We start from the raw sequence: 287,235 nt of genomic DNA, 5'->3' as shown, positions 1-287,235 counted from the left end.
CACTCAGTTAATACTGGGTATTAGTATGTTAACATGGCATTGAGCTGGTGACCTTTTGGTGGATGGAACAATGCTCAACCAACTGAGCCACACTGGCCAGGGGAAATGTTAACTATTTTTAAAACTATTACTGATACATCAAAACAGAAAAGTATACATATTATAATTATATATCTTGACTGATTTCCCTAAACAGAACACACTCCTCTAACCAGTACCCAGATCATAGAGGAAAACATTGCCAGACCCCAAGAGTCCCTTCTCCTGCCCCTTCTGTCACAGGTCTCCCCACAATGGCATGACTTTTTAAAAAACATATATTTTATCGATTTTTTACAGAGAGGAAGAGACAGGGACCGAGAGCTAGAAACATCGATGAGAGAGAAACATTGATCAGCTGCCTCCTCACACCCCCCCACCGGGGATGTGCCCGCAACATGACCCCTGATTGGAATCGATCCTGGGACCCTTCAGTCCACAGACCAACGCTCTATCCACCGAGCCAAACCGGTTTCGGCAATGGCATGACTTTTATTAGCATAGAAGTCCTGACTTCTACTAGCATAGACTTCTGCCTGGTTTTGTAGGTACATAAATAGGCTTATCCTCTGCATATGCTTTTGTGTCTGGCTTCATTCACATTGCACACAGTTGTACCTGGTTCATATTCATTCTTTTATGCTGTTCCATTGTGTGAATACAACTTAATATACTTATTCATTCTTCGGTTTTATGAGCTTTGGGAGTTTTCAAGTTCAAGGTGATTATGAATAAAGTTAGGCTAGAAATTCTTGCCTAAGTCTTTTTTTAAATTTAAACTTTTTTATTCGGAGATCATTGTAAATCCACATGCAGCTATAAGAAGTGACTCAGAGACACCCGGTGTGCCTTTTACCCAGATTCCCTCAGAGGTAACATCTCGCAGAACCTTAGGACACTAACACCACCATGATACTTCACAATCCACCACGGATCTTGCTCAGATTTCCCCCGCTTTACTTGTATGTATGCATGGGAGTGTGAGTGCTGTGTTCCATAAATCTGTATTATATGTGTAAGTTCATGCACCTGCCACCACACGGGTAAGACCCTAAACAGCTCCATCACCGACAGCCACTGAGGAACACGAGGGCAGCTTGAAGGTGAATGCCACGTCGAACGCAGTTTTGTGAGAAACCTGAGCACCACGCAGCTAAGCCACCCTGCATTTCTGACCCTTAGGAACTGTGTGTGATGTTTCCTTGTTTTAAGCTGCTAAGTACTGAGGTGATTCGTTATACAGAAATAGGCCATTATTACAGATATCTTGTATCAGATGCTTGTTAAAGAGACCTCTGAACCTCATTGCAGACCTAGCATCTGCCCCTTATAAGTGCACCCTGGCGATTCTGACAGGCATTGTATATTTGAATCCCTGCTTTTACCCTTAGTGCCACGCCTAAAACACGGGCATAATCGGACCTGCTTCTGAGAGTCCTTGTTTACCTTGTTTCCTGTTTGATCTCTGGGTTAGGGAGGGAATACACAGAGCACAGCAGCAGGCCCTCCGGGCGCCCTGCCCAGGCCCCCTCACCATTTCAATGCATGCCTGCTGGGTGGCGGGGGACCGAGGGCACCAGTCCCACTTTACCAGGACCTTTTCCTTTAGCTAGAGCTCATTTTGCTGCCCCCCCGCCCCCCACAACCAACGTCGGCTCCCTTGCCTCTCATGTAGGGCGACTCAGAGCGGCAAGTCCTGCTCTCAGAATCTCCTCCAGAACTAAGTTCCCCTCACCTAGGCCAGGGGTCGGCAAACAGAGCCACTAGCAACAGGACAACGACTGAAATGTCTTTGGAGAGCCACAATTTTTAAACTTAGACTTCTTCTAATGCCACTTCTTCAAATAGGCTCGTCCAGACCATGGTATTTTGTGGAAGAGCCACACTCAAGAGGCCAAAGAGCCGCATGTGGCTCGCGAGCCGCAGTTTGCCCACCGCTGACCTAGGCGCTGTTTTGCTGGGGAGAACACTGTTCATTGGCTGCCTCCCTTGTTCTCCGGTCAGGCCCCATCCCCCCAAAGTGGCTGCCTTCACTGCCCAAACACATGATGTACATCCATGTCCTGCCCCAGGGCCTGCTGGGGCAATCCAACGAAGACAAGTACCTCACTCGGTGTTGGCACATGGTATCTGCTCCAATAATGCCTTTCACTGTATTTTTTTTATTTTTAATCGCATGTCTGGTGAGTGAAGGACACAAGAATAAAATAACTAGGCTCATGACAAACTGTGAGAAAGCATCTGTAGTGTGAAAAACTCAAGGACACCTACCCAGAATCTCGAATGCACAAAATCGACTACAAACCAGCACCAACAATAACGATTTCAAGAGGAAATACCAGAAATTGGTAATCGGGCAAACACCAGGGGGGCGGGGGATACCAGATGGCCAGTAAGTGCGTGAAGAGAAGGTCCAGGTCAGTAGTGATCAGAGAGATTCACCTTCCAGCGAGGAGTCCTCTTACCCCCACCAGGATGAACGTTAGAACCGTGAGCAGGTGGGAGCTCGGCCTTGCTGGGGTACGTGACCTGGATCCACTTTTCCGAACAAGTTGCAGGCAGCACGTAGCAAAATTTAGAATCCATTGGCTCCAGCACCCAGCACACCCAGCCCTGGGCACACACATCTCATGGAGATGCTCACGAAGGAGCAGGTGGTTCGCCGCGGGGTTTCGATGGCGGGGAGCTGGAAGCAGGCTGGCGGTGCTCACGGGGGAAATGGATGCGTAAACGGTGACAGCGCATGCTTCCGAGTCAGACTCGGCTCTCAGAAGCAAAGCAGACGTCTACAGATCGACACGCAGAGTGAGAAATATGCGGGAACCGGGATGAGATTTAGGGCAACGTTCCAGGATGTAAATTACGGACGAACCCAAGACGGCCCCGCATATTTCACAAGGCTATATGCATAGCTGAGGACGTATATCAAGTACATCTGAAAGGGTGGCAGAGGGTGGGGTGGGGTGGAGAGTAAGCCTCAAGAAGTCTTAAAAAAAAATGACTCAACTGAGAAGAGCAAATTTTAAAACATAGCATGCTAACGGGGGGAGTGCCTTTATGACCATGGGATAGGGAAAGGTTTCTTAACTAAGACATGCCCATTATAAACCTTAAAGGAAAAAGACCGATAAATCTGCCAACATTATCATTTAAAACCTTTAATTCAATAATCACCATGTAAAAAAAAAAAAAAGAAAGAAAGAAAAGATAAGCCACCGCCGAGGAAGAAGAGATTTGAAATGTATGTAGTAATTGAAAATAGGTCGGTATTATTTATCTCTTGGTATCATTCACTGGTATTATTTGGAGAACCCCACATAATAGTTCATTTTTATTAAGTATTCACAAAGCACCAGGCGCTGGTCTAGGCACTTCATTTGGATTGGATTCATTGCAAAGCGACAAGGAAAGTATAAATGGCAAAGGATATGCAGACAACTCAGGAGTTACCCTGTCACCCTGTGTCCTACCATCACAACACAGAACGTTTGTTCCCTCCTCGCTAGACACTCTCTGATTCTCCCCCAGACCTTGGGAGACAATGGGACTTAACGAGGAAGAGCCATGCTTACCTTGGGGAACCAATATCCGGGTCCACTCGGACCCTCTGTCTCCTCTTTGGTAGGAGGATAAGTCTTGGAGGTGTGGTTTAAAGTGCTCAGCACAGTATTCAACACACAACAAATACCCAATAAATAATGTAAAATAACAGTAGCTCACATGTAGTAAGGACACGGTCCTGAGTGCGCGCTCGCTCTCTCTCTCTCTCTCTCTCTCTCTCTCTCTCTCTCTCTCTCTCTCTCCATATATATTCTTATTTAATCCCCCACCGCAGTTTTCTTGGCTAGGTCCTGGCATCGTTCCCATTTCACAGATAAGGAATTTGAACGTTGGGGTGCTTCGGAGCCCACCCAGGTCATGTGGTGGGATCTGAAGCCAGGCTCACACCCTGAACCCCCACATGGCACCTTCTTCTGTGGTGAACGGGCAGGGCTTCCTAAACCCACCCCCTCATCTTCCCTTTCTACTTAACATAAAAAGTACCCGGAACTCTAGAAATGTGTTCTGAGGCCGAATGTGTTTCTGAATTAGTGCTTCTCAGGCTTGGATGTGCAAGTGAACAAGGCGGGGTGGGGAGGGGAGGGGCGGTCTGGTTACAAAGCGGATTCTAACCCAGCAGAGGGGGCGAGAAAGTGCACGGCTACCACGCTGCCGGGTGTGGTCCCCACACCTCGCTGTGGAAGTGGCCCTGATGGTCACTGACCCCCTCGAGACACACCCAGTGGGCTCCTCCTGGTAGCGTGATGGTCATGTTTGTGCTTGTACTTGGGGCGGACAAGAGGGAGGTTCTACTAGCTTTCAAACACGGCTCAGGCCTCACACTCAACAGAGACCAGAGCTCAGCACATCAAACAACAGATTAAATTCCTGTGGAGACTGCATTGTTTTAATACGAGACTGCTCAGCGTGACACGGAGGAGGAGGGTGACTATTCTGGGCCCTGATCCGGTGGCAGCTGAGTTACAGGATGAATCACGTGGCTTGAGAGAGTCACATAATGTGTTCATCAGGCCCGCGCTCCTCCTGTGAGTCAGACCCCGGTTCCTGGCAGTAAAGGCCAGGAGCTGTGTTAGTGGACATGCCTTCCGCAGAGGAGATGGAGAGGGCCTGGAAGGCGGGCTGTTGTGGGGTTTGCGGGGTTCGCCTGGGGACAGGGTCAGGGGGTCACCAGCATTGTAAGCCCTCTCTTCCCGGCCCTGCTCACCTGGCGGGAGGGGAAGCTCATGGAGGAGAGGCACGGCTCAGAGGGAGCCATCCCAGAAATGCCTGGGCGGTCCCAGGCCAGGGAGGAGAAGGCGCAGTCCAACCAGGGGGCCCTCATTTCCTCCTCCTCCCACCCGCTGTGAGGCTGGCTCTCACCTCGCCAGGTCCCTGAGACAGGGCGGCCACGCACCAGCCTGGCCGCACCCTGCCACCAGCAGCAGTCTGTCTCCCGCTCCAGAAGCAAAAGCTGGACTGGCCCGTCTGTTCAGTGGGCGGGGTGGCCAAGGCAGCCCAGGCCCCGAAACCTGTCCCTACCTTCCCCTCCGCCTGCCAGGCCCCAGCCCCTCCCCGGACCAGGCTCCAAAGCAGGGCCAAGCAGGCACGATCACACACTCACCTGCCAGCCACAGACTCCGGCCAGAGGCACCTGTCCACCTCCTGCTGAGCGTCCTCCATCTCCAGGAATATGCTTCTCTCTTGGCTCCAAAACAGTCCAAGCTTCTGTGACCTCCTCACCATTCTGCAACGGAAGGACCAAGGAAGGACATTTAACCTTCACTAATGACCTTGGACAACGGGACTTTGGACAGTGCGGTCCACTTAGCCGCACCCCACCCTCCGCTTATTCACAGGTTTCACACCCGCAGGTTTCGCATCCGCAGATTCAACCCGCGGGCTGAAAACAGTATTTTCCAATTCGCAGTCGCAGATTCCACCAGTGGACAGGGCCGACCACACAGTCAGAAGTTATGGGCGTGCCCGGCCGGCGTGGCTCAGTGCTAGAGCGTTGACCTATGAACCAGAGGGTCACGGTTCGATTCCCAGTCAGGGCACACGTCTAGGTTGTCGGCTTGGTCCCCAGTGTGGGGCGTGCAGGAGGCAGCCAACCCATGATTCTCTCTCATCATTGATGTTTCTCCTTCTCTCTCCCTTCCTCTCTGAAATAAATTTTAAAAATTATATATTTTTAAAAAGTTATAGGCGTGCCCAGGTGGGGTGGTTCAGTGTTTGAGCTTGGATTTATGAACTAAGACAGTGGTCAGCAAACTCATTAGTCAACAGAGCCAAATATTAATAGTATATCGATGGAAATCTCTTCTGAGAGCCAAATTTTTTAAACTTAAACTTCTTCTAACGCCACTTCTTCCGAATAGACTCACCCAGGCCGTGGTATTTTGTGAAAGAGCCACACTCGAGAGGCCAAAGAGCCACATGTGGCTCGCGAGCTGCAGTTTGCCGACCACGGAACTAAGCGGTAACAGGTTTGATTCCTAAGCGGTAATGCAGAGGCCACGTGACCGAGGAACCCTGAGGGCAAGAGAAGGGAAGGAGCTGGCATCTGCCATCCCCATGTCAGGGTCAGCCTGACAGGCCACAGATCTAGAATCTGTGCCATTGTTCGGCATAATTATAATATTATTGAGTGTTTACCCCGCTCCTGGGTCTCTGTGGGACCACTGCCCTCAGGCTGCAGCGTCCACTTTGCCTACCACAGGAGCCCCCGGGGTGCTTACGAGTTTAGGTCTTCTGGGGAACCCTTAACCTGGGACTGTGGGGTACAGAGGGGCTCCTGGCCTAGCCCCCCTGTTCTTGAGAGGGGCACTCTGAGGTGTGATGGGCACTGAGCCAAGGGGGCGTCCTCTCTCTCTCTGGGACACTGTTCCTCATTGCTCCCCTACCTGGCTCCTCCCCTGCGTGATCCCACTTCTCCAGTCTCCGCTGGCTTTTCCTGGGAGCATCTCCCATGGAAACACTTGCAGGCAAAGGCTCATCTCGGGATTTGCTTCCGAAGAACCAGACCAGAACACCACCTGGCGGTAAGTGCCAGAGCCTGAATTCAGATTCAGATTCAACTGTTCACGGTGTACACTGCCTCAAAGAGAGCCACCCACCAGCAACAATGACAACAACTTAACCGCAAACCGCAAACAGGAAGACAGAAGACCTACGCTGACCTCTCGCCGATGCTGGGCTGTGTGAGCCCCCCACCCCCGCAGGCCCCAGGACTCCTGCGGACTCTGGCGTGTCCTCCTCTGACACCATGCCCGGCGCCATGCCCGTGGGGACCGTCATTAGAGTTTTGGGAGCTGGAAAAGACCTCCCTTAGCCTAGCAATCTTTTTCCTCTCCAACCTCCTTGCAAAGGCTGCGAGCTGGCGGAGGAGCCTGAAGCTCTGTGCATTCCGTGGTTCCCTCTTCCGCAGCCAAAGGAAAGGGTGCATCTCTGAGGTGTGAATCGCACCTCCCTGCTTCTCCCACTCGCCCGCCCCGAGGAGGCGAAGGTACCCGCCAGGGCACTTGCAGTTCCTACATTCACCAAAGTGGCACTGAAGCCAAACACCTGGAGGAGGAGGCGGGGAGGAGAGTCTTTGCCCTGTCTTACCATTTGGGGCGAATTGTCCTAGAACAGGGAGACAAAATGGTATCTTTGTTACTACAGCCTACTGTTCTGGGAGCTGAAGGTGCCTCTTGGGGACTTCCAGGTCACACAGTTGGGGGGGTGGGGGGGGGCAGGGAGAGCTACCTGAGGGCGGTGCCCTTGAGGCCCGTGACCCCAGGGAGGCACCTGGCCAGGCTGAGGCTGCATGGACCAGCTGGAGGTGGGGCCACCCCTGCACCCCCTTGCTGTACCGGAAGCACAGACGCATGGAGCTCCTCCTCCCACGTTAGGAAAGCAGAGAACTAACAAAGGAGTGGCAGAAGGCGGCGGGCGGACAGGAAGAACTGGAGGGGAGGGAGGGGTTAAGGAGGAAATGCAAATGTGCCCACAATGTTTATTTCTTTCAAAATCAAAGGATCCGAACGTGGCAAACGGCTAGCGTGCACTGAATCCAGGAGTGGGCTAGGTTATTCTCTCACCTTTTCTGTGCTTAACACATTTGTCAAAGAATAGGAAAAATAGGGAGGCAGTGCTGTGCTCTGATATGTATTCAAACAGGAGTCACGCCGAGTCTCCATCTTGCACACACTGGTTTCCACAGAGGCTAGCAGCCCATCCCCTTCACCTTCCCCTCCCATCGCCAAATAATTTTCTCTGTGTGTAGAATTTATACAATCACAGCACATAGTCTTAGTGCCTTTTTTCAGAATTCAATGAGTTTTCTTATCAATTTAATTATTTCGACACATTGTTCGAGTTAATTAGCTCTCCTTACGTTGATTTACTGTGAGAGCAAAAATGTTCTTAAGCTCAACAAAAAAGATTTTTAGAAGTCAGCAACATACGAATGCATGTTTATTATTGAAATTCCAGTTTCAAAAAATATTTACCTGTATTTTCCAATCACCCTACCAACCACTACCCAGACATCAATTTTTAAATATTTTGTGTCTTTCCTTTTGATTATTGTTAAGTACAGATGAAAATATGCAATTTATACAAATTTGTATTCTCTCTTCTCCCCCTTTGCATTGCACCATAAGCATTTTATCATACCACTGAGAATTTCTTCTGCGTATAATTTTAAATATATATATATTTTATTGATTTTTTTTTCTAGAGAGGAAGGGAGAGGGATAGAGAGTTAGAAACATCAACAAGAGAGAAACACGGATCAGCTGCCTCCTGCACATCCCCTACTGGGGATGTGCCGGCAACCAAGATACATGCCTTTGACCAGAACCGAACCTGGGACCTTTCAGTCCGCAGGCAGATGCTCTATCCACTGAGCCAAATTGGTTAGGGCTCTATGTATCATTTTAATGGTTCCCCAATATGCATTTGAATAAGTGCATGCTAAATGGTTCACATGGCCACCCCTCGCCAGCATTTTGCATGGCTGGTAATTTCGCCATTCCTGTGGAGCTGAGGCAAACAGCTCCGAGTGTGAATGAATCTTTGACCCCCAACTGTGTTTACTGTCTCAGGGCAGTTTCCTAGAATTGGAGTTAGCAGGCTAAAGGGTGTGTGCGAGGGCTCAGGTTCTTCACACCGGCTGCCAGATTGCCTTCTAGAAAGAATGTGACCGTGGAATGTGGCCACCAGAGAGGCTCTGCCTACAGTCAGCGTGGCAAGGGTTTCAGAAACCTACCTCATTGGTTGAATTTGCTTTTCTTCCATCATCAGTGAACTTGTCTTGAGCACTTTCATGTCTACTTTTGAAATATATATATATATATATATATATATATATATATATATATATATATATATTATTGATTTTTTACAGAGAGGAAGAGAGAGGGATAGAGAGTTAGAAACATCGATGAGAGAGAATCATCGATCAGCTGCCTCCTGTACTGGGGACGTGTCCGCAACCAAGGTACATGCCCTTGACCGGAATCGAACCTGCGACCTTTCAGTAAGGCCGACACTCTATCCACTGAGTCAAACCAGTTTCGGCTTCATGTCTACTTTTGCTTGTTCATGGTCTTTGCCCGAGTGGTCTCTAGAGACGGAGCTTTGTCCTGAGCCACAGGTATAAGGCCTTTACCTACTCAGGACTTCATCCCCCCTTTTTTTTTAATCTTAAAAAATCGTTTTGCCCATTTACCTTTTGCTTCTGCACCAGGTAAGTAGGTCTCGACTGAGATTCCTTGCATTTGCCCACCTCTCCAGATTTGGGGGCGGCAGTGTGCCCTATGACCTCAGTGCTGTGATGGGCCCAAGAAAAGCCATTGATTTTCAATTTTTCTCCCACCTTCTCTTGGTTAAGGATGGAAATAATAACTTGCATGTCGGAGCTGAAACCAGAAGAGGTTTATTTTTTTCAGGGGCTTTTCCATTCCAAATTCAATTTATCCAACGGTTATAGGACCAGCCAACCATTAGAGAAGTTGGATTTGTAATTAAAAAGTTTCCAAAAATAAATCTCCAGGTCCAGATGGTTACACTGGGGAAGTCTACCGAGCATCGAATAGTTTTGCTTCTTATATTTTTTGTTAATGCTTTGCCTGAATGGTTTTCTAGATCTAATCCTCTTTCCATTATCACAGATTTTCCCTTTTAGCTAAAATAAATTGCTCACTTGTCTAGTTACATATTTCTTTATGACCTCGGTGTTGACACTGGAATGGGGGTTGTGGTTAGTCTAGTCCCGTGGTCGGCACATTGCGGCTCTCGAGCCACATGCGGTTCTTTGGCCTCTTGAGTGTGGCTCTTCCACAAAATACCATGGCCTGGGTAAGTCTATTTTGAAGAAGTGGCGTTAGAAGAAGTTTAAGTTTAAAAAATTTGGCTCTCCAAATAAATTTCAATCATTGTCCTGTGGATATTTGGCTCTTGTTGACTAATGAGTTTGCCAACCACTGTTCTAGCCGAATAAACATCCTAGTCCATCACCACATTCCCCTCCTAGCATATTTCTTCCATTGGAGCCTTAATTCACTTTCCCTTTCTCTATATCCTTTATGACTTTGCTTTAGAAATGTAAACGTGTGCAGATAGAAATGAGCGAGTGCCATGACATGGATTTGGATTTTCACCAGCATCGATTAAAAAAGGTCAGCAGGACAACCCTTCCTCACTGTCCTGCTTGGCCAGACTCAAGTGTGGTTTCCCTAACTTCCTATCTGTGGCTGTGTGGAGGGCAGGTACCCAGAGCCAGGACTTAAGCATTGCGCTGGGGGCTCCTGGAGTCAGGGTGTCCTCCTTTGGAGTACCCTGTCTCCTTCTTCCGGGCTATAGCGTTGCCACGCAAAAAGGCCAGGAGCATGGATAGAGCATGAGCCTGCGGAATGAAAGGTCCCGGGTTCGATTCCAGTCAAAGGCATATACCTTGGTTGTGGGTGTGCAAGAGGCAGCTGATCAATGATTGTCTCTCATTGATGTTTCTAACTCTCTATCACTCTCTCTTCCTCTCTGTAGAAAATCAACAAAATATATTTAAAAAAAAAAAAAAAAAAAAAAAAAAAAAAAAAAAGGCCAGGAGCAGGGACGGCCTTCAGCTCTGCTCCCGAGACACCCACAGGGCCTTGGGTCAACGCAAGAGATGGGAAACTGGCTGGAGTCTCATTTCTGCGCAAGCGGTGTGAATGTTACCAGTGCTTAGTGGGTCTCCAGTTCCATATCCACAACCGGGATTTTAGAAGCAGCAGATGGAGATGCTGCCATTGGTGCCAGAACCCGGCCTGGGTGTCCGCTGAGCAGGCCAGACCCACCAGGACCTGCCTTGCTGTCGCTGACATCTTCCTGTCTGGCTCCTGGGCCATTTCTCCAGCCTGGTCTGGTTAGCCCCCAATTCCCGAGCACGGCACTCTGCCCTGGCATTTGCTGGGCAAACTACCCTGTCTAGAGCCGAGTTCCTCAGCTCTAGACAGGGTGTTTGGAGGTACCTTTCTTTTTATCTAAAAAGAAACTAAGCCTTACATTCTCAGGTCCTTCCCTGAGAAAGGCTACGTGCTGGGGCCTGGACAGCGCCCTCCTCCGTGGGGCGGTGACAGGTTGTGAAAGGGCCTTGGACAGGAAAGTGGAAGGGCCACTTACCTGCGCAGAGGTAGTGCGATTCCAAGATCATCAGGTTCTCCGCGGTTGTCAGGAGGATCACATGACAGCCTGTTACTTAGGGGGAGGGGAGGGGAAGGCAGGCAGACTCAGCTGGTTAGCCCCCAATTCCCGAGCACGGCACTCTGCCCTGGCATTTGCTTTTTATCTTAGTTTCTTTTTATCTAAACACCAGCTCTAGAGATGGTGTTTGGAGATACCTTTCAGATGTACACGGTCTCATCCCCTACCCTTCCTACATCCATGCCACATTTGTATATTGCCCTGAGGATGAACTCTGAAGTCTTAGGAGGTACACAGCAGAAAGTTAGGGTCTTTGCCAACAGCCTGGAGCTGGTCTGCCACGTGCTCGCCATCTTCCTTCCTCAGTCCTGGTCGGCTCTGCTCAGAGCAGCTTCAGCCTCTCGCCTGCACTTTGTCCCACTCCTCCGCCGAGGCCCGAGCAGACAGTGCCGAGAGCAGCCAAAGGTGAACGTGGTGCACCAGCTGCCCTGGCTGCCCCGGGAAGGGAGTGCCAAGAAAGTGAGGCTTTTAACTTTCCCGGTTTATTCTGAACGTGGGGTTCTGCCTCCCCAGAGCTTTCCTTCTGTAACCTGACCCGGCCACACCCTGCTTCCATGGTGGAGCAGAGCCGGACAAGCCCCTGGAATCAGGGCGGCCAAATTCCCTGAGACCAGTCACCAGCTGAGTCTGCCTGCCTTCCCCTCCCCTCCCCCTAAGTAACAGGCTGTCATGTGATCCTCCTGACAACCGCGGAGAACCTGATGATCTTGGAATCGCACTACCTCTGCGCAGGTAAGTGGCCCTTCCACTTTCCTGTCCAAGGCCCTTTCACAACCTGTCACCGCCCCACGGAGGAGGGTGCTGTCCAGGCCCCAGCACGTAGCCTTTCTCAGGGAAGGACCTGAGAATGTAAGACTTAGTTTCTTTTTATCTCACCCCCAGGACTGCCACTATGGTCGTGAGGTCTGCACACTACCCCAGGATGCCGTTTACACAGACCGGGGTGAATGGGGCAAGGCCCTGCTCAGCTCACCCGTCACGCTTCTTGTCTCATCCTGAGCCCTCCTATCCATCCACATCCTGTGACTCAAAATTAGGGTTTGGCTGACTATGGTCCACAGACCTGCCGCCTGGTTTTGTAAAGTTGTATGGGCACTCGGCCATACCCATTCATTCACATATTGTCTATGGCCACTTTTGCGCTAAAAGGGCAGAGTTGAGTAATGCCAGCAGAGACTGTGTGGCCCTCAACATTAAAAAAAACAAATAAACAAAAAACAACACTATCTGGCCCCTTGCAGAAAACATGTGAGGTGGGTCATGGAGACGTCTCTCTCAGTGCTAATGTGCTTAGTTTCCTTTCCTTGTCTTCTCCCTCTCCCCCCTGCCCGAAACTTACCATCACAACTTGTGTGAGAATGTGGCCAGGAGCCCTATATCTCCCCTTTCTACCCACAGCAGGCCAACACTACACTATTGTTTATAATATTTGGCAAAACTATTAGAAGGAAGACTCAATGGAAATAACTCTGAAGGGAATGAGACGATTTGGGTCCCAAAGTCCCGGCTGACCCTTTGCTGTGTGATCTTGGGCAAGCCACCTAACCTCTCTCATCTTCACTTTCTTTGTAGAACAGAGATGGTGTTTGGAGATACCTTTCAGATGTACGCGGTCTCATCCCCTACCCTTCCTACATCCATGCCACATTTGTATATTGCCCTGAGGATGAACTCTGAAGTCTTAGGAGGTACACAGCAGGAAGTTAGGGTGACCTACGGTGTTCTTGGCCCCTTTGGGTGAAAGGGCTGTGCTTTCTCTGTCTTCATCCGCAGGAAACCATTTTCCTCCAGGTACCTGAGTGACCTTCCCATCCCTCAAACTCACCAGGTCCCCAATTGTATATTCTCTGCCAACCTCACCTCCAGGTTGTGCATCCTTTAAACCCGTCCCTATCAGGGAGGGCACCTGTGTTTGTCCCAAGTGGGAGCTCTGATCCAGGCCATTATGGTGAGTTGCCATGAAAACTTGAAAAGCCATTAAAAAAAAATATATATATATATATATATAGATAGATAGATAGATACACACACACACACACACACACACACACACACACACATACAGAGAGGAAGAGAGAGAGATAGTTAGAAACATTGATGAGAGAGAATCATCGATCAGCTACCTCTTGCACATGCCTACCGGGGATGTGCCCGCAACCAATGTACGTGCCCTTGACCAGAATCGAACCTGTGACCTTCCAGTCCGCAGGTCGATGTTCTATCCACTGAGCCAAACTGGTTTCAGCAAAAAAGCCATTTTTAAGTGCTCCAGCTTATTCTTTGCTGCGTCTGGCTGCTTGGTCTCCCCGCCAGCAAGCAGGTTAGGAGTTCGAAACCGCTATTTGGGAGTGCCCTGAGAATGGCAGCTGCTTGAATGCCCAGGGAGAGTTGCTGCAATTTCCTCCGTCCAGGGCTGTATGTGCAAGGCTTGGTGGTGTCCCTTTGGGGTGCTCAGGCTTCATTCCTCTTCCTTGGTGCTCAGCTGTGTCTTTGATAGTAGAGATTGCTCAATAGGCGTGTGTGTGTGTGTGTGTGTGTGTGTGTGTGTGAGTGAGTGACACCTGCTTACTAATACTTAATGGCTGGCTGCTGTCCCCACAGGACAAAGATTAATGGGTGATGAGGAAAATGCCAGAGAGCCAGTTCACAGGTCACAGGACTGTACTTTTCAGAATTCCAGATCCCACTTCCTCAGTCTCAGTGTAGTAAACAACCCCTTATTAGTACCAGTTGATTGTTTCTAAACTCCTTCCTCACCAGCACTGGAGACTGGAGATAGGGGGAAATATAGCAGAAACATCAGGTTTTAGGGATTTTTAGGGGTCAGTTTTAGGGACTCATGAATAATTTCCACCAGCAACACACAATTTAAAAGCCTTCCTCCCTCAAGAGTTTTACTGATTTCCAGACAATAAAACACCACTGATCATATCCTATCGCTGGTGCACGGGTTCTGAGTAATGTAGAATATTGTGGTGCTTTACTATCTGAAGTTGTTGGAACCTTCCTGATTTATGAGACTTGGGCATTTCTCAAGAATTTAACCATTTAGCTTAGTCAGAATTGACAGCAAGAGGACTATTAGATTACAATGAACCAGCATGACTCCAACTGTATGAGAAATACAATTCCAGGGAGGGCAGAGGCCGCAGGAATCGGGGACCAACGAAATGAATGTTGCAAGCTTCTGGGGCCACTGGTGGGCAGGGCAAAGAAGAAAGAAAATGTGAAAGAGCAAAGACTTAACGTGAGGGAAAAAAAGCTAGATATAAAAGGGCTTAAAGAGAATCAGCTTTGTAGACAAGCAGAAAGGCTTTCCAAATAGGTATGGACTACATACTGTGTATGGTTTTCATCTCAGCTACATGGGGGGCCTCATTCTCGAAAAGCAATGCAAATACCACACCGCATGTCCTGCACTGGCTAATTCCCGTTTAATTTTCTGCAGGGAAGTGAAATATCCAGAGATTGCTCCACGTGGCCACAGCTGGCTGGTGGTAACTCAAGTGAAAGTACAGAAATAAGACGCAAGCATGTCTTTGAGCAAGACAAGCCTCTACCTAGCCAAGTCGCAAGCTTGTACACAAAGAACACTGGGCCGAAACCGGTTTGGCTCAGTGGATAGAGCTTCAGCCTGCGGAATGAAGGGTCCCGGGTTCCATTCCGGTCAAGGGCATGTACCTTGGTTGCAGGCACATTCCCAGTAGGGGGTGTGCAAGACGCAGTTGATCGATGATTCTCTCTCATCGATGTTTCTAACTCTCTATCCCTCTCTGTAAAACATTAATAAAATATATATATTTAAATATATATTTTTCAAAAAGAACACTGAGCCGGGACCGGTTTGGCTCAATGGATAGAGCGTCGGCTTGGGGACTGAAGAGTCCCGGGTTCGATTCCGGTCAAGGGCATGTACTTTGGTTGCAGGCACATCCCCAGTAGGGGGTGTGCAAGAGGCAGCTGATCGATGACTCTCTCTCATCGATGTTTCTAACTCTCTATCTCTCTCCCTTCCTCTCTGTGAAAAATCAATAAAATATATATTAAAAAAAAAAAAAAAAAGAACACTGATCTTAAAAGCCTGGCCCAGGGGCCCCATTTCCCCCATTTCCACCCACTGGTAATCATAAAAGGGACACTATCAAGAAACAATGATCGGAAGGCGCGCTAGAGAACGAACAAAAGCAGTGGGCTCAGGAAGGCAGTTGACACGGGATAAAAGAACAACATCTTCAGAGCTCTTAGCTTGAGAGGGGGCCACCGGGTAGGGAGGGGAAGACCCAAAACAATCAGCCGATAGCTTCTGCTGGCCTCACAGGCCTTTGCCCTGCCCGCCAGTGGCCCCAGAAGCTCGCAAGCGCAGCTATTGCAAAATGAGGGCGAGGCCTGGAGAGCCAGGGAGGGGAGCCTTCACGTCGGGATAGAACTTCTGCCCACATTTCTGACTGTCCGGATGGAGCAGACTCTAGCTGAGGATAAAATAACCGAGACGGGATTCCCGCTGCAGCTAAGAAACAGCATTTGTAGCTTGAGTGCAAAGCAACTGATAAACCAAGCAAATAATTGACGTCCTATGTCAGACGCATTGGGCAGGGAATGTATTGTAGATTCGCAGGCTCTGCCGGCCCACAGATGGGCAGCATCAAATGTATTGTAGTGCCTCGACTCTGCGGCTTCCATGACTCAGGCAACTAGGGTCTGAGGCCTGCTGCTCTGAGAGTTGGCACAGTCCCCATCTCACGCTCACGTTTTGCTGAAACAGGCTGCACTTCAGTGCGCAGTGCTGTCTGGCTGCCTGCGTCTGCGGTGCTGGCCACATGAGGCTGCGAGGTCATCCAGAGGCAGCGATTCACTCAAGATCACTGAAAACTGGCGGCTGCTGGAGGAGGTCACAGGGTGACCAGAGAGCCGCCTGCCAGCCATCTCCTGCAGTTTGGCCCAGGCGCCTCCCTCTGCCACCTTACTCTGGCCATGGTGCCCCGCCCATCCCTTGGAAAGTAGTCTTGAATAGGTGGATGTTAAAGATCTGCGAGGGCTTCACGAGTCAGCATATAGCAAGCTGGTTGGCACAGGAAGGTGAAATATGTCACATGGGTCTGGTATCTTGGTATCAACAGTGAACTGTTTCTATTGCTGTCACTTTCGATTATAAAAACACTCATAGGTCAGAACTAGGAAACAGCTCTTAGTGAACTGGACAAACAGAGCAGTAGTGTTTGTAATGCACTTCTGCCCCACCGGGGCCATTGTGACGAAGTCTCGCCCGTTACCAAGGAGAAAATGGGGCCCCTCAGTTGGCTTGTCTCCACAGCAAGTGTGCAGTCAACGTGGCAACGTGGCAAGTCTGAATTAGAAGTCTCAGCCTTCACATCTGGCACCCAAGGGACCCCTCTGTCGAAATGAATGCGATGTTTAATAAGGGATAAGGAGGCTTGGGTATTCTGATGGTTCCTTTTTCAGTAATGCTGATATTGATCACACGTTGTCAACTTGAGCCATGCAATAAAACATTTTCCATCAACTTTTCACCTAATACGTTCAGCAGCCTAGATCCATTATTTCACTAGACGTGACACAATGTTTTCTTAACCCTATTGCTTCTCTGAAACTTAGCTGATTCCTGAGTGAAGACCTTTCCCTGATCAGGCTGACCTGACACACAAAGAAGTCAGAGTAAATGTCTCCATCTTCCAGTTAGAATTCCTCAAAATAATGGATTGGTGGGTGGCCTAGTAACCTCCAAAGGTGACTTTTTTTCTTAACTATCATTATGACATCATAAATTATTATGTATTTCATGCTTCAGCCCAGTGTTGTTCTTGTTCAAACTACTCCATGTTTGGTAGATGGGAGTCCCTCCCAGTTGGCTCCTGGGTCCTTTTGACATGACCTTACTCTTTTTTTAAGTATGACAGCTTCAGCATGTGAGTGAGAGGAGGGTGTAAGCTACCCAGAAGGAACCTGAGTATACATGTAGGCAGCCAAAGGCAAAGGCAGTGTGTCACCTTCTCCCCTGAAAACCCGAGGCATGCCAGATTTTATTCCAAGTTGCTACTTTCCTGAAGAGGGGCAGTTAGTCGCCTTGGAGAGGGAATCACCTTCGTTATGACCCTACTCTTGCTTGCTTCCCTGCTTTCTGCCACAAGATGGTCCAGCCTCAAGTTGTCCTTTCCCTGCCCTGTCCAGTGGGAGAGGCTGGATGCTAGGGTGGGCCTTACTGCCAGGTTGTGATTGATCCTAGGCCTTTTCAATGGACAAAGCTATGCCATATGTGTCTTTCAGAAAGAGAAAAATAGATCACAGTATTTTACTGGTATTTCTAATTGAAATATATGACCCTAGGATTTTTATTTGACTTTAATGTTATATTTTCTCTTGTGTTAAAAATCTTGGCTCTGAATTCCATGGACATAATATTCACTTTATCATATATAAACACACTTTCAAATGGCACCACCAATAGCACTGCTAAAAACAACCCCCTTTCCTAGCAATTGTTTGTTTTTTTCTAATACCTTTATTGGGGGGGGGGTATTCTTGTTATATTGAATCTAATGTGCCCTTCAAATATAAACATAAATATATAAAATACATATATGAAGACATTTCAAAAGTGTTTTCTAGGTAATATTCTGAAACCAATTCTAGATAAACTTTCTTTAAAAAAATTAGTTTTAGAAAAAAACAAATTATATTAAGGGATGTGTGAACACGGGGCTACGTGTGGAGGGCACAGCACTGCAGAGCAGCCTTCCCTCAGAATGCCTCGCATTCTGAACACTCACTGGATCCATGGCCCTATAGTAACTGGTGGTAAATACACCGGGCCATCATTGAAAACTCAAGAACATGCACAGCGGTTGTCTTGTGACGATCACAGTGAAATTCATTCTGTAAAATAACATTGGAGTATGTTGCGCATAAATTAGCAACGATCAAATCCTGTGATTGATTTTAAAAAACATTTACCAACCACTGTATGTTCAGGAATTTGAGGACTGCTGATTTTCTCTGCTAGCTCAATCTTCACAAAATTACATATGCTTTAGCCCGAGGTAAAATTTAACTACTAAAAAGGATCATGACAACCTTTTTCAAATAAAGCAAAATGAGTCAGTAGGAAAATAAGTTCCACTTGACAACCGGGTACATCATTTTCCTGAACCACTTGGCCCATTCGTAGCTGAAACCCCATTTACTAAGTGAACCTAGAAACTGTCCCCCCAACCCCTGCCCCTCCACAGAAACCTGTCATTTGTCCAGCAAACAGTAATTAAGGGAGACAAGCGAGTCTGTCAAGCAAAAATACCAAAGTGTCACTCAAATTATTTGTCCCACACGTGCTGGAATCTGGCCATCTAAACTATCAACTAAAAGGAAAGGCTATTTTGGTTCTGAAGCAGGAAAATCAGACATGTCTTGGCTCTTACCTTTGGCACTAACCTACTTAATCTGACAAGTGAGACAAACTCATTGGAAACCTATCTGTTTTGCTTCAGTGTAATCTGTATATATTGCCTATTCTTTTGTAGGGGAAATAATGTTGAAAACATTCAGTCTTTTTGGCAGTTAATCAACAAGTCATACAACCTTACGTCTAACAGTCAGAAATTTCCTAATTAACCATTAAAAAAATGCAACAGTCAAAACCATGAAACAGTTATTTGCTCTAGGTTACTGTTTTTATTTCCATAACCACCTTTCTGCTAGACAAGAACATTAGCAAAACCTGAGTCAGAAAAGCCGTGTCCGTGACAATCCCGTTCTGTTTTCTTCTTCCAGTTACCACATGGAGCTTTTTCACAGTTCCAGAGGTTCTCCTCATTTTAAAACATCAAAAAAGTACTACAATTGATGGCAGTTGTTGTTAAATAAAGTTCAATCAACTTTACAGAATTTTAGTATAAATTCAAGCATGTAAATTAACACAAAACTTAAAAAAAAAAAAAAACACCAAACAAACCCAAGTGCTAGCTCACCTCTGGTGCCATGAGATGTAACAGCACTATCTGTTTTTATATTTAGTGGTAAAAATATAATCCAGTTTTAGCACCGATCTACAAGATTACATGTTAATGAAGAGATAGGATTTGGCTTACTGGAAGATAACAGTCCTACTATCCCTCAGTGAGGAAATCTGTTCACTTTGCTGCATCCTGGCTCACAGAAAAGACTAACACGTGAGGAAGAAGAATAGTCTTTGTTAAGGCTTTTCAGTACTTAGATCACCTAAGTCAGTGGTAGGCCAGTGGACAGCAAACCGCCGCTCGCGAGCCACATGTGGCTCTTTGGCCCCTTGAGTGTCCTAACGCCACTTCTTCAAAATAGAATCGCCCAGACCGAAAACTGACTTCTGCGAATGGGTCACGAAATTTCAATCTCACTGTACATGTGCGCCCGCACGTGGTATTTTGTGGAAGAGCCACACTCAAGGGGCCAAAGAGCTGCATATGGCTTGCGAGCCGCAGTTTGCCGACCGCTGACGTAGGTATTACTGTTGTGTTTTGCTGGAAGTGGAGAATTGCATCACACATAGGAGATCCCCAGGAGTTACACTGTTGTAGACATGTCAGGCTGGATCACATTTAAAATGCTGACCATGGCTTTGCAGCCTTAGAGTAGAGGAAAATCAGAAAAATTAATGCTAGTGACCAATTCCTATTTTCTACCCAAAATGCTATCTCATCACTCCATTTCAAAAGTGAAGTATTCTAAAAAGGTGACATATTTTTACATAAAAACACACTGAATGTTGATGCATTATATATCAGTTATTAGACATGGCAAATACAAGCAAAGAAAATAAAGTGCGACTTTACAGTATATAAAACATAAATACAGAAATCACTTTTTAAAATAGGCAATATAGACTGAAATATAAAAAGTGCCTGACGTAGCAAAGTTAGACAGAAATGAAAACAATTTCAGTTGAAAAAATTACCATTTCTCAGTACAGCAGAGCGACAAACAATCTTTTATTAAAGCTATTAGATTCGGAGGCTCGTGTATATTTTGGCTTTGTGAGGGAGAAAGAAAGGCATTCTTCTAGAAGGCACTAACTGGTTTAGGTGTGCAATCAGCTTCACAGAGAAAACAGGTGCAAAGTACAGCCAAGAAGACTGTCTGGTTCTGTTGTGTTCCTTCCTCTTCCCGGGGACTGACTGTCAGTCAGAGCTTCCCCCATCACCCGGTGCTCAGTCCACAGTGTCACAGATCTCCTTCACCTTGTGGTTGAAATCGTCAGGTTGATCTGCATACACATAATGCCCCGCTCCAAGGATGGCCTGGGGAAGGAAAAGCAGGTGGTCAGGGAGGAAAGGGATTTACTAAAGCAATGACATAAGCAAAGATGCTTATCCATGAAAGTCAGAACAGCTAAATGTAAATAAAACACAGGGCTTGATGCCCCATATGGGGCATGCAGGAGGCAGCTGATCAATGATTCTCTCTCATCTTTGATGTTTTATCTCTCTCTCCCTCTCCCTTCTTCTCTGAGATCAATTAAAAAAATAAAAAAGAATACTCTGGTTTCTCTCCAAATCACATAATGACGACATCAGATGAGCGTGACTGTCCCATAGCTGTGGCTGGAGAGGGGGCAGGGGAAACGGTACAAACCCTGAAGGTGTGTGTGTGTGTGTGTGTGTGTGTGTGTGTGTGTACACGCATGCACGTGCATGCGTGCACAGAGTGGGAGGCCCCATGAACTCTGGTTCATGCTCTGCACAGCGTGCTGTCCCTCACTGTCTGTTTGATATTCTATGATATTTATTTTACGAAAGCACTAACCTGTAATAAAGTGAACAACTTGCTTTTTATGGAAAAAAAAAGAAAAAAAAGAATAAGCAACACTGTTCTGAGGCAACTAGGTACTATATAGGCTGGGGTAAAAGAAGGTTTACAGTTATTCATATGGAAAATAATACAATAAATAACAATGCAAGAATCAACTATTTCATGTACTCACAACTGTAAACCTACTTTTGCCTCATTCTAGATATTTCTATCAAATAAAGAATCTGAGAGAATAAAGAGGGGAAAAATCTATTGAGCTTCATTAAAATTTTAACATGCAAAAATAAAAAAATAAACCATTCCAAATTGACCACTAAGACAGGGCCACAGAGAACTGAACGAAGTGAGAGTGTGCTGCTTTGGGAGGGGGACGTGGCCAAGGTGCTTCTGGACCTACCCCTCTTCCAGGCGCTCCCACCTCAGACGCTGTGGCTCTAAGGTCAGGCACAGCCGTAAGAAAGGCAGTTTACCGCCTGGACATGAAGGCCAGTGTGGGTCCAGTCCTACCCCATCACAGTGGTCCCAGATCAGACCGAGGCTGCAGCACGCAGCTCAGGTGTGAAAGCATAGGTGGCCAGCAATCTCATTGAAGGCAAAGATCAGAACAGATCTCACCTAACTGAAACCCCCCCAAAAGCCACCCACTTACTATTGTCTTCACGTATGAGTGTGGTCGTAAGGACTGGATGCTGGTGCCAGAATTGCCGTCTATGCAGGACCGGGCGCCGTAGATCACCGAGACTGGAATGTCAGGGTCCATTTTGCCGATTCGCTGGAGCATTGGTCTTTTTGCCCATCCATAAGGAATAGTCATGTTTCTGAATGCTGTCTCACCACTTTAAGAAAAAGAAGAAAATCGCACGATGACTTCTGGGGAGAAGCATGTATCAAAACAGACTCACATTAAGTTTCTTCCTCACTTAACAAAAAGCTCAGCTTAAACAGAAAGCAATTTAGTAGAAACTGTAAGGAACAACCCCACAGAAGATTTATACCTCTGTATACACCCTGCAGAAGGTGTGTGCTTTGTTGGATAAACATGGATGTCCAAACTCTAGTGAATTAAATAAAGCCAAATCAAAACTTGCAGCCCTAACTCCATGTTATTAAATGATTAAATTTCCTATGGGAATAGTTAAAATGTATTTTTTTCACTCTAACTTTTTTCAAATATAGAAGACAGCTTTTCCACAGGTTCATAGCACCTGCTTTTTATAGGCCTATACCAAGATAAGAAATTAAAATTAAGCATTTTTTGTGTATTGTTTATACTTTTAACATTTGACATCTTAAAACCTTGCTGGCTGAGAAAGAATGTGCCTCCAGGAACTAGCCATTTCTCAGAGGTGACAAAGGACTCCACAGGGAACATGCCTTCGATATGCAAATGAACAAGTGCAGAATCCCACCTCTTTGGTTGCCCAGACAATCCAGGAGGCAATATTCCTCTGCCTTACCCATCCAGGACCAGATAACCAGCACCTAGAGACTACCCCCACTCTTTGAGCCTACCGACCTCACTCCACTGGCCAGTCCCAGATGCCACCCTGCCTGCTGGGTGCCTTTCTGGAAGACCCCATGGAGGCTCTGACCTGTTTCCCTTTGCTCCTGTCCAAAACCTGGCCTTTCTGTGATCTCCTGGAACCTGTGAATATAATGAACTGCTTTCTTGAGTCTTTCCTGCTTCTTGTAATCATGGCTACACAACACTTTGCAAACTCCCAGGATAGACCCATTTTGCTGTCATTTCTGCTTTTCTTACAGTATTAGGCGTAATTTTGAATTGCCTTTTATGAAGGCTTTAAGGTCCACTGTAAGAAAGGCTACCACAGGACAAGTAATCATGAAATGTAAGTGAAGAGTAAGACACTAAGACCGTATAGGAAAACACATGATGTATCTGGGATAGACCACTAAAAATTGTAGGAATAAGTCAAAATGTGTAGACCTAATCTACCAGATCCTACTGCCTGAGTCACAAAACTGTCTCTTGATGATTCCAACCCTCTCCAGCCTCCCTCTAACCCACTTTATTAAAGAGTGAGGCCATAGTCACACCTCAATAGCTTCCATAGTCTCAATCTTAAATGAAGTAGGTATACATATTCGCTATCAAAAGTTAGGGAGGAAAAAAAGTGAGGGAGACTGTCTCTGCATCTAGCCTCTCGGCCTTTCATACTCAAGTCTCCATCTTAGAGAGGATGAGGTACCACTTGGGGGCCACGGCCCAGCTACATTAGAAGCATCTGTTAAAGATGCAGCCCAGAACTTCTAATCCTGACTCTGGGAAACAGGGCTCAGAAATCACATATTTTACAAGCTCCAAGAATTCTGGTACACACAGAAGCATGAGAACTGGAGTAATCACCTTCATATTCCCTTCTTGATCCTCAACCTACCAACTCTAGGGTCTTGTCTTTCGGGCTCTTCCTAGCTCCCCACCATCTTTGGGCTCCGTTTTCTCCCTTGGTTCCTTGCAAACAATATCCCTATTTTTTTCAGTTTTATTTGTTTGTGTGTTTTTTTTTAAATAAGAAACACCCGTGTTTGGCCTTCTTGCTCCCTGTAGCTACTATGTTCTCTCATTCTCTCTATCCTTGTAATTACTGTCAAAATACATGCAGGATCTCTCTTCCCCTACCCCCACTCTTTACTTACTCCTCACCATTAAGAGCTGCTTAGTAACAAGAGGTGCAATCATCAAATGAACTTAAAAAATGCTGCATAACATCTCCCCCGAACTTGGGAGATTTATTACTCTTAGCAGAATAAAAGGTTCTAAGAAGATCCATGATACAGAAAACTATTTAGATTGCTTAATCCAGCACTCTTTTTTGGGAGAACATTCCTTTTCAGGATGTGGTTTTATATGAAGTCTTCTTATCTCTCAACTCTGACGGTCTCTTACAGATGCCTGAGACCAAGACTTCCTCAAGTGATCCATAAGCATTTTAGGGGAAGAAAACAGGCCTTACTTTTCAAACTCCTATCAGAATCCAGTATTTTACACAAAAAGAGCTCCAAGAATAGATGAGTAACTTAAGAATGTCATTTAACTACTGATAACATCTCCTAGACTATTAGCATATTTTCAAAAAAGGAAAGTCGAAACTATGAACACAGTGCAGTTAGAATGATAAGCCTTACCTTGGAGTCTGGACATTACAGTGGTAGATGTATTCTGTCACAGTGTCATCTTCAAACATTGAAGCATACTTCCGTTTGAAATCAGGCCTTAAACGCTGTACTAGACTTAAACCTATTTAACAGAAAATGAATGTTTTAAATGGTCAGTGTTTTAAATTATAATTGACTTACAGGTTAATACAGAAAGTTTCATTGTTTGCTTATATAATGAGCATTACATGCTTACAACATACGTATTCAAATGTATATTTTAGGTGGAAAGAAACATGTATCCTAGAAGCTGCTCTCCTCAAGTTCCCTAAGGAGAGCTCAAAGTAAGAATTCAAGTGTTCCATGTGATCCACAGATGCTCTTTAATTCAAAAGCATATGATTGTTTTCTAAGATTTGTTTTTGTAGGAAAATAGATTCTATTAAACATAGCAGATGAACAGAGCAGCTCATATCTAAAATGAACTTATATTTTACCAAGATATATATATATTTCTGTGGAAAAAATAAATTCAGGGTTTCTGCTTGGGTCACTAACAATACTCCAGGCACCCACAGAGGTCCTATGGCCCTGAGGGGAGAACAGGGACAAGGCCCCAAAGGAAAGAAGATGAAGAGCAGGAACCATCATATTTCTGGGGCCCAGGGACTAACCAGTTTCCCTTTCTGCTATCACTGCCTATTATTCTAGCAAGGTCTTGGTTCTTTAATGACATCCCTTACTATTTCTGAAGGAATCATGCAGCTCCATCAAGAATTTGTATGATGTAGTTAATAGTCTACAGCAGTGGTCGGCAAACTGCAGAGCTACGTACGGTTTGCCGCTCTATTGACTAATGAGTTTGCCGACCCCTGGTCTACATTACTCTCTAGTATCACCACCACCTTCATGTGCAAGCGATAAATGGGAGGCATCCATCTTCTACCACTGTCTCCTAATTTCTTTTCATACTTTATTTTTCTGATCAAGTCAAAACCACTTACTACAAAGATTCTTAGGTAGTTCAGAGGAGGTCCAGACCACCACCATCTGTGACAAAAAGGAAGGAAACTGCCTTGGCTTTGAGACTAAAACAGAGGAGCTGAGGGTCAAATGAACCAAAATCAAAGACTAAGCACTGGAATCTTAAAATATGACTGGAAACACAAGAGTTCCCAAAATCTTTGCAGAAAAGAACTTTATCTACTTAACCCTCCGACATTATAGGATGAGAAAAGATTCTGTGAGTGTTGCCGTCATTTCCATGGTAGATCAAGTCAGGCTTCAAAAACTGCAGCTGGACATGACCTCTACAGCTGGACATGACCTCTGCAGCTGGACATGACCTCTGTAGCTGGACATGACCTCTGCAGCTGGACATGACCTCTGCAGCTGGACATGACCTCTGCAGCAGGACATGACCTGTACAGCTGGACATGACCTCTGCAGCTTGACATGACCTCTGCAGCTGGACATGACCTCTGCAGCAGGACATGACCTCTGCAGCAGGACATGACCTCTGTAGCTGGACATGACCTCTGCAGCTGGACATGACCTCTGCAGCTGGACATGACCTCTGCAGCTGGACATGACCTCTGCAGCTGGATATCATCAGCCTGACGAGTGCTCTTTAATGGCCACCAACAAGTCCAGAGAGCACTCCCCCCAGCCCAGTCCCTCAAAGACTCCTCATTGAGGAGAAGGGTCTGGTTTCATTCATCTTTATGCATGGACTGGTACTTTTTAGAGAAAAAGTAAGGTTCAGTTTTTCCCTTTGTTTTTAAGATGTTGACTAACAATGGTGATCAACAAATACTTCTTTACTGCTCACATATAAACATTCTGCTTTCCTAGGGTACAGATCTAAACACTCACCAAAGGGTCCTGCAATCCTGAGGCCAGCTAAAGGGTTAAAGGGAGTCAATACTGCTCCCAGGGCTCTGATCCAGACTGGAATTGGTCTGTCTTGATCAGCAAGGTCTGGTCGCTCAGGGAAACCCCAAGGCTCCACTAAAATGAGATGATTTACCCTGTTGGGAAAAGAATGGATTTACATTCATTTGGCAAATTCACCCCAGTGTCAAGAATTAACACAATTTATGAAATAAAGACAAAAGAACCACCTTTAACAACCTTCACATTACAGACAAGACCAAGGACTGAATAGGTTACATCATGTTCTTATCCTATCTAGTAATAGGGTAAATATGCAAATTAACTGTCACTCCGTCACAATGCTGTGGTACCCACAGCCACAAGATGGCGGCGCCCAGTCCTCTCAGCCTCGCTGGAGTCCCCCAGTCCCAAGGGGTGCCACTGAGAGCAGGCAGCGTGAGCAGCCTGGTGGAGTGATTGCTTCGTCATCCCATGAAATGCTTGCATCATCGCCCTGGTGATGAGGCAAGCATTCTGTGCCCACCCGCGGACAGGTCTCTGGGCCATGCAGAGGCTCTGGGCAGTGGGCGCAGAGTGGCCAGGCCCTGCAGAGAGCTACTGGTGCACGGATTCATTACATATAAACTAGTTACATATAAACTTTTGAGATTTGATAGGATTTGAGAGGATATCTAAGAGTATATGATACTGTGTGACTATTCTTGAGAAATTGTATTTGTTGTTGTTTAAGCTACACTGACAGATGACCACTCAGAAAAATCCAGTGGCTCAATCTATCTCAAGGCCGACACTGCAGAAATGACTGAAGATTAATATTACACTCAGAAAATAGTTTAGGAGGCATTAGGAGATTAAGTGGGTTCAAAAGAACTTTAAATTGACTTTTCACAAACATAAGGATAATGTAGTAAAATGGGCTGAAAGGTACTTCCTAGTTTTGGATGCTATTTTGGTGAATAGCACACCTACCGCACCCATGACATCATGCTAAACTGGCCGCAGATGCTATCCTTTCCTAATTCTCTTCCTTACTGACAAGAGGTAGGAACTTTTCAGTCTAAACTCATAAAATTGTTTCATATCACTAATAGTTTTATTTTTCCATCCTTTGAAACTGCTTTCTGATGAAAGAAAGCCATAACTCCCAGAGTACTTCCTTCCAGTGGCTATATTATATAGTAAATAAATATATTATTACTATATTATATAGTAAATCATGCAGATCTAAGCAGAGCATAAGGGTCTTCCTGACACAGATGATATTCAATTGTAAACAAAACAGCCAACAAATGCCAGCAACAATCTCTCAGGGATGAATTGACAATGATTCTAAAGTCCCTTCCTAAGTCATAAATGAATCAGAAAAGTAGAGAAACCAGCACTCAGGGTAAAGGTGGCTATTATTCCTGGTATTAAATGTTTTTCTCTTTGCCAGCACACTTTTGTTCTCACTGCATTTTCTCCAACAGACAGTTTCAGCACACAGACCCAGAGCTCCAAGGGCCCAATCTTCTGTCTCACAGGTTTGAGAAGGAAGCTGAGGTACACTGTGTGATCTGCTCCAGGACAAAAAGCTAGTAAATGTAGAACAAGGATTAAAATGCACATCTCCTGACTTCAGGATACTAACAGATGCCAACAAGCCATTGGGCAGAAGGCTCTCTCCTAAGGACAAGCTAAGCACAAAAAATAAAGATATTAGTAAAGGCAAAGCCCTTCACTTTTATCAACTCTAGGCTGGTCCTAATACTACACTCTAGATTTCATAACACCAAGATTTGTAGAATGTAACTATGAATCTGCGTGGAAATGTGCCATGCAAGATATTTCTATAGACCTTGAGTGCCTTCAATCATAAAAGTTCTATGAGACTATCCTATATAAAAGGCTATATGCAAATCGACCAAACGGGGGAATGACCAGCCGCTATGATGTGCACTGACCACCAGGTGGCACTCAGAGTAGGATCTGCCCCCTGGTGGTCAGTGCACTCCCACAGGGAGAGCACCACTCAGCCAGAAGCCCGGTTCATGACTGGTGAGTGCAGCAGCAATGGTGGGAGCCTCTCCCGCCTCCACAATAGCACTGAGGTGTTTGACTGCCGGCTTTGGCCTGCTCCCCAGTCAGACATTCTCCAAGGGCTCCTGGACTGCACAGGTTGGGATGAGGGACCTCTGAGTGCACAAATTTCGTGCACATACCTTGGTTGTAGGCTCGATCCCCAAGAGGCAACCAACTGATGTTTCTCTCACTCTGTCTCTTCCCCTCCCTTTTACTCCCTCTAAAAATCAATGGAGAAAAATAGCCTCAGGTAAGGATTAAAAAAAAATGGTATTATTCATTATTGACTTACCTCGTAAAGAAAAAAAATGATTCTACCCTAAAAGATGACTAAACTTTTGTTAAAATCTGTTGTAGGATCTTGCCCAGTCTGCTCTAGACTCTTACAGACCCGCTAACCCAAGAAGGAAGAGGACAAAGGAAAATTCGAGGGAGGGAAAGTCAGGTTAAGTGATTGTTTTGGTTTTGCCTTAAATTTGGCTTGCCTGTTTACTACGGATCTGTAAAATATCATCTTTAGGTAAGAATGGCAGCTTAACAAATGAGAATAAATTGCTCTAATAACTGATCCTGTGTCATCAGCCTAGCATAGTGCTTAGCACATAACAGATGATCAGTAAACATTTGGAGTCTTGTTGTCCACATTTCCTTTCAGTCCTTGTCTTTAAGGATATATAAATTTTGTAAAATATAATCAAGTAAAAAGCAGAGGATCTATCTAGTCTGGATTTCCTGGTTTCCCAGATGACATGAGAACATCACAATAAGTTCTCATATTAATCTTGCAGGTTGTTACTCACTAGTGGATAGTAAAATCCATTTAGAGAGTCAGAGCCAGTCTGGCCTGATTGTTTTTTTAATAAAATTATATAATGTGGAGTAGAAAAATATATGTGTATCATTGCACAAAACTTTGTTTCAGACACACACACACACACAACTCATACTGAGGGTTCTAGTAAAAAAAGTTTGAAAATCATTTTTTTTTAAAGTTCTACAATAATGTCTAAATTGGAGTTATATATATCATCTACTTCCACTACCTCAGAAAACAACTGTTCCTTATTTGTTATTGTAAGGCTTTAAAATGAGATAGACTGTGCAAAGTTATCAAATAGTAAATATAAAGTAAATGTTAGATAGTTACAGTAGCAAAAATAGGAAGACTACTGGAGAAGAATTCATTCCAGGAAGCCGGGAAGACAGTGGCAAGAACCACATGAGCAGTGAGTAATTTAACTTTCATCCTCCAGGAAAGACTAACCACAGGTTTTGTATCACAGGTTATTATAACCCTGCAGTAGACCAAGTTCCTAGGCTATCTTCTTGCCTCCTTTTCTAATGAAAAGATCATCTCATTTGATAGTAGTTATTTGGTTTTAATGTAGTATAACTAAATTAGTATAGTAGCAATCCAGACCCTGGCCTCTCATATTCTGCAGTTGATAGCATGATGGGATTCTTAGTTCACATCTAGGATTAAGAAATGGGTCCACCCAGACACCACATATGAGTCATCCTATCAGACACCTTTGTCAAGAATCAGAGACTTACTTGAACCACATGAAAAACAAAGAACCAGCAGAGGAGGAACAAGAGGACAATAGCCCATCAATTTCAAAACATAAAGAGGCCCTAACCGCCAGGACCGGTTTGGCTCAAGTGGATAGAGCGTCAGCCTGGGGACTGAAAGGTCCCAGGTTCAATTCCGGGCAAGGGCATGTACCTTGGTTGCAGGCGCATCCCCAGTAGGGGGTGTGCAAGAGGCAGCTGATTGATGATTCTCTCTCATTGATGTTTCTAACTCTCTATCCCTCTCTCTTCCTCTCTGTACAAAAATCAATAAAATATAATATATTTAAAAAAAAACCACACAAAAAAACAAGAGGCCCTAACCAGTTTAGCTCAGCGGATAGAGTGTCGGCCTGTGGACTGAAGGGTCCCAGGTTCGATTCCGGTCAAGGGCATGTGTCCTGGTTGTGGGCACATCCCCAGTGGAGGGTGTGCAGGAGGCAGCTGATCGATGTTTCCCTGTCATGATGTTTCTAACTCTATCCTCCTCCTTCCTCTCTGTAAGAAATCAATAAAATATATTTTTAAAAAAACCATAAAGAGGCACTCTTCTCCAGGTTAGTCATTAGAGTAGGTCCTGAGCTGGAAGATGGTGAGGTGAATGCAGTATAAAGGGCAAAGTGTGGACAACACACAAGCTCTAACCCCTTGGGACAGCTGAGTCTAAGTGCTAGCAAAGGTATAAAACCCGACTTTCATAAATTTTAAGTTCTGCCACTAACTACATATATTATAACAAGGAGAATATTCAGAGCAAGAACTAAAATGCACAAGGGAGTCTGCAGGACCTACTTATGCAACAAGGAAAGGGGAAAAAAAGGATCAGAAAGAACTCTAGTGAGTGCACAAATGAGCAAGTCTCAGATGGAGGCAGGCTCGGGTATTTCCCATTGCCTCCAAGCCCCTGGGGAGAATGGGACAGGTCCAGAGCACAACAAACTAAGTACCTCCAACTTCAGATCAAGTAGAACCACCTTTCTTCTCAAGAAAGGCTGAGAAGAAATGTTCAGCTCACCTCTGCAGAGTCCGAAGACAGAGCCAGGCAAGATCAAAAGGTCAGATGATCTGAAAACCTTTTCCTGAAGAAGTAAAGACCAGTTGTGACCTACTCTGTTGTAACTTTTTAAAAAAATATATTTTATTGATTTTTGTACAGAGAGGAAGGGAGAGAGATAGTTAGAAACATCGATGAGAGAGAATCGCCGATCAGCTGCCTCTTGCACACCCCCTACTGGGGATATGCCCGCAACCAAGGTACATGCCCTTGACCGGAATCGAACCCGGGGCCCTTCAGTCCCCAAGCCAACGCTCTATCCACTGAGCCAAACCGGTCCCCGCTCTCTGCTGCAACTTGTAAACACTTTCTAAGTTAGTTACTTAGTGTCCTTTTCTTTAGTTTATAAGAAATACCTGAAAGTTGGATAAGAGACATTTAGAGTAGATAGTTCCATACTTGCTTAGTTGATACTGGTAAAATGTAAAATGAAGCATATTAAAAATTTTAAGAGTTTGAGCAAAAACAAATTTGAATCAGGCAGTGCCAACCAGAAGTAGTTAGGAATGCTCCATTAAGCAAAAGGAAAGACTGGCTGTTTGTGATTCGTTGTCCTTAGTTTTCGATTTCATAACCTTGAGACATTTGCAGGCTTAGATTCTGATTTGCTTACATAGGCCATGGCATTGGAGCCACATCAGTCTAGTAGCCTCCTTGTTTCATTTAAAACTGGGCACTCTTGCCGAAGCCAGTTTGGCTCAGTGGTAGAGCGTCGGTCTGAGGATTGAAAGGTCCCAGGTTTGATTCCGGTCAAGGCCTGTACCTTGGTTGCAGGCACATCCCCAGTAGGAGGTGTGCAGGAGGCAGCTGATCGATGTTTCTAATTCTCTATCCTTCTCCCTTCCTCTCTGTAAAATAATCAATAAAATATATTTAAAAAATAAATAAATAAAACTGGCACCCACTATGTGCCAAGCACAGGATTTTAACTGAACTTCATTAATGATTGGGGATATTTGACAATCCAGAGAATCTCATTATTTTGACATTAACCTGCATTGAATAATTTAAGTTATGCAATTAAGAATTCAGGATTGACTATTCAACACATTCTACAGAGTTCTACTCAATATTTGTTAGCAATCAGCCAATTTAAACATGCTAATTATTTCAAGCTTTCTCGTATTCATCTATTGCTAATATTTGGTGGTTCTTGATCCTGACACTTTAGTTTTATTTCTAGTATTAGGCACAAACATTCAAATCTCAATTTCTATAAATGTAGTCAGTCCAAGACTGGAATCACTGGCTTTGTTTTAGGTACCTATTCTGTCAACCATGTCATTCAAAATATGTTGCTATTCTCTTTTATAGATAATTTTAAAGTGATCATTCCCTTCTGAAAATCCTTATTTCTTTAAACATTCATAACTGCAAGTGAAAAATCTCCCTAACTTAAGTAGCAGATAGCCACGAAGAGACCAGGATTCTAAGACTCAGGGGTTTCATAACCAGAGTCTGGCCCATATCACATCTCCAAGGGATAAATACCACAAGAGAGACCTCATAAACATCTGTTACGAAACAAAGGAAGTTCAATCCCCACAAATACCCTGTTGTCTTATACCAGAAAAGTATCCACTTCCTTCTCTCAGTGACAAACATCTGTCACTAAGCGTAGGAACAATTAAAGGCAGTAATCCCAAACAGCCAACCAGGCGAAGGAAATTTGATTTTTTTTTTTTTAAAAGAACTGATCTGCCAGTTGAAAAAACTATCACTGTCTAGCATACACAGGACCATAAACTCTCCACAAAAGTCAAGTGTAAATGTTGACGTTTAAATAAAGAACCTGTATAGAAAAGTTGGCTGTTCCAGAGGAAGAAAACCTCAGGTACACAGGGCTGCTGCCCCACATGTACATGGAGTTATGCAATGAGCAGCCTCAGGGGTGCATAAAGGCACTCTGAAAATGACCATCACCCAAGGTCTCATCCACAGACCTCAATGTCACAGTTGGTTGCAATTTTGGATTTAAAAATTAGTCCAATGGAAAAAATACCTTGGCAACCAAAAATCCTGATTATTATTTGGTTCTTTCCGAAAGATAAACAAAAAAAATGAACTTTTCTTCCATTTTTTTTAAGCACTATAACGTGATCTTCCTTCAGAGAAGTAACATAATAGGAAATAACACAAGAAAATCAGGTAGAGAAAGGAGGAGATGCTACAAAGACTCTGAGGCAAAAACTTATTAATTAAATGACTTGAAAAATAGTTCTATAGCAATAAATGTTAGGACATAGTATAATTATAATACCCTTTAAAATACATTATACAGGTATATTTTCTGTAGTAAAGGAAACTAAAGCTTAGAGGTTAAGTGATTTTGCTCTAAGCCAAAACATAGCCGAAACCGGTTTGGCTCAATGGATAGAGCGTCGGTTTGGGGACCGAAGGGTCCCGGGTTCGATTCTGGTCAAGGGCATGTACCTTGGTTGCGGGCATATCTCCAGTAGGAGGTGTGCAAGAGGCAGCTGATCGATGACACTCTCTCATCGATGTTTCTAACTCTCTATCCCTCTCTCTTCCTCTCTGTAAAAGAATCAATAAAATATATTTTTTAAAAAACAAAAACATAGCACTAGGTATTCTAATTTCTAACCTTCTGGTTTCCTATTATAGCTTATTACAACCTGGAAAAACCTGTTGGATCCATAAGTCTAATGATAATAATAGTAAGCAATACCACAGCAACTTTTATTTGTGGCTTCAACTGTATCTATTCTAAGTTTAACAAATAGAAAGTCCCTTCTTAAGCTTCTATCAATATGTAGCATGTGAAATAGGAAAATCTGACATCATTATTTCAGCTACTAAATTGGGCATTAATTGTAACGTGCTTAGGGTCTTTTAAAAGAATCTGTCTTGTAAGGCTCAGATACAAAGCACCAAAGATAGAAACTAGAGACTAGCACAGGTGCTTCTCTTGTGTCACCATTACTTACCTTTTCGGGTACTTCAGTGAGTAAGCAGCAGCCAAGAACCCACCCAGGTTGTGTCCAAGCAAGATCATTTTGTCCAATCCTAGGGCACATCTCCACTCTTCAATGGATTCCACAAACTGATTCTCCACTTCTTCCGCTTCATTGTCAAACATAGGTCTACTACTTCGTCCAAAGCCCAACAGGTCAAAAGCATAAACGGGTCTATCAGTGCAAAGATCTTCATAGTTCAGTGCCCAGAGTCCAAGACCTCCTCCAAAACCATGGAGAAGGACAAGTGGAGTCTTATTTGGAACATCATAAGAGAATTTCAGTGTCCATATTTTATTTCCATTAGATATACGAACAGCTTCTTTTTTATATATACAGGGGACACCTAATAAAAACATAAAAGAAAAACTCTGCTCAACTTCACTACCTCTGAGGAGGGAAAGTATTCTCAGGACAATCAGAAATTAATAATCTACAAATCAACTGGTTACCATTCGTATGATCTTAGCCTTTATTATATCATTCCTTAAAAAAAAAAAAGTCTACATTTCACTAAAGCAAGTAATTCTTAACTATCATATTTTACATCTAAGAAGGACAATCCATCTCAGACAAGTCTCAAGTTCGTATGGTCAAGGTCTTTTGGCAAGTCATGTAGTTCTTTGGACTTCTTTCCACATTCATCAAATGAGAGTCCTTCCCCCTAGAAATGGAGAGGAACTCAATATTCCCTGAATCCGTTATTTGGAGGTCTCTATACTTGCAAACAAAACAAAAGAATGCCACCTTGGATTTTTCTAACACTTGAAGATTAAGCATTGAAGACTAAATTGCAGACTCAAAAGAAACCATTTTCCCTAAAAAGTAAATAATAAATTTAGGGAAGGATTAACAGTATCGTATTTAAACACATAACTAAATGTGATTATCAACAGTCTAAATGCAGAAGCAAATATGAGAATCCAGATGCCTTATATTAAATCAGACAGTAAAGAGATTTGTAAGCATGTAAACAACGTTACACTTACTACATTTCTATTTGAAAAGTAGTTATTTTTAGAAAATGTTACTTCTTTTAACTTGTATAGGTTTATTACTATTATTTTAAAATAAATTAATAAATTAACATATTTTAAATTACTCAGTCTTAATTTCTAATATTGTAAATGACACCTATTACCTATAAACAAAGCTCCTTAGGGTCCTTACTAAGAATATAACAGACACCGCAGACCAAAAAGTTTGGAAGCCCCTGCTCTTCTTGCTCATGACATGAAAAAGAAAAAAAAAAAGTTCTGCAAACAACTAACATACCACAAAATCTTAAGTTTCAGGACAATATGAATACTGAATCTATTTTAGCAAACAACTGTTAATGTATAAGAAGAAGGCCTTACATTTTAAAATTTTCTCTTCGGCTTCTTTAAGTTGTGATGTAGACGTAGGGCACCATGTGGGAAGCCAACCAGTTAGCCATCCTGACCTAGAGCATCAAAGCAAAACACAAAGAGGTGAGGTAATGCTCTTCTCAACTCCCAACTATTATACAGAGAAGAAAAGCAGAATAGAAAACTTATTGAGGGTGAAGCTATCTACATATGACAAAATTCACCTGATCAGAACAAAGCATTGTGGTAAATACTAGATTACAGACATTTAACTCCAACTGTGACCCTACAAGTGAATATCAAAGTCTACCTATGTTATCACTGTGGATAGTCAGATTCTAAATAATCAGGGGTTAAAAATGGACAGACTAAGAAAAGACAAACCCTGCCCTGGTAGCTCAGCAGTGTGGGACACATACCCCCAGAGGTACGGGAAGAGTTAGGTGGGGGTATGCACTGCACTGTGCTTAGCTGCACCTAATTCTATGTTCTCATGAGTACGAGGGGTACTCAGCGTTACGAAAATTATAGAAGGGGTACCCATATGTCAAAAGTTTGGGAAACACTGGATTAGAGCATTGTCCAAGGTTTTGAGTTCAATCCAGGTCAGTGCACACACAAGAATCAACCAATAAATGCATACATAAATGAAACAACAAATCGTGTTTCTCTCTCTTCCTTCCCCCAGCTCTCTCTCTCTCAAAATCAATAAATAAAAATTGGGGGGGGAGGAGAGACAAAAAAAGGCATTCCTCTTCCCAAGGCAGCCTCTTACCAGTGTGGAAGTGCAAGCAAGTCAGAGACCATGAGAGGGTATAAAATATAACTGCTATGAGGATTGAGAGAAATCTTATTAAAATATGAGATTGCTTTTATAATAAGGCTTCAAATCTAATAGTTAAAAGTAGGACATTAAAGCCATCTCCTGTTTGTATTTCCTCCTTTCTATGCAGGGGCAGGGGAAGTGGAGTAAACTTATAGGTGGCCTATGGTGGCAAATTCCAGGCCACCTCTCAATCTAGCTAAATGGTAATGGAAATTATAAATTCATAGCTTTAAGTCCAGAAGAAGAGGGACTGACTAAATCTGATGGCTCTGGCTCCATTTCTCTGTAATCCTCTCTTCTGTACTTTTCCCAGGGATTGGCCCTCGTACAATCTGACTAGAGTGAACTGGTTAATTTTAGTGAAAAAGCTTTGGGTTTCAACAAACAGTAAATGAAAAGAATGACCTAGTCTTCTGGCAGAAGATAGCTGAACAAAGAGAAAAAGGAACCAGGCCTGAGGCAACAAGCTGCCGGGAGGCTGGAAGTGACATGCCTTGACGTAGCCAGCCAAGGAGAGGATGGACCTTCAACTCCTGCCCTGGCACCAGCAGAAGTTGCTTTTGACTTGAACGCCATAGATGAATGAGCTTATTTCAAAGGTGGAGTGCAAGTCCAAGCACTTCCAGTGAAGGAAAAGACATCTGAGTCCATGCACACAGGAAGTGCATAATGTATGCTCTAACAAGTGCATTGGCTGTTTCCAATAGCTGCTGTAATAAATCACCACAAATTGGTGGCTTAAACAGAAATTTTTTCTATAGTTCAGGAGACCGGTATCATTAGGCTAAAATTAAGAGGTCAGCAGGGCCATGTTCCCAATAGAGGCCCTAGGGGAAAATTCATTCCTTGCCTCTTCGGAGTTCTGGTGGCTGCTGGTATCCCTTACCCTGTGGCAGGGTCACTCCAGTTCATCACCACACTGCCTTCTCTTTTGTGTGTCTCCTCTTCTGCCTGCCTATAATCTTCTCTGCCTATTACTTGAAAAAACACTAGTGAATCCATTTAGGCCCACTCAGATAATTCAGAATCATCTCATGATCTTTAACTGAATCAGTTAAAAGTCTGCAAAGTCTTTTTCATATAAAGTACCATTCACAGGTTCCAAGGATTAGAACATGGCCAAACCTTTGGAAAGCATTATCTTTGGGGACCACTATCACAAATAGAACATGAAGTGTGTCCCCAGATAAAATAGGTAGAAACATCCAATGAACGGTAGCTAGCACTACACTGATGACAATAACAGTAAGTCACTAAGATGATGCTCCATCGTTACGCAGTAATTCCTAAAGGAAGAATGTTGGCCAAGGTTTAGAAAGGGTTCAAAGAATTGTCATTCTGCATCATTCCTTGCCTCAAAGTTAAGGCACCTACAATGGAAAACTCAGTCTTTCTCCAGCTCTTTACCTGACACCCTAGTATCCTTTATGTCATTCATATTCTCTCTCTATTTTCTAGTCATACAATATCCCCTGTTCTCTTGCTTCTTGGTTCTGAACATCCTTGGAATGTGCATCTCCCCTTCCTTTCGTGATTCACTACACTTCTCACCAACCTCAGATTAGATTTCATTTCCCCAACAGGATTAGATCAAGGTGGCAAGATGGCACCCTATACTCAAACTTTATTTTCTTACTTCCCAAGTTGTGTAATAAAATTCTTATTTATTCACTAGAGGTTGGTGCATGGATTCGTGCACTGGTGGGGTCCCTTGGCCTGGCCTGTGGGGACTGGGCTGGAAATGGCTCTCTGACATCCCCCAAAGGGTCCCAGATTGCAAGAGGGTGGTTCTCGGGTGACTCACCCCAGAATTGGGCTCCCTCCTCTTTGGTTCCGGGTGCATCACCTGAGAACCACAGCTATTAAGTCACTGCAGCTTGCAGCTCCTGCACTGAACATCTGCCCCCTCGTGGTCACTGCACATCATAGCTACCGGTTGGACAGTCAGTCGCTTAGGCCAGTGGTCGGCAAACTCATTAGTCAACAGAGCCAAATATCAACAATACAACGATTAAAATTTCTTTTGAAAGCTGAAAATTGACTTCTGTGCATGGGCCACAAAGTTTCAATCGCACTGTATGTGCATGCCCGTACATGATATTTTGTGAAAGAGCCACACTCAAGGGACCAAAGAGCCACATGTGGCTCACGAGCCGCAGTTTGCCGACCACTGGCTTAGATTAGAATCCTTACGCAACTGTAATTTCCTTGAAAGTTAAGGACTTTGGGCTTATAACTGTATTCTCAATTTATATTCCTATACCTTGCATACTAATATACATTGATGATATGAACAAAAAAAGTTATTGCTTCATCTGAAATGAATTGGTTGCAATGAATTACAAGAGGATCACTTGAGTAATAAAAGAATTTTCTGGGATTATAATGAAGGTCTCTATCTTGACCCAAAATTCAACCCATGAATACTTAATATTTAAGCAATCTATATATATATATATATAAAAGCCAAGCGACTGGAACAACCGGCCACTATGACATGCGGCCAGCCAACCAGCACGATAGAGGCGTGCCGACCAGCCAACCTCCTGTAGCCTCTCCCCACTGCCAGCCCTGATTGGCCCCAATCTGGGCAGGCCAGCTAGGCCACACTGTGCATGAATTCATGCACCAGGCCTCCAGTTCATTCTAATAAAATGTTATACCAAAAAAAGTAAATGGCTGGATTTGATAACTGGTTAGATATAAAGGTATAATAGAGGCTTCCTAGCTTGTCTAAATGCCACTAATGACGTCACAGAACACATGAATAAGAATAGATGTGAGTAGAGAAATGTACTAAGTTTTGGATGGGTTGACCCAGCATCCAGATTTTCTCAGCTTTGTAGGCTCATCCTTCAACATTTACCTTCTCTGTAGAGTTCCTTTGGGCATTATGTATAACAGGCACTCAGTAACTGTTTTCTGAATGATTAAGTCACTCACAATCCAGATTACTCTCATTCCAAGTTATCTCTATTTCATAGATGTAAAAACTGAGGTTCAGAAATGTTAAATACCAGGCAGGTCCAAGAGTACACAGCTAGTAAGTTACATGACACAAGTAGAGATTTGAGTTCAAAGCCCCTTTTTCATTCAGGTGTCTGCCTTCTTTATACTATATGAGTTCTCATTGCCTGTAGGATAAAGTCATATTCCTTAGGTCTGCAGAGAAGATACATTATAGCCTGTATTAGAATGAGGCTCTACTCCAATGGTCTCTGCTATTAGCGTTAAACCTAACCTTCTGTATTAACAGCATAAGGTAAGACCTCTAGGCATCTCCCACAAATGTTCCATATAACTTATTATTAAAGTATGAACTAATGTAAAACATTAATATTAGCCTATTTGTAAACATATAAACCTATTTACAAATCAGCAATGAACTTGTTAATTTATTCAACACCTTTTCAACTGTTGGATAAAAGCAATTAATAAGCAGTTAAAAGAATCTCATGATGTTTAGAGCTTAAAAAATTTAAAGCCATTATTGAGCTGAAGCTCCTTTGTTCTTATCCAGGAATAGTTCCATATGTGATCACAAAAATATGAACTAGTACCAAGAAGTTAGTTACAACTCAGTCCCATCAATTTTTTAAAATATCCCTCAAATCTTACACAGTTCTTGTCAGAGAGAATCATTGAATACAAATTCAATCTTTGTTTCAATTTTTTAAAAAATAATTACATTCTACAATGTACAAGACACTAGAGTTTAAAATGTCATATTCCAGCCTGTAATACAGGAATTTTGTCTACCTCTCATCATAAAACCAACTTTCAAAGGACAGGATGTCTTATCCAAGATGCAAAGTAATATTTTTACATTTGCAAGCCTAGAACATTACATTAAAAATTACATTAAAAGTTTTCAACCACTAATGCTCCTCTTGTTTTAATCAAAGCAGATAATTTTTTTTAAAGTGGAGTTTTACATATCTCTATAGGGTGAAAAGCAGAGGGTCTACATTTTCCATCCTTCAGCTGATCAATCTTTGTTCACAAGTTCCCACACCTTAGCTTGCTACCTCTATTACTCTAAAACACCCATCCAACCTCATCCCGTCTGTGAGGTAAATTAATCTCATCCTCAAAGGGACTCTGCCCCTGTCACACGATCTTCTGTGTCATACATTGTTGTTCTGCATTTCTAGTCTAGGAGGACTAGAACTAAGGGCACAAGACTGAAGCTTGTCAGATATCCAAACATTCTTCTGAGGTCAAAAAATTAAAAGTAAAAATTAAATTCATGTGGCTTACCTATAAAAGAGTGACCAACACACCAAGATGTCTATGCGCAATTTATATTTACATTGTAATTAAAACTGCTTAACAAATTCAAGTGGTATTGCATGTTAGTCTCTTCATAGCTTTGGAAAATAAACAGAAAAGCAAAATTTAACTTCCAGACTTTAAGCAGATAATCAAGAAACACCATCATCCATTACTGAGGCTCTAAATTCAGAAGTGACCCAAGTATCAATCATAATATAAAGTAAAGCCATTCACAGGGAGGACATTTGTAGACCATATATCTGATAAGGGGTTAATATCTAAAATACATTAAAAAAAAAACTGATACAACTCAATAACAACAAAAAAAATCAATCAAAATGGGCAAAAGATTTGAATAGACATTTTTCCAAAGAAGACACAGATGGCTCACAGCCAGTGTGGCTCAGTGGTTGAGCACTGACCTACGAACCAGGAGATCACGGTTCGATTCCCGGTCAGGGCACATGCCTGGGGTTAAAGGCTCGATCCCCAGTGTGAGGTGTGCAGGGACAGCCAATCCATGCTTCTCTCTCATCACTGATGTTTCTCTCTCTCTTTTCCTCTCCCTCTCTGAAATTAATAAAAATATATATTCAAAATAAATAAATAATATATAATTAATGTTGTACTTATGTCCTATCCAATCAACATTTAAGTTTCTTGGTAATCCCTGTTGTGTTCTCTAAGACACTGGAATATCTATAGTATTACTAAACCTGAATTGCACAATCCATAAATATTGTGAAACAGTGAAAGAGGTTTCAAAGTATTCTGAAGAAAATGTACAAAAATCTGGCCAATTTCCACACACTCTTGGCCACTTAAATAACATTTCTAATTAGGTTATAAGTAAAAAGGATTTCATTATATTACAATTTTATAAATGGTCTCTATCCCTATGCTAGTACTGTTAAGAGAAAAAAATTAGGTTTATTATTGGTCTCTATAGGCTACTGTAAGCACAGTATTCTATCTCATTTAGAGCAACTATGAAGTTTGATTTTTGTTGTAAATATTCCAATTAGAGGTGCATATATACATATTCCTCAACCAATAAATGATTGAAAACTTCCAAATTGGACATTATAACATTTGGACAAATAAAAGCCTTCTTTCCTGAGAAATTTCTTTCTACATTCCATTCTTGGAAAAAGGAGAGAGAGAGAGAGAGAGAGAGAGAGAGAGAGAGAGAGAGAGACACACACACACACACACACACACACACACACACAGACTGACTCATGCCCATAATTTAAGGGATTAACATGCCAGTTTTAAAAAGTAAATAATACTTAAATGCCTTATCACTAACCTTTATATCAATGACAACACAGGCCCTCTAATATATTGTAACACATTAACATTCTTCTAACATTTTTTTTTCATTTCTAACCTGTAATTTTTACTTAAAAGACCAGAGTTGGAGAATCAGCAGTATTTTAGACACAGCCCTGTGCTGCTTCCCCCACAATTGTTTCCTACCTTCTCTCACACAGTAAGCAAGGCATTCTGGAGTCAGACACAGCATCAAACATACTTAAAGAAAGCTACATGTGCAATCTTCAATTTCTACTGTAACTTAAATTGCTTAACAAATTCAAGTGTTAGTTCTGAAGTAAGTTCATCCAATAGCCCAGTGGTCGGCAAACTGCGGCTTGCGAGCAATGGTTTGTTGCTCTGTTGACTAATGAGTTTGCCGACCACTACCTTAGGAAAGAACACTTAAAAAACATTTTAATAATGTACTAATGTCTTTAACCTGAAGTCAAAACTTCTGGGTAAGGGCAATGCTTTACACAGTCGTCGGCAAACTCATTAGTCAACTGCACTAGCTCAACCTGCATGACTCAGTGGTTGAGTGTGGCCGTAATAACCAGGAGGCCATGGTTTGATTCCCATCAGGGAACATGCCTGAGTTGCGGGCTATGTCTCCAGTGGGGGCCATGCAGGAGTCAGCCAATCAACGATTCTCTCATAACTGATGTTTCTAGCTTTCTCTCCCTTTCCCTTCCCCTCTAAAATAAATAAAAAATACATTTTTAAAAATAAAGTAAGTTCATTCGCTAGATCTGGGATGGGGAACATCTGGCCAGCTGGCTGTATAAGGCCCACAAAATCATTTGATCTGGCCCTGCCAAGGCATTAGGTATAAGTTAATTGTTTGACCAAATATAGCAGGCTAATTTTTAAGTTGATAATTTTGTAAGGCCTGCAAATGTTATAAATATCCAAATGGCCTTTGGCAAAAAAAGTTTCCCCACCCCTGCACTAGATCAAGAAAATTAAAAATCCCAGACCTCAACTTGAATAATATTTTTTAATAAAATCATCTTTCCACACAATTTTTTATAATTCTTAATTAGGGGTGGGCAATTATAGAACCAGGGGGCTGGACTAAAAACCTAACAATATAATGTTTCTGAACTATTATCTTTTATAATAATAATAAAAGGGTAATATGCTAATTAGACTGGATGTCCTTCTGGACAAAGCTGCAGGGGATGGGGCCACTGCAAAGGCAGGCCCTTGCACGAATTTCGTGCATTGGGCCTCTAGTAAATAATATAAGTCAAATCTTTAAGGACTTGTTCAGAGATGTATACAATTCTGAAATGTATTATCCAGTGTTGTTTTCCTTAAATGGACCATACCTTAATTTTTTATTAACTTTGTCACAGGACTGAAATCAGTATTTGCTGGTCTGTGATTGGCATTTTGGAGAACAGGAAAAACCGGTGAAGGGTTGGCTCATTCAAGGTCAAGAAACAGAATCATATTCCTAATTTCTCCAAAATGATCTAAGTTCATAATCATAATTGTTGTCCTACTCAAATTCAAACTCTGAATTTTTAAGAATATATCTTTTGATGTCCTTAGAATACCTTAGGATGAAAAAATTTAAGTTCCACAGCTGCAAAATATATAATCAACTATTAGGTTTTTTTTTTAATCTTAATGTTTGTGTCAGCATAAATGTATTTAATTCAGTAAAAAATTATTGAACTTTATAAGGCCCCTTAAGGCTTCTACCAGACATCTGAGTAAAGCAAAAAAGCTTTGTACTCAATGGGGTGACAAAAAAATATACAAATAACTATACTACATGATCACTGTATCTCTCCTGCCAGGTAAGTATACAGTATAGTTACACATATAACTATACTACAAAAGATGGTATAAGTGCCATAAAGAAAAGTTTAGGAAAATAACAAGGACCTTTAAAGAAGGGAGGTGTGACTGCTTCATGACCTGCTTCGGTAGGAATTTATGATCAGATCCCTCTGAGAGGTTTCTGTTTTGGGTCAGAAACAGTAGTGTGAACTAAGCCATGGGGAAATGGAGCAAGGAACATGTTTAGGAAACCATGAAAGACACAGCTTGGCGAGAGCCCAGGCACAGAGAGGAAATATGACTCCAAAGACAGACAGAAGCCACACTGCCAGCAAAGGGCTCTGAAGTCAGGCTGAGGATATGTAGTAAAGCCTCTGTATGTACCTGCACTACAAACAACACTGTGCTTCTTGGGGATATAAAAGTAATGAAATAACCTATGTTGACAGCGTAGGAACAGAATGATTCTGCAATAATCTAGAAAAGGGAGTAAGGAGGGTGCAGGTGGCTCCAGGTGACAGTGGGAATGGAGAGGTGATGTTGTGCTTAGAACCTACTGGATGTGGTAACAAACTTGGTACTCAGAGTGATGAAGAAGGGAGAGGGAAGTTAAAAAGACAGGCCATAGTTCTGAATCTGGATGACCAGAAGAATCTTAATAAAAGGGTCCTAATAAAATTAGTGAAGTTCAAGGGGAGAACTGAGCATTTTGTATTGTTTAGTTCAGGGAAAGAAAGATGCAAATAAGTTCCTGGTCTGGACATATTACATTTGAGAAAACAGGTGCAAAATTTGGCACACAATTAGACGTGGCACTAAACTATTGAAGAGGAATCCATAATAAGGATGAGATTTCAATTTTCTCCACCAACAAGGAGTGTGAGTAAACAAGACAGAAACTGAAGATGAAGACAGAATCTTGGAGAATGACTAGGTTTAAAGAATGGGAAAAAGAAGAGAACCTAATAAAAGTGACACTGATCTGAAGTAAGACAAGAAGCAAGAGCTAGAATGTTTGTTAAAAATTTCAAAAAGGGATAGCCATCATGCATTGGGGGGGGGGGGGGGGAAGGGCGGCGGGGGGAGAAGGAGGCTCTCCAGCCAGTAGGGCAATCACAGTCCGATTTCTTAACACAACGAAATCACAGGCCTCCTTTACATGAGTGCCTTCTTCACAAAGCAAAGTACTGAGCTAGCCAGGGAAGAGGGGCCTCATAAAGTCAGAAAATGGAAGAGGTGACCTCATGACACTCAGCAGTGTGGACAAAAAGGAGTCACTGTAATAAATCTACCTGAAGAAGCCTCTCAGAGGGATCTGATCATAAATTCCTAACGAAGCAGGTCATGAAGCAGTCATACCTCAGGCCTCAAACTTCCATAATAAAAGATTATATTTGCTTTAAGAAAGCCCTGTCCATTGTTTTGTGCACCTGGGTTTACACACTTAAAAAAAGGCAAGGGGTAGCCATCTTTAGAGTATCAGACACTGAAAAGGACCCAGGAAATATAAGTACCAAGAAAAATAAAAGCCCACTGAGATGTGCCATTGAAGAGTTCTATGATTTTTAAGAAATCAGATGGCAAAGGTTTGGAAGATGGCAACAAAGAGGAGTCACTGGTTTTAACCGTCTTTTAAAAGATAGAAATCCACTCACTCTCTTATCTCCAAGAACTATACTTAAAGTCTAATGCAAATCCTGTAGGATACTGGTAAATCCATTGGAGGGAAAAGAGAGCGGGGGAGGCACACACACACACACACACACACACACACACACACCCTTATTTCTAGCATCTGAAGACTCCCATGGTGTAAATACTACCACCATAGCTGATTTGGAGCTGCCAATGCATGTCAAAATTCCTGAGAATTTAGCAATGGCTGCCAGGATGAGCCAACTACAGCATCACTGCAAACCACCTATTTCATAGTCTACTCTGCAATGAGCAATTCTGTGACAGCTTTCCTCGGAATTCAATGGCTACTTACTCATTCTCTGGGACAACCTTGCTCTAATTCACAGAAGTTTACTCTACTCTTGTTACATTTAGCTTTCTCCAGTATTACAACGGAAAGGGAACAGATGTGGAAAGCCAATGGCTCCCAGGCATGCGTGTCTTTACTGAGAGTCACAAAGGAAAAAACAAGAATCATATGCTTAAAAAAAACACCTTCCTAAGACTTCTTATAATTGTTTCCTTTGCTAGTGTCATCTTTCCATCTAAAACTGAAAATTCTTAAGGATAGGAAACTTGATTCAAGACTTCTGTTTTCCACAATCTACTTGGCTGCTGGATTAGTCCTACTGTAGATTAACCAAAAAAAATTAAAAAAAAAAATACACACACACTGAGTAGCCAGATTAATATGATCTTTGAACGTATAATAATCTGGCCACTCAGTGTATATCCTATATAATAAAAGGCTAATGTGCAAATCGTCCCCTTAACCAGGAGTTGGACCAGAAGGCAGGCTGGCCAACCGCCCATGTCCCCTCCCCCTGGCTAGGCTGGCCTGACCCCACCTATGCACGAATTCATGCATCCGGCCTCTGTTTTTTAAACAGAGCTTTTGTCAATGCAAGGAATAAATAAGAAAGTGGCAGTTGAATAAGTCAGATAAGTAAGAACAAAACAGCCCAAGTTAGTTGCCATCCCAGTGAGAGGCAGGAGAGATATGGGGAAAGCACGCTAGACTGAATCCAGACACTTAGGGACCTCAAATTCAGCCCTACTACTTACTGGCCCTGGGGTGCTAGTAAACTCCCAGTTGCAGGTCTAACTGAAAAATGGGATCAGCAATACCTAACACACAGGGTCAACCTTAGATTTCACATGAGCACATTTAGGAAGCAGCCAGCATGAGCAGGTACTTGCTCTCCTGCTTGGTACAGTTCAGAAGGCCATACTAGTTTGGACACTGGCCACAGCTCGAGTGTATTGCCAAGAGTGCCAAGGAGACCAACCTCTGTTGTGGCACCCTGGCTAGTCAGCTGCTAAGGATTTTTTATAATCTGTTTCCTGTGACTTCCAGCCATCACCCAAAGCCACACATTCCTTTCACAGTTGTACTGCATCCCAAGCCCCACAACAACAGGGAGACAAAGAAGTCCACCTTAAAGCAGTCTCAAAAGCCAAAAGCACCTGGAGACAAGCAACTCCTGTTTGTGTGACATTCAGCATCCTACCTGAACAAGGAAGCTCAAACACAAACAAACACCCCCTCATTTCTCATATAATCAAAATTCAAGGGAACAACCTAATTTTTAATATTTCAGAATTACCTCCAATCCTGCCTCCCTCCCCCAGAACACCATAATTTCCAAATACTCCTGTCTCTTCATGGCACTCCACATTACCTTCTATCATTTAGACTGTTTCATATGCACCTTTATCCAGACACCTGAAGGAGAATTGATATCAAAAGGTTAAGCTTGCAGGGGGGGAGCACAGAAGTTTATTACTCTCCAACATAAATTACTAGCCTTGAGACTACTAATGTTCAAAGCAAATGAATTTTTCCACTTATTAACTACTACTTATCCATCTGCTGACAGGTGCATCAAGTTGGTTTACAGGTGGAAAAGAGTAACTTAAACTTAGTATACATACGAAAAAGCTTCACATGAGACATCTGTTTCCCAACTTTCATACAGTTTTCTAAATGTGTGTCCTTTGAATACACATACAGTTTCCCAGTACATCCGATCGCTTGGAAGCAAAGGGGACATCCTCCGTTTGAAAGATTCATTCTTAACTTGCTGACCACATCGGGGTTGACTTTGTACAAAGTCATGGTAAGTTTGACATTTTCTGAAACCCAAAGCCATCTATCTACCCACTTTTCTAACCCCAGTTCCCTCACGACGGGGTGCTCCCTCCCCGGTGAACCCCGGTCTGAGCCCGGGTGCTAGGGGGAGTCGGGGCTCTCCACCCCCCACCCCCCGAGCGCCCCAAGCAGCGCCGCCCCTCCCTCCAGGCTCTGGGGACGCCCGGCCCAAGCGGCACATCGGTCCGGGCCGCCGGCTGGACAGCGCACGGCGCGCACCTGACCCCCCACCCCCAGGCACTGCAAACGGCCTGGGGGTGGGGGGTCAGGGGGGGGACCCCGTGGCTCGGCCGTTTCCGGCGCCTGGGGGTGGGGGGTCAGGTGCAGGAACCGCTGGCCAGGGTCCGAGGCCGCCGCGGACGACGAGCCCGGCTCCGGGCGTCCGCCCACCGCCGCCGCCGCCGCCGCCCCGCGGAGCCGCTTCCACACCACAGCGCGGAGGCCCCTCCGCGGGGTCAAGCGGCCTCTGGGCGCTGCCGGGGTCGGACTCAGTCACCTCCCGCGCCCGGTGCGGACCGGCAACCCGCCCGGGGCAGAGCGGGCCCGGCGGCGCGAGGGAGCGGCCGGGCCAGGCCTCGGCGCCGCCCGGACGGACTCGGCCCCTGGCCCGCGAGGAAGGCTCGCGCCCGAGCCCCACCAGTCCCGGCCGCACTCACCTTTCGCCAATGTCCTCGTCCTCCGCCGCCATGGCCGCCGCTGCGCAAGCGCCGAGCTCTGCCTCCTAGCCGGCGGACGGGCCGACTGGGCCGCTCGGGCCGCCGCCGCCCTTAAGGCCGCGCTCCGCGCGCATGCGTAGCCCGCCCACTCGCGCGACCCGGCGGCCCCGCGGCGCGCAGGCGCGTGCCCAGTCACTGCCCCCGCTCCCCGCCCCGGGCCGAACACCTGCAGCGCGTGCGTCATCACGTTCTACCGGCTCCTGCGTGGGTCAACCTGGAGCGTCTGGTGAGATTCGCCCGATAATTATGTAGTAACTCATCTCAGTGAGGACTGAATTGATGCATCATCCGCTGGACGGACTGACTGTTAGGCACTGGGCACCAGGCAGGCACCTGCTAGTACCGCGATAGTAACTGATTAATGTTTAGTGACGAATGGAAATGTCCTAATGGAGGTGATAGGCGGCCCTCCACCAGCCCTTCCCCATAGGTGGATAGCCAAGGGGACAGGGAGACTCTCGGGACCCATCTGTAGCCACTGCTATAGACGCTGGCATTACAATAGTGGTCAAGGCCAGCAACTTCCACCCGCGCTCTGTGTAAATGTACAGAGTATTCAGACAGATTGCTTGAGTGGGAATCACTGATGTAAATGTCAACATGCCTTGGTCTGTTTTCAAGTCTTATATATAGGGAATCAGACACTGCCTATTTAGTATTCGTCTATAGTATTTACTGCGTACCTACTATGTGCCCCTGTGCTAGGCACTGAGAAACAAAGCACTGAAATAGAGAGCGTACCTTTGCAGAGCCTACGGTATTGTAATACCTTTTATTTTTAATGCAGTTCATTGCTCTTCTTCCCCAAGCCTCCTCCCTCACTACACTCTCTCCTGGGTCCCTGTAATTCAAACTATCTCCATCCCCCTCAGATGCTCAGCCTTGTATGATTGCGATAGCTTTTTAATGAACATTAGTGAATATCCTCCCAACTACACTGGAAGTTCCTTGAGGTTAGGTTTGGTGTTTTCTGTATGATTTAGAGAAAATTAAAAAAAAACAAAAAACCACTCATAATTCCTTGAGCATAGTCATAGCAATAAATATTTTGTGGTGTTTGAACCAATTTATAAATATTTTAGGGAAGACTAAGACATCCAAAACACTTCTTTTTTTTTTTAAGAATTCGTGGTATTGCTAGAGATTTGTAGTGTCTCTGCAGAAAAGGACCCTCCACAATCTCCACCTCTCAGACCGTATCTATATTAGGGGCAACTCCTTCTATATTGGCCAGGCTGGTTATTGGGGACCCTGCTGCCTGGAGTACAGTCATTTAACAAAATCCAAAGATGTAGTGGCAATTCTTGCAGCACCTTCAGAAAGTTGGACTGACATACATGCGCTCTCAAAGGACTTTGTGGACCTGGAGCCTGCTCTCATGATGCCAATGGCTCCTGCACAGTGGGCGTGGGGGGGTGGATGGAAAGAAAAGAGAGCTATCGGTGTCCTAACCGTTTTTTAGTGACATAACCAGTTACCTGGAGTGATCAGTCCTTATGTTGGAAGGTCACCAGTGCCTACTCTGAATTCTCCAATCAGTCAGAGGTGAAACTTTGCAAGGCAAATACATTGTCTGCTTTTCCTACTCTGCCGCAGGGCTATGGAGTCTGGAGACCTGAATGCTGCCATTACGTCACCAAGACAAGTATGCCATGGGTGGATGCCTGGTGCCCCACTGGTTTCAAGGTGGGTTTTAATTTCTGGCCCCTGTTCCCCACTCCCAACAGAGATTCTCCAGGGGGAATGTTGAACAACACCGCAGCCACCACAGGGTCTGGCTTTATCATAAATGTGCCAGGCAAACACTTGCAAGGCAGAATAAGGGTAAGGGCATGAAGGGTTTTCTGAGGGCTTCAATGGCCTGCCTGCCCTATAAGTGCTTATAAAATGCTATAATCAAACAAAGTGAGGGAGCAAGTATGGCAGGGAGATAAGAAAAACATGGGAAGGTAAGAGAAAATGATAGCTGGGTCTTGAGCTGTATGACCCACAAGAGGTAATGGGGAGGGGGACACGGGGACCGGGCTGGGGGAGAGGAAATCTTGTGACTAGAGCTTCTCAAACTCTAATCGGTATCTTGTTAAATTGCAGGTTCAGAGCCTGTAGGTCTGAGGTGGGGCCTGATTCTCTACTCACTGAGATACTCCATTTCGAACCAGCTCCCAGGGATTGGGGGGGTGGGGGGGTCAGCAGACCATCCTTGAAGTAGCGAGATTCTAGAGCAGCCTTACCCACTAGAACTTTCTGCAGTGCTGGAACTGTTCTAAATATAGTAGAGATGAGTTATGTAGCTATGAGGCATTTGAAATATAGCTAATGCAGATGAATTTTTAATTTTAATTACATTAAAGTTTAGAACACACAAAGCTAATGGCTACCAGGTTGGACAGCAAGGTGTAGATCTTATACTCCTCGTCCATGAAAATGGGAGTTTAAGACTAGATGACTCCCAACATTCTTTCTGGCATTCTATGGTTCCAAATTGTCTTCAAGGTATGTATGAAGATAGGGGTGGGAGATTAATGGGGGGACACTTGTTAAAGTCTGGAGTAAGGCCTGAGGGGTTGAGAGCTGCCCCATGATGGAGCATGCAGCGTGTCCCCTAGAGGCTGGATTCTAGAACTTGGTGGTGGAGCTGCCCTCTGGAGACAAGAGACGGACTAGCCAATGAATGTCCGTGGAACTCTCAGACCCACATAAAAGGCCTTCGTTAGCAAGATACAAATGTCAGGCCAGAAAGGAAGAGAGAATAATCTAACCACGTCAAAATTTAAAACAGCTTGGTTGGTGTGGTTCAGTGGTTGAATGTCAACCCATGACCCAGAAGGTCAGGGTTTGATTCCTGGTCAGGGCCCAGTTTCAGGCTCAGTAGCGGGCATGCAGGAGACAGCTAAACAATGATTCTCATCATTGATATTTCTATCTCTTCCTTCCTCTCTCTGAAATCAATAACTTTTTATTTTTATTTTTTAATTTAAAGCACCTCTGTGAAAAAAGACACAATATAACACAATGCAAAAATATGAAACAGACCAAGCTTTACTCTCTTTAATATATAAAGAAAATTGGATTGAAAAATAGATTTAAAAAATTCTTCTCAGGGGAGATAACTCTAAAGCCATAAACAGCCATATGATGCTGACACTGATCTGTGATCAAGGGAATGCACATTTAAACTATGATGATAAAAACGAGAAAGGTTCATGGTAATAAATATTGGCAAGATGCTAATCCATGGGGACCGTTTCCACACAGTTGATGTGACTGCCAATTGATACAGCCATTTGGAAAACAGTTTGGGAATTATATGTAAAATTCATGTGCCCTCTACTAGCCCAGCAATTTAACTTGTGGGAGTCTGGCCTTTCTCATGTGCACAGAGATGTATAAAAGGATGTTTGTTACCTTCAGTATTCTAATAGCAGGGGGGGGGGGGGAAGAAATTAATAAGAATACCTATGAGGAAATAAACTCTAGCATGCCCATAATATGAAATACTGTGGCAACAATGAAGAAAAGTGAGGTAAATCTAATATGGAAAGCTCTCTAAAGCACATTACATATAGAAAAATCAACATCCATGAAATATGAGCCAAAAGTTGATTCTTTGAAATTAATAAAATTGACAAACTCCTAGCTAACTGATCTAGGAAAAAACACACAAATGAACAATATCAGGTTTGGTAAAGAGGATATCATCACAAATCCTACCCACATTAAAGTGGTAATTAGGCAATATTACAAACAGCTTTATGCCAATAAATTTGACAGTTCTTTGCCACTTCTCACACTGAGAGTGGGAGTGTGTTTTCCCTCCCCTGCAGTGTGAGCTGTGAGTTGTTTTGGCCACTAGAATGGGACAGAAGTGATGCTGTGTCTATTCCAGTGCTGGGATGTAAGAGATCCGTGGCTTCAGTGTTTACCAAGTCATGTGTTTCTCTTGAAAGTCAGCTGCCCTGGCAAAAATCTAACTCCTGGGAGACCACCATGCTGTGAGAAAGTCCTACTAGCCACATAGAGAGAGAAACCATGTGGAGCCCTGAAGCATCGGAGTTGTGAGGGAAGCCTTTAAAAATTTCCAGCTCCCTTTCTCCCCACGTGGTTAAAATATCTGCCCGAGTAAGCTTCAATTCCTGACCCACAGAATTGTGAGAAAGTAGAATGGTCATTGTGTTAAGCTGCTGTATTGTAAGGCAGTTTGTTCTGTAGCAATAGTTACACCACAATTGTTTCATATGGTGCTAACCCTTTATCCGGCCAATGTATAATGCCGCTATTATGTAGCTGGTGTGTTGAGTTCAAAGATTTATTTCAAAATAGTTTGTGTAGCTTCTGATGTTGAGGTCACTGCAGATTCAGATGCAGTTGTAAGAATAATATGAAGAGATCCCGTGTCGGCTCACATCTTTTGCCCATTTTCTAACTGTTGAGTTGTGAGACCTTTTTATATTTTCTGGGCACTAGCTCTTTGTCAGGTGTGTGGTTTGCAAATATTTCCTCCAATATTAAGCTTGTCTTCTCATCTTCACATCGATTTTTGAAGAATAAAGTTTTTTAATTTAATGAAACCTAATGTTTTGATTTTTGATGACTTAAACTTTTTATGTTGTCTAAGAACTTTTTGCCTAACCTGAGACCTCAAAGATTTTCTCCTTTGTCTTTTTCTAGATGTTATGGCTTTATATAATATGTTACATTTGACTCCGTGATCCATTTTGAGTTAATATTTGAATGAAGCGAGAGGTGTTTGTTTATTGCCCACGGATAGCTAATTGCTTGGGCACCATTTGTTGAAATAGAAATAGTCTTTAACATATTATGATGTAGCCTCTTGTGCTCTTATAAAGAATACTAGAGGCCTTGTGCATGAAATTTATGCATGGAGGGGGTTTCTCTCAGCCCAGCCTGCACCCTTTCCAATTGGGAATCCCTTGAAGGATGTCTGACTGCCAGTTTAGGCCAGATCCCACATTCTCTCACAATCTGGGACTGCTGGCTCCTCACGGCACACCTACCTGCCTGCCTGATTGCCCCTAACTGCCTCTGCCTGCCTGCTTGATTGCCCGTAACCTCTCTGCCTGCCTCTGCCTCTGGGCCTTTCTCTAGGCCTGATCCAAGCCTCTATGGCTCCTGCCAATGGAAAAAAAGAGAGAACTATCAGTGTCCTAACCCTTTTAGTAACCTTCTCTCTCTCTCTAGACTAGGGGTGTTGAACTCAATCAGAGAAGGGGCCAAAATCTAAAATCCAGCCTAAATCGCGGGCCGAATGGTTTACTGAACAGTCATAAACTGTCATTGTGATGGAAACGCAGCGGAGTGCAGTGATGACAGCGCGGTGCGGGCCACATTGCAAGGCCTGGCGGGACGGATTTGGCCCTCGGGCCTTGTGTTTGACACATGTGCTCTAGACGGTCATGTCTCTCTCTCTCTCTCTCTCTCTCTCTCTCTCTCTCTCTCTCTCTCTCTCTCTCTCTCTCTCTCTCTCTCTCTCTCTCTCTCTCTCTCTCTCGGCCTCGCCAGCAGCCACAGTGGCTGCTGATTAGGCCCTGCCTCTCTCTGGCCTCATCCAAAGCCGCTGAGGCAGTGCTAAGTTCAGCACTCTGCCTGGCCTGGGCAGAGGCTAACAACTTCACTGCACCAGCCCCCTCCCACACCCTCCTGCTGCCTTCCTCCCTCCCTCCTCCCCCCGCTGTCCCTTTCCTCCTCGCTTGGTGACTGGTCTTCCATCTGGTCGTTTAGGATATGATGGCCCCTGGTCTTTTATAATATAGATATGATGTGTGAACAATGACAGGCATTTTTCAGGGTAAGGAGATTTGTGGTTGTGGATGTGGGAGGCCTTATTCCCCCAGCTGATGTGAGAGTTTCGGTGGAACAGCCTCTAGCCTTCAGTCCCTCACGAAGGTCATGCCCTTCAGAGGAAGGCTCACATCTGATCACAGATGCAGGTAGGGATATTAAGGGCTAACTATTTCCACCCAAATTGGAATGATTCTGATGAGTCCGTTTCTGCGGCTGGAGAGCCTGCATCCACAGCTCAGCTTCTCCCTCTGCCTGATTCCACTTTCTCCCTCCTTCCCACAGGTGTGGATCTCAAGGGGACATTCAACTCAGTTTTAGAGACCGCTTCCTGCGGATTTCAAACTGACACGTCTTCACTCTGACTGAATGATCAGCATGACGTTTGGCTTAGGTTTTGAGATTGGTGAAAAGGTTAGGACTTGATGTTTTTTATACTACTGTTGTAGGAGTCAGTCACAACAGGAAAACTCTCGTGGGGAAAATGTGCTCTCACAGCACACCACTGCGAAAGGAGAGTCAGCTGGAATGCAGGGAAAGGATAAATGCGAGTTGCAGGATGACCACCAGCGTGCATGGAAGAGGAAGAGATCACAGTGAGACAGGGTGAGAGCTGCATGATGCTGTCACCATAGTTTGTAGTGGCTCCAACACTAACCAGGAAGGTGATGCGTGGGTGACTGTCCATAAGTACAGCAGGACCAAATCGCCCCCATCAACATGGGATGAGAAATCGGGTAGTCATGACCCTGCAATCATCCCAGCTCTCATGTTGATGTCCTCCTAACACCTTTCATGACCCCTTGGGAAAACCAGACTTAAGAGACGAAAATCATAGGAGTGATTGTCCAACTTCAAGCTCAAGTGCCAGTGGAGTTGGAGGCAGAAAAGGGAGCAGAAAGGAAGGGGCCAGAGAGGCTGGAATTCGGTTTCCAGTCATGTCCCCCGACCCCATGAAGTCAGACTTTGAGAAGTGAATTTTAACAGTGTCCCCTTTCTCTGTCTTTCATTTGATTAAAATGGAAAAGTCCTGGATTTGTATTGTCAGGAGGATCAGTGTTTTTAAAAAGGATTTTTCCTACCACATTTCAGTTATTTTAACTTCTCTTTTTTTTCTCCTGATTGTTTTTTCTTTTCTGATCAGTGCATGCCGAAATAATAGGCACTCTCACAGATCAGGAAAAAGTGTTACCCTCCCAAATGTTCACATTGAAAATGTAAGGTGCCTTTCTGTGCTTGAACTTCCAAGAGCGAAACCCATCTACACAGCCATTATTTATGCAGGGGCAGGTTTATTATATACAGTTGCAGAATGTGTCCATAACCCATAATTCCCTCTGACATCCATGTTGCCTCACCATTTTGAGAAAATGCATCCTTCAGTTTAACACAGCTTATTGAATATCCATTCTGTTTAGTCTGCACTTGCGGTGGAAAACAAACAGCAACTGGTGTCCTGGCTCTATTACATTTTCTGACAAGTGGAAAATATCTGTTTGTGATGCAATACATACTTGGTTTTAAGTAATTCAGTAAATTGGCTTATTTAGCTTTCGCTCTGCAGGGAACAATTTTCACCCATCATTGATTCCCCACTGAAATATGTTGTGATTGTTGATACCGGCAGCCGGAAGAACGTGGTGGTGGTTTGAATAAATGAGAAGTTAGTGGAAATGCTGTTAGTGAAAATGCAAAACTAGCCATGCTCATTTTGCTTACCTATGTGATTGGAGCCGGCCCTTGTCAGTTCATGACAGTCTAGTGTTAAATATTCAAGAACTTGGTGAGCTAGATGTTTGAAATTGAGGGTGTTTACACCACAGAAATTGTCAGTTTTTCAAATCAGGGTGTTTTTGTTTGTTTGAGGGCTGGTTTACCAACACACCATTCCCTCCTCTACCTCAATGTAGGAGGAATACAAAGGAGATGGCAGGCACAGAAATGAAGGTTTTACAGGGAAAAGTGAATAAACACTGGTAAACTGAAAACACAAAGAATCAGATGACAAAGGTATAAATTTCTGTCAAAGTACTCAGGCATAGATAAGCACATTTAATCATTTGAGAGCTAGAGGCTGGTTATTAGGTTGAGCAAGTATGGTAATGACTCATGAAAGTGAGTTTCAAATAAGGCTTGTTTTCCTTTTTAAGTTGAAATATACAGCACAAAGCATAATGGTTATCACTAAGTTAACACCCACATAAGCACAATATGCAGCTAGAAGAACTTTATGAAGCCAATTTTCTGGGATAAAAAGGCACAAACTAGGAGGAAGCAATGGAAGGGGCAATCCACGCAGGCATGCAGCAAAAGAGCACCATAGCAGTACTGAGCTTCAAGAATTTCAGTTGCCACTGGTGGGGTAGCTCATTTGGTTAGAGCAGTGGTTCTCAACCTTCCTAATACCGCGTCCCTCATGTTGTGGTGACCGCCAACCATAAAATTATTTCATTGCTACTTCATAACTGTAATTTTGCTACTGTTAATGAATCATACTGTAAATATCTCTATTTTTCCAATGATCTTAGGCTCAACAGCAGCGGTTCTCTATAAGACTCTAAGTACTATGAAGGCTAGGACAATGTAGGACACAGTGTTTGTTTAGTAATTATTTTTAGACTTGGATTGGATAGAACTGAATGAAATCTTTTGAAAGATGTTATGAATAGTGTTCTTACCTTAACTTCATCCAAGTTTTGCATCCATGATTTCATCTAATTTTTTAAAAACATATTTTATTGATTTTTTACAGAGAGGAAGAGAGAGGGATAGAGAGTTAGAAACATAGATGAGAGAGAATCATGGATCAGTTGCCTCTTGCACACCCCCTAGTGGGGATGTGCCCACAACCAAGGTCCATGCCCTTGGAATCGAACCCGGGACCTTTTTGTCCTCAGGCTGACGCTCTATCCACTGAGCCAAACTGGTCTCGGCGATTTCATCTAATTTTACTGCCTTCCCAAAAATACAACATTTATTGATAGTTTTGTACCAGTAACAGAATGTTAATTGAAAGGAACACATACTTACTGGTGCTATAGAGGGACAAGAAATAAATGATGTGATGAGCACTTTATTATTCATTTTATCAGAAGGCACTGCCTCAAGGAGGTGTTTCTTATTATCGATGCACTTGCACAAGTACATTTGAGGCTTTTGACTTCTTTCAGAAATAGTAAATTGCGAATTTATTACATTAATGTTAATATACACAGCTTATGGCATGCATTTCATCAGACAGGAAATCAAAGGAGCTGAAGTAACACAAACAGAACAGAGCTGGTTTAGGTAATTTTTTCTTGCACGTGTACTTTTCCCTAAGATCTGCTTTAACCTCTACCCAGAAACCCTTTGATGACAGTCTTGCTTTTTATTGAAGTTGTTTCTTTAACTCCTTCAAATAACTTCCGATTGCACTTTTTCTGTGATTCTTTATGATTTACAAAAAGAGGTTCCGGTTAGTACAACTTGTTGTTCGATGTCCTGTTGCTTCTTTTTCTACTCACCCTAAAAAGACTCTAGACCTGATATTCTTGATGAATTTGCTCTGTAACTCCATGATTTTTTCTCAATTTTCAAAGCAGTTTCCTTTCAACTACCTGCTATTTTTCTTACCTTGTTCCCATTACTGACCTTTTACCTACCTAGGACACTCCTAACACCTCCCTGACTCCTCCCCAGGTTCTTTTGTATTTGGTGAATTCTAAATCCTCTCACCTCTCAACTCCAGTAAGGAGAGAGATAGATATTTATTATCTGTCCTCAGGTGTGTGTATGTGTGTCAGTCACAGCATGATATACATCTATATGGGCGAAAGGGATTTTCAGAGGTTTTTACTCCAGCATGCCTAGAGTCAGAACAGGTTATTATTCATTTTTTAATTGAATTTATTGGGTTGACATTGGTTCATAAAACTGTACAGGTTTCAAGTGTACAACTCAACAAAACATCATCTGCACCCTGGATTATGTATTCTTGTTTTTTTTTTAAATCCTCACCTAAGTATATGTTTTTTATTTATTGTATTTTAGAGAGAAGAAGAAGAAAGAGAAGAGAAGAGAGAGAAACATCTGTTGGTTGCCTCCCACATGGGTCCCAGGGATCAAATGCAATAACCTAGGTATGTGCCCTGAACCAGAATCGAACCAGCAACCTTTCTGATGTATGGAACAATGTTCCAACCAACTGAGACACCGGCCAGGCCTGAATTATGCATTTTTGATACTTTCCTTTTCAGCCTGATTCTCTAACCTTGAGACAGGTTATAGTAGCCTAATTCAAGAAAGGCAAGTGGGAGATTGAAAATTTTAGCTTCTACCAGGGAGCAGGAAGGAGGCAGCCCCACTTGTGCTGCACTGGCACAGCCATGGCATACTCAGCCCCACGTTGGGCATCATATGTGCCGAGCCAGCTCAGCCAGGTTCGGTGAGCCTGAGAGGGGACGGTGAAGGATTGAGAAAAGACAGACAAGAGAATAAAGCTGGGTCTGGGTGGGACGCTGCTCTCTGATGGAGAGACAGCGCCACAGTCTGTAAGCTGTCTCTTTATTTTATAACCAGACTCCAAGAGGCAAAGGGTGTAGTTACAACGTTCTCGTGCGTTTCGAATCTACTCAATTATATACACCTAAACTCTATCAAGTCCTCAGCATTCAGCCATGTGGGATCACATGTTCGGACCATAGGTTCAAGCTTACAACTATAGCCTTTGGCTATAATTGTGCTGGGAGGGCTTTGCCCTCCAAGCTAGCACTTGCACGTGGCTTTCCCATGAGAAGACCATGCCCTCTCATTAGTCTGAGGCTTGAACCCGTCCAAACGCTGGGGCCGCTCTCCGTACCCACTGAGGCAGGAGCCCTGTAGGTTGGCTTGGCTTGGCTTTAACAGCAGGTGATATTGTACAAATAACTGCTTTGCATATGACTTTCCTCTTTTGTAATGTGGGGATAATGTTGTTGACCTCACAGATTATCCACTGTAAGAATCAAATACATTACCTCACTTAAGACAGAGAAGACACACTGTAAATAAAAAGCAGCTAATAAATATTCTTTCCCAATCCACTAGACACACAATAGTCACTAAATAAATATTGTTAAATGGAGAAATAGCTAGAGCGCATGACTCCTAATTAGCACAGCGATTGATTAAGGTCCTGGGAGCCGGAGCTCAGACAGCCTGCCTTACAATGCTTTCTGAGTGACCTATGAGCTATGTGACTTTGGGGGATAGTTACTATTACTATTGCCTATTTACTTTAATTTTGCTCAAATCTTGGGTGTGCGATGGTCTCCCACTCTTTCACCACCCTGCTTACTGTTATCTAGGACAGTTTTGTGTTAGATGCCTGAGGGAGGGACCAGCAATTTGACCCCCCTATACGGATGCCCACTGAACGCCGCCATTTATTCAGTGAGCATGTCAGCTGTTCTGAGCTTCAGTGCAGTGTTTCCCTAAGGAGCTGTGGCTTCTGTCCCTTGACTTACATGGGGAATTCGCGGGGAAAGACAGGAGCAGGTTCAATAAGCATATACTGTTTGACAGGTTTAAGGTTAAATTTTGTATTTGTGTAAATAAAATAAAAAACTGTATTTAGTGGGATCCTAAAGAATGGCAAGATCCTAGAGATTTCTTAGATAAGGGAAGGCCTCTGGGGGGTGACAGGCTGCAGCCTAGCTCTGAAGAGTAATAGAGGCTGGTTCCCCAGAAAGAAGAGATGCAGGGGCCCTACAGTGAGGGGGGAGGGCACAACAGCTGGAGTAGAGGTGTAGGTGAAGGCCTTTCATGGTAGTGGAAGTGGTGGTTGAGGTTACAGCCATGCTAATCTCTGTTCATGGACTGAGTTTGTTTAATCCCTGTATAAATCGGAGAGTTTTAAGCTATTATTATCCCCAATAGCAAATGAAGAACCTGAGACCCAGGAAAGTTAAGTCTGTGCAGATGAGTCACACGGCTGGTGATTGCATCAGAGCCTGATATTCTGTCTCCTTCTAGAGCACCAGGGAACGTGGCTGAAAAGAATGTGGAATTAGTAGAGGGGTATGGATACTTCAAACACAGAGTTGTCTCCTGGACTGGACTCAACAGTTGAAGGAATGATGCTCTAGTGGCAGAATTCTAGACATGGACCGCTGGGAGGTGAAAGGATTTTCTCCTTTGGGAAGGGAGAGGGCTTCCCCTGTTCCCCACTTTCACAGCAAACCAGCCTCTGCCTTCCAGACGGTGTACCCCCAGGGTGACTCTGCAGTACTTTGTGTGACCAGTACCAACTTTCCCTTTCAGGGTTTAAAACACTCATACCGGTCCAGACTGAAAACCTCTTAACTCAGCATGACCAAGACTCTGAGTATTCTCTTAGACCCGCAGTTTCCTCCCATGAAACATGGAGGCTGGATTAGATGACTTCTAAGGCCCCTTCCACCCTAACACTGTAGTATTCATCCTACAGATTCAGCATTGGAGTGACATCTCCTATAGGATTAGAGCAATAAAGGGAGCAGGGCAGGTCACAGCAGGATTGCATGCTGTCTGTCTCTCCTGGTCCCCCATCTCCCCTGCTCCAAATGAGAGTCTGGGAACTGTCCCTCTTACAAACAAGGGACATAGAACTTTTGTTTTTACATCATATTATAGGGAGGCAGTTAAAAACTTATTCCCCAGGTGTGTATTTACTGAAACAAAGCTGTCATAACTTTGAACATGACTCAGCAGTGGAGCAATAAACTTCCCTCAGAAGTTTCCCCCTGATCAATGAGGCAACTAGTAACAGGCAGAGGCACTTAAATAATGATGCTACTGATCTTTAAAGGCTGAATACAGAAACATCAGAGTAAAGACATGTACTCAGGAAGTAGCACCTGGGGCCTGGCTCTAAGTAATGGGGATAGGAGATTTTGTTTTTTAACTAACCAGACGGGAGCCTGTGCATGCTCATGTCTGACTTCAATGCAATCACCCTGAGAGAATACCAGCTCAAGACATGCTTTTAGTGAAATCATCGTCAGAGGCAGAGAACACAATCGTTGATATCCAGTTCAACCTTAAACCTTTGAGAATGGGTTTGATTTGTAAAACCAATCACAAAGTAAACCAGAGTCTTGTATATGGAATAAGGAAGATAATCAAGAGGAATAATACCCCTCTGGACTTCATCTGGAGATGGTGGAGTAGAACCCTATTGCCTACCTTTGTGCTGATAGATTGCTGTGTTTTTGTGATCTGTTGGTATCAGTCATGTTCTAAGGCCAAAGGGGCCTAAGAAAAAGGATTTAGGAGGTTGTTTTAACAGCATTGGTGTCGGTGGGACTGAGGAAGCAGCTGATTGGGAGGACTCTGGATCTGGAGGACTCTGGATTGGAGGGCAATGCCCATACACTGTTGTGAGCATTGTTCCTCTCTATTCCAAAGCACCAGGGAGCACTTTTCTGCTCCACAGTAGAGTAAAAATGTCTATTTGTGGATCTCTTCTCCACCCAGATGTTTGTTCTTTAGTCTCTGTGTCGTACATAATATATCAAGTTAATGTCTAAAAATGAATCAAATGGGCTTTTGCATTAATGGTGGTTGGACAAATAGAAAGTCACTTGGAAACCTCACATTGAAATAAACTCCTAACAGATCAGAAAACCAAATGTAAAACATGAAACCAGATAATTATGTATGGGTACTAAGCTAAAGTTGTGGGTTCAATCCCTGTTCAAGCCGTATACAAGAATCAGTCAGTGAACGCATAAATAAATGGAACAGCATTTCTCTCTCTCTCTCTCTCTCTCTCTCTCTCTCTCTCTCTCTCTCTCTCTCTCTTCTCTTCTCTTCTCTTTCAAAATCAATAAATAAAAAAATAAAATGATTATGTCTTTCCTAGATCTGTCCACTGAAAGAACCTAGAATCAATGCTACTCTAGTGGGAGTGAGCACTCCTTGCCCCCAGATCTTGGTTTCTAAATATCATTTCTCACCAATAAAGAGAACATTCTTATTCTTAGGAGATGGGTATTGAAATATGTAGGGGTGAAATGGAGTGAGTCTACCATTTTCAAATGCTTCAGCTGTGTGCATGTGGGTTGGTGGGTGGGTGGATGGGTGGACGAGTGATAAGGATCTAACTATTGCGGCAAGTAATCCTTTCTCCTGCACCTGACATAACCTCTGAAGAATTAGCTCCACCTGCCCACACTTTCTTGAGCACGGCCTCCATTCTGCAAATGAACCAAAGCCTGGAGGAACACTCATAAAAAGATCAAAATTACTAAATTGCATGTCCCTGATGCTTAGAGATCCTAAACATAGACAATGCCATGGGTGCTCTAATTTTCTGCTGAAAGCTCCTTAAGTTCTTTCAATTCAGATATTTAAAGTAGAGCACCTGGGACTTCAGTCTTAGTAGTCAAAGGCATTTATTGAAATACCACTTCCCTGTGCTTTTGCTTGTGTGTTTATTTGGCTGTGACAGGTGAGAGCTTTCATTAGCAGTTACTGGCTTTGACGCAGCTTGGAATTGGGAAATAAGAATTCTCACTGAAGCTCTATAACTAACTTGGAATGTAGCTTTGGACATATCACATCCCCTTTAGGGATCTTAATTTGTCAACTGCCAAATACAGGGATTGGACATGATGATTTTACACTGTAAGTTTCTGTGATTTTGCGTTTTCTCCAGATAGGATTTTGCATCTAAGAATAACAGGAGTGGAGCGAGAGTGAGAGAGAAAGGAGTGAGGCTTTATTGGGATATGAAGTGACACCTGGAGTAGGATAATTTTTTGACATCAATCTTGTGTCACATTCTTTAAGCATGTTAGAATGGATAAGGGTGACAAATGGTTCTCCAAGTATAAGAACAATATTTTGGTATATGATTTTATTTTTCATTATCCTTAGTTTCAACAATTATTTTCTTTTCAATCTAGAAGAAAAAGGATTGGTTCTGAGTAGCTCTGTGGCAGGCAGTTAGACCGACACGAGCAGAGCAAGAACATGGGACAGGTACAGAGGTCACCAGGGTAGAAAACCACAGGTGTCTGGAACAGGCAAAACTGGGAAAACCTGGAAAACTGGTAAAGATCTTCCCTTACCCCCCACCCAGGGTAAACTTTTCCTCCCCAAGCATATTGCTGGTCGTGGAGTTTAGACCCCATGACGTTTCATATTGCCAGTCATGTGATTTGGATCCTCCCCTGACCTTTCCCCTAGTTTGCTGCTAGTCATGTGGGTTAGACACCCTTAGAAGAGAAAGAACAAGGGGGCCAGCAAATAGCCCTTCCTCTCTCTCTCTCTCTCTCTCTCTCTCTCTCTCTCTCTCTCTCTCTCTCTTTCTCTCTCTCTCTCTCAAAATCAATAAATAAAAAAATAAAATGCATATGTATTTCCTAGATCTGTCCACTGAAAGAACCTTAATTGCATTAAAATAGGGCACCAGAAAAGATATCAGGCAGCGCCCTGAGTCTAAGGGAAAGGGCTGTTCCCTTCTCAATTCTTGTCTTGCTCGTGGGAAAGAATTCAAACAGGTGACCGACAGGAGCACTGTAGTTAATTTATGAAGGAAGCAAAACAATGTATTTATTAAAGAAGTAAATCAGGCAAATCTATCAAAATACACCTGGCATAAAGCACAGGTGGGCATTCCCGGTGGCTGCAGCTCATGTGGTAGCCTGTACAGCTATGCCGGAGTTGGCTGAGGATTTGTAACACACCTCAGCTGTTGGTTTAATATGCTCCCATGCATATTAAATAACCTACCAGGGCAGGACAATTGAAAAGAGAGTGAATCTTCTGTTTACTCGCAAGACTGGGGATAATCAACGGTGACCACCTATCTAAAAGGGTTGGAATACAAATGCACCAAGCATGAAATCCTATTGAAAGCCACTTCATTCTCCTGCTTATTCATTAGGGTTGCTCAGAGTCTGACAGACCTCCAAGGTCATTACTGTGAACATTACTTACCACTGTAATGTGGCAATGGAAAGCGAATTCTAAAAGAGTTCCGTTTAGTAGAAGTGTGCAGGTACAGGAAGCCACTGTTTTATTTGGTGTGTGTGAATCCACCCTTCTGCTGGGTGGTGTCAAAACAGGGATGCTGGAAGCAAACCTTCCAGAGTCTTCTTTGGTGCCCGGGTTGTGGGTATCTGCTCTCCATAAACTCCTGTGCAAAGAGGCCTGGAAGGAGAGGGCCGTGCTGATTGGGGTGGGGGGGGAGGGGGGAGAAGCGTTATGCATGTTTGGAATTGGTTGAGTGGAGCAGCATCAAGTCAACTCTTTTCACAGTATAAGTTGGAAGCACACTTTTCAACCATTTTTTCCCTACCCCCTCAACACATACAACCAGGAGTGAGAGGTACTAAGAAATATAAACCCATTGAATATAAATGTATCTAATGAGTATTATGTTTAAATATCAGTTCTTCAAGCACTTTGAAGTGACTGTCCAGAAACACCGTTTTCAGTACCCCCACCCTGGCTACCCCAACCTACATGTCTATAGCCCCAACTCTCGGATTCGGGCTGCTCAGGCTGGGGACACTCCTATGGGTTTATCTGATGGTGTTGAGTGTACTGCTAGAGAAGTTATCCAAACAAGCTGACTGTACTAATATGTTAGAATCTAGTTTCTGGAAAAGCAGAAATGTCTGTATTCCCATCACAAAAGGATTCCTTTCCTTATTCTAGATGTATGGCATTACGGTCCATGCCTGAAGCATTAGTTCTAGGAATGCAGTATAAATCCCCAGGAAGGTGTGGATTGGAGTGTGTAGTATGTGTGGGGAAGCTGGCTGGTTGGTCTGATCCCTGAGCTTGTTGTACTGAGGTGACTTAAAATGTTAGGTTCTTTGACCTTCTATTCAAAAGATGGAGCCAAATTCCCCTCCTCTTAATTGGCAGCTGGACTTAGCGACCTAACAAGTAAAACAAGCAGAAATGATGGTATTTGACTTTAGGGATTAGGCCATCAGAAGGTATTACAGCTTCCTGCCTGCTCTCTTTCCTGTCTTTCCCTCTGCTGGACGCCAGCTGCCATGTCAGGAGGACCTGGAAGCAGTCCTATGAAGAGGTCTGCGTGTAAGGAACCGAGGCCGCCTGCCAAACGGTGAGTGAGCTGCCTTGGATGAGGGTGCACAGCCCTGCTGACATCTTGACAGCAATCGTGGGAGAGATCTTGAATCAGAACCACCCGGCTAAGCCACTTCTGCATTTCTGACTCTTACAAACTGGATGAGACAATAAATCTTTGTTGTTTTAAGTTGCTGTTTTAATTTGCTAAATAACACCTACTGGATGGTACACCGTGAAGGGAACTGTCTCACCTGCAGAGGGCAGAGGCCATACAACTCTGCCCTAGTGCACTCTGGGAATTGGGCCCTTGACCATAGTTTCACACTGAGTGGCAGGCAGCTGCTCTCTGGATATTTGTGAGTTAAGTACTTTTACCCTTTCAAGTTACACTTCAATTTGAATAGATGTCTTATTTTTCGGAAATACTAAGGTCAGAAAAAAGATCTTTCCCATCCATATCTCATTGAACTGACTGAGTAGCCAATATTATGTGCGTTTATTGCTTTGATTTTGAGAGTTTAAAATCCCATTAAGGTCACAAATGCTTTAGTAGTTAAATTCAAATTTTCAGGGGCTTCCCTGGTCAGAGCACTAACATTTGACATGAATGGTAGACACCAGTGCTCAGGGGCTCAAGTTAGAGTCAGAATGTTTTGCCTCCTGTGAAGGCAGAAAGTATATGCAAGCAATAAGGTGTCCTAAATGATGCATGGCAGTTCTGTACCCCTGTCTCAAGGTGGGACCGAAGAAGATTCCCAGGAAAACCATTATTGGCAGCAGCACATTCAAAGCCCTAGCCATGAATGCTTCCTCCTCTCCCTTCCTCATGACCTTCTGTTCCTTGTTTCTCCAGCATATGCTTTGTCTTTCTGCCTCTGTACATTTGCACATGCCTGTCTACTCCACCCACTGTTCCCCACTTATCTCACACGTGTTCACAGGACCACATCCTCTCCTTTCCTCAAGGGCAGCACTTGGACGTCACATCTGCCATCAATCCCCCCAGCAGTCCCTCTATTTATCCTCCCTCTGGTCTCCTATAGTACATTGATTTGTTTCCTGCTCTAATTATCGACACTAATTAAAGAGAAAGATGCAAATTGACCATACAGTGGTGCCTCACACAACGAACTTAATTCGTTCCAGGAGCAAGTTTGTTATGTGAAAAGCTCGTTATGTGAAACGCGTTTTTTTTTTTTTTTTCCTGTTTCATTTCAACAGAAATCACCTTCCTGCTTTTTTTAGAAGCCATGATATAAAAAAAATATTGAGTTTAACTTAAAAGGACGACTGCCGTGATACGTGCATGATTTAATTCGTAATGAAGAACGATTGCCGCGATACGTGCTTAAGTTAAGCGCAGTGACTAACGACTGCCTGCAGTGCCTGCGCGGAAGGATGCAATACATCGGCAGCGATCGTGGAAGCTCGGGCGAAGCAGTCGTGGAAGCTCGGGCAAAGCGGTCGTGGAAGCTCGGGCGACTTCGTTGTGTGAAACGAAGTTCGTTGTATGAATCATGAAATGAAGTTCGTTGTGTGCAGCGATTGCTGTGCGAGGCGTTCTTTATGCGAGGCACCACTGTACCTCCGTGATGCCCACCAGCTAATCTGGAGTAAGTATTCAAATCAACCCAACAAAGATGGCGTGTTAATTTGCATATGCAGGCACAGAGCGAAGACTGAAGACTGAAGAGGCTTGGCTTCTCTGCTGCGGCCAGAGTGAAGGCCTGGGTCCCAGGTGCTGGAGGAAAACCGGTGCTGGCAGTCGGGAAGGAAGGCCTATGGCAGGAAACTTTGTGCAACAGGCCTCTAGCTTATGTAATAATTGTGTGTGTGGATGCCTTGCTCTCCTAGACGTGTGTGAGTTCAGTGAGTGGTCACCAGTGAGTTGGTCCTTTATTCCAGAAAATAAAGTAATGCAGGAATTTTGAAAGTCACTGGATGAAAAAAGGTGGTTTTGGTTTTAGATTTTTCATCTGTCTTCATTTCGACTGTTTCTACTGGGTGAGGATGTGTAGAGTAGAAAAGAATTTCAGATCAAGAAAAGATAAGTATATACATCATCCCCAACCTGTTCTTATGTGTATGTGTATGTGTGTGTGTGTGGGTAGATGATAGATAGATAGATAGATAGATAGATAGATACATATAAAATCTCCAGGAAATTTAAAATAAGCTGGTTTCCTTTGGGGAGAAATACTGAGTGGTTTGGGGATAGGAAGAGAGACCTATTCTCTTATAGCTCTTAGGTGGGTGTGTTATCCATTTAACTTTTTTTTAAATTAGAAGACATGTGACAAGGAAATCCTCTTACAAAGTCTGTGTAACTCTGAAGGTCTGCTACCTGTGTGGGCTGTAGAATATGCTTCTGTTGGGAAGGCGCAACTGTACTGATAGCAAGGCTACTCCTAATTGTTGGAAGATAATTCTAAGTGGGCCTTTTGTGTGTAAGCACACCTACTGAGTAAAGGTACTGGCATCATTGTCCTAAACTATCTACTGAAGGATACTTGCATAGCAAATAGCCTTGATGACAGAGTTCATTTCTCCCTATGGTGCAGAGGACAGATTTGTTTCCTGTGTAGGTTGATGTCTCCCTCAGAGGTAAGGTTGAGCAGTCTTGCTAGCAGCTCCTTTAAGAGACCAGGGTTACCTAAACTCATATTCTTAGCTACGATGCAAACCCAGTGAGTATGCAGAATCCACCTGGGCTGCTCCCTGTTACCCCTTGGAACTTGGGGGCAAGGGGAGCTGAGGCAACATGGAACTCATACCAACTGCTATGCAGTGAGTAATAAAGTCTTCTGTCTCCGACCCAGGAGTTTCCTGTCTTCATTCAGCACCCATGAAATTGTGAGATTGATTTATTAGCTCACAAATACGGTAAAATGTTATGTCCTCTGTACTTCTTGACACTAATGATACAGATTTTGATAGTTGGAGCTACCCATCTTAATCAAAATCTAATATTTAGGGTGAGCACTTCTCCTCAGGTGAGCAGTTTCATAGAGAAATTCTATTATTTCAATGGCTTTATTCCAGGAATGTATTAGATACACAGAAGACACAGGAAAGACCCATTAGCCATTTAGCCTGTTCCCTGCTAAGACAAGAAATTGAAATAACACTGGGAGCTAAATTGTATCCTTGCTTGCTTGGCAGATGTCAAATGGGTCATTGCGCTAGGTTATAGGTTTCCAGTAAAACACAAGCAGAAATAACACTTTCCCCAGAATATTCAAAATACTTATATGGCATATCGGCTACTCTAGCAAATAGTGTTTGTAGTCAACACTGTGAGGATAGAAACAATTTACATATTTTTTTCTAGAAGAATGAGATAGGTTTTTTAATACATGAAAGACACAGGAATGCAGGTAAGGTAGATAGCAGGGTGGGGAGGAGAGCAGGTATTAAATAGGATGGTCAGAAAGGACCTCAATGAGAAGGTGGGAGTCAATTCCTTTGAGGAAGGGGAGGAAGAAAAACCATCTCCATAATTCACAAAGAGCTTTTTAGGCCGAGGGGCAAAGACCCCAAGGTGGCAGGTGGGAGGGTGTCAAGTGTGTTCTAGGAAGAGCAGGGAGACCAAAGCGACTGGGGCAGAGAAAAAGAACGTGTAAATAGGTTTCCTGAGACATAAGGGATGATGATGGGGCTGGGAGACCCTATAGACCACTGTAAGGAATTTGGCCTTATTGGATGTGAGGTTTAATAATATGAATTTGGGGTTTCACCGCCTGAAAATGAGTTACAACTACAATGAAATGATCATTGCAAGTGATAAGAAAAAAGAGGAAAATGTGAAATACTACCTGCTCTCAGGACTTGTACCCAGCGAGGCCTCGCCCTTCCCATGGTGGTCCCCACCCCTCGAAGGGACAGGCCTCGCCTCCCTCCGGCGGTCCCGCCCCCTCGGAGTGACAGCTCAGCGAGGCCTCGCCGGTCCTACCGTAGTCCCGCCTCCACTCAGAGGGACAGCCAATGAGACACGCCCCTGCCCTTTCCGGCTCCGCTACCACTCCACCTGACAGGCCCCGTAAGCCAACCCGGGTCCTCTTCGAGAGCGACACACGCACTAGGCCCCGCCCCTGCCACCGTGGTCCCGCCCCCGCAGGCCCCGCCCCGCCCCGCAGGCCCCGGCCCGCCCCTGCCTCCGGGTCTCCCCGGCACTCGGCCCGCCCCCCAAGACGTGGAGCGCCGCCGCGGCCGGTGAGTGGGGGAGGGGACCCGGGCCCCCTCGCTCCCCGCGGGCCAGCGCCCCACTCCGAACCCGGGACGGCTCCGGGGACTCCCCGCGGCCGCCGCCCTTCCTCCCGGGGACCTGCCGGAGCCCGCGATCCCGGGACTGGGGCGGGGGGCGGGGGCGCTCAGGTGGGGAGAGGGAGGAGGGAAGGTATGGAGGGGGAGTGGCTTCGCAAATGGCGGGGTGGGGACAGCCGGGTGTGGGGAGGGGATGTGAGTCGGGCAGCGCGGTGGGTTGAGTAAAGGAATAGAAGGAAGGTGGGGAGGCCGACGTCTGGGGTGGCGAGCTCCGGATGGGGGGTTTCTCGGGGAGGGAGGTTCGGACCTTTGGGGAAGGTGGTGGTGAGAGGGTGAAGGAGGCAGCGAAGCCTAGGAAGGGGCGCGTTTTTGGAAGGACCCGTTCACGGAGGCCCAGGATTAGGTCTCCCCTGACCATCTGGGGTGCGGAGAATCTCAGGAAGGGCGTGGCGGGAGCGGGCTTGCGGGGTGATGGGGTTTCCAGGCTTCTGACTGGGACACGTCTCGTACAGTTTAAATCATAGGTGCCAGGGCAGGGCCGTGCCCGGGACGCAGGAGACTTATGCACCGAATGGGGTCCTCCTCCTACAGTCATTTTCCTGGCGCTGCACAGAGCCAGCACGGGTGTGCGCTGTCTGCTGTCAAACCCTGTGTGAGCAGATGAGACAATGGAAGGAGGTCCGGGATTTTGAAAGTATAGTGGAGGTTTATTCAGTCTCATACACAGTTTGTTTGTTTTTTATCACATTGGCTTAAGTCCTGCGCAGTTGTCATTCTAAAAAAATTTAATTTGAAAGAATCTTAGAATTGCGATGAAGAATGACATTTAAAAGATTGAATATAATGTAAAGGTATGGGGGGGGGAAAGGTACTTCAAAAAAGCAATGAAATTTCTCTTTCATTGTCAAAAACTTGGAAGAGAGAGATAAGTAGAAGAATGAAAATGAGAATCCCCATTAAATCTTGATACAATTCTTTTGTATTTCTTGTGTACTTAAATGCACCTATTACTTCATTGGGATCATATTATCTGTTACTTCATAATTATTTGGCTTTTTCCTCACCGTTTTCCTAGATCATTAAAAATTCTCCATAAGAACTTTTTAAAACTGTTGTATATTAGTTCATCGTCCGAATTCATTCTTTTATCACATACCAGAGTTCCAACTGTGAGCCACCTCGTGTGCTTGGAGGTGAGATTCAGGGTTGCTCCAGATTTTGAGACATTATTCAGCCAAAATGACCGAAGGACATAGTCTTGTCTCACCTCAGCGGTCACTTCCACGCAAGACTCAGTTGGGTGACTGTGCAGCGTGCAGTCAGGCCTGGGCCACTGTGGCCAGGCTGTCTTCAGTGTGCCCCGTCTCATCTCCTCCAACTTCCTGTTGAGTCCTGAGGTCATGAGGTTCCCACCTATGTTCCTCAGGGAATGGGCCTCACCAGGCTCCCTACACTGTCTGCATCTCTGAGAAACTTGAATGAGGGAGGGAGGGTGTGTGCGGTGCTGATTGTTCACTCCACTACCGGCCTATCTACAGAACCGAGAGGCGGCCGCCCTACATCCCAAGGAGGGTGTGTCCCTCACGTGCTCTCATACTTACCTGCCTCTGGGAGGTTTAAGAGGATGCGGCTGGGTTGTCTCTGGGGGAGTCCTGTCCCGCTTCTCACTAGGATGGAAGCCCTCTGGTCCTCGAGCTCCATCAGTGCGGCCCTTCCCTTGCCTCTCACGGACGCGCTCCATTCCGCTTCCTGACGGAGTGGTTTTGTAATTGTATTTCCCGCTTCTCCTTGGGCCTGAAACAAGTTGATTCCTAAAGACAGCCTTGTGCATTTTCTTATTGGCCTTTGGATTTCTGATAAATTCCACTTATTTTTTTCCCCCTTTACCCAGACTCAGGAAGAGAGTAAAGGGCCCACTGTTACTTTTCGTTCATTGATAAAATATGCATATACGCTCCCTCCACACACACACACACACATGCACACACATGGTTGAACTCGCAGTGGGTTTCTCTTCCTGTGTTTCAGGATTCACCTCTTACTGTAGTAGTCAAGTGATCCCAGGAGCTAATGTAAAAGACACACAGATCAGTAATCCCGCTCCTGTGTAGCACTCTCCTCGGCCCTGTGTGCAGCTGTACACGAGCTAGAGAGGGACAGGGTGTGGGGTGGCTATCTGCCGGGCCTGTGCCCGAGGCCTGGGCGGAACCCGTCGCTCCATGCCGTGGTCATTGCTGGCTGCCGTTCTGGCTGACAGTCTGGACAAAAGGGGGACACTGGCTGTGGGAGTGGAAAGCATTCTCCCTCCAGGCCCAAGAAGTCTGTATACGTTGAATATGCTTGTTTCCATAGGCCCTAACTGGAACCTTTCTCTGCACCCACACTGAAAGCCCTCACGTGCCCCCATCTGGTATTCTGGTCCCATGTACTCACCCGGTGTGCACAGTGCCGGTGAACAAGCTCCCATAAGCCCCTCTGGTGAAAGGAGATGGCAGAACTCGGCCTAGACCAGTGGGCCATGAGGCTTCTTACCCCCAACTTCTTGGTATTCACATCCCTGGGGAGAAGTGGGATTCCAGCAGGCCCGGGTGCCGCTGGCCAGCGGACTGCAGAGGACAGGTCTGCCTGGCCGGCCTCCTGTGCATGCCCGGCCAGGCAGAGGTCTTCCGGGGAGAGGGCATCCCCAGCGGTGTGACTGACTGGACAGGGACAGCTTTCCTAAACAGAAGGCGCAGGAAGCTGTGCTCAGGGCTGCAGGGGCAGGAAAAAGGGAGCTCGGGTGGTGTAAGAGGACTCCTGCCTCTTAGGTAACCCGGATTGTCAGCACACTGTGGCCCGATGAATGGCACAGGTTATCTCTGTCATCAATGTGGGGAGAGGCCTGGTTTTCTGCCACTGGGTTCTCTTTGTCTTTCAACCTCAGCAAATCTGAGAAGGGAAAAGTATCTTGTTAATTTTGCTTTTTTTTTGCTAGTAAATCTGAGCATCCTTTTAAATGTGTGTCGGCCACTTGTATTTCTTCTTTTGTGACGTGCTTTCAGTGTTTTTGAATTTTTTAAAAAAATATATATTTTATTGATTTTCCACAGAGAGGAAGGGAGAGAGAGATAGAGAGCCAGAAACGTAGATGAGAGAGAAATATCGACTAGCTGCCTCTTGCACACCCCCTACAGGGGATGTGCCCGTAACCAAGGCTCACGTCCCCGACCAGAATCGAACCTGGGACCTTTCAGTCCGCAGACTGACGCTCCACCACTGAGCCAAACCGGTTTCAGCTGTGTTTTTGAATTTTGTTGTTGTTGGATTTGTAAGAAATCTTTGTATGTCACGTATTGTGACACTTTTGTCTGTAATGTACTGAAAATCCTACTAAGGTTGTGCCTCTGCAATAAACATAGGGATGCATATAGTCTTTCAAATTTTATTCTTTCAAATTGGAGCATTTAGGATATGTTGTTTTTATATTATATACTAGAGTCAGGCTGGCCTGCCCTGATGGGGTGGGGAGGGGCAATTGGAGGGGGGGGGGGGAGAGACCGATTGGGGGTGGAGCTGGCTGGGGGGAGGGGCTGTGGGCGGTTGGCTGGTCCCGCCCCCTGATTGAACTCCTGTTCAAGGGGACAATTTCATATTAGTCTTTTGTTATATAGGATATGTATATGTATGTACACATTATACATATAGGAGGAAAAAAAACTATGTAGTGCCTAACTTCTCATTTGCCAAATGTTGCATTTCCAGTTTAATATATATCTAGCATCTTTGGATCATCTCTCTCTCTCACTCTCCTTCTGGTCTAGAGTTTGAACATTAGACACAATTAAAATGCTCTAATGAAAAAAGAATGTGCCTTGAGGAATAAAAGGGAGATTGTATCTCAAGTGAGAATAAATCAATGAGCAAATATTTACTATGAGTTTGTAAATAGCGTTCATATATACGTTTAAAAAGGAAACCTGCTTTTCATATCTCAGAAAGATTGTCTTATGACCCGGCAATTATGAGGTAGGCCTTTTATTACATGCCGGTGCATACCTGGTAGAAAACTTTGACCTTTGATGCCATGCACATATGCCCTGCTGACCAATTCCTTGTTCCCTTCAGCTAACCAGTCTTCTCATCGCTGCTGTTTGTTCACGCTCAGTTATTCTTTCCATGTCTCTGGTTAGGAACCCGGGAGCCATCCATTTATCTTCGCAGGTTGTAGGCTGTCTAGTTCCCTTCCTTCCTTCCCAGAAAGTTTGTTCCCCTCCTCAGGAGGCCGATTGGGGGCGGGGCTGGCCCAGGTTATTGCTGAGGTACTTAGCCCAGGTGTCAGGACGATTTGATGCTTCTGCTATTAGTCTGGGAGCTCCTCAAAAGTAAGATGGAGACCTTATTTATTTTGTGCTTTCCGGACTATCACAGCTCGGTTCACAGTAAGCACGTGATTCATGGTGGTTGTGTTTGATATTTTCATTTAAAAGATGATGATGCTTATCTCATAGTCTACTGGTAGAGTAACATTTTTCCCCAACATTTTTTTTTTTAAATGAAAGATTCCAGAAGTTCAGGGGAGTTGAAAGAATACCAGGAAGATCACCCATATCCTTGCTCCCTAAGTTTACCTATTGGGAATCCTATCACTCTGACACCTAGCTAGTCCTCTGCTCAGAAACCGACAGTGACTCCTACTGGCCGTTGGGTCAGGTGTAAATGACAGCATTAAGTATTCTTAAATCTGCACTGTCCTGATTCTCACTTAATTGATTTATACATGTTATTCCCCTGTATAGCACAGCTTCCTTTGCTTGATCCAAAACTTCTACACATTAAGTGTTCTGAGTTCCATAGCTCAAACTGCCATCTGTATAAATCCTGACTATATCATTAGCTGTTTGGAGGTGAGTACTAGGTCCTATTTTGATCTGGTTTCCTTTATAGAGCCTCGTGTGTTGACTTTTGATTTGGTTGGTATCTTTAATAGTATTCCTGATACATTTGCAGTATAATTTGAAAATAACATTGATTTATAGTACCTGTGTTGCCCAAACAAAACTTATGCTCTGTTAGAAAAAAAAACAAAAAACAAAGCTTATGTGTCCAAGCTAGACAACCTGGTCAGCTTGCTGCAAGATTTCCCCCAAAGAAAGGAAAGGCGTACTATGGTGTTGGTCACTCCTTTTGTGATTGCTCTAGAAAACTGATTTATACTTGTCCTTTGGAGTCATACAAACTTACTCCAAGTTCAGAGTTAGAATAAGTAAGTCTCCAGTCTGAAGATCACCCCCTGAGAATCGCTGGGTCAGAGAGATTCATATGAGAAATATTTTACAGAGGGGCCAATGGGCTTTAGTGACTGATAGCATTTGGGGGTCTCCAGTTGACTCTTATTTTTCAAGCTTGGAAACAGAGATCAAGGTAACAGAAAGCTGATGCTGGGAGATCAACTCCATACCGAAACATGAAATTGGACTGTATCAGTTCCCTTCTCATAACAAATGAGTGACTCCCAACATATATTGGACAAGGCCCAGTTCCTCTGTAATCATGGGTCCTTGTTAGTTACCAGCTCTTTCCCATCCTCCCTCCACCCTTCACACAGATAATGCACTTTTTCTGAGTCTTGGCTAGTTTTCGTTATTTTCTTTTCTTTTAAAAATATTGAATGAACGAACTAAAAAAAAATTATTATTATTATTATTATTTTATTTTATTTTTTTTAAGAAAGAAAGGGAGAGGGATATAGAGAAACATCGATCAGCTGCCACTTGTAGTGCCCAGCCCACAACCCGGGCATGTGTTCTGACTGGAAATTGAACCGGTGATCTCTTGGTTCATAGGTTAGGGCTCAACCCCGAGCCACACTGGTGGACTCTTCATTATTATTTTGTAGGGCAATACAGCTTTTTCTGCTGAGGATGCCTTCCATTGTCTGTGTGGCAAACTCCTATTCATTCTCCTAAATCCTGTTTTGCTGTCGTGTTCTTTATAAATAGTTTCTAACGCCTCCTGTGCAAGAGCACATTTTATACTGTTACTTTTCTGTTACCTGAATGTCTTCCCTATTGGATTCTGAGCTGCTTACGGAAATGGATGGCATTCCCTCGGCCTGGCTCACAAGTGTGCTTGAACCGTTGGTTAAGCCGGTCATATAACCCAGCTGGATCATGAGAAATTTTGCTTTATCTTGGAAGTCAGAATTAGGTCTAACAAAGAGAAAACGCAAGTACAATTTATATGTTTCTCTTTGCCATTATACCCCATGTGTGCCTTTTATTTTATTTTAATTTTCAGCAAGTTTGTCAAAGATGAAAGTGACCTTATCAGCTCTGGATACTTTCGAGAGTTCCTTCACGCCTCTGGTAGTCATCGAACTTGCTAAGGATGTCAAAGATGAAACCAAGGAATGGCTGAAAAACAGAATTACCATGAAAAAGAAAGATGGGGGTGAGTAAAAGAAGTAGTATTCAGACTTACTCATGCTCAGTGACTAAAAATTTTTTCAAGTGTGTTTTACAATTTTTTATAGATATATTTCTAAAATTAATGTTGTTTCTTTGGTTTTATTATTTCAGAAAGGAAGGGAGAGGGAGAGAGAGAGAGAAACTCAATGATGAGAGAAAATCATTGATCAGCTGCCTCCTGCATGCTCCGCACTGGGGATCAAGCCCACAACCCGTGCATGTGCCCTGACCAGGAATCGAACTGTGACCTCCTGGTTCATAGGTCGATGCTCAACCACTGAGCTACACTAACTGGGCTTAACAGCTACTCTTAACTTTTGGAAACCTACTAAAGAAAACTATCATTAAATTCAATCAACTGTAGACATTTATGGGAAAAGTCATTGAAAATTATTTATTTGATATTTAACATTCACACAATCTATTATAGTTCAATGTAATTGTGTAACATTTGAGGCATTTTTACTAGGATATTTTATTTCAAATTAATTTTCTTAAATTCTGATCTGTTATTTTTTTTATATTAGAAACTATATCCCTATCCTTTATAATTAGTACAAATTTAGATATAGAACTAGTGAATATTGAATTCTTGTCTCATATTTATTTCTAGTTTGAGTAACTGGCAAGCCACTTATTATTGCATTTTCCAGCTTTGATTTTTATTTCAAAAAGCTATAAAGAACCTGCCATCTCCAACTTACTTATCTTTCCTATTTATTTGGAAAATGGATTTAAATTGTTAATATAATTTATTTTCTTTCTACCAAACTAGAGACATCATATTTATTTAGAAAGTTTTCCTTTGTGAAACTTTTATGTTTGTCTCTTTCTAAGGTTGTGCCTACCTTTTGTTTTCAAAGGTGCCCAGCTGTTGTTTAGACCGCTGTTAAATAAATATGAGAAAGAAACAGTGGAGAACCAGAACTTGTATCTTGTTGGTGCCTCCAATATTAGATTGCTGCTGGGGGCAGAAGCAGTGGGATTGGTAAAGGAGTGCAACGATAACACCATGAGAGCCTTCACCTACGGAACCCGACACAACTTCAAAGAATTTGATGGTGAGTCCTGGGACGATTGCTATTGAAATTACTTTGTCAAAGAGAATTTTTTTGATGAATAGATCAGAGGTCAGCAAATTTTTTTAGCAAAGCGTATATAGAAATATTTGAGGCTGTGTGGGTCATACAAATCACGATTATTCAACACTGCTATTGTAAGGCAAAAGCAATATAAGAAGCTTTATATTTTGTTAAATTTACCACTTTTCTATTTTGCTTACTCCTTATGTTAGCCAGTTATTGTGTATATCATTATTTTCACAACCCCAGGTTATTTGAATATTATTAACTTTATTTGGCTATTACTGAGAAAATAACGAGATTTTTGCTTTATTTTAGATAACAACGATGATTTCCTCACAATGGCAGAACGTCAATTCATTATCAAACATGAACTTGAAAATCTTAGAGCCAGAGATGAAAAAATGATCCCCGGCTACCCCCAGGCAAAGTTGTATCCAGGAAAATCTTTATGTAAGTGTTTACCTCAACCAGCTTCATGAATACACGTTCTAATGCAATTACTTTTTATTCATAGACATAAATAACACAGGGGCTTTATTTATTACTGAGAAACTTACACTACTTTACAGTAATTTACTTTTCCATGAACATATCTTTTGCCTTTACATTATATTGCAGGTATTATTGTTTTTATTATTATATTTTAATTGAATTTATTGGGGTGACATTGGTTAATACATTATATTGCACGCTTTCAATCAATATATTTGTTATACATGGTTTTTACTTCTTATTTTCAAGGTCTCACAGCATTCAGTTAGTGTGAAGCTGAGTGTGAACCCCTGGACATATTACTCAGTTAAAATGAGCAAAGTTCCCTTTATGCCCAAGCACTGTGCTATAATGAAAATCTGTGGAGGAATAAAAACGGAGACCTGGTGTTCACCGGGAGCTCTCTCCACCTCCTCTCCACCTCCTGTCATCTCCCTGGTATGAACACAAGCAAACATAGAAAGGTTAGGAAGAGTCACATATTTATTTATATGTGTGTGATTTTGCTGGGTACAGCATGTATATATACAGGGTGTCCCCCCAAAATATATACATGACTAACAGCTAATAGCTCAATTGGTGTTCTTTTCTTTTCAGATGTAACCCATTGGAATTAATAATTATTCAAAGCTTGTGTACATTTTTGGGGACACCCTGTATATATAAACACACACACATGTATATACACGCACTGTGTTTTGCTACATACATACTTGCAGTGAAAATAATACGGGAATATAAGGATGTATTTTGAAAGCACAGGCTTCCCCAAGAAGCAGTTTTTCCTTACTAAGACAAAAGGGGCTGCTCACACCAGAATGCTGGAGTCGGGAGTGGCCGGGGAGGGGGTACAGGGGCACAGCAGCAGCTGCAAAAACTGCGGGGTGCAGAGGGCCCCATCTCCATGTGCAGAGGCTGCTGCGGGCCTTCTCTCCCTGTGGGGACTCTGCGCTCCTCACTCTGGTGAGGCTGGTTCCAGGCAGCACGCCCTGCCCCTCCCTGTTGCACAGACACACAGTGAGGAGGGCGAGAGAGATTTCTGTTTTTACTTTTGAACTAAGCACATCACATAGCCAAAGGCAGAAGCAGTACTGTTAGCATTGTTATTGCCTGCTTTAATTTAGAGGGTTCGGTTGTAAGCCAGGTTACTGATAGTCCCCCTTCAATCAGAGTTTACGTTGTTTAGCTCATTGTTAAAGGGCTGTAACAGGAATAACCCTAGTGCTTGACAAGGGATCCTTCAGCCTACTTGAAGGAAGGAATCCTGGTTGAAGTTGTTCCTTTCTATAAATAGGCCTGAAGAGCATCATATTTTCCTTTGAAGGTAAGGCTCGTGTTAATTGCATTTTTAGCTGACATCAGAAGGTTGAAGGATTTTTTTTAAAACCCTCTATTTTTAGAAGCTGAAACCAGAACCATGTTTTTGGCGTTGATGGTGACGAGAAGCCCAATAATTTAGGACCTGTGGCTTTATATTCTCTTCACAGCCCTATTTTTAGAAGTATTCAAGCTGGTTTTTATGCCTGGCTGGGAAGTCTTTTACAGTAGAACGGAGTCATTTAAAAAGAAAAAGAACTTAGAAGTAATAAGATAATAATTTAGATGCTGTAGATCAGTTCAAAGTTAAAAAAATTTTGATGTAGTAACTGAAAAGGATAATAACAGGAAGAATGAATATGCTATAGTTGTGCGTCCCCAAGAACGGGAGAAGAATCAGAACAGTTGTGGGTGATCGACTTTCACTAATATTAGCTAAGAAAAGAGTCCACAGAAACTCTTTAGAATAAAAATATTTAAAGGTGGGTTGGATAGCACCAAAGACTCATTTAACTTCCAGCTTATACCTTTTCCAATCACTAAGGAGGATATCATTACAACCCTACCTTTTAAAAACTGTTCTTCTTTATAGCTTACATGAGAAACAATTGTATGAAGAACCATAATTAAGACTTTTTTAGACCCAGACTTTTTAGTATCAGATATCTCCTTTTTATTGTTATCCTTTCTTTTATTTCTAAGAAGTTAGGTTTACCTTTTTTTTTAAATTATTTTTTTAAATATATTTTTTATTAAATTATTATCTGTGTACATATTTTAACATTGGTACTTTTAAAATTAGTAAATCTGGGGATTTTTATGAGAGGACCTATGTCCCAAGAACACACTGCCTTTGTCCTCCTATGTAGTAACTAGAGGCCTGGTGCACGAAATTTGTGCACTGAGGGGGGAGGTCCCTCAGCCCTGCCTGCACCCTCTCACAGTCTGCGAGTCCTCAGGGGATGTCTGACTGATGGCTTAGGTGGCAATTGGACATTCTTAGCGCTGCTGCAGAGGCTGGAGAGGCTCCTGCCCCGGCTACTCTGTCCTCTGGCCCTGAGCCGGCTTCTGGCTGAGCGGTGCTCCCCCTGTGGGAGGCACTGACTACCAAAGGACAGCTCCTGTGTTGAGCATCTGCCCCCTCGTGGTCAGTGCACATCATAGCAGACAGTCGTTCTGCTGTTCAGTCGATTAGGGTTTTATTTTGTTATATTTACTAAATGAGAAAAAATTACCAAACAATGTGTATAGAACAATTCCATTTATATATATCAATATCAATATATAAATGTACATGTACATATTTGTACATATGTATGTGTGTATATATATATACATATATTTTTTGAAATCTGCTTATACACTAAATTGCTATTTACAGTGGTTATTTTTGGGGGGAGGAAGTGGTTATTTTGGGCATCTCATTCTGATTTGTACATTGCTGTATGGTTTAAAATTTTACATCGACTTGTATTGCTTTCGTAGTCAAAGGAAATAGTCCAGATAGGGCCGTTCTGGAGAACAAAAGAAGTCTGCGCCTGTGGGGGAGGCGGTGCGCGCTTGCTCTCCGCGGAGCACTCCTCACTGACCCGAGTGGCTTCGCAGCACCACATGGAGAGTGTCATGAGCCATCGCAAATTCATTCTATGTAGTTTGGCACCTTTCCCTCCGCAGTGAGAAGACTGCTCACGTCTGGCATCGTGATCCAGGTGTTTCCACTGCATGACAACGAGGCCCTGAAGAAGCTGGAGGACTCGTGGTACACCGGGTTTAATCTAAAGTATCAGCCCATAGGTACGTGCCCATGCCCGTTCCAGCAGAGAGAGGAAGACCTACTAATGAAAGCAGGCCTTCAGCAGTGGTGTCATCCCACTGGGACTCACGAGGCAGGGCTCACCAGCTGCATGCTGGGAAAACAGGGGGCAGGGGAGGAGGAGGGGCTAATGACCTGTTTGTTTATTTCTAACATGATTTTAGATGGACTGAATTACAGGCTTTCTCTCAATGTCACCAAAACACAGGCAGTTCAGAGTGTCCTTCACGAGCTCATGTCAGAGTTGGAGTGGAACAGGTTCTATGAGAACTGAGTTTGTGAATATTTTGTATTTGAAAATTTCAGTTTCTTTAGAGCTGGTTATCTGGAGTTAGTCAAATTATGCTCATTCTTAGGTGCCAACTTGTGGGCCTAAATATCTAAGGAGGTGGGTTTATAAGTATCGTACATATTACTGTTGACTATCCATTTTCTCGGAATACAGTGATAATAATAACCGTGAATTTATTTGGTGTGTGTTGAACCTATTTTGTATAAATAAACTTATTTAATACAGATGTCTGAATTTTGGGGTTTAGATTTTTTTAAGTATAAAATTACATTTAAGCTGGTAGATTGTACCGTATTACTTACTATCAGTTTTTCCTTAAAGGATATTGCTCTTTTGATTTTATTTAAGGGAATCCCTCTAAAATGATTTTCTTTTTTTATTTCCATTCTGAAAACAACTATTGCAATATCATAACTGAACAAAAATTGTCTTTCAGATTACATTTTGAAATTGTATTCTGAATACATTTTTGGTAGCCTTTGAAAGAAATAGTTTTGTTTTTGATAGTTCCCGGTGACACAGTAGTCATCTCATGTTACACTATGACATTTTTAAAATTTTGGCAGTTAGGTGGCAGTGAATTTAAATATTGCTTCTAGGTCTTGGTAGTGAAGTATTTATTAGCTACTTTTTAGAAAGTAAGGGGAGAGAAGGAGTGAATGGTGAAGGCTGAGCCTGGCTGAGGTGAGGAGTCTGAGGCCTCTGGGGTGCTGGGACTGGTGATTGTACCTGGGGCACAGGCAGATATTGAACTTCCCCCTTGAGATCAAAAGAGGACCATCATATGATTTGGAGCCCAGGACCATGAACACCTTTTTTTTTTTTTTTTTCACATTGCTTCTGATTTTAACCTGATTCAGATTGAGGCAACCTCACACACCCACTGTTTATAAATGTTGGTGTTTAACTGGCGATAAATGCCACCTAGGTTAGCGAGAAAAAAATAAGGATAAGAGAAAATAGCTGATCTCAGTTTATTCTAACCCGCAGCCATAGACTGATCTGACACATGACCTTAAGAAAATTACATGTTAACTATGTGTAATTGAGCTAGAAATAACTTCAACTGCTGCACCTCCCCCACCGTGGCATCCCACCTGGTCCCGGGGCAGCTGCCTGTCCAGTCCACACGCTCACCCACGTGGCTGCGGCCGACAAAGGACGCAGTGTGGGCGGCCTCTCTCGGATTAGACAGCTTGTGTCCAATTCACAGAATATTAACGGTGATGTTGCTTGGACCTTCTTCTTTCTGGTGCTCAGAAGAAGGTGTGGGTAATGTTCTAGGAGTCCGTATGTAGAACATTGCTTTGCGCTTTTGATTAATTTTTCTTTAATGTATTGAAAGATTTGCCATGACACATGAGTGAAAGTTTATATCTTTAGGTAGGGGGAACAGGATACCATGGGTGGGGAGTCTTTTTGAAAAGAACATGTGTGACTACAGTTTTAAAGTCGGAGAAAAGTGGAGAAAAGCATAAATTAAAAGGGGAGTGCAAGTTTAAATGTTTTATTGGCCATGGCCGAATTTAATTGAGGACCCTGGAGATTTGGGACAAATCCCTTGGTGATTTTTGCCTTTGGGAAGAAGCTTCCATCAGATGAGGAAATAAAGAGGAAGTAGATGCGGGGTGCCTGGCAGAGCCTGGCCCTGAGCTGGGGGAAGTGTCAGGCATACAATACAGATAAATGGGGTCTTTGTACTGGTTTAGCATGAGGATGGGTTTAGCATCACACACTGATTGGGAAATTATGGTATTAAGTGAGCCCCACTTAACTAAAGAAATGAGTCAGCTTAGTTGAAAAGATAAGAAAAGAAAGTCTTTGGTAGTCTGTAATTAAGGTCTTTTTTTTTTTTCTTTTCTTTTCTTCTTCTTCTTTTTCCCCCTTTTATTACAGATGGTATCCGTGGCTACTTTGGGGAAACCATCGCTCTTTACTTTGGATTTTTGGAGTATTTTACTTTTGCCTTAATCCCCATGGCGGTCATTGGGCTGCCTTACTACTTGTTTGTGTGGGAAGACTATGACAAGTATGTGATCTTCGCCTCCTTCAACCTGATCTGGTCCACAGTGATCCTGGAAGTGTGGAAGCGTGCCTGTGCCAGCATGACCTACAGGTGGGGGACCCTGGTCATGAAGAGGCAGTTCGAGGAGCCCCGGCCAGGATTCCACGGGGTCCTGGGCATCAATTCGGTCACGGGCAGGGAGGAGCCGCTCTACCCCAGCTACAAGAGGCAGCTGCGCATCTACCTGGTCTCTCTGCCGTTCGTGTGCCTCTGTCTCTACTTCTCTCTGTACATCATGATGATTTACTTCGACATGGAGGCCTGGGCCTTGGGTGTCCACGAGAACAGCGGGTCCGAGTGGACCAACATCCTGTTGTACGTGCCCAGCATCATCTACGCCATTGTGATTGAGATCATGAACCGCCTCTATCGCTATGCTGCTGAGTTTTTAACTTCGTGGGGTAAGACTTGGTGTTTTATTTTTATCTCACGGGTTAGTAAGAAATATTGCTTCCATCATGGGATTCAGATAACTGCTGCCTCGCAAAGTAGATGGATGCTGCTCTGGGCTCTTTATAGAGTCGTGAGGAGAAGTCCTGGGCTCTGTGAGCTCCAGTGATCTTCGGTAATCTCCGGGTAATGGTCATCACAGCTCTCATTCACTGAGTGTTAGTTACTCCAGCCTAGGAGTACCTAACCTCCTCAGCACACCTGAAAGACACATTTCACCATTCTCACCTCCTCAGGACACGTGAAAGACACGTCTCACCATTTTATGGATAAAGGTACTGAGACGTCACAAGGTTCAGACAACAGATGGTAGAGCCAGGCTAATCCACACCTCTCTGTTCTAAACCTGTGCTCCTGGTACTATGCTGCTGGGTTTTATGCTAACGGGAAAGTAGATTGGATTATCTTCCTGAAACTCTGGACGGATGAACTTTGTCTAAGTATCTGAAAACCAGCTGTCTAGTCGTGCCAGGCACTGAGCGCTGCCGTTGAACTCCGTGAGGTGTTCATGTGTGTCTGCGGTAAGAGAGGAACCTGCTTACAGGTTAAAAACAGCCTTGTTAGGCCCTTCAGCCTCTCATTTACTTATTCGGTCAAACAAGCAAACATGTTGTTATTTCCTAGGAAGAATCTAGGCCTTAACCACGAAGATTTTTTTTAAAAAATATATCATTGATTTTTTACAGAGAGGAAGGGAGATGGATAGAGAGCTAGAAACATAGATGAGAGAGAAACATCGACCAGCTGCCTCCTGCACACCCCCTTCTGGGGATGTGCCCTCAACCAATGTACATGCCCTTGACTGGAATCGAACCTGGGACCTTTCAGTCCAGAGACCGACGCTCTATCCACTGAGCCAAGCCGGTTTCGGCAACCATGAAGATATTTTAAATTACTTTTGATGGCCATGTAACAGCAGCTGCTACCATTTAGTGAGTGCTCTTCTCTGCTGATACTGGGCTAAGCGTGTGTATTCTTTCTAACCCTGACAGTGACCCTGGGAGGAGGGTGGTGTCCGCTCTGTTTTGTAGACAAGGAGGCTGAGTGCCCCAGGTCACGTGACTTGCCCACGTCAGACAGTGGCTGAGTGGCTGGGTTGGGTTTCCAATCCAGGTCAGCCTAACACTGCCTCTCCGTGCATGGTGACTCTTCTCAGTGGAACCTTCCTTTGTTCTTCTGTCCTGCTATTCCAGGACCTGCACTGTGTCCCCTCTTCCTGGCTGAGGATGGAAATTTGAGTTGCCCTTTAAGCTAAGCCTTTCAAACCACACATATTGGAAAAATCTTTCTTTATTGTCCTTCTCCTTAGGCAGGGGTGAGGAACCTTTTTTTCTGCCAAGGGCCATTTGGATATTTATAACATTTGAGGGCCATAAAAATATCAACTTAAAAATTAGCCTGGCCCTAGCTGGTTTGGCTCAGTGGATAGAACTGAAGGGTCCCGGCTCAACTCCAGTCAAGGGCATATGCCAGGGCTGTGGGCTCTATCCCCAGTAGGGGGCATGCAGGAGGCAGCCAATCAATGATTCTCTCTCATTGATGTTTCCATCTCTCTCTCCCTCTCCCTTCCTCTCTGAAATCAATAAAAATATATTTTTAAAAATTAGCCTGCTGTATTTGCTCAAACATTTAATTAGCTCACCCCTAATTTCTTGGCAGGGCCAGACCAAATGATTTTGAGGGCCATCTATGGCCTGTGGGCTGGACGTTCCCCACCCCTGCTTTAGAGGTTGCTATCAGCTTCACCATCCCCACTTATCCGGGGTCTTTCTCTGGGTATCTGTCTGTGGGGTCATTTGCCAACACATCCCCCGTTTCTTTGTAGCAGTAAGATTGAAAAATAGTTTCAGACTGCAATGATACTGTGGTAGTCCCCCAAATGTGTCTTAACCTTGGTTTCCTCCTTGTCGGATGCTCCTAGTGGTGAGCCGTAGCCATGATTGACATCCTAGTGCATTTACTGACTGAGGCTGGGTAGTTGACTTCCTGTCCACAGTGCAGGTCTCACCTCACCACAGTGCTCCCTGCTGCTAACTTATCTGAGAGAAATGACCTCTCCTTTTGATGTTTTAGAGAATCACAGATTGGAGTCTGCCTACCAGAATCATCTAATTTTGAAAGTTTTAGTGGTAAGTAGAGTTTTCATATACAAATTCATTTTAATTATGAAATTAAAGAATACCATGTAACACATCAAGCACCCAGCCTGTTTTGTCTTCCGGACGGAAAGTATAGTGTTAGTCACCGGTGACTGACAGGGCGCCTAACGTGTTAACATTTCGGAATATAAATATGAAGACTTGCTTCTAATTTCAAGATACCAGATAGTTAATATATTTTGAGCAAGTAGACAAGGATTGATTAATGGGTGTGTTTATATCTACATTCAAGCCTATATGATAAAATTTTAATATGCAAGTCGACTGAACGGCAAAACCACTGGTCGCTATGATGCACACTGACCACCAAGGGGCAGATGCTCAATGCAGGAGCTGCCCCTTGGTGGTCAGACAGAAGCTGGGCTCATGGCTGGCAATGCAGCTGCCGTGGCAGGAGCCCCTCCCACCTCCTCTGCAGCAGTGCTAAGGACCCCTTCTGGGGAGTGGGCCTAAGCCAACAGGCGAACATCCCCCGAGGGGTCCTGGGCTGCGAGAGGGAGTAGGCTGCTAGCAATCTTCTAAATGTGCATGTGGTTTAAGGCTTCAAATGTAGAAATTTGTGTACAGCCCATTTCTATTTATGTAAAAAGCTAATTATCTACTTTATAGCCATGTTTCTCTTCTCTTTGGTGACTTCTCTGAATGCTTCACCATTCAACAATCGCTGCAGTTATACCAGTTCATTTAGTGATAGAACGTTAAATTATTTTTCAATTAATTTTGGTGAAGAATGTTGAGAGTTGAGGAGGTTCCCAGCAGGTTCTGATGGGCAGAAGGAGAGAGATGGAGAGTAGGCACTGGGTAACTTGCTTGTAGGTTGTGTAAAAGCTCACACATTCTGCCTCTCTCCGCCATCATTATAAACAACAAAGATGTGCCGGCTTGAAAGCACCTCACTTATCAGGAGGCATCTGTACCATAACTGAGAATCAAGACAGATGCATGGAGTCCTCCGAACTTGCAACTGTAACTGATTTAACACAGTTCATGTACTTGACTCTCCAAGGCAGAGATTGAGGCCCCCACTGAGAAAAAGTCTTTGTTTAGCTGTAGAAATCATTTTGAAAAGCCTATTTATCTGGTTTTTCAGCCCTTAAAAGATCAGAAACTACCATTGGGAAGGTGTTTGGGTTTCTGGAAGTAGGTAAATTTATAGAGGCAAGAGGGGGCTTAAGAAAACCTGTCATAGTAGGTGCTCATAATTTAGTGGTGTAGCAATTTGGACATTTGTGCATATCTAAAAAGGCTCATTTTAGCCCCACAAAGTAATTGATATTCAACATATTGATGCCGAATCAGCAAGGAAGTTACCTTCTCTGTTCTCTGTGCAAGGTTCAGGGGAACGGGGAATGCATTAAAAAGATCATTCACATTGATTTTAACATGGAGCCTTCGCCCTTAGAGGTAAAACGCTCCATTTGGCTTGAAGAATTCAGTTACTCGTGGGACTTTATTATTCTCTGACATTTCAGATACGTTGACAGGTGACTGACTGCCTTGTGAAAAGACTCACATGTCAGGATCTGCTTGTGTTCCCTGGGTCTCTCCCTTCCTTTTTAATCTTATGGGGAGAGCATTTCCCACTTTCCCAGGCTTTCACTTTCCACCTCCTACTCCGACTTAGCCCTCCCCCCTCCCCTGGCTGCATTGATCTTATTGCTGACTCTCTGCAGTGACTCCCTCTTCCCTCACTAACGAAGTGCCCGCAGCCATACCCAAAGCAGTCTTGTCTCAGGAAGTAGCCAGCATGAGGCTGGAGGCAGGGAGGAAACCCATTGGTGCAGGGTGTGGTTGCAGATTCTTGAGCAGGAGAACTGCGTGAAGAAATGGAACACGGTATGGGGGATCCCCAGCCCGGAACTGTGTCTGAGCAGGGCAGGGGCGTCTCAGGCCTGTGGTGACAAAGATGCCTCCCGCACTCGGCTGGCTGTTACAGCTGGTCTCTCTTGTTGGTGCCACCCATCTACCTAGGCGTCTCCTCTTGACGGTGAGGAGTCTCAGGTCCGTGGGTACAAGGAGCTTCTGGGGCTGGGCTACTTAGGTGGAGGGGTTGGCAGTCCTTCTTGCTGGTGCTGCCCAGCCATCCTCACAGACCCCCTCGGGGAAGGCAGTGGGGGGCCTGCAGGAAGGAGGGAAGGAGAGCATAGCCCCTGGCGGCTCATTGTGAGTGGGGGTCCCGATAGTTCCTCTTGGTTCATATGCTGTTTTCAAGCTTCTAAGTGGGTGAGTGGGGAAAGAACCCGCCTGGGCCACCTGGGTTGCCAGGTTGGAGATGGGGAATGGTGGGCCTTGGTCTCCCTCTTATAAGAACAGAGTAGAAACAGGAGCATCAGCTGCACCGGTGCTGTGTTATCACCCGGTCCTGGGTTATTCCCCAGCCGGTTCCCGGCCTCTGGGCCTCTGGGTGCCTCCTGCATCATGTGCAGGGTTTATAGACCATCCACTGAGGAGGAGGAGGGAGAACAGGGCTGGAAGTCTCTCCTTGAGTTTTTAAATGCAGTGCTGACAGTTGTACTAGTAAATGTAAAGTACTGGGAAGCAACACTAAATGTTGTTACCATTTTTTTTGCCAGTTCAACTTTCTGAATTGCTTTGCCTCACTCTTCTACATCGCCTTCGTCCTGAAGGACATGAAGCTCTTACGTCAGGTGAGTGTGAGTGGCAGAAGGTATCCATTCTTCAGGCCTTAGAGGCGGTTTCTTGTAGCCAGGCAGTGCAGTCGCTTCCCATTATTACTTTACAAATAAAACCTTTTCAATTTTGTCTGTTTCTAAGCCCAGTTCTAATTAAAAACAGAAAACCCACTAGGACCGTGTAGTGTACTCAACTGAAAAGAAAATAATAGAAGCTAACCAACTTGTAAAATTAATGATGTAGGGCAGTAAAATAGAACGTGTAGTTCCTATATGTTTGTATCTGTATAGAATTGTAAGAACAGTTCTAACAACAAAACATATTTTTTAAACTTTTGTGTGTGTGTCTCAGGGTGGGGTGACTGGTGTAGCCTTACAAAGGTCTGATACATTTCACTTTTAAATTATAGGTGGTTGTACTTGAGAGACCGGCAGATCCTTTTCTGAAATGTTAAGAACGTCTGACATATATTTAATACTGTGTATGTTTGAGTCAGCTGCCGGCAGGGCTGCTCCCTCCTGGTGTCAATGTCCTGTGACTTCTTGGTATTTATATGAGAACTTGAGATCATTTGTCAGGAAATTAAAAAAAAATTATATAACAGAGAAAGTTTAGTATTTTGTAGTTATGGTCCTAACAGCTTGCATAAAAGTAAATTAAATGTTGTGCTCTTAAGAATTGCACTCTACATATTGCTACTTTTTAAAACTTATTTTTGAAAATGGAAAAAGTAGTTGGATGCACATACCTTCCCCAGTCCCACCTACAGTGGTAGTGGGGTGTGACTTCACATTTCTTACACTGTGGAGAGTCTCCTTCGTATAACAGGGGACAGACGGATGGGAGAGGGTTCTTAAAAAAATAGAATTCTAATATCAGCAAAGAGGTTGTGTGATGGGAACACTGATACCCATCTGGGGAGAGAAGAAATTGACACACCACCTCTGGTGTGGTATAGTCTCCCTAGTGCAATGGAGCCTTAACTCATCTCTACTAAGTCATCAGAGGTGGGTGAAGATTCATATGTGCAGGTACCTAAAGAGCAGCATTTGTGGTAGTTCAGGTTGGGAATAACACCTGCATTCAACAACAGTGCCTGGGCTACATAAAGAAAGAATTTTTATTGGCACAGGAAAGTGCTTACAATATGTAACGAGAGGGGAAAAAACAATACAAAGCTGTATATAGTATATGGTTGATTATTCTACTTTAATTTCTACATATGATTGGAAATGTTCAAGATGTTAGCAGTGGTTCTGTCCTGTTTGTGGAATCATGGGTGACTTTTTATTTTTCATTTTCTAAGGTTTATTTTTTGTTTTGTTTTTTTACAGTGGATGGGGAATATATTCATTTGGTAATATTCTTAATGTTGTGGCAAAACTATTATTTTTCCAAAATTGGCAACATCATTTAGATATTCAAATTTTGTAGCCAGGATGATATAACAACGGCAACAACAACAAAATTTAAGGAAATTGGTTCTACTGAGTCATAACTGGTTTATTTTTTATTATAATACTATTTGTATTATCATCTTTCTGTATTTGAATCTAAGTCTTCCCTGCTGAAAAATAAACACAGATTAGAAACATCATTCCAACACCTAACTTTTCTGAAACTAGCTTTTACGACAATAGCATACTATTTGTTGAAAATGGCCATTTCCTTTGCATGATTGTGAACATGGGGCGGTTTCACTAACCCGCACTGGCAAACATGTATGTGCTTCTCCTCAGAGCCTGGCCACTCTCCTGATCATGTCCCAGATCCTGAACCAGGTTGTGGAGTCTCTGCTGCCTTATTGGCTCCAGAGGAAGCACCACGTGCAGGTGAAGAAGAAGGTGCAGGCTCTGAAGGCTGACATCGATGCCACGCTGTACGAGCAGGTCATCCTGGAAAAGGAAATGGGCACGTATTTGGTAAGCTTGCATCCAGTCGAGTTTCGCATTGACTCAATGTGCATAACAGTCACGTACCACGTACATACGCACACGTAAGCACCCACGGTCTCAGCTCAGTGCTTTCCAGCCAGGGAAGGGCTACTGTCCTGAATCTGAAGGTATGGCTAAAACACAGAGGATGAGCTTGAGGAACCCCGTGAGTGCTCTGCTGAGGTGCTGGGAACAGCAGCCAGAGCCGGTGGGGCTGGGGGTGAGATGGCCATGGGGCCAGAAGCTTGGCTTGCTTCAGATGCAAAGAAAAGATTGAACGTGGGTTCTGGAAATATCGGAGGGAACTTTGTAAAGTTATGTGGTTGTCTAACCACTGTGCTGCACACTTGAAACTAATACAAAATAATATGTAAACTGTAATTGAAAAACTTAAAAAAAATTTTTTTAAACAAAAGAAAATATTGAAGTCCATCACTAAAAATGAAGATTGATTTATAGCTTAAGTTACTGAGTGCTATTGTAAAAATAAAATAATTCCTAAGAAGTCTGAGTTTTTTTTAGGAACTATAAGGAGATCATTGGAGAGTCATAAAACCTAACCATGTATTTAGTGTACTTTTATTGAGCTCTGACTACATTCACCACTTCTGTAGTGGGGGCTGGTGTTGGGGTCACATTTGCTTTAGGTCATTATTTCCTATATCCTGCACCTACCTTCTTGGTATGGTATAGTCTTCTTAGTGCAATGGAGCCTTTGGTGAGAGCCCGCTGCCATTCAGCTTCCATAGTCTTGTTTTTCATCATGAATGAATTCATCTCCTGATAATTGAACTAACTTTCTTACTTAGTTTTTTTCTCATATGCTTAAGAATTTTAGTTTGTATGTTCATCTGGAGTAGGAATTCATTCTCTCTCTTTCTCTCCCTCCTCTACCCACCTCCCCACTCCTGCTCACTACATCTCATATGCTAACAATGCCAGGCAGAGCTTGGCATGACTGCTGGGCTGCCCGGCGACACATCTGAGAGACATTATCTGCACATCTCTGCAGAGGCTCAACCTTTTACTTTCTGAGCCAAACCAGCACAATTTTGAAAGCTGAGCATAGGCTATGACGGTTTCTTAAGACCAAATTGTGGTAAAACCGGCTTGATTGCTAAGATTTTTACTCTTTCCCCACTCTTGATTACTTCACTCTTCAGAGAATTAGATCAATGCTATATCACTGGGCATATTTTAAAGCCACATCTGTATGCTGCAACACAACGTAAGGAAATGCTTCCTGGAGCCAAAGGCAACCAAAGAGCAGTTTAGAAATTGCTCGCCGCTGAATCCCCAGCTGAGCATCCACCGGCCAGCTCCCAACATACATGTGCTCGGTGCTGCTCTTTGGCGAGCCTTGGAAACTGCCAGAGAGACTCACTTGAAATCCCTGGGCCCGTGCTTCATCCAAGTAGCCAGAGCATCTAACTCTATAACTAAGTTAGGAAATTCTCTATTTCAGCAAAATATAAAATACAAATAGAAACTGTCTAGAAGTAGAATCTGCTGAAACCGGTTTGGCTCAGTGGTAGAGAGTTGGTCTGCGGACTGAAAGGTCCCAGGTTCGATTCTGGACAAGGACATGTACATTGGTTGCGGGCACATCCCCGGAAGGGGGTGTGCAGGAGGCAGCTGGTCGATGTTTCTCTCTCATCGACGTTTCTAGCTTTCTATCTTTCTCCCTTCCTCTCTGTAAAATATAAATAAAATATATTAAAAAAACAAAAACAAAAACAAAAAAAACTGACTAGAAGTAGAATCTGACTTATACTAAAGCTCTCAGCTCCGGAGTCTAATTGCATGTCTTGGAGAAAGACAGACTCTGAGATGCAGTAATAATAATGATTCATTTCACAATATCCATGTTTAATATTGCTTTAAAATACAGTGATGAGTATTTTTCTTAAACTCAACTTGTCATTGCGTGTGCATAGGGAGGTCATGGGGAGGTCTGCAGTGCGGCCTTAGGCGACATGGCGATTACGACCCAGCATAAAGCACTGCTCAGCTTCCCTAGGGTCAGAGTAAATGTGATTGTGAACAACAGGCATCTAGGAAGGCATTTGTTAGTGCGTCCCTGAGTCCAGTGAGAGGTGGCGGTGTTACTCACGTGACAACTCAGTGCTTAAGCATCCTGCTTCAATGAGGCCTTCGTTGTCCAGTTAGTAAAGATCATTGAATAACTCACCCCGCACTGTTACTATCTCTAGTTGTTGAGGGTACACAACGAGTATTGCCCCCTCCTCGTTTGGACTAAACCCGTGGTCGGCAAACTGCAGCTTGCGAGCCACATGCGGCTCTTTGGCCCCTTAAGTGTGGCTCTTCCACAAAATACCACGGCCTGGGCGAGTCTGTTTTGAAGAAGTGGCGTTAGAAGAAGTTTAAGTTTAAAACATTTGGCTCCCCAAAGAAATGTCAATCGTTGTACTGATATTTGGCTCTGTGGACTAATGAGTTTGCCGACCACTCACTAGTCTAAACCTTTACAAACATAGCGGAAAGGTTTTTAAACATGGTTTCAGAGGGATTCTCCATGCTTCCGTGGTCTCCTTATTTTCTGCTGTGGACTCCTTTCTTTGGCCTCTTTGATATATATATCACTCTCCTTAGGGTGACTCTGGGTAGTTTCCTTGTTCTATCAGCTTTGTTTTCCTTTACTTTTAATAGAATTGAGATAAATGTCTAATACCACAAAATTCACTATTTTAAAATGTATCAATACATTCTAGATTTTTTAAAAATAAGTTCACAAGATGTGTAGCCGTCACCACTAACTAATTCCAGAACTTTTTCATCATCCCCCCAAAGAAACCCATAACCATTTTCCTTTTTTTTTTTTTTTAATTAAATTTATTGAAGTGACTTTGGTTAATAGGGTCATATAGGTTTAAGATGTGGATTTCTAGGTTACAAGATCTATATATTTTACTGTGTGCCCACCATCCAAAGTCAAATAATCTTTCATCACCCCCACAGGAGAAGCCTGTAGCACTGGGGGAGGGGGCACTCAGTGAGGCTGAATAAAGATGAGCCTTCTGAGCAGAGTCCAAAATGTCCCACTGTCCGCATCGGGTGGTGACTTCTCTTTGGAGCGAGGCTTGGTGAGACCTCCGGCCCCTCTGCTCCCTGTGCCCCTGGGCGTGCCTGTTGTTACTTTTACGGCTGCTGTGGACCTGGGAGCAGGAGGTGAATCTCGAGTGAATTTAAATGCACAAGGTTGAGCTGTTTTTCTCTACTCAGTGCTGCCTGAGTTGCTACTAGCCGTGGGTTAATTTAACAGTACTGAAAAAGTAGATTCTGACAACTTTTGCCCTTTTTGTTTGTTTGGAGGTGCCAACTTCTGGAGGTCCTTACTCTGTCCTTTTTGCTGGCATCGCACTATTATTGTAGTTTTTCCTTTGGAAGGTGAGGGACTAGAGTTCTGGGGTGCCCATACTGTGAGGGGCCATCATATAAAATCTCGTTATTTTTAAAGTTTTTTTGTTTTGTTTTGTTTTGTTTTCAGAGAGGAAGGGAAAGGGAGAGAGAGATAGAAACATCAACAATGAGAGAGAATCATTGATCAGCTGCCTCCTGCACGCGCCCTACTGAGTATCAAGGTCGCAACCCAGCACATGCCCTTGTCCAGAATCAAACCTAGGACCCTTCAGTCCCCAGGTCAATGCTCTATTCCCTGAGCCAAACCCACCAGGGCGGCGGCTCCTCCTCCTCCTTCTCCTCCTCCTCCTCCTCCTCCTCCTTTTCTTCTTCTTGTTAAATTTAGCGGGATGACATTGGTAAGTTATTCTCATTAGACGGTATTAAAACAATGCCTGTTTTCTCCTTGTGGCTCACAATTCCAGGGCACCTTCGATGACTACCTGGAGCTCTTGCTGCAGTTTGGCTACGTGAGCCTTTTCTCCTGTGTTTACCCGCTAGCAGCGGCCTTCGCTGTGCTCAATAACTTCACCGAAGTTAATTCCGACGCCTTAAAAATGTGCAGAGTCTTCAAACGGCCATTCGCAGAGCCTTCGGCCAGTATTGGTGTATGGCAGGTAATTATTTGAGAAAAAAAATATTCCTTTAAGAGAAATAACAGAACGAGGCATTGTGATTTAAAACAAAGAGCCCAAAGGAGAGATTTGGGGAAACCGATTTCATTCTCGCTCGGCCACCAAACAGCTGTGTGACTTCAATAGCCATTAACTTCCTCTGGGCCTCGCCTTTCTTATTTTTAAAATTGGGGGCAGGGGTGAGGCAGGTAAAATATGATCTTTATGACTCCTTTCAGGTGTAAAACTTGGACAATTTTCTAGGAGAGTAGCCAGCGGGGCCTTCCCTCACATAACGAGGCCCTCCCTACTGCAGTGTCAGAAGAAAGTGGCACAGTACTTTCCAAATGCTTAGAGGAAAGTACTGTCAACACAGAATCTTATATTCACAGAAAGCATTCTTTAGGAGCGCAGGAGATGAAGGGAAACCAATAAGAGGTTTTTTATTGTCAGGGGACCTATCCTACAAGTAGGACTGAAAGTTCTCAAAACTAAGGAAATTATAAAAGTAGGAATCTGGAGACATTAGGAAGAAATAAACTTGCTAAGCAAAAATACAAGTCAACACAATAGATTTTCCTTCTCTTCTTGAGTCTTTAAAGTTATGTTTGAGAGTTGAAACAAAAAATACAAAGCTATCTAATGATTCTAAATACTATACGTAGAGAACATATTTAGGCAATTATATTACAAACTAGAAGCCTGGTAAACAAATTCGTGCATGGCTGGGTTCTGGCTGGCCTGCCCTGCCCTGATCGGATTTGGGGGGAGGCAGTCAGGGGTGGGATCAGCCTGGGGGAGGGGCCACAGGCAGTTCACAGCCCCCTGGTTGAACTCTTGTTCAAGGGAACAATTTGCATATTAGCCTTTTATTATATAGGATAAGGAATGGTAAAGGGAGGTAAGATTTCTATATTTTACTCAAGCTGATAAATAACAACACACGTAAAAAGAAAAAAATGTATATATATACACACACATACATATAAAATATAATGTAACTATATATGTGTGTATGATATATATATATATGTATATATATATATATATATACACACACACACACATACTTAGAGCAACTCCTAGAAAGCTATATAAAACATATATTCAAAAACACAGATAAATCAAAATGGAATATCAAAAAATGTTTAGGTAACTCATAATAAGACAAGAACCACAAGGCAGTTTTAATTTCTGGTTCTTTTGCTTCCAGTTGGCTTTTGAGACAATGAGTGTGATCTCCGTGGTCACTAACTGTGCTCTGATTGGAATGTCGCCGCAAGTGGATGCCCTCTTTCCGGAGTCAAAAACGGACCTCATTCTGATTGTAGTCGCAGTGGAGGTAAGTGAGAGCTTAACTCTCCTTCAAATCATTTCTACATCAGATGCCTCTGCCATTCCAAAGCAGTGATGCCTCTGGCTGGCAATTTAGCCATATGCATTTACTGGCATGAAAGCAACGCCATTCAGGTGACGGGAAGACAGGAGTCTGAGGCTGTGCATTCCTGGTGATCACCGGGGATTGAAAAACGGTCACCACGGTGCAAACAGGGAAGTGACTTTCCCTGCCCAGTCAGGGCTGAGTAGATAAATCTTATTTGAAACTCGAGGCTCGATGCACGAGAATTCCTGCAAGCGCAGGCCTTCCTTCCTCTGGCTGCTGGCACTGGCTTCCCTCTGGCCACCGGGCTTCATCCAGAAGGATGTTAGGAATGATGTCAGGTCTAATTAGCATATTATCCTTTTTTATTATAGATAGAATTCTGTAGGTTTAATATGGTGAGTTGTTTTTTTTAAGTCTAACCTACGGATTTGTCATTTCTACTTTCTCAAACAAATCCAAAGAAAATGTTTTTTGAGAAAAATTCATGTTTAAGTCTCATTTCCAACAGGTATGGAGCCCATTGTGAAACATTCTAAAACTCCAAAGCGTGCTGTCATGTGTAGGAGGACTCTTAGTTTCACATACAAAGCACAAGCTGGCTGTCTCTGTACTGCTTAGAAACCATTTAATTATGTTTCTGACTATGGATTGCTGGACCGTCTTAAAAATCAAAGCACTTACCAATCACAAACAAGAATTTGCAGGCAATTTTTTGTTGCTAGTGATTTTAGTTCTCGGGAATATTGTGACCTTCTAGTTGTAGAAATTTAAAACATACGAGAGTGGTGAAAATTTGTTAAAGCAAACTTTGCAGGAACATAAAGTCGTGATTCATATACCTAAGGTCTCAGGACTTAGGGATGACCAGAAAAAAAAAAAAAAGAAATCCTGGAATTCATTTGTACATTCAAATGTGCACTTGTACATTTCCATTAGCGGCTGAAGAAATACAGTCTGCTTTGCTCTATTTTGCTCTTTTAGCATATTTTATAGGAATCTGTGCTTGTGATAGATGCTATATGTAAAATATTCGTGTTGGAGAATGGTTTTAGATGGCAGTGTGTAGGAAGGGAAAGAGAATGGCTCTGGCAGATAAAAGTAGGTCTGTTTTGGACTGGTGAGTTGAATAGGATTTTGGAGAGCTATTTTCAAGGCTGATTTATTACCTGTGGAAGTGAGAGATGAAAACAGAGAGGGCCCTTAGCCAGGGGCTGGCCAGCTGGCCGGGCTCATGATGTAGCGTAGGGGTGTCGAACTCAATCAGAGAAGGGGCCAAAATCTAAAATCCAGCCTAAATCGCGGGCCGAATGGTTTACTGAACAGTCATAAACTGTCATTGTGATGGAAACGCAGCGGAGTGCAGTGATGACAGCGCGGTGCGGGCCACATTGCAAGGCCTGGCGGGACGGATTTGGCCTGCGGGCCTTGTGTTTGACACATGTGATGTAGCGTCTTGATTTAGCATATGGCCCTTAACTTTGCAGATCTAGCAGTTTGTCTTTGCCTGTAGTACAATCATGATTAACTAGACTTTTGGGACTGATTTATGCTCAAACTAATGAGACTCACAGGGGATTGATGAGAATACCCAGTAGTTCATTTACAGAAGAAGATACCCATTGAGTATCTTTTCATGGATTGTAAATGTTTTCATTTGTAAATCTTCTTTGGAGAAATGTCTATTCAAATCCTTGTCCATTTTTAAATTATGTTGTTTGTTTTTTAGTTGTTGAGTTGTAGAGTTCTTTATATATTATAAACATTAACCCCTTATCAGACATATGATTTCCAATATTTGCTTCTATTCTGAAGGTTGCCTTTTCACTCTGTTGATATTATCCTTTGATGCACAAAAGCCCAACTTCTCTATTTTCTGTCTTTCTCTCTCTTTTTTTTTTTTTTTTTCTTTGTTTTTAGTGTTATAGTTAGGAAATCATTGACAAATCTAATGTCATGCAGATTTTGTCCTATGTTTTCTTCTAGATTTATAGTTTTAGGTCTTAAATCTAGACCTTTGATTTATTTTTGAGTTAACTTTTATATATGATATAAGGTAAATCATTCTTCTGCATGTAGCTATCCAATTTTCCAGCATCATTTGTTGAAAAGATAGTCCTTTCCCCAGTAAATGGTCTTGGCACCCCTGTCAAAAACTGTATATGTGAGGGTTTGTTTCTGGGCTCTTTATTTTATTCCATTGGTCTGTGTATCTATATTGTCTCTTCATGCGTTTTATTAGGGGTATGATTGACATACATAAAGCTGTATATATTTAATGTATATACAAGTTAACAAAATAAGTAATATCTGTCTTTTTGCCAGTATTACACTGCTTTGATTTTCATAGCTTTGTAGTACATTATTAGATCAGGAAGTGTGAGATCCCCAATTTTTTAAGATTGTTTTGGCTATTTGGTTGTATGTTTATAGTAACTATAGCAACTTATTTTCTGACTTTTGAAAAAACTATTGATCAAAAGTTGAATTATATAGGCACAGATTGGTATTAAACTAAGTCCTCCCCTTCTACCACCATTAATGTATTTAAAGATTTATTTACTTTTACTTTATTGACATTTGAAAGAACCCTCACTTTGTTTTCTAAATTGGGGATTTTCTGTGTCAGAACAAAATCAAGCTCAGAGAAAGTGTTAGAAGTATCCAAAAAATTAGTAAGTTAGCTAATTTTATTCTAGCGTTGCTGAGACCTGTGCTGAATGCCATCTGGTCTTGTAATGAATCCAAAAAGTAGAAAGTTTACAAATAACTTTGAAAATATAAGTTTTGTTGCTTATTACTATATGTTTGTAAAATCATACTGAAATTCTAATTTAGTATGTTATAGAAAAGTCATGAGAGTCATCACTGGATCAAATTAACATGTTTCTGTTTATAAGGTTTTCTCTTTGATCTGCAGTGTCTTCAAATTGGGGAGTATAATCTTAAAATTATAATTTATTCCCTATTTTTTCCCCTGCATTCTAGATAAATTGTTAGTTTATCAAGTTAAAAATGTTTTGCTAGTAGCATATTAAATAAATAGCATGCTGTACTTTCCTATATTCATACATGGCTCCTGAAAGAGTAGAACTTTTACTAATTCAAAAAAGCCATAATAAATAAGTCACAAATAAATAGAAACAAACAAATAAATCGTTAACATCTTGATGTAAAAAGTAACAAGATATTTTATTTTAAAAGATTTTCCCTCCAAATTAGGTAAAATTTAAAAGACATTCATTTTAACAGAATTTTTTAAACTAAGAAAACTAAGAAAAATAAAACTATGATGTTGCTGTTGATTGAGAACTAGTGTCCTCATATTCAGTTCAGTTGTTTCTCTGGTTCACATTTCTGAAGCCAGCAAACTTTAATTTTATTTATTATTTTTCTTCTTTTGGTAAAACTTGATTTAATGCGACATATAGTTGAGTAAAAGACAAATATGATCATTACTCTGTGCTAGTAACTCAATGTCATATTACAACTTTTGTGTATTTACTGCCATCTAGTGTTGCCTTAAAAAATGACTGAAATGTCACTTTTTTACAAAAGGAAATTTATTGGGATAACATTGGTTAGTAACATATACATTTCAGGTGTACAACTTTATCATATAACATCGGTGTGTGCTAATGTATGTCCACCTTTAGACTGAGAGAATAGCCTACCAATATAAAATACTGTGTTGGAACCACATGAAAATGCAGTTTTTTAGGTTAAAAAATATTCAAATACTGGCAATGTCATTAAGTCCAGCCCACAGGATCAAATCAATATTCAAATAATTTCTTTTATATAATCATCATGGTCTTCACTCTTGAGGCAAATTTAGTTTACTTCTTTGATGTAATTTCAAGCAAAGGGTCACTTTTTTAAATGCAGAATTCCACAGGGATCTCCAATTCCTAAAAAATAGAAAAAACCTACAATCTTGTAAGTATCAAATGTTCGGCAATACCTTATTTTAGTATTAAATGCATTCATGGTTTTATTTTAATTCTGAACTTGGCAAGATGTGCCAATTAAACATATTGGAGACTAACAGTTCCTTTTCTAAGATGCACATGAATGAACTACTCACTCAGAAGTTACAATGCACTTCTGATCCTTAGGTCGTGGTGAGCAGCAAGGCAGTCTGCACCATGCATGCTCCATTGATAGTTTTAAAAACATTGCTTAATTGCAGTTTCTTTTTCTTTAAATAAATGTTAGGTGATTTTATTTTTCTACAGCTGCATAGAAACAAAATTGGTTCTCAGTTGTTTGTAGTGACTGAGCCCTCTGCTCTTTCATGCCTTGACTCACAGGGTTTATTTTCCTATTTAAAAAAAAAATAGTTTCAGATTTAAAGAAAAGTATAATACAGATGCAAGCACAATACAGATAATTCCTACATACCCTTCATTAGGAGTAACTACTATTTTGAGCATTTTGCCACATATACACCTTTCTTTCTCTCTGTCTCTCAATTGATTTATATTCACACCTGTGTTTATATCTACCCATGGATATCCCAAACTAGGGAGAGTCCGTCCCTGCACTGCCTCTTAGTGCATCACAGCCCTGGGCCAGTTACCTTGACCTACAAGCCTATTTGCTTGACTGCAGACCCGAGGCCAGTTCAGCTTCCACTGCAGGGATGCTCTGAGGAGTAGAAAGGGCACATGTATAACCCTCATCACAAGGGTCTGGCATTGAGCACATGTGCAATCAATTGCAGGTCTTGCTACCACTCTTACAAGGCAGGATATAGGTACTATTATATAATATTTGTGAAATGCCAAACACAGACCTGGGCACTCGGTTAAGGCACAGGGAAGTGAGCTGCATCTGTATTACACTTTTGTTAGCAGGCTCAGCAATGGCAGAATGAACTTTGATTGTCTTTGTTATCATCGCCATCATTATTTGTTACGCAGGCATGATAGCATGGACATAGCTTGGGATGTCAGAGTCGGGAGGTGGCTGGATTAGAATCTCAGCTCTTCCTCTGAACTCTGCAGTGTCCTGGCTTCCTCCAAGGCAGAATGAAGACATTGGTGATGGGCACCAGGTCTGACCCAGAGGAGGAAGTGAAAAGGTGATCACTTAACAGTACCGCCGTTGTTACTGAGTTAGCCCTTTAGCAGTTAGCTCCTATGTCTCCATCAGCTCGATGACTCATTTCCATGGGCGTGGTTCTCCATGATACTGAATTGGTTTGGTTTGTGTTTCGGTTCCTTGTTTGTATGTTAACCACCTCCTCTGTGACCTTGTTTGCATCCCATGTTATGACTCCATTTTTCTCCTCCTTCTTGGTCTTGTTTCTACAGCTGAGTCTAGCCCTCCCTCCCTCCCACCCTTCACTCATCCAGTCCTGCTGATTCTGACTTCTGGATCTCTCCTTAATCTCTCTTCCCTGTTGCTATTGGCATGGATTGAGTTCAGGCGCTCACCATTTCTCCTCTAGACTTAGCTTTTAGATAGCTTTATTGGGGTTTATTCACATACCACACAGTTTACTCAGTGCAGGTGCACATTCCATGGTTCTTAGCTAGACCTTTACAGCAGATCTCTTCTCTAGCCTTCCAGTCTTCATGCTCTCTCCTCTGCCCCACACCCTCTGCGGCTGGAGGGGTCTTTCCAAAACAAAATCCTGGTCCTGTGTCTCCACTGCTACAAGCCTCACAGGAATCCCCATGACTTAGAAAAAAATGCCTCAGTGGGAGATCAATTCTATACAGCCCTCTCTCCCTGCTATCCATTCCACCCTTGGACATCCCACAGCCCTTCCTGCAAGTAGCTGCTAGCATTCACTGAAGCTGTAGGACACGTGTGTTCCTCCCACCAGGCTCAGCTTGCTGAGAGCATGGGTAAGGGCAGCACGTAGTAGCATTCAGTAAATGAGAAATGTCCATTGAATTACGTTAACTTACTTTTCAAGTGATTAAGCCATTGTTTGTTAAATCTTCATTAATGAATGAGTGAGTCAGGCACGTAGAGGTGATTTTCAGTGAACATATAGTTAGTGGTGGTTAAGAATTGACTTCAACTTTATAATTGAAGACTTTTATGTGCCTTTGGAAGTATAACAAAACTCTCAGGCAGAACATGGAATTATAGTATTTATAAGAAATAGTGAATTTGCCGAAACTGGTTTGGCTCAGTGGATAGAGCCTGCAGACTGAAGGATCCTGGGTTCAATTCCAGTCAAGGGTATGTACCTTGGTTGCGGGCATATCCCCAGAAGGGGGTGTGCAAGAGGCAGCTGATCGATGACTCTCTCTCATGGATGTTTCTAACTCTCTATCTCTCTCCCTTCCTCTCTGCAAAAATAAATAAATAAATAAATAAATAAATAAATAAATAAATAAAATATATTTTAAAAAAAGAAAAGAGAAATAGTGAACTGAATTAGGCAGTATGATACAGTGGTTGAGAATGTGGGCTCTGGGTTCAAATCCTGACTCCACCTTTGGCAGGCTGTGTGTCCTTAAATGAGTTTTGTAGCTAGAGTAGTCACAGGGATGAATGCATATGGCATGCTTACTGCATTGCTTGGCAGGATTAAGTATTCAGTATGTTAGTCATTGTTACTATTGTTTCAGAAAAAAAAAAAACACCTCTCTTCTAGAAGTCTCTACCTAATTGAAAGGTCTGATTAAACTCGGAATTCAATTTAAAAAATAGCCTGGGAAGTTTTAAAATTGAATTATACTTATCTATATTTATCTGGTCACTACCAGCTATATTCAGTGGGCACTGCTTCCCAGCGTTGGAGCAGGTGCTGGGTTCCTGGGAAGGTAAAGAAGGGTTTGAACTTGTGGAGTAGGGCACTTTGGAATAGAATTACTGAACTGGGTTTTTTCTCTTCCTGCTTTGGTTTCCTCTATTCCTGTGATAATCTTGGTAATTTTCTGATTTGCCTATGGGCTTTCCCCCTCTTGAGTTTTATCCAAATGAAGCACTGCTCTGTGTAGTGTTGCTGGTGTGGGGAGGATTAAAGACAGTCGTTACTAACTATAGCCCTGGCGTTAGCAGTGCTCGCCCCACTGGGTCCCCCAAGAGGTGAAGCACAGTGCAGGGGAGGGCTCCCAAAGACCAGCTCTCCCATCCCCCCCGGGCAGAGACCAGACTGGCCTAGGCTGCCTGGCCCACCCAGCGGTGGGGGCTCGGGGACGATGCTCACTCACCGAGCTAAGTGCTCACCAAAAGGCAGTTTGTCCCCCAATCTGCTTACATGTGGTGTTCTTGTTACTGGAATTGGCATCACTTAATGAAATGGAATGAAAGCCGGTGAAATGTGTGTGCTCACACAGAAAGAGCCGTCCTTCCCGTGAAAACCTTTGGAAAGACTCCATAAAGACCTATTACTATCCGACTGAGTAAAGATGAGGCAATTATAAAAGATTAGGGGAAAATCATAAGATATAGACAGCCTCCAGATTCTGTTTCCACATGGCTTCACGCTTATCTTCGTTTTCACTCTTTTTCAAACAAAGGGAACCTGGGAATCTTTGACCTTGAATTGTGGGTATTTATGAACGAAGACAGTGAGAAAAGGTCACTGGATTTGCTCAAAGGAGAGGGAGGCGGGGACCCTGTGTTATAAGACTTGCAAATAAATGTACTTTCAATGTTTGCTAAATTAAAATCTTAAAGATATTCATTTTTAAATGATCCCTCATTCTAGCTAACTTTTTTTGATTAACTGAGGAATTACCATCCCAGGTGTGGAGTTTTAAATGAGCTTTTTCTGTGTGTGGAGGGCTCAGTGTGGAATTAAGGGCCCAGCTTTGGCAATAGTCAGAAATGCGAAATATTTGTGTTGTTAAAGAGCCCGATGCCCTCCAAATCCATGGTTAGTACATAACCTGTTTAAATATGACTGCTGATGTCCAGTTTTTGTAAATTAGCTTAGGTTGCATTCTTTTAAGGTATTAACATTGGTTAACCTAACCCTCTCTCTTGGCTTAGAAACTTTAGGAAAGTCAAGTCTCATACCTCTGAAAGAGATCAGTTTATATTCAGGATGGAGTTGTTTTCCATTTGTTTTTAGTATTAACCTTCTATTTATGCCAGTAATACAACTGTTCCATTTTTGATTATAGAAATGGCCCCAAATTCTTCCTCTCTCTACAGCCAGCCCTTTGCACTGTGACTTTGTCTCCCCCCTTACCCTCCGCGCCCCAGGCACCACCCACCTCCACTCCCCCACGCCCCCCATCCCCACCTGCCCTGCATCAGGAAGTGAACTCTATTTCCCCCAGTCTTTTATCTAGGCTTGGCCATGTGACTTGTCTGGCCAATTAGACGTTAGCAAACATGTGCTAGAGGCTTGCTACTCTTTGGAACCCAGGACTGGCCACCATGGAAGGTCATATGGAGCAGAGAAGGTCATATGTCTCATCTGAGGCTCTCCTGGACTAATAGGCTGCCAATCATCAGACATGTGCCTGGGGCCATCCGTGGCTGAGAGTGATGACCAAATGTATGGATTAAAATCCATCAAAGACACTCTGTGATGGCCACTGGACAGTTGGACATCTCTGTACTGGGTCCTCCCTCAGTGGCAGGATCACAGGAGTTAATTTGCTCATGCATCCGGGTCAGTCCCTTGAGAACATCTGTTTTGTGAGTTTGGTGTATATATCACCAATTGAAGAAGAAGTAATACTCTGTCTGTGAGTTTGTAATCTAATTGTAATGTGCTCTGTGGATATGGTTACAGAGATTGATGAAAGTTCTAAAGAGAAACAGAATTTAAGGGCCATTATAAACAAGGCACAGTGGTGCTCATTTTTAAGAACATGCATTATGCAATGTCTTGGGGGGTGGGGATCTTGCCTAGGTATGATATGATTTATGATATAGTATGATATAGTATGATATAGTATGATATATGATATGATAGAACCCTGGGCTTCTCTCTAATTTCTCTCACCCCACAGCATACAGCTGGTTTCTAATGTATTAAAATTCATGCCCTTATTTTAAGTTTTAGCTAAATATTGCTTTTCTCTTTTAAACCACAGAAAGACTATAAACCAATTCTGGTTGAAACATGGTCTGCAGACTGCTATTAGTTCACAGACTGTTTATTATAGGTCTTCAGTGAGATAAGCACAGAAATGGAGGGCAAACATTTGGAAATTTCTAAGACAGTTTGACATTTAAGCATGCGATCAGTGGGCTTGTCTTGTTGAACAAGTATAGACCAGTTAGAGTAGTGTTCACTTTGCATGATTGAGCAGCATGTGGTTACATGCAGTATGTATTAGTCTGCTCTGGCTGCATAACAAAATACCACAGTCTAGGTGGCTTAACCCACAGAAGTTTATTTCTGACAGTTCTGGAGGCTGGATGTCCAAGCTTGAGGTGTCAGCAGGGTAGATTTCATTCTGAGGCATCTTCCCTGCTTGCAGGTGGCCACCATCTTGCTGTGTGCTCATAAAGTCTTTTCTTTGTGTGCATGTGGAGAAAGAGAGAGAGAGAAAGAAAGGGGGGGGGCGAGAGAGAGAGAGAGAGAGAGAGAGAGAGAGAGAGAGAGAGGTCGCTCTCTATGGTGTCTTTTTAAAAAAATATATTTTATTGAGAGAGTTAGAAACATTGATAAGAGAGAAACATTGATCAGCTGGCTCCTGCACACCCCCTACTGGGGATGTGCCTGCAAACAAGGTACATGCCCTTGACGGGAATCGAACCTGGGACCCTTCAGTCCACTGGCTGATGCTCTATCCACTGAGCCAAACGGGCCAGGGCTGGTGTCTTTTCTTATGAAGACAGTAGTCCTATTCTATCAGGACCCCATTCTTATGACCTCTTTTAACCCTAATTACCTCCTTGTAAGCCCTATCTCCAGAGTCCCAGGGGGGGAGGGGCTGTGAGGGCTTCAACATTCGAATTCGGGAGGGACACAATTCAGTCTAAGAACTGTAGGACCACATGTAGGTCTTTAGGGACTGGGGATTTACAAGGTTGGTCCTTCACCACAGATAATTTGAGAAGCTCTGCCATTGACATAGGTGGAGCCCATCAATGTAAATACTACTATACTGAAGCAGGAAACCTTAGGATTAGGTTAAAATGTTTAAATATTTATGAAATGGATGTATCTTTGCAGTCAGTAAAATTGTTTTGTGTGAGATGTTGACTCTGTAGAAGAGATTAGATGAAAAACCAGAAAAGAGGTATTGGATAGTTCATTCCTACCGAGGCCTGCCTTAAAGCTTAATGTCATTGCAGGGTCGGCTGCTCTTGCAGCGTAGCTTCCAGTCTGTGCAGCCAGCTCGCGAATCAATGCCCGCCTCTGCCCTCCACCGGCTCTGGCCTCCAGCTGCCTGAGGGCATCTCCCCAGGCCATCCTCAGAAATCAGCCTCTCAGCATCTCAGAAGGAGGACGGCCTCCCCCTGAGGCCCACTCTTGTGCCTCCTTCTTTCTCTGTAGTTTATAGCTTCACAAATAGGGTTGTTAGCTTTCAGGTGACTCATTTTGAAGCCGTGGAATATTTTTGGTTTCCCTCTTTTCCTTTGGAGATTTCTTTTGTCTCCCACCTGCTGATTCTGCCTCCCAGTGCCTCCTCCACCCATTCACTCCTCCCTTAGCTGCTGCCCCTGCAACTGGCTACTGTGGTGGGACCTTGTCCAGCGGAGTGAGCATCTAAACACTCCCCGGGCCTTGGGTTCTTCCCATATTCAGTCTCATATTTGTAAAGCGTGGTTCTGTCAGTGTAACCTTTAAAAAAACATTTTACTCTTAATCTATGTGTGTCTATATATGTCAAGTGTGTTACGATCAGGTCTTTTTAAATACAAATCTGATCAACTCTTGAGTTTTAACTGGGGTGTTCTAGCATTTATATTGAATCTGGTTACTGATATAGTCAGATTTTATTCTACCACCTTGCTCTGTATTTACCATTTGCTATTTGTTCTCTCTTCTGCCTTTGAATTCTTAGCAGCTTGTGTGCGTGTCTGGGTGTGTGTTTCCATTTTTTTTCTCCTGTGTTAGAATTAACTGGAACTCTTAATCTTGTTATCTCACTGATTACTTTAAGGCTTATAGAATACATTTTTATTTTATTGTAGTCTACCCCCAAGAGGCATTTTACCACTTCACGTACAACAATAATATGCTTCCTGATTATTCTGGCCGGTGAGTGGGGTGACAGCCTTGATGCAGGAAGCAGGAATCACCCACTTACTTTAGTGGGAGATGGTGGTCTACAGCCCGGCGGCTCTTCCTGGTCCATGTGGTGGGCGAGGGTGAGGAGAGGGGAGTAAAGGATTGGGGGGGGGGCCAGAGGTCCTTCATTCAGGAGCCACCTGCATCCCACTCCACCCTCAGCTCAGAGCCGGGGCTGTCCTGTAAGGAAGGCACAGTCAGAGCTCGCCACCCCCTGGGTTTATCCCGAGGACTGGGCTTTGCAGGTCAGCCCTGTGTCTCCCTCCAGAGAAGCCTGTGGTCACGTTCTTGCCCCACTACAGACAGGAACCACTCTCCCCCGCTCGGGTACGGAGGCCAGCTCAGGCTGCGCATTCCAAAACTACCAGTGGGGCGCCCAGAAATGAAGACATCCGCCCAAACCGAGCAAGGGTCCTCTGCCTGGCCCGAGTGTCCGCAGCCCTGAGTCACACGTGAAGAAGGATGCAGAAGGTTATTGGATAAAAGATTGTTTCAGGCCGAGGTAGGGGCAGGATGGTAGACGGACGTTAACTTAATATGGAAGAGATTATGGAGGCTCCACTCGCAGGCTAATAGAATTGGAGATGGCAGCCGGAGCTAGGACCATGTTAAAACATTTGTCTGAGATTTTGCAGATACTGTCAAGTCAGTACATAAATTGATATATGAACTATATTTTGTGAATTTTTTGAAAAAAAATCTAATTTGTGTTACTAGTGCAGCAGTAACACAGCTAAACAACCATAATGCATAAATAAATTATGTTGGAAATGTAATAATGCTCATTTTTTATTTTGTGCATGTTACACTCCATTATTTTATTGCCATTGGCCCTTTTGCATTAGTCCTGTTTCACGTAAAGCTATAGTCTGAAAATAAAATCATTGAAGTGATAATGAAATTTTGAATGTTGCTTCTAAAAATTCACTAATGGGTCACGGGAATTAGACTCTACTGTTCTTGCTTATTACAAAGGGGGGAGAGCATTGGATGGTTAATTTTTGTTACCTTGAGGACAGTATGCTTATACTGAAACTAAATATGATTGTGTCCTACCATTTAAAAAGATAATTTCCCCCCCCCCCCCATTTTAGCTGGAGATAAGCATAGGGTGCAGAATGTAAATGCTGGCCGACTTAGTGGGACAGTTGGGGGAGTTTCTATGTAAATCTGGTCGGTTTAATGAACCATTGGGTGTATCACATTTTCCAACTCTACAAGCTCACTCCCTTGTACCCAGTGTCATGCTTAGTTAGGTCCTGGGACAAGAAGAAGGTGCCGTCAGATGACAGCAAGGTAATGACCTCATGATTTTTATTTTCATTGAAATCATTATTAAGATAATAGTAGGTTCACATGCATTTGTAAGAAGTAATGCACAGAGATCCCTGCACCCTCCCCCCAGTCTCTTCCAGGGCTAACATTCTGTAGAACTCTAGAGCCATGTTGCAGATCAGGGTATTGACATCGATATAATCTGCCGATCTTGTTTAGATTTCCCCAGTTTGTGTGGATTTAGTTCTACACAATTTTATCCCATGTGTAGTTTGCATGTTCACAAACAGATACAGAGCAGTTCCGTCAGCACAAGGCTCCCTCTCATCCTTTCATAACCACACCCATCTCTCACCTCTCCACCCCTCCTCCTCCATCTCCTACCCTGGCACCCACCAACCTGTTCTCCATTTCCCAGTCGGTCAGTGTTGTACCCTTTTGGGCTGGACTTTTTTTTTCACTCAGCACGCTTCCCTGGAGATTCCTCCAAGTTAGTATGTGTATCAATAGCTTGATCCTTTTCCCTGTCGGGTATTGTTCCATGGTATGTGTGTACCACGGTGTATCTAACCACCTACTCATTGAAGGACCTCTGGGCTCATTCTGATTTAGGGGCTGCTACAAATAAAGCTACCCTGCCCATTTCATACACGTTTAGGGTGAGCATAGGTTTTCATTTCTTCAAATAAATATCCGAGAGTAACATTGCTGGGCTGTGTGGTGATTGCACGTTTCGTTTTACAAGAAGCTCCCAAACTGTTTTCGCAGAGTGATCCAGTTTCTCACATCCTTGCCAGAATGGTGGAGTCACTAATTTTTATTCCAGCCATTCTGATGGGTTTGCATTAAGAGCTCATTGTGGTTTAATTTGCATTTTTCTGATGGCCAATGAGTTACCTATATGTTCCTGTGCTTATTTGCCTTCTGTCTGTCTTCTTCTGTGAAATGTCTGTGCACGTCTTTCGCCCATTTTCGAACTGGATTTCTTTTTTAAATAGTTGGGTTTTAAAAGTTCTTTATGACATGGGAGATTCTGCACAGAGGATGGTTGGATTATGTGTGGGTGTGGTGACAGGAGACTGCAAGGGAGGAGGACAAAGGCAGAGAGACCAGTTAGGAGGCCATGGCAATGATCCTGGACAGACGGCGGTGCCCTGAATCAGAGTAATAAACGTGGAGGCAGCAGCAGTGGTTGGGTTCCGGATATTTGTTCAAGGCAAATTCGAAAGGATCTGATTATAGGTTCCAGGTGGGATGGAGCAAAAGCAGGCCTCAGGGAAGACCCCTGGTTTGTCCCGAGCACCTTTGGGAACGAATTGTCTTTCCTGAGACGAGAACACCATTATAAACAAGTAGATCCAATAAGGTCTAGATAACAACGCAAGAGCAACTCTGTTCAACGTTGAGGATTAATAAACATACAGTAAAGTGCATTAAGGCGTGCTCATCTTAAATTGTTCATTTGCAGGAATAAATAGATTTTTTTCATAAAGATTTGAGGGAGACTTTTTTCTTAGATTTCTTTCATTATTGACATCTTAAGTTCTTTACCTTTTTAGCTCTTCTGAGAAACAAGGTACATCTATCTCTGCTACAAATTGAAATATAAAATTGATTTGTTCTGCAAGTATCTTTCATCCCTCTTACACAGACTCCCCATTTCCGGGCCCTGTGGGGGAACAAGAAGGTCTAACTTATTGCCCAAGGGACCGTGTTCTTTTGTTAAAGCCTAAGTAAAAGGTGTGAAACTGCAGAATCAGGGAGATTGCAACAAACCCCACTGACTAACGTTTGTGCGTGTCACCCCCTTCTCTTGAACATCTGTCACAAAACGACCGTGTTGGCTCTGTGACCTGAGAGGTGACTGTGAAAAGGGCATGTGAGGAAAGTATGACACCACATTCCTGAGGCTTTGATGTGGTGTAATTCGGGGTCTAGCTGGGGCCTGAGTAAACCCCTGGAGATGATGACATCTCATGATATGCTTACTCCTCAGTCAACTCACAAGTGAAATAACATCAAGGGCCCAGCCTGCAGGCAGTCCTCATGCCAAGCAGGACAAGGGCTTTGGTAATTTAAGCAATTTCAATCTGGAGCTGAGTTTCCCATAGAAAAAGTGATGTGAGAGAGAATTGTATCCTGACCAGGGATCCAAGGTTCACCATTGCATAGTATTTGCCCAACACGTTGCATTGGACTATATTTGTTTTCAGCTGTACACGGTTGCTGTTTAGTATAAAACTAAATAGGTTTACTAAAGCAAATCAGAGAAACTGTCACTGCATTGAGAGGGTTCAGAAGTTCATTCAGAATGATTTTTACCGTTATCTTTAAAAGAGACTTTGGACCAGTTTGGTAATTTGTTGAGAACTGATTTAATAATAATTATCTAGCCCTAGCCTGTTTGGCTTAGTGGATAGAGCATCGGCCTGCAGACTGAAGGGTCCCAGTTTGATTCCAGTCAAGGGCATGTATCTTGGTTGTGGGCACATCCCCAGTAGGGGGTGCAAGAGGCAGCTGATCAATGTTTATCTCTCATCGATGTTTCTAACTCTCTATCCCTCTCCCTTCCTCTCTGTAAAAAATCAATAATTTATATATATATATATATATATTTTTTTTTTAATAATTATCTAGAAGGACTTTTTCTCTAAATGAGGTGAACTAATCTGATTTTTCAAAAAAAAAAAAAAACAACAAAAAAAAACCAACAAGCAATGCCTTGCTTAGTTAGCAATAGCAGAAAATATATTCCGTCCCAGCCACAGCTATAATTAGGTACCAATTACATTATCCAGCTGTGATTGTCATAATTGTTATTTACATTTCTTAGTGGAGGTATTTCATGCTTTTTCTTTGGATCCTTTGCACTTGGCTTGTTGTTGGTATTGCTTTTCTGGACCTCAGATCGCCAGCACTTTATTGCATCATCATATAATGAGATCCCAAGCCTCAGCTCTGACAGCAGCCACAGCCAGGTCTGCTGCTCCGTAAAAATCCTTCTCTCTCAGCCATGACATTGCCTCACTGGCGTGAAGCTTTTAACAGGATGCATGGCTGTGCAGTGGTGCAGCCTTTCTCTACATGGCAGCCTTGAAAAATCTAAGCAGATCTTAGCTGGCCGAGCAGCCACAGCATCCTACAGACTTGGGCCAGGATTGGCCTAAAGCCCGTTAGAAACTAATCCTTTTAAAATTTCTTCCAAGAGGATTTTGGAGCCTTTTGAGAGCATTAATTTTTTTCCTTTTTTTTTTTTTTTTTTTTTTATGTTGCGGTTACAGCTCACTCCCCTTTGCCGAATCCCATTCTCTATTCCAGTCCCGTGCATCACGTGGCTTCGCTGTTCGCTGACTGTCCCCTTGGCTTCTTGCTGCTTGAGCTTCTGATTGTTTTGGGAGGAAACAGGTGAAGTTGCTTTGTGACTTTGGGTCTCTGGGCCTGTTCCCCTCTCCTCACTGCTGGGATGAGCACGGTAGTGAGCTCTTGATGAGATTGGCATTTTCCAAGAGGAAAAGGACTAGGTGATACAAAACCTAAAAAGAAATTATCAAAATAAAGTAGAATCTTCCTTTAACTATCTAAGGGTGAAAGGTGTCTTAAACCACTAGAGGGAGCCCATATTGTTCCGATTTCTGAATCCTAGCAAGTTTAACAGCTTGCTTTGATTGACCAGAGAAAAGGGCACTGCAAACAGGGATGTGCACATGCTTAATTGTAACGCCCGCCTTCAGTTAGCTTTAAGGTGACAATGGGAGGTCACCAGAGGGAGACCAGTGTCTACACTGGTGGTCTCCCACTCCACGTCACAGGAGGCCATGTGAGTGAAGTCATTGGAGCCAGGACCTCACCAGGCTCTCCTGTTCCCCTTGCCTGGCACACTCATGGTCGTCTCCCACCCCTCCCTCCCACCATCTCCTGGGCAGATTGAGTTCCATCCTGCAGAATATCAGTCTTGTGTCGACATTATGCTGGACTCTGGGCAAATTAGAAGGTGACTAATACAACTGTCTTTCATGGCAGCATAGAATCTTTCTTCCTCTCCAGCAATCTTTCTTTTTGCTTCCAATCTGCTGGTTCTTGCTTCCATGGCTTGGGACTGCCCCTTCCTCTGTTTGGTGCTCCTGTCTGCCTGCTGAAGTCCTAGGCTTCCTTTGAGGCCCAATCGGAGAAAGACTTCCTCTGGCATGCCTTCCTTAGTAAACACATTTCTTTATAATCAAGGTCCTTGTGTCGGGGTATATAATTTGAACCACACTTGAATATACGTTGCCATGGAAATGTTTTGTATTTGCTTCATGCCTGGATTCCTCGCTTGTGATAGATTGTAAACTCTCTGTGACAGGGTTATGTCTTCTGCGTTCCAGCTATTTTACCCATAAGGCCTAGCATTGCTTAGGAACTCCCGTGGTAAATACTTACCGACTTCAGCTGTGTTCTGAATTTTACTACGTAGAAGGTACCAGCACCATTGTCAGGAACGTGAAGACATCTTATGAGAAAAACCAAGGCAAACCCTTTAGCTGCCCCCTCTCCAGCTCTAGAACGCTGGGGGAGAAGGGTGATTACATCTGTGGTGTGATTTTAGCTTTTTCCTCAGTGTTCACCACCACCTGAAGTCAGTTAGGGCTGGGAACTTACTCAAACACCCCAAGGACTACAGCCTCGAGTCCAGAACCAGCTGGTGATGTAGGAACATGTAGATATGCCCAATAGCTCCCCGGGAAGTGGGAGGGGAAAACCGCTCCCATCGTGGCTCGCTTCACCTGCCCTCGGCCAGCCCGCGGCCGGTCCCTGCTCAGAGCCTCATCCTGCTGCAAGGCCACTTGGCCGTGCAGAGCAAGCGCTCCGTACTCCTTGCTTTAAAAAATGCATAAGCGGAATTCCATGCTACTTACATCCTTTGAAAGTAATTACTAGATTGTTTTTTTCAATTTTTTTTATTTTATTGATTTTTTTTACAGAGAGGGAGAGGGATAGAGAGTTAGAAACATCGATGAGAGAGAATCATTGAGCAGCTGCCCCCTGCACACCCCTTACTGGGGATGTGCCTGCAACCAAGGTACATGCCCTTGACCGGAATCAAACCTGGGACCCTTGAGTCCGCAGGCCGACGCTCTATCCACTGAGCCAAACCAGTCTCAGCTAATTACTACAATAGATTGTTAATGACTTCATTGGCAGCTGAGAATTCATCCTGATAGGGACAAGATCTCTGTCATTCCACATAAAAAGTGCAGAGATGATGCAACAAAATTAGAAATTAAGCATCAACATGTACCATGATTTTCACTTTGGGTTCTTTAATTTCATGTTTATGTTACCTTAATTTGTATTGTTGTTGTTGTTTTTCCCCCTCTTCCTTTGAATATATCATAACAAGTAATGCAAAAATATTATATCTGGGGCGAATTTTACAGTTCTACCAATAAACTCGCTACAGGGAGCAGCCTTCTCCCCTATAATCAACACCGGGCATATGAAGGGTGTGCAGGAGGGCAGAGGGCACCTGGGCGGAGGGGGGGGCCGCTTCAAAGGGAGCCCAGAGAGGTGGGCATTTCCTGCTGGGGGGCTCAGCCTGAGAGGGAGGCCCCTCCTCTTCCGGACCTGGCCTTTCCATGGTCAGGAAAACAGCTTCAGGAAGGAATTTTGTTGTGTTTGCCTGGTGTCCTATTTATATTTAGATATTTAATTCCTCTGGAAACTATTTTTTGTTTTTAAAGTAGGAGTCCAACTTTGTATATCCCAAAGGAATAGCCATTTATATTTATTTCCTTTTTAAACAAACCATCTTTTTCAGTAACCTAAAAAAGGTTTTATCACATATGTTTTGAGAATCTGTTCTATTTCACTGATCCATTTGTCTCTTTCTGGGCCAATTGATATTGTTTCGATTGTGGTTATTACAGTAAGTTTTAGTATTTTTCCCTAAATTTTTTTCTCCTACTTCCCCCCCTTACAAATTTGTTATTAATTTTTATATATTTATTTTTCCAAATGAACTTTATAATTACTTATCGATAGTTTAGTTTCAACAAAATCTGTTGGTTTCTGATTACAGTTGAATTAAATTTTTATGTGAATCTGGGGAAGATTTAATACTTTGTGATGAGTTTGCCTAAGAACACTGCATTCAGGATTTCCATTTACCAGTGCCTTGTTCTATGTTCTTCAATAAAATTTTGTTTTTTATCATATAAGCCCTGAACCTTTCTTATTTTCCTTTGGTAGATTGTATTGCTCTTATGAATAGTATTTTTCTAATCAATTTCCATGTCTTGCCAGTATACAGAAAAGCTTTTAAAACATATTTATATCCAACAACTACTAAGCTTTTATTTGCTGCTGCAAATAGAGATGTTTGCTCTTCCAGTACCTATACCATTTGTTTTATATCTTCTCTTATTGCATTAGTTAGGTTCATGTTGAATAGTAAATATCCCTGTGTTAGCCTTGAACGGTAATGGCCTCAATATTTCACTATTACCTAGGTTGTTTGTTGTAAGATTGTAGTAAATGGCCTTGATATTATTTAAATATCTTTTTCTATTTCTATTTTAGGGAGTTGTTTGTTTTCTTGTTTTAGTTAGGAATGACAATTGAATTATACCAAATGTTTTTTAGCCTCTATGTTTTATTGATATTGTTTTTATGTTTTCACTGTAAAAAAAAAGAAATGTAATAAATATGTTGATAGCTTTCCTAGTGGTGGGTAATCCCTGCATTCTTGAAATAAACAATGCTTGGTCATGTAATATCATTCTGTTAATTCACTACTGGGTTCTATGTGCCAGTACTGTATTTAGAATTTTTGCATCTATATTTATAGTGAAATTGGTCTTTTTTTTTTTTTTCTTAATCAGGTTTTAGTTTTAAGTATATTCTAGCTTCTTAGAGTTAATTGGGGTAGTTTTCCATTCTTTTCTATGGGCCAGACCAGTTTGAGTACACAGTATCTGTTCTCTGATTACGTCTACTGTCCAACGTTAATAAGAGTTTTGGATACTAACAAGCTTTTAACCTTTACCATTGTGATCTTAAAATATCTTAGTGCTTTAAACTTTGAAGGGAAGTCTCTAAAATGCTTGTTTTCCCCTCTTATTCAAACTGCCAAGATTTGGGCTATTTTATTGTTTTTTGTTTTGTTTTGTTTTTTTGCTTGTGTTTGCATGAAAAGGTTTAGAGTTTTAGTATTAAGCTGAAAGCTTTTGCAGCAGGAAGGAATCCATGGGGGGGGGGGGTGCTTTTCATACGGTGTCCAAGCATACTGTATGTTGTATAGTTGGAGATGTGAGAAGGGGAAGGGACCTACATTTAGCAGGAAAAGCAGGGCAGGGCTGGTTGTTGAAAGCCTGGCTCCAGCTCCAACTCCCTGCAGGCTGGGTGACGTTCATTGAGCAAACCCCTGAGCGTTAAGTCGCTTTCCTCATCCCTGTGTCATGTGGATGACCGCCTAATACACCACTGTGAGGATCAGAAGAAGTAATGCTCAGAAGCGTCTAAATCCTTAAAGCACTGTGTTGATACAAAGGTTACTTTACAGGGTTATTCTTATCAAATGATTCATATAATAGGAAACATCTTTCATGAAAGGAGATTTTTATTTACAAATGTTTAATTGGGTAGTTGTTGATTTATGATTAGACAATCTTTTTTTGGTCAGGATCAGTAATGACCATAAGATAATTAGAACAGGTTTTAAATTGTGTTAAGTCATCTCAGGTTTAAAGATGTTACCCTGTACCCCAGTGAGCCGGCCGGGCCACACTGTAGCATCCTGGGATCATTAGCAATCGTAAGAAAGTGAACAAAACACCAGCTCATTGATTTTGTGGGCATCCCTACACTTTCTGTCTTTTTCCTTGTCCTCGTAGAGAGAGAGAGAGAGAGAGAGAGAGAGAGAGAGAGAGAGAGAGAGAGAGAGAGAGAGAGAGAGAGAGAGAGAGGGAGGGAGGGAGGGAGGGAGAGGAAGGCTTTTCTCATGTCCTTTACTTAGTCACCTGGAAATAGAGACCTCCTCTCCCTCCACTTTATTTTGTAGCAAAATGCTCCTCTAGCACAAAAACAGAAAAGAAGCATTTTCTCCAGGGTGTACTCACAGCACCAGTTAACTGAGTCACCACACGTGATAAGCACCTGAAATGAACGTTAGTAAAGAGTCCATGCTGGCAAACTGCATATGATCGCCTCAGCGTCACGGGGAGAACTTGCCACATCCTCCTTGGCCTCTCGCGTCTGCAGTGAAAGGTGTATAATCAGTTCCTTTAGTCCACACCAGGCCCCTACTCGCTGTGCGATCAGCTGTGCCATATACTTGGTTGACTGATCGTGCCCACCGGGGGAGAGTAGAGCCTCCAGCTTAGGGGTGTCGAACTCAATCAGAGAAGGGGCCAAAATCTAAAATCCAGCCTAAATCGCGGGCCGAATGGTTTACTGAACAGTCATAAACTGTCATCGTGATGGAAACGCAGCGGAGTGCAGTGATGACAGCGCGGTGCGGGCCACATTGCAAGGCCTGGCGGGACGGATTTGGCCCGAGGGCCGTGTGTTTGAGTCCAGCTCCTTAATCAATCAAGGGTAACATTGGCTCAGGAATCATCTGAGCGGCTGAGTGTACTCCTTCGTGTTGCCCGGTTAGGAGCCAGGCCGGGCGCCAGTACTGTCCAGGGCGCAGCAGCAGGACCCACTGCGGGAATCTCCCTGCAGAAGTGAGGCCCCTCAGATGCAATGCCGTTTTGCAATGCAAATGAGAGCATTGAAGCAGGGCATCTGAAGGAAATATCACAAAATCCCCAACACTACAGACATATCCGGCGCTACACTTATTGGGAAAAGGGCCGAGGGCCTGGAAGCAGACCTTTTTCCGGGGACCGAGTCACTTAAGAGATCATCCTTTTCACACCAAATGAACACACACACAGAGAAGAGGCTGAAGGTTTTTTTTGAAGGAACGGCCTGGTGGGATTTCTGCTTTGTGGCATTTGGTGCTGATCACTTATCAGTGCCCAGACCACAGAAAGCTTATAGCATAAAATCATTTGTTCCTAAGAGAAGATATAAGGAAATAATTCTTAAACATGACAAAAATCGAATCTCTGAAGAGACAAATTCAATAGCAGTTTCTTTCCTCAACATCCATGTCCTAGTTCTTGAATTGCCTGCCCATGACTCATCTCTCTGGGAAACTAGCCTCCGTCCCTGACTGCCGTGGGTGCAGCCGTGGCTCCCGGTGGAAACAGCCTTGGCTTCTGGTGGACATGTGCCCCACCCTTGTCCCAGGATGAGCAGTGAGCACCCAGCCTGGGCGCCACCATGCCCCTCTTCCTTGGAGGGATTGGAGCTGCCACCAGGGGCCGCTCGGCCTGGTCTGGCTGCTCCTGGAGCCGGGACCTGTGAACTTGGGAGCTGTTGTTGGGGTCTGCTTTGGTCACACAGCCTGGGCAGCAACGAGAGCCCCCTGGAGATAGATGGGAACTCGGAAAAGAGGCCTCAGGGGCCGTGGAGGGCCAGCACGTTCCTCTGGTGTGGCGTCCTGCGTTGTCGCTGAGGCCTGGCTGTCCCGGGAGCAGTTCCTGGGCAGAATGGTCCATGAAGTAGCTGGCTGCGCGCTGGGGAGCAGGTGGCATCAACCAGATGCCTGTTCAGGTGCTTCCAACCCTGAGATCCCATTAAGGCGCAAATTACGTGTGTCCGAGTCCTTGGCAAATTTAAAAACCGTATTTGACAAAATTTTCTGCTTATAGTTGACCAAGCATATCGAGTTCCTCTGACAATCACATTTAGGTTTATGAAAGTAATACATATTCATAATTCTGAAGGTCAAATATTTCCTTAAGAGCATAGTAATAACAAAATTACAGGTCACTGCTTTCTTCCCATTTCTTAGTGTCAGTGACTCAGTATCTTAGCCCTTCTAGTTGCATCTACATTTCTAAAAATCATGTTCAGTTTTACTGTCTCCCCTGCTAAGTAGCATGAGCAGTGTGAGGTGCTCACACTTACCACATACTTCTGTCTCTCCATCCTCCCCATGTAGCTTTACATCACAGTTTTGGGTTAAATTAATATTGAATGATTATATTATTATGTAACTACTAGAGGCCCAGTGCACGAAATTTGTGCACTTGGTGGGGGGTATCCCTCAGCCCAGCCTGGACCCTCTCCAATCTGGAACATCCCTCTCACAATCTGGGACTGCTGGCTCCCAACCACTCATCTGCCTGCCTTCCTGCCTGATTGCCCCTAACCACTTCTGCCTGCCAGCCTGATCACCTCCTAACCATTCCCCTGCCAGCCTGATCAATACTTAGCTGCTCCCCTGCCAGTCCAATTACCCTCAACTGCCCTCCCCTGCCAGCCCGATCACCCTAACTGTCCTCTCCTGCTAACCCAGTAACCCCCAAATGCCCTCCCTGGTTGCCCCTAACTGCCCTTCCCTGCAGGCATGGTTACCCCTAATTGCCCTCCCCTGACGGCCTAGTCACTCCCAACTGCCCTCCCCTGCTGGTCTGATTACCCACAACTACCCTCCTCTGCCAGCTATCTTGTGGAGGCCATCTTTGACCACATGGGGGCAGCCATCTTGTATGAGGGTGTGAGGGTCAATTTGCATATTACCTCTTTATTATATAGAATTACTTACAGTTAAGCATATAACGTGCTGTGATTATATTTCCTTAAGCATCGGTGAGGTGATCACTGCCTTATATTTAATCTACTTGGTTTTCTATGTGCCTATGATGGATTCTTTCCTAAACTCGGTGCGCTTATGCACATCTGGTAACTTACTTGTGCTCTCCTCTGTTGTCTTCCTGGGAGACCTTACTCCGGGCATCATGGTGTCCGGTCCGGACCTTGGCAGCTCACTTTCTAAATCTGCCTCACAAGGCTCCCATCCTCACTTCTGGCTTCCTGATTATTGACTTCCCGTTGCTCCAACACCCGTCCCGAATCCCTTTCGCGTTGGCTGGTACCGGGCAGAGGGATGTTAGGATGCTGCATGTCTGAAAGCTTCCCCGTGGCCATCTTCCCTCCAGGTTTGGAAGGTTCTGCTCCGTCGCCTGCGGCGATGCTGGGAGGCTGACGCCGGCTCGCCCTGTCTTCCACCACGATCTGCTCAGTCTGTCCTAGATGCTTTTCCTTTATCCACGTCACGTTGAAATTTCATAGTGATATCTCTCAGTGGGTTGGGCTTCTTTTCTCTTTCCCATCCATTGAGCTTGACACATGCAAGCTCCTGTTCTTCAGTTCTGTGACGTTCCTTGAATTATTTCTTTGAAAATTATCTTCCTCCATCTTTTATCTCCTCTCTTCCTGGGCCTCCATTGCATTATCTGGATTTATCATTTGTTGTGTATTTCTCTCCCCCTCCCCACCTCGCCCAATTTTCTGTCTCCCTTTTTTGTCCATTTTGCATTGTTTTAGACTGTTTTGAGATTTTCCCAACTGTATTTTCTAATTCTTCTGTTGAATTTATTTCTGTTGTCATTTGTTTAATGGCCAAGAGCAACTGTATTTTCTAATTTTTCTGTAGAATTTATTTCTGTTGTCATTTGTTTAATGTCCAAGAGCTTTTTGTTCTCTGGATGATCTCACCCCCTTTAAAAATAGTATTCTGCACTTTGCTTCCTCAGTGCACTGTCATTTCTCTGAAGTTTTCTTCTGGTCCTTGCCTGTCTGTCTCCTCCTAATTCCCCTTTCAGTGTTATAGCCTTTCCATTGCGGGGGAGGGGGGTTAGGAGCTGGTTCTGCTGGCCAGGAGCCCGACAGAGGTCACTGGGTCTGGACACAGAGGGCTTTCATTTTAGTGAGGTTTGGGAGGGGAGGGGAGGGGAGGAAAGGGGAGGAGAAATAAGCTCATCTGTTTATTCCAGAAGTGTCTCAAATCCCAGCATTTCATTTTGATTTTAACCATTTGATAATTAACTTTTCTCCTACTCGGTCTGTCTAATACTTATTTAGAAATGCCTGCAGCTTTTTCAAACTTCCTCTTCCCTCTAAAAGCTCTGGTTAGGGCGATGTACCAATCAGATTTTTCCCAGGGTCATTACTTGTCTGATTCTGTTTTTATCATGGAGTTCTGTGAATGTGTGCAATTTTTACTACATTGTTTAATTTTAGATTGGCCACATTCTGAATTGTTACATCCAAGTTCTAATGTTTCTGTTTTGTTTCTGCCTCCACCTACTTGAGGATGGAAGTAACTACAAATGTAAAACTGTGTACAGGAAATTAGGCTAAGAAACTTCCAGAAACTGTGTGGATTAACAGGGACAGTATGTTCTTAACCACCCACAGGAGATGAGAAATTCAATATAGTCGGCCTTCAGTCTGGCCTTGCTGTTCTCCCTCCATCTGAAGGAGAAGGGGGAAGGTAATGCATCTTTTTGTTATTAAACAAAATAAAGCATAAACATTCTTCTTAAGAAAAACATATTTTTAAAATCAAGCTCAAAGTTGACTTTGTTATGTAATTCCTTGAATGGGGAACCTTGGTTTGCATAACGATCAGTGACCTCAAGAATGCTTTTACAAAATGTGCAGAATAGGCCGTTCAGATGGTTCAATGTCATTGCTAAAGTGCCCTCACGGGTAGAGGCCCTTCTGCAAGGCCTTGGCTTTGCTTTCTGATGCTTTCGCCTTAAAATAAGGATAGGATTTGGAAATAGATTGGCATTTGGCATGTAAATCACCTAGTAAACTTTTTCAACTACTTGATTTCTCAGGCTTTTGCCAAATGTTGGGTCATGGTCAATTTATTTTTGAATTATCTACAACGTACACATGGTGTAAATATTCCATATTGTTTCAAATGAGAAAAAAAAAACTATATCAAGCAAGAAGACGACATTGGGGTAAAAGTTAAGCATTTGTGCCTGAAAATTTCTCTCCGCCTGGAAGGCCACCTACATTATCGTAGGCACAAGCCATCAGAGCAGGCAGAGCCACTAGGAGGCAGGATCCGAACCCCAGTTTCCTCACCTGCCAAATGGGAATGTAGTGTATTGTTGTGAACATTAAATGAGTAGGCACTGTATTCAAGAGTTAATTTAAAAAATAGGCACTGCTCCCCGAGGGACTGGCGGCAGGGAAGTAGCCTCAAGACTTTCCCACCCTCACCTACCATGTGAGCCCATGGTGGGCTGGTTGGCTGTCAGCTGCCAAGTCAAAGGGTTCTGTTCCAGTGTAAGTCATCCTTCTCTCTTTTCTGCTCAAAACCAGTAATACGCACCTTCTGTGTGAAGATTATACTTAGTCCGAACAGGAAGACATGTCACCTACTTTCCCATGTGTAGTACCAACACAGGATCACATGCCAAGCCTCTGACAGCAAGGGAGGTGTAAGGGCATTTAAGACAAGGAGCACTTTACCCCCAGGCCATTCCCTCCCATCTGAGCTCACCACAAGGACAGTGGTCCAGGGTCTCCGGGAGCATTCGATCCTTGGATCTACATTGTGATTGTTGCATTTGATTCACAAGTGACTTTTATGTGATTATATATTGACTTGACACTTAAAAAAAATAACCATCAGACTCCGCCGGCGTGGCTCAGTGGTTGAGCATCAACCTATGAACCAGGAGGTCACGGTTTGATTCTTGGTCAGAGCACATGACTCAGTTGCAGGCTCAATCCCCTGTACAGGGCGTGCAGGAGGCAACCCATCGATGATTCTCTCATCATTGATGTTTTTGTCTCTCTCTCCCTCTCCCTTCCTCAATAAAAATATATATAAAAAAAAATAACCATCAGTTGTTCTCAACTACTTTCTTAATAAGGTAAACTGAGGATAATAGTAGTGGATCTGTCTTATTCCCCCCAGTAGTTGTTTAAAACTTTATTTTTTTTAAAAACACAAAAAAAACTTTTATACCTAGGGAAAGTGTGGGAATACCCATGGGAATGCACCAAATACAGAAATGTTATTAGTACAACTGGTTACAGGGTGGAGTTGTAACACCCCTGGTGTATGCCCTGAAGAGCCATCCTCTGCAGCTGAGGGACACAGCGAGGTTTCAGGGCAAGAGTAGACAATGTCGACTCGCAAGGACTATTGTTTTCTATGCATAGAATTTTGAAATTTTGAGACTTTGTACCCCAAAATGAGACATCTTATGATAAGTAATTTTTAAAAAATGTTTTATTTGTGCTCAATGTCTTCATATTTCTTTTGCAATTGGATGCACCTGTACTGGGAGTTAAACTCGGGGTTGAATGTTTGATGTTGTTTAAATAGGTTTCCAGCTGGGGGAGAGTGTTTTCTGGGCCACCACAGCCGTGTTATGTAAGAGAGGAAGTCATGATGTCATCCTTCCAAAAATACTTTACTGAAAAAACATTTTGCAACCAGAATAGGTCCGTTTAGCTCTGTAATGCTAAAAACCTTGTAATCTTGATGTACAATGTACATTTTTAACTTGATACTTTATATTTAGAGCATTTTTCATTTTACAGAAAAATTACATTGAAAGTACAGTGTCACCATAAACCCCAGTCCTCCCAGTTTTCCCTCCTATTCATCTTTCATTAGTATGGCACATTAGTTATAGTTGATAAATCAATATTGATCTGTTATTAACTAAGGCCCACAGTTTACATGAGGGTTCACTGTGTGCTGACCTTGGGCTCAGCTTCTCTCTGGGGACTACAACCCTACACAAGGCACGCTCCCGGAAAGTCACCTGCTTTCCTTAAAGGTCACGTGCTGGCCTTAGTGCGAGGGTAGAACCTGCAGATACTTGTCTGACGAGGAGCCATGAGGAAGGGCTCCCGGTGGCCCCAGCTTTCCTGAGGATGGTCCTCTAATGCGCTCACTTTAGTGGGACTCCCTGGCCCACCCTTCCTTTGTGGGATGACCATGACATTGGCCCCTCTCTGAGGCTCCTTTAGGAGGTCCTTCCTCATCTCAGGAGACTCGAGCTGTATTTTCTGCTCCATCAGAAGTTCTGGCAAATTCTCTTGTTTTCCAGCCTCATTTTTTTTTTTTTTTAAATTTAAAGAATATATACTTCTGTCATTTCAGGGGGCCCTGGGGAGGTGGAAGAAGTAGATGTGCATGCTACTATCTTAAAATGAAAAATTCTGAGGGTTTTTTTCCTTGAGAACCTAATTGCATACATTTTTTTTTCCTTCAATCTGGACTCCATTAACCATTTCTTATTGATTGGCATTTGGCATGTAATTCGTCTGGTAATCATCAGAGGATGCTTTTCTGAGCGAGTTTCTTTTATTCAGTGGTGGCTGGCTCTGAATGGGAAGAGGTACCACTGTAGAAATCAAATTAGCTTTTCAGAATTTCAAGAATTCAACTCTAATTTGCATTTTCTATTTCCGAAGAGAGGGTTGGGGACACACTGCTATAAACACAGCTGCTGCTGTCGATCATGTCATGAGTTTTCTAGTTTTTGTAAAATGAAATGGCCCTGCTCACCCGCTGTGCACCTGGTGCAGGATCTGAGGGCTGGCAGCCCTGCAGGGACCAAAGGTGAGGGGCGTGCTGCTGGCAGAGTGGGTGGTACCCACCGCTGTGCTGGGAGGCGTTCCACTGCTGAGCGCTCATCTCCTCTTCTTCCCTCTCCTAACCAAGGCACCCTATAATCACTACTTGAAGCACATTGTTTGGAGTGCCAACTCCTTTGTATGTATTAGTTTTAAAATTCTGCCCATTTGCCCTAGCCGGTTTGGCTCAGTGGATAGAGTGTTGGCCCGAGAACTGAAGGGTCCCAGGTTCGATACAGGTCAAGGGCATGTACCTCGGTTGTTGGCTCAATCCCTGGCCCTGGTTGGACACATTTGTCTCTCTCACATCGATGTTTCTCTCTGTGTGTCTCTCCCACTCCCTTCCATTCTTTCTTTTTTAAAAAAAATAATTTTATTGTTTTTCTTTTTTCTTTTGTTTTTACAGAAAGGAACGGAGAGGGAGAGAGCCAGAAACATCGATGAGAAAGAAACATTAATCAGCTGCCTCCTGCACACTCCCTATTGGGGATGTGCCTGCAACCAAGGTACATGCCCTTGAACAGAATCGAACCTAGGACCCTTGAATCCGCAGACTCATGCTCTATCCACTGAGCCAAACCAGTCAGGGTTCCTTTCCACTCTTTCTAAAAATCAATGGGAAAATATCCTCAGGCGAAGATTAACAAAAAAGGAAATAAAGATAAAATCTATTTTTAGCCGAAACCGGTTTGGCTCAATGGATATCGAGTGTCGGACTGCGGACTGAAAGGTCCCAGGTTCCATTCGGGTCAAGGGCATGTACCTGGGTTGCGGGCACATCCCCAGTAGGGGGTGTGCAAGAGGCAGCTGATCGATGTTTCTCTCTCATCGATGTTTCTAACTCTCTATCCCTTTCTCTTCCTCTCTGTAAAAAATCAATAAAATATATTTTAAAAATGATCATTTCTTTAAAAAAAATCTATTTTTAAAAAACAAAATAAAATTCTGCCCATCCCTCCCCCCTCCCAAATATTTTTTCTCTCCTTTACTTTGTTTAGGATATAATTATGTGAGTTTTACTTTAAAAGAAGATGGTTGGTGAAAATCACAGTCGTGGCCCAGAAATTGTCTTCTCTTTTCATAGACAGACTATGAAAAGCCCGCCAGCTATTCATTTTGAGTATGTTTTCCTACAAATCTGCACAGATTCGTATTTCATCTAAGGTCTTCTTTTATTTATGAAAACAAGATGAAATGCTTTTTTATCAATTCCCCCCCTCAGTTCAGTTAGCACAGTTTTTAGCCTTAAAACAGACTTGCTGTACGGAAAATATAAACAAGACTTTAAAAATTAAGCTTTTGAAACTTGGTGGATGTCTTACATGGTCCTTCCCTGACCACGGAGACAGTGTTGGCTCATTTCTGCCTCTTCTCACCCCAAGCTGCCGTGGTGTCCTCCCCACCCCATTCATTCCCAGGCATCCAAGCTTGTCAGCGAAAGCGTTTGCTAGCACCGGCTTATAAATTAACTAACATAAATTAACTAACATAAATTAACTACAGGTGTCTGTGAATGGGGATGCTCCTCCATCCTCCCAGTGGTGTTTTCACTCTTTCAAAAATGACGTGTTTAAACCAAACAAACTGTAAGATTGGCGGCACTTCTGGGTGTGTGGCCAAGGCCGGGTGGGGGAGGGCATCGTTGTGGCAGAAGATTTGGGAGGTAAGGATGTGGGGGAAGAAGGCCACCTCTGAGCACCGTGGCCCTTCAGACACACTCTCCGCGCATTTGCAGGATGAGTGAATGAAAACCGATCGCCGGGCTCTGGTCACCAGTTGTCTGGTCTGGGTCTGCACTGGGCACATGGACAGGTGTGACCAGGTGGGCGGGTTAGGAGCCGGACAGGTGTCACTCATTGGTGAAGTGGGGGATCCCTGTGTTCTTTTTCACGGACGTGTTTTTCCCATGAAAAGTCACACATGTCCGCTAAATACCAAAGATAAAGAGATCGCCCATAGCACCGCCATCCAGAGGAACCCGCCGGGACGAGCTGGCACATGTTACAAACACCTTCTCACTAATTCCCGCCGGGAGCCCGAGGGAGAGAGAGCGGGGTCCGATTTGTCAGGAGAGAGGAAGGAGGCCAGTGCCCGGGTCACGACGGAGCTTTGACAACTTCAGGACACGCCGTTTCTCCAGAATATGGAAGATGTCTTTTGTTAATCTCCTGCAGAGGTTAAGTGACATGATAGCCCAGTAGTCTAATGGAATGAAGTCATGGCACAGGGTAGCTTTTTCTGAATGATTCATTTGTTCTTTGTAGGTTATATTCAAGTTCCTGTTAATTCAATTCGCTTAGTTCAGAATCAGAACATACGCTGCACCTGATCCGGGCTGGATTACCCACTTGTTTTCCCTCGACGGGCACCCGATCAGTGTCCTCTAGTATCTCCCCTGGTGGTGGCAGCCTCGTTTCTGTGCAGCCTGCCCAGCCCTGGTCCGCATCTCTCGTTGGTACCCGGCAATGCCTGGCCTGCCTTGGGGTTCTGCCAATTTTCTCATCTTTGGATGGAATTATTGCTCGTTTTGGTATGATGCTGACTTCTTTCATCACTTCATGCGTCTCCTAGGAGATAGCCACATGTTATTTATCCTTCATCCTTCTTTTGAAAATGTGACAGTAAAAAACTCATTTCATTTCTCAGCTGTCTTTTTGTTGTTGTTGTTGTTGTTGTTGTTAGTAATTCAATGCCACTTTTCTTAGAGGCTGTCTCATCTCCTTCACTTATATTTCTTAATGCCTTTTATGTCTTACCTTTAAAATTATTTCACAGCCTTTCGTATTTAACAACTCACGCTATCATGAGGCAACTTTATTTTCTGATCGTTCAGATTTCTGCGGGTGTTGATCCTGGGTCACAAAATGCGGTTAGAATTGGAGACCCATGTGGGAGCTGGGGTTGTGCGTCTAACGGGCTGACCATTGGAAGCAGTCCTAGTGGCTTATTTCTGTCCCAGAGGGCAAGAAGCAGAGTTATAAATTTCCTATTGTTGCAGAGAACCTCTTTATGATGTTGAGGTTGAAGAGAATCACATTAGCCACGCTGTAAGTTTCCCGTGTTATAATGGATTAGAGGCCCCGTGCACGGAATTCATGCACAGGGTGGGTGGAGGGTGAGGGAGGGTCCCTCAGCCCAGCCTGAGCCCTCTCACAGTCCGGGACCCCTCGCTCCTTACCACCCACCCACCTGCTTGCTGCTCCTCACCTCTTGGCTCGCTGCTCCTTAGCGCTGCCACAGAGGCGGGAGAGTTTCCTGCCACCGGCGCTATGCTAGCCAGCTGTGAGCCCGGCTCCTGGTTGAACAGTGCTCCCCCTGTGGGAGCGCACTGACCACCAGTGGACAGCTCCTGTGTTGAGCGTCTGCCCCCTGGTGGTCAGTGTGCATCATAACAACCTGTTGTTCCGCAGGTCCTTCTGCAGTTCAGGTGCTTTGCATATTAGGCTTTTATTATATAGCATACACTCTGCACATTATAAAGGATGCTCTCTGCATTTCTGTGTACCTGCCTGGCAATATTTGGAGTCAGCAGTGTAATCTAGTGTATCACTATCAGTCACTTCGTCAATATTTATTAGTTATTATTTCATGAAATAAACTACACAAGGTTCTATTAAGGATGCAGAGGATTCGGGGCACCTGCTGCTTCAGACACATATACCTCTCATGGAGCACGGCCTGAGGCACAGCCCAAGGAGGATGTTTCTGGGTAAAGAACGAAGTGACCGAATGTCGGATGCTAAGGTGCCTTGGCTGTTAAGACCCAGAAAGGGAAAAACATTGTGCCGAAGACTGTCCAGAATAATCTTTCTTTTTTCCTATAAAACAGTGAAGGCAGCCTATGGTATCCATTTAAGGGAATAACTGATTTGAAAAGAATAGAGCAAAGCAGTCAGTAATGACTGAAGGGGCCACAGGGGGTGGACTAACTGTACCTCATGGGCCTGGTTGATCTTTGATGCACTGCAGGCCAGTCATTAGAAACTGCCCGAGATTAATGAGCAGGGCTGCAGGCTGCTCAGCTACTGATCTGTTTCCTTGCCCATGCGGTCAAATGTGGTGCATCAACGTGTACTCTCTCTTGTTTCCAGCACGCACTCCTGGCTTTGAAGTTTATACTTGCCTTCGCCATCCATGACAAACCACAGCACATCCAGCTGAAACTGGCCAGATTGGAATTTGAGTCTTTGGAGGCGCTGAAGCAGCAGGTAAGGGCAGCTGTCCTGAAAATAAACGGGTTTCTCTGGCAAAGGCCAGGAGATTCAGTCCAGAGCGCTGGCTCTCAGCATGTCCTCCGGCCTCGACCTGACCAGTTTAATGAGCACAGAAGACTCCTGTTTAGGAGGGCATCGCAAAACCCACATCCCAGTAATGTGAGCCGTCGTAGGTTAATGAGTTAAATAAGCTAAGCAACAACAATACTCGAGCAATGTTAAACAAAGAATAGGGCTGGCATTCAGCAAACAACAGAGGCTTCCAAGAATCCCCTGGGCGCTCCTCACAGTTTCTATCTGCCTCCTACAGGAATGTGAAGTAGGGCGAAGGGAGTAAATAGAATCCTGAGTGTCTTGCAGAGGGAGGGAGAATAAGAAAGTGTGGGCAGAAACAGCAAAAATGCCAAGAAGTGGCCTCTTCCCATGATTTCCACATTCTACTAGAGACCAAAGAAATGAGAGAGAGAGAGAAAGAGAGAGAACACATAGCATGCTGAAACTTACCAGTTCTTTCTCACGGGCAAAGGTTTGAATAATTCCTTCACTTCCCTCATGCCATTCACATACTTCCCCCTCTTTTCTCCTCCTCCTCCTTCTCCTCCTTTTTTTTTTTTTTTTTTTACAAGCATTCATATGTTTGTTTGTTTTTTAATATATTTTATTGATTTTTTACAGAGAGGAAGAGAGAGAGATAGAGAGTTAGAAACGTCGATGAGAGAGAAACGTCGACCAGCTGCCTCTTGCACACCCCCTACTGGGGATATGCCCGCAACCAATGTACATGCCCTTGACCGAAATCGAACCTGGGACCTTTCAGTCCGCAGACCGACGCTCTACCACTGAGCCAAACCGGCTTCGGCCATATGTTTTTTATTTAAGGAAAAAAATTAAACATCAGATGGAATCTTCAGAGTGAAATTTATTCTCCCATTGCATGTATTTTAGACATAAAGCTTGAGGCCGTGAATCAGGTGGGAAAACAAGGTGCCGTAGGAGCAGGTGGAACTCACGTATAGATTCCCCAGGAAGCCTCCGTAAGGCCCAGGGAGCAAGACCGAGACAAGGACAGGCCTGCCGGCTGCTACCTTGGCAGCCCGCTCAGAACTGAGAGCCCTTGTTCCACTCTCACTTACAGGACAGGCTGAGGCCGCAGGGCGTGAGGCAGAGGAGTAGATGGAAGGGAGGGGTGGGCAGTGAGGCGCCTTCGCTCGTTGGTCTTTGCAAGGGGCCCGTGGGCACAGACAGCTGCAGGGGCCTCGATGCTCAGACCCTCAACTTACACGTGTCCTCCTTCCTGAGACCGCATTGCCCCAGGATGCCCGTGAGTCCTGGCTCCTCCCGCTGTCCATCATCTCTCCTTGCACAGGTGTCTTCCGCCCACTTTGCAGAAGGGACCGTCTTGAACCCTACCATGTGCCTTGTCCCCAGAGTGGGAATCTCCCAGGTGACAGAGGAGCGCAGCACCCCAACCTCCCGCCCACCAAACCACATCGTCTCCTTCAGAGATGCGTTTTTAAACGTCATCCAGAAACCTATGTCTAATAATTGTTTATTAAAATGTATATTATATTTATACTCGAGGTCCAGTGCACAACATTCATGCACTGGGGGGGAGGGGGGGATGTGGTCCCTCAGCCTGGCCTGCACCCTCTCACAGTCCCAGACTCCTCTGCCTGCCGGCTTAGGCCCGATCCCCCCCAGGGCTCTCGCAGTCCAGGATCCCTGGCTCCTTACTGCCCGCCTATGGTGGAGGCGGGAGAGACTGCGGCCACTACTGCTGCACTCGCCAGCCATGATCCCAGCTTCTGACTGAGCAGTGCTCCCCTGTGGGAGGCACTGACACTCCTGAGTTGAGTGTCTGCCCCCTGGTGGTCAGTGCGCATCATAGCGACCAGTCATTCTGCCATTCGGTCAATTTGCATATTAGCATTTTATTATATAGGATAATTTTAATCATTTATGCATCAGTGATAATTGTATGACCAGTCAGTGGAGAAGAAAATTTTAAATATTCACAGTACAGGACATTTTTTTAAACTTCTAAATTTTCATTTATGAGCATATTATAATTTCAAAGCAAGCAAATATATTTTGGTAAGATACATTTCTTTGCGAGAAATAGAAAGAATTTGACTTCAAAGAGGAAAAAAGGCAAGACATAAAAATTGTTACTGTTAATTAACATATTTGTGTATTTTTAAGTGTGTGATTAGTATAGTATTTATTAGACTTGGGCATCTTTAAAAGAGTGATCTAAAATTTTATTTATAAATGTCATTATTCACAGTAACTAGAAATTACATTTTTGCAAATATTTCATTACTGATGAAAATGTTAGATGTCAACTTATAATTGTGAGGAAAGGCAAGTAGCATCCAAAAGATGTAGGGGGTACGTAAGCAAAACATTTAAAACTGTAAGCATTGTCATTGTCCGCTGACTACATTCCTAGTGAGATGTCACCGACGGGCAGGCAGCTGTGGTCAGCACACCTTTGCCCAGGTCAAGGCCAGTCTGGCTCTGTGTTAGTAACGCTCTCCTCTCACCAGGAGTTCACGTGCTCGTGTGTTTGTCTGAAAGCAGAGGGTCTTTATTGATGTTGGATATTATTAACATGCCTCATGGTACTGACTACGTTTACCTAGGAGCTGTTTTGTAGGCTTTGAGGTGGCTCACGGGTATTCATGTTTATTAAAAATCTGGCTAAATGATCTCTCTAGTCCTCTCAGCTCCTAGAGTTCCCCCCTCTTCAGACACGCCCTGCCTGACCGTGCAGCAAAGCCCTCATTCAGAGGCACAATTTATTTACACTCATCTAACCAAAATCCTGTCTCCTATTATTTAAGAAGAAAGAAAATTCCTAAAAGGTTGTGAGTCCCTCTGGGCCTTCTCCCATAGACACGAGTCTCTGATGAGCATCACCTTCTGACACACCCCGTTCCGGTGCTGAGTTTGCCGAGAGGGCCCTGGAGGCACAGGGATGTGGGAAAGGCGTTTATCAAACGCCTTCGGACAGGTCGTGACTTTAAATCACAGCGTGTGCGGCTCCTGTCTCCGCTCCTTCGAGTGGGCAGGAGCCAGGGCTTCCAGGACCTTGTCTGCAAACCGGGGAGAAGTGTCCCCCCTCCACTACTTCCTCGTTAAAGTGACAACCTGAGAGGACAAGGTCCAGGGTAGAAGCTGGACTGAGCTCTGTCCCAGCTGCTCCCCCCCCCCCCCCCCCCCGTGCTGGCCCACGTTCACACTGGGCACGCTCCGCACCGCTGCGGGGCCGAGTTCACGCTGCTGTCAGTCGGCACAGAGATTGTCATCATCTTGCCACTGCCCAGAGCCCCCCAAAAGGCTGGACGGTCCAGGTGTGAAAGGTCACCTGCTTTGCGCTTTTCAGAAACTCAAAAGAACTGGCGTGTCTTCGGTTTACTTGCGGAACCATTGGCATTTCTAGGGTGTAGAATTTTTCTTGTTTTTCTTTAATCGACCCACTGGGCTTTTCCCAGGCATCCGAGGTGGGGAGAGCAGAGCGTCCGCCCTGTCCTCTGGCCAGGGCGGGGGGAGGGCCCCCTGTCGAAAACAGAGTTGTGGAAAGCTTCCTTAAGAACAAATCTCATTAATGCCTAGCCTATCTCCAAACTCGCTATGAAGTGGCCAGAAATTGACAGCAAGCTTGTCAATAGAAATTATTATGTACGATCAGTTATTATGTTGTACTTAATTTATATTTGAATTGCTGCTTTTCGACTCACTTTCCATTTTAGGGACAAAATGCAATTGAGAAATTTAAGTCAGCAGGGTTCTTAAACTGGGCTGTGCAGCCTGAACGTAGAACTTCAGAAAAATGCGTGTGCCCAGGCCCCGCCCTCTGACGTTCCTAATTCCCTAGATCTGAGGCGGGTGGGCACCTACATCTATAAAACCCTTCCTTTTGGGCCATGTCTTCCCCCTCCCCCCCCCCCCCCCCCCAGCCCCCAGCAAAGACAGACCCCAGGCATGAGTGCCCAGAACAAGTGAGTCCTGGGCCAAGTTCAGCCTGTGAAGCAGCCCGGGAGTCTCTTTGCAGCTCAGTTTTTGTGTCCTTAACTGAAGGCGGGACTCCGTGGTCTGTGGGAAGGCTCGGGCTCACCTGTCTACAGCCCGCTCCTGTGTGGTTTAGGGCAGGACCGGGCACCCCTATGGAAGCGCTCTGAGGGCCCCAGCTATCCCTCAGCTCGGGGTGGTGGGGTGGTGTGTGCAGGGGTGAGGGAGGAGAGGTCCTGAAAGCAGTTGTCTTTCACTGTCAGGCAGGAAAGTGTGGCGCCTCTGAATATATAGGCAAAGCAGATGTACTCAAGGAGAGAGGCAGACTGGGCGAAATAAGACTGTTTGCTCTGCAAAGGGCATTTTCAAACGATTGGGTTTCAGCTGGGGAGAGCTTTACAAAGACTCCTAGACAGTAAATACCTTCCTAGGGATGCCCTTTTATTTCTTTTCAAACTGATTTATTCAACGCTCAGTAATTTAAAAAAAATTTTATTCTTTGTTGTTGAGAGATTACAAATGCCCCCCCTTTTTCCCCTCCATTGCCCCTCCACCTGGTTCCCGCCCCTCCCAGGCCTCCTATGTGGAATCTAAAGCTCAGTCATGTTAAGATTCAATTAAAAATAGAAAGGAGTCACGGCATGGGACGGGATGGCCCGGAGCACAAGCACCCACACCCCAGGTTCAGTCACCACAGAACTGGCCTCCGGGCAGCCAGCCCTCCCGGGAGGGAGCGGCACCCACAGAGGCAGAGCCCGTCCAAATGGAGCCTCTGAGGCCGAGAACAGCCCAGGAAATCAGCTGAAAGAAGGAGATAAGGGCTTTCGGAGGGCACCGCGTGCTAATTATAGCCTCGGTGACCTCAGATCAGATGTGGGACCCTGGACAGGGAGGCCACGTGCCAGCCTGCATTAGGCAATGCCTTTGTTCTCCAGGGTCAGTGCATTTCAGCCGACTCCAGCAGTGCCCGCAGCCTCTGGACCTCTCCCTCCCTGCGTCTGTGCTCCGAGTGATGCAGACAAGTCAGCATTTTCAGTGGAAAGTTGAAAGTTTCACACACGGAATGAGGGTGTGAAGTATTTGACGGTTGAACATGTATCACATGTTGGTCTGTCAGCGTGTCCTGAGGATGAAATGCTGCAAACAGGGAAAGACCTGGCTTCTGAGAACCCTGGGGCAGGCCGAGTGGAGCCTCAGTCCTTGGGGAGGAGGTGGTCTGTTTCCCAGGCCCTCGAGGGAAAGGTAAACCAAGTTTTGGGAGTTCAGGTGGCCCTCTGAGCTGGGCTGTCACCTCTTCCTGTGTCAGGCGGCTTGACCTTTCTGTGTCATAGTTTCCCCAACACTGAAATGAACCCAAGGAAAACGATGCCCACATGTAAGGTGGATAAGGCTGAAGGGAATCAGTGCAGACTAGGACACAGTGAGAAGAAGTGGAGGGGAAGGAGGGGAAATGAGGACAGTGATGGTGATGTTGATGGTGATGGAGGGAAAGGATCACCTCACACTTGGGCGCCCTGCATCGTTGGGTAAGCCAGAAGGGAATTCTGGGATAAAATGGTACCCTAAGACCAGGTTAGATGACGAGTCACAATTCCACCTCTGTGGAAACTCCACCTGTTCTCCCGACCTGAGCACAGCTGTTAAAACCTCAGAGGGTAGGAACAGCTGGCATGGGTGGGCACGTAAGCCAGGCACTGTTCCCAGCCTTCTGCATGAGCCAGGGCTCCTCAGAACAGGTCTTGGGGTATGATTTATCTCCAATGCACAAATGCTAGCTTTCTTCAAAGGTGATTCATGCTGTAACACAGACTGGCCCCTGGCGCCTCTTCAGTCCCCTCTCCTGTCACTTCTTCCTCTTCCCGTTGGGCCCAGCGGGGTTGCACTGCTCATGGGTTCCCCAGCACCCCTGCTACCTCGGGACTCTGCCATCAGCTTCACCCACCTCCAGGGGGAACCTCCCCTTTGTTGTGTGACTACGGACTTGTCCATTTCTATGCGTTCACTTCACTGCCCCTGGCCAGGTGATGGCTTACCCCTGTGACCCCTCACCCAGCCCAGGACCAGATGCCCCGTAGACTCTGAATGAATCTCCACTTAATCAGACTGAATTTGTTGACGCATACCTAGTTGAGAAGCTAATATATTAAGCAAATGATACATGATGTCCTTGGACAAAAAAAGAGAAATCTTAAAATAGGCCCTCTGGCTGAAATGGAAACAGTTAGGTCATGTGCCTTTCAGGGATCCCTGGGGAGGCGGATGCCTTCTGAGGAATTGTATGTGAGCACTTTGTAAGGACCCCAAACCCCTGAGTTTGGTAAAGCTCAAACCCTATTTTATTTTTTAACATAAGATGTGTTTGACATTGGTAACAAAGGTGGCTCCCAAAAGACTATAAAATAACCCCAAACCAAGCCAGATAGAATTCTGATATAGTTTATTTCGTACAAATTCAGACTCTGGAACAATCCCGTCCTTAACCGTTGATAGGTAGACTTTTCCCAGCATTCTCTGTTCTCACCAGAGATAAAAGTCTTCCAAGTGCAGGGGGGCATCCAGACGTTAAAGGGAGCTGCTTCGGGAGAACTCTAGAAAGCGTCCGACCACTCTGCTTCACTAGTGGATCTCTGTAAGTCACTCCTTATCTTATTCCCTTGGATTTCTAAGAAAAATAAAAAATGTGTGTATCTTAATTATTCTCCCCGGTGTAAGAAACAAGCCAAATCAGATTTGTATTTTAGCATCTTCCTGGTCGCCCTATGAATGTGGGTCAGGAGCAGTGTTGGCAGGGGGCTGGCGGCCCAGATCCACTCCCCACAGACGGGCCCGGGCGGGCTGTGCTGGAGAGGAGACACCTGAGCTTCAGACCAGTTCTCAGATGGCAGTAAAATGTGTCTGTGTTTGTAAAGAAAACATTCGCTCTGTGATAAATCCTAAAGATTTCAGAATGCTTAAAACTATATATTGAAAAGGAAAAGATATCTTTTGGTAAGGTGTTAAAAGTTCCAAGAGCCCCAATCTCAGATTCTGTTCCAGATTAATAATTCCATTGTCTGGAGGGCCAACAGGTGCGAGAGTAGGTCTTCCTTTTCCAGGTAAAGCCTGTTGTTTTTACCAGATGTTCAAGGATAGTAAGACTATATTGCTGATTTCATCAGGGTCAGAGATGTTTGTCTGTGACCACCAGACTAACAGCTTTCTATTTGTTGAATGTGTGAGTCAGTAATTAAGTGAACATTACTAGGTAGAAGCCCCATTCTTTTTTGCCCTTTTCTATTACTAAATTCTAGCCCTTTGACTTTGAAATTATCTTCAGAGTATTAATTTGGGATTCAGGAACTCATTATTGAGCACTAATCATGCCAGCAAACCACTTTATTTTTAACTTTTGTTTTTTTTAATTACTAGTATATTGCTAAAACAGAAAACCTTTTACTTAATGTAATAAACAGTATTATTTTCCATTGATTTCCAATGCTACTGAACCTCAGACATGATTGGATACGTATTATGTCATGCAATAAATGTAAACCTAAGAGATTGGGATGAAAATATACTGATCGACAGGCTAAGAAATTTAGACTTTCAACTACAGCTCTAAGTGATTTGCCTCTGTCTCATAAGACTAGAATACAGAAGACAAGAAATGTTTGGATTTAAGAAGTTTTTTTAAATACTACCTAATTAAAGGGAAATGATCACTTTGCATTAATAATGGCTCTAAGAACACAAATAGTGAATCATAATGAATTCGTATGTAAGGCAAAATTAGAATACAGATATGAAAATTCAACAGCAAATATTGAGTACAATCTATGATCAAAGCCAAAAATGTAAATTATCAGAAATTCCCTGCATTATCTATTTGTCAAATGTTAGAGCGGGAAAACCTCTTGGCCCTGTGCCAAGCCCTGATGTGGCAGATGAAGGAAAGGGCATTCACCATGGTTGTCTGTGCAGAGATGGTCCTGGAGTCCCTGCCTCCTTGGGGAGTGGCACACAGTAGGTTCTCAATCAGCGAGCTTACCTTCTCTTTCAAATCCCTTTTGTCAAGGAGTCGCCCTGACAGGGTTTTAACTTACAGCACAAACCACTTAATGGGCTGATGTTTGAACAGCTTGTCTTGTGATTCCTTGCATCAGCTACATGGACTCACCTCCCAGGGGGGTGGGTGAGTTGGATTCAGAGAACGGGTCTGGATTATTCTGCTCTGGCAGTTCCCCAGGACAGTGGTCGGCAAGCTCATTAGTCCACAGAGCCAAATATCAACAGGACAATGATTGACATTTCTTTGGAGAGCCGAAAACCGACTTCTGCACATGGGCCATGAAGTTTCAATGGCACTGTATGTGCGCGCCCGCACGTGGTATTTTGTGGAAGAGCCACACTCAAGGGGCCAAAGAGCCGCATGAGGCTCTCGAACTGCGGTTTGCCGACCACTGATCCAGGAGAATCAGGAAATGAATTAGTCTTGGATTTTCCTGAGATGCCCTTGCTGATGCCTTTTGTCTGTGGGATAAAAGGATGTGAACAGGTGAAGAAAGCAAGCAGTGTACTAGACCTGCTATAAGCCATTAGGTTCCAAAGTTCAGTTCCAGATCCCATCATCTTCTCTTTCCTTTTTCCTCTCAGAAGTCTGTTTCCTGTCATATTCTCCGATCCTAAAGTGTGGCTGGGAGGAAACAAATTTTCCCCTCATGAATTTTTGAGTTTTTATTTATTTTTTACGAGTGGCTGTCCATTTAGAGTCTATAAGGCAGTTACTATCTGCCAGGAAACTGTTATCAGGGCTCTGACTTTAAATTCTTGATCCCCATTCCCCTAAAAAAAATTGGAGAAAAAAAATTGGGAAAAAATCCCTTACTTGTTATTTGGAAAAGAAACTCATCTCAGGATTGTCTTCACTTCTCCGTTCAAGTAGCTTCAGGCAGTGTTTGTGTGGGCAGGTCTGCAGGCTGTTTTGTTGGCGTTGTCTTGAAGGGAAAAAAAAAAAGATCGGCGTATTTTTAATTTGCGAGTCTGGTTTTAGTCACCGGCATGGGGAAGATGATCTGCCAAATGTCTGGGAGACAGCTCCGCCCCCTCTCCATGCTCATGTGCTAGATACTGTTATGATTGGAGGCAGAACAAATCCAGATTGCCTTTTTTGACTCCTTGGACTAATGGGTTCACTTATTTTTAATGCATGTGGTAGAAAACCATTTCCAAAAACATCAATCTGGGTTATTTACATTTTGTTCAGGATCGCTGTGCACAAATCATTTCTGTGGAAAACGACGTGCGATTAAACAATTACAATTGGAGAAACTCACGAAGGGATTGTCATTTTTCTTCACAGTCTGTACCAAAACATTGGCCTCAGATGGAGCATTTGGTTCTCTGAGGATATGTAATGTGCCCAGAGCAGGAAGGGAGGTTTGCATGCCTTGGGGGCCAAGAGAATAGCTTTTTGGAATCAGGTGTATGTCTCAGGAATCCCAGCTTCACCGTTAACTCAGTAACTCTGGGCAAGTTATCAAACCTCTCTGGGCCTCAGTTTCTTGCTCTGTAAAGTGGGCACAATGACAGGAACACTGCACAGGGTGAGCAAGTAGAGTCAGGCCCAGGCAGGCCGCTGAGTCAGTAGCTTTCGCATCATTTTCTACAAGAGCAGCTGGGTGTAAAAACAGAGTGCAACCAAGAACATCTTAGCCATTAGGAGATAAAATTACCTTCCATCCTGGGCAGCGGCTGGTGTTCCTGCTCTGTCCTTTGAGATCTTGCAGAAGAGAAGTGACTGCCTACTCTGATACTCGACCTGCTTTCTGGCCATGAGCACTCTCACATCCCTCCTTAAAAGTAGTTGCTGTCCAGCTATATTTTAAACAAAACCCAGTCATCTTGAAATGCTAACCAACCAAAACTAATTTGGATTTCAAATGACTTTCTGGAAATGAAGAGCAGGGTCAAGTGGGTGGGCAGTGGCCTGCCTTCAGAAGTTACAGTGAGGCTCTTGTGGATGGTTCTCCTTGGGCTCATGCTTGAACGGATAAGTCTTTGCTCTTTCGGGGACAGAATTCACCAAGTAGAGGATCTGAATAAATTAGAGCATGATTTTCTAATAGGAATAACACTATGTGTCTGGCCAGTGTGGCTCAGTGGTTGGGCGTCCACCCATGAACTGGGAGGTCATGGTTTGATTCCTGGTCAGGGCACATGCCCAGATTGCAGGCTCAATCCCCGGGTGTGTGTGTGTGTGTGTGTGTGTGTGTGTGTGTTGTGTCAGCAGGAGGCAGCTGATCAATGATTCTCTCTTATTAATGTTTCGATATCTCTCTCCCTCTCCCTTCCTCTCTGAAATCAATACAAAATCTATTTTAGAAAAGACTGATGCCATGAGTTCAACATGCTGGAACTGAGCATTTTTCTACAGAATCTTTGTGTGTATGGCACTCACCCTTTCCCTTCATTTGCCCCTCCTCTCTCTACTCCCCATCTCAGCTCTTGTTCTTCTTCTTCTTCTTCTTTTTTTTTTTTTTTTTTTCCAAAAAAGGAAAAGGTTAACACACAGAGTGGCTATTCTTTGAATTTGATGTTATCCGACTGCCCTCCGTTCTTTGTGCCTATGTTACTATTTGCATTCTCTTTTTCTTTCTTCATTTCCTTCAAGCAAATTATCTTGCCTTTTCCTCTGTTTATCTTTGCAGATGCTCATGCATCTCATTTTTTAATCCTGCTGGGTCTGTCTTCCAGTCTTCGAGGCACGTGGTCTCCAGCCCTTTCCTGGGACGGCCTCCGGCCTGGCGGTCAGCGCTCTCAGCAGCACCTCTGCTTGGGCCGCTCTGTGTTGAGATGCCTTCCCTCACGAGGCTCCCTCTCTTGGGGTGGGTGGGCGGTGGTGGTGAGGGCATGCTGTTGGGGCTTCAGAGCCCTCCCATCCAGCTACCAGTGGCCCATTCTAGCCAGGCATGCTTGGCGAATCCCTCCCAGGATGGTCGGCCGGTCCCTGCAGGGGCCTGGAGAGCTGCCGGCCATCTTCCTGCTAACAGCCAGGAGGAGAAACTAGATGTAGCTCAGGTGCTGCTGCGAGGGATGCAGCCCTACAGCCAGCTTCACACTGTTCTCTCAGGAGCCTGGTCTGCCTCCGCTGACGGTCATACACGAATTCACTTCCAACTGTTGCCACACTAGGTGGCAAGCAAGGAGCCTGCCCTGCATTGACCCAGACCCAATGTGCATGCATTCCAGGAAGAGAAAACCTCCCGTCTTCTCCCGTGGCCTCTCCTGTGCCTTGGGCAGAGGAGGGGGAAAAGGACAGGAAACAGAAAGCTGAGCATCTGAGAGCCCTACCGGAAGTTGCCTCCGCGACCTATCAGGAGTGTTTTATCTCCAAGCACGAGGTTTTTTATGGCTGTGTCAGAGCACAGATTTCGTTTGAGATCAGAGTGCACATAATTTTCACTGTTCAACCAGGCAGAGGATAAAGACAACGGTGTGCCATTTGTATGGTTTCCTTCATTTGATAAAAAGAAGGATGCTCTAACTGCGAGAGGGCGCGCCGTGGGCAGCACCCGCTGTAGAGATGAGCAGTGGCCTTGGAAGTGCTGGAATGCACGGTCAGTGGACGCTGTTCCGGCAGCTGGTCCGGTGCTGGCCGTATTGGCTCTTCTCAGCCACTGCCAGCAGCCGTGCCTGGGACAGAAAACCACCAGGAGTCTTGGCCGTTGTATCCAGCCGCCTCCCTTTCCACATTCTCTTAAAACCAACAGCTTCGGCCTTGGCCACCGCTGTCAAGCTCTGAGTTACCAGCACCCCTCAGGCTCCCCAGATTCCCTGTCAAACCACGTGGACTTGATGAGAGGTGTTAAGTGGTTAGAGTTAGAATCCTTAGGGGAGGCAGAGTGGGTTTGAAATTCATTTCTGTTTGGTTGTGGGATCTGGTTGGTTTTCCATCCATAGCTTTAGGAGTCTCGGTTAAGCCATCAGATATTTGTGTGACAGTCCAGACACCCCTGTTATTTGGACTTATTAGTTAAAAATGCATACATACATACATACATACATACATTCTCTCAGTCCACAGACACAGGATGCTCAGGTCAAACAGAAAAAAAAAACACCCTAATTTTTTATGAGTTCAGGACATCTTAACACAGTGGCAGTGCAGGAAGAAATGGCTGGTTGGCCCATAGCTCATCCCCTTGAAACTAATTTTTTTCTGAGAAACAGTAACTCCAGAATGCAGTTGTGTCTGAGCCTAAAAACGCAGACCCGAGCGTCTTTAAATGGTCCTCCATTAGACTTGAGACCATCTGCTTGTTTGCAGCCGGAGCATAAATTTTCCACTGTTGTGAGCGCCGTGGCGATGGCACAGCTCCAGAGAGAGGCGGCCCGAGTGGGAGCCTGAGGGAGCTCCGCCAGCCAGCTCTGCGCGGCCCTTCAGCTCACTTCCATGGATGCAATTCCAGAACAAAAAGGATGTCTTTTCGGAACCGAGCTCCGCTCCTCCCACCCCCTCCCGGGCTCCCAAGGGGTCAAGACTCCCTCCACCTGCCTTCGGGCGCCGTCAGCCGTAAGACCGCTGTCAACACCGGGGCAGTCTGCTTTGGATGAGCTGCACCTACAACGAGGCCAGCCTCTCCCACAGGAAATTCACCGGGCAGGAAGGTGGTGTCACGTCTGGCACCACCCTGGGCCGGGCCTCCCTCTGATCCTTAGGGTAGTCAGTTCTGATTGAACATTGTAGTCAGACTATCTACGCCTCTCCGCTTTCCCACGTGGCTACGATGAAGGGTAATACCGAGTCCAAATACTGATTGCCTTTAACCAGCTCGCCTGAGTCCCAGCCTGGACTCGGGCTTGGAGCAGCCATGGCAGCTCAGGCGGGTCTCAGGCCCTCTGCTTTGTCCTCATCACTGAACGGCGGGCTCGGACCAGGCGATCCCCCAGGTGCCTGGCTCTCCAGGACAGCCTTTAGGGAGATGGGTGCACACTGCAGGGCAGGCAGACCTCCGGCTCCTCCCTGAGGGGCTCACCGGGCAGTCACATGATCAGCTGCCCCCTCCTTTCCCCCATTCCCCCTCCCACCCCCTAACCAAGAGGGAGTCAGGGATGTTGGGAATGGAAGTCGGTGTCACATCATCTCTTCCCTGCAGCGTTACGAATTAATTTGAACGTTTTAACGGCACAGCTCTGTGGGTAGCCAGGGTGTGAGGAAGTGGTTTGCCTTGGGAGGGACTTCCGGCACACCTGTCTCTAGCGAGCCTTCTGTAGATCTGGGCCATCCGGAGTTAGCTGTCCCACGACCCGTCATGTCACTAATAACCGGTGTTCCTGCCAGTAATACATGTGCTAGAGTAGGGGTGTCGAACTCAATCAGAGAAGGGCCCAAAATCTAAAATCCAGCCTAAATCGCGGGCCAAATGGTTTACTGAACAGTCATAAACTGTCATTGTGATGGAAACGCAGCGGAGTGCAGTGATGACAGCGCGGTGCGGGCCACATTGCAAGGCCTGGCGGGACGGATTTGGCCCGCGGGCCTTGTGTTTGACACATGTGTGCTAGAGGTAATTCTCTTGGTGCTAATAACGTAACAGCATGGCGGTGTGGCTGTGGTTGGAAATCGATGATAGACAGGCGGTGGCGGCTCCTGCTTGGGCTCAGAGCATTGCAATGGCTGCCTCTGAAACTGTGGCGCTGGTCCCTTTAACTGAACATCCAGATGTGTAAATGAGCTGGGTGTTGCACACATCTGCACAGTGTGTGCTCACAGTGTTTCCAGTGTGTTTTTGGGAGCGAAGGCCCGGATACGGCTGCACCGTGCAGCCTGCTCTGGGACGCAGCAGCTCTGCATTGCCCTGGGCCCGGCTGCGGGCCCCGGGCGGGGTGCCGGAAGGTGGCCCTGAGCTGTTGCCATGGCAGGTGGGTTCTCCCTGCTACCCCGAGAGCTGCGTTTCTGCACCGGGAAGGGGTACGTGGTTATCGCGGTGACAGCCTGTGCATAGCCTGCTTTCACGCTGACAGCCCGCTTCACTGGGTGGCTTCTCTTCCCCTCCTCTCCACAGCACACTTTTGAGAATGATTAGCATAATTACTTCACCGTAACTACTGAGCCACTTGAAGCAAATGAGAGGGAAACTGTTCTTCCCCTCAGGCCCAAGGAAGTAGTAATCACCTTCCGCAAAGGAGCTGGTGAAAAGAGAGCAATCGCAGAATTCCTGTGTCACATACCGTGACCCGCAGGGGAGTGACGTCCCATCCCGTTACCAGTCTGTTGATGGGCAGCCAGACCCAGCTTCCGCTCTCAGCCCCCGCTTCCGCTCTCGCTCAGGCAGAGGAGACTGTCCGAGGCATGGGTCCCGGGCATGGCAATCATCTGGGGTTGGGGCGTTCAGTCAGTTGAATAAGTGTGGGACGTCAGTAGTTTGGAATGCAGAACAGGGTGACCATCTGTAGTTAAGTTTATGGAGAGCTGGCAAGTCCTACAAGAAACAGTGCGGCTCATCTGAACATTGCTGCGGGTTGACCTCGGGTCCGGAGAAGGATGGAGGGGTGTGCAGTCCAGGAACAGGCTCCTTCACATCTCGGGGCGCGGGGCACCCCTGTCCAGCAGCTCCAACCACCGCCTCCAGCATGTGCGGAGGTGGCTCACCTGCTTCTCCCTACTCCTGGTGCTCCAGCAGCCCCGGCCCAGCCCCGGCGCCCAGAGGGCCTCTCCTCTCCCCAAGACAAGACCAGCTGAGGCCCATCGCCCTTGGACTTGATGGAGAGGGAGGAGTCAGGCACAGGTGTGGGGGAAGGCTAACTGTCATGGGCTCTCGTCTGACATCTGGCAGCTGCTGAGTGTTACTGTGTTTCTCTGGAACATTTAAAACCTCTTGTGACCCCCGCGACTTCTCGGCAGTGCTGCGGGGTGCCTCTGTGCACACTTTGAGAACCATAGCTCAGGGTTCCACCTGTGCTGAGCACTCACTGTTTCCAAGGTCCGATGTGCAGGCTGGGCAGCGAGCGGGGGAGGAACTTGGCCAACAGCAGACGGCAACACTGACAGGGTGTATGGAGGCTCCGCAGACCCTCCGGGGGCGGACAGGGGAGGCGTGTGGAATCCTGGGTGGGTGTGGGAGGAGGCAGTTTGCCTTGGAGCTGCCTGGAGCAGAACTAAACCCTCAGGAGATGGCAGCCGAGTCTTGGTGATGGTTTGTGGTAGGGCACTGGCTTCCCACGAGAAATGACAGTTATCTCACTACCATCAACGAGGACAGCAGAGGGTGTTCGAGGCTGTGCCCCCAAACCAGCTGGTGCCCACAGCACCTGCTTTCATGGGCACAGGGACCTCCCTCTCGGAGCCCTCTTCCTCCTCAGTAAAACGGGGGTTAGGGTGCCACCTTCTCTGAGCCACTGTGCAGAGTAAGATGAAATAGCAGTGCCCACGCCTGGCACTCACGGAGAGTAAGTGCACCCAAGCCTGCGTCTGACAACGATGGCCCCTGGACGCGTCTGAGCCTGTGAGGGGAAGGCTAAGCGTCAGAGGGAGATGTTGGTACTCACCTTAGTTATCACATCTGTTTCACAGTCCTGACCATTGCTACGTGCATGGGAAGGACCCCGTTCTGTAGTCAGAACAAGAAACCCATCATGTAGAATCATCACGAGTTCAGTTCCCTCATTTTTCCCACCTGAGGACAGCCTGGGATGTTTTGTAACCGTCCATTTTGCCTGAAACAAATTGGACGGTGAAACTGCTGGTCTGTGAAATGATTGAACAAATTAGAAATGTGCGTAAACAGCCAGACAGAATTAGCGAGGAGTGGAGCAGGAGCAGAACTCATTAACAAAGGAGGGTCGTGAATTGTATTTGTGCCTTGTTTTTGTGTTTGCCTTTCCCCTCCTTTTAAAAAAGGTAACATGTCTTCTTGCGGAGGGATTTAATGGCAGGACGGTAGCCTAGATGGGCGCCTGGAATCTTGGAGTTTTTGTTTGTTTTTGGAGATGGAACTCTGTCCCCCTGGGGACCGGGAGTGACTGCAGACGCTGGGAAGTGGGTGTTTTCCGTGCTGGTTCCTGGTATCCTGCCCTGGCAGTTTCTCTGTGAATGCTGCAGCATCTACTTGGGGGGAAATACTATGGAAACTAAAAATAACTAAATACGTAAATAAAATAAAAGTGTGCAGGACCAAGATTATAGATACTTTTAGGATGAAACAAAATCAGTATTATTTTTAAAAACCTCGTACTGGTAAATATTTGACTAGGCATTGAAATATGGTTCTAAAAAACAGACAGAGGCCGACTCGAAACCATCAGGAAAGATGATGAGGGGAAAGAAAAGTTCTTGGCAGAATCTGCAGGCTAGCCTTGCGGGTGACAGCGTCTCTGCTCCCCACCCGGCCATGCTGGCTCCCCACCCAGAGCCTGAGCCGGAGCTGCTCTCTCACAGACCGGTGTCACAGGCCGGATGGGAGGGGGGTCAGGTGTCACAGGCCGGATGGGAGGGGGTCAGGTGTCACAGGCCGGATGGGAGGGGGTCAGGTGTCACAGGCCGGATGGGAGGGGGGTCAGGTGTCACAGGCCGGATGGGAGGGGGGTCAGGTGTCACAGGCCGGATGGGAGGGGGGTCAGGGGCTCCGACTTGCCCAGCCCCCAGCCAGCCCGTTCCCTCGGGCAGCATCACCCTCTGGCGTGGCCACGTGGCCACTTCTGCCTACCGTCTCTGGGCACGACTCCATGGGAAAGCGAGTCCACACGTCCCTAACACTTATCACATCCACTAGGACCGTGGTCGGCAAACTGCGGCTCGCAAGCCACATGTGGCTCTTTGGCCCCTTGAGTGTGGCTCTTCCACAAAATACCACGGCCTGGGCGAGTCTATTCTGAAGAGGTGGCATTGGAAGACGTTTAACTTTAAAAAATGTGGCTCTCAAAAAAAATGTCAATTGTTGTACTGTTGGTATCTGGCTCTGTTGACTAATGAGTTTGCCGACCACTGGACTGCGACTTCCTAGCTCACATACTTCATTTACTCCTGCCTCTTCCAAATCACATATTTTAAAACAACGGAAAATATAAGAAAAGCATAAACCCATTTAAAATGTTGGAGAACAAGAAAGTGTACCATCCACTAACTAAAAAGAAAAAGAAAAGAAAAAGGTTGAGAAATTTCTGTAAAATGGAAACAGTCGAAAGTTTGACAGAGCTCTAACGGTGTGGCTCAGTGGCTAGAGCATCATGATGCCTGCGGACTGACGGGTTCCAGGTTTGATTCCGATCAAGGGCATGTACCTTGGTTGTGAGCACATCCCCGGTGGGTGGTGTGTAGGAGGCAGCTGATTGATGTTTCTCTTTCATCGATGTTTCTAACTCTCTATCCCTCTCCTTTCCTCTCTGTAAAAAAACCAATAAAATGTATTTTTTTAAAAATGTTTGACAGTGAACTCGAGCTATATAATCAGTGCTGTACCTGTAAGGTGGGCAACACCAAGAAGGACCGAGAAGGGCCCTTCCCCAGGCGCCTTCTCTCACCTGGCAGCACCGTCCCAGGCTCTGGCATCGCCTCCTGGTTTGCGTCGCCAGCATGGACAGCGAGTCCATCAAACGTGAAAACACAAGCGAGCGCAAGGGTGGGGTTTTTTTTTTTGTCTGTTTGGGGTTTTTTTTGGTCATTGTTTTCCATAAATTTCAGCTGGTGTTCTTGCCAGCCAGGAAGGTCCAGCTCTGACATTTTGGAGGGGATTAAACATTCCTGGCAGGATGGAAGGAAGCCAGAACACACGTCCTGGGGAGGCCTCGGTCAGGAGGTGAGAGGAAGAATGCAACACAGGGGAAAGTAAAATTCGAGCTACTGGTGCTGTGTGTATAACAGGAAGGCTTCCCGTCGAGGGTAAATCTGGTCTCGCCGGGGGAAGCTGGACACGAAGAAAAAGTCCCAGGTCACAGGAAGCCTGCTCCTGCCCACGGGGCCGCGGGGCCCTGCCTGCCAGGCAGGAAGGATGGTGTCACATTGGCACCTGTTTCTAAGATGTGAGAGCAAATCTGCCAACACTCACCAGCCCTCCCAGTTGCCTTGGACCTCCCCTGGCTCTTGAAAATGAAGTGTGATGGGAAACAAGTGACAAAACCCTGGGAGGGCCCACACCTTTGCCTGCCCCGTTGTGTTCTCTCTGGACTAGCTCGGTCCTCAGGCTTGTGCAGAGACAGAATCCTTCAGGGTTGGTTGGGGTGGAGAGCACAGGCGTGATGGCCTTACACTGGAAAAGGCAGATGAGCGGCAGAGAGCTGGCAAGGGAGGAGGGGGCGAGGGCTGAGCCGGCCCCAGGGGGCTCCGCTCACAGGAGGTAACTCAGGTTGCTTCTCTGCTGAGCTTCTCTGCTGAGCTCAGGAGGGGGACCTGGTGTTGTTTCGTGTTGGAGGTGGAGATGTTATGACCAAAAGGAAAGGGGAGCCAATAGCTGCATGGAGCGTCAGAGAGCATGTTTGGGGTCTAAGGGAGGCTTCGGGTGTGTATAACAGCCAGTTATACCAGTAGAAAGTACCGCGGTACACGAGGAGAAGGAACTTGTCAGCCAGCCAGCCAGTGTCACCAGGAGACCCTTCAGTTACTGTTCCCGGGAGAAAAGCATGCCCACAGAGCCTGCAGACGGAGCGCTGTGAACAGCACATCGCACATGTAGCGGAGAAGGTGCCCAGGAACTTACAGGAGAACCTAAGAATGACAAGATTCAGGAACTCTCAGAGCCTGTGATGTTTCTGAGTTGTTCCCATATAAAGAATAAAAGTTATTCAAGTGTACTCGAAGGGCGGTGTGACAAGGAGGCCCTAAGCAGGCCTGCCCAGGTTTGGGACCCACCCAGCGCCATCATGAAGGGCCTGGGCAGGCGTTTTCTGTTCCCCCGCCCAGGCATTTTCAGCGCGTTGGCTTTCATGGTGGCCATAGGTGGAGGGGAGGAAGGTGGCTTCTCTTCAGAGTCTGTATATTAGGGAGAAAGTCCTTGCTGGCCAGGATTTTCCTCACTGGCCAGCATTTCCTTCCAGCCCCACCGGCCAGGATTAGTTATTAGCTCGTGCCCAGCTATCGGGGCCTGAAGAAGTACCTGGCATTGGTGACTTCTCTAGTGAACAGAGGGCTCCTATGCCTCCGGGAAGGAGGAAGCAGAGGAGAGCACTGAGCCGGGTCGGGGGAAGGCATTGAGCGGCAACCCCAGGGAACGCATCCCGTTCTGATAGGCTGATGTTTGCAGCGAGCTCTGAGGGTCCGAAAAGTGCACCCTCAATGGGAGAGGCATGAAATGAAGACACAGAGAAAAGAGGGAGAGGGGGTGGGCTGCGCTGGATGAAGACTGCAGTGATGGAGGTCAAAAGGAGACGTTAGCCCAGCGGGCGTGGCTCAGTGGTTGAGCATCAACCTGTGATCCAGGAGGTCATGGTTTGATTACCGGTCAGGGCACAGGCCTGGGTGGGGGGCTTGACCCCAGGAGGGGGCGTGCAGGAGGCAGCTGGTGGATGCTCCTCTCACATCCATGTTTCTATCTCTATCCCTCTCCTTTCCTCTCTCCCTAAAATAATCTATAAAAACACTTAAAAATATATTTTAATAAAAAAAATGTAGAAAGGGAGACGTTAACATTTAATCGAAATAAACAAAGGTTTCACATTTAGTTGGTTTTTAAAAATCAGTCACAAAAAAAGAGAGGCAGGAGACATCTGACCAAAGGAAGTGCACGGGAGGAAAGCAGCCCTGTCTCCTTGGCTGCAAGTTCAAAGAGCTGGAAGCGAGACTGCCAAGAAGCTATGTAACCAGAGGCCTCTGCAGGAGCACAATTCAGAACAGAGGGCCGCGACCCCAGGCCTCCGGGGGCTCAGCCGTGGCCACCTTTCCCCCTAGTCCCTTTCCCTGGACTTTTCCGCCACCATCATTCCTCGGCGTCACACTGTCACTGCTCAGAAAGCCCCTTTCGGTGATGGTGACCGTGATGGCTCTGCAGACACCATCCTCCATTCACTCAGCCAATGCTTCCTTCCTCAGCCTTTCCTGACCACCCAACCTCCTGACTCCCAGCCCCCTAGCCCCAGCTCCCTGACCCCCAGTCCCCTGACCCCCAGCCCCCTAGCCCCAGCCCCAGCCCCCTGACCCCCAGTCTCCTGACCCCCACCCCCTAGCCCCAGCCCTAGCCCCAGCCCCCTGCCCCCTGACCCCCAGCCCCCTAGCCCCAGCCCCCTGACCCCCAGCCCCCTGACCCCCAGCCCCCCTGGCCCCGAGTAGAATCACTCACTGCCACCTTGCTTCCCCACCGAGCTCCTGCCTAGCACTTACCAGCCCCTCAGCCCTGCACCTCTTGCTGTCGGCCCCAAGCCCTACTCTGAGGGGCTGGGAGGACCCCGCTGGTGCCTGGCAGGAGTGGGAGGTACTCATGGCTGTTCTTGGTATAAAGGGTTCATCAGGGAGGGTGCCAGCCGATTCTGGGCACATGGAGTGGTGTCTCCATCTCCCAGGTGCCTGTCCCTGGGTCTTCTCGGTGCAGATCGGCTTTGAGCAGGTCTGGGCTGGGGCCCAGCTTCTGCCTCAGGACGGGCTCCCTGGAGAAGCTGGGATTTCCCTGGAGCTCCCTGCGCAGGCCTCGAGGCAGGGGAGCCGCAGAGTCAGCCTGGTGGCCAGAGGCCCTTGTGATGCCTCATGTAGAATAATAAATTAGCTGTTGGGGTATTTCCATTATTTTGGAAAGAACCCCAAAGATCCTTTGGGATATGGTCAGAAACAGGGATGAGCACATTCGTTTGCACACGCCACCTCTGGATCTCACCCTGACGCCACTTCCCTCCTTGGCATCCTGGGGTCTCGACTCGTCAAGGCCGAGAGGGACAGTGAGTCCCAGTCTAGGAGGCTCCCCCACGATGGCTCCCACAGTTCACTTCAGTGAAACGGGTCGCTGCCGTTTGGAAAACCCAGTCTCAGCTCATCTGATCCTGACACCCAGGCCCCAGGCCGGGTCTCCCCTAAGCCAGACCCCTCAGGAGAAACCTGCTGGGGTTTGGCTAGACTGCGCTCCCGTGTCAGCCACGGATGCTCCCATTTCTTCATCCGGCCTCTGTGTTCTGAGCACACCAGGCTTGGATTTCCTTGCTCTCCAAGACCTACAGTTCACATTTCTGCAAAAAAAGGCATTTCTCCCTCATCGACCAGGCTGTGCCCTTTTCCTCCAAGAAAAGCTCCCATCCGGTTTGGGATGGCAGGGAAAAGGCGAAGACGTGTCCCCTGGGTGTGGGCGAGCCTCTCTTTGGGGGTGCGAGCCCAGCCATGGCCGACCACAGGACTCAGGGGACCCCTGCTGGGGCGGGGGCAGGCTGTGCTCGCTCGGGAGCTCTGGCGCCTGCCACCAAACACGCAGCTTGGAGATGAAGGCTGACCAGATGGTCCTCTCGGCCTTGGCAGGTCACCACCCTCTCTGGGCTCATCTCCCATGGGACCCTGCTGGCCCTGACATTGGCCCATGTGCTGTGAGCGTAGAGTGCTGTGCTGCCCCCCCCCCCCCCCCCCCCCCCCCCCCATTTCCTGGGCATCCAGAAAGGAAGGGAGTGATGTCCTGAGAGCCGGCACACCCTTCCTCCTGGGCCTTTGCCAACAGGCAGACGAGAGCGGCCACTCCCTCAGGACGGGTGCTGAGAAAGTCCTGTCCAGGAGGTGCCTCCTGCAGCCCAGAGCTGCTGGTCGTCCGGGTGGTCTGAACGCCCGGATCAATGTCCTGGTAACATCACCGGATGTGCCAGTTCACGGCTGGCGGTGACCCATCAGACTGCCCACCTCCCTCTCTTCTGACCAACAGCCCAGCACCACACTGAGGCCCAGCCCGGACAGAGGCGCTCCCCTGCGTGCACTGCAGGGGACCTCTCCCCCACAGAGCTGGTCGCTCCGGGGAAAGGCGCCTTCCAAAGGGACAGGAACCTGGTCATTTTCCCTCCGACTTGGGACCAGCTGGTCACGTGCTATTTTCACAGGATTATTTGCGTGTATAGAGGAAATGCTTTCCCCTTTCTTACGCAGAATTGATGTGACCTTCATCCGTCTTTCTGTCCTGCCCTCGGGGGGCATCCCATCTGTGTCTTCCTCCGTCTGGCCTGTGTCACCCTCCTAGTGATGTGGTCATGAGGAGCGTGGCCGATAGCCCTTCCGAACGTGTCTGTCATCGTTCTTTCGTGTTTCCATTATTTGGCTTCCTTATACTTAGCCACAGCTTGCTTTTGACCTTGGGGACACTGGCTCTCTTTATTCCCAATTGCAATTCCGTTCTGTAGATTCTGTCTGCATTCTGACCTGATCCTACGTGGTGGGGGCCACCCGGGCCTGGGCCCCTGAGAAGACCGAGTGTGAGCACCTTTCCCCCAGGCCTGGCCGCGGGCCCTGCCCTCTGCCCCGTGTGGGGATGTCCCAGGGCACCGGAGCCCACTGCTTCCGTCCTCCACATTCACCTCTGGACGTTTCCAAATCATCCACTCAGTTCAGCTGCTGTTAAGTAACACCTGTTACCAGTTTTCTCGCGTCTAATGAAGGTGACGTGCTTCTGGGACATCTCTTGTTCCTGAATAATGGATAAATATTTGCTCTCCCCATCACGTGTTTGGTCCGTTGCACGTCATCCTCAGCGTTAGGCTTCCCGCTCTTCACGTTTCCTCGCTGGAGATGTTCCGCAGCCTCCCCCATCGCTGGCCTCTCCCGGTCTCAGCAGTTCTCCCACCTGTGATTTTGCCAACTAACTTCCCACTGTATTTCCCACATTTTCTTGTTTTTGCGCCCTTTACAACCCTTTAAGGGGAAAATGATTTCTTTTTTATATAATATATTTTTACTGATTTCTGAGAGGAAGGGAGAGAGAGAGAAAAACATCAGTGGTGAGAGAATCATTGATCGGCCGCCTTCTGCACGCCCCCACACTGGGGATCAAAACCGAAACCCAGGCGTGTGCCCTTGCCTGGAATCGAACCTGGGACCTTTCAGTCCGCAGGCCCATACTCTATCCACTGAGCCAAACCAGCTCGGGCAAACGTGATTTTGTTTCTAAAATTAACTCCTAAACATCCTGGAGTTTTAAAATCTTGCTGAAATTTGTGCTTTCATGGCAGGTTAGGGCTTAGTGGGATGTGTTCTAGATTCTCTTAACTTAGAGATGTAGGAGAAACACACAAATCTGAGCTGGGTGGGACAGGACAAAACTGAAGCCTCACCAAGAATCCAAAAAGTCCCGGCAAACCCTGGCGGGATGGCAGGGTGGTCCCGCTGAGCGGGAACCGGAATATCAAAGCACAGGGGGCCCGTGCATAGCTGGGTGCTGTGGTGCCAGAACACACCCAGGACAGCACCTGGACGCACCTCAGGCAGGGGCTGGGCAGCCTGCAGGCTAGCCACTTAGGCGCTGGAGACTGACAGCGTGTACTCGAACCTTCTATGAGCTGTGTGACCTCAGGCAGGTTTCTCAACCTCTCTGTGCCTCGCATCTCTAGCCTTTAAAATGGTAATGGCATGTCTCTCACAGGGTGAATGTGAGCAAAGGATTGGATGTATGTGTCATTAGAACAGGGCTTGGCATGTGAGTGATCTAGCTATTGGCCACTGTGAATGTAAGTAACAGGGAGATAATAAAATATAATAGACACGAAAAGTTACGTCAACAAAGCAGGAGGAAAAGGTTGCGATGTACAAGGACCATTCGAAATTCAGGGCATGAGCAAGCTAGGAGGAAAGTAGCAAGAGTCCCACAAAGTGGGCACAGAGGATCACATGTGGAGCCCGGGGCTGGCGCTCCGGACACACCTCCGGAGCCTCACCTCCTGTGGGCACCGCCGATGGCGTGTGTCCCTCCCCCGCTGAAACCCGGGCTGCCCGGGAAGGGCCTGCCACGTCGGTTGCTCAGGGATCTCACGTGTGTTTTGGGTAGATGGACAGGACCGTACGTAGGTGCCGTCGCTTCCAGAAAATGCCAGCACCCGCCGATGGGTGTAGGACAGAGGTGACGAGCAGCTCTGGCGAGGCTGTGGGCACCTCGCCGTGTTTCCCAGACCCAGCGGGGCGGCTCCCTCTCTCGTCAGCTTCGCTTTGTCTTTTTTCTGTTAGCATTCGGGGTTCAGCATGTCCAGCCACCTGTAAACCCCAGGCCTGTGGCTTTGGCAGGCAGTAATAATTAGCCCGGATCTAACAGCCGGCTGTAGCCAATCAATGGCACCGGCTCCCGGCCCCAGAGGCACTAGAAGCGGCTGGAAAGCGAGCCTCGGGCTTCCACGGGCCCCTCTCTCCTGAGCGAGCGGTTTGCATGCTCAGAAGCACCTGCGAAGGCACACTGCTCTCCTTTTGAAAATTTTGCTCTGCAACGCAGACCCGCAGAGCATGCAGGGCTCGGAAGCTCACCGACGTCGACATGAAAACGTTTTCTTGGAAGCTGAGCTGACGTTGTCCTCCTCGGGCCAGTTTGCGCCCGTAACGACCTCGTGCAGGGGCCGGACGCACGGGCATTGCACCAACCGCACAAGCCGCCCGCCCGCCCCGTCCTGCAGCCGGGTCTCCGCCTTCCTGGAGGAGCCATGGTTTGCAGCTGAGACCAAGCTGATACTGGGACCACCTTCCTGATGGCCCCTGAGTTTCCTCCTCTCTCCCTCCTCCTCCTCCACCAGCTGTCACTGCAGACATCCTCCCCCTCCCCAGAGCCACCCCTGAGGCCCTAGGTCCCCTCTGAGCGAGAGTCTTGCAGGGGAGGCGGGGAGGGGAGGGTGCTGGGGCCAGGTCTGCGTAGTTGCCAGGGCAGGTAACGAAACCCTGGAACTTCTGACATAAAGCGCACGCTCCGGTGTTGTTTCTGTGACCCCATACATGGGATAGACATGTGCGGTCCAGAGACTGGGAGAACATGGGTGTGTCCATTTTACATACACAAGAAGGGAGGCCACACCTGCCCATCCTACCAGGCTCAGACCACGCCCAGTCAGACCTCCGTGGGCGCTGCGATAGGCCCGAAGCTCGGTGGTCCGGCCTCCGCAGTATTTATAGAGCGCCCCACGCCCCACGCCCCACGCCCCACGCCCCACGCCCCACGCCCCACCCCCACGCCCCACGCCCCACGCCCCACGCCCCACGCCCCACGCCCCACGCCCCACGCCCCACGCCCCACGCCCCACGCCCCACCCCCACGCCCCACGCCCCACGCCCCACGCCCCACGCCCCACGCCCACGCCCCACCCCCACGCCCCACGCCCCACGCCCCACGCCCCACGCCCCACGCCCCACGCCTGTTGTCAGAGCTTCGGTAGGCGCCTGCTCTCCCGAGGGACGTGCCCGTGCTCACGGGTGTAGCACCTGCACGAGGTGGTTACCTGCACCCTGGGTGGGACAGGGCATTTACCGCAGGAGAAATAAAGCCTAGTGCCCTGGCCGCTTGAGCTCAGTGGGTAGCGCGTCGGCCTCTGGACTGAAGGGCACTTACCTCCGCTGCAGGCTTGATACCCTGCAGGTGCGGGAGGCAGTCAATTGATGCCTCTCTCGCTCTCTCTCTCTCTCTCTCTCTCTCTCATCGATGTTTTTCTCTGTCCCCTTTGCTTCCACTCTCTCTCTCTCTAAAAAAAAAAAGGGGGGGGGGATATCCTCAGATGAGGGTTAACAACAACAAAAAACCCTGATAGTAGGAATGGAGTGCAGGGATTAACATAGAGTAGGGGTGTCGAACTCAATCAGAGAAGGGCCCAAAATCTAAAATCCAGCCTAAATCGCGGGCCGAATGGTTTACTGAACAGTCATAAACTGTCATTGTGATGGAAACGCAGCGGAGTGCAGTGATGACAGCGCGGTGCGGGCCACATTGCAAGGCCTGGCGGGACGGATTTGGCCCGCGGGCCTTGTGTTTGACACATGTGACATAGAGGGATGTGGGGGTGACAGGTGATGCCGCTACAGAGAAAAGTGGGGCCTGCTTCCGTCCAGAGCCTGTGGCAGCCCGTGTTGTGGCTCGTCTGGTCCCGTGTTACAGCGTGGTCTAAGCTGCTTTCGGCCACGCGGGGCGGAGTCTGGGAGGGGGTCAGGGTAACGGAGGCGACAGCTCTAAGGTGGGGCTGGGGGTGAGGAGGCGGGGGTGCCTGGCAGGGGTCCACAGGGCCCAGGGCAGACTGGGCGCAGAGCCACGGTGACCTCTGAGGTTCCGGTCTGTAGCCAGGTGGAGGGGCCCCTGAGACGGGGACGCAGGGGTGGGGGTGGGCTTCAGAGCACCAGCACGTTCGGTTGTCAGCAAGTTTTCACATTTTGTCAAACATCAACATGAACCACCACGAACAGTGGCTGTGTCTCCCAGGACAGCCGAGGGCTGCTCTGCCCTCCCGCCCTCCACCGCTGCTCCGCTGGCAGCGCCGGCCCAGCAGAGCTGGCGTGTGCGGCATTATGTTAGGCTATGTCGGAATACTGCCGTTTGAGGCCCACCTGCCCCAGATCTAACCAATGAAAGGCCTTGGTCAGAACATGGTACTTCCGAAGGCCTGTTCTTCACTTCTCCTTTTCACCTGAATTGCGGGACCCTCGCCTCATTCTGCCCTGACTCTGCTGCATGACCTCAGACACAGTGCTTAGCCTTGTCAGGGACAGACAGGAGGCCTTGCTCGTGCCTGTCAGGGGCAAGGGCACGGTCCTGTGGGGGGGGGGGGGGGTCTCAGCTCCCATCCTGCCCGGCCCCCTCCTCTGGGCAGAGCTGGAGAAGAGGCCGCCTTTCAGGCTGGGTTCGCCCACCTACAGCAGTGGTCAGCAAACTGCGGCTCTGTTGACTAATGCGTTTGCTGACCACTGATCTTCGGGATAGACTTGCCGGGAGGAGCTTGCAAAAAAACAAAAACCAAAAAAAAAAAAACGCTGGTGCCCAGGCCACACCCCTTAAATCCCAGCGGAGGGAGCTGGAGATGTAGGGACTGGGGATTGCCACCCTCTGTCACTTGTCACAGGCAGGTCTGGGCACCTGAGACGAGCAGGGAGGGGAGTGCGGGGGGTGGGGTGGGGACAGGGGGCAGGCCCCAGGCATTGATGCTGAAGCTGAACTGGCCAGAGAAGCCAGTTCCTGTTTGAGCTGCTGCCCCAGGACGACCAGGCTCCAGTGGCCAGCAGCCTCTGAGAGAGCCAGCTGCAGAGGCCCCGGTGAGAGGGAGAGGAAGGCACAGGTGGAAACCCTCTGTGTGTTGCTGTTGCTCTGGGGGAGAGGTGATGGAGTAGATGCCGACAGATTTCAAATTGGGTAATAATGGCAGCGATGGGTCGTGATCTCCTGAGTGCTGTGCGTGGGGGATTCCGTGCTGATTGTGGCCCAGCCAGCGGCCAGGGAGGGTCTGCCCCAGGCCTGGGAGGGGAGGGCTGCTCAGGCCTGGGGTAGCATCCCGGCTCTCAAACCACCTCGCTCCCCCTCCACGGGGAGCAGGCGTGGCATATAGGCACACGCTCAGGTTCGGGAAAGCTCAGCCGGCGCTGCTCAGAGAGTGACTGGGAACATGAGTGTTTAATGAGTCATGAGTTGGGGAGGATTTTATTCTCCACCTGATGCTTTTTGTAGGAAAGAAGTGAGCACCGCTCTCCTGCTTACGTTTAATAAGGTTTTCATTTTAGAGTCCGAAAGAAGCCAGGTTTGTTTTAAGAGAGACGCAGAGGTACAAGCCTCAGGCCCGCCCGTAGCTGGCGAAGGCCCCAGGGTCACGGACCCAGCCCTGAGGGGCCCAGCCATGGAGGAAGGGGCTGAGTGGTTTGTCCCAACACACAGCTGATCGCTGTGGCTTCCAAGCAGCCCTGCTCTGGGACCTGGGCCGGGAGGGGAGGCAGAGGGCGGGCAGGTTCTCTGAGCAGATGGAGCCTGGCACCGGGCAGAGCAGTGGCCGGCATCCTACCCACCTGTGACCTCCTGACAGGCCCGTCCTAGGAGCTGCCCTGCCCAGGCAGGCTCTGCAGGTGAGAGGGTGTGGAGTCCCTCCTCCTGGCCTGGGTACCCCCCCTGCCAGCCAACCTTGGGCCTGAGTGGAGGGGAACTCCAAAAGCTACACCGAAGTCCCTTCCGGCCGGAGGTGCAGGGGAGAGAATCCATCAGCGGGCCCATCCCCCGCCGCTGCGGAGCAGGGCCCCTGGGCAGGGCTGCCTGACGCCCGGGGTCTCCCAGCACAGCCACCCACACAGGTGGGGGTAGAGGGGGGCAGCTGCCCCTCACAGCCAGCCTCCAGGCTCCTGGCATCAGGGCGCATTCGCTCCCACTCACATTGACTTTCCTCCCCGCGTGGAATGCTGGGAGGTGCGGCTGGAAGGCTCTGGGACAGCTAGGGAATGTTGTTCTCTCCCCCCCCCCCGCCCCCATAAAGATGAATTATTAAGGTCTCATAAGTGTCTGACGACACTGCCTGGCAGATAGGCTGAATGTTAGTTTTCTGGGCATCTTTTGCTTCAGTAGTTCACAGGCCGAGTGGGCTCAGTGAGGACAGGGCGTGCGGTGACAGAGAAGGCGCAGACGGACACAGCACCTGCTGGGACACGGGGCACGCAGCTCTGTCTCTCCGTCACGGTCTGCATCGTCCTGCCAGGCTGAAGCCGCACACACAGGGCAGCTGTGGTCCCTGGGCAGGCACGTCCTGAGGCCGGTGTCGCTCTCATGCCGCCCTCCGCTCTAGGCCTGCGGGAACGCTGCCCCACCTGCAGACGGGTCACCGTGACCCCGCCCAGTCCCCTGCCCATCACACGCCATCCCCTGGACCCAGCTTCCATGTGGCGGCCGGCGGCAGGGCCAGGCAGTCCTCCCAGCCCAGGTGGAGGGGTCCGCCTCCAGGAGCCCATCTCTGTCCGCCCGGTGGGGACAGAGCAGACGCAGAGAGGGGAGAGCCGTCCCCGGGAAGCGGGGCCTCCGGAGAGGGGAGCGGGGTGAAGAGGAGGCCGAGGCTTTGCTTCAGGCTGAGGAAGGCTTCCTCCCCTGAGAGCGAGGGAGCGGGCCCCAGGTCCGGCTCCACGTGGACACGGACTCCAAACGGGGCAGCCGGGTTCCCAGCTCCAGCAGCGCGGCTCTCCGAGGCCTGCTTTTCCCACAAATAAATAGCTGCTGTCAGAATCCCCTGCCTGTGTGTGCAGCCACATCCCAGAGTAGCCGGTGGTCCTGTGGGCAGCGCCTGGGACAGAGGAGGCTGGGGCCTGCGGGGCCCCAGGGTGGGCGCAGGACTTCCTCCCTGGGCGACCCGACCCCAGGGTGCAGGCCCCTCCCTCTGAGCTGGCCTTGACCGGGAGGGACCCCATAGGCTGTCCCCATGGCATTGGGCGGGGTGGGCGCTGTGGCCGCAGGGACGAAGGGCCAGTAGAATTGCTGTTTGGAGGCCTCTGTGCTGGACAGGGACCTCGTGGACAGTCACCCCCACAGCCACCTGCTGACTATGCCCCCAGGGCAGACATGGCACCAGGCTCATAAGTCAAATGGCACGTTCGCTCGGTTCAAGAGGCAGAGCAGGGACGTGGCCCGTCTATGCTCAGACCCCTGCACTGCCGCCCCTGACCCCGGGCCCAGGAAGCAGGTCACCCAGCTGCTTCTCCTGTCAGCGTCTTTGCAATCCCGCCGGCCTGCCTCACACGTTTCCACCCGCTCCCTGGGCCCATCTCGTCCGGGCCAGGCACTTAGAGGAAGCCTTGGGCAGCATCAGGGGGTCACAGCGTCTCGGGGTGCCTTGACGGCTTAGGAACACGTTGCCCAGGGCCTCCCGCAGAAGCTGGGAGCCCTGCTGCCATCCAGGTGCCACCCCCCACCCCCGGCTGGCGAGGCTCACCCTGTGTTCTCTCCACAGCAAATGAAGCTGGTGGCCGAGAACCTGAAGGAGGAAGGCGGGAAGGAGAAGGCGACCTGAACGAGGCAGAGGGGCACCGAGCAGCTGAGCGGCTCCCAGCCCAGACCCACGGCTCGGCCAGACACGGCAGCTCCCCGTGGCAGCACCCACTCCTCCCAACGCAGGGTCCCGGCTCAGGGCCCGGAGGGGGGCGCTGGGCCCCAGCTCCTGGCAGCTCCCCACCCTCACCTCCCCCCGCCCCAAGCCCACTGCCCCGGTTTCTGCCCAGGCCCCACCCTCCATTCCACACTCCGCACTTCACTGCTGCCCTGAGCCTCTGCGGACCAACCACCAGCTCTCCATGGAGCCCCTTGCGGGCCAGTCACCCCCACCCACCGCCGCCCAGGGTCCGTGGGGCGGGGTGGCGGCCCGGGTGCGAGCCATGCTGAAGGGGGCTCTGCCCGGCCTCCGTTCTGAGACAGGGTGGACAAGAGGCAGGATTTCCAATTCCCGACAGCTCTACCTCTCTCCTGGTTCTGTTTTGCAATATGTTAGACACTGGTCAGCAGAAGCAATAGTGTCAGCTATTAAAGCTCCTCTCTGGCTCCCACTTCCCACGCGTGGACTGTGAAGGCCCCGGGGTTCTGGGAGGGGCCCAGGTCCTTCAAGGGGAAGCCTAAGTGGGGAGGCTGAGCTTGGGGCTGGGCACCTGGTGCCACTTCCAAGGCCTGCAGCCGGAGCGCGGGCTGTTCTGGAGCTGAGGGGCTGCTGCCATGGGGTGCCTGGCCAGGGCTGCCGGGCTGCTTCCATGCACAGGGTGCCAGGCGGAGAGCCAGCTGCCACACCCAGCTCCTGGTGTGGCTGACGCCTGTGGAGGAGGGGCCTTAGCCAGGGGTGCTGCGCCCTTCAGCTGTGCCCTGGGCTGGACCCCTCACAGGCACAGTGTGGGTCACCGGGGTCTGACCCTCCAGGCACAAAGCAGCGGCTGGAGCCCGCTGCTCCCCGCCTGGGGCCCAGGCACGAAGACTGCCTGCAAGGGCAGGGCCTGGCTTCCTCCTCTGCTAGCTGCACACTCCGCCTGTGAAACAGCCACCCCCTGCCCCTCCCCTCTACCCGCCTCCCCCTCCTCTCGCCCCCCACCCCCCCCTTCCCGGGACCCTGGGATGATGGGCACTTCCACTCAGAAAGCTGCAGGCACCTCGGCCACTGGGTCGGCAGACGAGCAGGGGGAAATGAGGGCTTCAGCCTAGACCTGTCCCCTCCCTGAGGGCCGGCCCGGGTCCCTCCCCATCGGGATGGGAGTGGCCTCAGCCAGTCAAGCATCATGTTTTGGGGAGCTGGCCACCATCTGCCACTCTTTGCTGCCCAGTTGGTCCTGCCAGGCCACTGCGCTTGCCAGCATGCCTGCCTTTGCTCGGTCTGAGGCATCAAGGCCCATGGTCGAGGTCAGTGGTCAATGCTTAGGAACATCCTCCTGATTTAACCCAGCACGTGGTCCCCGCCACTATGGTCCTCAGCCAGGAGCTTCCTCGTATCCCAGTCTGAGTGCCTCGGACCCAGTTCCCCGTCTCCCCTGGTCACAAGAGCACAGTGGGTGGGGGCAGTGGGTTCCAGATGTGAACTCCCTGCTCATTCACATGGAGGTTTCTGTCTGTCCCCCTCCCTCCCACTCACTCTCGAAAAGTCAGTGGAAAGATCAGGCCTGTGCCTATTGGAGACTGGGGGGACCCACCCAGCTCTGCCCTCCCGCCTGGGCCTCAGCACCCCCAGGTGTAACCGGGAGATGGCAATAGCGGGGGCAGAGCCTGACACTGCGGACTGTGTCCGCTTCCCCAGAGGAAGCTCACAGCACTGGGGAAGGGAGGCCGTCATTTCTGCCCAAGGGAAACTGCCATCAAACCTCCTCCACATCTCGTGGTCGATCACGAGGCCACACACCAACCACCGAACTGGGGAGAGCACCCCTTCCCCGGTGTGAGGCCAGGGTGGGGGGGGGGTGGGGGGGACGGCATCGTCCTGGAGGTCTCCTTGGTCCAGTCAAGACAAGGACCTCGGGGCGTGGAGCCGTGAAGGGTGCCTTGGCTCCGCCCACCCCGCTCCCGAGCACCTGCCACGGGCGATGCCCCCACTGGAGGGGCGGGGCATGGAAGAAACAGGACCGGACGCCGTTCTATTGCTGAACACCAAGATGCCACTTTATTGTCGGGATTTTCTCCCACTTGTCACAGGCCTGTCCGTGTCCACACGATGAGGAAAATCAACCCGCAGTGCACGCGGCTGGCCAGGTCAGCTGGCCGTTCTGTATGCTCTTCACACACACCAGCTCTTAACGTGGCAGAAATACCTTTAATTCGACTCAGTCTCACGGCTATTCTTAAAGTCGGTGTCAAGATTGTCACATCTTTAAATACAGATAGAATTGTCAGAAGTACATATTTTATATATATATTTATATATATATATATACACACATATGTATATATGTACACACACATACAGAAAAATACAAGACTGAATTGTCCACAATATTTAATTTACACACTACTGTAACTCTATGCAACTTCTGAAGACAGGTTAAGGGGATACAAGAAACTGTTAGAGCAAGTAAGTAGTTTGGTCCAATATTATCTTAATGTAATGGTGATTCACTCCCTCTCTTTTATGGGACAACATACGATGACATACAACACATGCACAGTCATTCACTTAGGAACACATGATGAAGACGCCACTCAGACTACCATCTGTCTACCCAGAGGGCCAACCAACCAAACACGACTAATAAGGCTATAATACAGCTATGCAGCATAAATGGTCAACACTGCTGATCCTAAAGTGAGCACCATATATACATCTGAATATAAAAAAACACAATGGAAACCGAACACATACGGGGTTCAAAGGTGCCATTCCCAGGCTATACATAATCACAGGAAAAAGTATGTACAATTACTTGGAAAACAGCTGCAACAAAGAGTTTATTGCCAATGCCCTTTACAAACGTCTCTCCTATGTTTAATACAGATGTTACGCTCACTGTCTACGTGAACCACACATCTTATTTCTGGCCCTTTAGAAGTTCCCTGCTCAAGAATTTCAAGCAAACGTGTTCTATGGCTTCACCCACACACCTTGTCTCAGAGCTTTCGATTATAAATACCACACTGAACTAGAGCTATAGCTTAAAACACATCTAGCCTAGGTCTAGAAAGTAAAAGTATTTGAAGTATCCTCTTTACTTAAGTCTAGTTTAAGTATACAGTGAAATTCAGAGTTCTGAGAAGAAGAAATGGACACTCAGGTAGCAGGGTCAGTGGATGTGCTCCTGGAGGAGCTGTGCCCGGTGGAGGGCCTCCCCGGGTGCTCTGCCACTGTGTGGACCAGACACCTCACCGGAGGCCGAGCGTGGGAAGGCCCGGGCCAGCGCGTCCTGTGGCCAGTGTGGCTCAGCATCTAAGACCCCGAGGGGACAGCAGGGAAAAGGGGCCCCCGGCCCCTTCCGCAATCGGCAACGTGCAATGCACCGTGCCCCACAGACACAGGGTGCCTCCAAAGAGGATTATCTGGTCAGAAGGAGTCTCTGTGCGGGAAGAGTTTAAAGCGAGAGTTCTTGATTATTGTTTTGGCAGGAAGGCAGAGTGAAAAATATTTCCAGCAAAAAAACAAAACTGAAGCAGGTTTTGTGCAGTTTTGTTTGCTGATTGTGTGTCTTTTTTGATTAGTCAATTGTCATAGCTAATTGAGCTAAAGGATGTAAAATGGAAATAACAAAAGAGTCAACCTAATTACCAACCTCGTAAAAAATCAATCCGTGCGTGTATGTATGTGTTTATATATGTTTTTTCGTTGCCCGGGTTTTGACTTTGCCCACCTCTGTGTGCACTCTGCCTCCACGTTAGGCCCTCCAGCTTCTTCTATCTACATGGTTCTGAGGGAGACCCTGGGCTGTGCCCTGCGGGGAGGAGCTTACAGGAGCGTCATTTTGTTCTGTTAAACAGACACACTCTATAAGTAGAGTTAAGACATCATCAGTTCGCACATTACAAAATAAGATTGTCTGCTTGTCATTTACCACTACAGGGGAAGCTGCCGTATAAATCTAAGTACTTCATCTCACCTAGTACAAAACGAGAAAATCTGTTTCAGTTAATTTTTAAGAGCCCAAGCTTTTGTCACACGATAGCTTAAGACAAACAGGTGTGGGTACGTTGAAATCTCGGTTTAAGGTTCTAGTGCAGACGTCGGCTGTACTCGGTCCGGCGCAGCCTCGGAAAGCTGGCAGGCACGTCCGCGGGCTCCGGGCCTGTCGGCATCTCACTGTTATTGCTTTGGTTCTGTATCGGACACCAGGGTGTGCCCAGGGCACGGAGTCTCCGTGTAACAGAAGGTCAGGACAGGGATTTAGATTTTTGCAACAAGGAAATACAAGCGTGTTTTCTCTGTCTAGGTTAAGTGCGGAACATCCAATTTCTAAGTGCTCCATTGATATTAGGTTCCAAATATACATTTTAATTTAATCCTGATCATCCACACTAAAATTCTGAATGTAAAAGTGACACGAGAGGTTGACTTTCGGCTGGGACAGAAAGCAGTGTCTAGCAGCAGCATGCACAAAGACCATGCATTGTCACGGCGCCAGGCGAACGAAGGGAAACGTAATAAATAACTGCCCGCTAGGAGGAGAACCGGGAGGGAGACAGTGAAGGAGCCGGTCTTCACCGCTCGGAGCAGGAAGCGTGCGGGGGCCGGGCGGCCGCCGTCAGATGACGTGGCAGCAGGTGGCTGGGCTGGAGGCGCACAGCAGCCCCTCCTTGGGGTTCCGCTGGATGTTCACAGAGATGGTCTTTTCGCACAGAGGTAGCTGGAGCACGTTGTTCTTCAGGTTCTTGCTCTGGACCCGCTCTAGCTCGGCGGCGCTGTCCACCACGTGGTCGGAGAAGAACCTGAGGCCGCCCACCCCGGGCGCCTGGCCCGGGCTCCCCGCGGAGCCGATGCACATCTTCCACGTGGACTTCTCCTGGACCTTGACGCTGGAGAAGGACAGGCCGTGCTGCGGGTCCAGAATGTACCTGGTGCCCCCGTGCAGCTGGGAGCCCAGGCAGAGGCCCATGAGTTTGAGGCTCTGCACCAGCTCCCCGGCACTGCGCGAGGCCAGCTGCGTGGAGTTGGCGGGGCCGGCGCAGCGGCGGGTGCTGCCCGAGGTGCCCCCCGGGGTGCCGCCCGAGCCGCCCGAGGGGCTGCCCCCGCCCGCGCTGTTCTCGCTGGGGCTGGCCTTGTCCGCGCCGCCGCCGCTGTTGCCGGGCTTGCTCTGGCCGCCGCCGTCGCCCTCGCTGCCCGGCGGCCCCTCGCTGCTGTCCCGGCGGTGCCAGGAGTAGGTGAAGCCGCCGTCCTTGTCCAGCCGCCGGCGGCTCTCCGAGTCGTCGTCGCTGGTCTCCGAGCTGCTGCAGCTGGAGCCGCGGCCCTGGCTTTTCCGGCGGTGGTAGCGCTTGTGCACCGTCCCCGGGGACGCGATGTTCATCTTCAGCCGGCTCAGCTTGGGCGGCAGGTTCTCGTCCATGTCGAACTCGTCGTCCGACTCCCCCTCCTCGAAGATCTGGTTCAGCACCGGGGCGCTCTTCCTCGAGGTCAGCCGGTTGGTGACCGAGGGCTTGCGGCGCAGGACCACCTGTGTGGACAGGGACATGGGCTTCTTGTCCTCCTCGTCCTCCTCCTCGTCCTCCTCCACCCGGAACAGGCACTTGCGCCCGCTGGCCGCGGGCTTCAGGCTCGCCGGCGGCACCGCGGCCAGCGCCGGGCCGGCCAGCTCGGGGAGCTCGTCCTTCTTGGCCGCCTCGCACAGGCCTTTGCTCCTGTGGCCGTTGAGGACGCTGTCGGCCGCCCGCGCGGGAGCCGGAGGGACGGTCGCGTGGGACAGGGGCGTGGCGGTGAGGTCGTCCTCCAGGTCCTGCGGCACGTCGATTTTGGTGGGCCACGACTGCCTGTGTGACGGACGGGAAAGGGACACGCATGTAATCGTATGCAGACTTTGTTCAAGCACAGTATACACAACTCCTGGGACACATTCCGCACACTGAAAAGAAAAGAAGAAATGGCAGCCGTGCAAACTCATGCAACTCCCCGTGAACGTCAGCAAGGATGCCCGAGGGGCACGCGGGGTCTGAATGCAGCTCAGTCTGCGCTCGTTGGCCAAAAACTTCGTCCCAGCTCTCAGGAAAGGTCTGCAAAGGGCGCCTCTTCTATACACAGTTTATACCCCAAGAAAAACATTTTGTAAAAGCAAAACCTGAACACCACACACTCTGTCCCTCTGGGTCTCAGATCTCAGCCCTTGATGGAGTATTGCTAGGAAGATTCACCTGAAATTTCCATCCTCCTTTTTGTAAAAGTCTGGTATTTACAAAAATAAATGGAAATAATTGAATAGATTTAACATGAGAATGGTGGAGAAAGGAGTCAGTGAATGCTGGCATATGTCAATCTCCTCACCAATAAAGAAATGAAATCAGCAAAATAGAAATACTTCTATTTTAAATGCTCACGCAAGAGTACTGGATAGCAAAATCCACTATGACATAAACTTTGATTTTATTCCCCAATTTGGAATCACTCAAGTAACAAGAACCCTGCTTGGTAACTAAAGAAAAAGACTTTTGAAAATGAGGTCTCTGGCTTGTTTTGAATAAACGTCTCGGAATTCTCAGCTGTCCTCCCTGCCCAGGGGACCAGCAGATGCCAGATACATTTATAACAGCCACTTCCACACGATGACATTTCCATTTCACACCAGTTATGTGATCCTAGAAATAACACCTAATTAAATCTATAGCTTGGTAAAACCGACATCCTGTCCCCAACTCAAAGCCGGATCACATTCCCTTGAGGGTGGAGGGCCATCTACTGACATCACTGCGTGGTAGTTTATAGAAGCTGAGTGTCCGATCATGTGTGTGAGGTCAGGCAGTGTCTCCGGACAAGTCCTCCCCCAACACCACGGCACCCGGTGAGACTCGGAAGTCCCAGAGCAGCCGCACACACTGTGCTTTCAGCCACCAGAACATCACCCCACAACCCCTGGGGAGCCCATGGCGGGTGTGTGTGTGTGTGTGTGTGTGTGTGTGAGGTTCTGACTCTCCAGAGCAGCAGCCAGTCCCTTCGAGAAGGATGGGGAGGGCGCAGCCTGATAAAGGCGCCCCTCTCCTCCCTTCCCACCCCGGAAACAGGATGGGTGAGGGCTGTAGCTGTAGTGGTCGTGCTGACCATTAGGCATCCTCAGCAACAGAGCCAGGCCAGGCCCAGGGTCTGGACACCAAAGTCACAGTGCCGTAAAGAGAAGGAAGCAAGCAGACACAGGAGGAAGACAGGCCTGCAGGGCGTCCCCACTCCAGAATCCCCAGGAGGGGCCAGGAAACTGGGAGGCTCTGATGCTTCTTTATAGCTGCCATTGGCTTTGCAATTTCCAAAAGTAAAACCAGTTTAACTCAGTTACTATTTGATCACTTTTGGATTGAGCTCTGTTCTGTCTCACTGAACAGACAACAGCTCAAATCCAAATGTCCCTTCTCCGGAAGAACTGGGTGGCTCCCGACTTGGTGGCCCAGCATGGGGTGGCTACTCGGAGGCTGTGCTTTCCACCAGAGGGCTCAGCCGGACGGGGCTGACCCGCCCTCTCCGTGTCACTCTCCTGCTCTGTCCCTGCGCCCAGGCCTCTTCCAAGCTGACACGGACAGCGTGCCTAGTTTCCATTACAGAAGAATGCGTGCGGGACACCAAGTTCCTACACTGCTTCCAGCTCAGACCTCTCACTCTTCTTCTTCAGCCACCAGGACTGCTTTCTTCTCTCTCCTCTGTGCTCCAGGCTTTTGAATCACTACAGTTCCATGGGTTACTTTATCTGAATATGAATTCTAATAAATTTCCTAACGATGATGTAAAAAGTAACCCTTCCTACGCTCCGATTTTAAACAGAAAGCTAGCATGGCAGGAGAAAAGGAACCTGGGAGGAGGATGGAGAGCTCAGGACGGACGAGGGAAGAAGGGACAGGGTGGTGACAGGCCCACCAAAGGCCCTAACTCATCTGGCCTCACCACACTCCCGGAGGCAGGCAGTGCGACTCCCCCCACCTCACACACAGCTCAGCAGCTGAGTCAGAGGTTCAGTGACCTCCCCAGGTCATCGGCCAATAAATCAACCGGCTCATCTGACTGTCAAATCCCTGAAATCCTGAGACAACATCACGGCCCAGAAATGCCCTGTTATTTTAAAAAGTTATTTCAAATGACTGAGGGAAAACTGGCCTTGTTCCTGGAATAAAAGAATAAAGAAAAGAATTTATTAATACATGTCAGACCTAGAAGAGTTCAATGAAAATAAACTACAGGCACCCTGGCTGGAGACCGAGTCTCCAAACAAGTTCCTGGCCCAGGAGCCCGAGGCCGCAGCCCACTGGGCCCAGGAGCCCGAGGCATCCTCGGTGACGGAGGCTCCGGCCCCCATGCTGGGGAGAGCCCGCCATCGCCGTCCATGCTCTTGCTCGGAGTTAGGAAGCATTAAGCAAACAAACAAACAACGTTCACTATGTCAAAACGTTAACTTACTAAAATCAGTGAAGATTTTTTTCTCACCTAAACTGGGCCTTGATGTTGCTGGGGCTGGCAGATCTGGTTTGGATTTCTTTCTCTTGCTTCTCCCTCAGGATCCTTTCGGCGAGCAAGAAGTAGGTGGCCGTGATGTGGTTGTACCTGTTGGTTTCCAGGGCTCTGGAGAAACAGGGAGAGGGCACAGAGACCTCAGCAGGTTTAAAAAAAACAACAAACCTGTATCAAAATATTCTGTAAGAAAAACCCCAAATGCTGCTGGCATGTGGGCTAGATGTCAGGTTTAGGTGCATAAAAGGAAATGAGGCTTCAAGAATGTACTGGGTCAAAGTCCTTGTTGTCGCTGAGCTGGCTCACTTGCTGCCACCAGCTGTGTGAAAGGGGTGCTATGCATGTGCCCTGAGACACTGATACCAATCACAGAATCAGGGAGTTTTTACTCTTACACTCTCTTGGCATTTATTGGAATTTTATATATTAATGCATTATTTCAATGTAACCAAGAGCCTGTCATTAGCGTCTTCTTTGCCAATGTTTTCATTCATCCATTTCAAAACTGATGCTCTGAGAACCGAGCGCAGCCACCGGGGCTGGGGAGCTGCTGGGGGTGCAAGGCCCTCCGAGGTGACCCTGCCTGCTCCCCTGCAGCTGGCCTTCCAGGCAAGAGCAGGAGCAGGCGATGGGCCTGCCAGGCCCACAACTACCCAGCCAGGCTTGTCAGGAGCTTTCTGTCATTAGTGAAAATGCACAATGAGCACTAGGAAAGAAGCGACATGGGATCACTTTTCACATGTGCACCTGGGCCACGGCTTAATGGGCGGGCGGGGTGAGGACAGACTCCAAAGCAAGAGCCCACGAGAGCCAACACATGCGAGTCTCTGGTGCAGGGTCACCCACAGAGGAGGCTCACGCTGCTCACGCTGTGGGCGCAGTAAGACCAGGACCGCCTGGGAGGGCAGCTCGGGCGTCCAGATCCCCGCTTCCCTCCGGCGCATGCTCACAGGTGGATGGGCACACGGAAACTCCTGAACCACTTGACGAGCGCTCCTTTTGGGTTTATAACTGAATTTACATGAATTAAATAGTGCTGTGATTTATTTATTTAAGCCAAGAACATTAAGCCAATTCGGGGAGACAAAAATAGCCTTCTACCATATCTATTCAAAAACAAACCATCATTTCCTACACACTACTAAAGTGCGTGTCCTTGGCAGGCCACTCTTCCCATCGCACCAGCTGTTTCAATGGGGTAAATAACATCTGACCTTTCCTTAGAGGTCCTAGGACCTCTGCGGAAATGAATCGACACTAAAGGAAAGCACTGGATCTTTATCCTTGACTCTAAATGGCTCAGGTTATTTTAAAGAGTTAGGTGATTTCTAAGCCCTTTAGGCTCTGCAGTCCCTCTGAGGTGTTGGGGACTCAGTTAATCACTTGTGGGCCTTGTGGGTCCCAGGCGGTGCTCTTCAAGGACCAGAGAGCAAGTGTTTCAGATTTTGAGGGTCATGTGGTCTCACAGACACGCTGCAGGAGCACATGCAGCGTGGACAAAACATGCAATGGGTGGGCACGGCTGTGGTTCACTAACACTCCACTCACATAAATGCATGACTGGCCCCCACATGCCAACCCCTGACTTTGGGGACTTGAGATGATGCCCCATTCTCCCTGCTCACTGTGGGAACCAGTGAGGGACATGGAATGAAGAGGATACTGCTATGGGCAAGGCATATACTGGGATAGAAAGCAGTGTGCACTCCTTGTCACTAGTACAAAAATAAACAGAATACAACAAAACCTAAGAGCCGGGACCTGGGCAGGGAACTCTACAGATAAATGGCATGACCTGTCAGCTGGATCTCTAGCCATCACACAGGGCCACAGGCCCTGGCAAGTACAGAGAGAGTCCATTCCAAGCGTCTGAACCCACGGCCCCATACAGGTGAGTGGTAACATACTCGACAATGGCGTCCCGATCCGCTATGTCCCCGAGCACCATGCGCTGAATGATGCTGTTGTGCTCCTCCTCTGAGAGGTTCTTGTAGGACACCAGGGGGATGTTATACTTGGTGGCTGGCGAAGGGTCCACACCCTGAAGCCAAGGATGGTTTTCGATCTCTTCTAAAGAGGCCCTTCTCTTGGGATCTCTCTGTAACATCCGGGTGATCAGGCTGGAAAGGGAAGTAAGTCCATTGTTCAAACAAAGGTCGTTCTTTGACAAAGTCTAATAAGATAATAAACCGAAGGCAGAATTGCGCAAGACAAAAATAAGAGAAGGCAACGGGTGTCGATATTAGAATGAAAAAAGACAACACCCCCACTAATCTATAGACGTAACAGATATAGAGGATATTATAAATACTTGAGAGCAAAAAACCTGAAAATATAGATAAAATGAACAAGTTCCGGGCACTATCCCTCCAGGGAGCATGCCCTTGCCATTCCCTTCTCTCTCTCCTTCCCCCAAGGCTCGTATTCCTTAACCTCTAAGGGGCCCCATGAAATTTTTGCTATGATCAATAAATTCTTGATTGCTTTTCCATTAAGAAGAAGAAAAAAAAGGATGAGTTCCTTGAAAAACACAACTTTGCCAAAATGACACAGGAGAAAGTAGAAAACTGAGTGGTCCTATGATTACTAAAGATAATTCCTCTTGGAGGGAGAAACAGAAGGTTTCTTTCTAACTTATTAGAACCATTCTATTTCTTAAGCTGGATAACAGGTACAGATGAGTTCATTTTATTGCAGACACATTTTTAACATTCTTGTGAATGATGTATTTCAATATAAAAATAAGTTTTTGCGTAGAGGCTGTGGATTGCAAACATTTAATATGCACACAACATATAGTATCCTGCTTCCTGGGGCAGAGAAGAATAATAGGGCATAAACATCGCCATCATCAACATTCTTATCAGGTGCTTCCTCTGTGCGGCGGGCTGAGCTAAGAGCTTTTACAGACATTAACAATAACCCTAAAAGGCAGGTTCTATTATTCTCACATCATTAGTAAAGCGAGAAGACAGTATTTGAATCCAGAGAGTTTGAACACCTATGTTCTTAACAATCCACCACATGGCCTAAGATGGAGCTCCACCTGAAATCTTCCAACTCAGATTTCCTTCTATTCTCCCCCCCCCCCCATTACAGTTGACATTCAATACTGTATTAGTTTCAGGGGTACAGCATAGTGATTAGACATTTCTATAATCACCAAGTGATCCCCCATAAGTCTACTACCCATCTGGCAACACACATATGATAGTTACCAGCTGATTGGGAGAAACTCAAAACTATGTTACTACACCAAAATCATTTAAGTACCCTGTTTCCCCGAAAATAAGACAGTGTCTAATATTAATTTTTTCTCCCAAAGTTGTGCTAGATCTTATTTTCAGGGGATGTCTTATCTTTCCATGCGCTAGGTCTTATTTTCGGAGGATGTCTTATTTTGGGGGAAACACGGTAGTAGGTATACTCTCAGCCAAGCTTATTTCAAAGTATCACCCACAAGGTCAATGAAATCTGGAACTTCCAACAGTTCCTTTATGCCACTATATTCCTTACTACACGTATCCGAGTCCTGTGTAGTACTTTAAATCCAAAACAATCAACTTGAGTGTATTTTTGTGGCTTCTCATAGTCACCTGAACCAAACAGAGAGCTCTTTAGATCCTAGGAGCACAGGGATCCCCGAGTCTGTCATGGAGACATCTATACACTGTCTCCAGTTAGTTAGTGGGTGGGAATAAAATTATGAGACACACTATGGAAATCCCCAAATGGTGTGTTGATCGTCTATTTCAGAAATGCCCTAATTCTTCTCTGGAACTTAAAATAATCCCAGGTGGCCTTGCTCGTTGCTGATGCAAACAGCGAAGAGTGGTTCTCGTGGTAATGTCTCATTTCAAGTGAAAGTAACCCCCTCTTCTGGAGCCTGAAGAAGCACATAATGAGCCTCTTAAAACTGGCATATCTGTACCCAATATCAAATTTCAAATCATATTCTGGGGTTAACTCCCCAAAACACCCTTTTCAAGATCAGAAATATTAAGTTCAAAAATTAAAATAAACATTTTTTTTTTTTACTTACTCTTTACACTCTTTAGACACATGGGATGGGACCGTGTATTTACAATCCATGATCATTGTCAATGTTTCACTGTCATTGGCCTCTTGAAAGGGTGGCTGCCCGCACACCAACATGAAAAGGATCACTCCCAGACTCCATATATCTACAAATCAAAGACATACTGCTAAGTATTGGACTAGTCAGAAAACCAAAAGCACTTGGTTAAAGGAAACAATATTATTTTATTTTGAACAGTCAAAAGCACTTATATCTCAAAGTAAAAAGACTAGGGAGACAGATTAAGCCCCAGTGAGATAGAGGTGGTATCTGTCATGTTCACTGTTTAGTTCACTTAAGGCCCAAGCGAGTGCCAGGCACACAGTGAATGGTCAATAAATGTTGACTAAAGATACGAATTATTTTATTAACGGCACGAGGGTCAACTGGAAAATGCCTATTCAAGGTTCACAAACCGATGGGTAGGCACAGCTGTTGTCCCATCACATTACCCACCAGAGGAAAAGCTAAGAGGGTAATAGTCTGAGACTTGGAAAGGATTTTGCCTAAGGTCTGTTTATCTCGGCTGTTCTTCACCTCGATCCTGGTGAGATAACCAGATCTTACAACTCTTGATCTTTTATAGATAAGGAAATTACAGCTTGAAGAGGAGAGAAACGTTCCTGGATGTCAATGAGGGAATGCTCCTGGCTGTCCATGAGTGGATGAGGATGAAGGTTTAAGTCACCAGAAGCACAGTCTGGTTTAACAGCAGGACCTCCGTAATACAGCTGTGGAAACACTGGGAAAGGCAGCGAGCGTCCTGTCACCGCAAATGCTCCAGCAGAGGCTGGGCAGCCACCTGTCCAACCGCTGCATAAGGCGCCCTGCACTCTGCAGGGCCGGACTAGTCACATCCCAGGACCCTTTCACTCCAGCAATAGACGAACCCCTATGATTAAAAGCAATCCCTTACTTCTTATATGAATAAAAAACAAAGCTGTCAATCGGATGGAAAAATATCTTTTTCAGACGGAAAAAAAATCCATTTAGACAGGGTATCATATGAATTAATTCATTCCAAGAAATAAAATATAGGCAGATTATATCAACATTCACATAAGAGAGAAATTCAAGAAGCTTTCCGGACCACCAAAGGCTTGGAGAACGGAGCAGGCCATCTGGCCTGTGAATACTCGACTGCTCCAAGAGAGTTAAACCTTGTTAATAAAACGTGTTTTCCTTGGTCCAAACTAAACAAAGGCACAAACACAAAAACTACACACACACCGTGATTCTTAGTATGTACATGAAGTTTTCCTAAGGATGCTCCAATGGAAATTTGCGAAGCAGACAGAAAACCCCACTAAAATTAAAACATTTATACAAACGAGAATGAAAGGAACCTAAGGATCTTCCAGTCCGAACCCGTGGCGTTGCGTGTTGATCCATGAGTTATGGGTCCCTGCCCCAAAACAGATCGATTGCTCAGCCACCATTCCACTGGCCTGCATCATTTACCTTGACCTTGGACTCCAGAGGGCCATCCCCCTTCATAGTCAAACATCCCGAGTAATGTGGCTAGTGGCACCTGCTCTTTAACCATCCAGTGAGAAGAACTGATTACCCTATTAGTACCTTTCAAAGATTTTTAATGGATATTTATATAGGTTGATGTTTAACTTAAATCTTTGTAGAACTGAACCTGCTGTTTTTGGTCACCTTGCCCCAACTCTCAAGCCACCACCGTGAACAAGTAGCAATTGCAATTATTCTCCCTTTAATCAATATGCCTTTCATTTTACATGATATCAACTATCACATAAACCCCCCTTTTCTCTAATGCTCATCACACAGGGGGATTTTTCAGCAAGTTTTTGTGCATAATATACACTTGACTGTCTCCTCCCCAAAGAAGGAGGGTTTAAAATGGCTCACCTGAAAAAATGTGCATAAACATAAAAATTAGGATTAAAACAAAAATGTTCTTCTGTTGTTAATACTGACAATGTCTAACACTACTTGCTACTATGCCCAAACCTAACCATGAATATGTATTATATTTAAGATATGATAAATTGTATCTTTCCGAAGACATCCTACAAACACATTTTTTTATAAAATGAATTTGGTTCATTATTTCTTCTACCACCTCCTACTTTCCCTGTGGATAAAGTAGTTTGGTTTTTACTTTTTCTCTGTGCTAAACTGGAGATGCTATCTGACAGTGACAATTACACAAAACTGATGTTTTAAAACTATAATGAGTAATATAAATATCGACTAATGATGCCCAAATCCTCATCTGGTTAAACACCACTTTCTTTTCTGTTAAATATTAACCTCAGCAGCAACAAGCACATCCAATTATTTGGCAATGTTCTCTTCAAGACCATCTGCCCAAGCAAACGAGCACTGCTGATTAGGAAGTGACGCATTACCAGGAGTTACAAAATAAAACCAACATAAATATATACACTGTCTCCAGTTAGGTTTCAAACCATTTCTGAACATGGAAATGCTGACGGCTGGGAAACTTAGGAATACAGTGCCATGCAGTGTGACGTCAGGGTCCGGAGCAGCGCCTCTGGGAAACACAGCGTCACCAAGAGGGCAGTTTTAGAAGGCAAACAACCCAGCCCGAGCTGGGTTGGCTCAGTGGATAGAGCGTGGGCCTGCAGACTGGGTTCCATTCTGGTCGAGGGCACATGCCCGGGTTTCGGGCCTGATCCCCAGTAGGGGGCGTGTAGGAGGCAGCTGATCAATGATTCTCTCATCACTTCTCTCCCCCCCCTCTTTTTCCCCTTATCCCTCTGAAATCAATTTTAAAAAATATTTAAAAAAACAAAAAAGGGCAAATGACCCTCTCACCGACAACCTGAGTATTCAGGGGCCATTTATTCCATTTACTTATCTTCCAGACTTTTTATTTCTCTTTGTACTCTATGTTTAGCTCTTTGAATCATTTTATTTTTTTCAACCTAGGGGCCAAAGGTCAGAGATAAGTATGGCTAAACAAATGCTAAGTGGTATGCCTTTAACCTGTCTTTGACATGAACAGTAACTTCCTCTTAGAGCGGCAGTGGGCCTGAAAAGGACTGAAATGGACTCAGCCAGAGCCCAGCGCACAGGAAGGGTAGGGAGGGCCCCGAGGCAGAGGGGGTTGATGCAGCCCCCGCTCCCGTTCGAACGGGGCAGGCCCTGGTCCAGCACAGCAGACATGGAGGTACCCTTGCCCTGACGGGGCTCCAATTCCGTGAGAAACAGACAGCAGGGTGACGTATATACATACCATATACACATCCAATTCCCGTGAGAAACAGACAGCAGGTAACTGAAACAGGAAGAAGGTAAGCTCAAAAGGCACAAAGCCAGGGAGAGAAGAACCCCTAGAGACAGGCGAGAGGAACAGGGAGGCCTCAGGGACACAGGTTAAAGGAAGGGGTGAGTCAGGAGCGTGGATCCCCAGGACAGATTCTCTATTATGTTCCCCCACAAATGGGGAGGGAGGCAGTACTTTTCTTAATAAAAACTCATGTCAGTGGACATTTTAAACGATCTTTTTTCATTTTAAAAAGTTTACCAATAGCCGAGACCGGTTTGGCTCAATGGATAGAGCGTCGGCTTGGGGACTGAGGGACCCGGGTTCGATTCCGGTCAAGGGCATGTACCTTGGCTGCGGGCATATCCCCAGTAGGGGGTGTGCAAGAGGCAGCTGATCGATGACTCTCTCTCATCGATGTTTCTAGCTCTCTATCTCTCTCCCTTCCTCTCTGTACAAAATCAATAAAATATATTAAAAAAAAAAAAAAAAGTTTACCAATAAAACTACATACTCTCAAGGTACAGATCACAGCCTCAGCCTGAGATCCTAGGAGCACGGGGATCCCCCGAGTCTGTCACTGGGGGGTTGGGGTGGGGAGGTGAGGGAAAGAGCATGGAACATTATTCTCATTTTTTAAAACGTTCAAAGAATTCCCTACTCATAGTAAAGTTACACAGGTTAACAAACACCAGTCAGCCACCTGAAAAATCAAACTTAATGTTGACACTATTTGAAACACATGCTTTGATTTCATACCTAGCTATAGACTCTTGATTAATAAAAATGGAAAGAAGAAAATATCAGTAAGCACAGTTCCTTTGAATATATATATATACACACACACATACATACATACACACACACACACACACACATACATACATACATATATATCCCCCAGAGAGGCAGGGAGAGGGAGCAAGAGGCAGAAACATCAATGATGAGAATCACTGGTTGGCTGCCTCTTGCACATTCCCCACTGGGGATGGAGCCTGCAGCCTGGGCATGTGCCCCAACAGGGAGTCCAACTGTGACCTCCTGGTTCATAGGTCGACACTCAGCCACTAAGCCACACTGGTGTGTGTGTGTGTGTTTGTTTTTAAATCTTCCCAAAATAAAAAAATCTTCCACCTCATGGTGCAAGCTAGCGAAGTCTTTGTCAGTATGAAGGGTGGAGTTGCTGGTGCCCTGACGGGCCCTGAAGCTGGAACTCAGAGCGCAGCCGTGAGCACTGAGGCCACCTCTGCCAGCTTTCAGCAGGTCCGGTTACCATCACACAGCTGAATTCTGCCGTTTCCAGCGTTAGAGGTGGAGTCTCCATCACAACGCTCACTGCAAGCAGGCTAACAGAAGATCAAATTGAAAACACAACGAAAGAACAAGCTAATGATTAATTTGAGGACAAGCAATCGCCACGGGGGAGGGGGTGGGGGGGAATGTCCTGACTACTGAGATCTTCTAAACGTCATTTCTGAAGTGAATTTTCCGGACAGCAGAAATAAAAAATGGGGATTAGAGAGCAGTAAGAATGGAAGGCCAGAAGTACGGTTCTAGGTGGAAACCTCTATTTCTGGCTCTCACCAGTGTAGCCATGAGTCATGGCAGAAGCAGTGGGAATAGAATGTTCTAAAACCAGGACAGGGGAGCAGGGACCGGCACCTTTCACCACGTTACAACCGGCAGGATTTATGCAACCGCTTCTCAGTTCCAACTGTGCTCACCAGCAACGGACACGTGACCCGGAGCGAACGTAAAAGGCAATGCTTTCTGAGAATAGCAAGGACGGCTGCAGACGGCCGAGGGCGAGACCTAGGAAGCCCGCTTCTTGTATAATATTCACAAGCCCAAGGCCCACGGTCTGCTGAGGTGGATTCTGTCTACACAGTAAGAGCGACTCATGTGCATTCACCATCACCTAGAGCTTTGGTTCCTAAGGATCCTTTGTGGACGCGATCAGTGGCTGGCTCTAAGGGACGTGACTAGAGACCGTTCGGAAAGTAGCTCATCTGAATGAACAGAGTAGGAATGAACGCAGAAGAGGAATGAAGAATTTGGACAAGTCCATGTTTTAGGATGTCTCTGTTATTCCTGGTGTTATCAACATTCTAGTGAGAAGCAAAGTCTTATTACTTAACAAGGGAATTATTTCTTCTCTTAAAAAAATAAAAATAAGGCCCTAACCGGTTTGGCTCAGTGAATAGAGTATCGGCCTGCGGACTGAAGGGTCCCAGGTTTGATTCCAGTCAAGGGCATGTACCTTGGTTTTGGGCACATCCCACCGTAAAGTGCAGGAGGCAGCTGATCGATGTTTCTCTTTCGATGTTTCTAGCTCTCTATCCCTCTCCCTTCCTCTCTGTAAAAATATCTATACAAAATCAATAAAATATACTTAAAAAATAAATAAATAAATAAAATATACTTATTTTTAATTATACTTATTTTTAATTAAATAAGGATGAGTGCCATCATCCCATATATACATTAAAAAATGCCTTTCCCACATCAAGCATCAATGCTGCCCAAACTAGCTTATCATCTCACCCAACCTGTTTGTCTCCATTTGTGTTCTAGCCTGGTCAGTGCAACTCCACCCAATCAAAACCTTGGAGACATCCCAGACTCTGCATTCTGTGGGTTCTCTGACTCCCCCGTCAGGGAGATCCTGGCAGGGCCTGTGCTTAGAACCCTCAGAGGCCCCGAGTGACCTGGCGAGTGACCTGGCGAGCTGGGCCACCTGGCGGTTCAGCATCCCTCCAATGAGCTGTAGTTACAGGTGCAGAGCGCCTCAGATGCAGGCTGTGTCCCCACAGGAGGTAGTCCTGCCCAACCAACAGGGCAGAGCCCCCAAAAGGCAGCTGAGGTGGAGGTGGGCGGTTCCTGTCCTTCAAATGACAGCTGAGCGAGAAAGGAGAGTAGGGAGTGTGGAGGGGGTGCACAGGGGGTGGGGCCATCAGTGAAGACACACTGCATTTCGTTGTATCGATAGTTGCGTCAGGCCTGGTGCAAACCTGTTTCACAGTCAGAAGGAAACAGGAAAAGGTTCCAGGAGTCACAGGGTTATCGAGCACACACGGGAGGACTGCACAGGTTAACAACCCAACCCGGAGAAGCAGGAGAGGGCTGCACCTCAGCGCTCCTTCACAAGTAACCTCAGAACTCTGACCTCGGGGCCCCTCAGGAGGTGACCCTGCCGGGTGAAGAGGGAAAGATAGCCCAGGCTGAGACAGCTCGCCGTCTGACTTCTTTCAGCAGAGCCCTGGGTTCAAATTCTACTTTGGCCATTTCATTAGCCATGTATTCCGGGCCTGGCTTTTCTGCATCTTACGTCTCTCCTCTGGGAAGTGCGGCACCCCACTCCTCTGGTAACGTCAGAGGGGGGGTGTGGGCAGACAGGGGGGCACGATGGCTGCACAGCCTGCGAGGACTGATAAAAACAGTGACTCTACCTGCAGGGGACGGCTAGAAAAGCAAAGAGGAGCTTATACTTTTCATTGGAAATACATCTGTATTATTTGAATTATCTTATAAGAGCATTCATTTACTACTTGTAAAAACTTTTTTAAATTTACTGCGCTTGAGAGAATATTACTATGATGTGTACACACTTTAACTGCATAAGCACAAAGCTCTTTATAGGAACATAAAAGGCAGTAAAGCCTGGGCACGTCCCTCCTCACGAGACGGTTCTCAGCCCGTGCGCTGAGGGGGGACGGGCTTCGCGGGGCTCCCTGCACGGATGCCGACCACTCTCACCACAGCACGCGTGGCCGCAGCAGGGTTATCTTCACTGTCACTGTCAGCACAAACAACTTCCTTCGAGGATTTAAAAACTCAAACGTTCAACTCACTGATGTTTCAGAAAACCCCCAAATAGTTTTATAAAATGTGATGGGAGGAAAAAGGGGGACTGAGGGGCCACAGAATCCCAGCCCCAGCCCAGTTTTCCAGTGGCAGCTCAGCAACACAGGGTCCGGTCCAGGCGGGGGTCGGGGCCTCGGAAGATGAGTGCTGTAGGTCTCCCCGTCAAGTTCTGGCTCCCTGCTTCAGCACAAACCTGAGGGTTCTCGATGGAAAGGGGACACTGAGCCAGAGCTCCAGGCACCAGCCCGGGGACATTCCCAGTCAGTCTGTCTGAATGCTCTGGCTGGCTTGAAGTTCCCATCTAGCCAGAGCTATTTCTAAATGGGTGAAGCAACCGTTACAAAGTTGTACCTTACCACAATCTGGCCTTTTAAAAAAACACCTGATGGGAAAATATCCTTGGGTGAGCGTGTGGCTCAGTGGTTGAGCATCAACCTATGAAGCAAGAGGTCATGGTTCGATTCCCGGTCAGAGCATGTGCAGGTGTGCAGGAGACAGGCAATCGATTACTCTCATAGTTGATGTTTCCACCTCCCTCTCCCTCTCTGAAATCAATAAAAATATATTAAAGGGGGAAAAAACAAAAAACCACCTGGTGAGAAAGGGTTTTAGGTGGTCCATACTATTCCTGTGAAATCACGCCTCTGAGCCTCTCTACGAGGGAATCACAGCTTTCATTGGACTCATAGTGAGTCTAGAACTCACTAAATATACAAACAGAAGGCATGAGGAGGTGAGCAGAGACCAAGAGGAGCAAGGAGGGGACCACCATTAAACGCTAAAGAAGTGTAGAAGAACATACATTTTCACTTGTTTATTATTTAAATACAGAACACTTCACGAATTTACGTGTCATCTTTGCATAGGGGCCATGCTAATCTCTGTATCGTTCCAACTTTTAGTACATGTGCTGCCGAAGCCAGCACCATTTTCATTTCTGTAGTCCGTCCCTGTACTGTGGATTCAGTTAAACAAACGTGGCGAGCTTGTCCTGTTTGCCAGGTGATGAGGACGGGCACAGATAGGATATAAACAGACACACAGTTCCCTCTCTCAAGGACCCTGCTATTGAGCAAGAGGGATAGGGAGCCATCTGGAGTGTGCAAGACTTGGCATCGCCTCATCCAATTCCAAAGGGAAGAGGCCATCGGGGCCTGTGCCCTCTGCATTTCACCACCCTCTGTTTTTAGCCGCCTATAACCCCCTCTGCTTTTTATCCAGCCGGTGTGCCCACCCTGTGCCCGGGACCTTCCATGCACCAGCGTTCGGTGCTTCTGTAAAGAGTCTCACTCCACACTCTTGTCTTGCTTCTTTGGAAGGTCCTCCTGAGGCTCCAACTCTAAATAGCGCTGAATTAAAACTGTAAACTATTAAATTAGGCACTGTCTTGGACTGTACATCACATCACTATAAGGCCAATAAATCAAGATAAATTGGGTAAGACAAAGGGAGTGACACAGAAAATGGTTCCATAGAACGGTGGCAGTCGGAGAGGTAAAAACAGTGACGGACACGTATGGGAGTCCCAGCTGTAAGGAGCACTGGTCCCCGGTGCATCTCTGCTGATGAGCGGGCTCAGCTCTGTGGCACCTGTTCTGCTTCTGCTCTCTTCCTCACCTTCGCCACCGAAGTCATCCTTAACCTGTGAGGGTCCGAGTGACAGCAGCCCAGCCCCTGAAGGAACTAACCTGAGAAGTGACTCTGCATGACGATGTTACTGTTTCTCAAGAAGCCACTTCCTGACGTGAGCAGATGGGGTTTCCCTACACACTGCCACTACCGGGTCCCCTCGGGGCCATCTTGGAGTGAGCACAGAGAGGCAGGAAGCACAGCGCCCTGATGTAAGTAGATAGGCGTGTTCTGCAGCAATTCTTTTTTTTTTTTTTTTTTTAATATATTTTATTGATTTTTTACAGAGAGGAAGGGAGAGAGATAGAGAGCTAGAAACGTCGATGAGAGAGAAACATCGACCAGTTGCCTCTTGCACACCCGCTACCGGGGATGTGCCCGCAACCAAGGTACATGCCCTTGACCGGAATCGAACCCGGGACCTTTCAGTCCGCAGACCGATGCTCTACCACTGAGCCAAACCAGTTTCGGTTCTGCAGCAATTCTTAAAAACATGACAAGCGCTCCGCCTGGCCAACTGGAGTTGAGTCTGCGCAGCGATGGGTATTCCTTTTGTTGTTGTTAATCCTCACCCAAGGATATTTTCCCATTGATTTTTGGAGAGAGTGGAAGGGAGGGAGGAGAGGGAGAGAGCAAACATCAATGTGGGAAAGACACATCGATTGGTTGTCCCCCACACGGTCCCTGACCAGCCTGCAAGAGAAGTATGTGCACCCTGGTGGAAATCGAACCTTTGACCCTTCAGTACACAGGCCAACACTCTACCCACTGAGCCAAACTGGCTAGGGTGCGATCTGTATTCTAACAGGATTCCAAATGATTTGTTAGTTTGTTCTCACTACTGATTTTCTGTTCTACAAACTAGACTTTCTTCAGCAGGTTTATGTTTCTTCTCTCCCGCCCACACGCCCTCAGAAACACAAAAAAAGCTTTAAAAAATACCCGAGCTGATGTGCTGTTTCCACCTGCTAAAGGTTCCTTCTCCTGTGAAAGCATGTGGCTTCGGTTTCTACATGGATTCCTGTGTCAAAACAGTGACTGTTTGGGCGATCTGAAAAGCTCTTCTGAAGATCCAAGAAACGAACCAGTTATCAAATAAATACCAAGACATTCATGTTTTATTTTATCTAACATTTGACACACACTCAGAAAAGTGCCTACGTTAGAAGCTAACCTACTCCCTAAAGACAAGTAACCTGACATTCGGAAAGTTAAATACAGCTAAAACCATGGGGCTGAGAAACACAGGAGCAGAGGTCTCGGGCCTGCCCCTCCTCCCAGTTTCCCACGGCAGCCATTTCAGAGCTCCTCCGGAGGACAGATGTCCCAAGGAGAAGAGAGCACCTCGGAAGGAAGAAGGCCGATCCTTGCACCAGCTCCAGGACGGCAGCCTCAGCACCAGAGAAACCTGCCATCCCGAGATCCCTCCAAGAGGAGGTGCTGCGACGCACTGCTGATCCCCGAGCCTGTGCTTGCCTCTGCCTAAGCCCCGTTCTTCACCCGCCCTATGCATCCATCTAACCCCATGACAACCCTGCGGCAGGCCCCCCAGTTACCCCGATTTCACCGGGGAAGCCAGGGAAAGGAGGCAGGTGAGGAGGAGAAGGCAGTGGTGGGGCCCTCCACCTACAGCGCAGATGGTGAGGCCGCCAGGAAGTGGTATGGGGGCAAGAGCGCCCTGGGCCAGGGGAGGGAAGGTGGAGGGGCTGAGGCAAGGGTGCCCGTGGATTGTGGCTAACAGCCAGGAGGCGGAGTGGCTGGAGCTGAGCAGGCAGCTGGGAGACAGTGGGAGGGATCAGTCAGGAAGCCAGTTCTGAGGGCCATGCTGGGCACCGGGAGGGCTCTCGTTTTGGTTCCGATGAATTGGGAGGTCTTGAAAGTGTTCTGAACAGAGGGGTGGCGTGAACAGACTGAATGGAAGGGCAGATGAAAGGAAAATGATGAGCACAGCTTTCTTTCGGCACCAAAACACAACTACATGTTCTTGTGCCCTTTTTAAGCTAGATGTTACATCCCTGGCGCCCCCCCCCCCCCAACACTTACTCTTTAAAGAACCTGAGAATTAAAATGCTGGACTCTATTTTTCCACTAGTAACTAAAAATACGGGAATCTAGGGTTCAAGTCAACGGTAGGTAGGGCTGGACGCACGTCAGAAGCCCAGGGAAGCTTCTAGGTGTGGCCACACCACGGTGATGGGAATCAGGATCTTTAGGGGTGGGGCCAGGCAAGGTGGGATGTTTTGTTTTCATCTTCCCTGGTGAGATCCATGGGTGGTGAGCTGAGAACGGCCTGTTTAAAGCTTACCATACCACCGGGACAGCAGAGTGAATTATACTTTTCAAAGAAGCATCCACCTCTACTTCATTTGACCGGGGCTTATGACAGGGAGAGCAACCAGCAGCAGAACTAAACAAGCAGCAGGGAAAACATCAACACTCAAAACTGTTTCTACCACCTTTCCCAGGCCCATCACTGAAGAACCAATGACTGCGTTAGCCTGAAATAGCCATCTTTATGGTGCCTGTACCATTACATTTCACCCATTACATTTCAGGCTCAAGAACCTTTACTACACACACTAAGTTCAACGGTAGCTTAATCATAAAACCCAAGGCACAGAAACTTGCCTACCTGCTTCCCAAACACAATCATAACAATAGTCACATGACAGGCCTGCATAATGTAAATGCAAACTAACACTGAATAAAGCGCTTTTATTTACAGAGTGCTCGTGCCAGATGAATGAACTCTGATTTCGGAAATGAATGTCACTTCTCACAGGCATGTGCAGCTTCAGAAAGTTTAGGAGAGGGTTTTTGTTTATGCTCGTGGCTTCGCATGACTCATGACGATGATACGCTTTGTAAAAGGTATCTCTCAGAGTGCGTGGCCTTGCACTCGGTGGCTGGGTTGGGAGCGTGTGTGGCACATTTGCATGGACATGCTTTTCAATTCTTGACGAATGAATGCCATGTGTGTGACTGTGCTGGAACCCAGATGGCCATGCAGCTTCTGCTGGGCAGGAACAATGCAAGCTTTATGTTTACTTCAAAATGAAATAAACAAGGGACTATGTTCAATTGAACAGACCAACTTCCTTCCCTCGGCGGAGGAGAGGCACAAATCTTCCCTCAAAACGTATGATCCCAATCCCCACGCTCGGAACTAAAACCGTGCCACCGCCTAAGGTCTCCCAATCGGAACCCATGAGGCCCATGTGTCCAGCGCAGCAGTGGAAGAGTCACTAAACTGGAACCAGGTCAGGAAACGCTGGCCCACAGTAGGACATGTGCCTCCAGGGGCAGTTGCTGAGGTGGGAAGTGAAACTGTCCACGCTCAGACCGGGTACAGCTTGGGGAGCCCTGGGAAATAGAAGCAACCAACCCTTGACATAAATTATAACAGCAGATGTACAGAAACTAGAGGAAATTTCCAGTCCTTTAGGCCTACGTCCAAGTTCTATCCCCAAGGTATCGTGGCTTAGGCTGTACTATCTGTATGGGAAGGAGTAATCCTTTACAAAATCCTCAGGGGAAGTATTTAAATATGTGAACAGATTCTCCATGTGTTGCTGCAATCAGGTCTTCTGGGGCCACCCATTTCTAGATCCTCTAGGGCAGCGGTCGCCAAGCTTTCGGACCTCACCGACCACCAGTGTCTGCAGACCGCTGATTGGCAACCTCTATTCTAGGAGACCCTTAAGGAGGGCGTGTGAGATATTTTATCCGAGGTCTAGAGCAGAGCGAGGAGTAACTACCTCAGTGCATTAAACGTGGCTTCTAGTCTAACCACCTCTCGGCCTGAATATGTCAAGGTTTCCCAAAACTCACATACAAACCATAAGCTGCATGGAAATCAATAGTCCAGAATGTCTCTGCATACGTTTTACTAATCTACTTCTTCACAGCAAGCACCTCTCTTCGGATAGACCAGACAGTCATTTTTAAATTCACACTAGATTCTGAGAGGTCCTTCATGAGTAATAAATTGGTCCAGAGAAGGAGTAATTAGAGATACTTAAGCACACAATTCTAAGATGTGTCCACCAAAACTTAAGGCACCACTGAACCAGGGAAAGTGAAGAACCGCTCTCTGAAACAAACACAAGTACATGATTTGAACATGGGGAAGGCTAACTGCTCTCACCTCAGCGGACACACGATCATTTTTAGCTAATTACCTGATTTTAAAATTGCTTTTATTCCTAAAATTACAGTGTAAGACTGATCTTTGTTAGCATGCAGGTGAACACTGAAAACGTACAGTGTGTTTCTATCATAGGGACTTCCATTCCCAGACCACAATTACTAAATATGAAGTAATAACAACCCTACACACCCCAGGAACATCGACAGTGGAATACCTGCCTTCCGGAAACCATTCCTCAGCCCTTTCCTTTCCAGAGCACAGAGTCTAACTTGTAAGCCGTGTCTTGTTGTACATGATACCATGCTGCCCGTAGCTGATCTCTGTCTTACAGATGAAGAAATGAGAGAGCAAGTACACTGTCCAGGGTAGCAACCAATAAATGGTTCCAATGACCAAATCCTCGCATTGTACTGTAATCTTCATGGTACCTTTACAACACGGGTCTCAGTGACTGTTAAAGGGATTCCTAGAAAGGAAATGACTAGAACAGTGGTCGGCAAACCGAGCCACTTATGGCTCTTTGGCCCCTTGAGTTTTTAGGAGTACCCTAATTAAGTTAATAACAATGTACCTACCTATATTGTTTAAGCTTAAAAAATCTGGCTCTCAAAAGAAATTTCAGCTGAAACCAGTTTGGCTCAATGGACAGAGCGTCAGACTGCAGACTGAAAGGTCCTGGGTTCGATTCCAGTCAAGGGCATGTACCTTGGTTGCGGGCACATTCCCAGTAGGGGGTGTGCAAGAGGCAGCTGATCGATGATTCTCTCTCATCGATGTTTCTAACTCTCTATCCCTCTCTCTTCCTCTCTGTAAAAAATCAATAAAATATATTAAAAAAAAAAAAAAAGAATTTTCAATTGTTGTACTGTTGATAGTTGGCTCTATTGACTAATGAGTTTGCCAACCACTGGACTAGAAGAACCTAAGAAGATTGGAAAAGCACCCAGACCTTTAAAAATAATTATAATAACCAGATAAGAGATTACCTTAAATGATACCTTACACGTTTTCCTTTGTTCTGACAAAAAAATACCTTATGAACATTTGACATTTAAAAGGTAAAATAAACTAATGGCCAATAAACTATGGCATTCATAAAACTCAATCTGTTCATGAAGATGTATTTTAATAGAAATTATCTTAGAAATTATTTTTTGATTAAACACACACACACACACACACACACACACACATATATACACACACACAAAACAACTGACCTGACCCCCCCAGCCTGTAGCCACTAAAATTCAAGTGAGCAGATGTTGGCAGGTGACCTACCTACGGCAGGCGCGTCATACTCATCCCCAAGCAGGATCTCTGGAGCAGAATACGCGAGAGACCCACAGCTGGTGGTAAGCTTCTTCCCTGGCTGAAACTTGTTGCTGAAACCAAAGTCCGTCAGCTTCACAAGACCTTGCTTTTCAAAGAAGACCACATTCTCGGGTTTCAAGTCCCTGTGAACCACGTGCAGTTTATGGCAATAAGAGATAGCATGAACTATCTGGGCAAAGTACTTCTTGGCCAAGTCTTCGTTCAGGCCCTCCTCGTGTTTCATTATGTAATCGAACATATCTCCTCCGTCCCCAAGTTCCAGGATGAGATACAGTTTGGTCTGGGTGTCGATCACCTCGTAGAGGCGCACGATGTTGGGATGCTGCACCAGTTTCATGCACCTCACTTCTTGGAAGAGGTGGCCAGTGGCTAGCGTGTCCAGCTTTGTCTTGTCAATAACTTTCACGGCCACCTTCTCGCCTGTGAAGACGTGCCTGGCCAGCTTGACCACCGCAAAGTGACCGCGGCCCAGGGTTTTATCCAGATCGTACAACCCGGCAATCTTCCCGTCGTACCCCCGCTTGAACCCCGCCATGCTGGTCGCACGGAGGAAGCACTACTCAGACTGCTGGGAACGTGTCTTCTCAGAGAAGAAGATCTGGTGAAGATAAGGAATTCATTTTCAGTGTTGCCCTGGGCATCTACAAAATAAAAGGAGAAACAAAATTAAGTTTCTATAACATTTCCTTTTATAATTTCATTTAAAAAAAAAAAAAGATTTTTAAGAAAAGCCTAAAGTAAATACATGGAAACCCAATTTTCATTTCAAAGCCCACACCCTTTATAAACATTGGGCTACTCTAAACAATGTTATATTTAAGATAATATCTTAGGAGTTAAAATGTCAACTATAAAAGAGGCATAGTGTCAATCTCCCATGCAAATGGAAATGATATGAATCACATATCTATGACTACCCTCACCCCCATATATATATTTAAATAAACAAAGTAAGTCAAAACATGCAAAATGTTTCTGGACAGTAGTTCCCCCAAAAAGTTTAATTCAAGCATATTTTTCAAAAATAGAACCCTAAGCTAACTCCAGAGGTCAGAAAAGTATCTTTAAATCTTTAAATTCAATGAATTTATAAGGGCAGTAATTATTCTTTTTTTTTTTATTGATTTTTTACAGAGAGGAAGAGAGAGGGACAGAGTCAGAAACATCGATGAGAGAGAATCATCGATCAGCTGCCTCCTGCACAGCCCCCACTGGGGATGTGCCCACAACCAAGGTACATGCCCCTGACCGGAATCGAACCCGGAACCTTTCAGTCCACAGGCCAGCGCTCTACCCACTGAGCCAAACCCGTTTCGGCAAGGCAGTAATTATTCTTAAAATTCTACCCAAGTCGATGTTACTATTGCAAATACAACTTCAGTTTTCAAAACAAACTTCTTCAGGATGCCCCAAGTTATATAATACTTTTTTTTTTTTCATCTATCACTTTAGTTTAGATGCAATTCCTGGCAAGTAGATATATAAATCACATTTTATAAGTAAATCTGTTTGTTTAAATTAAGTTTTAACTTAATTAGTTGAAATTTTTATCACAAAAGTAGTAAATGAATAAAGAGTAAGGAAAAAAGTATTTTTGGGGGGTACCCAGAGGAATCACGATTAACTCTCTATGACATTTCTCTTCCCAAAACTGTGCCAGCAAAAGGGCCCTAGGAAATAATTTTTAATCTACTAGCAAGTTCATCGGAATGAATCTTACGGGATCCCTTTGTAAAGACAGACTGCCCTGTGGTAAAAGGATTCATCCCTCTCACTATCAAATAATTTACTTTCTTTGTACACATATCCCTTTTTCAGTGTCTACTGTGTACCTAAAAATAGGACATCGTAATTATCTGAAGGTTGGGAGGAAAAATATCCTTGTTATTGAGCATCTCTTAAAGCATTAGTCCTCTGTTCCTCTGTCTAATCTCACCATCAAGTGTCTTTTGAGTTAGTGTAGGAAACAACTAGGTCTTTTTTGATCTCTGAGGATCTCGCAGTGCCCGAACCACTGTGAACACCAATGCCCACTGTTAAGACGTGGGTTACATAAAGCAAAGATGACTTTGTACTGGCTCCGAGACATACCCAGCAAACTGCCTAATGAATAATCCTTCTTATTTCTGTGTTTTGTTAGTTGCTTTTTTCTCCTAAAAGAAAACATAGAAAAGTATTTTAGTTTAGTTCCATTTGTTTTAAATTTGCTTCAAGTCAAATTATATGCCCTAAGGCTGGACCCAACCATATAAAAATGGCATACTTGTCTTTAGTGACCAGTCTCCCATTACCCTTCTCCCCCCTGTGAACTGCACCGGTTCCAGGAATCTTTGTAATCAACAGGAATTGCACAGTGAACAGAGACCTACAGATGGTTCCAGGTAGACAGGTCAGAAAGACTGCTCCCCCGGAAGGAGGAGGAAATGATAATACTGAACAACACTAAACTGGCCGTTTTCTAAATGCCTCCTGGCAGCAGGCACCAAATCTGTACATCAGACTCCTCACTGAGAGCCTAAGGGTGGGCACAGTGGGGCTCGAGGTGCCCGCTAATCAGCAGTCCAGGACTCCAACCCACTTAGCCTGGCACCCAAGCCCAACCTGCCTGCAGAAGCCCCTCCAGGCTCAGAAACTCTCACTCCAAAAGTTCAGGAGGGCAACCTTTCCCACCTGGTCCTCCAGCAAGCCAGCAGAAGTCCATGCAATGCCACCACCAGGGAGCACACCAAGCCTTTGCACCCAGAGGCTTTCTACCTGATAGTAAAGAAGAAACTATCACTATGGACTCAGATTATGTGAGCAGCTCGCTGACATCACGCTCATGGCACAGTGAGGGAGGAGTGACTGGAGGAAGCCTCGCAGGCCTTTCCAGGACACTCAGTATCACACAACTAACTGAGAGGTCTAAGCAGTCATAATACTAGGCCAGAGGCAATTTATGCAATACACGATGGGTGCGTGTCCGTAATCATGAATTCAAGTTCACAGGAGCTTGGGGGAAAGTAGGCAGGAAAGGAGAAGGAAAGGTGGGTGTGAAAACAAGTGTATTGCTGGGAACGAGGGAATGGAGAGAGATGGAGACGGTTCTATAGCGCAAAGAGGGGCCAGCAAAGTCAAGGACACAGGCCTGCCATCCAATGCCAGGTGACCCCTGGGATGCACCCGGTCCTTCAGCTCCAAGTGGGATACAGTAGCTCCTCCCATTCCCTGTGCCTGCTTCTCTCTTTCAGTAGCCTTTGTTTCACCCACAGTCTCTATGGCGAGGCACTGTGATAGTCCAGTGAGGTTGGCACTGGTTCTGGAGGCCAACGATGGGACTGGAATCCCTGCTCACCAATCACTAGCCAGGGGACCTGGGCAAACCCTGATCTCTATGTGTGGTCAGTTTCCTCATTAGAAACTATAGTGTGAAAACAGAACATGGGTTGTGCTAGGGATTTCCTGAATTAATGTAGGTAAAGTGTTTAGATACAGGCTAGCGTAGAGCAAAGCATGCATTAGGCACCATCACCACCACCATCGCTGTTCTGATGACTGCGTTCTCCCTCACCCAAGTAGACACTTTCAGTCTTCCCTTCTACTTCAAGAGAACGAGTTTACTGAGCTATTATCTCTGTGGCTTTCATAAAAACCCTGCTGTTCATTTTCCTAGCATGTATGAAATTGAAAATGGGTGCTGTACGACTGATAAAAGGAAATAATGAGCATCAAAGTCTGATGATTTTTCAATAGAACATCGCACAAAATCTAAGCACTTGCTTTTAAATTGATGCTAAGATGACTTTCTATCAAATCTATCCTTCAAAAAAGGACTATTTCTTTACATTTTTTCCCATCAAAGTAATATATTCTTACAGAAAAAATCTCAAAAAATACAGACTAGAAAGCAGGAAATAAAGAGGGTATCCACAGTCCTACCACTGAAGATCAGCACTGTTAATCTCTCGGAGGTCTTTCTGCAAAGATTCATATGCAACTTATTTTTTTGTTTTACAAAGATGTGACCATACTGTACAGAACTTTATAAGCTGTTTCCTGCGTTTTCTCCTGCCCTATCATTTTCCTTTTAGTATTTTTGTTTCAAGTATGAAAAGAATATCTCAGCATATAACCTGTTAACGTTCTGGTAAACGGCCTTCCAAATTATTTTCTAGATCTAATATACGTTCAGACAAATCTTTTTAAATAAAATGGAATACCCTCGAGTGTGGGCACCCGGACCCAGAGGGGGAGCTGTATCCATTTTTTAAGTGTTTCTCCTCCCAAAATAACACAAGTTCGCTTTAGACAATTTGGAAATTACAGAAAAGCACAACAGCGGCGGAAACTCCACGTATAATCTCATGTTGAATGACCTCCCTTTGGGTTTGAGTGCATATCCTTCAAACCCATGCTTCCTTACAACACTAAGATGCCGCACATAAAGAGTTGGTTTTTCTTCTAGATGATGCACATTTGCGCATGCACCAAGCATTATAAATCAGTATTTATAATGATTACAGAGCTAAGATGGCATCTTCCAAATAGGAAAAGCACTAAGTTCGGCCGTCCTAAAGCAGCCTTCTCGTTTGGCATATGCTCACACATGCGTGAAACCAGCCTGGACCTAAAGGAGACGGCCCAGGGAGTCGAGCGTGTTCACATCTGAGGAAGAGGTACAGTGCGTGTTGCAAGAACACGCTGATGTTCTCCCGCGAGGGGAGGGGAGCAGAAGCAGGCTGTGCGCGGGCGGGCGTGGCTGCAGGAGAGGAAGGAAGTGAGGGCGGCCCCACACACATTTTGCAAGCTGCTGAAAACAGTTGTAGAACCAGCCTCTGCTAAACCTCCTGTCATTTTGGAAGTCACCCTGTTATTCTTGTCAAAATTCTCTTTTAGCTCGTCACCGACATCACCACCACTGCAGCGTGGTCTGTGGGTCAAACAATGTCTGCGACCCACACCTCCCCCGGGAGAGGTGAGGGCAGAATGGCCCAGTGAACCGAGGTAGCTCCGCCTGGATAACTCGGAACTAAGCCATGGCACAAGACAGGAGGGAAACAAAAAGGACCATGTGCAAAAACTAGGCCACTTTTATAACCTCTCTGTTTTGTTTGGGATAGTACAAACTTCCCCACAAAATCAGACCACCAATATTCAAATGTACAAAAACCTCCCAAACAAATGACATGCTTTTTAAAAAAAATATGTGCCCTCGCCCTAGCTGATCTGGCTTAGTGGTTAGAGTGTTGGCCTGCAGACTGAAGGTCACAGGTTCAATTCTGGTCAAGGGCATGTACCTCGGTTGCAGGCTTGATCCCCAGCCCAGGTCAGGAGGCGTACAGAAGCAACCCATCAATGTATCTCTCTCTCATTGATGTTTCCCTCTCTGTCTCTGCCCCTCCCTTCTACTCTCTCTAAACATCAATGGAAAAATATCCTCCACTGAGGGTTAACAACTACAAAAAATGTGCCCTTCATTTCAAACAACTACAAGAGTTTTTGAAAAGCCACGCTAAAACTAGACTTAAGTTTCTTATATGTAGAAATTATCTGGTTATCTTCCTCAAATATAAAAACGGAAAACTAATTCTTACTCAGGGGAAATATCAGACAAAAGAGCCAATTTGAGTGGCGGAACTAGCATTCCCTCAGTGAATATTAGCCCCTTGACCTTGCCATCAAACTTTCAAAGGCGCCTCGCACAGAAATGGCATAGGCTGAAAGGAAGACAGAATGCGAGATCCTAGGAAATATCAACAACCTCCAGGTCAAGCAAAGGAAGCCCAACCCTGCTGATCTCTTCATCCCAAGTAAACGATAGTCCACATTTCTGGAATAGCACTCCTCTCCCTGGCAGTTGCCAATATAAGCTAGAAATCCAAGATGAAGAAGTAGTTCCAAGACTATGGAAGAATCCAGAGTTTTTCACTGGATTGGACGATTATCACTAGATGGTGATCAGGCAGTATCAGTCTGCAGTCACTGGATAGCATTATGATGGGAACTATAAATTAAAAAGTTAAAGTCAATTACTTACTATGAGAAATGTCCTACCAGGCAAAACTATTGTATAGTACCTCCAAATGTCTAAGAAAGTATTTCCCAAGGGAAAGTAAACTGCCTGCTAAGGTCTGTTCTGAAAGTTGTCTTCGAAGTGGTCAATTTTAATGGACTTGGGGGTCACTGAGGTGACCAGGAGCGCCAGGCTGAAGAGCCTGCTCCAGTCCCGCCAGGCAGTGATGGGGTTGCCAATGCAGATCGATTCCCTGCAGTACGGGGTTAAGTCATCTTTATTTCCCCCAAGTAAAACAAGCTATAGTCCAAGATAGCCTCAGGTCCAGGAATCAATGTATTCAGGAACCAGACATCTATTAACTGATGGAAAGTAGTACTACTCTGTATTTGTAGAAATAAAAGGGTTAACAACCACACAATAAAACCTGGATCAGTAGCACAGGTAACAAGTTCAAATTCCTAAAAGGTAGTGCCTCTCGTTAATTGATGAAAAATGCTAAGCATGTCACTATGTCTACACCAAAGGGTAAGTGAGACTTTTAAAAATTAGTATGGTGACAGCCTCCCAGGTCTAAAGTGCTCACATAATGAATAATGACTTAAGCAAAAGCTGATGTGTAGAATTTACTCCAAAATAAAGTCAACCCATAGTTACTTCTTTGCCAGGAAAACAGAACTTAAGTCGGAAGTTATGAAGACTTTAAAAACTTAATAATCAAACCTCTCTTCCAAAGCTTTTATTAACACTGTCAGAACCCATTCTGACTGCCTACCCACCGCCCCCCCACACACACACACACCCCACTGATATTGTGACTAAGATGGTTATTAAGACACTAGAGGCCCATGCAAAGGGCTTGGCCCTCCACAGCCCCAGCTTTGTCTGGACTGTCATTCCGCTGTTTGGTCGATTTGCATATTACGCTTTTATTATCAAAGACGGTCCGTCATGGCTGGTGTGGCTCAGTTGGCTAGAAGTTGTCCCATGCACGAAGAGGTTGCCTGTTCCATTCCCAGTTAAGGGCACATGCCTGGGGCTGTGGGCTCGATCCCCAGTAGGGGGCATGCAGGAAGCAACCAATCGATGGTGCATTCTCACATTGATGTTTCTCTCTCTCTCTCTCCCCCTTTCCCTTTCTCTATCCCTAAAAATCAATAAATTATTTTTTAAAAAAGATATAGAAAAAAAGAAGGGTGAAACAGAAAAAAATAAATTAATCCATAAACACCTAACATTTCACTGGCTGACTGAAAGAATCATTTGAGGACTTTCTCACACAGTGAGACTGCAAATTACCTTTCTGAAAAGCAATTTGGCAATACATGTATGAGGAACCTTAAAATGATGCATACACTTAATTTTAAAATCTTACTTTGAGGTTTATGTCTTAATGAAATAAATACAAGGACAAATATTTATACTCAACAATGTTCAGTTATATTTATATTTGCAAAATAATCACAAATAACCTAAAGGTCTACAATAAGAAAATAGTTAAGTGTGACACACCTAACATTAACATTATGCTGCTGTTTTTTGAGGCTATTTAACCTCGTGGAGAAATTCTCACAATAAAATAGTAAGAAAAAAAACTCCCATGCCAAATCTCATGGCATAGGATCCCAATTTTTTTGAAAAATCATATAATTTGCACATGCTTTTATGTTAAAAATACCAAAATACTAAATTGATAAGATTATAGAATCTTTTTCTCTTTACTAGTATGCTTTTTAAGTTTTTTGGCAGTGAATATGTACTGCTTTTTATAACCTAGGAAAGGTAGAGGTTATTAAAATTTTTTCACTTTCTGTACACAATTTACTTTCCCATTGAGATCTGTGAGATAAACCAATTTCCCCGAAAATACATTGTCTAAACCCTATTTATGTCATGTTAATAAACAAGACATTCAGCGCAATAGCTTGCTTCCTTCGAGGGAGGAATAAGGTATGCAATTCCTGCAGGCTGAGGAAGCAACAGGTACACGGAGTCTGTTTTCATCAGCAAAAATTATCTGAGCCCTAACTGTGTAGGACACAACCCAATCGTTAGACGCTTACAAAGAAGTTATCTACGTATGAAAGTAAATATTTATACAAGGCAGCCCAGGCCAGCTATGCCAAAGGAAGTGCAGAGGATACAAAAGGCAGGACCCCGAGGACAGGGGCAGCCCACAGGCCACGGCTTGCCCTCCCACGGGAGTCACAGACACTGTTCCTGAAAGTGGGGGAGCAGGCGGACAGCAGACCACTGGCTGACTCTGCAAAGGACACCAGCTGGGGAGAGGCTAGGATGTGAGGTACAAGGGAGGAAAGTTCAGCAGGGCTAAGAAGGATGATCCTGAAAAATCCTTAATGGTTCACCATTTAGGCAACAATCATGAAATCTCACCTGCTCAAATGAATGGAAAACTTTTCTAGTTAAAAACGTTATCCTTTCCAAAACTGCCACTTTAATGCACTTTGCAGATTACATTCCCTCCATTTGTTTCTAAAAAGGATTTTTTTTCACAACATGAGCAAACACTCACAAAACAGGCGGGCAAAGGAGAGACTCAAGCCCTAACACAGCAGACTGAATATTCTCATTCCAAACTTCTCCAGCGGCACTTACTCATAAGGCTTTCTGCCAGTAAGGAGAGAACTGTCTAACCTGTAGAAAGTGAGGTAAAACAGAAAGTTAAACCTTAAAGTTCAACCTCTCTGCTTTGGTCCAAGTAAAAAAATAAATGACTAAAAATGGCTACATAATATTTTGACTATTTCGAAAAGAGACCCATGAAAACATTACACTCTGCTACACAATTTGCCCACCAATTATTTAATACATTGTCCTAACTCTAAAATGAACTTTCTCTCACAGGGCTGTCAAGTCCAGAACAGGGAATACAGTCAACGATATTGTAATAACTATGTTTGGTGTCAGGCAGATGCCAGACTTACCGGGGTGATCATGTGGTAATCACGTCTAATCACTATGTTGTATAGCTGAAATAATATAATACTGTATGTCCACCATAATTGAAAGAAAAGTAATTATGTAATAAAATGAACTTTACCTAGCTAAATTATACAGTAAAACTTACATTATGTAAAATGTAATCTCTAATATGGAAGGAGCAAGGTGGCTGAATATTAATTAATTAAGCTCAGTTAGATCTATTATTCAAACACGTTCCCCTTGCTGTGCAATATGAAGACAATATGATGGCCTGAAGGGGGTGTGTACACAGAAGGGGCGGGACATCAGAGAGGAGCTGGACAGCACCCTAAGATTCGGCATTTCAAAATACCACCTGGTCAACTTTTCTCTTAAAGCCACCATACAGGTACACTTTAAAAATGATCAAAATTCATTTAGTCAGCAAATATAAGGAGCAGCATCCCAACACAATGGGTCCAGAACCACAAGATCTGGAGCCCAACACATGACCCAACTTCTCAAACAGGCGCGTCTTTATAAAACAGAGATACTGGCCACCCTGGACAGTGCCTGTGCAAGCTGGAATAATACACAGGAGCAAGGTGTGAGTGTGATCAAAATCACACGTATTTGCACACCTTTTCCGAACTGGCCTTCCTCCCAGGGGAGTCCAATGCTGAGGGGCTGCACACTAGGCTCCCCATCTTGTTTTGATACCAGTAGCCTCACTCTTAACAGGCCCAACGAACTGCCCCCACACCTTTCTGCTGGACGTGTGAGGCGAGGAGGGTCCCTGCCTCGAGGTGTCTCCAATCTGGAGTTCAGAGAAAGTGACTTTCCTGAGTTTGAACTAAGAACTGAGCATGGTTTTGGTGGGAAAGGGGCTTTCCAGAAGGCTGGGCGTGTCTGGGGCACAGGAGACGAGGTCAGCCAGGGAGGCACGGGGCAGATACCCACCGGCCGGCACGCCAGTTGATATTCCTCAGGGCTGGCTCTGCCTGTGCTTAGAGGTCACCTTCCTGACCACCACACTCTCTGCACCCCTGTGCCCTCTCGCAGCAAGCACCCCGTCCTTTTTCATTACAGCCCTTATCACAGTCGCGGTTACATAACTGTGTGATGCTGTGATAAATAACCTGTGTTCCCCGCTAGGATAAACGCGAAGCTCAGTCCAGGGAAGGCCCATGTCTGTCTTATTCAGTTCTGTATCCCAGAGCCTGCTGAGTGTATCGCCGACCCCAAATCCACAGCTAACACTTCATGGAGGGAACGAATGAAAGCTGGCACGGGGAAGCCGACCCAAGAAGAGTCCCGAGCCGGGCACAGCAATCAGAGACGGCAGCTCAACAAACCACTCTGGCAGCAAAGCGGAGATGAGACTAGAGCTGGGAAGGAGACAGCCGAAAATGGCTCAGGTGAATGAAGGCTTAAAGATGAGGGCCGCCAGGAACTGGCAGTGAGGAGGAGGAGGGGGCGGAGGAGACACATTTTGGAAGCAGAGTCTAGGAACTCAGTGCTCAGGGGCAGGTCAGAGGGGACCGGGGCTGAGTCCGGTGGGAGTGGTAGCAGGTGGCGCCACTCACTGGACCGGGAACGCAGGAAGGAAGACACATTTCAGAGTAGAAGATGTGCTTGTGGCCCTCAAGCGCTATGACTGTAAGACTATTTAGATCCAACCCAGCTGCATTAAAACGGGATGGTCTCTATTCAAGGGCTGACAAAAATCCACACACTGAAGTTTAGATGTCCCCAAGCTTCTCCATCGACATTCTTCCTGGGTACATGGGCTATGCCCAAGGCATGCCTCTGCTCTGGGGACGGAGAAATCAAGGTCTCTGCCTTCAAGGACCTGGCCGTCCTTTGGGCTTGAGAAAGGTAACTCCGTGATCGGAGGCCCACGGAGGCATGTCCTGTAAGCTACACTCCGGAGCAGGCATTTCCTGACCTGCGTCCCATTTCCCGGCCAACGTGTGGCCAAGCGTGGCCGTAGGAGGCCGCCTTTGGCAAGACCCACAGACCAATCTGGCGACACTCCGGAACGTAAGACATCACGACGCATGGGCAGACGATGCCCTCTGACTCTGAAATAGCTACCGAGGAGCCACGGAGCGGCAGACTGGGGGCCGGGACATGGCGCGGAGAGGGGATGAGGCCTGGCCTGTCGAGAAAGCCTACCTGAGCAGAGGCCCGATGCTGGCGGTGCCAAAGCAGAATCTCGGGCGGCTCTGGAAGTGACAGCAGAGAGATACACGTTCAGGAACAATAAAGCAGAAATCCTCTTTAGCTGCGGTGCTCCCATACCACCAGCAAAAGTATGGTCTCCCATGGGACAGGCCTCTACCCCAAGCACATGGGCAGAGAAACGGATGAGGGAGGGGCCCAGAGTGTGGGTCATACAGCCTCAGGTCTCCGTGCAGACAGCACCCCTCCGGCGTTCACTCAGGGTTCACTGAGTCCCGGGCACTTCACATCAGCTCCTCCCGAAAGATAGCAAAATCCCCGGACCCGTCCCCCTCCATCCCCAAAGCGATGGCCCTACTCCTCCCCCTTCCTTTTCCCATTCTTTAAAAAAAAGAACAGCTGCACCGTTTCTACCTCAACTCCCTTTCGCCCACTTGGATCTGAGTTCTCCCCTCCACCACTTGGCCTTGACTTCTCAGCCTCCCTGAACTCTGAGAGCCCTACCTGTCCTCCACGTTCAGCCATCGCCCCCTCTGGGAAGCCTTCCCAAGTCAGACTCCTTGTCCCCATCTCTGTGCTTCTGCGGGATTTGCCTAAGCCTCACCGAAGCATTCACCAGACCCTACTGCTCGCCTTGGTGTCCCCAGCGGCCTGAGAGCTATTGCTACCCTCTAACCCGGTGCCCCAGAAACACACACACAAAGGCTAAATGAATAAATGATCGTAGGTTAAGTTTACATTCAAAACTGCTAGAATCCAGTCAACATTTCCTCCTGAACTGCTCTAAGAATTGACCCGCACATACGCCCAGGCTGGGAAGGACCTTAATTCTCAGTAATAGTTTCCCTAGAAAAGCATGTTGGCTAAAACGCTATCTTTTGGTTGTTAAAGCACACAGGGCTGGCATACAGCTAAATCAAGACTCTAAGAGTTCCTTACCTATGTTTTTCATTCCTGTGATTCTGACCACGTGCAAAGCTCACTGGTACCCTTTTCTCCCTAAGAATGCCCTGAGCTCCTAGGCTGACAGGCTGCTGCCGCGGAGAAATCATGCCTTATTTATTCCAAAGCGCAGACTGCTGCCTATCGACAAAACAAACACCTCTTATTTTCTATTTAGTTTCACTTTCACACCAAACAGCCGCAGTAAACTTCAGACAAATAGTATTTCCTGCGCCGAGGAAAAATAGGAAAGCCCTTCCATTTTAACAAAGGCATTTATCAATAAAAGCCTTCCTTTTGGGATTCTGGGATTCTATTGGAACCCCAAAGGCCCATCTAGATTGCAGTTCTAGAAAAATGAAAATCAGTATAACTTCTGGGTCCTCATAGGCTTTCTATGAATGGATCTCACTGCAAGAAATTGTGTTCAGAATAGTAAAAAAAGAAATTAATAGGGTGAGAGTAATTTTTAGTGCATAAAATTTTAAAAAGAGACAACGATACGTTTGCAACAGGGAAAGGTATGCAAAGCTCTGCCTGGGAAGCCTGGAAGATGGAGCATGAAGAGAAGTGAACAAACACCGAGCATTTCATTTTCAGTCACTGCACGGCTTCCATACATGACCTTGGGAATGACATGTGCCTGCTCTCATGTCTAGTTCTGTAAAATGGGAATGCCATCTGTTTTCCTGGGGAAAGTTAAACAGCCGAATAAAAGAATCAATACTTTTTTTTTTAAGGGGAACTTGTCTAATTAGCAATGCTTTAAACACCACTTGTACAGTACATTCCTCTTCGAGAACCCCATTCCAAGAGAAATATTTAAGCAGACGTTGAAGACAGATTTCCTTAAGGGAATGATTTTATAAATCTGGAAGGCAATGTAACAAGATTATAAATTAACAGAGTGGTTACATAAGCCTTGACAACACCAGGCTTTAAAGTACACCGATATACATTCTGATGAATTAGACGGACTTGGGAATAGTGTCCCAACTCTGCATATATTGGACCCAAACTGAGGAATCTGATGTTTGATTGGAATTGGGTGGAAACTCAATAGGATGTCCAACATTTGGGGTTCCATCACTTGCAATCCATGCTTCTCACCTTTCACCAGAAAATGAGAAAGGCATTAAGTCAGCTTTAACAAGGGCTCCTAAGACGCTGAGAATGCATTCAATTAAATAAGGAGTGGGGTGGGGGAGGGGGGAAGAGTAACTTGACAGTTTGACAGGTCCCATATCCACAGACATCTACAGATTTAAGAACCCTACTGATAAATTTCCCCCAAATGCTGGACTTGACACCAAGTCCCTAGGAAGCTATCAGGTTGCATCTGGTCCAACTGTCAGGACCAGCACAGCTTCAGGACCCCCCCCCCCCCCGGGGGGAAGAAAAGGCTGTCAGTCTCCCGGATCCCAAGTCCAAGTAAAAGGCAGCAGGTTTTTGTAAAATGGTCCAGGAAGAAATCAACAGGCGAGGACTGCGGGAACGAACGGAGGTTTCCCAATCTGAAAAAATCCTACCTCTCCCTCGGGAATGGCACTGCTCCTCCTTCCTTACCCCGTTGCCCTTTCTCTGCCGACAACAATATCCCCATTCTATTGTAAGGCTGCAGTGGTACCGAGGAAGCCCCTTGCTGCAGCCAGCTTTCCAGATTCGTTGTGAAAAAAGGAAAACACATTCGGAGAATACACACGCTGCACGGGAAGAGCTGGGGCGCGGGGGCCCTGCTGGCGCCGCACTCGGCCCGCTCCGGGGCGGGGAGGGGATGCGGGCGCCTCCCGAGGTGCCGCAATCCCGCCGTGGCCGCAAGGGCAGGGCCTCCTCCGGGCGCCCGCGGCCGCTCGCCGCAGTGACGGCTCCCGCCCGGGCCCCGCCGCCGCCGCCGCCGCCGCCGCCTCGCTGCCAGGCCGCGTCGCCGTCGTACCGGGTCGGGGCCGCCGCAGCCCGGGCCCCGCATCTGCCCGGGCCGCGCTGCAGCCGGCGCGGGGAGCGCGGAACGCGCAACTTACTTTCCGCCAGCGGCGGGCGCCCCTGCACGGGCGGCCGGCCCCGCAACGGCGGAGGCCCGCTGCGCACCCCCGCCCCGGGCCGCCGCGCTCGGCCGCGATCGGCGCTCCCCCTACCTCAGCCCGCGGGCGGGCGTCCGTCCGCAGCGGCCGCGGCTCCGAAGACTCCCTCCCGGCCGCCGATTCCCCGCACCCAGAGCTAATCATAATACCGAGCGGGCGGGCAGCCGGCGGCGGGGAGGGGCGGGGCCGAGCTGCGCCTGCGCGGGCCGCGCGTCACTGTGACGCCAGCGCGGGGGCGGGGCCTCTGGGGAGGGGCGGGGCCTCGGGAGGGGCGGGGCGGGGCGGGGCGCACCTGCGGGCCCTGCTGCTCGGGGCTGGAGGGCATCCGGGAAGCAGCGTCGGGGCCTCTGCGAGTCTGGGGTGCCGGCAGGCGGTTGGGAGGCCGGCGAGGACCCCCGAGGAGAAGGAGGAAGCACCAGGGACTCGGGATAATGGCCGAGAAAAGTAGCGCGAGCTGTCAGGGGGAAAATCGGAGGGAGGGGACTAAGTCTGTGTCCTGGGGCGGGAGGGATGGGGGTTGGGGGGCCTGAAGGTGGCATGCACCTTGTGCCCTTTTGAAGGTTCACCCCAGCTTCCGTCCAGGTTTAATCAAGGAGAGAGAAAAAAATGAATTATACATTTATATATATGTACACCGTTGTTTTCCCTCTAGAGTTTGTTCTTCCTGGGAACCCAAATGGAAGAAGGAATTTTCATTGTGGTGCTATTTAAACAAAAAGAGAAAAAGCTCAGCATCTGAATGCAGCTCTGGCTTGAAAGGCCAGCGGGGAGACAGGGCTCGGCCAGGCTGCCTCTTCCTGAAACAACGTAAAAAGGCAAAAGGTTGTAAAAAGTGTGAAAGCATATGAAGCCACACGCCAGGCCTTAACCATGACATCCATGCCCTGATGGCTCAGCTCAGCTCTGTCCAGTTATCAGATGCCTCCTCCAGCTGTGGGGTCTGTGCTGCCGAAGGGCCCACTGCCTCCTGACTGTAAGGGGACAGACCAGTCTCACCTTCGTCAGGACAGATACCCCATTTGAGCTGTAGTCATCCACACAATGCCAGAATACCCCGCGGCCAATTTCACCAGAGGCCACCCGACCTTCACAGTTAACGGTTCATCTCGGGACTGGGCTCCTGCCTCCCACCTTGGACATGGACGCGTGGTGCTCAGGGAGCCCAGCAATCCCACATTCCTGGAAGAAGGGACTTGCCTGATGCCATGGTTCACCAACCTGCTTTTCCCTCTCTGTTTCTCCCTTCTTTCCAAATATCAGCATTGGGGGGAGGGGAGAAATGCCACACTCAGGGTCTCCCAAGGGAGTGCCAGCGGTTGAAGGCCTCCACCTCCACCGCCAGGCCTGAAGCCCCTGAGCTATATAACAATAACCACAAAACAACGGCTGTCACAGTCAAGCCCTCAGAAGCATTTATTTATATTGCGGCTATTTGTAACTCCGATTTTGAATACATTCTGCAAGGGAAACAAGGGCATAAGAATAGAAGAACAATAAATGAAAAGGAACAGAATAAGAAGTTGATGTAAATAATGTCAGTTCCAACTCTCTTCCAGAGAGAGGGGTACAGCATGGGGCCTGCGGTAAATCATCTATTCATCCCCAGCGATTCTTGAGAAGCCCCAGTGCTGCCGGCAAGAACAGGACCCGTCTTGGGTTCCACACCATAGAGATGGCGGCATGATCTGATTATGCTTCGGCAATATTAAAAAAAAAAAAGGCTCCAGTACAAAGTAATGTATTATTACTTAATTTTTAATTTAAGCAAATATGTTTATTGGTAATGAAGAACACACACCCCCACCTCCTTCTCCAGTCTACCCTAGAGCCGTCTCCAACAAACACAAACTGCTTTTTAAAATGTGAGGTGTTTTTATGGACGGGCGGGAAGCTTTAATTAGATATCCAGCACTCTACAGAACAAGATGGAGCACGCAGGCTTGCGGTACCGTCTCTGCAATTCAGATCTCAAAAATAACATAATGCCACCAATTTAAGGAAGACGTTGTTTATTGGAGGGAAACTGGGGAGTCTCTACAAATGAGCTCAAGATGTGAAAAGCAAGAAGATTCATGAAAAGAGTTGCTGTTTTTATCTTAGGGCCCTCCCAAAGCAGCACGTGTGGCAAAGTTGTCTGCTCTAGATGGTGTCAATTTTCATAATTTATTGAAAGTGTTAGATATATTTAAAACAGCAGGGTACTGGACATCCACATACACTTCCTGTTTTGAGTTGTAGCATTCCTTGTACGTGGTTAGTCATTTTGTACATTGATACTTGTGCGTTTCTGAATGCCAGCTTCATCCCAATAGGACCAAAAAAACTGCCTCATTGGAATGGACTGAAGAATTCCTCAAACACTCTGTGGTTTCTCTCTTGTAAGACTTCCACATGACTCGTATGCAGGTTAGCATTTGAGATCAACTGTTGATGGGATTAAATGAGTCTTTCCATGTTATGAGAACAGTGCCTGACACTTAATGAGCAGCACATTAATGAATATTTTTTAAATGAGCACCATAGGCTATTGCCAAGATATACAAAGTTTAATTTGGGCCAAAAGAAGCATGCCCAAGTTTCTCCAACAAATAAACCCTGCTTAACCCTTTGTCCAGACACTCTCACGCAGGCTGCCAAGCCCTTTATGCTCTGGCTCCTTCCTTCCTTTCCTCTGTATCTATTCTCCATGAGCACCATGTCTCCAGCCTTCCCAGTTCTCAGAAAGGGAATTGCTTTTTCATACCTCTGAGCCTTTGCCCATTCTGTTCCCTCTACCTGGAACTGTCACCCACCCCTTTTCTCCACTTCCTACTCTTGCAACCTCTTGCATTTCTACTTACCCTTCAAAGCCCAGCTCTAGTGTCACCTCCTCTGTTCTGCTCCCTCCCCAGCCCATCAGAGCCAGGCATTCTCTGGACCCAAACACCCTGGCACATATCACTTACAATGTTTATCATGGGGTGTTTTTTTATCCAATGAAAGTGTAATTGACATCAAATATCATAGGGTTTTATAACTGTTTAGTGTCCCATTTTCTCCCTTTGCAACTTAAACTCCTAGAGGACAAGGGTTTTATTTTATTCAAATTTCTATGGATGCCACTCATCATTGAGGTTGCAAGCAGGCAGCTCAAGGGCTTGCACCACAGTCTTGAATGTTGTTTTTACACAGGCCCTTTAAGAACATGAATTGGCTGAGATCATTTGAAAATTGAGAGCTCTGTTTAACAATTTTATTGAGGGATAAATTGCAAACCACAAAATTCACCTACAATACATGGTAATTCAGTGATGTTTAGTGTATTTATAAAGGCAAGCAACCATCGCCCCAACCCACTTTTAGAATATTTCCATCACTCCCAAAAAGTTTTCTCATATGCATTTGCATTCAGTCACATTCTTATTTCCAGTCTTCGGCAACCAATGATTTGCCTTTTCTAGAAATGTCATATAAATGGCATCAGACAATGTGTAGTCTTCTTACACTCAGCCTGTTGACCCATGCTGAATAGTATTCTAGTATGCAGGTACACTACATTTTCATGCATTTACCAAGTGATGAACACTTCATTTTCCAGATTTTTGCATTGTAGATAATGCTGCTATGAATAAATATTTACATACAGTATGTCACTGGGTGGAATTATGGAGTCTTGTCATAACTGTAAGTTGAACATTGTAAGGAACTGACCATTTGTTTTCTGAAGTGACCTTACCATTTTGCATTCTCAACACCCAGATCATAAAAGGAACAAGACCAATCCCCCAGAAGCCTTCTTGTGCCCCAAGGGTAGCCGCTCCTGACTCCTTATAACATACTTCCTCTACTTCAGCTTCATGTCAATGGGATCATACAGAGTGTGTGCTTCTGCACCTGCCTTTTTCACTTGCAGCATGAATAGGAAAGAAAAAGAAACTGTGTTTGAGCAGCTCAAATGTTCTAACAAGTGACTCAATTAACTATGAGGAAACCAAGACTGTCAGTGAAGAGACAACCCACCTGTCATTAACTACCCACTTGTCCTTCAGCCATGGGCAATCAAGAGACATGACCAGCAGGACTAATAACAAGTGTACTTTCTCATAAGAGATATTCCAATATTTTAAAGTCAAAGCCACATGACCATCAAATGCACGGACACAAATGCATGCCCCTTGTGTTGTCTGGAGTGGGATCTCAAGGCCCCTGCTGGGCCAGGCCTTCGTCTTCAGCTGCTGGGCTATAAGGAGTCTTGGGCTGGGTGGTGGGTTCCTCAGAGGGGTGCTGGGATGACCAGGACTCCCAGGCAGTGGCAGAGTGCCTGTCATTGCAGAATAAGCTCAGCGTTTTAACATCTGCACAGTGCGCTGGCTGGGTGGTAGCGCTGCTCTTCGAGGTGACTGTGAAGGTCGTGCGGCCTTTGGTGAAATTGGCCCGGGGTATTCTGGCATTGTGTGGATGACTACAGCTCAAGTGGGGTATCTGTCCTGACGAAGGTGAGACTGGTCTGTCCCCTTACAGTCAGGAAGAGGTGGGCCACTCGGTAGCACAGACCCCACAGCTGGAGGAGGCATCTGATAACTGGACAGAGCTGAGCTGAGCCATCAGGGCATGGATGTCAAAGCAGCCAACATTTATTTCCTTAGGACAGTCTTGCAAATAAAGCTTTACTCAGCTCCAGCTCACAGTCCTTTTTAACTGTCTAACCCTGCATCAAAATCAAGGACAGTTAGTAATTATACAAAAATTAAAAATTAAAAATAAATAGAAGCAGGATAGGGAAAGTTGATTCAAAACTCAAGATTGATACTCTTCCAGAAATAGCAGCCCTGTATTCACTCCAACATTCACTTCCTTGCCTGCCTGGGCTATAGAGATCATCAAAGCTAATGGTTCACTTTTCCAGCCTCCTTTGCAAGTAGAGTGACCATATGATCCAGTCTGGCCAGTAAGATTTGGGTGGAATTCAGTTGGAGTGGTGGTAGGAGGCTGTGTATGTCGGGGTGTGTGTGTGGGGGGGGGGGGGGGAGTTGGGGAAAACTCTTGCTTTTCTGGCACAAAGGGACAGCTGCAGCTGTTCTGGCCTCCCTTTCCTCCTGCCCTCATTGGGCATCATGCCTGGAATAGGAGCTGCCATCTTGCAACCACCAAGAAGAGACCCAGGGAATCACAGCAGTGCTGGCTCCAGACCTCTTGAGCTGCTGAACAAATGCTAACAGCTGCCTGCTCCAGACGTCTTGTTTGGTGAAAAAAAAAAAACTGGAAAACTCTGTTCATTATACTTACTTATAGCTGAAAGCGTTCTTAACTAATACCACTAGTATAAACCATTACTTGTAATGGATAGGCAACAAGGACAAAGCCGAGGGCTGTGAGGATTTTCCAGGTCTGGTTAATACATTAGAAAGAAGCTGTGGGCACTCGTTCTCAAAAGCAAGGGAGGCAGCCCTAGCTGGTCTGGCTCAGTGGATAGGGCGTCAGCCTGTGGACCAAAGGGTCCCAGGTTTGATTCCAGTCAAGGGCATGTACCTCGGTTGCAGGTTCCTCCCCAGCCCAGAAGCTGGTTGGGGCTTGTGCAGGAGGCAACCAATCAATGTGTTTCTTTCACATCGATTTTTCTCTTTGTCTTTCCCTCTCTCTTCCATTCTCCTTAAAAATCAATGCAAAATATACTCCAGTGAGGACTAAACAAACAAAAGCAAGGGAGGCAGCAAGTCAAAACGGCACAAGCCATCTTGAAGGGGCTTCAAGATGGGGACAATTTAGCATCAAAAACAATTACTTCAATGGATTAAATTGAGATTAAAAATGAATAAAGGAAAATAACCAAGCAGTTACCCTGCCTTTCTGATATGAACTATATTTTAGAACAGCCAAAGAGGTTTAACTTAAAAAAAAAATGTTGAAAAGGAAAGAACCACCTAGACTTCAGAAAGTGATGGAAAGATAGGATAGGAGATATGGTAGGAGTTATGCAGGCACCAGCCACCATCCCTCCTCCTCCTCCTCCTCCTCCTCTACCTTCTTCTCCTCCTCCTCCTTCTCTTCCTCCTTGTCTTCTTTCTTCTCCTCCTCCTTTTCCTCTTTCTCCTCTTTTTCCTCTCTCTTTTCACCACCTCATGGCCAGCCTGAGGTTTTACTTGTCCTCCTCATCTGCTCCTCTATCCTGCCCCTTTGAACAGAGGCAAGTTGGGGGTGTTCATGGTGGTGAAAGGAACAAAGACCACTGGCAAGAGCTGAGCCCTCCTTCCTGGCACACACTCTCATAGCGCATGGAGACTTGACTCATGCACCTGAAGATGACTAACCTCTGATCCTCAATCAGTACACCGGGCCCCTCCCGACAGGGACCCTTTGCCTAGACCTGATGCTAATTAGTAGATCTCACTCTGCAATACGGAGGATGGGGGTGGGTTATTCACGATAATCCCCATAATTCCTAAATAGTGAACTCTCAGTTAGCTAAGGTAATGGAGAATGTATGTGAGCTCAGAGGCATAGAAGGGCCAGGAAATAAGCAAATCCAAACAGTGAAAAATAGGATGGTTTCTTTTGCAATCAGCAAGCTATGTCTAACCCTATGCCAAATGAGGTCAACCAAAAGGGCCTAATCCAGACTTCAGGGGTTAATTGTGGTCAAACACTGGGGTAGGGAGGTAATCACTAGACTAAGCCAATCCAGGTTTAATGTTCATGAAATGTGCCATCCCCAAATGTCTATAAACTCAGGCCTAAAAAGTTCAAATCATTAATATTTCTTTAAAAAACTACCTTTCAAAAGACTCACCCATTGTTAGTTCCAGTAGGAAAATATCAGTTTTATTATCATTGTCATCATATATCCAACATTGACAATCACCTACCCCAGTTGAAAGGCCGTTTAGAAAAGGAGAAAGGCTAGCAACTCCTGGCCCTGAGGCCACGCGTAGGGCTCAGAGGCAGCTCCCTCAGTCCTAAGCATCGGGGACATGAAAACTCTAAACCGTTTGTTGCCCTCAAGAAGGTTACAGCTCCCTTGCTGCTCAGGTGGTCTGGAGTAGGTGCCAATACACAGAGGAATCAGAGCCAGAGAGGAAAAGGAAGTCTCCACAGGCAGATACACATAATTGCTTTTGACCGAACACTTTTGCTCTGCAGCTTTCAGATCCACCGGTATTTCAGTTCCACGAGGGCATGTTTGTTCACCTCTGTAGCTCCAGCACCTTGACTGATGCAAGGCGCACAGGGTCAGATCTCAACAAATATTTGTCAGACCAAGGAACCCATGGGCATGCTGTGTCATGCGTAGTTGGAGAAAGAAAACGGAGGGGCAGGGATGTGAACTGATTTATTTGAGCTGTAGTCACCAATTCAGCTTTTGCCCGAAGGATTCATTACAGTTAGTTAGTTGCTCATAAAACATAGACAAACTCTTGTCTTGGTGTTCTGTAATATTTTCTAGAAGGTAGGAAAATAGACAAACGTGATTAAATAACATATATGTGTTAGAACTACTAAAGATAAGACTTGACTCGTGTCTAAAAAGCAGTGTCTATTCACAAAATTACAGACATGAAGAACATTTTCTTAGGAGAGTAGACGCAGGGGGTAGAGCCTTGACTTGGATTTCTTCCACAGTGAGATGAGCCTCAGAGCCCCTTTCTATCATACCAGGCGGCTGCTTTGCTCTGCAGCCATAAGCGTGTGTCTGTTGTCTTATATAAGTAGAGGACACAACAAGGAATTTATATAGGTCAGAGACTATCTTAAAATTCCAAGCAGAAGAGCTGTTAATGAATTTAGTTGAGGGTGTCTTGCCACCAGAAAAATGAGAGACCTTTCCCACACACCTTTGGCTGTTTGCTCGTCAAGAGAAGTCACACATTTTCTCTCTGTAAAACGTGTCAAAATGAAAAGGAAAAGAAAAAAAAAAAAAAAGAGCTTTGTGCAGTTTCACTCCTGATGGGCTGAGGACTGTTTTTAAATTTGGAATATATTGCGATTACCCTAGAGAACCAAGAGAAAGCTCTCCTCGGGGGAGGGGCATGAGGTCATGGCCTTTTGTTCCATGTCAGGGACACCACACAGGGTGCGGGCTGAGACGCCGAGGCGCAGGCACACACTCACCCGTGGGAAAAAGAAAGTGCCCTTGTTTCTCCCATTTTTAGCAATGCTTATGAGGACTTGCCAAACATGTCTGTGTCCGCTACAGCCACTCCTGTTTGACCTTTCCCGATGAAGCTCCTAGTTTGTATTTTTACCATGTCGTAGGACTGCCTGCATAGCAAATCCGTGGGTAATTTCCGGGTGAATTTCTGAGATGACTCCATTTGGAATATGTGGGTTCCCAAGAAGCCTCGACAGAAGCCTCAGTCCAATGACGTGACTTTGGGTCCTGCTGGGCTCCTTGCTTACCTAGAACTCTGTGCAGTAGAAGCTGACCTTGAACTTTGATTACTCGAGTGTCGTCCAACCTTGGTCAAGGCCTTGGTCTGGCATTGGCATCCTGAGAGTCACAATACCACCTCCAAGGTTGCAGAGTTAATTAACCTTGGAGGTACAAAGGGCTGAAGGGCTGTAGCTTTTTGGGCATGGATGGCCATTAACCTTGAACATGCTCATGCCTCTCTAATCAACAACCCCACTTTCCAGCCCTTTGCCGGTTCTGCCCTAAAGAACACCATTCACCCTGGCACAGAAGGTATGATTGAGCAAGTTCTCTGTTGTATGACAGGAAATCTGGAAGTAACCCAGCTGTCCACTGGTGGCTTAAAAAAAATGTATACACTGGAATATAATGCAGCTAAAAATGATGAGGCAGCCCTCTGCTTTCTAACAGCAAGTTTCTCAAAACATATTACTGAGAAAAGGAAAATTGCAGAATGCCACAAACACATAGATGTAAAATCCCAACCCAAACACTCCTATGTGATTTATATAGGAACGTGTGTGTGCAAATACAGTGCAGGTGTTCTGGGCACAGCACAGCTACATGAGACGTTAGCCTTGTTGGGGATGTTTTGATATTTTACAGTGTGTCCCATGTATACAGTAAAAAAGCATCACCTATAATAGCAGCATATGTATTTATATGTAACTAGAGGCCGGATGCATGAAATTCGTGCAAGGGGCTTGGCCCTTGCAGCCCCAGCTTTGTCCAGAATGTCTCCGGAAGGATGTCTGATCTAATTAGAGTATTATGCTTTTATTATTATAGATATCTAACATTTATAAGCAATGTATAGTAATTTATAATTATAATAACATTTATTTTGTGATTTATTACACTTTGCAATAGTAACTTGTAACTTTAATTTATACTATTTATAATGTATAGAGAAAATACAAGAGAATTACTCTGCAGCATCAAGCATACAGATGCCTGGGTCTCACCCCCGGATGTTCTAATTCCTGTGTGTTTGGGGTTTGACCCAGGAATTTGCATTTTCCGTGTGGTGTCTCTGCTGCTGTTGATGGTCCGGGATTCAGACTTTGAGACCATCTTATTTTAAAAGCTTCTCCTCCCACTGCGCGGCACACACGAACCACTCAGGGATCTGTGGAAGCAAGATGCTGCTGCCGCGGGGCTGGGAGGGGCTGGCATTCTGTCTCTAACTGCTAATGCTGCCGGCCCTCCTCCCCACTGTGCAGCTTGCCTAGAGCAGGCTTAGAAATGGGTGGAAGCACAGTGGGGGCAGAAGAAACCTCAGAGAGGAGGGCAGATGTGTGGAGGCAGAATGGGGGAGGCAAAGGGGACCAGTGGGACCCAAGGGGCATCTATGGAGCCCAGAAAGCACCTTGATGTCTGGCTGAGGACCCAGCACGTGGTCCAGCGCAGCTACCAGTGGCTTTAGGAAGGGGCCCAATGTCCTGACCTCAAAGAGAGGAGAGAACGAATGTGGGGTGGGAGCTGGGAGGGCCAAGGCCATGGTCCCAGGCACAGGTGTCTGGGGAGCAGCCAGCAATCCAGAACTGGGCCTGACTGTGGGGTCAGGACTCCCCAGCAAGCCAGACCCCCTCGCCCAAGCAGGAGGAGGGAGGTGATCCTGCTGCTTCTCTCGGACAGAGACGTGGTCCTGAATCACAGCTGCTTCCTATTCCGTCAGCAGTGGACAAAGGGCTGCTGCCCACCTTTGTGGGACCAGGGAGTCTCTTCTGAGGGAGAAGCCAGTGTCCCCTTCTTCTGTGTGAAATGGCAGAAGAAAGCTTTGCAATAACAGGACTCAGACTAGCTCCTTCACCTTCCCAGAGGTCGTCAGGACAAAGTCCTAATGCAGGTCAGAATGAGGACACAGGCTGGCACGAGGCAGGGACTGGGCGGTGCAAAACCCCGGCTTCCTTGGGTCCTGTTCGACTCCTCAGTTGGTTACTTGACTCTGAGTAGCTCATTCTCTCCTTCTCTTTGCAGGAAGAGAAGGAGCCACCCACATCTCCCCCCCCCCCCCAACTCCTATCTAGAATGACTGAAGAGCAGCAGGCTCCCACGAGCACCCAGTTTGCATTTCCAGCTTCAGAGGCAGCTTCTCCCCCTCTCCCGGCGGGCAGCTGAGGTTCAGAGGGGGTCACAGGGTGTGGACAAGGTGACTGGAGAGGCATGACCTTCCTGGTCCCAACAGACTGCACGTCTCCCTCCCCCATCCCACATGTGACAATGACCAGAGGCCTTCAGGGAACCGAGGGGACCCCGCACTGCCCCTGGAGGACCCGCATGTGATCCATGTTGGCAGCTGTGTGTGTGAGCGCGGGCCAGCGGGAGCTTGCTGTCCGATCTGTTTGAGTTGCATCTGAAAGAAACACAAGCGGGCACCGGCATTAAAACTTGACAGGCCGGCTCCGATTGCAGCTCAGCGGCCTTATCTTGGCGGGGGGACGGTTACATACAAAACTGAGAATCCAGTTCTGTTGCGAGGCTGTGCTGCTGGGTCATTATAGCTTTTGCAATGTGATCTTTCCCATTGAAAACAAAACTTACATACTCATGGGAATATTTTCTAAACCAAGCTATCTCATTATTTTTAACACCACAGTGTTTTTTAATTAGAAAAGCAGTGCATGCTATTATAGAAAATGGAGGAGACACACTAAAAACAAAAGTCACCCGTCATCTCTCTACCCAGAACTTCTATTTTGAAGAAGAAATTGGATGAATTCTTTCCTTAGAGAAACCGTGTGTTTGGAATAGTCTTTGATTTTCCTAAAAGTTGCAAGGCTAATACAGAATTCCCACATACACAACACCCAGAGTTAACATCGTGCATAACTATGGGTGTGTGTCAACATGGAGAAATTAATATGGGTACAAAGTTAGCTGAATGGCAAAGTGTATTCAGATTTCCCCAGTTTTTCCACAAAGGCCCTTTTTCGGGATCAGGGTCCCATCCGGGGTATGGCATTGAGTAGACTTTGCTCACCTTCATACCTCCATCCTCCCCAAGTGTATATTCTTTGATATTTTTGAGCTGCCGAATGAAGTGTCGACTACCTATATTTGTGCCTGGCGTGTGGTACAGCAAGCGTCTTAGTCCTTTTGAGCTGCCACAAAGTTCATTCTGTCAACAACTACTTCTTGCGTGTCCGACACTGCTGTGCAGGACTGAGTCTACCTAGCAACGGGTCCAGCACTGTCCCTGCCCTCACGGAGCCTGTCATAGTGAGGAAGAGTCACCAGTAACAAACTGCACAGTGAGAGCTCGGCTGGGTGCTGTGAGGTGTGGTTCTAGGGTCTAGTCCAGTGGTCGGCAAACTCATTAGTCAACAGAGCCAAATATCAACAGTACAACGATTGACATTTCTTTGGAGAGCCACATTTTTTAAACTTAAACTTCTTCTAACACCACTTCTTCAAAGTAGACTCACCCAAGCCGTGGTATTTTTGTGGAAGAGCCACACTGAGGGGCCAAAGAGCCGCATGCAGCTCCCGAGCCGCAGTTTGCCGACCATGGGGCTAGCAGACCTCACCTGGTGCCAGGGAGAGTTCCCCTCGGGGAGTGACATTTAAACTGTCTGTGAATGACAGGGGGAGGCTCAGACGAGGCAAAAAAGAAAGCCAGGCGGAGGACACAGCCCGGGCAGAGGCCTTGAGGGGCAAAGAGTGCTGCCATGGTCCCTTGTGCAGAGGAGGAGGCCCTTCAGAAGCGTGGCTGACTGGATGAATGAAGTTCTCAGTTCCCAGTGTATTTTCAGGATGTTTACTTAAAAGAATAAAAAACCCAACCAAAAACACTTGCCAATAGCACCATCATGGCCGCCAGTCTCCAGTCGCTATCAGAGCGATGCTTCAGCATCACTGGGAGTCTCCAGGTCACCTTCCTTCTCTCCCTCAGCCCCTGGGACAGCCCAGTCACTCTGGTTGGAGCGGATGGCGCTCTGCTCTCCTGGCATAGACCAGCCTCCTCACACTGTCACCTACACCTCCTCACACTGTCACCTACACCTCCTCACACTGTCACCTACACCGCCCTCAGCGCCAGGTGGGTCCCTCGCTGCTGCCTGGAGCCCTGCTGCTCTGGCTTCCACCTCAGCTCTGTGCCTTGTGACAGCTGAGTCTTGTCACAAAGAGCCTGTTTGCCTGCAAGACACACCCTTTCCTCCTGCGGGGCTCTCCAGACCTAGGAGCCTCTCTGCATGACCGCTGTTCTGTGTCAGCTGGTGGCTGGCTACCAAGAGGTCGCCAGCACTCTCGGTGACTTGGAAGGCCGCTGGGGGCTCCCGTGTTTGACGGGAGGCTGGAGAACTAATCTTGGAGCTCCTATAGGCTGGGCATCAGGCATGGCATGGCCCGTGTGCTGCTGCTACGTGGAGTGTGACCTCCACCTGCCCTGGCATCACTGCACCCCTCACACTCTCATCAGTATCTGGAAGGAATGGCCTGGGCATGGAAGGAGGATCTGCCCGTGTGATTTTCCTCACTCTCAAGGCCGCACATTAAGACAAATCCCAAAGAGCGACTGGAATAGAATCAGACAGGTAGTTGGCTGCAAGACCGCCTGAACTATGACAAAGGCTCACTATAATAATTTCATTTCTTTGGCCATCACCTAAGGACTGGTCCCTCTGAGCCAAACCCTGTGGTGGGCATCCAAGGCCCCAAGGTGAACGCGACACAGAACCTTCTCTCCAGGGGTCTGCCTTTACTCCAGGGGAGCCGATGGAAACCTATTAGCCCGGGAAGAGCCTCCAGCGTGTCCGTGCAGCTGTGTATGGGAGGGTGGCTCCTTCTGCGTGGGGAGGGCAGGGGCTGGCGAGAGCGCTGCTAGTGGAGGTAACCCTGGAGCTGTGTCCTGAAGGCGGGTGGTTTGGCTGGCAGGAGGCTTGCAGACGTGTTTGGGCAGAAGATGAGAACATTCCAGGCAGCGAGAGCTGCAGATGCCAGTACACGGAGGTGTGAAGCAGGCACAAGATTTGGGGAGTTGTACGTTATGTGCTATGGCTGGAATTCCCAGTTTGAATGAATTCTGGCAACAACAAGAAAATGAAGCTTGCTCATATAGGGCTGGGACGCCCCCTCGGACTTTGGATTTCCTTCTCTGGAGAAATATGGTAGCCACTAGCCAAATGCGGCAGTTTGAATCTGAATTCCAATTTCAATTCATTGAAATAAAAGACAATTAGGAATTCAGCTCCTCAGACACACTGGCCACATACAAGTGCTCAACAGCCACCTGTGGTTAGGGTAAGGTGACCAGATGTCCCGCTTTTGGTGGGACGTCTGGTCACCTTAGGTTAGGGGTTATGGCCCTGAACAGCCGGATATGGGACGCACCTATGGCTGCAGGAAATCCTATTGAGCAGGGCTGCATTAGGCAGCAGCGATCACAGGCATCTTAGAGGCAGGGGAATGATGGCATTGTCATATTGCACAGAGCCCTCCCCGAGGCACCTGAGGGTGGATCAGATGGGAGGGGCACATCCGAATGCTAGAGACAAGTTTGGACACGATTGCAGCCGCTTAGCCAAGGGAGCTGTCCCACCAGAGGAACTGTCCCCTTGTTCTCGCCCAAAGCTGAGTGGGGAATTAATTATTCAGGGTGACTAATGTCTCCCCTCAGCCTCGATGTCCTCTCGCCCAGCTGGAGAGACAGCAGTCCCCAAAGGATCAGAAGCTGACGAATTTGGGCAGCCAACCCAGTGGCAAAGGACCCCCTTTCATCTCCGGTCGGTTCTGGGGCTGCTGATACAAATGCAGGCTGTGTGAAAGACATAAGGACCTCAGTGTAGCAATCACACGCTCAGGCCCTCCTCACTCCCCTGCCGGAGGGACAGGACACACGTTTTGCCACCATGAACATCGGGTCAGGTGTTCACCCGAACCCCCAGTTGCTCATTGTCCTTATCGCTGGAGCTGCAGGCGATGGGAGGCTAAGGCCACAGGTATGTCCTCTGAGCCCCGATTACTGCAGCAAGCTCTGTTCCGTTTCCCTAGCCGCCGGCAGTTGTAGAGATGGAGAATGGAAATGTCGACACATGCTCGCTCTATTGTAATGAATGACAAAGTGTTCAGTGTGCCATTGACTCAGAGGAGCATCTGACGTTCCTCCGGAGACCTCTGGCTTCCGAGGGTGTGAGTGTGCCTGTGTGAACCTCGCTGGAGTGTGTGAACATCAGCCTCATGCTCCTGGCTGAGTCAGAGGCAGAGCTGGGAGGGAGCAGGCCTGGTCCAAGGCCTAGCCTCGCTGGTCAGCTAAAGACAGACTTGTTGATAACGCTTCTCCCTCAGACCCACAGCCCTCACTGCAAGCCAAGCCCTGTCCTAAACACCTTGAGGTATTAGTTCATTTAATCCTCACAAGAATGCATAAAGCTGGTGCTATTATTTTTTTAATATGTTTTTTTAATTGATTTCAGAGAGAGGAAGGGAGAGGAGACGGATAGAAACATCAATGATGAGAATCATTGATCAGCTGCCTCCTGCACAGCCCCTACTTGGGATCGAGCCTGCAACTTGGGCATATGCCCTGACCGGGAGTTGAATCATAACCTCCTGGTTCATGAGTTGACGCTCAACCACTGAGCTACATTGGCCGGGCACTGGTGCTATTATTATTCATACGTGAAAGATGAGGACACTGAGTTGTGGAGGGGAAGCCATTTGCCCCTGTTTATATGGCTGCCAGTATTCAACCCCGGTGCTCCCTCCCCCGACTCCAACATGGGCACACTGTGAGCTGCTGAGCAGCACAGAAAAGTGGGGACCGAGGCCCTGTGGAGGGTATTTCTGTTGTTAGTGCTATAATTATCCTGACAGTGATGCTGTGAGGGGACATGAGCTCCTTTGGGGGGCAAAGGGGGGGAGAGGCTGGCACAAGCACCCCACACGCACACCAAGTCAGCATCACTTCTAACTGCCCCAAACAAGGAGGTCTGCTGCCCTCAGAACTGGATGTGGCCATGATGAGGCTCCTGTCCCCGTTCTTCCATGTCCTCGGAGGCGTGGTCACACGTGAACACACCTCTCTGAGAGGCAGTCCTAGCAGGCGGCATGCTGGCGCAGAGCTGGCAATGCACACCTGCAGGCATTCCCGCTGGGCCCAGGGCCACCTGCCTGTGTGCCCACCCACGCAGCTCCCACTGCAGGGAGCTGGGCCGGGCCAGGCCCTGTTGCTTCACTGCCAGCTTCAGCGGGCCAGCGTGGGTGAGTCAGAGGATGGCTTTGGTTGCTGAACACACTGCTTAGAGACGCAAGTGCTGCCGAGGACGGAGTCCCTCTGAAAGGACTCACTAACACAACTCTGGCCCTGAGGTCAAGATAGAAATCTGAAATCTCGGCATCCACAGAGCTTTTTTTGTCGGGTGCAATCAGTACCCTGTATCAGAATTTACATGTAATGGGGACATCCAGGGGCATCTCCGGCTTTAGGTCTAGCATGAATCCAGGAGCTGAAAGAGTGTCATTGGACTAGTTTTCTCTTGGTCTCTCGGCTCTGCCATCCACTGTGGCTCCCCTCCTGAGCCCCGTGTTGTGGCTCTCTCCCTACGGACAGCTAGATGGTTGCAGAATGACTACCTTCAGGGTTCCACTCAGAGGGAAAGAGTAAAAAACTCTTCTGGTGGCTTCCACAAAAATTCCCAAGATTCACTCTGATTGGACTGGCTTAGGGCTGTGGTTGGCAAACCGCGGCTCGCGAGCCACATGCGGCTCTTTGGTCCCTTGAGTGTGGCTCTTCCACAAAATACCATCGCCTGGGTGAGTCTATTTTGAAGAAGTGGCGTTAGAAGAAGCTGAAGTTTAAAAAATGTGGCTCTCCGAAGGAATGTCAATTGTTGTACTGTTGATAGTTGGCTCTGTTGACTAATGAGTTTGCCGACCACTTGCCTGTCCTTGAACCAATCATTGCTGATGGGGGATGAGCTCTATACTCCTGAAGGATGAAGATAAGACAGATCCTTACACACAAATTACAAGTCTTACTGGACAAAGGGGAGCAGGTGCTAAGTTGTCAGGCCACAGACAGCCATCCAGTAGATGAGGAAATGACCCTCAATGAGACACGGAGAAGTGAAGGGATGACGGTGGGGCTACACAGCAAGAAAGCAGCAGAGTGAGGACCTTAGATCCATCCTTCCACCGTTAACATTACTGACTGCCACATCCCTTTCTCCAGGTCTTCCCCCCGCCCCCCCCCCCCCCCCCCGCCTCCTCCACCCCCCGCTGGCATCTCTGTCTCACACCACAGCTTAGGACCCCTCCTTGGCCCTGCCCACCTCCCAGAGATGGCTGGCCTTCCAAACACTCAGAGGCAGAGAGGCCTTCTTTTTGGATCAGGCCTCAGAGGGCCCGTGCCTCTCAGAGCTTCCGCTCAGCTGACCATCTTGTTCCTCCTTGTCACCTCATCGAAAAGCACATTGGGTGCCCTCGACATTGGATTGGCTTTATCATAATCTTAATGACCTGTACTTACTAGTAACAAGTAGTTAGTCCCCATTATCTTTCCACTTCTGGTTTGGGATTTGCTTACAGTCAGTAAAGAGCCAGATTCTAGCAGAAAATGCCCGAGTCTTTCATCTACTTGCAGATAGAGAGAGGAATTCACCTGAAATACAGATTCTTGTTCCAGGCCCCACAAAACTTTCGAATTTTCTGGACCAAGCTTCGAAAAGGAAACCCAGGGGACCACTAAATGCAGGGCCATCACATCAGTTGGAGGTGGGATGGATGGTTGTTACTTCGTTTTTAAATTTAAAATAGTAACACAAACACAGGGCAATGAATTCAAGAGAACAAAAGAGCTTATGGGGAAACGCAAATTTACTACCCAGTTTCACCCCTCAGGGTGATCTCTCTTATCAGCATCTGCTTAGCTTCGCTCCAATTATCTCTGTGACTGTCTAATTACCCCTTTTCACAAGTATAACTTTTCCCTGTGTCTTAAATCAGATTCCCTAGAAGCGCAGGAGATGGAATTCAGATGCATGTGATTTCTTGGTGGAGGGGGTGAAGGGGTGGAAGAGTGGTGGGGGTTTGAGTAGGAAGGAGCAAGGGAAGCAAAGATGGGGTCTCAGCCAGAGTCAGCTTTGGCCTAATACCCCTGGGCTCTGGTGGAAATCGCATCCCAGAATTGAGCCGCGCAGGCCACCCCCCAAGCCCTCTTGAGGCAAAGGGACTTCAGTCAGTCCTGGGCTGGGCTGCCCTGAGTGGTGCAGTCACCTTCCTAGAGAGTCAGCCCTGGGGAAGGGTCCTCTGGGAGCTGATTCCAGCCAACACCGGGCAGGGGCACAGAGAGTGCACTCAAGGGGGTCTGAGTGGGGCAGAAGCACTACCCTCTTTGGGTGATTTCTTCGGAATGTATGCCAAAGAGTGGGATCGCTGGATGAAAAGGTGGAACATGCATATCACTCTATAAATCTCTTTTCATGGTGCAGAAAATTGAGGTATTAATACTTTATCGTGAAGCAATCTATCAAACATGACAGCCAGCCGAGGCAGGCCCTGAGCTGATGGAACTGAATATGGGCGGGGGGCGGGCGGGGGGGGTGGGAGGTTGAAAAGATAAGAGAGCTGTTTCCCAGGCCTGGCAAGCCAAGGGTTTCTTACAGAGAGGGAAGGCATTGGGGGCGGGGGGAGGGGGGGGGAGCAGACAGCAAGGGGAGAAGCTGTTGGTGGGATAAAGTCTGGCCATGGTGGGTACATGACATTGAACAGGGAGGGGGCAGAGCCTGGGGTGGGGAGACTGGGAGTAAATGTCCTCATGCTTGGAAGAAACCAATCATTCCTGTACTTCGATCCTGTGTTTTCCTTTATCCAGTATCTTCATAGCTATGAAAGTTTCAAACCAATCAGAGGTGCAATGCAGAAAGACATTGCCTCCCACTCCCCACGGTAGCCAATGGTTTGATAACAATAGGTGTTTTGTTTTGCTCCTCTTTTGGAGGGAATGAAGCTGTTTCTCCTCCTTTGCGTCCACCAGTGTTTGCAGCTTTCAGACTCAATGGCGTGTAAATAACAACAGAGATAAAGGTCTCCACCCCGAGCAGAGCCTTCCTCCCAGGCAACGGGCCCTGGAGGACCCACTCCTGCCGAGGGGAGAGACTCGGGCTATTCCCATGGGGCCTGGTGCTCTGGGAGCCTGTCTGGCTTCTACGCCTCTCTCATCCCCCCTCCACACCCACACTCCTTTTCTGAGCAGAGGCACATTTCCTAAGGTTTCTCAGCCACTTCTTTCCCTTGCCATGCGTCATCAAAGATGCTTCAAGCTCATCTCTCCAAGTTTCCATTTCTCAAAATGCCGTGTTAGAGACTTTGCTGTTTTCCTTCAAATGGCAATAATAGGCCAACGTGTTTAATCCTGGAGAGCCAGAAAGGAATCTCCTGTTTGCCTGAAATCCAAACAAGGAAGCCCAAGGAGCCAGCTGATGTTCCACAGGTCACTCTTCTGATGAAGAGGCAGGTACAACGGAAACACTTTGAATGGGGGATTGAGTCCCCAAAGCAATGCCCAGAGCGATCTGCAGCCTTGTCTGCAGTTCCTGACGCTCCTGCATCTACAGGACCACGTCAGACCATCACACAATGAGAGGGAAAGAGTCCAGGCTCTGCCTGGTTCTGGCCCACGGAGCCCACGGCACTGTGGTGGTACCCAGGTGGCGTTTGGTCAGCAGGTGCACCCTGTTATTGGATTCCTTGAACCTTTACCACGCTAAGCACTCTTCCAGATTCCACGTGGATTTCATAGTCCCACTACTTGGGTTTTGAGGACACACTCTACAATATGTGGAAATCACAGCATAAGTGACCATCACGCAAAGCAATGTAGATGCAAAGAACTAGAAGTTCAAAAGGTTGGAGGTGTTGCATGCAAATGTGACAGCTTCTATACGGGATTATATGGAGGGCTTCCTGGAGGAGGAAGGGGCATCTGTATTTGAATTCTGAGGAGGGGTGATAATTGGCAGCGGAACCAGGTGGACGGGTGGGGGACAGACATTTTAGGTGGGGGGAAATCGGGAGCAAAGATGCCTGCATTACAGCTGTGCACAGTGTGGTGGGATCTCACACACTTAATGTTGAGAGAAAAGCCAGCTGCTGTGGGATTCCATCTCACAAAGTCTTTGAAAAGGCCAGCGGAATGGTAGCCATTAGAGTAGTGGTGACGGGGAGTGGTAAAAGGGCTAAAGGACAGCAAGAGAGTCTTTACCATGAGAGACCAGCAGGGTTTCTCTGAGCAGGGAGGGAGCACTGTGACCAGGATGCTGGCCTGGGTCCGAACAGGTGCTTATCCTCCCATAATTCATTCAGCTTTACGGGTACGTGCCACGCCCTTTTCTGCTGTTACGCTGCATGTTCCAGAGCCCACAACAAGCTCCCCTGCCTGTGCTCTGCCCCGGTGAAACAGTTATGTGTCCCATGCCTTCTCCAAGGGGACTGTCCTCTTGGGGACTTAGTTCACCGGGTTTCCTATGGCCTAAGCTCTGTGCGGGGCTCAGGGAAACACAGGGCTTTGTGGATTCTCCGCCTTTTCACATTGCTTCGGCGACAGTGATGTTCTCTTCTTGCTTCCTGCATCCTAGGTGGGATTTGCATGTTACCTCTCATGCTTAAACACGGTTTGAGAGAAAGCAGTCTTGGCCAGAAAGCGTAAGGCTGGGCAAGAGAATACCTGAAGGGTTGTCAGGAAAGCAGGGAGGAGGGCTGGGCTGCCAGGAGGCGGGGCTGGGAAGGTCGGGGTTGAGTTTGGAAGGCCATGGGGAGCAGCTTGTCAGCAGGAGAGGAGAGAGGCTGGGGCACAGTGCCACCAGCTGGGGCCAGGGCAGGAGTCCAGCTGAGCCGCACAAAGGCCTGAGCAGTGGAGAGCAGGAGAAAGGGGGAAGGAGGAGCGATGCGAGCAGCATTTGAGGCTGATGGGGAGCGGGGAGGGAGGACCATGATCAATGGTAAGAGTCGAAGCACATCCTGGACAGGGGTAGGGTGGGGAGCGGGCCAAGATATCGTCAGTCAAGAAGTGATAGTTGCGGGGACATGGATACCGCATTTGGTACCAGGATAAGGACACATGCAGACGGTTTGAAGTGGGGAGTTATAAATATTAGAACTCCTTCCCAGAGTGCCAGGGTTCATTAAGAAAGCAGGGACGGGACCGGTGACACCTTCCAGGTAATGTGCACCCTGGAAGGTGAGACGCCCCCTCCGCACACGGGGCTGCGTGTAATCAGTTTGGGCCTGGCATTCATATTTAATGGCCTGTCTTCTCCTTTGCAACCGATTAACATCACGGAGCTCACTCTGTGCGCACCGTCTGTTCGTAGCTGCCTTTCCCTCATCCATCATCTCTTCCCGGTCCTGGGGATAGCCAGGAGTGCAGGTCCATGGAGCCCCAGGGACCTTTCCCCGGGGTGTCGAGTCATCAGTACATGTTTTATTCTGCTAACCTCACTCGCCGGCGGGCCATAAGGGCTTCTTCAGTACGTTTGAAATCTGGGAGAACAGCCCTGTGATGTAGTCACAGGAGTATTGCTGACTCTGTGACTTTTAGGGATGCCTCGGCCCTAATTCTAAACCTCTTAACTTTTTATATTTGATTTATTATACTTGAACAGTTTGTGCCTTGAAACTTATGTGAAAACTCAGCCAAAGCACTGGGGGAAAGTTCCAGTGTATTCCTAGAACTATGGAATTAAATTCCTCAAAATAGGAAAATGCAAACATCAGTGTGTTGGCAGGGGAGTCTTTTCGTTTCTAATGGGCTGGGTTTCATTGGCGCCATGTGCTCCGCTGCTGGGTGGGAGAGAAGGGAAGGAACGTCCTATGATGCTCTGAGACCATTCCACCATCCTCTCGTGGGCCTCAGGGAGGCCGGGCCCAGTGACACATTAAGATAAATGCACCACAGCAGAGAGGTATTTCGCTAGGGGAGAAGCATGGAGCGGAAAACCATGGGCAGTGTATGGGTTTGTTAGTAACGTTTTAATACTGAGGGTCAGCAATGCCTGCGTCTGTTCTCCCCAATCCCTACACAGATGCTTTTTATACACCCCAGAAGCTAAGGATGTACAACTTCTCTGGGTGTTTTCTTTCCCTCTTCCTTGTCAGCTGTGATTATGGCCTTTTCATAAAATGGCAGGGCTGTTCCTAAGTCTGCCTGCGGTGTGGCATTTCAGACACACCAGCAGTGAGAAGCGCCTGGTTCTTGTATTGCCCATAGAAACAGGTGGTGCTTACTTTATTTCTCCACGGCCTTTGCTTTTCATTCACTTGCCCTAATGGTGTTCCTTTTTTCTCTAAGGTTGAGCAAAGTCAAGGTTTAACATTTTTAGATGCTCTTAAATTTTCAGCTAGGTGAGTTTTTTTGTTTTGTTTTGTGTGTTTTTTTTGCAAGTGCGAAAATAAACGAAGACCACCCAAATGAGAACAGGCAAAGGCTATTTTTTTCCGAGCTTATAATAGCAAGGGAGTCAGCACCATTGCTGCCTTTGGCAGAGACTCCAAGGCAGGCGGGGAAATGGGGAAGCTTTCTAGTGGAATAAGGGAGGGCCTGAGACGTGCCCTGATTGGAAGCTGGGGGACGCTGGAGGGGTAATTAGAAGTGGGGAGTCCCCTGTGATTGGTTAGGGGAGCATGTTGGACATTTGGCTGTCTCTGATTGGTATTGAACTGGAAGCAGGCTGAGGAGGCCGTGGGTGGAGGGAATAGTCCAAAAACAGGGAAGCTGGCAGTTATGGACCAAGGCCTGGCTTAGTTCTGGACCAGCCTCTCAGAGGCTGTACCGTGGCTCCCCGAGCTTCTTATGTGATCAGAACCCTATTGTCATACATGGTCTGGCTGTTGTCCATGTGCCTATTCAGTCTCTCACATGTGTATATAACCATGTCCCCACCATCCAGAACAAAGTGAACCAGGATTTGTGTGTTTGAAATGTAATTAGTGTGTTTGAGCACATGGTGTTCAAAATATGTTACAGCCACTTCCTATTTACGGAAGGACCCCTGTATTTAGGGAGGTAATTGTTTGAAGTGGTCAATGTAATACAAGGAGTTATATCCAGAAAAAATGCTTGCCAGATGTTCATGCAAGATGTGATTTCCCCCCTCCTTGTTAAGTTTCTCTAATTTGAAGGAAGTAGAGAATGCAAAAAGAGGAGAGAGCACAAGATGAGTGAGGCCACGAAATCTGAATGAAAGAGGGTGTGACAAAGAGGAAGTCTGGAGGAGCTGTGTGGAGCACTGGAAGGGAATTGCTAGGGGTCAGAGGGAGAAAGAGGAAAAGCAATTGATTGAGGGGTAAAGGGTGGGAGATTTCTAACAATAAGTCAAAGACTTGGCTGCCATCACACCCTATTCCTTTATAATGCTTCATTCCTACTTCCCAGAAATATAATTCTTAGCTGGGTATATCGCTAAGCTGAGAAAAAAAGAAAAAGACTATTTCCCAGTCTCCCTTGCAGTGGGTGTGGCCATGTGACTATCTCCTGACCAATGGGATGTGTGCAACATTAGGATTGTCCTCTTATTAGTTGGAGGGTGCCCTCCTCTTTTTTACTGCTGGAATGTGCACATAGTGATGGTGAGTCTTTTTGGATCATTTACATGAGGCCAATACCTGAGGGGTAATAGAGAACAAGATTGGAAGAGACTGGGTCCCTCCACTATACGCCATCGTCCCTGCCCTGGACAGCTTATATCTAGGTTGTTACAGGAGAGAGAAGTAACTTCCATCTTGTTTAAGACACTGCCATGTGCATCTCTCTCACATGATGTCCCCTCTGTCTATGAGACTTCTCTTTTCCATCTACCTATGTATGTCTCTTCTCCATCTACCCACTTATGAGCTCTTCCATACGTGGTAAAATTTCATACTTTGCCTCACAGTCCTCCCCTTGGAATGTGCCTTGAGACAAGCTTGCTGGCCTTGTCCCCAAAGCCTGCATGGGGAGGAGCCTAAGGAGGAAGCAAAGCAAACACATCAATGCCATGTGGGCCTTTTGGCCCAGGCTTTATCGCATCCACCAATGAGCCAACATGTTACCTAGACTTCCATACCCTGGGGGCCATGACCCCTGGAGGCTTCTGGTCTAAGAATGCCATGAAGCTGGTTTAAGGGTCTCATGGCCATCCTTTCTTGCATACAGCTTGACAGTTTTAAAGCTCAGGACAACTTTTTTTGGTTCAGAATGGAAGCATCTGTGCTAAGCATCATGGTTCTGTTCCAAATTTAGTTTCTGCTCATCAGCTGTGTGGATATAATGTAGGTATATTTCTATTCTTTTCTTTTTCAATCTCTTAGAATCAAGCTAGAGTCAATTCACTCTTCTCTTCCCGCCCCCCCCAACACACAGACACACACACACACACACACACACACACACACACACACACATTTGGTGAGCCTCAAAGAGTCTCAGCTGCCTGCATGCCTACTCTTTGTAAAACAAGGACCACTTACTTTCCTGGCCTAGTGCATAATTAGATTAATATTCATGAAGCTTGCTGAGCTGTTCCAGACACAAGCCATTACCCACAACATTGCACTGTATTCCAGCGGGCCCCTTATACTGCTAATTGCTGGAGCTCCACCGTTCCTTGCCCTGGTGTGTGCAGAGGATGGCCAAACAATGGTCTCTCTACTGCTTCCTCTGGCCTGGTTAATTCTTGCCAGACTTGCTGTTCTCAAGGCTAGAAATCATGCCAGCTGAATGGGCTTTGTGTTTGGGGCATGGCCTTAAAGAGTGCCAAATCCGTTTTAAATCCAGTTATATGAAATGTGCGTCAATAATTTTCCACTGGGTGAGTTAAAATAATGCCTGCCCTGCTGCCTGAACTTCTTTCAGTTCCTCACTGTAACTTGATTAAGAATCATCCAAGAAACATCATGTATATTTTCCCCATGCTATTACCTTCAGGGTTCCTCAAGGCGCTGCCACCACCAGAGTCCAGTGCCAGGACTTTATTGAAGGGACTAAGATGGATCGAGGGCTGCATTTTAAACTTCCAGCATTTCCAACAACAAAATTTGGGCTTCTCTTCTCTCCTCTCTCTGTTTCTCTGTCTCGCTGACTTTCTCTCTCACGCACACACACACACTAGTTGAATGCTTGTCCCCATCTTTTCACCTACAACTCATTCCCGCAAGCCATCCTTGATACTTGCTGTCCAGCAAAGTTTGGCTAAGGAGTTGCTCCATTTCAGGAGCATTCCGGCAGGCAGTGTGTTTTTCTTGACTGCGTTCCAGATGGATGTTTCCGGCCTCGTTGTTGACCGTGGGACACACACGTAGGCTCTTGTTTCCCCTCATTCTTCTTCGGGCACCAAGTTTCTCTGTGTTTCAGTGGCCACGGAAGTCTCTCCTCTAAGCACATCCTGTCCAACACAAAGACCAAAAACATCCCAACTAGAAGCCTGGCTGCAACAATCACGCTTGTTTCTTAATGCCCAAGTTACCCCGATTTTACACATTCTAACGGCAGGTGTCCTATTGGCCAAGAGTGGGTACGGTATTCTGTTGTAGGATAACCATGTCCTGATCATACCTCCTGTCTCTGAATGGATGCCAAACCGGGATGCACATCTCATTCTTGAGGAGACCCAAACGAGTCTATCAAACACTGGTCCCCCGGCCAAGATGACAACTGGCTTGACAACGATGCTGCTTGATCTCCACGTTTGTTTCAGCATCTTTGCCAAAGCCTCATATTCTTCTATCTTCTCTGGAGAAGGTTGGGAAGCTCAACCCTCCCCTTTGTCCCACATTATAATGAATCTTGGGCCAGGAGATGAAGGCAATTTCCTCAGAAAATTTCCTTCTAGGAAAGTCCCAGAAGGTCTATTTATCCAGAGACCTAGGAACCCCTAACCTGACCACCACACTCCAAGTCCAGAAGAGGGGCAGAAAATGTCTATCCTTCCTACATGGTTCTTGCCTTAGACCTTCTTAAGGGGTATGTTCTCTGCAGGTGAGTTAGGTTGTCCTGGGTCCCAGGCTATGTATCCATCATACAAATTCCCTGGCCTCCTTCCCAACTTCTGCGTGTGCTCTTTGAGTCACCACGGCCAGCACCTTGGCTGTTGCAGCACGGGGCCATTCCCCACGGGCACTCTTCTGGATAAACAGAGCGGTATCCCCCTGAGACCCACGTTCCCACCCCCTGTGTATTCTCAACTCATTTTAGCACACAAATATTGGATGTCCACTCTGTGCCAGACACACAGGCAGTGTGTTCTTTTTTTTCTTTTTTTATATAAATACATTTTTATTGATTTTAAAGAGAAGAGGGGAAAGGGATAGAGAAATAGAAACATCAATGAGAGAGAAACATCAATTGGCTGCCTCCTGCAGGCCCTCTATTGGGGATCAAGCCCACAACCCGGGCATGTGTTCTGACCAGGAATCGAACCCTGACCTCCAGGTTCATGGGCCAATGTTCAACCACTGAGACACACAGGCCAGGCAGGCAGTGTGTTCTTAACAGCTTTTGAGTCTTGTATCTCTTTGAAATTCCATGACAGCTGTGGATCCTCTCTCTGGAAAAATGCATGGAATATGAATTTTTCTCAACAACCTCTTGAAGCCAGACAAGATTCTAGGTTAAGAATCTGCTGAATGAAAAGCAAGTGCATGAGACTTTGACACACTTGGGGCTGAGATCTAGCTTTGCCATTTATCAACAGTAGAACAGTGGGGGAAACCCCTCCAGTTCTCCAAACCTGTTTGTTCACCCATAAAAATGGGACTGGTAATGCTTGCCTTACTCTCATGGCATCATAGTGAGGTTTTATGAGAGAATAGATATAAATATAGACAATGTTATACCTGAGCACTTTGCACACATGAGAGTTCATGGAGATTTCAAAACTCACTTTTTGAGAGAAGGAAAGTTTTGCGATGGCCAATGTTTTACAAATGAAAATTTGAGGTGGACTAAATGACAGATTTTGCCAAATCGAATCTAATGTTATAATTATGCAGAGAGAAGAAGACGATCAAATATTAGGAACTATTGAGGTTCCTGGATCTTGTGAAGGCTCTGAGCCCAACTTAGGGAGCCACTCATTTACCAACATGGTGAAGAGCTACGTTGGCCCTCATTCCTAGAAGCATTCCTGTTGGTTGATGCCTCTCTGAGGACTGCAACACTCACATGGGGACACTGATTCAGCTGGAAATCCAATACAACCAAGATTCATTTGGCTCAGAACTAATCCAGGGGGAAGGTGTTGTGGGCATTAAAATATATCTCCTTCCATAGCCGTTCTCCAGGGTTTTGGCCCTTATTTCGGCTCTCACAAGATGATTTTAGGTTGAGAGTTTTGAGGATGCTGCCAGAGGTTGATAGGTTCAGAGGATCAGAGCCCACATTCTGTTGTGAGGAAAGTGGTGAAGGACCCAAGGCTTGGCTTCCATTGGCCTTTGGTAGTTTTGCTGACACTCAAACCTGGAGCTGATATTCCACTCAGAGGTGGGGAAGGAAGACCAACTGGACGTTTTCTATCCATAATCGGTTCCCAAGAGATTTCTAGAAGCTCTTCAAAATGACATTTGGTTGTGTTTACTTCGAAAAGCAGAGCACGGTAGCTTGGTGTGCGAAAGGTATGTCAGCAGGCCTGTGTGCCAAAGGTTTGAGCGTCACTAAAGCTTGGGAAGCCAGGGCGGGAGGGCGGGAGGAAGGAGATAATGAAGGCCAACAGAAAATCAAAGGCAGTGAAAGCCCAATGTCAGCAGTTCCCAGAGGAACAGAAACTGGATCTGTAGCTGGTGATTAGAGTGGGAACATGGTCTAGGAAGTGCATGTCATGTGGGCCGGAGTGCCTTCTTCACAGGGGCATTTCATGGGATGTATCTGACCTCCTTCTTCCTTATTTACAACTTTCCTGGGTAGATAAATATTGCACTAAACTTATTTTCCCAGGTGAGAAAAAAAATAACAACATTGGGAGAGTCAGTAAGACATGGTGTAACATTAAGGATTAAATCATATAAAAAAATCAATTTGAAAATACAAGAAACATTTGTATCGGGCTTTACAACAAACCTCAGATAGGTAGACTTTTAATTCTTTTAACCCTCATGACAGTCCTTCATGGCAGAATAAACAGACAGCTTTTATTAACCTCATTATGTAATGGAACGAAGGCTCTGTGGGGTGTCCAAGACCACAGCTGTCCCGTCTCAGCATTGTGGTTCTCTTCAAGCCATCAGGCCACAGCAGGGGGCAAGGAGGAAGCTCTGGGTCAAGACCTGGTCAAGGGTAAGAGATTGGGGTTGGGGACACGGGCTCCTAGGAGGTCCCACGTCACGTGCCAGAAACACCAGGTACAATCAGGGCTGGTTGAATAGATGTGAGGGCCAGCTCGTTCCTTGCCAGTCTCAGCCAAGGAATGGCCAGCTGGGATTGTTGCACTGAAAGTGACCACTGGGTCTGAGTGTCTCCACTGACCCCTGCTGCTGCTGTGACTCACAGACTGCCTTCTATCAGGCTCCCATCTTCCCCCCCCCACCCTGGCACCACAGATATTAATAGTTCCTAGTTAGAATGTGCATAGGTAGATGGGACCTTGGTAAGGTACGTTTTGATAGGGCAGAATGTTCGAGAAAGTTCCAGGTGGCTCAAACTTGCTGAGGAAAGACTAGCCTGGAGCTAGAACAGAGCCAGGAAGAAGGGAGAGCCCATGTTTGTAGATTAACCTTGTTTCCTGCAACTTTGCTCCATTAGCTCCCTAGTTCTAGGAGGGAGACCAATTTGGAGGAGACTATTCTGAAGAAAACTGTATGGGGGCACACAAGGCACATACAAAACGTTTTCCCAGGATTGTTACTCCTTTTTGTTATTCTAGGGCTGAGGATAGAGCTTAACATTTGCCAAAATAAAATCAATCTTTATTTGATTTAACTTTTGAAAAGGGATAAATCCAATGGTGTGGTGGTAAATGTTTAACAACTTGCCCTCCAGGGGGGTAAGGGGGTCACCTGATTGTGAGATTTCCTGATTTCTGTGGTGTAATTACGCTTATTGTGCCTGATTACTCATGTGACATTGCTGAACATGACATTGGGAAGAGGCATGCACCATCAGCTTTCATGAGCCAGTAGGAGCCAGTTCCAGCACACCATTGGTTAAAGTGAGGGATAAACCAACAGACAGAATGAAAGGGCAGCAGCTCATGTGAAGTTGGAATGGGTTAGCCCCATGGTTGGCAACCTGCGGCTTGCAAGCCACATGTGGCTCTTTGGCCCCTTGAGTGTGGCTCTTCCACAAAATACCACCGCCTGGGCGAGTCTATTTTGAAGAAGTGGTGTTAGAAGAAGTTTAAGTTTAAAAAATTTGGCTCTCGCCGAAACCGGTTTGGCTCAGTGGATAGAGCGTCAATCTGCGGACTGAAAGGTCCCAGGTTCGATTCCGGTCAAGGGCATGTACATTGGTTGCGGGCACATCCTCAGTAGTAGGTGTGCAGGAGGCAGCTGGTGGATGTTTCTCTCTCATTGACGTTTCTAGCTCTCTATCCCTCTCCTTTCCTCTCTGTAGAAAATCAATAAAATATATATTAAAAAAACAAACAAACAAAAAAAAAAACTATGAATTAAAAAAAAAAATTTTTGGCTCTCCAAAGAAATGTCAATCATTGAACTGTTGATATTTGGCTCTGTGGACTAATGAGTTTGCTGACTACTGGGTTAGACTAAGGGGTAGGAGAAAAGGAGGCAGAGTGAAAGCAGGCCGGTCACAGAGGAGAAGAGTAAATTGGCAGAGAAAGGCTGGTGAGAATGGAGAGGGTCACCCACGTGTTTTACAGGATGAATCTTGGTAGTGAGAGGGCAGGGCAGGGCGAGGATAAACTCTGGACTCCACTGTGGGGCAGGGCGGAGTTATTCTCCATTTTGTGTAACTGGACCCTAGCCCTCACCCAACCAATCAGGGTCAGCCAAAGCAGTGACATCACCACTGGTGTAAAACCCTGGGGCTTGGCGAAATTCGGCCTCTCTTCCCCCATGCTGTCAGTGTGAGTGGGACAGAGCTCAAGCTAGCATGGAAGAGGCTCTTAGTTTATTGCATCGGACTTGGCCCCCTGATGGTCCTTGGGGACCACAAAGTCTGGGCATAACATATCCATCCCTCTCGCACATGTGAGGGGCCCTCTAGGAGAGGATTCCATGTCTCTCCTGCCTGTAAGGGGCCTTCCCAGGAGGTCGGAACGTCTTAGAGCTCACAGTTTCTCTCTTGAGATGCAAAGACCCTTCAGAAACACGGAAACCTGCTCAGAAGGCTGCTGCCCAGGTTCTGTTACACCATAATAACGGTGCAGCCAGCCTGGCCAAACTGTCTCCCGTGCCATGAAGTACTGAAGGAGGCATGCCTGGGCCCACTTGGCCCATAGGAGGCTGAAATAAAATCAAAGCACCAGGATCAATGGAGGCTTTTCCTGCTCTTTGGTGTGAGCCTTCACGTGCAAGCATATTTTCCATCCAGAATTATTGCTTAGAGAAGAACGATCCAAGCATATCTGTGGACCAGGTGTTCAATCCATTTAGTCCCAGAGCCAAGAGAAACCATTTTCTGGGCACTGGAAAGAAGAAAGGGGAGGGTGCCAATTAATAATCATCTTTCAGCGTTGTTTCTGTTCATCCAAGGGACTGGGCTTCGTCTGTCCACTGGGCAATGGAACCTCATTTCTGCGGAGCATTTTTCTGGCAATTCTGAGAGAAGTCACCCAGTGGGGCGTTTTAAAGCTAGAGGATTTCCTCTGTCAGAGCTTTCCCTGCAGCAGGGTCCTTAGGAAGCTAATGCAGGCAGGGGGAAATGAGAAACTCAGCACCTCAACCCTGGAGGGGGACACGGAGGGCCGTGGGATGTCACATAACCAGGCTGATGGATTTTTCACAGAATCGACGGGCATTTTGGCAGAATTGTCCTGAGTGGCTGGTTGCTTAGGCGACGTGCAGACACAGCTTTCTTTTAACTCAATGGGATGCCGATGATCTTTTCCTTTGCCTGCCAGACCCTCGGGGAAATAAATCTGTATGTCCTAGGGGGGGTGCCTATATCTCCTTGGTGAGTGAAATAAAACCAAAGGGACCATTTAAATAAATTAGGAGGGCTCACTTACCCTGATCAGGAGAAAAGAACGGTTGATTTTCCTTCCAGAGCAGTCGCTGATCTATCCAATCTATTAAAGAATAATTGAACCAGCAACAATCACTTCCATGAGTATTTACTAATTACACCGCTCTATAAACAGTCTCTGCATTCACACATGCCAGTTGCTAAAAATGGATCATTACACCACCAAGGGTGCCGCTGGAGTTTGACTATTCCCAGATTCAGAAGACCTAACCCTGAAAATTGGGGACCGTTGTTTATTAACCCTTTCCCGACTGTGCCCTAAACCTCATATCTTATAATCTGAAACCTTTGTTTTCATCCAAATTCAAGTCCTTCGTTAACATTCTTTCCTGTTACCAATATCTTCTGTTATCACTCTTGTAAGGTATTTCAAAATATGCTACTTCCCTTAAACCAGTGTTTTTCAACCTTTTTTGGGCAAAGGCACACTTGTTTCATGAAAAAAATCACGAGGCACACCACCATTAAAAAATGTTTAAAAATTTAACTCTGTGCCTATATTGACTATATATAAAGTAATTCTCTTGAATAGGAATCAAATAAACACAAAGAAAGTATTTTATAATTACTTTATTATGAAATATTAAGTAAACAAAATAGTGAAAAATTATAAAATTCTTGTCTTGTCTGCACCTATGGCACACCAGGCAACATCTCGCGGAACAGCGGTTGAAAAACGCTGCCTTAAACAACTCACACATATCTTTAGTCTTATTCAGCAAACTCCCAGATAATGGACAAAAAAAGCACCACAAACCACGCCTGATTCAACCCACTGAGAGATAGTGGACAAAAAAAAAAAAAGGAACCATGGCCGAAAAGGTTTGGCTCAGTGGATAGAGCATCGGCCTGCAGACTGAAAGGTCCTGGGTTCGATTCCGGTCAAGGGCATGTACCTGGGTTGCGGGCACATCAGTAGGAAGTGTGCAGGAGGCAGCTGATCAATGACTCTTTCATTGATGCTTCTAGCTCTCTATCCCTCTCTCTTATTCTCTGTAAAAAAAAAAAAAAAAAAAAAAAGGAACCATGAACCAAGCCTGATTCAGTCCATTGAGGCCTCCATTTTTCCCTCTTAAATGAGGAAGTTGCATTATATGTCAATTAGGATTAGATTTACCTGCAACAGAGACCAAATGATAGTGGCTTAAATTAAACACGGAGTTATTTCTCTTCCCTCATAGTGAAACGTGACAGTAAAGATACAGGGCTGGTACAGTAACTCAACGCTCATTAAGAATCCAGGCTGCTATTTGTTGCTCTGCCATCCTCCAAACATGACTTCCACCTTTTAATCTATATTATATGTAGCCAATATGCCTGCATCGCTGCCATCCATGAAAAGGGGCATATTATTGTACCTCTCTAAAATGGCACCACCAGAAGTTATACCCAACACTCCCATTTATGGAGCACTAGATAGCCACCAGGGAGGCTGGGAAACAGAGTGTTTATTCTGAGAAGCCATTGACCAGATGAACATTGGAGATTCTTTTACCATGGAGGAAAGGGAGAACAGAAGAGAGAAAAGCTATCTGTCTCTATTGAAGATAAGATGGTGGTTTTTAAACTGTGTCTTCAAAATCCTATGGTTGGGTATGTTGCAGAGGGGTTACTATGGGCTTGGGATGGGGGGATGTATGGGTAAATTTGCATAGGATCAAAGAAAACTTCTCAAAATCAGAAGTTATGGGTGCCTGCTTTGAAGTGCAATTGTATTAGAACATTTCTGATAGGTGGCAGTGGTCTGGACTGAGAGCAGTTAGTTGACTGGTAAGAATTTTAGGGCCTCTGGGGAAAGGGTGCTTCCAATGGTGTCCTGAGTTGGACAAGGGGAGATCTGATTCTGGAGCAGGATGCCAATACTGGACAAGGACACATTGAGCTGATGTGAGACTAGTTTTCAACATCAGTGACATCTCATGGCACTAACAGAAGCAACAGCCACTGACAACTGAGCCCTGAAATTGGACTGATAAAAGTGCCTATTTTTCTCTCTGAATGAGTTGTGATCCAAGTGATAGTTAAGTAGAGTTTCTCAGCCTTGGCATCATGGACATTCTGGGCCAGATCATTGTTGTTGTTGTGTATTGCTGTAATGTGCAATATAGGTTGCTTAGCAGCATCCCTAGTCTCTTCTCAACAGATGCCAGTAGTACCCCTCTCATTTCAAAAACTGAAAACACCTCCGGACATTGTCAAAGGTACCCTGGGTATAAAATCACCCAGTTGTGAACCACTGGGGTTAGAATCCAGGTAATGGTGCCCATTTTTGTACCTTACTAATGGTTGTAAGATTTGGTACCAATTCTTTCGTAAATTAAGTAGACTACATATCAAAGGCCTTAATAGGTTCATGATATTGACTTAATAATCCCATTTCTGCCCAGCTGGCATGGCTCAGTGGTTGAGCATCAACCAATGAACCAGGAGGTCACAGTTCAATTCCCGGTCACGGCACATGTCCAGGTTGTGAGCTTGATCCGCAGTGTGGGACTTTCAAAAGGCAACTGATCAATGATTCTCTCTCATCAATGATGTTTCTATCTCTCCTTCTCCCTTCCTCTCTGAAATTAATAAAGATATATTAAAAGAAAAAGAAATATAACCCCATTTCTTGGTCTCTGCCCTGAGGAAACAATTAGTAAGAAGCTTTCTGTCTAAAGATGTTCATTGCAGTATTGTTTTCGATAGAGAATAATTGCAAACTACAAAAATATTAAACAATAGGAAAGAATTAGGCAAACCATGGTAGAGCAATGCACCCACTCAAATTTGTTTATGAGCATATAATAACACGGGGAAATAGTTATGACATAATGAAGTGAGCAAACAAAACCTATAGAAAAATAAAGAAAAGAAGGAAATTATTAAAATTATAGATTCTGAGGAGTGTGATTAGGAATAATTCCTTCCTTCCTTCCTTGCTTCCTTCCTTCCTTCCTTCCTTCCTTCCTTCCTTCCATTTTCCTATAGTTTACAAAATTGCTAAGCTCAATATAAATGACTTCATGCCAAATTACAAAAACAAAACTTTTTAAAGAATAATTCTAATTTAAAAAAAAAAAATGGTGCTCAAAGAAGGAAAGCTGTGCCCGCAGCACTTTTTGGAGAACAGTGCCCGTCCTGGAGGATCCACAGACCCTTCTGAGCTGAACATTCCTCTAAGCACATGCTCTTGGGAGAGAGGCCAAACAGATGTTCCTTCATGCACACAGCTGCTACCTTTGTGCCAAGTGACCCTGCCACACTGGCCACACCCATTGAACCAGGAATTCCTATTAAAGGCTCTCATAGGCTGGGTAGAAGGAAACTCAACCACCTATGGGAAGGCTTGACCCCAGGCTCTGTCAAATAGGAGCCTTCAATATTGGATAGTGAAAAATGGGGCCAATCAGATCCTGTTTCAGAGAGTGAATGAGAAAACTCCCTGAAGAAGTGTCTCTGCCCACTCCTGAGTGATTAACAAGAACCAGACCATTAAGCAGCTGTGAATCCTGAACAATGAGAGCTATTATTCTGGGTCCTCCCTGAAACCACAGATGGGTGTCCATATGCCTTCACTTTTTTTTTTTTTTAACAGGAAGCTTTGACCACAATAGAGATCCAGGCAGAGTGGGGCTCTAATGAAGCTTGTCTCCCTTTTGGTGTGCAAACGTTTAGGATTTTTTTTTAAAAAATGTATACGGTCAAATTTAACTGTAGAAAAGTTGTAAAAATTGACATTCTTCTCTACCATGTATGAGAGAACTCCCTAGATTCTAGTTTATACTAGACACTAAGTTTTCTTGAAAGTTCTGCGAAGTCAGTGACATTCTGCAATCTTTCAGGAAAGACTCACGCTATCCTATACAGAAGGCTTTCTTTCCACGACAACTCCATCTGAGAACTCAGGACCAAAGGCTGCCCCCCAAGGGCCCAAAAGACCCAAATTTAGATATGCCTATGTCTCAGATCAGCCTGTCACTTCTGTCAGCCAAGGAGTACACATCTGGCCAAACAACTCTCTATTACTTGTGACGGCTGGATTCATCGCTGACCTAGATAGAGAGCACTTCTAATCTCATCACCAGCTTCGGAACCACCTGGTCCTGGCTAAACAGGTCGCCCATGCAGTTGGAACCATCGGCACTCACCTAGCTTTCTTCTTGCCAGTTTCCTAATACAAAAATATTTCCTACTTTGCACTGCGTGCAAAAAAGAGGGTATGGATATCTTTTGCATATTTTTATCTGATGGCCAAGTAGCTTATTTTTTAAAATTTTATTTATTTATTTATTTTTAAATATATTTTTATTGATTTTGTACAGAGAAGAAGGGAGAGATATAGAGAGAGAGAGTTAGAAACATGGATGAGAGAGAGTCATCGATCAGCTGCCTCTTGCACACCCCCTACTGGGGATATGCCCGCAACCAAGGTACATGCCCTTGACCGGAATCGAACCCGAGACCCTTCAGTCCCCAAGCCGACGCTCTATCCATTGAGCCAAACCGGTCTCGGCCAAATTCAGTCATTCTTAATAAGTTACGACTGAAAAGCGAGTAGCTTTCCTTAAATGACAGTTGAAGAATGGCTTGGCATTGACTCAGGAGAGCGGAAGGAAGGACCAAGGGTTTGGAAAGCAATTTGCATGCACCAGGAGGATTCCTGTACCCCACCAGGGCCTCTGAGTCCACGTTGACATGGCTGTATTGGCAAAACTGTATAACACCACCCTGCTCTGAGAGGGCCAAAGTCCTGGAGAATTTGGGCTCTGTGGTGGAAAAGACCAATTGTCCAAACCCTGCTTCTTCCCAGTGGAAAGCAGCCCTTTAAACCATGAGGGTCCTTCTGAGGCATCAGCTCTGGCATCTGGGACAACTTTTCTAGAAAGAGCTTGCCACGTGAGCTGCAAGCACTGGAGCCATCTTTTCACAAGGAGGTTTCAATGCTGCTGAGTAACGGGCAGCTCCGCCCTTTCCGGACACTTTAACTTCAGCTAAGCTTCCCCTGGCAAGGATGGTGGTGCACGTGAGGCAACGGTTTTAGACCCTCCTGCTTGGCTGAGCTCCGCTCCTCTCAGACTTCTTGTCCTAGGATCCCCCCAGCATCTGCCCTGTTTTTTCCTGTCTCTTATGTCTAATTCCACACCACCCGCTGGACTCCAGGACCCTCTTGGGATTCCCCGACTTGGACCTTCTCATGCTTTCATTTGTAACTTTTACTCACTCCCTTGTTCTCCCTCTTCCTGTCCATTTCAGGTAACCACTCACCCAACCAACCCCAGTTCCAGCTCCATCTCCAGCGGGCCACAGGAAAGGTGGGGTGCAGCAAAATGAAATCCTTAAGGCCCTTGAACCCAAACATCTCTGTTCCTTGGCCTGCCATAGTCAACCATCATGTATGCTTGGGAACAAGTCATGTTCAGCTTCATGGCTTGGATCTGTACTTTCCAGGAACTGAGCATATGAGTGCATATCAGGTTGACGGTCAGCTGCTTAAATAATGAATTATTTCCCTCTGGATGGGGATAGCCATTGTCCCACCACCCTAACCACCTAGACCCTTTCCCCAGAACGCCCTGGGTCTTTCCTTAAACCAGCAACTTCAGGGACAATGCCTGGCCAAGCCGGGGTGGGAGTGGGAATAGGGCCCCAGTTCTATACCCCGGCCAACAACCATTTCGATCGGCAGATATCTGAGACATACATCTTAAATATCAACCCCATGCTGGTGATCCTCAGACTTAGGGCTTTCCCTATAAAAACATGGAAAAGAAAGAGTCAGACTAGTGACTGCCCTGCCGGAAGCTTCCCTTCTCAAAGGCTGCCCCAGGAGGCATGAAGGCTTTCAAGAAGCACATGATCCAGTAAACCCTGCTTTTGCCAAGTCCCTGGAGGCCCTAGAGGTTGGGTGCTCATAAAGCTCAGGCCATCGTTAAGGCATGTGGTCCCTGTAGGTCATTGCCAAGCACTGTCATGATGGAAAGCAAAGAAAATATCTGACCCCGATAGACCAATGAGGAATTTCAGCCCCTTCTCCAAACAGGAAACACACTTCAGTCTCTTCTCTCTCTTGTCTCTCAGAAGGACTTGGTTTCCTCACCGGCAAAATGAGGACCGTAGGAGTGACCCCCTTAGGAGAAAGTGGGGAAACCCACACTGGGAATAGTATTGGGTGGTCTGGCCTCCCCCTGAAGCTTCGGATTTTTGGCCGCTGTCACATGGTCACCTTTGTTTTACTTCTCAGCCCCGGAGAGGGCGCGGCCAGCAGGCCAGCAGCGGGAACAGAAAACAGCTCCAGGAATTCAAGGCCTTGACCGGAGGAAACAGCAGACGCGTGCGTCGGATTCTGCTTGGACACGGGCTTTTTTCAGATGCTCACAGGAAGATGACCTGTGTCAAGCTTTCTGCCGTTTGGGCCGAGTTCAGGATTGTTCTTCAGGGAGACCTCTTCCTGAGCAATAAGGAACACACCCGTTTCCCCAGCATCCTGTGGGGGTGGGGCGGGAAGAGCAGCTGGGCGGTCTGGGCCTGGGCCATGAGTCTGGGAACGGGTGGTGGGACTGGAGGCGTCTGGGGGTGTTACTGATTCCTAGATTTAGTGGGAAGCTCCCAGGGAAGAAGGAAGAGGTAGTCCAGGCATGAGGCAGTGTATCTGCCAGTGCGGGAGGTCACCAGGCTGGGTCATGCCCATTGGACCTGGAGAGGATGGGAAGCCACGGGGAGAAAGAGCAGGAGGAGTTGAACTCGGGCCCAGCTGGAGGAGGGGGCAGATTCTCCAGGTTGCTAGAACCGTGGAGTCCACACTGAACTGTGAGCCTCTCCTTGGTCAGCCCCGCATATGCACAATGCAGTCCCCCTGCCCCTACACCTCTCTTCCCCAGGTGCTGTCCTGGCAGGTGGACCCACCATCCCGGGTGATAGACCACACACACCATCAGAGGCATCCTTGCCATCCAGCCTGGGGCACACCCATTGGGCCTGCCCAGGGAGAACTCTATTCATAAAGATGTTTACCCAAGCCCAGCCAGGGTGGCTCAGCATCAGCCCCTGAACCAAGAGGTCACCAGTCCAATTCCCAGGCAGGGCCCATGCCCAGGTTGCAGCTTGGTCCCCAGTAGGGGGCGTGCGGGAGGCGACCTATCGATGTTTCTCTCTCAAGGATGTTTCTATCTCTCTATCCCACTCCCTTTCTCTCTCTCTAAAATCAATTTTTAAAAAAACTTTTAAAAAAAAAGATGTTTATCCATGAGAGAAGTGCTTGAGATGTGGTCTTGAGATGATAAAAATACATACACAACCTTTTAAAACCATGGCAACACAAGTTCCCTTTTTGGGAACCAACACAATTACGGTGCATTTGAAATATGGCTCTGGGCTGCAGGTTTGAAAATCAGGTTCATTAGGGAAACAGCTGGAAGGAACAGAGTCCTGCCTTCATTCTCACCTATATCATGTCCCAGCTCAGAAATCTCACCGAGTTCCAAACCCATCCCCCGATAAACATGTGTTGGTTCTGTGAGGGAAAGAATGTGGCACAGGCATTTCTTAGTCTGTGCTCAGGTCCATCCTTCACCCTCCTTTCTCTTAGTCTGACACAGGCGTCTTCAAACTACGGCCCGCGGACCACATGCGGCCCGCAGAGGAGTCTGATCCGGCCCGCCAGGTTTTTTGGGCAGTGAGGGCAGCCGAGGTGTTACAGTAGGAATTAGTAGTTCATATAGTCCGGCCCTCCAGCTCTCTGAGGGACCGTGATCTGGCCCCCACTTTAAAAAGTTTGAGGACCCCTGCCACAGTCAGATAGTTAACAGCTTCATGGCTCGTGTTACTTCTCCAGCCTTCCCTGTGCTACTGGCCTCAATTACTAGCCTCCGCTCTTCACCTTTGCTGCATCCACACCCTTTGCCACGTGACTTTGCAGATCCTCCCACAGCCTTGGGAGGGGAACACTGTCCCGCCCCTTGACCTTGGGCTTGGCCGGGGGTTCCTAGCAGATGTGACACATCCTGTGGTTTGAAATGTGCTTGTGTGATTGGGCGTGTCCCCTTGTGCCTCTAGCATGGCCAAGGGAAGAACATGCCCCAGCTAGCTTGCGGGTCCCGGGAAGATGAGGCTTGTGAAACAGATCTGAACCCAAACTGCAGCCTGGAACCCAACCCAGCTCATTCCAGCCAAGATCAACCAAGCCCCAGAGGACCTACAATGTATGAACAAGAAACAAATGCTTGGTGGGTGTGTTAGTGAGGTTTCGAGGGGTTTGGTACCCAGTCATAGCGGCTGGATTCACCTCCCCGTGCTTTTTGGGAACGCACACAGGAGGAAGCTTTCTGGGAAAAGGAGCCTCCAGGAGAGCATTCCTTACATACGGGAGCCTTGCTCAGGATGTAACACTCACTGTGACTCACCTTCCCCAGAAGGCATTAGTGTGTTAGTAATAACAGTAGTTATCTCACCTGGGGTTTTATAAGCAGGAGGTAACTGCAATGCACAACTATCCTAGGAGGGGGGTTAGGCCGGGATTATCATGTTCATTCTGCAAAGGAAAATAGAGACTTCAGACAAGGTGGGTGACTCACCAGGACTGGCCCAGGAGGCAGCTGTCGGAAGGAAGAAGGAGTTTAGGAGTTCCTCGTACCCAGGGAGAAGTCACGTGTATGTGGGCACACACCCTTGTGGGCAGGCACCAATTATAAAATTTAAAAAATAAAAAAAATGAAACAGGAAAATGCAAAAAGCATATAAAAATAAAAATTCCCATTCTACCTAGTAGTATGCTGATTCATTTATCCTTGCTACTCTTCATGTGTGTATATTTATTCTATATTTTTAAAGTTAGAATCTTACTGTATATAGGAGAGCATTTCCCATGGCATTTGAAGCCTAACTTGTCTAAGCATTCTCTATTATTTTAATGTAGCTTGTTTCTACTTTTTTTTTTTTTTTAATCATTAAAAACCATCTTTTGGTGGACAGTTTTGTTGGTACAGGAGATAATTTATGTATTCAGTGCATAGCACCCGGTATGTGCTTATCAAACGGTAGCTAGCGTACATATTTGCCTAAGTCCTTTATAAGTTCCTTGGAATAAACTTCTAGGGGAACTTCTGGGCTAACGAGTTTTACCGTTTCGATGGTTTTTGATAGCTAAAACTATTGTTTTCCAGAAGAGATCTCCCAGTTCCCTTCGCGAACAACAGCGCTGTGGGCGTTCATCTCGCAGCCTCCTCCCCAGGACCACGCAGTTTCTTAAAGAAAGCGTTGGTAACTTGATAGATGAAAAATAGTCATTCATTGGCACATCTTTGTATTATTAGCGAGGCTAAAAATTCCTGCATAATTATTAACCATCAGCAACAGGATGACTCAGGGTGAGGCAGCTGGGCCTGAGCCCGATATAATAAATAGTTTTGCATGAATGGCTGACTGAAGGTGGGCCACGTGGTGAGTGTTGGGTAGAATTGCTGAGGCGTGCAGCTGAAGCGTGGACTCTATGGACAGGATTTAGTCCTGGTCCTCTTGTGCTCCACTGTCCAGATACATTCCCAGTTACAGTCTGGAAGCAGCAGGGAGCCTTCAGGAAAATGAATAAATATCCCAGGAGGAACTTGTGTCGACAAGCGCTACATAACCATGGCGATCCCTACCCATACCTTGGCTCCCCTGAAAAAATGTGAAGTTAGCCCGACCAGGGTGACTCAGTAGTTGAGTGTCAGCCTATGAACCAGGAGATCACGGGTCGAATCCCAGTCAGGACACATGCCCAGGTTTTGGGCTCAAACCCCAGTGGAGGGCGTGCAGGAGGCAGCCAATCAATGATTGTTTCTCATCATTGATGTTTCTCTTTCTCTCTCCCTCTCTCCTCCTCTCTGGAATCAACAAAAAATATACATATATTTTTTTTAAATACAGGATGCTCAGTTTCATCTGAATGTCAGATAAGCAACAAACAGTGTTTTAGCATAAGCGTAGCCCATGAGATATTTGAGACATGCTCATACTAAAATATGATTCATCTTCTGTGTGCCCTCTCTCTTATCTGGCAGCCCTACCTTGAGGGCCTGGGAATGGAGGGACAGGAGGACGGCTTGCACCTTTTCAAACCCATTTTACCCTACAAATGGGAAGTGTTTTGCTATTAGTCTCCACTCACTCCCATCCCCTTTCCCCCCACTCCTGGCCCTGGCCTGTGTGGGTCACCGGCGATAGATGGATGTGACCTTATGCAACCCGCCTGCCTGGGCTGCAGCTGAACTGCTGCCCAAGCAGCCACACTCTTTGGCACCAGCAGGGCACTTACCGAAAGCGTGGATGCCAGAAAAATCCCCAGGTCCTAAGACAAACCAGGACGGAAATGTTGTGTAGCTGCTGGGAGCATTTGATTCTTAGATCAAGGGCCTAGGAGACCCAGGACTCTCCCCGCGATACAGAGCCACATTCCTGTGTCAGCTTATTTATTTTGGTGCCGCTAAATGCCACTTTTATTACTAATAATACCTTGCCCTCATGGTGTGCTTTTCATCCGGGGATCTCCAGGTGCAGCACAGCCCTGTAACCCCTGGATTCTGTAATTCCACAGAACACTCCAAGGTACAACAAGCCTACCTTCTTGGGACAGATGTGGACAGAAGAAATTATAATACTTGAGTCCAAACCCGAGCTGGGTGATGGGCAGGAGGGTCCATGTTCACCACCCCACTTTATTACACTGTTGGCCTTCTTTAAAAAAAAAAATTTAAAAAAAAATCCCAGCATGTAGCACAATGACTGGCACATAGCAGGTTCCCCATACTGTTTGCTAAATGAATGAATGAGTAATGAACAAACGAAGGAACTGGACTTTAACTGTGGGTTCCTTCCTTTGCTGCATTTCCTTGTGGGCAGGCTGCGTAGCAGTCGCTGTTCATCCTATGCCATGTACGCTCGGATGATTTTGCATTTGTGGGCACTCCTGGTGCTTCCACTGCCAGCAGCACCCGTGTGTCCTCGCCAGAGGAGGCTCAGGGGCACCGGAGCAACGCTGGCTGCATGTCCTGCATTCTTACCTGCAGCCGGCACCGATGGCTGAGGAGTGCTGCGCTAGAAACGCTCCAACTCCCTCATCCCACATGGGGACACTTAGGAGGGACCTGCACTTGCCCCTGAAGGACTGGGCCAACATCCCCTTCTGGGCATTCCGCCTGACATCTTACCCTTTGTTCTCCTTGCCTGCCCAGCCCTATATCCCCGTCCTAAGGGACACGTAGAACACTGACAACACCTCTAATGAGCCACTTTCACCAGAATCTTCCCTCAGGGTCTGCTTTGGGGGAGCCCAGCTTTCTAGGCCATGGCACATTTCCCCAGTGATGGTGACTTTTCCCCTGCACCAGCAAGGATATTATAATAAGCGGGGGGGGGGAGGGGGGGCAATAACAACTCATCTTACAATTGGATAAGCAGCAACAGAAGATGGGAACAGTCAGGACTTGGCATCCACTGGGGCCAGAATATAGACCCTCAGCTTGGAACTTTCTTGAGAAAAGAGTACAAGGATGAACCACTGCAAAGCAAGCTTCACTTTCTTTCTTTCTTTCTTTCTTTCTTTCTTTCTTTCTTTCTTTCTTTCTTTCTTTCTTTTTTACTGATTGTTTTACAGAGAGGAAGGGAGAGGGATAGAGTTAGAAACATCGATCAGCTGCCTCCTGCACACCCCCCAACTGAGTATGTGCTCACAACCAAGGTACATGCTCTTGACCGGAACCGAACCTGGGACCCTTGAGTCCGCAGGCCGATGCTCTATCCACTGAGCCAAACCAGTTAGGGCAAGCTTCACATTCTTATGCACACACACACGTGGCCCTTCTCATAGGATCCCCACCTGTGAAAAGGGCTGTCTTCAGACAAACCTCTGCAGGAGCCAGGCGTCCAGACCGGAGGTTACTAAATGACCAAGGCAGGTCCCTACGGGGAGGTCAGGACCCAGATCAAGGGGTTCTGGTAACAAAACGGCGGGGGTAGAGTGAAGAAACTGAGCCACGTGATGGGGTCGGTGACCATGTTTCCTGCAGAGGGCTTTTAAAGCGTCATTGCTGCGTTCTTTGGGGCTTTTTGATGCTAAGACTTCCCGGTTATAGAGACTGAGTTCACATGTGGGGGGCGGGAGTTGCTGTCCCACTTTCCATCCCAGGGTTTCAAGCAGACAAGATGGAAAGGCATTAAATAACTCTCCTGGCTGTGCTATAAGGACCATGGCAAGGTTGGGGGGCCCTCAGACATTGCATTGGTTTGTTATATTTGAAAGGGCCCTGGTGCTGAGGCTGTAACCTACTTCGGAGGAAAACATTTATAATTAACATTGCTTTAACACTTCACTTTCTAGGGTATTTGTGGATGACACAGTCATCTATCTGCCTTTTTATAGTGCTTCGCAGCAGAGCACAAGACCTTCTGGCTGACACCTCATAGATCATCAAAATTAAGACCTCTAGGCAAGCAGGAGAAAGTAGGGCGGGGGTGGGTTGGGGTAAGGACAGCCGCCGGTGAGGACGCGAACAGCTTCCAAGTTAACTTTCCGTTTAGAGGGAGACCATGTCCATCAAGGGCCCAATGATTCTCTTTTCAGAATGATTAGTGGAAAACGCTTTGCACTGAAAGTGGCTTTCCGCTGGAACCTCACACTTGTTATTACACAGGGGCCACGTACGTATCTCTATGGAGGTTACAATGACACGCCAAGAACGTAACGTTGCCCAAGCAAAACCATTTCTAATATTAACAATGCACCCACCACACGCTACGAAGAGCTATGAGCGTCTCTGGTCCATAAGTCATGCTGACTATAATTCATTTTAAAGCCATTTATAGATTCCACGTTTGCCTAAGAAATACTCATCTTCTAACCACCTGCAGTTTACAAAGAAAATTTGCTTAAGCATAATTATGTTTTCTTTAACTGGGCAAGAATAAATCTAACGCCAGTTGCAAAGGCAGGCCAGCAGTGGGCGTTATGAAGAAAAGCACATGAAAATCTGTAATTCCTGGGAAAGGGGCCTGCTGTACTTCACATGTGACATCTACCAGTCGTAAGTATGCATCCTGCCTGTGTAAAGATGATTTGTTTGCTGTAAAACTAGAAACCGTCCTTGGCTATCTAATACTTCAAGAAGCTGTATTTGCGCGCTAACCTGTTTGGCTCAGTGGATAGAGCATCGGCCTGTGGACTCAAGGGTCCCAGGTTCAATTCCGGTCAAGGGCATGTACCATATTTGTGGGCACATCCCCAGTAGATGTGCAGGAGGCAACTGATTGACGTTTCTCTCTCATTGATGTTTCTAACTCTCTATCCCTCTCTCTTCCTTTTTGTAAAAAATCAATAAAATATATTTTTTTAAAAAACAAAGAAACTGTATTGGGTCCTCACAGAACCTGTGTGAAGCTGGCTCCCTCTGGAAACTAGAAAAGCTCTCCAAACCATAAAACAGGTGTAATGAAAATGGTTCCATTCAACGCAGCTGGCAAGTTACAAACTGAGGAATTAATGCTTGGCACCATGGCTCCAGGGGCTAAAATGAATCCAGGTGTGATTGCCAGAGGCTCATGTTTCCTCCTCGTCTCCCCAATAAAGACATTTCTGTTTCTAGATGTTTAACACAATACAAATTATCGATATGGGCAGTACGAATTATAAGATCGTGATGAAGATTAATCAACTAAAACAAGAACTGTGCCATGTGCATGCAATGGCATTTTTAAAGGAGGAAAACCTGAATCATGTAATTCTTCCACACCCTTCGGGCTTGGAAAACCCACCGGGCCTCCAGAAGGCCTCACTCTCCTAGGAGACGCTGTCTCTGAATCCCAGCGGGAAGGGAACACTGAGTCCATCCTATCCATCAGCTGCAAGCTCCTTTGCTGGTTTCAATTCAGAGGATTGCAACTGCGTGTGCTGCTGATGGCTCCGCCAGTAGCGCCTGACAGAAGCCCACTGAGCATGTGTTTGAGGCGCTCTTCAGTAGTTCTGAGTAGTTCCTTTAAGTCATTAGCTAAACATTGTTTCAAAGAATTATACTTTCAAGGACCCCCACCCCACCGCTGCCCAAAGGGAGGGGGCTGCAAGCACCTTGTCGGGTAATTCAGGCGTCCCCTCCCTTGGGATAAACAAATAATTGCCAAAGACTTGGTTTTGTGAGATGTCTCTTGAGTTGTAGGTACACAGCAGAACATCCTGGAACTAAAATCATTCAACTTCAGAGCATCTGAAAAGGTCTATGTTGCTCTTTGCCACTTAATGCATGTAATGAGGTAGTTCAGTGGTTGGCAAACTCATCAGTCATCAGAGCCAAATATCAACAGTGCAAGGATTGAAATTTCTTTTGAGAGACACATTTTTTAAACTTAAACTTCTTCTAACGCCACTTCTTCAAAATAGACCCGCCCAGGCCGTGGGATTTTGTAGAAGAGCCACACTTCAAGGGGCCAAAGAGCCACAGTTTGCAGACCACGGAGCTAGTTGATCGTTTTTTCAAAGGAGGAGCAAATTATTCTTAACAGGAAGGCATCCTTGTTTCCATGGCAACCCACAACAACCAGAAAGGAATGGTCCGCACCAGCCCTACAGCCAATTGCTGCTTCCTCCCTGATTGGTGGCTGATGGAAATGAACTCAAGAGATGGAGGTCAGCCAGCCAGGGGTCAACCTCCAACGGCTTGGCCCGTGACACCCCAGCTCTCCCGTGTAAAAGCCAGGCTAAATCTGGAAATCAGCAAGCCAGGATGAAAGGGGGTTCTCCATCTTTCATAAACATCAGCTGTCTCATCATCGTGTCAGAATCTTTGCTGGAGACTTTAAAATGATATCAACAGAAAATTATGAACATAAGAAGAAAAGGCTGATTTTTTTCTTCATTGAATTTCCTTTCAAAGTCCAGCATCGTCTGACATTTTGGGGTCTCTTTTTCCTGTCTATACAAAGAGGAGTAAGAGACTATAATCGTGTGGTTTCCTATGCGCTTACACCCAAGAGCCCCTCCCCGCAAACTGGCCAAATGTGACAACCGGAAGAAGGTTAGTTTCCATTGTTTTTTAGCAGACATCCAGTCTGCCCAACTGGACCCGGGCCACAAAATGGGCTTTGTAACAAAGGATCCTGACCTTTACGTTGAGAGGGAGTAGCAATTCTTGTCCCTCAGCCCCGGGACCAGTAGCATTTTTGAAGATGAAGAAGAGAAGCAAGAAAAAGAAAATTCCCTGAGAGGTGGGTAAGGGGAATTCTTGCCTGCCACCATTTGGGGAATTCTTGCGCCTTCCCCACTCATGAAGTGGCTGCGGTTTGCTCTCGGCTGTCAGCGACTAACTGTGTGGTATGAAATGTAACACCCATCCATACGCTGGCGTCCTCTTCCCTGTCTTCTTTTGTCAACCGTGTGACATTCACACCATCATGTGGCACTTGTACCATGCACCAAATACATGCCTGCTGGTCTCCGGACGCATCCAGGGAGAAACTGAGCATTATAACCCCAAAAGGAAGCAGGACAGGAAAGGGAGCTTTGCCCCCTGCTGTTGCTGATCCTTAAGATGCCCCTAAAGGCAGGCGTGGTACAGGGGAGATGGAAAGAAAGCCTCTTGCCTTCTGGGAAAATGAAAAGCAAGCTGGAGAAGGGCGGGGCACCTGCTGTGAGGATGGAGACAGCCGCCCTCAGCCCTGCCTTCCCTTCACACATGTCCTTTCTTTAAGTCCAGCCATCCAATCTGTAGCCATCCATGTCCAGTTACACTTCCGTGACGCTTTCTGATTTTAATTCCTAAATGATGCAGCGTTAAAGTTAGTGCCGGTGGGATTGTCCATGGGGAAAAGCCGAACTGTGCGTGAAAGCACCGGATGTAGAAGTCTCTACGGCAGGCAGGCCTGGGGGGTTGCCCACCACCTTCACGCTCACAGTGGGAAGACAGCTGACAGAATGCGGCGGGTACGGCTGGTCAGAGGGCACACGCTACTTGGGAGCCAGGATCACTAGCTCTGTTGGCATGAAGATGCTGAACGAGACTAGACTGCCCAGTGACCGATACACCAGCCAGGACCCACATAAAGCCACTGCCAATGGCTGCATCCATCCGGGACCTTGTAAAGTGCTGATCTCATTTGCACTCCCCTCCTCTGGGCACACCCAAGACCTCTATCCCCGCCCATGACCCCCGCTGCCCTCTTCCACCCACACAAACACCAAAGGGAGGGGCCACTTCCCTGGTCGCACTGTCCTTCCTTCCTGTCATGTATGCAGGATGAAAGGCTTTACCTTTGACCTGGTGAACTTGAACCTGCTGGCCATGCCTTTCCAGGCAGCGGTTGGGGAAGGCTTCTGAGTCACCCTGAGAGAGATGAGGTGTGGGGGTTAGTGAAGGGACCCAGTTTTTTCAAATGGCCCTGCGCCTCTGACGTGGGCTCGAGCAATGGTCGTGTTTTACAGAAGTAAGGTCATGGCTTTCCCCGGGGGCCTGCCTTCCTGCCAAGCTCCCCTGGAGTTATCCCGAGAAGCGGCTTAGCCCCATGGTGGCCAGGTGCACGGACGCAAGGGCCAGACGGCAGGGCCAGGTGCCCATCCCGGCTCTGCCGGCGGCAGGTTCTGAGACCCTGGACAAGCCATTGAGCTTCCCAGCGCCTCAAGTCTTGTATGTGAAGTGGGGAGATGGGGTACTGCCTTCCCGCTGCATGCAGTTGCCACTAGTTACTCTCCATCAAGCGTTTGAACCAGTGCCTGGTCCCTGTGGGCACTCTGTGTTCGCTCCTGCATTCCCACCTGGACAGGCAGGCCAGCTCACAGGGGAGATCTTTGCGGCTGCTCAGGGGGACCCCCTGCACTCGGAAGGGTCCCACATTTAGTTTAATGCTTTGCTTTCAGCATCTTGGAATTCTTATTAATCTTATCTTTGAACTTGTTTGTTTTAAGGGAAGTCAATGAGACAGTGAAGCGTGCACAGGAGTGGGGCTGTGGGAGCCACGTGTCCGTGCCTTGCTGCCCCATCTCTCACAGCATTCCACGACACACAGTGCCTGAGATCCAAAGCGAGCTCAAGTGAAGCGTGTTACCTGCAGGACTGGCTCAGGGAAGGGGGAGTGGGGGGATACCACCCACAGCCCAGAGAGACCATGCTGCTGTTCAGACCTTTCTTAACCCACCGTTGTTTTCAAGGTTAGGGTTATGCAGGAAGAAGACAACAGTGGGCTAAGAAAGGTCCAGGCACCCCAGCATATGTCTGTGTTACTTCCCTGTGTGACCTGGCCACTCACACTGGAAATGATGACAGAAAGAAAGGGAAAGGTAGGGCAACCCGAGTATCTTTTCCTTTCAGTCCTTTTCTGTTCCTCAGCAAGGGGAAGGCAGAGAGTGTTTGTAGAATGTGCACCAAGAAGTGAAATCAGAAGTTCTAAGCAGCATTTCCATTGCTCGGGTAGGAATGAAATATGCCAGTACATGCATGATAACGTAGAAAGCATGAACTGTGTCATTTTGGTGATTCCACATCTGAGTTAAAAGTTCTTACCAGGATATGTGCATTTAAAACTGTCTTGGAATAATATAAAGTTTGTGCATTTAAAACTGTCATAGTATAATATAAAGTATGTGCATTTAAAACTGTCGTGTATGATGGTAAATTCATGCTTATAATATTTCTATTTATTTGTTTGTTTGTTTCTGAGAACAGCTTTGACAGCAAATAAAAAAACAATTCAGAAGAAAGGTGGAAAGCTCTATATTTTTGTACCTTTAATGGCCCGCGCCTTTTTTAACAAGCCATTTTGTGCTGGGCCCTGTAAATAGGAAGCAGACCATGCCCACAGGCTAACTCCGTGATGCTGTTTCTCAGGAGCCTCTGTTCAGCCTCAGCTCCCTTCCAGCTGGGAAGAGTTGAAGAGAGGGGGTGGGGAGGCAGAAGCGGGGGCTGCTCAGGTGATGGCAGCTGGGATCTGTCTTCCCAAGGGCACTTAGTGCCCTCTGAGGCCCCCTGACCACCTACGAACAGAACTGGCACCAGCCGAGAGCATGCCATGGTCTCCACCCATCCCTAAAAGGCGATTCCAGCCAGAGGAGAAGACGCTGATGCTGGAGACCCACAGGGCGAGGTGGGCACTGCCCGCCAGGACTCAGGCCTGAGGACCAGCCTGGCGCTTTGTTGTGAGTGGCAGAAGTAGAGCAGGGTTGTCATTTCTCTTCCTCGGATCAAAACCAGACAGATCGCCTGTGTGGCTTACCAGCCAATAAGTGGATAACACCAGTGAATGTCAGTGCAAATTACACTCCAGCCTCCTGTCGTCAGCTTGGTGCTGCTTCTTGTCACTTTAATGCAAGGAGACAGCATGAAGCTGATAACAAGCCAGAGGGTGGGGGATCAGAGGGAGTGGCTGTGTCAGGCACAGGAAAATGCATGTTGCAGAGACAGATTCAAGACAGTAAAAACCCAGTGATTGCTTTGATTGCCTGTTGAAAAGGGGGCATTTAAAAGTCACCTGGACAATGTTTCTTATATGCCCACAAAACTGAGGAGCTTCCTCATCCATCTACTTACCCACCCATCCATCCATCCATCCACCCACCCACCCACCTTCATCCATCCCGTCATCCATCCTCATCTGCTAACGGGAGCTGGACGGGCCTCTCAGCACACTGGAATTCTGAGGGACCCAGGGGATCTCCATCTACTGCTCACAGACACTTTCCCAGGGTTGCTTCTGAGAAGCTTGAAGCTCTTGGCAGCAAACATCTCTCTTCTTAATATAAAAACAAGGGCATTGCCGAAACTTGTTTGGCTCAGGGGATAGAGCGTCAGTCTGCGGACTGGGGGGTCCTAGGTTCGATTCTGGTCAAGGGCATATGCATTAGTTGTGGGCACATCCCCAATAGGGGGGGTGCAAGAGGCAGCTGGTCGATGTTTCTTTCTCATTGATGTTTCTAGCTCTCTATCCCTCTCCCTTCCTCTCTGTAAAAAATCAATAAAATATATTTTTTAAAAACAAGGGCATTAAGGGCCTTTTCATTTTGCCCCAAATCGCCCAGTGATTGCCTAAAGTCTCAATTAAGTTGCATTTTCTAAGCTGGTGGGGGAATGTTACTGTGTCAGAAGGCCCTGCACTGAGAGATAAGGTCTCCCCTTCCAGCCCTGGAGAGAGAGAGGAAGTCTTGCCTTTTGCCTGCCAGGATTTGAGTGTGTCCATCTGTCTTGAAGTCTGCAAGGCTCAGCTCCCATTGACATGCAGCCTCACAGAATTCTCTGTCCATTCCATGCGAGGAACTGAGGCAGTCAGACAGGCCTTCCCTTGGCTGTGCTGGCAAGTTAATATCGGAGGAATTAGGAAAGAAACTAAAGAAGTAATGCGATGGTCCACATCTTGTATATCTTCTTAGGCTGGTCAGTGACTTGGTTCTCTCTTTTGACTGGTGCTCCAACAGTTCTTGGATGCCCTCTAATTTGGACTTAGATGGAATTCCTCACCACGGGGCATGGGATCTGGCTCCCTGGACAGTCATCAGGGGCTGGATAAACCAAGGGAGCTAACTCCCCATGGGGTGAATACTGGCCTAGGACTGTGGTCAGCAATCTGTGGTTTGAGAGCCTCATGAGGCTCTTTGGCCCCTTGAGTGTGGCTCTTCCACAAACTACCACAGCCTGGGCAAGTCTATTTTTGAAGAAGTGGCGTTAGAAGAAATTTAAGTTAAAAAAAAATTTGGCTCTCAAAAGAAATTTCAATCATTGTCCTGTTGATACTTGGCTCTATTGACTAATGAGTTTGCTGACCACTGGCCTAAGAGATAGATGGTGGAAGAGGGGCAGACAAATTCCTCCATCTTCCTTTCTCCCAGGAATGACCCTGGATCACGATTCCTTCTTACAGCCATTCCATAGAAGCACCTTGCTAAGTGGGCTGGTGTCCCCTCGCTGCTCAGGGTGAAAGAGGAATGTGTCACATTACATTGCTGGACTCCTTGTCTCACCACCTTTCTTTTCCTCACCTCCATTGCCCTGACCTTGTGCTTTCTATCTCAATTATCAGAATATTGATCCTTTCTCAGGTGTTGCTTTTTGTAGGGCCTGGACCAAGACACGAAGTAATGTTTACTCAACACCTGCTAGGGGCCCATGGGTGCTTTGAAGACATTCAAAACTGAGTATGGACCTTGGAAAACTCATTCAGACAAACAGGAAATGTGTCCCAAGGTCATCTAGAAAATCAGAAGCAGGGTGGGAGTGCAATTGTTGAAACTGGAGTGATAAACAGCTGGTGAGAAAAAGAAAAGGAGGGAGCTCAGTGGAGATGGGGTGGCCTCTGGTCTCCTGGGGCCCAATGAAGAAAAGAGGGGTGTTTATATTTCTTTACACTTTACACTAGATTCCAGGCCCCCAACTTGGTCCCCAGATTGGAAAAGATTTATGTTTTGGAGGTTTAGCTCATGCAACAATTCAGTGCTTTCTTCATAGCAGAAGTCATTACGGAGAGAAGGAAGGACAGCTTTCACTACCAGTATGCTCGTTATCTATTGCTACATAGCAAATTACTCCAAAACTTCGTGGCTTGAAACATCAGTAAACAATTATTATCTCTCACAGTTTCTGTAGGTCAGGAATTTGGGAGCAGCTTGGCTGGTGGATCAGGCTCTGGTCTCTCACGGAGTTAAGGTCAGAAGTCAGCTGGGGCTGTCAGCTGAAGGTCTGATTAGAGCTGGTGGAACCAGTTCCAAAATGTCTTACAAGCATGGCTGTTAGCAGGAGACCTGAGTTCATATCCATGAGAACCTCTCTCCAGGGTCAGGAGAGTCTTCTTATGACATGGCGTCCCCTAAAGCAAGCGATCTGGGAGACCCGTGCAGAAGCCACATGTCATTTAGGACTTACCGTCAGAAGTCACTCATTGTTCTATTGGTCACATAGAATGCCCAGATTCAATGTAGGCAGAGCATGGATACCAGGTGAGAATTCTACCGGGTGGGGGAGGGAGGGGAAGAGAGGGAGGAGAGGGAAAGGGACATTCTTGGAGACTGGGCGACAGTAGGATCCTGGAACATCAGAGCTGGGAGGGTTCTTAGAGATCTGTTTCCACGACCTCATTTAGTAGCTAAGAAACCCAGAGGTCAGAGCAGCTCACAGCAGGTTACTCCCTGAATCATCTGTTCACACTTAATTCAGGATTCACTGGTGGCCAAAGGAAGCACATGTTAAGAGCCCACGTGAGAATTCTAGTCCATGGTCACCCAGCATCAGTACACTGATAAAGTCAGCAGTGACATTGAAATAAGAGCTGCTGAATGAATCCATAGCAAAGCTGAGGCAAGAGTCCATTCACTTCAAACCTACTTAATGAGTGCTTAGTTCCTGCCTGGTACTGTCTGGGCACTGGCATACAGGTGAGTAAAAATGTGTTCCTGCTCTGATGGAACTTGGGGAGAAGACAGACACCCAACATACAGCCCCACAGATAACAGGAATGTTACAACCATGACAAGTGCTTTGAAGAGGAGGCAGAAGCACTGAGTTTGTTGAGTTTGTTCCAGCCAAGGAGGTTCATGGAAGGGATGATTCAGTTATCTCCTAACCCAGGGGTCGGCAAACTCATTAGTCCACAGAGCCAAATATCAACAGGACAACGATTGGAATTTCTTTCGAGAGCCACATTTTTTAAACTTAAACTTCTTCTAATGCCACTTCCTTAAAATAGACTCGCCCAGGCCGTGGTATTTTGTGGAAGAGCCACACTCAAGGGGCCAAAGAGCCGCGTATGGCTCGTGAGCCGCAGTTTGCTGACCATGGTCCTAACCTGAAAGCGAGTTCTACTGTCCACCAGATAACAAATTTTGTTCACAATTTGTTTTTCAGATGTCTTATTTTCCACCTTCATTTGAGGGGTTTTTTGTGTGTGTTTTTTTAAATACACTGAGTGGCCAGATTATTATGGTCTCTGAACATATAATAATCTGGCCACTCAGTGTATATCCTATATAATAAAAGGCTAATATGCAAATTGTCCCCTTGACTAGGAGTTTGACCAGCAGGCAGGCTGACCAACCGCCCATGTTCCCTCCCTGTGGCCAGGCTGGCCGGACCCCACCCATGCACAAATTCATGCACTGGGCCTCTATATATAAAGACTGAGTGGCCAGATTATTCGTTCAGAGATCATAATAATCTGGCCACTCAGAGTATATATACACATATGAAACCATCAGCAGACTCAAGACAAAGAACATATCTACCATCCCAAGAAGTGTCTTCATGCCCCATTGCAATCCTCTGCTGGTTCCCTGGACCTTCCTCCCAAGGCAACCACTAATTTGCTTTTTAGCTACAACCGATTAGTTTGCAAACTTTTCTAAAGTTTTATATACATTATTTTTTTTTGCATAGCTTCTTTCACTCAGCATGATTGTTTTGACTCATCCATGTTCTTGTTGGTATCACTCGTTTCTCCGTTTTTGTTGCTATGTCATATTCCATTGCACAGGATATACCACAATGGTTATTTTGTTCATATTATATTGAGTCATTATTGATGGGCTTACTGTTTTTTAGCTATTACAAATAAAGCTGCCGTGAACATTCATGCAAAAGTCTTTGTATGGGCTGTGTTTTCTCTTTTCTTGGGTAAATACCTAGGAATGGAGTGGCTAAGACATATGGCAGGTCTACATGGAACGTCTGAAGACTCTTTTCCAGTGCTATTTGTTTGTAAAGCCAGTTTTTGTTTTTAGAGCCGTGTGGTATGTGGTGAATCAGTGAGATGCTTGGAAGTGAATGTTCGACTTCCCTTATTCTGAGGCAATCAGCACGGCATGGCTGCTGCCCGCTGATTGGTGTCAGCTCCGCCAGTTAGGACGGAGGCTGGCACCACAAGATGGAGAAACTAGGAGGCAGAATCCGAGGGGCCCCCGCCTGGCTGACGGCCGGGGGGAGAGGACTCTGAACCCTCCTTCTTTCTGCTTTGAAGCATTTAAGCGGAAATTAAATTGGATTGGCTCTTTTTGGATAATTCACCCTCTTCTTGTGATTTTTGAAAATAGGGAACATGAGAGAACGTAGGTCCGAGCGGAGTTTGAAGTTTGGGGCCGTTTCCTTGATGTTTTGACTTTGAAGAGCCTTGTGTGTGAACACATTCAGCCTTTGTTTCACCTTCCGCTGCTGAACAATGCCAGCGAGCTAGGAGGAAATTTCCAGCGGGGATAAGGAGCTTTTCTTTGATCCGAGCACCAATCAGGCTCCATTCAGCCAATAAAGGAGTCAGGTTGACAAGCGCCTGTCTGGCTCCAAGCCCCATGTCGTAGTTAATAGAACGGGCAGCGGCCTGACAGGTGTCTAACCATCTCTTCCCCCTCCCCCAGAGCCCAGGCACAGGGGATTGAAGGAGCATCCTTCTGACAGCCATTCACGCCGGGCAGTATTTTTATACTTCCACTGACAGCTCACGCCCTTAGAGATGTCTGGCACTTGACCATGTTAAGGGCAGAGACCCTGGAAAGCCGGGAGTACCTGGACTTGGGGAGGAGCGTAGTGCGGGGACAGTGCTGATCCACTGCTCTTCGAGCTCATTCGTCATCCTCACAATGCAGAATAAACGAGGTCAAGCATCCGGCCCCCGGGGCGCTGCCAGCACCTGCCAAATCCCCAGAGCAGGCGGCAGCTTCTCCGGAGATGGCCATCACCTGTCTCTCAGAAATGCCCCGCCCTGCGGTTGGATGGCTAGCTTAGCTGACGGTGCGGCTTGAGGAAATCCACCATGGAAAGTTCATGTTCACAGTCACCAGGACCTCAAACGGAAGTGGTGACTGCCCCCTCCCCCCTCCGCCCCGCCCCACCTCAGGGCCTCTCTGTGGCCAGGCCTGGCCAATCTCTAGCGGTGTCACTTTAGCAACAGCCCTAGCAGCGGTCCTACGAATTATTCTCTCCCCCCTCCCCGACACCCCCCATTGTTGGTTTTAGGCTTCCTTCTTTAAAATGAAGCTGCTTCCTATTTTGTTATGTGGGATTCCACTGACCCCCTTCCCAGCCCCAAACATGACCTGGGTAACTTGTCTGCACTGAGCCTTCCGGGCTGGGGCCACACACCTCAACCTGGGGCCGAGCCTCCGCACCTCAGCTCCTCGTGAAGTCCCAATGGCCTCGGCTGAACTGGTACAGACGAGGGCACAGCTGAAAGCGATGTCACCATTGATGGCAGGTCGGAGAAAGGAGGGCCAATCCCTGCCAAGCACCCTGGTTCTCCTGCAGGTGGCAGAGAGTGGCCTCAAGGCATTTCCTTCTTGGCCTCCCCCTCCTCAGGGGTGCTGGTCACGATGGGGAAATAAACATCCCGTTGATTTTATTGTCTCCAAACCCTTGGTCCTGGGGCTGAATGATGGCAGTTGTCATGGCAGCAAGCAACGCTTTTATGATCGTTTGTGGCCTTACCCCACCCCCAGGAAATTCTTAGCATGACTCTGGGCCTCCAGTCTAGTTCCGGTCCTTGTCTTTTGGGGATGGGTGCTCCCCTGGCCTTGGAGGTGGGGCGGGGAATTTCAGTGGGTTCGGAGGGACAGAGGATGCATGGGAAAGAGGGGGGAGAGAAGAGAATGAGGAGAGGCAAACTTGGGTGTGTGTTGCGCGGATTGGAACACGGGGACAGATTGTCACTGGGAGACAGAAGAGGAAGGGGAAAGGAAACAGGAAAGAAGACGGGAACAGAGAGGAACAGAGAGGGGACATGGGGGGAGGGGAGATGAGGAGCTCTTTGCAGGCATGCGCCTGCAATCATGGAGCCCATCACATCTTCCTGCACTGGGCTGCTCAGTGCCCTGTGCCCTATGCCCTGTGCCCTCGGCCGGACCACAAGTTTCTGGGGGGTGAGGACAGCTTTGTTCCTCAGACCCTGGCTAGCAATGCAATCTGAATGAATAAATGCGTGAATGGACATTCAGTTTTTACACATTGCTCATACTGAATAAGGCTCGGGGGGGCTAATCCGTGGGACTCAAAATCACTACATCTGATGGTCAAACACACATGCGGTTTGTGGATTTATTCTGATAAATGCCTCTTCGAGGAAGAGCAGAGACGTGTATTAGCGGATCAGACTCCGGTGAGGTCTCCTCCCCGAGGGCAATCCTCCCCGTTCTGGGCTCCCCTGGCGAAGCACAGCAGGTGTCACTGGCCAGCACTGGCCTCTCAGCTGCAAACATCCCAGCCCACCCCCACTCTTGAAAGGCCAACTGCCAAAGCAAACGCAGCTTGCCTCTGCCATGCTTTTGGCTGCATCCTGGCCTTGGCATTAAAATAGCTCCGGGTAGGTGCAGCCAGCGCTCCTGTGTGTGTGTGTGTGTGTGTGTGTGTGTGTGTGTGTGTGTGTCTGTGCACGGCCAGGATTTCCTGTGCCCCCGCCTCCTCAGTTCTGCTCTGCATCTGACCTGGTCCCCTTCATTCCTGACTTTCTCCCTCCCCACCGCTTGTTCCAGATCTGCGGGCCAGATCTTGCGGGAATGTTCCGGGAAATGGGAACATTTAAGCTGCAGCCAGACAGGGTTCGAGTTCCAGCTTGGCCACGTCTGGCTCTGCAGCCTCGGGCAGTTTACCTCCCTGGGGGTCCGGTTTTCTTCTGGAAACTGTGAGAGCACATGAAGGTGATTTAGCCCAGAGCCCGGCACAGGTAAAGGGGCAAGAAATGGAAGCAACTGGGGACAAGCCTCTCCCCTCCCCCAGGCTCAGTGTGTCCTGAGTGCTCCCCCCCCCTCCCGCTTCCCATGTGCCCCCCTCCACAGCCTCCACCTCCGACGTGGATGCCTGCTGCCCTGGGTCTGCCCCTGAGCCCGGCAAGCACCACCTCTCCATGGAGGCTTCTGGGACCCCCTCCCACCCGAGTCAAACAGACCGTCTGTGTCCGGGATGCAGCAGGACGGACGTTCTAACCTCAACAGACACTTTAACTGAGGGAGGTGATGTCTGGCCAAGGCCCAGGGACGTCGTCTCACCAAAGCCCAGGCCGCCATCGTCCAGGACTTCCCAAATGTCCGGGACCCGGTGCTCGCTTTGGCCAAGCAGCCAGGAACTAGCCCAACCCCCAAAGTGGGACTAGTGGTAGCCATTCCGGCGGCCGCAGGCCTAGTGGGGAAGATCTTTATCTTTGAACTTGAGGCCACCCTCTTAGGCAACTGCTAGGCCCATGGGTGTGTGCATTCTGGCTACCCTCGCATAGCAAGCGAGGGGCAAAAGGAGGGAAGAGCGCCCCCTAGAGCTCTCCGTGCACATGTCCCCTCCCTCCTCCCTCACTGCCGGGAGCCGGGAGAGCCAGGAGAGGATGCTGTCCCAGGGTCCAGAGATCAGGGCCCGGCCCAGCCCTGCTCATGACTCATGACTGTGCATGGCACCGTGCAGGTCACTGCCCTCTGTCGTGGCCATAAACCGCAATCCACTCGGCCTCTCCCTCCCGCGTCATGGTGACTCGGAGGATTAAGGAGGGAAGGCGCGCCGAGCTGGGCGAATGCAAGCTTTGTTTCCGTGCTGGTTCCTTGGATTATCCCGCAAAGCCCAGGAGAAACAGCAGAGGTCAAAGTTCTCCCGAGTGAGGCTGAGGTCTGGGCTGCAGGAGGCGCCTCTCCCAGGGGGGCTCTCTCTGAGCTCGGCATCTGTGTCACCCTCACCGGAGGCCCAGGAGACACACTACAAAGGGGGTGGGTGGGGGGGAGGATGAAGGTGAACATTCTCCAAGCTCAGGCCACGTGCCAGGGGCATTTCACCTGGCAAGTCAGCCGACGGCTCTTGCTGGGGCTTTTGGAACTTTCCAGGAGCAAACACCGCGGACTGGATGCACCCCTCACGTTCGGTGTGAGCGGGAAGGACGCTGTGTCTCCAGGACGAATGCTGGTCTTGCTCTCTGTCCTGGTCATGGAAAAACCCCACGGCACCAGCTCTAGGTGCTGGTGGCGGAGGCCAGAACCCTGGGAGGACGGGGGAGGGACAGGCCAGATGGGCTGCTGGCGGCGGCCCTGCTCCACTGAGCCAAGTCCAGGACGCCATCTCCCCTGGTGCTCTTTCGGCTCAAGATGTGGAGCTTCCTCCGTGGAAGCTCTGCCCAGGACTCAACCGATCCCCCAAGGAACCGGTTTCATGTTGTCGTACTGTTGGTTAGTGAGTCTGCCCACCACTGCTCTGGCAGGACTCCAGCAGCTGGTGGAGAAGCTGGTGCCTGCGAGTGCCAGGAAGTGGTGAGTGGACAGTGGGAGGAACTAGCTCCACCGGCCCACCGTCCATCCCGAGCCCACTCGTTCTCCCGGGACCTGCTGCCTCTGCTCTGGATTCTGCTGGGCAGTGGTCAGCAAACTCATTAGCCAGCAGAGCCAAATATCAACAGGACAATGATTGGCATTTCTCTGGAGAGCCACATTTTTTTAAACTCAAGCTTCTTCTAACGCCACTTCTTCAACATAGACTCGCCCAGGCCGTGGTCTTTTGTGGAAGAGCCGCACTCAAGGGGCCAAAGAGCCGCATGTGGCTCGCGAGCCGCAGTTTGCCGGCCACTGTGCTGGGGGATCCACTCTGTGACGATTGCACGTTAGCTCTCAGTGTCGCAGCTTCCACTGCCTTGTATCGGCACCTGGTTCTTATGCTTGTCATGGGTTCCTCCAAGTTCCTCAATCTTTTGGTTGGTGATCCCACTGCCCCCAACTGCCAATAGCCACTATGATTCGTTTTTATTTCTGTATTGCTTCTGTCATTTCGGTGGGATGTGGGGGTGGGGAGTGAGGTACACACCAGTGTGTCCATAGCTATGTTAAACTTCAAGACATTTATTCTGCATTTAGAATCATTTCCTGAGAATAGGTTGCTAGAGATGGGGTGATTGCATCAGAGAGCGGGAACATTTTTGAGCTGCTGACACATGTTTGAAACTGCTTACTAGACAGCCGGGAGAGAGCCGAGTTCCAATCTTAATTCCTTCACCTGCCTCCTGTGGAACCTAAATGAGTTAGGGAACTTCTCTGAACCTCAGTTTCCTTGTCAGTAAAATGGGCGTGTCAATAGTATCAAAAAAATAATGTGAGGCCCTAGCTGGTTTGGCTCAGTGGATAGAGCGTCAGCCTGTGGACCCAAGGGTCCCGGGGTTCGATTCCGGTCAAGGTACATACTTGGTTGCAGGCTCCTCCCCCACCTTGGTCCTGGTCAGGGCTCATGCAGGAGGCAACCAATCAATGTGTTTCTCTCATATCGATATTCCTCTGTCTTTCCTTCTCCCTTCCACTCACTCTAAAAATCAATGGAAAAATATCCTCGGGTGAGGATTAAAATAAATAAATAAATAATAATGGGAGGGCGTCCCCAGGGCCAAGCCCATAAACAGTGTGTGATGGATGCTGTTAGTCAGCATCGTTTCAGATGAGTGGTTTGTGGGCATCAAAGAACCATGCACTCAATTAGGTGCTTGGAAAAGCATCCCCTGGATTGGTCACCGGCATTTCACACGCTCAGATAAATCACTTCCCAGCTTGGTACCTCCACCTCCAAAGACAGATCCTCCTTCCCACCCGTCTGTCCGCAAAGATTCGCTGGGACACAGACATGCTTCCATCAGAATCTCAGGAAAGGCGGGTCCTGAGCCCCCGCCTCCAGCTTCAGACTGAGCGCCTACAAGCTGACTCTTCCCTCTGAACTCGGCCAAGGGCAAACTCCTGTGGAAGAAAATACCTGACCCGTATTCTGGGCCATCACCCAGAAATTTAAATCTTCCTCAGCTGAGATGTGGGTTTTCAGGACTTGCTTTTCCTAGGCCGGAGGGTGCTCTTGCTAGGACCTCTGAAATCTCTGGCCCAGGGGCTCCACGTCCTGGGGGCCGGGGGTCAGGAAGCAGAAAGGGTGAGAATGTGGAAAGAGAATCCGGCTCCATGGCCCAGAGAGAGGTTTGTACATGGAGAATCAAGGCAGGCCCAGCATGAGGCCAGCCAGGGCCCGCACTGTGAGAGCTCATCCAGGCAGGGTTCTGACAGGCGGGACCTGAGGCAAAGTGAGGGGTGGGGTGGGTGGGGCATTTGGAGAAATAACAGGAAGTGATAAGGCAAGCACAAGGTCTGAAAGGTGTATTTTAGTTTATCTTATTTTATTGTAAGGGATTTCGCTTCACTTTTGTTTTGATTCAGTAAGTAGTAAACAAACAGGAGGCAGGTCTGAACGCAATGACGGAGAGCTGGCCTTTGCATAGTATGAGGAATAATGTTTGAATCTCTTCCTTCCTTCCCCTTTCCTGGCCCCAGAGCTGACAGCCACCTTCGACCCCACAGCCAGGTCCCGGCAAGGACTACGATGTCACCTCCATGAAGTATCAGACCTTCTCCCCCTCCTCCCCCTCTCCATCTCCCTCCTCCTCCTCCTCCTCCTCCTCCTCCTCCTCCTCCTCCTCTTCCGAGTAACCACTCCCAGAATGCAAAGCAGGGTCTGGAGAGGTCCAGGGACTAGGCCTTGGCCACTCGGAGGAGCTGGTCTGAGCAGATTTTGCAGCGACGCAGCAGGCACCGTCGGCCGTCACAAGGAGCCGGGAGACATTCGGTGCCATTTGCACAGAGCCACATTTCCGACTTGAGTGAAAGAAGAATCTCGAACAATATATAGATTTTTCAGTGACTCAAGGCTTGCTCTCACCAGCTCCTAGCATGAAGCGTATTTTTACAGCTGAGAGGATGAGTCTCTGAAAGATGGCATTTACCATGGAAACGCCGACAGCCTCTCGTTCCCTTCACGGCGATTACAAACCTCATTTCAATTTGTTTTTCTTCATTTTGAGCTGCCGTTGTTTGCAAGCCCATGAGTCCCTCTGGCTGTGACAGGAAAGGAAATGCTGCCCTCTGTCGGAAACAAGAGGGAAATGCTTTTGACCTGCTGCAAAGTGGTGCGAATCTGGGTTCAGCGAATCTTGGGCACCGAGAAAACCTGGTGACAATCTTACCAGGAAAGAAATTCCTGCAGGACATACCTTGTTTCCTAGGGAAAGGCAGGCCCCAGAGGGAAAGAGATAATAAAACGTGCTTTTTATCAAACCAGAGGCCACTGTGGGATTCTGGGAGCAGGTGTGGACTCTGCACCTCGGGCATCAGCCGTTAGGGTTGGGAGGAAGCCGGTCGCTGGGTGCAGGCTGCTCCACACAAATGCTCATGCACCTGTGGCCTGCTGGCCAGCACTGGCTCCAGCGGCCACAGGGGTCCTTGGGTAGAGATGCAGGTCCAGGCCTTGTCACCTTGAGACCCCAGGGGACTCCGGCAGCTACTGAGCTGCCTGCACCCACTCATTATTCTCCTTTGTCGGCATATTTTTTGACCCTGGAATTCGGGGGCACGTGCCCTCTGTTGATTCAAGGCTTGCAGTCTCTGCTGAACCAAAAGCTCAGGAGTCCTCCTAACCCCATGGTCAGCAAACTGCGGCTCGCGAGCCACGTGCGGCTCTTTGGCCCCTTGAGTGTGGCTCTTCCACAAAACACCATGGCCTGGGCGAGTCTATGTTGAAGAAATGGCTTTAGAAGAAGTTTAAAAAATGTGGCTCTCCAAAAAAATGTCAATCGTCCTGTTGATATTTGGCTCTGCCGACCACTGTCCTAACCAAATGCCCAAGAACGTCTTTCTACTCCCAGATACCTTCACTGATGAGGAAATCCATGATGGACCTGGCCACACTTCTCATCCTGCAGGTGGGAGTGCAGTGGCCTGAGAGCTGAGGCGTTCTGATATTTCCCCACCAGCATAAGGCTTCCTTCAACCGCACAGATCCCAGCAGGATGTGGCCGGATGCATTTCCCCCATTCTGCCCACAGCCAGAGTGTCCCACAGACAGCCGGTGGGCAGAGACCATCCTCAGGACAGGAGATCAGAGACCAAAGAAGGCTGGCAGGGCTGCTAGTAGCCATAGTACATTCCTAACGGTCATAGCACGCACCAGGATGTTACAGGCGCTGAGAAGTCCTGCACGGAGGAAATCCAATGAACTTTGTTTCCCTCGGTGTTTCTCCTTTCCTCACCCGACCATGTCTTCCTGGAACATCTGCTGCCATCCTGTAACACACGAGGTTAGCCTTTTACCTGTCCTTTTTTTCCCCTTACTGAATCTGAAAAAATTGTTTTTATTTTACAGAAAGTTTTGCATTGCACACTGTAGGAAAACTGGAAAACGGCAAAAAAGCAAACAGGAGGGGACAGTGTGGAGGCACAAGTACTGCGGAGGGAGTGAGTGTGGGCGAGTGTGTGTCGGTGCTTAGCAGTCCTTCAGGCAGAGCGGTTGTGGTAGCGAGAGCCAGCCTGCATTCCCCACACCGACTACAGCTCTGTGACCCTGGTTCTAGGTGGCAGCTTCCATAAAATAAACCACCTCTGGGCCAACAATGGCTAGAGACTCATTTTGAATTGTTCCCAAAAGCCCCTGGGAGAGGAACATTCCTTTTGATTCTCTCCCTTTCTTTGTTGGGATCCCTAGCAAAGGATCCAAAGAGGGACCAGTCGAGTTTTGTTCTTGTAAGTATTACTATAAACTCACGGGTTTCACCCCATCCATGGCCATGGCCATATACTGCACTGCGTTAATGTTGATGTCCTGGTTTCCCTTGTTTAGTCAGGGGGAGATCTTCTGGCTGACCCCTGGCTGCCTTTGGTAAGGATCCGGTGATATTTGACAGCTTCCTCCTTTGCTTGCATGACCACGTGTCCCTCTGGTCGTCTCCCACGTTTTCTGTCTCGCGTGTGGAATCGGCCATTTTCCAAGGAGCCCTGGTTCCTCTGGGAAATGATATTGAAAGACGAACATTCAGGCAGGAAGCCCCTTCATTGCTTCAGGCCTTTTCAGCAAACGGGGCTATGAAACACTTTTTTAAAGAAATACTTCTTTTAAGAAGGAAAGGATGACATACTGATGTTTTCTGTCTAACTATAAGGTGATAAAGTTTTTCCACGATGGCATTTCTTTGATTGGAGCTCTTTCTTCTAATGCCCTACGAGCTTTCTTGTCCTCCTTAGTGTGGGTGGTACAGAACCACGACCTAGACCCCCCGGGCTCAGGTCCGTCCTTGGCTTCCCTCCTCTTACTTTCCCATCTGAGCGCCTTCCAGCTCTGACCTGCGAGGAGTAGTCTGATCTTCCCCCATTAGAGCTAACGTGGTGGAAATGAGGTGGCTTCCAGGGATGTGGTGAAAGTCTTCCCACCCAGGACCTGCTCCAGGTCACGGGAGCCACTGGATTCCTTAACACCAGCCATTTCCATGCAAACACCCCCCACCCTTCCCAGGAAATCACTCCTGGCAGGAACGCCTCTCCCAGGGAAATCATAGGCAAAGAAAATTAAATGAATATGATAGTTAAGAGCGTGTCGACAGAGGTCCCATCTCTGAGAGTCCCCTGAAACGAAGCTGAACTTCCTTTCTCTCTCTCTTTCTCTCTCTCTCTCTCTCTCTCTTTTTCTCTTTCTTTCTTTCTTTCCCTCATCCTTTCTTCCCTTCTTTTTTTCTTTTACAATCTGGTACAGGTTAAATTATGTTCCATGGCAACCTGCGTCACTGGAGTTGTCATGGTTACAGGTGAGCCTGAAAATGAGCTGTGACAGCCTGGGCTCTGAGCTCCAGGGCCTGCACGCCTTAAAGACATACACCCCCATTTGTCTTCTTGTCCTGGCTAGAAAAGTCATGAGAATTGGTAGCATTGCCCAGCAAGGTGGAGCCTGCGGGCAGGTATAGGCCAGGAAAAGGGAGGACCACTGGCCTCTTCAGATACGCGCCAGCCTCCAGAGTGGCGTCCCAGGACTCACCACCCAATCTTCCCGTGCCATCGTCTGCCACTCGCAGGGAGCAGTGGAGAGCAGCTCTCCACATGGAGAAGCCATGAGCCATTCCTTAGATAAAAAGGTAAGGAATAATATCCTCCTTCGTCTTTTCTCCTGGCCTGGCCTTGCCCCTCATAGCTCTCTCTGTTTCCGTGGTGACAAGCGCCTAATCACTGGTTTATTCCTGACTTGAATAGTCATTTGACTTCTCCAGTTTCACCCCATCACAGCCTCCTCGTCCTAGTTCTATACTCATCCTCCTTCTCCCTTTCCTATTGGCCTTGACCTCGCCAGCTCAGAGATTCTGTTCTTTCATCAGCTCCCATGACCAGTTTCTACTGGGGTTGCATGGGTCCCTGTGAAGGGATGGAGGACACAGCTGGGGGCGCCTTCAGTTCCATGTTCACAGTAGGGGTACCTACCTTGTCTCAGTGCTATACCACTCTCTGTTCTTCCTGGTCATGCTGTTTCCACAAGACAAAGTCATTTGGGAAATGTGCAGATCGTTTCTGGGGACTTCCGATGTGCCATTTGCCAGCTTCCTGGCCCACGTCCAGTTCCATCTAGCTGAGACCTCAATAGTCTGACCCATGAAATAAGGGGATTGGATTAAGGCATTGCAGACGCCTCTTCTACCTCTGTAAGATAATGTCACTGTTCCCTGAGAGACTGTGCCGTTAGCTCCCATCACTGGATAATTAGGCTCCCCCCAGGGGAATAAAGGAGATTCATCTTGAATCGTGTGAAAGCATGCACCCATGGCAACAAAGAAAATCATGGGCTTATTTAAAAAGAAATTAAAAAATAGAGAATTGTCATTTAAAAGTGTCTGCCTTCACCAGTAGCCTAATGAATAAGGCATTGGCCTCCTAAAAGTGTCTGCCTTCATCTCAGAGGCACTTAAAGAGAGTGGCTGTGGCCAAAGCAGGTGAGTCAGCAACCTCATCCCAATCTATCAGCGATTCTTCTGAGAACTGTCACTTCCCGGATATGCTTCTTCCCCAAATTTCACTCGAAAGGGGCCGGTGACAAAACCATGTCCCCGGTGACGTAACCAGGCAGAGCAATCAGCTCGGACGGGGATACAGCCAAATGCGGACGGGGGAGCTCTCCGGAGGGTGAAAATTACGGGGGCTTTTAAATAGCCTTCTTTTAGCTTACTGCGGCCCTTACTGTTGCCCACGGTGAACGTGTTATTGCTGCTTCTGTAAAGAAAACACAAAAGCTTTTTCAAAAGATCTTTTCTTTCCCAACGCGTACCCCCTGAGGCGTGTAAGCCTCGTGGGAAGGAGACTGTGTCACGGTGTCATTTCAGTAGCATGAGCAGGCTGGTTCCCTGGGGGGCCTGTGTCTGGGCGGCCATTGCCTGCCCCTCCCTCCACGCACAGCGTCCGTCTGCAGGAAAACGCACGGTTGGTTTCAGGGTTCTGTCTATGTAGAAACTTCGAGAAGGCCAGGGAACTTTTCCAGCTTTGAATGCGTAAGGCGTCCCTAAATCTTTTTACGTCAGTGTGCGGGTGTGTGTGTGTGTGTGTGTGTGTGTGTGTGTGTGTGTGTGTGTGTAACTTTCCCCTACCCGTCCAGGTTCTCTCAGCCGGTCTGATCACTGCATAGACATGAGGCAGAGGAGCCAGAGGAAGTGACCAGATGGAACGGCATATGTACAAAGGAGGGTGTTTCGTACAGGGACGAACAGAGACCCCGTGTGCACCAGAGGTTCAGAGACGGGAAGGGGAAGGGGGGCATGTGAGACGGGCTGAGCTAAGGATGAGATAAGGCCCCGGGGGGCTTCCGAGGGAAGGACGGTCATTGGCGGGATGATGAGAAGGGCAGATGTTCAGTCATTAGCTGTTCTCCCTGCCCTCCAGATAAGCCATAAAAACGCACCTTTCTTGCCCTGTCCGGTTTGGCTCACTGCCTTGGCCAGTGGGCTGAAGGGCCCTGGGTTTGGTTCCTGTCAAGGCCATGTACCTGTGGTCGGGGCTGGTGCAGGAGGCAACCAATCGATGTGTTTCTCTCACATCGATGTTTCTCTCTGCCTTTCCCTCTCTCTTCCACTCTGTCTAGAAATCAATGAAAAAATATCCGTGGGTGAGGATTTTTTTTTAAATTATTATCTCTAGTGATACTTCTTATTGATATTATGGGCAAGGCCCCTCACTTAAATTATTTTAGGGAAAGATAAAAATTTCTCCTGAGCCAACAGGGTCTCTATTTGCTTTCAGCTCAAAATAATTCACGCGCCAAAGCAGCACATTTGGGAAGGACTGTTCTGAACCCCTTCAGATGCTTTCCTATTCTGTAATCCAATGGGCATTATGATTTAATTTTTTAAAATATATTTTATTGATTCTTCACAGAGAAGAAGGGAGAGGGATAGAGAGCTAGAAACATTGATGAGAGAGAATCATCGACCAGCTGCCTCCTGCACACCCTCCACTGGGGGTGTGTCCACATGTGTGTCAAGAGGTTTTCCAACTTGTTGGGGCAATTGTTTCTGCATGGAGGCTGATTTTTATTCTCAGTCTCTTAATGGATCTTAGAAACTCCATACCATACCACGGAGAAAAGACTTTTCCCAATAGGTTGGGTCAATTGTCTTCCCCCAGGCAAAAACTGCTTAGATAACAAAGATGGCCTGCCCGGCATGAGGGCGTGACTCCGCACAGGAAGCCAAGGTATCTGCCTTCTGAGCTCCAACCCCAGAGCCCCCAACCCTGGCTTCTGCTCACACAGCCCCAGGCCACTCTGCCTTCCTGCTGCCAGAGCAACAAATGAATGGCTGAGCTGGAAAGTTTGTGTGCTGGCCCTTTAAGAGGGTCCCTGCATTTCCAATCATCTTTCTCTGGCAGACAGCAACCCTGCTGCTTTTCAGAGCCAGGTGTTATTGGGCACCTTTCTTAGTGCTGGTGCTCCCTGATGAGAGGCCCAGTGCGGGGGGGAGGGGGGGGGATTAGACCCCAGAATTCTCAATGGCAACATCCCCCTCCGCCCACCGCTGAGATATCCCTCCAGAACTTCAGCTGCTGTCTGTGGTAGTCCGGCCAGCCCTTTCTAGTCTCCATCCTTCCTACCAGTCTCTATGCGGTCTCTGCTTTCTGTCCTTGGTTATCAGAGTTCTCTCCAGCTAGTCTCTCAACGTGATCTTAATTTTCTTTTCCCTAACGGCTAGGGATGTTGAAACGCTTTTCATGTGTTTGCTATATATCTATGCTCATCAGTAAAATATGTACCCATGTCTTTTGCTAATTTTTAAATTTGTGGCCCAGGGTACAGTTTGTTTTAATGCATGTATGATGGGTGCTTAAGAGAATGTGTGTAACATTGTTGTTTGATGGGCTATTCTGTCAATGTCAATTAGATCCTGTTGATTTGATCTTTTCTATATTCCTGGTGACTTTCTATCTAGTGGTCCTATAGTTGTTGAGAGAAGGAAGTTAAAGTCTCCAACTATAACTGCAGATGTGTCCATTACTGTCAGTACTGAGTTGTTTTATTTTGAGATTCTATTGTTAGGTACATTCATAGTTAGGATTATTATGTCTTCTTGGTACATTGACTTGTTTTTAATAATCATTACATACAATCCCTTTTTTAAAAATATATTTTTATTGATTTCAGAGAGGACAGGAGAGAAACATCAATGATGAGAATCATTGATCGGCTGCCTCCTGCACGCTCCCCCCACTGGGGATCGATCTCGAAACCCAGGCATGTGCCCCTGACCAGAATCAAACCAGGGACCCTTTAATCCGCAGGCCAATGCTCTATCCACTGAGCCAAACTAGCTAGGGCACATGCAATCCCTTTTTATCCCTGCTAATTTTAATAGATCTTGATTCTGTTTTGCCTGAAATTAATAAAACCACTCAGCCTTTTAATTTATTATAATTATAAACAATACTTGCATTCATCCATTTACTGTTAGGATTTCTTGGTTGGAGGGCTGCATGTTTTTTAAAGACTTTTGACTATATTGTCAATTGCCCTGCAAAACTTTACCAACTTACTGCCTCCATACCTGGGTGTTATCATTTAAAATAATTATAAAGCCAAGATAGGTTTTCCCCAACTCAATAAAGGGCACTGTTTGAGAGATCTGGTTCTCTGCATACTCACCGGCATTAGTTATTGCTGTTATTTTTTTCCCTTATAGCTCAGTGTGGGTGGAGGTAGTCATAGCCAGTGCACATTTAAATGAGTGAAGTTAAAATCTTATCCTAGCAAAAGGCCAAAGTGCCTAAAATTCATAAATCAAAAGCTGAGGCATGTGTATATTTCAAGCATTGGGAGTAAATGCCAGATGCAGCAGCCGGGAGAGTTAGGATTGGTCACCCTTAAGGAGTTGGGCAGATCGGGTGGATTAGGGTGAGGCTGGCAAAATTGGAGTGATGCTGAAGAGGAATGGTGCTTTTGTATTTAAGTACCTCGTCATATTACACTGTTTAAAGCATGTGAATGTATTACTTACTTTGATTTTATAAACACCATCTGGTTGTTCTCGAACTTTGTTTTTTTATGATTTGGATAGAGAATTGGTCTTAGTGATTAAATTTATGAAATACTTTTTATTTTTACAGAGAGCAAGGGAGAGGGATAGAAACATCCATGAGAGAGAAATATCAATCAGCTGCCTCCTGCACGCCCCCTAACTGGGGTTGTGCCTGTAACCAAGGTTGTGCCTATAACATGTCCTTGACCGGAATCGAACCCAGGACCGTTCAGTCCCCGGGCCGACGCTCTATCCACTGAGTGGTTGTTGGTTTAACTAGCATTTAAATGTATTATCAGGACTCCCGTAATTGTACAAACTCAACACCAAGCAAAACAACCTCTCCGGGAGCAAACTACAACTCCCAGGATCCCCCGGGTGGAAGAGGTGGTCTGTTCTCGGGACCCGAACTACAACTCCCAGAATTCCGGCCAGGCTGGCTCCGCGGGGCAGATGCGCGGCGGGCCCCCTTGAGCCCGGCGGCGGCGGCGGCGGCGGCGGCGGCGGGCGCGGTGCTGCCTGCGCTCCCTGCCGCGGCCTCCAGGCCCGAGCTGGCGCCGGGTTCGGCCGAAGCTGCCGCCGCAGAACGCGCTCCTGGACGCGGGCGCGGAGGTGGCTCCAGCCCCGCGGCGCCCCTCCCGCAGGTGAGCCGCGCGCTGGGGGCTGGCGGGGGCTCGGGGGCCTGGCTGGGAGGTGGAGGATGGGTCCCCGGACCCCCCTGAGAGGGGCGAGGAGGCCGCTGGGTCCCGGGGTGCATGGGAGCCGGGGGGAGTTTGCAGAACGGAGGGATGACGTGTGATGCGGGCTGCAGTGGGCACGGGAGGGGGCTGGGGTCGGGGGACTTGGCCCTTGAGCGTCCTGGTGCCGTGGCGGGGCCAGGCACCGGCATCGCGGCCCCAAGCCGTGGCGGGAGCCAGGTGCGGTGTGCGGGGAGGGCCTGGCCCCCTGGCCTCCGGAGCTCCCTGTGCAGGCAGTGCGTGCACAGGCCTGCCGCCCGCCCCCGGGCCACGGGTTCAGCAGGGCCTGCTGTGTGCCTGGGATTGACGCTGCCTGCGTAGCCTCCGGGGATGGAAGTGCTGTGCCAGGGGCCGAGGTCCGCAGGCCAGAGCTTTGCACTTGGTGGTGGGCACCCTGGGTCTGGTTATGCCAGCCGGCTCGCAAAGCCTTCTCTTGGGGGGAAGCAAGCCGGGCATGGCGAGGGTTACCAGGTGAGCTTGACAGGACGTGGCATAAGAATACAGAACGGGATTCCTTCACCAAGCGTCGACTGTTACACGTGCAAACCATTCAGATCCTGATAGCTATCAGCTGTGTGCCCCTCAGCAAGGCACGCACCCTCTCGGAGCCTGGCTCTGCCTCTGCCACGCGGGAATAAAGGCCCCGGCACGCTGTGGCCGCGGTGTGGCGGGCTGTCCTGTCCAAGCAGTGCCGCCCCTTCCCAGCGGGCCTTGCTCTAAGCCTGGCTTGAGAAGGTGTAGCACTGAGCAGTGGCTGCTAGTGGACGGACTGCGCTCACCAGCACATTGAGTTACTAGGTGCCTCCTTCCCCAGGGATCCTGGTCACTCCCAACCTGGGTGTCAGTGGGTAGTCTCCTGGACTCCCTCAGCACTCGGTAGCCTTTTTTTAAAAAAAATATATTTAATTGATTTTTTACAGAGAGGAAGGGAGAGGGATAGAGAGCTAGAAACATCGATGAGAGAGAAACATCAATCAGCTGCCACCCGCATGCCCCCCCAGTGGGGATGTGCCTGCAACCAAGGAACATGCCCTTGACTGGCATTGAACCTGGGACCCCATAGTCCGCAGGCCGACGCTCTATCCACTGAGCCAAACCAGTTTCGGCTTTGGTAGGCTTTTTCAATGTTTCTCTCTCCATCTCCCTTTCTCTAAAATAAATAAATAGATGACGGGTAGGTAAATGGGGTGAAATAATGAACCCGAAAGGCGGGACCTACAAATGACATCAGAGGCTTTGGAGTCAGACGCGGGCTCAAACCCCAGCCCCATCACTTCCTAGCGGCGCGACAGTGGGCAGCTCAGGGTCCTCCGATGTGAAGGAGGGTGCCCCCCCTGCTGTGGGTTTGTGGGAAAGAATAAATGCGCCCGGCGTGGAGCTGTCCTGCCGTGGCCGAGGCCGGGAACAGTAGCGTCAGGCAGGGTGCTGTGCCTGTGCTGTGCCTTTGAATGCGTGAGGCCGCCCTGAGAAGGAGGCGTAATTGCGTCTTTCTCAGACTAGGAAATGGAGGCTGGCAGGGGTTAAGAATCCGCCGAGGCACAGTGTGTTCTGCGTAGAGGAACGAGCTCTGTGCGGCACCGTTCAGATGACGGGTCTGAAGCCGTCAGGCTCACAGAGGCGGGGGTGGCGGCTGCCAGGGGCTGGAGGGAGGGACACAGGGAGGCATTAGGCAAAGGCTGCAGCGTCTCAGGGTCCAAATGACCGGTAGGTAGCAATGCTTATATATTATCACACGCTTAACACTTCCCAAGAGGATAGATCTGACGCGTTTTGTCACAAAAAGGAGCCCTCAGAGGGCAGGAGGAGGAAGATTTTGGAGATGACGGGTGGGTTCTGGCGCATAGCTGATGCCGATGGTTTCGTGGGTGTGCACTTCTCTCCGAGCTCATCCGGGCGTAGACATGAATCACGCACAGCCCGCTGTGCGACAGAAGGAAGAAGAGGAGACGGTCCAGGGTCACGCTGCTGCTAAGCAACAGGCCGGGAGCTCATATCCTGGCATCTCGGCTGCAGAACAGGAGCCCGGGCCGTCCGGCCTGTGCAGCTTGTGGAGCACGGGTGTGCCCGGGGCCGCCTTCCGTGTGAGGACCGGGGGGGTGTGCGGGACCCCGCGGTCCTGGCTGCCTGGGAGGCCCTGTCCCGGTCGGAGGTCCTGAGAGGCTGGTGGAGAGGGATCCTCCCGCCCAGGGAGTGATGTGGGAGGTGCAGTGTTAGGAAGAGGCAGCCGAAGCCACGTGCAGTCCGGGGGAGGACTGGAGAGCGCAGTTAGGAGACGTGCTGTCTTGTTTCGGGGCTGGGAAGGCTCTCGGAGCTGTGGGGTGGGCCACTCGTGAGCCGGGGAGGTGATGGGGAGCCCCGGACCTGGCACCCCGCTGTTTGCCTCTCGGCCGCCTGTGAGAGCTCACACTGCCTCCCTCCACCTCTCCTAGAACGAGCTGGAGCACATCATCTCGCAGGGTTCTTTTAGCCCTAAAAAGGGGGATTTTGTAGTCCTAAATTGGTGGCTTACCCCTCCCAGCACGGCCTAGGGCAGGGCGGGTACTGGGCACAGCAGTGTGTACCCACACTTCCCTGGGGGAGAGAATGGCCCTGCTCCCTGAGCCTCCTGCCACGGGGGTAGCGCTGTGCCTGGCCAGGAAGCCTTGGGTGGCGAAGTTCCAGGTGAGGGCCCTGGGCCCAGAGCGCTCCACAGCTGCTCTGCCCCCGAGTGATAAAACTCACTGCTCTGAGGGCTGCCTGCTTCTCTGTCGCTACTGGTTCCTCTGAGTCTGGGAGCAGGACCCCTGGCCCTGGCCAGGCGACTCGGCTGGTTGGAGCATCGTCCGGTGCACCAAAAAGGGGCGGGTTTGGTTCCTGGTCAGGACACGTATCCAGGTTGCAGGGTTTGATCCCCTGTTGGCAGCCGATGGAAGTTTCTCTCTCACGTTGATGTGTTTCTCTCTCCCTAAAATGAATGAAAACATATCCTCGGGTGAAGATTAAAGAAAAAAAAAGATGGAGATGATACTACCGGAGTACCGGCAAGGAGAGCTTTTGTGAGGCCTACAGGAAAGGGGACAGGAAAAGGGTGAGGACCCACCTTCTGGGCACCCTGGGATCTGGCAGGGACCGCCCACCTTAGCCTGCAGAGGGCCTTACAAGCGGTTGCCTGAGCTCATGGGCCTCCACCGGTGAAACCCGGGTCCCTAGAGCTTCCTCCCCCTGCTTTCCCCTGGCTTGGTCCGCGCTGCCCTGCAGCCTGAGCTCCCAGGTTCTGCCTGTCTCATAATGCAGGGCCCGCTCAGCTGCACGTGGCTTTGGGTCTGGCCGCCTCTGCCCGAGGGTGGATGAAGAGCCCACAGCGAGTGGTTTCAAGACTGGCTTGGCAGGCAGATGTGATAACTGGGCAGTGATGCCTGCTGTAGACAGAGATCTGAGTGGTCATTGCTACACATGGGGACATGTCAACATGTAACAGAGCTGTTCATCCTATCCCCCATGACCTCCAAAATCCTGCTCAAACCCCCATCCCCCTGCTACCCCCCATGTCACCTTCCTGGCTGGCCGCAGCCCCAGCCAGCAGTTTCCTGGGGGCGCCTGTGTGCTGCTGCCCACACTTACCACGTCCTAGGGAGTACTTTGTGCTTCCTACAGTGACCGAGTTGTCTTCGGATCCTCTTGAGGCTTCAGCCCCGCAGACCGGACCCAGGGGCCCCTGGGATGTGTGTCCACATTGGGACCCGGGCATCCCCTGTAAGGACTGCTTTTATTGGAATTTGCAGTGTCACCTGGGAAAATGGATGCGGGCATGTTCTGTGTCACCTGGGGGAGCATCCCAGCAGACTCACAGGATTCTGTTCCCTGCATGCATCCCCGTTCATGGCCACACGGGGGCGCCGTGGCGCTGCTCTGAGGCCAGAGAGGACCACACAGGCCGGCCTACCCTGCAAGAGATCACCGTGCCAAGCAAAAGCCAGGTAATGGTAGAGAAGCTGTGTGATCAAAGGCTTCTGCATTGGGGGGAGGGGAGGGTGTGCCTGGTGAGAAGGATGCAGGCGAGGGTGGACCCCCTCTGCCTGCTCGACACTTGCCTGTGCCGAGAACCTCAGAGTCTTGGCTGTCCTCCGCCAGTCACACATCTCGCCAGAGTTCTCTTGGGGTCCCCCTCTCTGAAGGTGTTGCCTACCTGTGTGTTGATAAGGAAGTCGAGTCACAGCACCGGCTGTTAATGTGGCTGAGCTTTGCCCTTGACTCCGGAGCGAGGAGGACTCTTAGCTGAGTGCTAACTACTCTTGCCCAGTGAAGCGTGAAGTTTTACAAGGAGCACTCAGAGGCTGCCAACGTCCTGACAGATACTCCGCTCAAAACACCTGTAACTGTTTGTCTAACATAGCGACACATGTGAGCAGTATGGTGCCAGTCTCCACCTTATATGCTGCCTCCAGCAACACTAGCGGAGGAGGCAGGAGGGAGGGGGGTTAGGGGAGAGGTCATTCTGAGGACGTGTGAGCTATCAGAACTTGTTTGCACTCTATTAACAGTGTGTGAGACATGTCCGTGCAGAGGGAGAGCCTCCATGGTTCAGCACCAGCCCTTCAGGCTGTATCCAGGGCAGTGCTCTTGGGCCCCTTGAGTGTGGCTCTTCCACAAAATACCGCGGCCCGGGCGAGTCTATTGAAGAAGCGGCGTTAGAAGAAGTTTAAGTTTAAAAAATGTGGCTCTCAAAGGACATTTCAATCGTTATACTGTTGATCTTTGGCCCTGCTGACTAATGAGTTTGCCGGCCCCTGATTTAGGATAAACACACTTCTCAATGGCAAAAGAAGGTTATACTTTTCAATGAGAATCAGGCACAGCCCTTGGAAGTAAGATGGTTAGAAAGTTATGTAAGACCTCGTGTGGGCACCGTCTTGGCCTGGTGTCCTGCAGGGTGTCCTGCAGCCCGCTCCTGGAGGGGTGACCAGTGGCCGGCCGCCGGTCTGGCTGTCCTGCAGGTGGGCACGCAGGTGAGGCCAGCAGTCCCAGCTCTTGGGCCTACATAGCATTCTCATTCAACTTGAATAGTTGCCATAAGTTATAAGTGAGCACATTTGACATTTTAAAAATATTATTTTTTATTGATTGTAGAAAGGGAGGGAGGAGAGAAGTAGAAACATCAATGATGAGAGGGAATCATCGACCGACTGCCTCCTACATGCCCCACCCTGGAGATCAAGCCTGCAAACTAGGCAGGTGCCCTGACGAGGAATCAAACTGTGACCTCCTGGTTCACAGGGTGATGCTCAACCACTGTGCCACACCGGCTGGGCACAACTGACATGTTTAGTGGATTTCTGGCTTCCTGGAAAGACCAGCAGAGTAGTGTGATGGACTGAATTGTGTTCCCACAGATTTATATGATCAAGCCCGACCCCCCCGAGGGGACTATATTCAGAGATTGGGCCTTTAAGGTCATGAGGGTTAAATGAGGGCGTAAGGGTCTGGCAGGGCCAGTGTCCTCATGAGAAGAGGAAGAGAGACCAGAGGTGTCATTCTCTGGGCACAGTGAGAAGGTGGCCGTCTGCAAGCCAAGGTCAGAGGCCTCGGGAGAAACCAAACCTGCCAACGCCTTGTAGCCTCGGGGACTGGGGGAAAGGACGTGTCTGTGGGTTAAGCCGCCCAGGCAGCGGCACTGCGTTACGGCCGCCCGACCAGACTAATGCCAGCCCCTCATGCTCCTGAGCTCCCACCCGGGAGTTCGGTCTCTGGGTCACACAGCCACCCCTGGCTTCACTCTCCCATCGGGCTCTTGGTGCCAGTAAGCCTGTGAGTTTGTACTCTCTGCTCTAGGCCTAGACTCCTTGGAGCCTTCACTCCTTATCAGATGCCGAGGCCCCTGTGAATGACGCCTGAGCCTGTGTGTGCAGCTGGCCGGCACGCACCCCACCTCCCGAGCCAGATGCCCAGCCTCAGGTGGTGGGCCCCCTGGCGGGTGGCACCCGCACCCCGGCTGCCCAACTCTTACTGTGCCTGCAGGCGTGGCAGCATCCGGAACACCCACCTCAGAGCCTCTTGGAACAGGTGGATCCTGGAAGGGGTTCCCCATGGCGGTCCAGGAGCTGAGCGAAGCAGTTTGGGGAATGAACTGGCAGCATCCCTCTGTCTGCCTGGCAGAGCGTTCTTGGGCATATTCTAGTCCCTTATTCCCCCCCACCCCCTTTCCTTTGAAAAACAGTCTTCCTCTACCATGCTTTGTCTTGAAAGGACTCGGGTGTAAAATTTGCACTCGTTTCCAGTGACCACGAATGGGGGAGTGAAGAAGGGAGACAGGGAAGGGGACAGGGTGTGTGTCAGGCCTGTTACCACTGTGGGCAGCTGATTAGAACTTAGAGGACCCAAGCTCTCTCTCCCCCCTCCCTCTCTCCCACCCCCCTCCACCCCCCCCCGGGAGGATGGTGTCTGCATTTGTTCCCATCAGACCTTGGTGCAGGCTGCCTGGCTTGAGGGGTCAGGTTAGAAATGTAGGCACGTGAACACCACACTGTCCAGCAGGACGTGGTGCCCATCCCCAGCAGACCATCCTTTCCACGCCTGGCTCCTATAAGCATTGCCCAGGGCCTGAGCTCAGTTGACTGGCCACTGCTCACCCAGCCCCCCGGTGTGAGAGAGAACCGCCACCCCCACCACCACCACCACCACCCCCCCCACATCCCTTCTGGCCAAGCTTGCCTTCACCACAGGGCACCTCGGAGGGGCAGGTAGCAGAATGCTCACGAGAGATGTGAGGACCGGGGCTGAGATGCCCAGTCCGGTTGGAGGTGGGTCTTTCCTCTCCCCTCGACTCATTTTCCTGGGGGCCTTGCTTTCTGATATTCCCTGGGTGTGTTCCTTTTAGCTTTCATTTCTCTTGGAAGCCGTTCTTGTCTGTGATCAGAGCAACACGTGCATCGGCTCATGCCCACACATCTGCCTCTCACCCCCTCAGGAAGGGCTTATTTTTTCTGAATACCGATTTATGACTCATTCACTTTGCAGAATCCTGTCACTTGTATGAGTGATTTATTTGACTCTTCATTGTTTCCTTTTTGGTCAAAGCAAGTTAAGTGGCCAAGCCCAAAGCCAAGGTAGAGAGATATGTACTGTACCCTGGAAGCAGTGGGGAGGAGTATTTTATTTTTTTATTTTTTGAAATATATTTTGATTTTGTACAGAGAGGAAGGGAGAGAGATAGAGTTAGAAACATCGATGAGAGAGAGTCATTGATCAGCTGCCTCCTGCACACCCCCTACTGGGGATATGCCCGCAACCAAGGTACATGCCCTTGACCGGAATCGAACCCTGGACCCTTCAGTCCCCAAGCTGACGTTCTATCCATTGAGCCAAGCCCGTTTGGTGAGGAGTATTTTTTTTTAATTGATTTCAGAGAGGAAGGGAAAGGGGGAGGGGGAGAGAACGATTTTATATATATTATATATATATATATATATATATATAGAGAGAGAGAGAGAGAGAGAGAGAGAGAGAGAGAGAGAGAGAGAGAATGAGAATATCATTGATCGGCTGGCCCCAGCACACCCCACCCTGGGGATCAAGCCCGTAGCCTGGGCACGTACCCTGACCCAGGAATCGAATCGTGACCTCCTGGTTCATAGGTGGATGCTCCACCGCTGAGCCACGCTGGCTGGCAGGAGTAAGTCCTCTCGAATAACAGTCTAATTCGCTGTGCTGCCAGTGTGCCTCATGGTGCCGGGTCCCCCGTAGCTGGGACAGGAGCCGAGCCCGGTGCCTGGCACGGAGCAGGAGCTTAAGGCGACCGCAGACAGACTGCGCCAACAGCCGTTTCTTCTCCTCCTTCCCGCAGGCGATGGCCGGCCGGCGCTCAGGGTGCCGCAGGGATGGCTGAAGCCCGGCAGGCCGGGGCCACTTACCGGGGACCGTCGCCTCACTAGGGCCGTCAGGATGCAGCTCTCGGCCGTGCTCAACGCCCTGCTGGTGTCGGTGCTGGCGGCCGTGCTGTGGAAGCACGTGCGGCTGCGGGAGCACGCTGCCGCCCTGGAGGAGGAGCTGGCCCCGGGCCGCCAGGCCCCCTCGGCCCAGCCCGTCGACTACCCGAAGGCGCTGCAGAGCCTGGCGGAGGGCGGCACGCGCATGGTGTGCACCGGCCGCACCCACACCGACCGCATCTGCCGCTTCAAGTGGCTCTGCTACTCCAGCGAGGCCGAGGAGTTCCTCTTCTTCCACGGCAACGCCTCCGTGATGCTGCCCAACCTGGGCCCGCGGCGCTTCCAGCCCGCCCTGCTCGACCTGTCCTCCGTGGAGGACCACAACGCCCAGTACTTCAACTTCCTGGAGCTGCCGGCCGCCGCCCTGCGCTCCCTGCCCAGGCCCGTGTTCCTGCCCGACGTGGCGCTCATCGCCAACCGCTTCAACCCGGACAACCTCATGCACGTCTTCCACGACGACCTGCTGCCCCTGTTCTACACGCTGCGCCAGTTCCCCGGCCTGGCCCGCGGCGCCCGGCTGGTCTTCATGGAGGGCTGGCCCGAGGGCGCGCACTACGACGCCCTCTACCAGCTGCTCAGCCCCAAGCCGCCGCTGGTGCGGGCGCAGCTGAAGGCCCTGGGCCGGCTGCTGTGCTTCCCCCGGGCGGTCGTGGGCCTCTCCAAGACCACCACCTGGTACCAGTACGGCTTCGTCCAGCCCCAGGGCCCCAAGGCCAACATCCTGGTCTCGGGCCAGGAGATCCGGCGGTTCGCGCGGTTCGTGGTGGACAAGCTCAACGCGAGCCAGGCCCCCGCAGGGCGGCCGCTGGGCGAGGAGTACATCCTGGTCTTCAGCCGCACCCAGAACCGGCTCATCCTGAACGAGGCGGAGCTGCTGCTGGCGCTGGCCCGGGAGTTCCAGATGAAGACGGTGACGGTGTCCCTGGAGGACCACGCCTTCGCCGACGTGGTGCGGCTGGTCAGCAACGCCTCCATGCTGGTCAGCATGCACGGCGCGCAGCTGGTCACCGCCCTCTTCCTGCCCCGGGGGGCCACCCTGGTGGAGCTCTTCCCCTACGCCGTCAACCCCGACCACTACACCCCGTACAAGACGCTGGCCACGCTGCCCGGCATGGACCTCGGCTACGTCGCCTGGCGGAACACGGCGCCCGAGAACACGGTCACGCACCCCACGCGGCCCTGGGACGAGGGGGGCATCGCCCACCTGGACCCGGCCGAGCAGGCCCGCATCCTGCAGAGCCGGGAGGTCCCGCAGCACCTCTGCTGCCGGAACCCCGAGTGGCTGTTCCGCATCTACCAGGACACCAAGGTGGACATCCCGTCCCTCATCCAGACCATCCGGCGTGTGGTGAAGGGCCGGCCGGGGCCGCGGAAGCAGCAGAAGGAGAAGCAGGCGGTGAGCCTGTACCCGGGGAAGGTGCGGGAGGCGCGGTGCCGGGCGGCCGTGCAGGGCGCCTCGGAGGCCCGCCTCACCGTCTCCTGGCAGGTCCCCTGGAACCTCAAGTTCCTGAAGGTGCGGGAGGTGCGGTACGAGGTATGGCTGCAGGAGCAGGGGGAGAACTCCTACGTGCCGTACATGCTGGCCCTGCGGAACCACACCTTCACCGAGAACATCAAGCCCTCCACCACCTACCTGGTGTGGGTCCGCTGCATCTTCAACAAGCTGCTGCTCGGGCCCTTCGCCGACGTGCTGGTGTGCCGCACGTAGCCAGCCCCCCCCCCCCCCCCCCCCCCCAAGCTCCGTGTCCCCGTGCCCGCTGTCCCCCGTGGCGGCTTCCGGGAATTGTGTGTGCGTGTGTGTATTTATTGAGCAGGCCTGCCCTGGGTCTGTGCCCTCGTGTCTTCTCACTGCCTCTGGGGTGTGGGGTTCGCAGCACTCCCCTGTGCCCTGCTGTGGTGGGACACCCCCGTCCTCCACCCCCGGCCCCTTCTCCCTCCTGAGCGTCCATTCCCCCGGAGAAGGTCCTCAGGGGAGGAGACGGAAGGTAAGAATCCCCGGGAACCTCTTGGGCCGAGGGATCATGCTGTTCCTTACATGCATGTCTTTCTGGCTGCTATCCGGGTTGGAAATGGCAAGTAATCACGGTGGTTTGGGCAAGTGGTTCATCAGCTTCCATCCCTGTAAAACCCACCTGCATCCATTAAAGGATTGTTAACATCTTAGTCAAGTCTTTTTATTAGACGGTAGGATGTGGAGCCCTTTTTTTTTTTTTCTTTTTTAATCCTCACCCTTTCATTGATTTTGAGAGAGAGGAAGGAAGAGAAACATATGAAAGAAACATATATCACTTACCTCCCATTTGTGCTCCAACTGGGGATTGAACCCACACCCTTTGGGTGCATGGGACGACGCTCCAACCAACGGAGCCACCTGACCAGGGCAATTCTGATCTTAATTGTTCCAGCAAAACTGGGTTTAATCAGCAGAGGAGATTTGGGCCCTCACACTGTCTCATGGCAGAACTGGCTGCAGTGAGCGCCTGAGAGAGGCACTGTCATCTCTGGTAGGTCTGGAGCTCGGGTGGTCGTCTCTGGAGAGAGATGTCCTTTTTAAAAATGCATGTTTTTGTATTGATTTCAGAGAGGAAAGGAGAGAAAGAAACATCAGCGATGAGAGAGAATCATTGATCGGCTGCCTCCTCTGCATTACTTTCCCCCTCCCCCCTTGGAATCAAGCCCACAACCCAGGCATGTGCCCTGACCGGGAATCAAACCATGACCTCCTGGTTCATAGGTTGACACTCAGCCCCTTAGCCACACTAGCTTGGCTGGGAGATGCCCTTTAATCCTGATTGTCAACCAAGGGGATGTGGCATCCACATGAAAAAGTTCAATCAGAAATCTCAGACACTGCTGTTGGGGGGCGGGGAGGGAAGGAGGGTAAAAATGGTGCAACCATGTGGCAAACCATTTGGCGGTTCCCAGTAAAGATGAGCACACATCTCAGCTACCACATATCGCAGCAATTCCACTTCTAGATAGACTAGTATACCCATAAGGATGCCAGTCTCTTCAAGAAGATGTGTATAAAATATTCCCAGCTCGGACCAGACAGAAACTAAACCACCCCAGGGGCCATCGGCGGGTAAATTCACGCAGAGGACACAGCCAGTGAAGGATGAACTGTGGGGATGTGCAGCAATGTAAACCTCAGACATAGATGAGGGGCCCAAAGGAATATATGCCACGTGCTCCGTTATATGAACTCGCAGGACAGGAAAACAAGTCTGGGGCAACAGGTCAGTGCCGTGGTACTGGAAAGGGGTCAAGACGGGGTGTACAGGGGAAGTTGGGAATGTCGATCAGGGTCATGGTTCCACAGCAGCTGTCCACGCAGGCAACCATCTGCTTATACTTGAGACATAGTGCACTTGACACACTTCATACATGCACGTCACACCTCAGTGAAACAGGAAAAACTCGGCTCAAATACTGGAAAACCCATGTGTGTCTCCTCCAGCTCCTTGGTAATTAGGCTGCCACATCCATCCCCCAAGCCCCAGCTCAGCTCCCCCAAGGAGGTGCCCACTGGCTAGAAGCTCAGGGTGGCAGGAGCTCCAGGAATGGCTCGGTGGTGCAATGAGCCAGTGGGTTTCTGCCTGTGTCCAGTTCCCCTTTCCCAGATTTGAAGTCCTGCCTTATGTGAAACGTAGTCCTGGTATTTTTTTTTTTCCTCTTAAGAGATGTTTAGTTAATTTATGGTGAAGCACACATCTTCTGTGTAGAGTCCCATGGGTTTGACAGATACATCCATCCAGGTGTGCTCATCCTGCATGATGAGGATTAATCTATGACCACCGTATTTGTGCTTTTTACACTTCAGAAATTAAGTAGGCAAGAATTATTTCTTTGTTATTATATAGGAACTATTGGGGGAGGGGAGTTGTTTTGCTTTGTTTTTGTTACTCCTCACCCAAGGATGTTTTTCCATTGATATTTAGAGAGAGGGGAAGGGAGGCAGAGCGACAGAGAAACATCAATGTGAGAGAGACGCATCGATTGGTTGCCTCCCACATGTGGCCCTACCACGGCTAGGGATCAATCCTACAATCAAGGTATGTGCGCTTGACGGGAATCGAACCAGGACCCTTCAGTTCATGGGCCAATGCTCTATCCACTGAGCCAAACCAGCTAGGACTACAGGAATTATTCAAGGGCATTTAACATGAAGCATATTATTTCTCAGTGCTAGTTTGTTTTAAATCTATGTCTTAGGAGATTAAAAACGGCAGTGAAGTGGAAGCTCACAGACATGCTCCCAGGACCAAACTGGAATTGTAACTAAAATACACACACACACACACCCACACACACACAAACAAACAAAAAAACCTAAATAATCAACTGAAGACTAGCTGGAGAGAACCCTGATAACCGAGGGCAGAAAGTGAAGACTGCATAGAGACTAATAGGAAGGGTGGAGGTGAGAAAGGAATGGCTGGGCTCCCACAGACAGCAGCTGAAGTTCTGGAGAGATCTCAGCTGTGGGGGGGTTGCCATTGAGAATTCTGGGGTCTAACCCCCAGGCTGGGCCTCCCAGCAGAGCACCAGCACTGAGAAAGGTGCCCAATAACACCTGGCTGAGAAAAGCAGCAGGGTTGCTGTCTGCCAGGGAGGGATTATTGGAAATGCAGGGACCCTCTTAAAGGGCCAACACACAAAATTTCAAACTCAGCCACTCACCTTGTGCTCTGGCAGAGGGAGGGCAGAGTTGAATCAACCCTATTGGGAAATCCCTTGCCCTACCCTGGAGTTCTGAGGTTCATCAAGAGACTGAGAATAACAATTAGCCTCCAGGCAGAAGCAGCTGCTCCACCCTGTCGGAAAACCTCTCACCCCACCTTTGGGCAATTGCTTGAGGCTACTCCAGACTCAATCTGGTCTGTAGACCGACTGTAGATGGAGGTGATTCTCTGGAGGCTGTGAGTCTGCCTGATCTAATTAGTCAGAAACAGCAGTTTGGGTCCCCACCACAGACACCATCTTGGACTTCTCAGCAAGGAGAATAAACTAACCCTACAACTAAATGAATAGAGAACAAAAAAAAAAAAAAAAAAAAAAAAAAAAAACCCAGAGGAAGTAGAAGGAAATAATAAAGATCAGAGCAGAAATAAATGATTAAAAAAAAAAAAAAAAAAAAAAACACAGTTCAAAAGATCAATAAATCCATGAGCTGATTCTTTGAAAAGATAAACAAGACTGATGAACCTCCTAATCAGACTCATCAGGAAACAAAGAGAGAGGGCCCAATTAGATAAAAATCAGAAATGAAAGAGGTTATATAACAGCAGACACCACAGAAATACAAAGGATTGTAAGCAAATGCTATGAACAATTACATGCCAACAAATTGGACAACCTGGGTGAAATAGACAAATTCCTACAAACATACAATCTTCCAAAACTCAATCAGGAAGAATCAGAGAACCTGAGTAGGCCAATAACAACTATGAAATTGAAGCAGTAATTAAAAATCTTCCAGCAAACAAAAGTCCTGGATTTATAGGTGAATCTTACCAAACATTCAAAGGAGAACTAACACCCATCCTCCTCAAACTATTCAAAAAAATTCAAGAGGAAGGAACACTTCCAAGCTCCTTATAAAGCCAAAATTATCCTAATTCTAAAACTGGATAAAGACACTACAAAAAAAGAAAATTACAGGCCAATATCCCTAATGAACACAGATGCTAAAATCCTCAACAAAATACTAGTATTAGCAAATTGAATCCAGCAATATATTAAAAAGATCATATACCACATCAAGTGAAATTTATACTGGAGATGCAAGGCTGGTACAATATTTGCAAATTAATAAATGTGATACATCACATAAACAAAAGATAAAAACCACATGATCATATCAATAGATGCAGAAAAAGCATTTGAGAAAATCCAGCACCTTTTTTTTTTTTTAATGAAAAAACTCAGAAAAGTGGGAATAAAGGAATCATACCTCAACATAATAAAGGCCATATAGGGCAAACCTACAGCAAACATAATACTCAATGGGCAAAAACTAAAAGTGTTTTCCTTAAGAACAGGAACAAGACAAGAATGCCCACTTTCACCACTCTTATTCAACACTAGAGGCCCAGTGCATAACATTCATGCATGGGTAGTGTCCCTAGGCCTGGCTGGCAATCAGGGCCAATCTGCAGGGTGATTGGGGGCCCCCACTGGCACCCACCTTGGCTGGCCTGGGGCCTTTGGTCTTGGGGCAGCTTCTGTGTTGAGCATCTGCCCCCTGGTGGTCAGTGTATATCAAAGCAACCAGTGGTTCCACTGGTCATCCCACCATTTGGTCTATTTGCATATTAGGCTTTTATTATATAGGAAGTACTGTAAGTCCTAGCCACAGCAATCAGACAAAAAGAAGAGATAAAAGGCATCCAAAATGGAAGGAGAAAGTAAAACTCATTATTTGCAGATGACATGGTACTGTATATAGAAAACCCTAGAACCCACCAGGAACTACTAGATTTAATAAATGAATTTGGCAAGGTAGCAGAATACAAAATCAACATCCACAAATTGATAGCGTTTTTATACACCAATAATAAACTCTCAGAAAGAGAAACTAAAAAAGCAATTTCATTTACCATTATAACGATGAAAAAAATAAGACACCTAAAAATAAACTTAACCAAGGAGGTAAAAGACCTGTACTTGGAAAACTATAGGACATTGAAAAAAGAAATAGAGGAAAATACAAACAAATGGAAGCATATACCATATTCATGGATTGAAGAATTAACATCATTAAAATATCTATACTACTCAAAGCAATCTACAGATTCAACACAATCCCTATTAAAATACCAAAGGCATACTTCACAGAGCTAGAACAAATACTTTAAAAATTTATATGGAACTATAAAAGACCCTGAATTGTTGCAGCAATCTTGGAAAAGAAGAACAAAGTAGGAGTATTGTGATACCAAATATCAAACTATACTACAAAGCCATTATAACTAAAACAGCTTAGTACTTGCACAAGAACAGGCATATAGACCAATGAATCAGAACAGAGACCACAGAAATTAACCCACACCATATGGTCAATTAATATTTGACAAAGAAAGCAAGAACATACAATGGAGTAAAGACAGTCTCTTCAACACATGGTACCAGGAAAACTGGACAGACACATGCAAAAATATGAAACTAGACCACCAGCTTACATCATACACAAGAATAAACTCAAGATGAGTAAAAGACTTAAATGTAAAGCATAAAACCATAACAATCTTAAAGGAGAACATAGGCAGTAAAATCTCGGACATTTCACGTAGCAATCTGTTTATGAATATATTTCCTAGGGAAAAGGAACCCACTGTTTGGGAGAACATATTTGCCAATGATACATCTGATAAGGGGTTAATATCCAAAATATATAAAGTACTCATACAACTCAACAAAAGGAAGACAAACAATCCAATTTAAAAAGATGGGCAGAAGATCTGAATAGACATTTCTCCAAAGAGGACATACAAATGGTCAAGAGACATATGAAAAAATGCTCAAAGTCATTTATCATCAGAGGAATGCAAATTAAAACCACAATGAGATATCACCACATAACTGTCAGAATGGCTATCACAAAAAAATCAACAAACAGATGCTGGCGAGGATGTGGAAAAAAGGGTGTTCCTGTATACTAGTATACTGCTGGTGGGAATGCAGACTGGTGCAACCACTATGGAAAACAGTATGGAGTTTCCTCAAAAAATTAAAAATGGCACTTCTGTTTGACCCAGTGTTCCCAGATATACTTCTGGGAGTATATCCTAAAAACCCCAAAACACAAATCAGAAAGACTATACGCACCCCTGTGTTCATAGCAGAGTTATTTACAATAGCTAAGTTTTGGAAACAGCCCAAGTGCCCATCAGTAGATGAGTGGATAAAAAAGCTGTGGGACATTTACACTGTGGAATACTATGCAGTTGTAAAAAATAAAAAATAAAAATAAAAATAAAAAAGAGGGATCTCTTATCCTTTGGGACAGCATGGATGGATCTGAAAAATATGCCAAGTGAAATAAGCCAAACTGAGAAAGACAAATATCACAGGATCTCACTTATCTGTGGAATCTAATGAACAAAATGAATTGACCAACAAAATAAAACCCACATCATGGCGGCATGGCACAGACTGGCAAACCCTGATGTGGAGGTGGAGGGACGAGAAGAGATAAACCAAAGAACTTACATACTTATATGCCCGTGGACACTAGGCAATAGGGTAGTAAAGACCTGGGAGGGGGGGAATAAGGTTGGGGGAGAGGGAAAGGGGGGGAGGGAGTGGGAGATATCTGTACTACTACCAACAACAAAAAAATATGTAAAATAAATAAATAAATAATCTTTGTCTTAACAAGTCGGCCCATCAACGATTCAGGTGCCGGTTGGGGCAAGAGAACAAGAGCTGGGAGCTGGGCTGCGCAGGAAGCACCCGGATTGCACCTCCCACGGCTGCCCTCTCCACCTGTGAGGAAGCCTTGTTTGTAGCCAGGCCCCAGCAGAGCACCCCCACAATCCTATGCCACCACCTCCCAGGTTCCCCGGCCTCCATCTGCCCTCTGTCCCCCTGCGGACTCTGCCGTCTCCTCCCTCAGGTGCCGGGCTGAACAGTCCAGCACTTTCCCCATCACCGGGCCCATCACCTTCCACGTCCCAGACCCACGCCCCCTCCTGCTGCTTTGTGACAAACGCTGCACTCCGTCTCAGCTCATGTGTGGAACCTGAGTTTCTGCCTGGAGACGCCTTCCTCTCTGGCTAACCTCCTGAGACTCAGTGCCTTCCCTTGTCGGTTGGATGAAACCAGAGGTCCCAGAGGTTACCCCAGCTTTCCCACTCACCCCAGAAAGCTTCCAGCCCCCATTCCCCAAACGCCTCCTCCCCATTGGAGAAGCCTCGGGCCAGAGCAGGGGAAGGTTCAAGGGGCAGAAAGGCCAGTGTCCTTGCCCACAGCCCTTGCCTACAGGTCGTCCAGCAGCGGGCCTGCGGGCAGTGCCTTACCTGAGCTGGCAGGGGAGCCTCGGGGATTCGGGTGTGTGTGTGTGGAGGGGGGGGGGGGGGGGTTGGGGGACATCCAAAAGCCCAGGCTGAGGGGGAATGCCTCAGGGTGTCAGGGAGGTCTCTGTTCCCACACTCCCTGCACCCCCTGTCCCCCCACCCCCACCCCAGGCAGAGCTCCCTCTGACCTCTGGGCCACAGCTGTAGCCTCAGTTACAGGGACCTCGCTTTCCAAACGAACTGCCAAGACACGTGCTCTGACAACCAGACGGCGTGTGGAAACCCGGCCTGTCTCCAAACATCTGGGACATGTGGCCACCACAGCACACGGCCGCTAATTCCTTCCAAATTGCGCATTCTCTGGGGAAATTTGCTCAAAAAGATATACTGGATGAATGAGAGAAGGGAGGGACAGAGGAAAGAAGAGAAGGAGGGAGGGAGGGAGGGAGAAAGGCCCATTAACTACCTGCTCTGTGACCTTGAGCCAAGTGACCCCCTGCCTGAGCCTCAGTTTCCTTTCCTATCAAATGGGAGCACTAAGCCTACTCCTTGGAGTTGCATTGCCATAAGGAGCATAGGCAAAGCTCTTGGCACAGTGGAGGCCACTGTCCGTGCTCAGGTCATGCCAGGCGGTGCTCCCCAGGTTCGCGGGCAGGCTCTGCCATCTCTATGCACCTCGGGGACTCACTCCCTGCCCAGCTGAAGGCCTTCACCTGTAGTAGAGGCTGCTAGCTGGGGTTGTTGTAGGCATTCCGGAAGTCACTGTGTCGGCTCTCAGCACCGCACCTGGCTGGTGATCAATGAGCTATGGTGGCTCCGGAATCCATACCAGAACCCCAGAAGCAGCTGTGATTCAGAACCCTGAGTCTTTCAGGTGGAAAGGCACCAGGTATTATGCCATCCGCGCAGCCGGGCCTGAGGCTACACCCGGTGCCTGAAGTCTCCGAGGTGAAACGCAAATACCCACGCAGCTCGGGACACAGGCAGCACTGACCCCGAGGGAAAGCTTTTGATTTGCGGAGCTTGGGGGCTGCTGGAGTTGCACCTGAGACCGGTGAACCTGTTAGGATCATCAGCCTCTCCCGCTGGGAGAGGCCAGCATTTTCCCTGGAACAGCCTTTTTGGGGTGTGGTGCCAAGGAACCAAGGAACGGGGTCAGGCCTGCTGTGAGGTCAGCTGGGCAGCACAGTGGCCAGTGATTGCGATGGCCTCACCGGAGATGGTTGGCCGGCCTCTTTCTAAAGATCCATCAGCCTGCCACTGAGCCAACATCCTTCCCACCCTCACCCTCACCCTCACCCCCTGCACTGCAGCCCCCTGGCAGCTCCTGTTCTGAAGCCCCTGAGGGAATGTCCTGATCCGCCTTCCCCAGCAGTCTGCTGCAACTGGCACATCCTCCTCACTCCAGGGAGCGGCTGGGGGAAGGAGGAGGAGAGGGAGGGGTGTAACAGGGCCAGCAGCAACGCGGATGAAGTTTCAAGTCTGCAGGAAAGACTGAGCAGACGTTAGCGAGCAAAGAGCAATGGCGGGGAGCCAGCGGCCTGTGAGTGTGCTTGGCCGGCGGCTCAGCGTGCAGCTCCACATTCCAGGCACCGGCCCTGCCCCGTCAGCAGCTCTGCATCCAGAAGGGCTAGAGGGAGAGGAGCTGCCGATGGCTGGCCAGGGCGGGGCGTGCGTCTGTGCGCGGTGGTCCTGGGCTCAGTAGTCAGCACAGCTCCTGCCCGGGTTTGAGTTCTGGCACCCCATCTACAAGCTGGTGAACCCAAACAAGTCACTCAACCCCTCTCTGCCTCGTCTATAACACGGAGATAAAATCACAATCACAGCGACCCATCAGCTTGTGGGAAGGTTAAATGCTTTAAGCCACGTAAACCACGGTCCCAGCGCCTGCCCGGGACATGGTCACCGCTGGTTAAATGTCAGTGGTTTTTAGAGCGGGTGCTCAGTAAACACTTGTCGAGTGCTGACCTCACACCTGAACCCACAGCTCCTGCATTCAAGTCCTGACCTCTAAAAGGCAAAACTAAAAACAATTTAAAGCACAGATATAGATGATAGCTATAGATATAGATATAGATATAGATATAGATATAGATATAGAAACATATATTTAAAGATTTTCTGAAGCAGAAGGTGGAGACTGAAGGGAGACCTGCTGAGGAACAGCACATGAGTAGCCTGTGCCCCCAAATCCGAGCCATTAACAGCCGAGGAGTAGCCAAGGTGGGGGCTGAGCTTAACCCTGGAGTTCTGTGGACTTGGGCAGAGCCCTGCCTCCTCTCTCCACCCCTCCCCCCGGAGGAAGAGGCCGGTGTTGAGGGGAGTGCCCGGAGATGGTGATTTCCTGGGTGCGCTAGACCTGGAGAGGAAGACCCTGCCCCGCAGGGCCACAGGCAGCTGGCATGCACTGGGCAGGTGGGGCAGGGCCGTAGAAGGCCTGCCCATGGTCCCTCTTTCTGAGCTGAGCAGACCTGCTCCCATCAGGACACAAAAGTGATTTGCCAGAAGCCTGGGGCCTTGCTCACGGACAGGAAGATTCTGGCTTGGTATCTTCAGACAGGAACTCTACACACACACACCCCTCACACAGACCAGCCAGCCCACCCATCTGCTGGGAGCGTTTCCCCTCCGTTCCCGGGCAGCCACCCAGACCTATTTCCATGCAAAGGAAACCTGCTCTGGGATGGAGCTCACCCGCCTCCCTGAAGGGCCCTGGCAGGCCGCCTTCCCCTGGATGACCCTCTATCAGGGGTCTTCAAACTACGGCCCGCGGGCCACATGCGGCCGGCAGAGGAGTCTGATGCGGCCCGCCAGGTTTTTTGGGCAGTGAGCGCAGCCGAGGTGTTACAGTAGGAATTATTGATAGTAGTTCATATAGTCCGGCCCTCCAGCTCTCTGAGGGACCGTGATCTGGCCCCCACTTTAAAAAGTTTGAGGACGCCTGCGTCTAACTCTAAGCCTCTTGGTCACGTGGTGTGAAAAGAAAGAACCAGAAACGAGTGCCCTAACTCTGCTTTGGCAATGACATGTTCCTCCGCATTCCTCTCTCCTTAACACTTTCTAGGGTGACAGAGTCTTGCTCCCAGTTCCCACCTCCGGCTGAATGCAGGTGCACCAGGCAGGAGGGAGGGAAGGGGGCTCCAGATGGAAGGCAGAACGGGGCAGTTAGAGGGACACTCCAGGGGAGTGTGCAGGAGGCAGCTGATCGATGTTTCTAACTCTCTTTCCCTCTCTCTTCCTCTCTGTAAAAAATCAATAAAATATATTTTTAAATAATAATAATAGTAATAATAATAAGACGGCCATGGAGCACACAGAAAAGGGAAACCTTAGGCCGCATGTGACTGTATCTGCAATGATTCTAAATAAAATGTTAGCAAATTCAACCCCGTGGTTCCTGAAAGAATACCACACCGCAGCCCAGCGGGTTAATTCTGGGGATGTAACTACGGTTTGGCCTCCGACGAGAAGAGAGAGAACGGAGATGGCAGTGGAGGTAAACCCCGGTGCTCCTGCCTCCCACAACCACATCACACCTACAACAAAAAGACACAACCAGCAGCACCCAAGCAGCCTGACAGCTGCAGGACAGAAGTTCTGCTAGAGAAGGAAGGAGGAAAAGCACCTTGAGACGGCCGCAGGAGCGGGCAGCGTTCCCGGAGGCCCGGAGC

General features: G+C 47.3%; 4 protein-coding genes, 3 long non-coding RNA genes and 2 other non-coding genes across 19 annotated transcripts; 4 read left to right on the top strand and 5 right to left on the bottom strand.

Moving 5' to 3' along the window:
- Window positions 1-17,276: 17,276 nt before the first annotated feature.
- On the bottom strand, window positions 17,277-17,412 carry LOC118715854. Its single transcript, XR_004986993.1, has one exon. It is a non-coding gene; the product is annotated as a small nucleolar RNA SNORA67 (small nucleolar RNA).
- A 1,136-nt stretch (window positions 17,413-18,548) lies between these two features.
- LOC123652074 lies at window positions 18,549-19,925 on the top strand. Its single transcript, XR_006741162.1, has 2 exons — window positions 18,549-19,540; window positions 19,796-19,925. It is a non-coding gene; the product is annotated as an uncharacterized LOC123652074 (long non-coding RNA).
- A 344-nt stretch (window positions 19,926-20,269) lies between these two features.
- ABHD5 (abhydrolase domain containing 5, lysophosphatidic acid acyltransferase) lies at window positions 20,270-48,086 on the bottom strand. 3 transcript variants are annotated; one of them, XM_045579476.1, is made up of 7 exons: window positions 47,824-48,086; window positions 33,751-34,123; window positions 26,095-26,249; window positions 24,250-24,361; window positions 21,752-21,938; window positions 21,275-21,326; window positions 20,270-20,591 (listed from the first exon to the last, which is right to left on the bottom strand). In XM_045579476.1, the coding sequence occupies exons 1-6, from the start codon at window positions 48,065-48,067 to the stop codon at window positions 21,285-21,287; spliced, it is 1,113 nt and encodes a 370-aa protein (XP_045435432.1). In that variant the 5' UTR covers window positions 48,068-48,086; the 3' UTR covers window positions 20,270-20,591; window positions 21,275-21,284. The 3 variants fall into 3 exon arrangements, with proteins under 3 accessions (XP_045435432.1, XP_036287916.1, XP_045435431.1); XM_036432023.2 differs by lacking the exon at window positions 21,275-21,326 and adding an exon at window positions 35,136-35,221 and having other exon boundaries at window positions 47,824-47,976; XM_045579475.1 differs by lacking the exon at window positions 21,275-21,326.
- LOC118715552 lies at window positions 26,256-27,288 on the bottom strand. Its single transcript, XR_004986931.1, has 2 exons — window positions 26,741-27,288; window positions 26,256-26,399 (listed from the first exon to the last, which is right to left on the bottom strand). It is a non-coding gene; the product is annotated as an uncharacterized LOC118715552 (long non-coding RNA).
- Window positions 48,087-75,273: 27,187 nt separating the features above from the next.
- Window positions 75,274-157,630, top strand: ANO10 (anoctamin 10). Of its 2 annotated transcripts, XM_036432020.2 has the most exons (12): window positions 75,274-75,426; window positions 76,307-76,504; window positions 76,844-76,978; window positions 80,012-80,131; window positions 82,339-82,908; window positions 85,031-85,086; window positions 87,690-87,764; window positions 89,490-89,672; window positions 93,530-93,721; window positions 94,932-95,060; window positions 127,131-127,247; window positions 157,044-157,630. In XM_036432020.2, exons 1-12 carry the CDS (start codon window positions 75,288-75,290, stop codon window positions 157,101-157,103), a joined length of 1,974 nt encoding a protein of 657 aa, XP_036287913.1. In that variant the 5' UTR covers window positions 75,274-75,287; the 3' UTR covers window positions 157,104-157,630. The 2 variants fall into 2 exon arrangements, with proteins under 2 accessions (XP_036287913.1, XP_036287915.1); XM_036432022.2 differs by lacking the exon at window positions 127,131-127,247.
- Window positions 157,631-159,193: 1,563 nt separating this feature from the next.
- On the bottom strand, window positions 159,194-198,295 carry SNRK (SNF related kinase). 6 transcript variants are annotated; one of them, XM_036432013.2, is made up of 8 exons: window positions 198,159-198,284; window positions 195,079-195,128; window positions 186,078-186,139; window positions 183,933-184,627; window positions 169,711-169,852; window positions 167,576-167,788; window positions 165,645-165,779; window positions 159,194-163,000 (listed from the first exon to the last, which is right to left on the bottom strand). In XM_036432013.2, the coding sequence occupies exons 4-8, from the start codon at window positions 184,519-184,521 to the stop codon at window positions 161,782-161,784; spliced, it is 2,298 nt and encodes a 765-aa protein (XP_036287906.1). In that variant the 5' UTR covers window positions 184,522-184,627; window positions 186,078-186,139; window positions 195,079-195,128; window positions 198,159-198,284; the 3' UTR covers window positions 159,194-161,781. The 6 variants fall into 6 exon arrangements, with proteins under 6 accessions (XP_036287906.1, XP_036287908.1, XP_036287909.1 ...); XM_036432015.2 differs by lacking the exon at window positions 195,079-195,128 and having other exon boundaries at window positions 198,159-198,295; XM_036432016.2 differs by lacking the exon at window positions 186,078-186,139.
- On the bottom strand, window positions 177,694-177,798 carry LOC118715841. Its single transcript, XR_004986985.1, has one exon. It is a non-coding gene; the product is annotated as a U6 spliceosomal RNA (small nuclear RNA).
- A 67,999-nt stretch (window positions 198,296-266,294) lies between the features above and the next one.
- POMGNT2 (protein O-linked mannose N-acetylglucosaminyltransferase 2 (beta 1,4-)) lies at window positions 266,295-276,707 on the top strand. 3 transcript variants are annotated; one of them, XM_045579468.1, is made up of 3 exons: window positions 266,377-266,490; window positions 270,345-270,539; window positions 274,403-276,707. In XM_045579468.1, the coding sequence occupies exon 3, from the start codon at window positions 274,501-274,503 to the stop codon at window positions 276,250-276,252; it is 1,752 nt and encodes a 583-aa protein (XP_045435424.1). In that variant the 5' UTR covers window positions 266,377-266,490; window positions 270,345-270,539; window positions 274,403-274,500; the 3' UTR covers window positions 276,253-276,707. The 3 variants fall into 3 exon arrangements, with proteins under 3 accessions (XP_036287905.1, XP_045435424.1, XP_045435423.1); XM_045579467.1 differs by lacking the exon at window positions 266,377-266,490 and adding an exon at window positions 269,584-269,650; XM_036432012.2 differs by lacking the exon at window positions 270,345-270,539 and having other exon boundaries at window positions 266,295-266,490.
- On the top strand, window positions 272,427-276,707 carry LOC123652075. The gene is made up of 3 exons (XR_006741165.1): window positions 272,427-272,439; window positions 274,320-274,323; window positions 276,283-276,707. It is a non-coding gene; the product is annotated as an uncharacterized LOC123652075 (long non-coding RNA).
- Window positions 276,708-287,235: the final 10,528 nt, after the last annotated feature.

This window comes from Pipistrellus kuhlii, unplaced genomic scaffold (assembly GCF_014108245.1).
Source record: "Pipistrellus kuhlii isolate mPipKuh1 unplaced genomic scaffold, mPipKuh1.p scaffold_m20_p_11, whole genome shotgun sequence".
In the NCBI taxonomy this organism is placed as follows: domain Eukaryota; kingdom Metazoa; phylum Chordata; class Mammalia; order Chiroptera; family Vespertilionidae; genus Pipistrellus; species Pipistrellus kuhlii.
Note: the sequence above shows the minus strand (reverse complement) of the source record. Positions and strands in the feature narration are given on the sequence as shown.

Coding starts and splice junctions, on each gene's coding strand:
- ABHD5 (XM_045579475.1), bottom strand. CDS start 48,067: ATGACGCACGCGCTGCAGGTGTTCGGCCCGGGGCGGGGAGCGGGGGCA. Junction 34,124..47,823: donor GACGAGGACATTGGCGAAAG/GTGAGTGCGGCC, acceptor TGTTTTTATTAG/GTGTCCCCTGTATATATAAA. Junction 24,362..26,094: donor CAGGATTGCAGGACCCTTTG/GTGAGTGTTTAG, acceptor TCTGTTAAATAG/GTTTAAGTCTAGTACAGCGT.
- ANO10 (XM_036432020.2), top strand. CDS start 75,288: ATGAAAGTGACCTTATCAGCTCTGGATACTTTCGAGAGTTCCTTCACG. Junction 75,427..76,306: donor CATGAAAAAGAAAGATGGGG/GTGAGTAAAAGA, acceptor TTGTTTTCAAAG/GTGCCCAGCTGTTGTTTAGA. Junction 87,765..89,489: donor ACATGAAGCTCTTACGTCAG/GTGAGTGTGAGT, acceptor GCTTCTCCTCAG/AGCCTGGCCACTCTCCTGAT.
- SNRK (XM_036432015.2), bottom strand. CDS start 184,521: ATGGCGGGGTTCAAGCGGGGGTACGACGGGAAGATTGCCGGGTTGTAC. Junction 167,789..169,710: donor GTGTCTAAAGAGTGTAAAGA/GTAAGTAAAAAA, acceptor TTCCCTTTCCAG/CCTGATCACCCGGATGTTAC. Junction 165,780..167,575: donor GATCGGGACGCCATTGTCGA/GTATGTTACCAC, acceptor CTGTTTCTCCAG/AGCCCTGGAAACCAACAGGT.
- POMGNT2 (XM_036432012.2), top strand. CDS start 274,501: ATGCAGCTCTCGGCCGTGCTCAACGCCCTGCTGGTGTCGGTGCTGGCG.